At 47.6% G+C, this 243555-nt stretch overlaps 2 protein-coding genes across 2 annotated transcripts; one reads left to right on the plus strand and one right to left on the minus strand.

Moving 5' to 3' along the window:
* Positions 1-398: 398 nt before the first annotated feature.
* On the plus strand, positions 399-37595 carry SRPRB (SRP receptor subunit beta). Its single transcript, XM_075338712.1, has 7 exons — positions 399-578; positions 3996-4090; positions 6140-6217; positions 12795-12877; positions 15450-15586; positions 23617-23671; positions 36039-37595. The coding sequence occupies exons 1-7, from the start codon at positions 443-445 to the stop codon at positions 36250-36252; spliced, it is 798 nt and encodes a 265-aa protein (XP_075194827.1). The 5' UTR covers positions 399-442; the 3' UTR covers positions 36253-37595.
* Positions 37596-71649: 34054 nt separating this feature from the next.
* On the minus strand, positions 71650-192921 carry RAB6B (RAB6B, member RAS oncogene family). Its single transcript, XM_075340999.1, has 8 exons — positions 192574-192921; positions 130091-130149; positions 121973-122026; positions 112240-112345; positions 104559-104670; positions 77140-77233; positions 76976-77042; positions 71650-72755 (listed from the first exon to the last, which is right to left on the minus strand). Exons 1-8 carry the CDS (start codon positions 192641-192643, stop codon positions 72691-72693), a joined length of 627 nt encoding a protein of 208 aa, XP_075197114.1. The 5' UTR covers positions 192644-192921; the 3' UTR covers positions 71650-72690.
* Between the last annotated feature and the right edge of the window lie 50634 nt (positions 192922-243555).

The following is a 243555-nucleotide window of genomic DNA, read 5'->3' on the forward strand; positions in this document are numbered from 1 at the left end:
CTGTCTCCCGCCTCCTCCACTGCCCACACCAGGGGGCGCCACATCACTAGAGGCGGCAGTGACCGGAGAGCCATTCACTGCGCCGGGCACCACCACCCGAGACTCCCCGGACCGGCCTCCTGCACTTGCATCTGCTGTGTCTCAGGATATAGTGAGGGCCTTATTAATCTATAGCCTATAGCTATGGGCAGTGATATCCGGGCTCTATACGTCAGCAGTGAGGAGCTGAGCGTCACTGACGCGTCTGAGCACGGATCTCTCAGCAGCGAAGCGGAGGGCAGTGACCACGCCTCTTTCCTATGTCAGATTTCCCAGCTCCCATCATGCACTGCTCCTGTCAGTCACTCAGGACAGTTCACTGGTTGGCAGCGAGTGACACGTTGCCGGGTGCGGGACGCATGCGCAGTAGACTGTGACGCGCACTGCGCAGGTGTGATTAGCCATGGCGGCGGCGGTGGAAGAAAGTGTGAGCGGCCAGCTTCTGCCAGACATGGACTTCATCACACAGGAGCTTGCTCTGCAGGACCCCACTGTGCTGTCCGTGCTGGTGGCGCTGGTTGTTGTGCTGCTCAGCCTGGGTGAGTATTCGCATGCAAAACAATGTAACATTGTGTCCCTGCAGCTGTGGCACCACATGTACCAGCATTACCTGTAACACCTGCAGTGTCATGTACAAAGAGCTATCGGCCTATGTTATACAGAAGCAGTTATGTAGCTGAATGTGACTGACAGCCAAGTATAAGAATGAATGGGAAGGGGGGCAGTGAGCCCTGCCATCAGTGATTTCCCCCCACCCCATCCTGCCATCGGTGATTTCCCCCCACCCCATCCTGCCATCGGTGATTTCCCCCCACCCCATCCTGCCATCGGTGATTTCCCCCCACCCCATCCTGCCATCGGTGATTTCCCCCCACCCCATCCTGCCATCGGTGATTTCCCCCCACCCCATCCTGCCATCAGTGATTTCCCCCCACCCCATCCTGCCATCAGTGATTTCCCCCCACCCCATCCTGCCATCGGTGATTTCCCCCCACCCCATCCTGCCATCAGTGATTTCCCCCCACCCCATCCTGCCATCAGTGATTTCCCCCCACCCCATCCTGCCATCAGTGATTTCCCCCCACCCCATCCTGCCATCAGTGATTTCCCCCCACCCCATCCTGCCATCAGTGATTTCCCCCCACCCCATCCTGCCATCAGTGATTTCCCCCCACCCCATCCTGCCATCAGTGATTTCCCCCCACCCCATCCTGCCATCAGTGATTTCCCCCCACCCCATCCTGCCATCAGTGATTTCCCCCCCACCCCATCCTGCCATCGGTGATTTCCCCCCACCCCATCCTGCCATCGGTGATTTCCCCCACCACCCCCACCCCATCCTGCCATCGGTGATTTACCCCCCCCACCCCATCCTGCCATCGGTGATTTTTTTCCCCCCCACCCCATCCTGCCATCGGTGATCCCCCCCCCCCCACCCCATCCTGCCATCGGTGATCCCCCCCCCACCCCATCCTGCCATCGGTGATCCCCCCCCCCCACCCCATCCTGCCATCGGTGATCCCCCCCCCCACCCCATCCTGCCATCGGTGATCCCCCCCCCCCCACCCCATCCTGCCATCGGTGATTTCCCCCCCCCCACCCCATCCTGCCATCGGTGATCCCCCCCCCCCACCCCATCCTGCCATCGGTGATTCCCCCCCCCCCACCCCATCCTGCCATCAGTGATTTTTTTTTTTTCCACCACCCCATCCTGCTGTCGGTGACCCCCCCCCTCTACCCCATCCTGCCGTCGGTGACCCCCACCCACCCCATCCTGCCGTCGGTCACCCCCCCCCCCCACCTTTCCTGCCGTCGGTGATCTCACCCCCCCCTCCTCTCCTGCCGTCGGTGATCTCACCCCCCCCTCCTCTCCTGCCGTCGGTGATCTCACCCCCCCCCTCCTCTCCTGCCGTCGGTGATCTCACCCCCCCCCCTCCTCTCCTGCCGTCGGTGATCTCACCCCCCCCCCCCTCCTCTCCTGCCGTCGGTGATCTCACCCCCCCTCCTCTCCTGCCGTCGGTGATCTCACCCCCCCTCCTCTCCTGCCGTCGGTGATCTCACCCCCCCTCCTCTCCTGCCGTCGGTGATCTCACCCCCCCCTCCTCTCCTGCCGTCGGTGATCTCACCCCCCCCCCCCTCCTCTCCTGCCGTCGGTGATCTCACCCCCCCCCTCCTCTCCTGCCGTCGGTGACCTCACCCCCCCCCCCCCCCCTCCTCTCCTGCCGTCGGTGATCTCACCCCCCCCCTCCTCTCCTGCCGTCGGTGATCTCACCCCCCCCCTCCTCTCCTGCCGTCGGTGATCTCACCCCCCCCCTCCTCTCCTGCCGTCGGTGATCTCACCCCCCCCCTCCTCTCCTGCCGTCGGTGATCTCACCCCCCCCCCTCCTCTCCTGCCGTCGGTGATCTCACCCCCCCCCCCTCCTCTCCTGCCGTCGGTGATCTCACCCCCCCCCCTCCTCTCCTGCCGTCGGTGATCTCACCCCCCCCCCTCCTCTCCTGCCGTCGGTGATCTCACCCCCCCCCCCCCTCCTCTCCTGCCGTCGGTGATCTCACCCCCCCCTCCTCTCCTGCCGTCGGTGATCTCACCCCCCCCCCTCCTCTCCTGCCGTCGGTGATCTCACCCCCCCCCCTCCTGCCGTCGGTGATTGGTGATTTAATAAAATGTTTAGTTGCTGAATATACTCTTCAGTTTTTTCGTTGTTTTTTTTTGTTCGTGGAAACGTGCAGCCATCTAGTTAGTGAGTTCCTATGTCCAGTGGTCATCCTTTAGAACAGATCCAGCAGCAATCCATTGACAACAAAAGTTCTGCAAACGTAAATTTTATCTCCATTTTTAAAAAACTGATTTCAGCTTGATCTGTTGGTTTGTTTTTTTTTTTAAAAAAAAAATTGAAGTCTGGAAAACTGGTCCATTATTTATTCATCCGTTAATTTCCATCTGGAATTGATACAGTAAGCAAAAAACGGATCCTTTACAAATGGAAGAAAATGGATGGCTAAATAGTTAATGTTTTCCATAGACTAGATATATATATATTTCAGCTGAAATTTTTTAAAAACTGACATAAAAATTGTTTGCACAACTTTTTTGCCCATGGATTCCTGCCGGCTCCGTTTTAATGGATGGTAGGTGAACTCTGCCTGAGCGTGCCGCTTGCATTGAAGCTTTTTTCCCACATGGTGTAGATAGGTGGCTCCTCTCCATTTTGGTTGCACTTTGATAAATGATGACTACCTGGAGTTAATGGAAAATCAGCAATAGTAGTTGTAAGCTGGGCCTGTACAGATTCTTATACAGCCTCATTATTAGGCTGGGGCCACACGGGCACTAATGCGATCCTCACATGACACTCGGCTCACGCTGGTAGCACATTATTAGGAGCCGAGTGGCATGCGAGTGTCACTGCGACTGAGGTCTGATCATGCGATCGGACTTCAGCTGCGAGGAACGTGTCGGCGCTGAGGAGGGGAGGGAGGGAGGGATTTATCTCCTTCTCTCCTCCGTTGCCAGCTATTGCTATTCTCTCTCTGCACTCGCATTACACCGGTGTAATGCGAGTGCAGGGCGATCTTTCTCTCGCCCCATAGACTTGAATGGGTGCAAGAGAGAGAGTCTCGCAGTACACCCGCAGCATGCTACAATTGTTTTTTTTTCGGTCCGATTAGGGCTGAGAAAATAATCGCTCATGGGTGGTGGGACATAGGCTAATATTGGTCTGAGTGGAATGCGATAAAAGATCACACTCCACTCGGTCCGATTTTCGTGCTGTGTGTCTTAGGCTTTATAGATTTTATAGACTAATGAACAGGGATTTGTTATATACTGAGGGGTCTGGCACTGGGGTCGGGTGCTGCCCGTGTCCTGGAGGTTATTGATTTGTGATTATTCCTGAAGGCGCTGAGTATTGTCTCTCTCACTGATTCTGATGTAATGACTTCTGTTTCCTTTTCCGTAGTGATCTGGAGATTGCTGCGGGGACGTCAGAGCAGCCGCAGAGCCGTTCTCCTCGTGGGCTTATGTGACTCTGGAAAAAGCCTCCTCTTCTGCAGAGTATGCCATTCAGCATTGTCTTGTCGCTGCACTAGATGAGATTTTAGCATTCTGAGCTCGTATCGTAAATGAGACAATAAATTACATTGCTGTATTGTGTTCTAGGCTCACACTGAGAAGTGAGTGTGAGATTAAGTGTTACAGGGACTGAAGGGGTTAAAAAAAAAACAACAAAAATCAACTGTCACTTATCAGGCTGTGTGCTGTTGTTTACTTAAACTAAAGGCTTTATCACCTAGTGATTATCATTGCTGGATTACAAAGTTGTGCGTAGGGCAGTCCGGCATGCCCCCTGCTGTGATTGACAGCTCACTGTCAATCAATTGAGAGCTTGGTGTGGGCAGGGACAGCTCTCTCAGCTCTGCTACATGGCTAAATCTTAAACCTTTGATTGTGTCAGAACAGCTGCAGCCAGTAATCTAAGTGATACATTGTTGGATTCAGGATCTCATTGTCTACATCATGAGGTAGCAAAAACCTGCTGACAGATAACTTTAAGTAGCTGTGGGTAGTAAGGGCCCATTTAGACAGGCCAAGTCTTGTTCTCTGTCATTCCTGTGTAAATAGACCGGCACCCCCCCCCCCCCCCTATGAAAGATCAAAGCCCTTGTATGTCAGGCAAAATGGTTTCAAAACACTTAAAATCAACATTATCTGCTGCAGATCGGCCAATATAAACAGGAGATGTGCTCTCGGCTGTGCATGTAGAATTGGGGTCAGGCGCTCTATGTAGGACATTATAGGTGCTATCTGGTAAAAAGACATCAGCTATTCATAGAATTGGTGATCAATGGGTGTCCGACCGCTGGAGGTCTCACCGATCAGCAGAACAGGTTACCTTAACCCTCGTTAGAATATCGAGGCAGTGTGTATGTGACCTGCGCTCCATTACTCCTTATGGGGCTGCTGAGCGCTCACTTGACTCTCTTTCCAGCAGCCGCCTAGAGAATGAACGGAGTTGGTAGTCGGGCTTCTGACCTCAAGCGGTCACCTTACTGACCATGGATTAATAACCAAAATTCCATAAATATCATTAGATATGATCCAAAAAGGCACATGTGTGCATGGGCCTAAAGGACATAGACTCCATGTAAATTAGCAAAAAACAGGAGGAAAAAAAGTATAAATGCAAATATTTTTATTAAAATAAAAAGTGCAATTTTAATATATCCAAGTGATAAGGACTATGTCCATAAATATGACGCAATAGAACAAAAGGACACTTACGGCAAGATGAAGGTAAACATTGGGGGTTAAGGTGGACATAATACAATACATGTATTGATAATAAAGTGCATGTATATATAAGAATCTCCAAAGAATGCAGCACAAATCCGCATGGAGAGTGGCAAGGCAATGCTAGTCCCATGTAACTCAATTTGTATTAATGTAACAACTGCATGTGCAAAAATCCATGCTGAAGAAAAAAATCAAATGCTGCTCAGTGGGTGAATTGTTAAACCCCCCCCCCACAATATCTAACCCCAACGTACATTTCGCTTTCTTACAGAGATGCCATGTGGAATAACCAGCTTCCTCAGAGGGGTTCTATTGTGTCATATTTATGGACATAGTCCTTATCACTTGGATACTTGGAAATTGCACTTTTTATTCTAATAAAATATTTGCACTTATACTCCCTAGCTTACTGACCATGTATCAATCCCACCTGGGCCAATCTGTTATGGCACCCCATCCAGGATCTCGTCATCATGGCTGTCATGCCATTGGTGGGGATGATGAAGAATCGCTGGAGTTCAGTGCAGCAGGAATGATGCAGAATCGCCTAAAATGTACTTTGGTTTGTTTCCCATTTAACATGTTACCAGGAATCTGCTGCAGCGTATGAGCACAGCTGGAAAACCTTGAGGGGCGCAGTGTACACCCCTCTGGTATCCTGGCTGTGGTGTTTCTGCAGATTTCAGGTTCGCTGTGCTGACATTGATGATCTTAGGGATGTAATGCACACAATACTGCAGTAGGATTGATTAACTGTAAGGTTTTCAGTTTTGTGTATGTAATAAATGTTAATTTGTTTTTTAATTTCAGCTCCTAAATGGAAAATTTAGGCAAACCCAAACCTCCATTTCTCCTAATACCTCAATTTACAGAGGAAAGAACGACAAGGTGAGATCTTGGGGTACATGAGCTGTAGATCTTGTGCAGCACTATGAAGAAGGGTATCGGGTGGGGTTGTGTATTAGGGTGCTTTCACACATCCGGTTTTTGCTGAGCGGTACAATACGGCGCTTTGCAGAAAAAACGCAATGTTTTGGGGTTTTTTGCCGCCGCTTGCGTTTTTTCCGCATAGACTTGCATTAGCTCCGTATTGTGCCGCATGGTCTTGCGTTGCGTCCGGTTTTTGCCAGATGTGGCATATTTAGCCCATGCGGCGGCCGGATAGAATGTTGCCTGGCACGTTTTTTTGTGCGGCGAAAAAAACGCATCTCGCCGGATCCGGCGCGATGCGGCGCAATATACAATGCAAGCGTATGGACGCCGGATGCGGCGTCCTGCGGCAAAAACCGCATCCAGCCGCCGGATGCGTTTTTTCTTTGTCACTCCATTGGGAGACCCAGACAATTGGGGAAGGTATAGCTTCTGCCTCCGGAGGCCACACAAAGTATTACACTTTAGAAGTGTAACCCCTCCCCTCTGCCTATACACGCTCCCGTGTATCACGGGCTCCTAAGTTTTATGCTTTGTGTGGAAGGAGGCACACATCCACTCATGCATTCTCAACTTAGTTATGTCGGTTGGAAGAAAAGAGGGCCCCCACGGGGCCCCCGGCATGTTCCCTTCTCACCCCACTATGTCGGCGGTGCTGTTAAGGTTGAGGTACCCATTGCGGGTACAAAGGCCGGAGCCTCATGCCGTTTTCCTTCACCATCCCTTAGTGGCTCTGGGAGAAGTGGGATCCTGACCGGTCATCCATTCACTGGGACCGGGCTCCCTCCGCAGCCCCTGTGGGAATCTGCTGGACAGGAGCCTATTCATCCTCAGGGACCGGGCCCTGCATCTATAAGGTACTCTGTGTCCCCATGGGGATTGTGCATGGAGCGCCTTCTTCCCGGACGCTGCAGCAGCTGCTGATTTGTGAAGACCGGCGGACTTCCGCGCCGACCGCGCCTGCTTGTCGGCTGCGGTCTTAAATTTAGTCCCCGGCTTCATCGTGGCCTAGTAGCAAAAATCCCGCCCCCGGGCCTGCCTGTCAGGGGTAAGGGCGGGACGGCCGGCCTGACGTCGGCTGTGAGGGCCGGAGCATCCTGTATGTTTCCTCCCCCCTCACTGATCACTGTGGGGACCCCAGATTCCCGCACTTTTCTAGCACCGCCCACGGCTCCACTCCTCCCCTGAGAGGTCCGGCAGCCATGTTTTTGGCATTCTGCCGGTGGAGGATTATCAGAGAAGAGCTCTGCAGCTCTGGGAGACCTAAGGCAGGGAATCTGAAGGACACACACTCCGCTTTTTAGCGGTCGGTCAGCCACACCGGTCACCCGGTGCTGGTCCCCCCAGGGTGCCGGAATAGATACGTATTTATATACATATTCTGTTCGGTCGGGCTGTATACCCCTTCCCATATACCCTCAGTGATCACTCTCCTAGGAGACAACAGCATGTCGTCCACAAGGAGCAAAGGTGCTAAGGCACAGGGTTTTTTTGCGACCTGTACCTCTTGTGCGGCTATGTTACCTGCGGGTTCCACCTACCCTCACTGTGAGCAATGCTCGACCCCTGTTTCGCTTGCTCAGCCGGAGCCTCGGTCACTAGTGGGCCCCTCGGCTCATGTAGACCCCCCTGCTCCCCCTGTCCAGGCGGCAGGGACAGAGTTTGCAGTTTTTGCTGAGAAACTCTCTGAGTCACTTTCACAATCCATGGCTTAGTCTATGGACAAATGGTCTGCCAAGCTGCTAGAAGCTTTGCAGTCCAGACCGGTCCTTACACAGGCCCCGGTCCCCGTTAGCTCGTCGCCTCCAGGCCCCTCTCGGTCCGTGCTGCAGCGCGCTCCCAGGTTGGGCCCTAGGTCCCACGCGGAGGACTCCTGCCCGGACCTCAGTCCCAGACCGACTAAGCGGGCCCGCTGGGAATCTTCCCCGACTTCTTCACGCTGCTCGGGTTCCCAGCTCGAGGACTCTCTGGAGGACGAGGCGGACGTCGCAGCTCAGGGCTCTGACCCTGACGTTGCCCTCAATCTTGATACACCTGAAGGGGACGCCTTAGTAAATGATCTTATCTCGTCCATCAACCAGGTGTTGGATCTCTCTCCCCCGCCTCCACCTGTAGAGGAGTCGGCTTCTCAGCAGGAGAAACACCAGTTTCGGTTCCCCAAACGTACACGGAGTGCGTTTTTCGATCACTCTAACTTCAGAGATGCTGTCCAGAAGCCCAGAGCGGTTCCGGACAAGCGCTTTACTAAGCGCCTTACTGACACACGTTACCCCTTCCCCTCTGACGTAGTTAAGGGTTGGGCTCAGTGTCCCAAGGTGGATCCTCCAGTCTCTAGATTGGCGGCTAGATCTGTGGTATCGGTGGCAGATGGCTCATCGCTAAAGGATGCCACTAACAGGCAGCTGGAGCTCCTGGTGAAATCCATCTATGAAGCCACGGGCGCGTCTTTTGCCCCGGCCTTTGCAGCCGTGTGGGCACTACAAGCTATCTCAGCTTGTCTAGCTGAGATTAATGTGGTTACACGTAATTCTGCTCCGCAGGTTGCGTCTTGGACCTCTCAGGCATCAGTTTTTTCTTCCTATGCCATGAACGCAGTCCTAGATTCTGCTAGCCGTACAGCGGTGGCATCCGCTAATTCTGTGGCAGTCCGCAGGGCCATGTGGCTGCGCGAATGGAAGGCAGACTCGGCCTCCAAGAGGTTCTTAACCGGTTTGCCGTTTTCTGGCGACCGATTGGATGAGATTATTAAGGAATCCAAGGGAAAGGACTCCTCCTTACCCCAGTCCAAACCTAAGAGACCTCAGCAACGGAAAATTCAATCGAGGTTTCGGTCCTTTCGTCCCTCCGCCAAGTCCCAATCCGCTTCGTCCAGCAGGCCGGAGAAAGGCCAGAGGAACTCCTATGCGTGGCGGTCTAAGTCACGCCTCCTCATGACTCTCGGCATCCCCGAACCGCATCCTCGGTCGGTGGCAGGCTCTCCCGCTTTTGCGACGCCTGGTGGCCACATGTTCAAGACCGATGGGTGAGAGACATTCTGTCTCACGGTTACAGGATAGAGTTCAGCTCTCGTCCTCAGACTCGTCTCTTCAGAACCTCTCCGCCCCCCGCTCGGGCCGCCGCACTTTTTCAGGCAGTGGTCACTCTGAAGACAGAGGGAGTTGTGATCCCTGTTCCCCCTCAGGAACATGGTCGCGGCTTTTACTCCAACTTGTTCGTGGTGCCAAAGAAGGACGGATCATTCCGTCCCGTTCTGGACCTCAAACTGCTCAAAAGACATGTGAGCACCAGACGGTTTCGGATGGAATCTCTCCGCTCGGTCATCGCCTCGATGTCACAAGGAGACTTCCTAGCATCGATCGACATCAAGGATGCTTATCTCCATGTGCCGATCGCACCCGAACATCAACGCTTCTTGCGTTTCGCCATCGGGGACGAACACCTTCAGTTCGTGGCATTGCCTTTCGGCCTGGCGACAGCCCCACGGGTGTTCACCAAAGTCATGGCATCCGTTGTGGCGGTCCTACACTCTCAGGGCCACTCGGTGATTCCCTACTTAGACGATCTCCTAGTCAGGGCACCTTCTCGGGTGGCGTGTCAACACAGCCTTACAGTCGCTCTGGCGACTCTCCAGCAGTTCGGGTGGATAATCAACTTCCCAAAATCCCAGTTGACACCGACCCAATCACTGACTTACCTCGGGATGGAGTTTCATACACAGTCAGCGGTAGTCAAGCTACCGCTGGACAAACAGCTTTCCCTGCAGGCAGGGGTGCAATCTCTTCTTCAGGGTCAGTCATACCCCTTGAGGCGCCTCATGCACTTCCTGGGGAAGATGGTGGCAGCGATGGAGGCAGTGCCGTTCGTGCAATTCCATCTGCGGCCACTCCAATGGGACATTCTCCGCAAATGGGACAGGAGCTCGACTTCCCTCGACAGGAACGTCTCTCTGTCCCTTGCAACCAAGACGTCTCTTCAGTGGTGGCTCCTTCCCAATTCTCTATCGCAAGGAAGATCCTTCCTACCCCCAACCTGGGCTGTGGTCACCACGGACGCGAGCCTGTCAGGGTGGGGAGCGGTTTTCCTCCACCACAGGGCTCAGGGAACCTGGACTCCGGTAGAGTCCTCCCTTCAGATCAATGTTCTGGAGATAAGGGCAGTGTATCTAGCCCTATTGGCCTTCCATCGGTGGCTGGAGGGCAGGCAGATCCGTATCCAGTCGGACAACGCCACTGCCGTCGCATACATCAACCATCAGGGCGGCACGCGCAGTCGTCAGGCCTTCCAGGAAGTCAGGCGGATTCTGCAGTGGGTGGAAGCCACAGACTCCACGATCTCCGCAGTTTACATCCCGGGCGTAGAAAACTGGGAAGCAGATTTTCACAGTCGTCAGGGCATGGACGCGGGGGAATGGTCTCTGCACCCAGACGTGTTTCGAGAGATCTGTCGCCGCTGGGGAATGCCGGATGTCGATCTCATGGCGTCACGACACAACAACAAGGTCCCGGCCTTCATGGCACGGTCTCAGGATCACAGAGCTCTGGCGGCGGACGCATTAGTTCAGGATTGGTCGCAGTTTCGACTGCCTTATGTATTTCCTCCTCTGGCGATGCTGCCCAGAGTGTTACGCAAGATCAGGTCCGACTGTCGTCGCGCCATTCTCGTCGCTCCAGATTGGCCGAGGCGATCGTGGTACCCGGATCTGTGGCATCTCACGGTGGGTCAACCGTGGGCGCTTCCAGACCGCCCAGACTTGCTGTCACAAGGGACGTTTTTCCATCTGAATTCTGTGGCCCTCAACCTGACTGTGTGGCCATTGAGTCCTGGCTCCTAGCGTCTTCAGGATTACATCGCTCCGAAGAGTGTCGGAGCTTGCAGCGCTGTCATGCAAAGCCCCCTTCCTGGTTTTTCACCAGGATAAGGTGGTTCTGCGTCCTGTCCCGGAATTTCTCCCTAAGGTGGTATCCCCTTTTCATCTAAATCAGGATATCTCCTTACCTTCATTTTGCCCTAATCCAATTCACCAATGTGAAAAGGATTTGCACTCTTTGGATCTTGTGAGAGCACTCCGGCTCTACGTGTCTCGCACGGCGCCCCTGCATCGTTCAGATGCGCTCTTTGTCCTTGTCGCTGGCCAGCGTAAGAGTTCGCAGGCTTCCAAGTCAACCTTGGCTCGGTGGATCAAGGAACCGATTCTTGAAGCCTACCGTTCTTCTGGGCTTCCGCTTCCTTCAGGGCTAAAAGCCCATTCTACCAGAGCCGTGGGTGCGTCCTGGGCATTGCGGCACCGGGCTACGGCTCAGCAGGTGTGTCAGGCAGCTACCTGGTCTAGTCTGCACACTTTCACGAAACACTATCAGGTGCATACTTATGCTTCGGCAGATGCCAGTCTAGGTAGGCGAGTCCTTCAGGCGGCGGTTGCCCACCTGTAAGAGGGGGCCGTTTCGGCTCTTTTTATCGAGGTATTCTTTTACCCACCCAGGGACTGCTTTTGGACGTCCCAATTGTCTGGGTCTCCCAATGGAGCGACAAAGAAGAAGGGAATTTTGTTTACTTACCGTAAATTCCTTTTCTTCTAGCTCCTATTGGGAGACCCAGCACCCGCCCCTGTTCCCTTCGGGCTGGTTGTTCTTTTGTGTACACATGTTGTTCATGTTGAATTGTTCTTTTGGTTCATGGTTCAGTTCTCCGAACATCCTTCGGATTGAATTTACCTTAGACCAATTTATAAGTTCCTCCTTCCTGCTTTTGCACCAAAACTGAGGAGCCCGTGATGCACGGGAGGGTGTATAGGCAAAGGGGAGGGGTTACACTTTTAAAGTGTAATACTTTGTGTGGCCTCCGGAGGCAGAAGCTATACACCCAATTGTCTGGGTCTCCCAATAGGAGCTAGAAGAAAAGGAATTTACGGTAAGTAAACAAAATTCCCTTCTTTGCACTGCACATGCTCCGTATCAAGCCGCATCCGGCAAAAAACGCACGGGCCGCATGGAAAAACTTATGCAACGGATCCAGTTTTTTCGCCGCATCCATTGCATAAATTTTTGAGCCGGATTGAGCCGCACTGCAAAAACCGGATGTGTGAAAGCAGCCTTACAGATTGCAGTCTTGTCTTCTTGCAGCATAGTGAAGAATATTCATTTGCTGGAAACTGTCTGTAAGGAAGGCCAATATAAATTATTAAAGGCTACTACGCTATAGATGATGTTCCTTGAGAGGTGCCAGGACGAGGAGTAGGGACCCCTGTGACCGGCAGACGGGAAATGCTGCACTGTTCTGGTCTCATAACTCAAGGAATGAGCGGAACTTGTTGCCAAAATGTCACCCTGACTCCGACAACCCCTTGAACATAAAATCTGCTGTTTAAACTTTATTTTGGCCATATTCTTGGTTCTCTGAGTTTTCTGGTTCTGTATAATCTCGCATTATATTACAATTCTGTGCTCTGAACCATTTACCTAATTCCCAGAGGGGGTGGAATATGGGATGCTAAGGATTTGCATACATATACATCTTTTCCTTGTTACTTCATCCGCAGAGCTCTAGTTTTACCTTGGTTGATGTTCCCGGTCATGAAAGTCTAAGACTTCAGTTCCTGGACCAGTATAAGACAGCAGTCAGGTAATATATGATATCGATCCATCTTCCCTCCATGTCCCTTAAATACACCTAATTTTAGCGATTTGAGTGGCCCCCTGAAGAAAACATCGCATGAAACGCGCGTCGGGACTTAACGGTATACAGGATCTTTGACCAATTTAAAGTTATAGTGCCCCCATACTATTTTTTTTTTTTTTTTTTTTTTTTTATACATTAGATCTATTTATATCTATTTGGCATGTTTTAAACCTGGGGAATACCTTTTTTATTTACATAAACATCTGGTTATATATAACTATTCATTATTAGAATATAGTCATTGCACTAAGCACTTTATAACCTGACAATCAGCTGCTAAAATTTGGGAATTTGATCTAGTCCAGTATTTTTCTTATTTATTAAGTACTAGCTGTAGTACCTGGGCGTTGCCCGGGATAGTAACTGTCTCTCTGTCTCTTTCCTTGTCTGTCTGTTTCTATCTCTGTCTGTATTTGTATCAGTCTATCTGTCTTCCTCTGTGTTTGTCTGTCTCTCGCTGTCTCTTTGCCCGGCTGTCTCTTTGCCCGGCTGTCTCTCTCTATCCGTCCCCCCACCGACATCATATTCCCTTACACATAAGCTTCTTATACTAACAGTTTATTTTGTTCCTATAGCAACCACTGACAGTTGCTATTAATAGCCTGTAGCTCCCAGCTCCATTCAGTTTAATGGAGGCATGTTTTTTGGAGAGAAACTGTAAAGCACGGGGTTAAATTTTCCCTCCCATACATAGTATATGACGTTCCCTGAGTCACTTGTGGTGTCTGTGCAAAATATCGTGATTGTAAATGCGACGGTGCGGATTCCTTTAGTGGATATACATACATACATACATACATACATACATACATACATACATACATACATACATACATACATACATACATACATACATACATACATACATACATACATCCACTCAGCTTATATATTAAATATGATGTTTTTAATGGTTAAAAAAATAAATAAAATTTATATTTTATATTATGAATCCCTTGGGTTCTTATTGATTTTTTTTTTTTTTTTTTTGATCTGTATGAATGTATTATATTGTCATTATACGGAATATTTTGATTACTCGTCTCTTAATTTTAGCGATATATAAATTGGATTGACTGCTTCCTATTATTTAAAGTGTTATTCCCATCTTTATAGATTTAATATTTCCAGATAGGGATTGTTAAATTGCAAAAGTGCTTATATTATATATAAAATTAATATATGCATATTTATATATTACAAACATACAAACATGCCTAGGAGACCGACCACTGCTGCTGTCCACCTTGTAAGCACTGCGCTGTAGCTGGCTGGAATTAATAGGTAATAGCACACTGTAGTGATCCTGGCAGCTTCAGGATGGTGTTTAAAAGCACAATAGAAAAGAGCTTGTAAGCGCTGCACATGTTCTGCTGTCAAGCAGTGGTGGTCGGTCTCCAAGGCCGCAAACTGTGAATCAAAGACAGGTGTTTATTATCTCAAAAAGGATGACAATTTTAATAAGCCGTAAATAACAAAATTGTACTTACAGATATTTTACCCATCTATGAAGATGGCAATAATCTTTTGAAGGAAATTTTCACTTAAGGCCCTGTGCGCACTTGCAGGTTTTTGCCGCGGATTTCCTACGGTTTTGCTGCATGTTTTCGCTGCAGAAAATGTTCATAACATCTCTGCAGTGAATCACCAGCAAATCCTATGGGAAAAAAAAATGCTGTGCACACTATGCGGATTTTGACAGCTGCATGTTTTGCTGCGGGATTCCCGCAGCAAAAACAATTGCGTGTCACTTCTTTTCCGCACGTCGCTGCGGGATTTCACTCCATTGACTGCCATGTAATCGTGAAATCCCGCAGGGAATAACGCAGGCAGCAAATTCTGTGCGGTTCATTGCGTTTTCCTGAGTTATTCCCTCTGGTATTTTGCGGTTTACCTGCGGTAATGTACATCGCTGCCTGCGGTTTGCAGGGAAGTGATGTTATTACGACAGGAAGTGGAAGCGGAGCAGAGAGTAAACACACACATATCACACTCACACACAGACATATAGAATACATATAGAAATCAAATGGAAATATAGAGAAAAAAAAAGCGTGCTCCGCCGTATTTTTACCGTCCAGCCGAGGTAAGCACACAGCGGCGGCCCGGTATTCTCAGGCTGGGGAGGGCGAGGGCCAGGGTTAATGCCCCCCCCCCCCCCCCCCGAGAATATCAGCCGCAGCTGCCCCGGGACTGTCGCATCCATTATTCAATGTGCTTTATTGCATTGAATGCAGTAAAACACATGTACCAACCCGCATGCGGCAATGATGTGTGCTATAGTTGTAATGATACCACCTTAGTCCAAACACCGACAATAAGTTGACACTGGACCGGGGAGGGGAGGTTGAGTCAATCAGTGTTTGGCTTTTTGTTAACCATTTGTTTTGGTACTTTTTTTTTTTTTTTTCTTTTTTTTTTAAGATTTTTAAATAGTTGGAAACCCCTTTTTAATGAAGAACAAAAAAATATCATATGAACCCCAATTGATTTGCTGATTTCTGAATTCCTGCAGGGCTATGATTTTTGTAGTGGACAGTTCATCCTTCCAGCGCGAGGTGAAGGAGGTGGCAGAATTTCTCTACCATATTCTGACTGATGCTACATTGTTGCGAAACATTCCTCCAATTTTGGTTGCTTGCAACAAGCAAGGTGAGTTGATGACCCTTAATCACTTAAAGGGAACCTGTTACTACTAGAAAAGTTGTTTTCCTGCAGATCTAGGCTTGGTCTGCAGGTAAATGGCATGTAAATGCTGGCTGGTTTATGGGAACAGCGGCTACAGGGAAAAATTAGATTGTGGTCCCTGTGCTCACGCACCTCGTCATCATGACGGGTGCAGGGAGCGGTCACTATCAGTCCCCTGCACGTCCTGATCAGTGGAAGAGGATGTACACACGATCAGTATTTGCAGCTTCTTTGCATTCTACTGCAATTACTGGAGTGATTGCAGGAAAGACTCTGCATGAAACACGTGACTTTAATGTGTTGGTTTTTTGTTTGTTTTTTTTTTTTTTTTTGCTGCTTCCAATTCATTTGATTGGTATAAACCGCTGAAATAACTGAGATGAGCTTGAAAAGGCTTCACATCTGCAAGAAGAAAACAAACAGCAAAAACATCATCATAAATGCAATGGCTAGATTTAAATTATCACTTCATTTTCTCCCTTAAGCTGCAATTTTTGATGCAGTTTTCTTTTTTAAATTTGCATCAAAATCTGCACGCTTCTCCTGAAGTAAAGTCTATGGGATTTTAGATTTGCCATGCACACAGTGCTTCCCCCCCCCCCCCCCCCGCCCCGTGCGTTTTTGATGCAGAAAAAATCTGCAGCATGTCAATTATTGGTCAGGTTTTTGCATTTTTTTTTTTTTTTTCCACCCATTGACGTCAATTTACTGACTTTTTTTGATGGCCCAGAAACTGCATCCGGTTTTGATGCAGTTTTTCTTTGTCGCTCCATTGGGAGACCCAGACAATTGGGTGTATAGCTTCTGCCTCCGGAGGCCACACAAAGTATTACACTTTAAAAAGTGTAACCCCTCCCCTCTGCCTATACACCCTCCCATGCATCACGGGCTCCTCAGTTTTATGCTTTGTGTAGAAGGAGGCACACATTCACTCATGCTCCCATTTTAGTCAGCAGCAGCTGCTGATTTTATCGGTTGGAAGAAAAGAGGGCCCCCACAGGGCTCCCGGCATGTTCCCTTCTCACCCCACTGAGTCGGCGGTGCTGTTAAGGTTGAGGTACCCATTGCGGGTACAGAGGCTGGAGCCACATGCCGTTTTCCTTCACCATCCCATAGAGGCTCTGGGTGAAGTGGGATCCTAACCGGTCATCCATTCACTGGGACCGGGCTCCCTCCGCAGCCCCTGTGGGAATCTGCCGGACCGGAGACTTGGTATCATCAGGGACAGGGCCCTGCATCCAAAGGTACTCTGGGTCCCCATGGGGACAGTGCATGGACCGCTGGTGTCACAGACGCCGCAGCTGCAGCTGGTTTTTGTGACGACCGGGACTTCCGCGCCGACCGCGCCTGTTTTTCGGCCGCGGTATTAAATTTAGTCCCCGGCTTCATTGCGGCCTAGTACATAACTCCCGCCCCCGGGCCTGCCAGTCAGGGGTAAGGGCGGGACGGTCGACCTGACGTCGGCAGTGAGGGCTGGAGCATACTTTAGGTTTCCTCCCCCCCCTCACTGATCACTGTGGGGCACCAGATTCCCGCACTTTATTAGTCGCCGCCCACGGCACCCTCCTCCCCTGAGAGCTCTGGCAGCCATTTTTTTACACATTCTGCCGGTGGAGGATCTCAGGAACGAGTTCTGAAGGACGGATCACAGCTCTGGGAGACCTGGGCAGGGAATCTGGTGGACACACACCGCTTTGAGCGGTCGGTAAGCCACACCGGTCACCCGGTGCTGGTCCCCCTAGGGTGCCGGAGTGTGTATATATATATATATATATATATATATATATATATATATATATATATATATATATATATATATATATATATATATATATATATATATATATATATATATATATATATATATATATATATATATATATATATATATATATATATATATATATATATATATATATATATATATATATATATATATATATATATATATATATATATATATATATATATATATATATTTCTCTGCTCGGCCGGGTTGTTTTGCCTTTGGCTATATACCCTCAGTGATCACTCTCTTGGGAGACAACAGCATGTCGTTCACAAGGAGCAAGGGCGCTAAGGAAAAGGGTTATTTTGCAACCTGTACCTCTTGTGCGGCTATGTTACCTGCAGGTTCCACCTACCCTCACTGTGAGCAATGCTCGGCCCCTGTTGCACTTGCTCAGCCGGAGCCTCGGGCACTAGGGGGACCCTCGGCTCAGGCAGACCCTCCTGCCTCCCCTGTCCAGGCGGCAGGGACAGAGTTTGCAGCTTTTGCTGAGAAACTCTCTGAGTCGCTTTCACAATCCATGGCTCAGTCTATGGACAAATGGTCTGCCAGGCTACTAGAAGCCTTGCAGTCCAGACCGGTCCTTACACAGGCCCCGGGCACTGTTGGATCATCGCCTCCAGGTCCCTCTCGGTCTGCGCCGCAGCGTGCTCCCGGGGTGGCCCCTAGGTCTCACGTGGAGGACTCCGGCACGGACCACAGTCCCAGACCGGCTAAGCGGGCTTGCTGGGAATCTTCCCCGACTTCCTCCCGCTGCTCAGGGTCTCAGCTTGAGGACTCTCTGGAGGATGAGGCGGACGTCGCAGCTCAAGGCTCTGACCCTGACGTTGCCCTCAATCTTGATACACCTGAAGGGGACGCCATAGTAAATGACCTTATTGCGTCCATCAACCAGGTGCTAGATCTTTCTCCCCCAACTCCACCTATAGAGGAGTCGGCTTCACAGCAGGAGAAACACCAGTTTAGGTTTCCCAAACGTACACGGAGTGCGTTTTTCGATCACTCTAACTTCAGAGATGCTGTCCAGAAACATAGAGCATTTCTGGACAAGCGCTTTGCTAAGCGCCTTAATGACACACGTTACCCCTTCCCCTCTGACGTAGTTAAGGGTTGGGCTCAATGTCCCAAGGTGGATCCTCCAGTCTCTAGGCTGGCGGCTAGATCTGTAGTGTCAGTGGCAGATGGCTCATCGCTCAAGGATGCCACTGACAGGCAGATAGAGCTCCTGGTGAAATCCATCTATGAAGCCACAGGCGCGTCTTTTGCCCCGGCCTTTGCAGCCGTGTGGGCACTCCAAGCTATCTCAGCTTGTCTGTCTGAGATTAATGCGGTCACACGTACCTCTGCTCCGCAAGTTGTGTCTTTGACTTCTCAGGCGTCGGCTTTTTCGTCCTACGCCATGAACGCCGTCCTGGACTCTGCTAGCAGTACAGCGGTGGCATCCGCTAACTCGGTGGCAGTCCGCAGGGCCATGTGGCTACGCGAATGGAAGGCAGACTCTGCTTCCAAGAAATTCTTAACCGGTTTGCCGTTTTCTGGCGACCGATTGTTTGGCGAACGATTGGATGAAATCATTAAGGAATCCAAGGGAAAGGACTCGTCCTTACCCCAGTCCAAACCGAAGAGACCTCAGCAACGAAAAATTCAATCGAGGTTTCAGTCCTTTCGGCCCTCAGCCAAGTCCCAATCCTCCTCGTCCAACAGGCCACAGAAGGGCCAGAGGAACTCTTATGCGTGGCGGTCTAAGTCACGCCCCCAAAAGACCGCCAGAGGCACTGCCTCCAAGGCGGCCTCCTCATGACTCCCGGCATCCCCGAACCGCATCCTCGGTCGGTGGCAGGCTCTCCCGCTTTTGCGACGCCTGGTGGCCACATGTCCAAGACCGATGGGTGAGAGACATTCTGTCTCACGGTTACAGGATAGAGTTCAGCTCTCGTCCTCAGACTCGTCTCTTCAGAACATCTCCGCCCCCAGCTCGGGCCGGCGAACTTTTTCAGGCTGTGAGCGTCCTGAAGTCAGAAGGAGTGGTGATCCCCGTTCCCCCTCAGGAACATGGTCACGGCTTCTACTCCAACTTGTTCGTGGTGCCAAAGAAGGACGGATCTTTCCGTCCCGTTCTGGACCTCAAACTGCTCAACAGGCATGTGAGCACCAGAAGGTTTCGGATGGAATCTCTCCGCTCTGTCATCGCTTCAATGTCACAAGGAGACTTCCTAGCATCAATCGACATCAGGGATGCTTATCTCCATGTGCCGATCGCACCCGAGCATCAACGCTTCCTGCGCTTTGCCATCGGGGACGAACACCTTCAGTTCATGGCATTGCCTTTCGGCCTGGCGACAGCCCCACAGGTCTTCACCAAGGTCATGGCATCTGTTGTGGCGGTCCTACACTCTCGGGGCCACTCGGTGATCCCTTACTTAGACGATCTCCTAGTCAGGGCACCCTCCCGGGAGGCGTGTCAACACAGCCTGACCGTCGCTCTGGAGACTCTCCAGCGGTTCGGGTGGATCATCAACTTTCCAAAGTCCAAGTTGACACCGACCCAATCACTGACTTACCTAGGGATGGAGTTTCATACTCTCTCAGCGATAGTCAAGCTGCCATTGGACAAACAGCTTTCACTGCAGACAGGGGTGAAATCTCTTCTTCGGGGCCAGTCACACCCCTTGAGGCGCCTCATGCACTTCCTGGGGAAGATGGTGGCAGCAATGGAGGCAGTTCCCTTCGCGCAATTTCATCTGCGCCCACTCCAATGGGACATTCTCCGCAAATGGGACAGGAGATCGACGTCCCTCGACAGGAACGTCTCTTTCCCTTGCAGCCAAAACCTCTCTTCAGTGGTGGCTGCTTCCCACTTCTCTATCGCAGGGAAAATCCTTCCTGCCCCCAACCTGGGCTGTGGTCACGACGGACGCGAGTCTGTCAGGGTGGGGAGCGGTGTTTCTCCACCACAGGGCTCAGGGAACCTGGACTCCGATAGAGTCCTCCCTGCAGATCAATGTTCTGGAAATAAGGGCAGTGTATCTAGCCCTAAAGGCGTTCCATCGGTGGCTGGAGGGCAGGCAGATCCGCATACAGTCGGACAACGCCACGGCGGTCGCGTACATCAACCACCAGGGCGGTACGCGCAGCCGTCAAGCCTTCCAGGAAGTCCGGCGGATTCTGATGTGGGCGGAGGCCACAGCCTCCACCATCTCCGCAGTTCACATCCCGGGCATGGAAAACTGGGAAGCAGACTTTCTCAGTCGTCAGGGCATGGATGCGGGGGAATGGTCTCTTCACCCAGACGTGTTTCGAGAGATCTGTCGACGCTGGGGAACGCCGGACGTCGATCTCATGGCGTCACGGCACAACAACAAGGTCCCGGCCTTCATGGCACGGTCTCTAGATCACAGAGCTCTGGCGGCGGACGCGTTAGTTCAGGATTGGTCGCAGTTTCGACTGCCCTATGTGTTTCCTCCTCTGGCGATGTTGCCCAGAGTGTTACGCAAGATCAGATCCGACTGTCGTCGCGCCATTCTCGTCGCTCCAGATTGGCCGAGACGGTCGTGGTACCCGGATCTGTGGCACCTCACGGTGGGTCAGCCGTGGGCGCTTCCAGACCGCGCAGACCTGCTGTCTCAAGGGCCGTTTTTCCATCTGAATTCTGTGGCCCTCAACCTGACTGTGTGGCCATTGAGTCCTGGCTCCTAGCGTCTTCAGGGTTATCTCAAGATGTCATTGCCACCATGAGACAGGCCAGGAAGCCAACGTCCGCCAAGATCTATTACAGGTCTTGGCGGATCTTCTTGTCCTGGTGCTCTGATAATGGTTTTGCTCCCTGGCCTTTTGCCTTACCCATTTTTCTTTCATTCCTTCAATCCGGAATGGACAAGGGTTTGTCACTGGGCTCTCTCAAGGGACAAGTATCGGCGCTCTCAGTATTTTTTCAAAAACGCCTGGCAAGGCTTCCGCAGGTCCGCACGTTCCTGCAGGGAGTTTGCCACATAGTTCCACCCTACAAGCGCCCGCTGGAACCCTGGGACCTTAACAGGGTGCTAACGGCTCTCCAGAAGCCACCTTTCGAGCCGCTGAAGGATGTCTCCTTATCACGTCTTTCGCAGAAGGTGGCATTTCTAGTGGCAGTTACCTCACTCCGAAGAGTGTCGGAGCTTGCAGCGCTGTCATGCAAAGCCCCCTTCCTGGTTTTTCACCAGGATAAAGTGGTTCTGCGTCCTGTACCGGAGTTTCTCCCTAAGGTGGTATCTCCTTTTCATCTCAATCAGGATATCTCCTTACCTTCATTTTGCCCTCATCCAGTTCACCAATGCGAGAAGGATTTGCACTCTTTGGATCTGGTGAGAGCACTCCGTTTCTACGTTTCTTGCACGGCGCCCCTGCGCCGTTCAGATGCGCTCTTTGTCCTTGTCGCTGGCCAGCGTAAGGGCTCGCAGGCCTCCAAGTCAACCTTGGCTCGATGGATCAAGGAACCGATTCTTGAAACCTACCGTTCTTCGGGGCTTCCGCTTCCTTCGGGGCTGAAAGCCCATTCTACCAGAGCCGTGGGTGCGTCCTGGGCATTGCGACACCGGGCTACGGCTCAACAGGTGTGTCAGGCAGCTACCTGGTTTAGTCTGCACACTTTCACAAAACACTATCAAGTGCATACCTATGCTTCGGCAGACGCCAGTCTAGGTAGGCGAGTCCTTCAGGCGGCGGTTGCCCACCTGTAGGAAGGGGCCGTTTTCGGCTATCTGTTATTGAGGTATTCTTTACCCACCCAGGGACTGCTTTTGGACGTCCCAATTGTCTGGGTCTCCCAATGGAGCGACAAAGAAGGGAATTTTGTTTACTTACCGTAAATTCCTTTTTGCCAGCGTGCAAATCTGGTGCAGAAAATGTTGGCATAAAATCTGCAGCGTGTGCACATAACCTTGTGTGGCCTCAGCCTTAAGCTATGTGCGAGTCCTTACATGACACTGCACATGCTCACAGCACAGTGGGAGCTGAGTGTCATGCAACTGGTCCAATCGTGTGATCAGATCACAGATGAGGAGGGGAGGGAGGGATTTATCTCCCACTCTCCTCCATTGCCGGCTGATGTGATTCTTGCACTGCTCTTGCGTTACATCGGTGCAATCCGAGTGCAGTGCGATGTTTCTCTTGCCCCATAGACATGAATGGGTGCGAGTGGAACAGGGTCACATTCCACCCGCAGCATGCTGCAACTGTTTTTTTTTTCGGTCCGATTTAGGGCTGAGAAAATAATTGCTCATGGGAGCGGGCACATAGAGTAATATTGGTCCCAGTGAAATGTAATTTATTTTTTTATTATTGCATTCCACTCGCTCCGTATTACTCACCATGTATACTGACCCTTAGGATGACCAATGTAAACACTATGTATCTGTAGATTACCCCGTGTTTGCTGGTAAATAGCATTTCTGAAGGACACGTTCCCATTAAGGCCACGTGTACACGTTTATTTTAAGGGTTCAGAAGTTCTGACACAATCTTAATTTTTAGATTTAGCCATGTAGCAGAGCTCAGAAAGCTAAGACACCCCATAGAGTGACTAAGCAAAAAAAGACACATTTTTTAAAAAAACAAAAATTACCAATAAATACAATTATGTAGAAAAAACAAAGTACATATTTTGGTATTTCCACATCCCGAGCAACCCGATCTTTAAAACTGTCACACTATTCAGCCTCTTCAGTGAACAGCGTAAAAAAATAAATAAAATGTCAGTTTAAAAAAAATAAAAATAATGCGGCTACATAATAGACAGTGGGTGATTGCAGTGTATCAAATAGTTTGTGTTATGACTTATCCAACTTAAGAGTTTAATCATTCAGAATTGCTATTTGTCATACATTAGTGTCACATTTCAGATTTTTTTTGTTAATGAAAATGTTACGCTAAATTTACTGTTCTCGTAAAGCACAATGTGTCACCAGCAATCTCAATCACAGGGATATGTTGAAGGGCTGCAGTTATCAGTACATACGTGGACAGATGTCAGATCTGTGAAATAGGGCCGAAATTGACTCCATCACTAAGGGTGTTTAAACTTTTTTTTTTTTTTTTCTTTCTACTGTGAAGTCAGCTGCAGGTGATACAATTATCTGAGCCTCTTTAGTGATTATTTGGGACAAAAGTGAGTTTAAAAATAGCAAAGACAGTAAGACAGATTGCCAAAATATGTTTTCTCTCTTAACAGATGTATCCATGGCCAAGTCGGCTAAACTGATCCAGCAGCAGCTGGAGCGGGAATTGTAAGTACATCCATGAGTAATTTTAAGGTTGGTTAGAGGTGTGATTAGAAAGACTTGACAGCGTCTGTGATTGGTTGTGGAGTGAAAAAATGATGTAAGGTACCTTGTATATTGATACCCAGTAGAGATAAAGCAGAGCTGTGCGTGTTATCTTGGCTATGTATCAAAATACAAGGGACCCATGTGGCTTTTTTTTTATTTATTTATTTAAATAATTATTTAAAAAAAACTGTGTGCAGTCCCTTCCAATTTTGATACCCAGCCAAGATAAAGTGGACAGCTGGGGGCTGGTATTCTCAGTCTTGGGAGGCCCATGGTTTATTTGGCTCCCCCAGCCTGAAAATACCAGCCTGTAGCCACCCCAGAATTGTCACATCCATTAGATGCAACAATTCCGACCCTTTACCCAGCTCATCCTGATTGCCCTGGTATGGTGGCAGTCGGGGTAATATAAGGGGTTAATGACAGCTGTGACTTGTCAAAAATGACAAACATTGTCATCAAGCCCCATTACTAACCCTGTAAGTAAAAAGAATGAGAAAAAATCCTTTATTAATAAAAAAAAACAAACCCTCTTTCTCCAATTTATTAACACCCCTGCAAGTCATTAAAAACCACTCACTGCTGCTTCAGAGACACACTGACTGAGCCGCAGCTGTGAGCGGTGATGCCACTGAATCTGAAGCTGTGACCTCAGGTGCTTTAATCTGTTTTGCTTTCATTTAACGTTTTAATTTTTGGCTGGGTACCCGAACAGTAACACTTCACTGAGAAGTCCGTGTCTGGGGTCCGTGAACGTTACAGTTCAGATTCGTCCATCACTAGTAATAAACCAGCTGACTTCTCTCTCCTGCAACTACATGATCTTGTGCAAGCTGCTTAAGGCCCGTTTCACACATCCGGCATTTTGCCGGATCCAGCACACTCCAGTACAGTGTAATACAGTACAATGGCATCGCGGCAACCTCCGGTCACATGCTGTCATGTGACCGGACCTTGCTGTGATGCCATTGTATAGTATTAACACTGTGCTGGAGTGTGCTGGATCCGTTGAAATGCCGGATGTGTGAAACGGGCCTTAAGCTAAGTTATACATTTTTATTTTTATATAGCGCTAACATATTCCACAGCGCTTTACATACATCAGGAACACTGTCCCCATTGGGGCTCACAATCTAAATTCCTTATCAGTATGTCTTTGGAGTGTGGGAGGAAACCGGAGAACTCAGAGGAAACCCACGCAAACATGGGGAGAACATACAAACTCCTTGCAGATGGTGTCCTTGGTGGGATTCGAACCCAGGACCCCAGCGCTGCAAGACTGCAGTGCTAACCACTGAGCCACCGTGCCGCCCCGTTGTTCAGTAATCATCCGTTGAAACGGATCCAGCAGCAATCTATTGACAGAACAGTTGTGCAGACACAACTTTTTTTTGTCCAGCTAAAAAAAAGAAACTTATTTAAACTGGATGCATTTTTTTATTTTTTTAACATTGAAGTCTATGGAAAATGGATTTATTAATTAGCCATTCGTTTTCTCCCATTTGAAACTGATCCAGTAAGCAAAAAACAGATCCTTTGCAAAAGGAAGAAAAACTGATAGTTAATTAATGGATCCATTCTCTATAGTCTTCAATGTTTAAAAAAAAAATAATAAAAACTACACACACTCATCTAGTTGAAATGCCTTAGCAAGCGCATCTCTTGTTTTGGAGAACCTGTTTTGCATTAAATGGGTTGTCCTAAGGCTAAACAAACTTTCATCCAAATTTCTATTGAATGGGGTAATCCCAAACTGACTTCTAATATGGTTGCATGAAAAATTCCCTAACTACTAATGGCTATTGATATTAATTTTTTATTTTTTTTTCTATTTCCAGTCTGACGCTTGTTTGCAAATCCCCAGTGTATGCTAGGACTCTCCAAACGAAGCGTCATTAGGGGTCAGAGGTGGTGCTCACTGAAACAGCCTCCCTCCCTCCCTGAAACAAAACCTCATTACTGACACTCATTTTAAGGCCTGGGCCAATCCCTGTGCAATGTGCACATTGACAGTGTGCACTGTTGCCAGCTCAGATCAGCTGTAATGAGCCAGCAGCAGAACAGAGAGTCACAGCATGTTATCAGCGTACCCGGCGGTGTTTAGAGCTCTGTACTGGCCCCGCATGTGATTGCACACTGTCAGTGTGCACATCGCACAATGACAGTGTGCAGGGAAGCAGACCAGCCCCTGAAACGGCATCACTGATGATGCTTCATTTCAGAGAGGGGACTGTGACAGAGGCCTCTCCCCCTGATGACTCTTTGTTTGAGAATTTCAACCTGCACTGGGATTCTCAAACTAAGGCCAGGGCTACACCGGGACTAATGCGATCCTCGCATGACACTCTGCTCACGCTGGCAGCACAGCCTTATACTTACCAGCTGCCATATTCACCTCGTATATCTGCAGACGCAGGTGGTCTCCTGCAGTTTGTGACTTGCCTGATCGCTCCATTATTTGTTTGAGTTAGCCAGAGGTCCGTTTTCAATGCAAGTCTGAGAGCCTCGTTCCACCTCTCGTTGAATTGCATTGAGAGCTTGAGACTGTTACCTCTGACCTCCAGTCAGTCACAAGATGGCAGATTAGGACTCGAGCAGTGTCGGGAAGAGCTGAAGGGTATAATATTAGGTGTAGGTCTTGCGTTAGCAGCACCAGTTCAGTGTTGCAATAAAAAGAAATATTGGCGTGGTGCTTTACTTCAATACAATACAACACAACAACGATCTAGGCCAGTCATGGCGAACCTTTTACAGGCCGAGTGCCCAAATTGTAGCCCTAAATCCAATTTTCTTTGTCGCTCCATTGGGAGACCCAGACAATTGGGTGTATAGCTTCTGCCTCTGGAGGCCACACAAAGTATTACACTTTTAAAAAAGTGTAACCCCCTCCCCTCTGCCTATACACCCTCCCGTGGACCACGGGCTCCTCAGTTTTATGCTTTGTGTGGAAGGAGGCACACATCCACTCATAACAAAAAAAAAAAAAAAGATTTCTCATACATAGTATGACGGATGGAAGAAAAGAGGTCCCCTATGGGGTCCCCGGCATGCTCCCTTCTCACCCCACTATGTCGGCGGTGTTGTTAAGGTTGAGGTACCCATTGCGGGTACAAAGGCTGGAGCCACATGCCGTCTCCTTCACCATCCCTTATGCGGCTCTGGGAGAAGTGGGAGCCTCACCGGTCATTCACCTGCTGAGACCGTGCTCCATCCGCAGCCCCTGGTGGAACCTGCTGGATCGGAGCGTTTTCATCCCCAGGGACCGGGCCCTGCACCTTCAAGGTACTCTGTGTCCCCATGGGGGGACGGTACGGGGAGAGAGGTCGCCTTTCTCCCCAGTAGCGCCGTCCGTTGTTTTTTCATCGGACTTCCGCGCCGACCGTGCCTGCTTGTCGGGCACGGCCTTAAATTTAGTCCCCGACTTCATTGCGGCCTAGTCGCGAAAAATCCTGCCCCCGGGCCTGCTTGTCAGGGCGGGATTACCGACAGAGGGCTGGAGCATCTTTGCATGTCTCCCCTCCCCTCTCATTGACCACTATGGGGCCTCCAGATTCCCGCCTTTTGCCGGCGCCGCCCATGGCTCCACTCCCCCCTTGAGAGCTCCGGCTGGGTGCCTATATATATATATATATATATATATATATATATATATATATATATAATATATATATATATATATATATATAATATATATATATATATATATATATATATATATATATATATATATATATATATATATATATATATATATATATATATATATATATATATATATATATATATATATATATATAAAATCGGAACGGCTGTATAACCCTTTCCCATATACCCTCAGTGGTCGCTCTCCTAAGGGACACTTATTGCTTACAGCATGTCGTCCACAAGGAGCAAAGCCCCTAAGGCACAGGTTTTTTTCGCAGCCTGTACCTCTTGTGGGGCTATGTTGCCTGCGGGATCCACCTACCCTCACTGTGATCAATGCTCGACTCCTGCCACGCTTGCTCAGCCGGACCCTAGGGCACTTGTGGGCCCCTCGGCTCATGTAGATCCCCCTGCTCCTCCTGAGCAGGCTGCAGGGACAGAGTCACTGTCATTGGCCTCTTTCGCTGAGAAACTCTGTCACTTTCTCAATCCATTGCACAGTCTATGGACAAATGGTCATCTAAGCTCCTTGAGGCATTGCAGTCCAGACCGGGCTCTTCACAGGCCCCGGCCCCTATTAGTTTGTCTCCTCCAGGGCCTTCTCGGTCCGCGCCGCAGCGCGCTCCCAGGATAGCCACTAGGTCCCAGGCGGAGGACTCCTGCCCGGATTGCAGTCCCAGACCGGCTAAGCGGCCTCGCTGTGACTCTTCCCCGGCCTCCTCACGCTGCTCTGGATCTCAGCTTGAGGACTCTCAGGATGACGAGGCGGACGTGGGAGCTCAGGGCTCTGACCCTGACTTCGCCCTCAACCTTGATACCCCTGAGGGGGACGCCTTAGTAAATGATCTTATTTCGTCCATCAACCAGGTGTTGGATCTCTCTCCCCCGCCTCCACCTGTAGAGGAGTCGGCTTCTCAGCAGGAGAAACACCAATTTCGATTCCCCAAACGTACGCGCAATACGTTTTTTGATCATTCTAACTTCAGGGACGCTGTCCAGAAGCCCAGAGCGGTCCCGGACAAGCGTTTTGCTAAAAGGCACTCTGACACGCGTTATCCCTTTCCACCTGAAGTCGTTAAGGGCTGGGCACACTCACCCAAGGTGGATCCGGCAGTCTCTAGATTGGCTGCTAGGTCCGTTGTGTCTGTTGCCGATGGCTCATCCCTGAAGGATGCCACTGACAGACAGAGCTCCTGGTGAAGTCTATTTATGAGGCCACGGGCGCATCTTTCGCCCCGGCCTTTGCGGCCGTGTGGGCTCTCCAAGCAATCTCGGCATGTCTGTCTGAGATTAATGCTGTCACGCGGAATGTTGCTTCCTTGACCTCTCAGGCATCAGCATTTTCGTCCTACGCCATGAACGCCGTTCTGGACTCCGCTAGCCGTACGGCCGTGGCATCCGCTAACTCCGTGGCTGTCCGCAGGGCCATGTGGCTGCGCAAATGGAAAGCAGACTGCTTCCAAAAGGTTCTTAGCTGGTTTGCCTTTTTCTGGCGAACGTTTATTTGGCGAACGGCTGGATGAGATTATTAAGGAATCCTCGGGAAAGGACTCCTCCTTACCACAGTCCAAACCTAAGAGACCTCAGCAGAGAAAAATCCAATCGAGGTTTCGGTCCTTTCGTCCCTCCGTCAAGCCCCAAACCTCTTCGTCCAACCGGCCGGAGAAAGGCCAGAGGAACTCCTATGCGTGGCGGTCCAAGTCACGCCCCCAAAAGGCCGCAGGAGGCACTGCCTCCAAGACGGCCTCCTCATGACTCTCGGCCTCACCTACCCACATCCTCGGTCGGTGGCAGGCTCTCCCGCTTTGGCGACGCCTGGTGGCCACATGTTCAAGACCGTTGGGTGAGAGACATTCTGTCTCATGGTTACAGGATAGAGTTCAGCTCTCGTCCGGCGGCTCGTTTCTTCAGAACCTCCCCACCCCCTGCACAGGCCGACGCACTTTTTCAGGCAGTGGACGCTCTGAAGATGGAAGGAGTTGTGATTCCCGTTCCCCTTCAGGAATGTGGTCGCGGATTTTACTCCAACTTGTTCGTGGTGCCAAAAAAGGACGGGTCATTCCATCCCGTTCTGGACCTCAAGCTGCTCAACAGACATGTGAGAACCAGGCGGTTTCGGATGGAATCTCTCCGCTCAGTCATCGCTTCGATGTCACAAGGAGACTTCCTAGCATCGATCGACATCAAGGATGCTTATCTCCATGTGCCGATCGCACCCGAACATCAACGTTTCCTGCGGTTCACCATCGGGGACGAACACCTCCAGTTCGTCGCATTGCCCTTCGGCCTGGCGACAGCCCCACGGGTTTTCACCAAAGTCATGGCATCCGTCGTGGCGGTCCTGCACTTTCAGGGCCACTCGGTGATCCCCTACTTGGACGATCTCCTAGTCAGGGCCCCTTCTCGGGTGGCGTGTCAATGAAGTCTTACCGTCACTCTGGCGACTCTCCAGCAGTTCAGGTGGATCGTCAATTTCCCGAAATCCAAGTTGACGCCGACCCAATCACTGACTTACCTCGGGATGGAGTTTCATACCCAGCAAGCGTTAGTCAAGCTACCGCGCGACAAACAGCTTTCTCTGCAGGCGGGGGTGCAATCACTTCTTCGGAGTCAGTCACACCCCTTAAGGCGCCTTATGCACTTCCTGGGGAAGATGGTGGCAGCTATGGAGGCAGTGCCGTTCGCGCAATTCCATCTACGGCCACTCCAATGGGAAATTCTTCCCAAATGGGACAAGAGTTCGGCTTCCCTCGACAAGAACATCTCTCTCTCCCTTGCAACCAAAACATCACTTCAGTGGTGGCTCCTACCCACATCTGTCTCGGGGAAAATCCTTCCTACCCCCAACCTGGGCCGTGGTCACCACGGACGCGAGCCTGTCAGGTTTGGGAGCGGTTTTTCTCCGCCACAGGGCTCAAGGAACCTGGAATCCAATAGAATCGTCCCTTCAGATCAATATCCTGGAGATAAGGGCAGTATATCTAGCCCTATTGGCTTTCCATCGGTGGCTGGAGGGCAGGCAGATCCGAATCCAGTCGGACAACGCCACTGCCGTCGCCTACATCAACCACCAAGGCGGCACTCGCAGTCGTCAAGCCTTCCAGGAAGTCCGGCGGATTCTGCAGTGGGTGGAAGTCACAGGCTCTACCATCTCCGCAGTTCACATCCCGGGCGTAGAAAACTGGGAAGCAGATTTTCTCAGTCGTCAGGGCATGGACGCGGGGGAGTGGTCTCTTCACCCAGACGTGTTTCGAGAGATCTGTCGCCGCTGGGGAACGCCGGACGTCGATCTCATGGCGTCATGACACAACAACAAGGTCCCGGCCTTCATGGCGCGGTCTCAGGATCACAAAGCTCTGGCAGCGAACGCTTTGGTCCAGGATTGGTCGCAGTTTCGACTGCCATATGTGTTTCCCCCTCTGGCAATGCTGCCCAGGGTACTACGCAAGATCCGGTCCGACTGCCGTCGCGCCATTCTCGTCGCTCCAGACTGGCCGAGGCGGTCGTGGTACCCGGATCTGTGGCATCTCACGGTGGGTTAACCGTGGGCACTTCCAGACCGCCCAGACTTTCTGTCACAAGGGCCGTTTTTCCATCTGAATTCTGTGGCCCTCAACCTGACTGTGTGGCCATTGAGTCCTGGCTCCTAGCGTCTTCAGGGTTATCTCAGGATGTCATTGCCACCATGAGACAAGCCAGGAAGCCAACGTCCGCCAAGATCTATTACATGTCTTGGCAAATCTTCTTATCCTGGTGCTCTGATAACGGTTTTCTTCCATGGCCGTTTGCCTTACCAACATTCCTTTCATTCCTACAATCGGGAATGGACAAGGGGTTGTCCCTCGGCTCTCTCAAGGGCCAAGTATCGGCGCTCTCCGTGTTTCTTCAAAAGCATCTAGCTAGGCTTCCGCAGGTCCGCACGTTCCTGCAGGGGGTTTGCCACATGGTCCCACCTTACAAACGTCCGTTGGAACCTTGGGATCTTAACAGGGTCCTGACGGCTCTTCAAAAGCCGCCTTTTGAGCCGCTGCGGGATGTCTCTCTCTCCCGTCTTTCTCAGAAGGTGGCCTTCCTGGTGGCAGTCACATCACTTCGGAGAGTGTCTGAGCTTGCAGCGCTGTCATGCAAAGCTCCCTTCCTGGTTTTCCACCCGGATAAGGTGGTTCTGCGTCCTGTCCCGGAATTTCTCCCTAAGGTGGTATCCCCTTTTCATCTAAATCAGGATATCTCCTTGCCTTCCTTTTGCCCTAATCCAATTCGCCAGTGTGAAAAGGATTTGTACTCTTTGGATCTTGTGAGAGCACTCCGGTTCTACGTGTCTCGCACGGCGCCCCTGCGCCGTTCAGACGCGCTCTTTGTCCTTGTCGCTGGCCAGCGTAAGGGCTCTCAGGCCTCCAAGTCTACCTTGGCTCGGTGGATCAAGGAACCGATTCTAGAGGCCTACCGTACTTCTGGGCTTCCGCTCCCTTGAGGGTTGAAAGCCCATTCTACCAGAGCCGTAGGTGCGTCCTGGGCATTGCGGCACCGGGCGACGGCTCAGCAGGTGTGTCAGGCAGCTACGTGGTCTAGTCTGCACACTTTCACGAAGCACTATCAAGTGCATACCTATGCTTCGGCAGACGCCAGTCTAGGTAGGCGAGTCCTGCAGGCGGCGGTTGCCCACCTGTAAGAGGGGGCCGGTTTCGGCTCTTTTTTAATGAGGTACTGTTTTACCCACCCAGGGACTGCTCTTGGACGTCCCAATTGTCTGGGTCTCCCAATGGAGCGACAAAGGGAATTTTGTTTACTTACCGTAAATTCCTTTTCTTCTAGCTCCTATTGGGAGACCCAGCACCCACCCCTGTGCCCTTCGGGCTGGTTGTTCTTGTGTGTACACATGTTGTTGATGTTGATTTGTTCTTTTGGTTCATGGTCTTCAGTTCTCCGAACATCCTTCGGATTGAATTTATCCTAGACCAATTTATAAGTTTTCTCCTTCCTGCTTTTGCACCAAAACTGAGGAGCCCGTGGTCCACGGGAGGGTGTATAGGCAGAGGGGAGGGGTTACACTTTTTTAAAAGTGTAATACTTTGTGTGGCCTCCAGAGGCAGAAGCTATACACCCAATTGTCTGGGTCTCCCAATAGGAGCTAGAAGAAAAGGAATTTACGGTAAGTAAACAAAATTCCCTTTTTTTTTTTTTTACAAAGTGCCAACCAATCCTATTATGTAAATACTTGATTTTAACCTTACCTTTGCAGTCTTCTCTTCTCTACAGCAGGGGGCATCACGCTCATGCTTACCACACATTGAAGCTGAGCCCTTTCCAGACACAGCAGTTGGATTCATCATTCTGGAAAAAATTGCAGCATATTAGACAGATTTTAGCCTGGAATGTAATCAGATGTCACCCTGTAATCCACATCTACATTTCAAAGTCTGAACATCTTGAAATCCCATAAAGACGTACGAGTTGCTCCCCTCCCCTTTCATTGTGTAGTTCTGTCCCCCTTCCTGGCCACTTCCTGGTAAACATGTCCCCCATCCTGATATATATTTCCTACATTCAGGTATATTTGTCCCCATCATGGCCCCATCCTGGTAAATATACCTCATCCTGGTAAATGTCCTCCATCCTGGTAAATGTACCTTATTCTGGCATGTTCCCCTATGCTGGTAAATGTACCCCATCCTGACATATTGCCCATCCTTGTAAATGTTCCCCCATCCCGGCATGTACCCCATTCCTGGTAAATGTCCTCCATCCTGGTAAATGTTCCCAATCCTGGTTAATTTACCCCCATCCAGGTAAATGTACGCCTTCCTAGCATGTACCCCTTCCTGGTAAATGTTCCCCTTCCTGGTAAATGTACCCTATCGTGGCATGTTTCCTCCATCCTGGCATGCATGTTTCCTCCATCCTGGCATGCATGTTTCCTCCATCCTGGCATGCATGTTTTCCTCCATCCTGGCATGCATGTTTTCCTCCATCCTGGCATGCATGTTTTCCTCCATCCTGGCATGCATGTTTTCCTCCATCCTGGCATGCATGTTTTCCTCCATCCTGGCATGCATGTTTTCCTCCATCCTGGCATGCATGTCCCCACCCCATGCTGGCATGTGTTCCCCAACCCCCACCCCATGCTGTCATGTGCGTTCTCCCACCCCCACCCCATGCTGTCATGTGCGTTCTCCCACGCTAGCACTGCGCCCCCCCCATATCCCCACCTCCCCCCCCCATATCCCCACCTTGGCACAGCCGCACACGCGTTATAAAAAAAAAAGCAACACACAACTCACCTTCCTGCACTCGCTCCCCCGCTGCGCGCCGCTGGGTCCTCAGTTCCCACGTGGCCAGAAGACGTCATTATGCCGGCGCCGCTCGCTGACGCTCCTCCGTGTCCTAGGTAACACACCTGCAGCCTGGGGGAGGAGGAGTGTCAGAGCGAGGAGAAATGTCTCCTCCGCTCCAACACAGTTTTGATCTGCCGGCGCGACTGCACTAGCAGATGAAAGCTGCAGGATCAGGCGACAGCACACGTGCCAGCAGAATGGGCTCTGCATGCCATAGGTTCGCCATCACTGATCTAGGCCATGATCACACGCATCTGGTGAGGTTTTTTACCTCCACATTTGTGGGTAGAAAATCCAGAAGTGGTGACGTGTTTCTATTCTACTTTTCCTCTGATTGTAAGTCAAAACCAAGAATGGAACAAATACCTAGATTAAGAAATCTCACCAAATACTCAACATGTGCACCTGGACTTTAAAAGGATTTCTGTGTGATGTGTTCTTGGAAAAGTATGGTAACATGGCCACCATTGCAGCTGCTCCCACGTGGCTTCTTGCCCTGCTTCCTTAGGGGCCCTTTGCACACTACGACATTGCAAACCGATGCTGCGATGCCGAGCGCGATAGTCCCCGCCCCCATCGCAGCAGCGATATCTTGTAATAGCTGCCGTAGCGAATATTATCGCTACGGCAGCTTCACATGCACTTACCTGCTCTTCCTAAGGGGGCGGGTCGTGTGGCGTCACAGCGACGTCACACGGCAGGAGGCCAATAGGGGCAGAGATGAGCGGGACGTAAACAACCCGCCCACCTCTTTCCTTCCACATTGCAGACGGGACGCAGGTAGGAGATGTTCCTCTCTCCTGCGGCTTCATACACAGTGATGTGTGCTGCCGCAGGAATGAGGAACAACATTGTACCTTCGCTGCAGCCAAAATAATGAAAATGACACACTACACCGATCATACGATACCGACGCTTTTGCGCTCGGTAATCGTAGTTAAAGCGATTTACACCCTACGATGTCGAGAGCGACGCCGGATGTGCGGCACTTTCGATTTGACCCCACCGACATCGTATATATCTCAGCTACTGGTAATGTACCTCAATAGTAAATTACGGCAATAAGCAGCACAGGGTAGGGTACAAAGTATTAAAATTTAACCTTTAATAGTTCCTATTAAAAAAGGGAAGCAGGTATAACCTTCCTCCACATCTGTTATCTATAAAACCAAAACATACAATTCCCCTTCAGCATGTACAGGGGTAACAACAGGCCCAGGACAACACCTGTGCAGATAACAAGGGTAGGTAAACTAACCCGTGTCACAAGGGACACTGGGATAGTCCAACCCTTTTTGGGCCCGGACCATACGGTATCAGACAGAGGTCCAGGAACCCTGGAAAAAATAGAGGGGGATGGAACGATCTCACCACATCGGACGCCGACCCAGCCTCTATCAAGAAGATCCTCTAGTCCTCCCGGGCGTCCCAGTGGTCCTTTTATAATGGACTAAACACCTGGTCCCCTTAAGGAGAGAGAGGTCCTGATGTCCTTATTCTCCCAACGCGTTTCATATACCAGAATAATCGTCAGGGGAGTGTCAAGAGTCAGTCCCTATATCAGCAGGACAGGACAGGACATGCGGACGGCAAACAGCGGGGCTCCTATATGCTGCGCCATATAGGAGCCCCGCTGTTTGCCGTCCGCATGTCCTGTCCTGTCCTGCTGATATAGGGACTGACTCTTGACACTCCCCTGACGATTATTCTGGTATATGAAACGCGTTGGGAGAATAAGGACATCAGGACCTCTCTCTCCTTAAGGGGACCAGGTGTTTAGTCCATTATAAAAGGACCACTGGGACGCCCGGGAGGACTAGAGGATCTTCTTGATAGAGGCTGGGTCGGCGTCCGATGTGGTGAGATCGTTCCATCCCCCTCTATTTTTTCCAGGGTTCCTGGACCTCTGTCTGATACCGTATGGTCCGGGCCCAAAAAGGGTTGGACTATCCCAGTGTCCCTTGTGACACGGGTTAGTTTACCTACCCTTGTTATCTGCACAGGTGTTGTCCTGGGCCTGTTGTTACCCCTGTACATGCTGAAGGGGAATTGTATGTTTTGGTTTTATAGATAACAGATGTGGAGGAAGGTTATACCTGCTTCCCTTTTTTAATAGGAACTATTAAAGGTTAAATTTTAATACTTTGTACCCTACCCTGTGCTGCTTATTCCCACCGACATCGCACAAAGTACCCCTTAGACTCCTCATTAGTATCTTAGCCTCACTGTGTGTCCGCCGTACCTGGATACCTTCCTAGCAGTAAAGATATTGGGGATTGGAGAAATGGATGGGCCGTTGTTTGCCGGGTAATGATCTGTGGTGTTACTCTTCTTTTCTTTTATACCAGGAATACCCTGCGGGTCACCCAGTCTGCAGCTCCCAGCACCCTGGAAGGCACCAATTTACCAGCAGCCGCACAGCTAGGAAGAAAGGGCAAAGACTTTGAATTCTCCCAACTTCCTTTGAAGATTGAGTTTGTGGAGTGCAATGCCAGAGACGGCAAGGAAGAGGGGGACGCAAATCTGGGCAATGTGGAAGGATGGTTGGCAAAGCTGGCTTAAAGAAAAAGGCTTAATAGACTTGATATTCTAATAAGTTGGCCACTGGCAGAACTTCGTTATGTCCCAGATAGCTGTGAAAATTACCAAGGCCCCAATTCAAGACCGGCGTTTTCCATGCTGATCTTGAGGAGGGAGTATGCTGGAGCCAGACGCTATTGATTCATTAAGAAGTGCAGACCTCTTAGTGAATCGGGAGCGTCTGACAAGTGCCATGTGCCTCTTTGTACGCCTCGCAACCAATCTTACACCAATCCCTGACTGAAGCAAGATTGTGCCGTAAGGAAACCCGCCGCTCCTAATGCGTTTGACAAGCGGGGCTTCACAAGCCCCTGTTCCTACCCCAGTGCTGCCCACGCCAAAATCACAAAACTTTAGCTCAGCCTTGAGTTGCACCAAAACTTTGAGACTTTCCAAAGCTTTATCAGAATTCTGGTGTAAAAGCTGTGATTAATTGGGCCCAGAGTATTTTCATCGGTCACCTGTTTATATAGAAATAGCAGCAGAAACTCTTAAAGGGGTTTCCATAGCTCATAAGTCACTGTATAGTGTCCATTCAATTGCATAGGAGCTGAACTGCCGAGCTTCACAATGACCACTACACAGTGTACTGTTGTTTCTCTATCTACTGTACACTGGTTACAACAGCAATCACCTGAGATAAACGGGTGATCAGTGACACTGTCGGCTCTTGGGCCCCCATCAACCTGATGTTGATGACTTATGCCATCAGTTCCTTTAAAAGGGTTGTCCACTACTTTTACATTGATGAACTTTTCTAAGGATACGCCATCAATGTCAGATCGGCCGAGGTTCGACACTCCGCACCCACACCGATCAGCTGCTCCCGGACACGGGTGGCATCCGGAAATGCTCAGTACTGGAGCTGCACCTTTTTCTGATAGTGGCTGTGGCCGGGTACTGTACATCCACCTGCTATTGATCTGAATAGGAGGTGCATGTGCAGTATCCAGCCACAGCCACTATCAGAAAATAGAGTAGTGCCAGAACTGAGCATTTCCGGCTACCACCGACATCAGCTGATTAGCGGGGGTGTGGTGTGTCGGACCCCAACCGATCTGATATTCATGACCTATCCTAGGGACAGGCCATTATTGGCAGCGTAGTGAACAACCCTTTTAAGGCACTTCTGATGACACGAGGAAGGGCTATCATGTTTTTATGAAAGCCTGTCCTAAATACCATATTGTTACATAACTCCAGCCTAAAATCCTAACCACAGCAGCAGCTAGAAGGAGCTCATATGTCTATTGATAACATGTATGATTATTTTTTTACCAGCACATATTTATGTTTAATAAAATGTACTTGTGTCTCCACTTGAATGATTTGTGGCCAGTATGGATGATGGACAGTGTTGTCAGCAAGCTCTGCATACAGAATGGGTGGGCCTTATAGGTTCTACAGCGGCATTTTATGGAGTAATCTATATTTTATGTGCATATATGACAAGCAACGAGCAAGAAATCCAAACCTGGTGGCATTTTTGTGACTTGCAGTGGTCCTCATTCACTTACATTATGGTGTTATGTCACGGCAGCTCTTTATCCGCAGCATTAGAGTCCTATTCTTCTGCCAAATTAAAGTCCGGTGCTTGATCATTGCCAAAATGTGATGTGATAGGAGCACTAGTTTTACTTCCCTCTATAAACCATGTAGCGAGATATGAGGCGTGCCGTGTATTATTCTTGCCCATTTTTTTGCTTCACATAAACCATTTTGGCTGAAACTTTGCAGTGTTTTTGTTCTTGGGGGTTTTTTATACAGGGTTTAAATAGCAGTTAAGGGGTTCCTCCTCCCTTTAGACTTTTTGGTACATTTTTTAATTTTTGGAAAATACACTTTACTTTATCGATGTAGAAAATTGAAAAATCAAAATGAGGGCGCCAGCACGATTTCTAAACTGTACTTATTAATTAATGGAGATTTTTGGCAAAACATTGCAATATTTTGAGCTACCCCGCCACTCCACGGCAAATCTCAAGGGGCAGTCCTACACTAATATTTTATTTTATCTGAAGGGTGCCAAGCGGCCTCACACATTTAAAAGCAGAACTATTGAAAACAGCACTTAGGCTACTTTCACACATCCAATTTGAGCAGTGCGGCTCAATCCGACTGTGAAACCTATGCAACGGATGCGGCGAAAACACCGCATCCTTTGCGTAAGTTTTTACATGCGGCCCGTCCGTTTTTTTTCTGGTTGCGGCATGCTACTGAGCATACGCAGTGGAAGAAACCACATGCGGCGGCCGGATGCGTTTTTTTCCGCATCGCGCCGCATCAAGCATGCATTGAAAAATGCACCACAGCGGCCGGATGCGGCGCGATGCGATTTTTGCCGGAGCAAAAAACGTGCCAGGGAACGTTCCATCTGGCCGCGGCATTGGCTAAATCTGCCGCATGCGGCAAAAACCGGACCGAACGCAAGCCCATGCGGCACAATACTAAGTCTATGCAAAAAACCCGCAGAGCGCCGTATTGTGCCGCAGAACAAAAACCGGATGTGTGAAAGTAGCCATACCTGATGCTTTTCATTCCCGTACCTGTGACTGAATCACAACTGTGGGCGGGACAGGCCCAGGCAAGTGCTGCTTATATTAAATAGCCTGTGGACAGGGCTGATGGCTGAGTGTGAACAGTCACCAATTGCCAAAATCAGCTAGAACAACCAAAATATGGGTGCACGGCTTGGTGGAGGCTAACCACCTGCCAACAGAAAAATCAAAAAGAGGGAGCCAGCACGATTTCTAAACTGTAATTAATAAAGGGAGATTTTTGGCAAAACATTGCAATATTTTGAGCTACCCCGCCACTCCACTGCAAATCTCAAAATATTGCAATGGTTTGCCAAAAATCTCCATTTATTAAGTACAGTTTAGAAATCGTGCTGGCTGCTTCATTTTGATTGTAGACAATTGAAGCCAAGTTCACACTGGTATATTTGGGATGCACATCAGTGTCTATACCTTTTTAATGTAACTGGCTGGAGGCCCCCCCATTTCTTCATCGTTCCTTATGGGAGACCCAGACCATGGGTGTATAGCTTCTGCCTCCGGAGGACACACAAAGTACTACACTCAAACGTGTAGCTCCTCCCTCCGGGCTATATACACCCCCTGGATGACAATCTAACCAGTTCAATGCTTTGTGTTTCAGGAGGTCACACACACACATGCATTCTCTGATTTTTAATTTTTAAGATTTTTGATTTCAAAGATATGGAAGAAAAGCGGGTCCAGTCTGGACTCCCGGCATGTCCGTTCTCACCCCACTGTGTCGGCGGTGCTGTTAAGGTTGACTTTACAAGGCTGGAGCCTTCACATGCCGCACTCCTTCACCATTCTCTGAGGCTCTGGCTTGAAGTGGGAGCCATCAAGGTCCTCTCTGCTTTGCAGAAGACCGGTCTCCATCCGCAGCCCTGTCAGGTTCCTGTCGGACGGAGCGCTCACCCCTCCCAGGGACATGGTCCTGCGTCTCAAAAGCTAAGTATTGAGACGTTTTTCAGGGGTCCCGGGTACATTTATTGTGGGGAGAGTGTGTTTTGTCACTTTGCTGTGATTTCCGGCGGGTTCTCTGGGTTTTTCCTGAGAACCGCGCCGAGGGTGCCTGCTCGTCGGCCGCATGTAAAAATCTAGGCCCCGGCTTCAGTTGTGGCCTAGTTTCGGTTTCAGCTTCCCCTGCATGTCATTCATGCAGGGGAATAGTGTGGCGCCGCCCACCGGCCGTTCAGCAGAGGGGAGGACACTCCTCTCTGAGGAGATGTTTCCCTCCCCTGTATCTCTCCTGGGCCCTCCGGTTTCCCGCTCTTGGGCTAATCCCCGCCCCCCCTCCTCACTCCAGCACCATTTTATCAGCGTTCTCACACTGATCGGCACTGGTTGCTGCAGCTACTGCATCCTGGAAGGCAGAAGCTTCACTGGGGGTCCGAGCTCTGGAATCCGGAGGGCACACACGGTCTGGTAAGCCACAACCTCTGGTTGTGGGCTTTATTATACACTCTTAGGGGGTCATTCTACAAGAGTGTATTCTTATTGCAGAGTCTCCACCTCAGCAGCATGTCTGTCACTAGGAGCAAGTCTGCTAAGCTGTACGCTATATGCACTGCATGTAAGCTGATTCTGCCAGAACCGAGCACATATCCACATTGTGATGCCTGCTCTAACATGGTGGTGCCTCAGCCTGGAGCCTCTTCAGGGGTCCCTCCGGCTGCTCCGGCCCCGGTGGCTGAACCCCCGGCTTGGGTAGCATCTTTTTCCAGAGCTATTTCCCAGTCTTTTGCCAACTCCATGGGACAGCTGTCCCGGACTCTGCTGACCATGCATCAGCCCCCTTCTCAGGGTGCCTCTGCTGCTCCGAGCTCTGCAGAGCTCTCAGAGCATGTTTTAGGACCCCGTCCTCCTAAACGGAGACGCAGGGACCCTTCTCCTTCCTCGTCCCACGGCTCTGATTCACGAGCTGAATTGCAGGGCGAGGAGGATGCCTTTACTGTGGGCTCGGACGCTACCTCTATGTACCCCATTGATTTATCTGAAGGGGATGCGGATGTTAGTGACTTGATTGCATCCATTAACTCCGTACTGAACCTCAATCCCCCAGTGTCAGAGGAACAAGCCTCTCTGGTAGAAATACACCAGTTTACCTCTCCTAAGAGAGCTAGGAGTACGTTTTTTAACCACTCCAGTTTTCAGGCCACTGTTACCAAGCCCAGGGCCTGTCCTGACAAACGCTTCCCAAAGCGTAGTTCTGATGACAGTTTTCCCTTTCCACCAGAGGTGGTTAAGGAGTGGGCTCAGTCCCCAAAGGTAGACCCTCCGGTGTCTAGAATCTCAGCCCGGACAGTCGTATCTGTGGCCGATGGCACCTCTCTTAAGGATCCCACTGACCGCCAGGTTGACCTTCTGGCCAAATCTGTATATGAGGCGGCAGGAGCCTCGTTCTCCCCGTCTTTTGCAGCAGTGTGGGCTCTTAAGGCAGTCTCTGCCTCTCTGGCGGAGATACATTCCCTCGCCAGAGACTCTATACCCGAGATGGTTGCCTTAACTTCCCAGGCTTCGGCTTTTTCATCCTACGCCATGTCTGCCATTCTGGAGGCTTCTCACCGCACGGCGGTGGCTTCCGCTAATTCTCTCGCGATCCGCAGGATTTTGTGGCTTCGAGAGTGGAAAGCAGACGCTTCTTCTAAGAAGTACCTTGCTGGGCTCCCCTTTGCTGGGTCCCGGCTGTTCGGTGAACAACTGGATGAAATTATTAAGGAAGCTACTGGCGGGAAGAGTACTTCCTTGCCACAAACTAAAACCAGGAAACCTGCCCAGGGCAGGAACCAGTCGAGGTTTCGTTCCTTTCGTTCCTCTAACTGGTCATCCTCTAAGCCCTCAGCCTCGTCCACTAACTCAGCCAAGGATCGTAAACCCAACTGGCGCGCGAAGCCGCGTCCTCAGAAGAACGGAGGAGCAGCTGCCACTAAGGCAGCCTCCTCTTGACTATCTGGCTGCGCCAGCAACGTCCTTGGTCGGTGGCAGGCTCTCCCACTTTGGCGACGTGTGGTTTCAGCACGTCTCCGATCAGTGGGTGCGGGATATCATCTCCCACGGCTACAGGATAGAATTTTCTTCCAGCCCGCCAAACAGATTTTTTCTGTCCATTCCCCCCTGCTCCAAAGCCGCCGCCTTCTCACAGGCCGTGGCATCCTTGCAGGCCAACGGTGTAATTGTTCCGGTTCCCGCCCGGGAACGGTTCAGAGGTTTTTACTCAAACCTCTTCCTAGTCCCCAAGAAGGACGGTTCCTTCCGGCCCATCCTGGATCTCAAGCTTCTCAACAAGCATGTTCAGGTGCGGCGCTTTCGCATGGAATCTCTGAGATCGGTCATTGCCTCAATGACCCAAGGAGATTTTCTAGCATCCATCGACATCAGGGATGCCTATCTGCATGTGCCTATTGCGGTTTCCCACCAACGTTGGCTACGCTTTGCAGTCGGAGAGGAACATTTCCAATTCGTGGCTCTCCCCTTCGGGTTAGCCACGGCCCCTCGTGTTTTCACCAAGGTCATGGCAGCAGTGGTTGCGGTCCTGCATCTCTAGGGGTTGGCAGTAATCCCCTACCTGGACGACCTTCTAGTCAAGGCCTCATCCAGTGCAGACTGCCAGCGGAGCGTCTCGCTCACTCTCGCCACGCTTGTCCAATTCGGGTGGCTTGTCAATCTGCCCAAGTCCACTTTGACCCCGACCCAGGAACTTACGTACCTAGGGATGCAATTCGAGACTCTGCCGGCACTTGTGAAGCTGCCCTTAGTCAAACAGCAGTCCCTTCATCTGGCGGTGCGCTCTCTGTTGAAGCCCCGCCGTCATTCCATCAGGCACCTCATGCAGGTGCTGGGTCAGATGGTGGCGTCAATGGAAGCGGTTCCCTTTGCCCAGTTCCATCTGAGTCCCCTGCAGCTGGACATTCTCCGCTGTTGGGACAAGCGGACCTCTTCCTTGCACAAGCTAGTGGCTCTGTCGCCGCAGACCAGGAGCTCTCTTCAGTGGTGGCTTCAGCCCCTCTCTCTGTCACAGGGACGCTCCTTCCTGACTCCGTCCTGGGTGATCCTCACCACGGATGCCAGCCTCTCCGGCTGGGGAGCAGTATTTCTCCACCACCGAGCACAGGGCACTTGGACTCCGTCCGAATCAGCCCTCTCGATCAATGTGCTGGAAATCAGGGCTGTTCTCCTAGCTCTCGTAGCTTTTCACCACCTGTTGGCGGGCAAGCACATTCGAGTCCAGTCGGACAACGCGACAGCGGTTGCCTACATCAATCACCAGGGCGGGACTCGCAGCCGCCTGGCGATGTTGGAGGTTCAACGAATCCTTCAGTGGACGGAGGACTCCAAGTCCACCATATCCGCAGTCCACATCCCAGGCGTAGAAAACTGGGAGGCCGATTATCTCAGCCGTCAAACCGTGGACAGCGGCGAGTGGGCCCTGCATCCGGCAGTGTTCAGGTCAATCTGCCGCAAGTGGGGCACTCCGGAAGTGGATCTAATGGCATCCCGGCACAACAACAAAGTTCCGGTTTACGTGGCTCGCTCCCACGATCCTCAGGCCTTCGCAGCGGACGCGCTGGTTCAAGATTGGTCCCAGTTCCGTCTGGCCTATGTGTTTCCCCCTCTAGCGCTCTTGCCCAGGGTTCTGCGCAAGATCAGAATGGAGGGCCGTCGGGTCATAATCATTGCTCCAGACTGGCCCAGGCGAGCTTGGTACCCAGACCTGCTCCGTCTGTCCATAGAAATGCTGTGGCATCTCCCGGATCGCCCAGACCTTCTCTCTCAAGGTCCGTTTTTCCGCCAGAATTCTGCGGCTCTCAGATTGACGGCGTGGCTCTTGAGTCCTGGATCCTGACGGCTTCAGGCATTCCTTCTGAGGTCATCTCCACTATGACTCAGGCTCGGAAGTCTTCCTCGGCCAAGATTTACCACAGGACTTGGAAGATTTTCCTGTCCTGGTGTCGCTCTTCCGGCCATGCTCCTTGGCCGTTCTCCTTGCCGACCATTCTGTCCTTTCTACAGTCCGGTCTGCAGCTAGGACTGTCCCTCAATTCCCTCAAGGGACAGGTGTCTGCTCTGTCGGTATTATTCCAGCGGCGTATCGCCCGACTGGCTCAGGTGCGCACCTTCATGCAGGGCGCATCTCACATCATTCCACCTTACCGGCGGCCTTTGGATCCCTGGGACCTTAATCTGGTCCTCACGGCCTTACAGAAACCCCCCTTTGAGCCTCTTATGGAGGTTCCCTTGTTTAGACTTTCACAGAAAGTGGTTTTTCTAGTAGCCATAACTTCTCTCAGGAGAGTCTCTGATTTGGCTGCGCTCTCTTTGGAGTCACCTTTTTTAGTGTTTCACCAAGACAAGGTGGTTCTCCGTCCGACTCCGGATTTTCTCCCTAAGGTGGTGTCTTCTTTCCACCTTAACCAGGACATTTCATTGCCTTCCCTTTGTCCGGCCCCTGTGCATCGCTTTGAGAAGGCGTTGCATACCTTGGATTTGGTGCGGGCGCTCCGAATCTATGTGTCACGCACCGCCGCTTTTAGGCGGTGCACCTCACTTTTTGTGCTAACTACGGGTCAGCGCAAGGGTCTCTCGGCTTCTAAACTGACCCTAGCTCCTTGGATTAGGTCGGCCATCTCCGATGCCTACCAGTGTTCTCAGGTGCCCCCACCGCCAGGGATTAAGGCGCACTCGACCAGAGCTGTCGGTGCCTCCTGGGCTTTCAGGCACCAGGCTACGGCTCAGCAGGTTTGTCAGGCTGCCACTTGGTCTAGTCTGCACACCTTTTCGAAGCACTACCAAGTGCATGCTCATGCTTCGGCAGATGCGAGCTTGGGCAGACGCATCCTTCAGGCGGCTGTCGCCCATTTGTGAAGTTAGGTTTTGCCTACTTCTCAGTTTGGTTTATTTCCCACCCAGCACCCTCCCTGTTGCCTGTTGGCAGTTCTTGTTCCGTGTGTTTCACCGGCTGTTGTTGTAGACAGAGGTTCCGGTTTTTCCGAGTTTTACTCTATCTCTACTTATGGGTGGATGTCCTCCTTCAGGTTTTGCACTGAACTGGTTAGATTGTCATCCAGGGGGTGTATATAGCCCGGAGGGAGGAGCTACACGTTTGAGTGTAGTACTTTGTGTGTCCTCCGGAGGCAGAAGCTATACACCCATGGTCTGGGTCTCCCATGTCGGAACTATAAGAAAAAGAATTTACGGTAAGTAAACAAAATTCTCTTTATTTCCCCCCTCAGTGCAGTAGAACACAAAGATTGTCAAGCTACAAATATATGCCGCCCCATACTGGCTTACACTGGGATAAGGGTCAGTAACCTTTTAATGTAATACAGATTTACAAAACAAGACTTTTTATAAATATCCAAATAAAATGTAGTAAACTGCAACCACTGAGGTATTAACCGCTACCACGAGTAACATCCCAGGTAAGTCCAATAACATGTTATAGGTCACACAGAGGACATCATCTTTTGAGAATTTTCTTTTTTTTAAATTAAATTTGCCACCAGGACAGACCAGTAATATTTAGACCTTAACACTAGAACTACTGAGGTAGTCATTTTGACTACTTTGCACCATGTATTTCTATATAGGTGTCACGAGTCCAGTAGTTCTAGCGTTAAATATAGTTAAAGGGAACCTGTCACCAGATTTGGGGGGCCTATAAGCTGCAGGTGAACAAAGGAATGATCCAGATTCACGTTTCCATAAAAACAGCTTTAATGAAAAACTTTTTTGAAATACAAGGAATATTTTTCTTGTAATAAACATAAGCCACAAAAGGTATACTATCTCTGAGTCAGGAAAAAATCCGAAGGTTCTTTAACACTAGAACTACTGGACTCGTGACACCTATATAGAAATACATGGTGCAAAGTAGTCAAAATGACTACCTCAGAAGTTCTAGTGTTAAACCGCACACAGACGCGTTTCGACCACATGGCTCTTAGACCTAAGGTCTAGCTGTGTTTTTATGGAAACGTGAAGCTGGATCATTCCTTTGTTCACCTGTGCCTCAGACAATAAACAGCAGCGGGAGCTCGTGCTTCAACACCATAAGGAGTGCGGACGACTTTGGGTGAGCTGGATATTTGTTTCTTTGCGCCTATTAGCTGCTTCCACCACCAGTGGGCCCTTATATAAAGCATTCTAACGTGCTGTATATAAGAGCCCAGACCGCTGTGTAGAACGTAAAAATCACTATATAATACCTAAACAGTCGCTGCGGTGGAGCTGGGCCATATGGCTGTCTCCATTCTCCGCTGCCGGCGCCTCCTCTTTCGGCTATCTTTGTCCCCCTTCTTCTGAAGCCTGTGTGCATGACACCTCTTATGTCATACACACTCACCCATCTCACGCAGGCGCACTACAATACTTTGATCTGTCCTGCTCAGGGCAGATCAAAGTGCGCCTGCGCAGGACCTCAGTGAAGGCAAGTCTGTAGGATGCGTCATGCCTGCCGACTTCATAAAGAGAACAAAGATGTCCGAAAGAGGAGGCGCCGGTCCTGGAGAACGGTGCCACCTATTTAACCAGTCTGCACCAGAGCGATCGTTTAGGTAAGTATTATAAAGTGTTTTTTCTTCATCGTTCCTTATGGGAGACCCAGACCATGGGTGTATAGCTTCTGCCTCCGGAGGACACACAAAGTACTACACTAAAATGTGTAGCTCCTCCCTCTGAGCCTATACACCCCCTGGATAACCAAATCTAGCCAGTTCAATGCTTTGTGTTCAGGAGGCACACATCCACACATGCATTCTCATATGATTTCTGATTTTAAAGAGTTGGAAGAAAAGCGGGTCCAAACTGGACCCCCGGCATGTCCCTTCTCACCCCACTGTGTCGGCGGTGCTGTTAAGGTTGATTTCAAGGCTGGAGCCTTTCATGCCGCGCTCCTTCACCATCCCTCGGGCTCTGGCTTGAAGTGGGAGCCAGCACGGTTCTCACTGCTTTGCAGGAGACCGGTCTCCATCCGCAGCCCTTTCAGGACCCTGCCGGACGGAGCACTGATCCCTCAGGGACCTGGCCCTGCGTCTCATAAGCTAAGTATTTGAGACGTTATTCAGGGGTCCCTTGTACATTGATTGTGGGGAGAGTGTGTTATTTAACTTTGCTGTGATTTCCGGCCGGTTCTCCGGTTTACACCTGAGAACCGCGCCGAGGGTGCCTGCTCGCCGGCCGCATTGTAAAATTTAGGCCCCGGCTTCGGCTGCGGCCTACTTTCGTTTTCACTGCCCCTGCATGTCAGTCATGCAGAGGGACACTGCGGCGCTGCCCACCGGCCGTTCAGCTCAAGGGAGGACACTCCTCTCTGAGGAGATGTTTCCCTCCCCTGGATATCTCCTTGGCCCTCCGGTTCCCGCTCTTGGCCTAGGCCCCGCCCCCCCTCCTCCCTCCGGCGCCATTTTATCAGCGTTCTCACACTGATCGGCGCTGGCTGTGCATCTCTGCAACCTGTCTGGGGGTCCGAGCTGTGGAATCCGGAGGGCACACAAAACGGTCTGGTAAGCCACAACCTCTGGTTGTGGACTTTATTATACGCTCTCTGGGGATCATTCTGAAGGAGTGTGTTCTTTACTGCAGAGCCCCCACCTCAGCAGCATGTCTCACACTAGGAGCAAGGCTGCAAGGCTGTACTCAATATGCACTGCATGTAAGCTCGTATTGCCTGAACCGAGCACATATCCACATTGTGATGCCTGCTCTAACATGGTGGTGCCTCAGCCTGGAGTCTCCCCAGTGGTGCCTCCGGCTGCTCCTCCGGCCCCGGTGGCTGAACCCCCGGTTTGGGTAGAATCGTTTTCTAAGGCTATCTCCAAGTCCTTTGCCGACTCCATGGGAGAGTTGTCCCGGACTCTGCTGAGCATGCATCAGCCCCCTTCTCAGGGCGCCTCTGCTGCTTCGGCTCGCTCTGCAGACCTCACAGAGGATTCTTCATCTTCTCCCAGACCCCGTCCTCCTAAAAGGAGACGCAGGGTCCCCTCTACTTCCTCGTCCCGCGGCTCCGATTCACGAGCCGACTCGCAGGACGAGGAGGATGTCTTTACTGGGGGCTCGGACGCTACCTCCATGTGCCCCATTGATCTGACCGAGGGTGATGCGGATGTTAGTGATTTGATTGCGTCCATTAATTCTGTACTGGACCTAAATCCGCCAGTATCAGAGGAGCAACCCTCTCTGGCAGAAAAGCACCAGTTTACCTTGCCTAAGAGGACAAGGAGTGTGTTCTTTAACCACTCCAGTTTTCAGGCCACTGTGTCCAAGCCCAGAGCCTGCCCTGACAAACGCTTCCCAAAGCGTGGTTCTGATGACCGTTTTCCTTTTCCACCAGAGGTGGTCAAGGAGTGGGCTCACTCACCAAAAGTAGACCCTCCGGTGCCTAGACTCTCAGCCCGGACAGTTGTATCTGTAGCTGATGGCACCTCCCTTAAGGATCCCACTGACCGCCAGGTTGACCTCCTGGCCAAGTCTGTCTATGAGGCGGCAGGGGCCTCGTTCTCCCCATCCTTTGCAGCAGTGTGGGCTCTCAAAGCCATCTCTGCTTCCCTAGAGGAGATGCATTCCCTCACTAGGGACTCTATGCCTGAATTGGTTGCTCTAACTTCCCAGGCTTCAGCCTTTTCAGCCTACGCCATGTCTGCCATGCTGGAGGCTTCTCACCGCACTGCGGTGGCCTCCGCTAATTCCCTCGCTATCCGCAGGATTTTGTGGCTGCGAGAGTGGAAGGCAGATGCTCCTTCAAAGAAGTACCTTGCTGGGCTCCCATTTGCCGGGTCCAGGCTGTTCGGTGAACAACTGGATGAAATTATTAAGGAGGCTACTGGCGGGAAGAGTACTTCCTTGCCACAGACTAAACCCAGGAAACCTGTCCAGGGCAGGATCCAGTAGAGGTTTCGTTCCTTTCGTTCCTCTAACTGGGCGGCCTCTAAGCCCTCGGCCTCGTCCACTAACTCAGCCAAGGACCAGAAGCCCACCTGGCGCAAGAAGCCACGTCCCCAAAGGTCCTCAGGAGCTGCTGCCACCGAGGCAGCCTCCTCTTGACTATCTGGCCGAGCCAGCAACGTCCTTGGTCGGTGGCAGGCTCTCCCACTTTGGCGACGTGTGGTTTCAACGCGTCTCCGATCAGTGGGTGCGGGATATCATCTCCCACGGCTACAGGATAGAATTCTCTTCCAGCCCGCCAAACAGATTTTTTCTGTCAACTACCCCTGCTCCAAGGCCGCCGCCTTCTCTCAGGCCGTGGCATCCTTACAGGCCATCGGAGTAATTGTACCGGTTCCCGCCAGGGAACGGTTCAGAGGTTTTTATTCAAATCTCTTCCTAGTCCCCAAAAAGGACTGTTCCTTCCGGCCCATCCTGGATCTCAAGCTTCTCAACAAGCATATTCAGGTGCGGCATTTTCGCATGGAGTCTCTGCGATCGGTCATTGCCTCAATGACCCAAGGAGATTTCCTGGCATCCATCGACATCAGAGATGCCTATCTGCATGTGCCAATTGCAGTTTCACACCAGCGTTGGCTACGTTTTGCAGTCGGAGAGGAACATTTCCAATTCGTGGCTCTCCCCTTCGGGTTAGCCACGGCCCCTCGAGTATTTACCAAGGTCATGGCAGCAGTGGTTGCGGTTCTGCACCTCCAGGGGTTGGCAGTGATTCCTTACCTGGACGACCTTCTTGTCAAGGCCTCATCCAGTGCAGACTGTCAGCGGAGTGTCTCGCTCACTCTCGCCACTCTTGTTCAATTCGGGTGGCTTGTCAATCTGCCCAAGTCCACTCTGACCCCGACCCAAAACCTTACGTACCTAGGGATGCAATTCGAGACTCTACCGGCACTTGTGAAGCTGCCCTTAGTCAAACAGCAGTCCCTCCATCTGGCGGTGCGCTCTCTGTTGAGGCCCTGCCGTCATTCCATCAGGCACCTCATGCAGGTGCTGGGTCAGATGGTGGCGTCAATGGAAGCGGTTCCCTTTGCCCAGTTCCATCTGCGCCCTCTGCAGATGGACATTCTCCGCTGTTGGGACAAGCGGACTTCTTCTCTGCACAGGTTGGTGGCTCTGTCGCCACAGACCAAGAGCTCTCTTCAGTGGTGGCTTCGGCCCCTCTCTCTGTCTCAGGGACGCTCCTTCCTGATCCCGTCCTGGGTGATTCTCACCACGGATGCCAGTCTATCCGGCTGGGGAGCAGTATTTCTTCACCACCGAGCTCAGGGCACTTGGACTCCGTCCGAATCAGCCCTCTCGATCAATGTGCTGGAGATCAGAGCTGTGCTTTTAGCTCTCGTAGCCTTTCACCACCTATTGGCGGGCAAGCACATTCGAGTCCAGTCAGACAACGCGACAGCAGTTGCCTACATCAATCACCAGGGCGGGACTCGCAGCCGCCTGGCAATGTTGGAGGTTCAACGCATCCTTCAGTGGACGGAGGACTCCAAGTCCACCATATCCGCAGTCCACATCCCAGGCGTAGAAAACTGGGAGGCAGATTATCTCAGCCGTCAAACAGTGGACAGCGGCGAGTGGGCTCTGCATCCGGCAGTGTTCTGGTCGATCTGCCGCAAGTGGGGCACTCCGGAAGTGGATCTAATGGCATCCCGGCACAACAACAAGGTCCCAGTTTACGTGGCTCGCTCCCACGATCCTCAGGCCTTTGCAGCGGACGCGCTGGTTCAGGATTGGTCCCAGTTCCGTCTGTCTTACGTGTTTCCCCCTCTAGCTCTCTTGCCCAGAGTCCTGCGCAAGATCAGAATGGAGGGCCGTCGGGTCATACTCATTGCTCCAGACTGGCCCAGGCGAGCTTGGTACCCAGACCTGCTCCGTCTGTCCGTAGAGGTGCCGTGGCATCTCCCGGACCGCCCAGACCTTCTCTCACAAGGTCCGTTTTTCCGCCAGAATTCTGTGGCTCTCAGATTGACGGCGTGGCTCTTGAGTCCTGGATCCTAACGGCTTCCGGCATTCCTCCCGAAGTCATCTCCACTATGACTCAGGCTCGGAAGTCTTCCTCGGCCAAGATTTACCACAGGACTTGGAGAATTTTCCTGTCCTGGTGTCGTTCTTCCGGGCATGCCCCTTGGCCTTTTTCCTTGCCGACCATCCTGTCCTTTCTACAGTCCGGTCTGCAGCTAGGACTATCCCTCAATTCCCTTAAGGGACAGGTCTCAGCGCTGTCAGTGTTGTTCCAGCGGCGTATCGCCCGACTGGCCCAGGTGCGCACCTTCATGCAGGGCGCATCTCACATCATTCCACCTTACCGGCGGCCTTTGGATCCCTGGGACCTTAATCTGGTCCTCACGGCCTTACAGAAACCCCCCTTTGAGCCTCTTAGGGAGGTTTCTTTGTTTCAACTTTCACAAAAGGTCGTTTTTCTGGTGGCCATAACTTCTCTCAGGAGAGTCTCTGATTTGGCTGCGCTCTCTTCGGAGTCACCTTTTTTGGTTTTTCACCAAGACAAGGTGGTTCTCCGTCCGACTCCGGACTTTCTCCCTAAGGTGGTGTCTCCTTTCCACCTTAACCAGGACATTTCATTGCCTTCCTTTTGTCCGGCTCCTGTGCATCGCTTTGAGAAAGCGTTGCATACTTTAGATCTGGTGCGGGCGCTCCGGATCTATGTGTCACGCACCGCTGTTCTTAGGCGGTGCACCTCTCTTTTTGTGCTGACCACAGGTCAGCGCAATGGTCTCTCGGCTTCTAAACCGACCCTAGCTCGTTGGATTAGGTCGGCCATATCCGATGCCTACCAGTGCACTCAGGTGCCTCCCCCGCCGGGGATCAAGGCGCATTCGACCAGAGCTGTCGGTGCCTCTTGGGCTTTCAGGCACCAGGCTACGGCTCAGCAGGTCTGTCAGGCTGCCACTTGGTCTAGTCTGCACACCTTTTCGAAGCACTATCAAGTGCATGCTCATGCTTCGGCAGATGCGAGCTTGGGCAGACGCATCCTTTAGGCGGCTGTCGCCCATTTGTGAAGTTAGGTTTTGCCTACTTCTCAGTTTTCTGTTTTTTTCCCACCCATGGACTGCTTTGAGACGTCCCATGGTCTGGGTCTCCCATAAGGAACGATGAAGAAAAAGAGAATTTTGTTTACTTACCGTAAATTCTTTTTCTTATAGTTCTGACATGGGAGACCCAGCACCCTCCCTGTTGCCTGTTGGCAGTTTTCTTGTTCCGTGTGTTTTCACCGGCTGTTGTTGTAGACAGAGGTTCCGGTTGTTCCGGGTTTTGCTCTGTCTCTACTTGTGGGTGGATGTCCTCCTTCAGCTTTTGCACTAAACTGGCTAGATTTGGTTATCCAGGGGGTGTATATGCTCGGAGGGAGGAGCTACACTTTTTAATGTAGTACTTTGTGTGTCCTCCGGAGGCAGAAGCTATACACCCATGGTCTGGGTCTCCCATGTCGGAACTATAAGAAAAAGAATTTACGGTAAGTAAACAAAATTCTCTTTTTTTTTTTTTTTTTTTAGGTTCTACACAGCGCCTGGGCTCATATATACAGCATGTTACAATGCTGTATATAAGAGCCTACTGGTCGTGGCCGCAGCTTATAGGCCCCAAAACTGGTGACAGGTGTCCTTTTAACTAGTAATAAAAAAAAGCTAATGCTTAGTGGGTTTTTAAAATTTTGGATAAACCCTTCCCTCTTGACTGCAGGCTGTTTTTTATTTTTAAATTTATTTTTTTTTCTAATGAAACAAACCTTCTGTATTCACCCTCTATACACAAAGCCGTCCTACAGGCACCTATCTGAATCAAGTGCGGTCTACGCAGGGACAGGAAGTGGTAATGGCGGCTGTGGCCTGCGACTGGATGAAGCAGTTGCCTGACTTGAGCAGCATGTCATCAGATAATCTAAGATGAAGTGCTGCTCTCAACCCTGCCCAATGCTAACCAGTGTGCCAGGCAAACATGTTTTTATGATACTCTTGTCACTGACATGGCCACCCAGTGGTTGTGATGTGTGTTGCAGCTTAAGAGTTTACAAACGTCATGCTTAGAGCTGAGCGGACCCGTTGAAGCTCGGGTTCGTGTGGGTTTAGCCGGACATTGGTTAAAGTTCAGTTCAGGAACTCAGTAAGGTTCGGGCTCTGTGATCAAGTCCAAATCTGAGCTTTAGGCCGGAGTCACACTTGCGATTGACTCACATGTGACTCACACGAGTCTTGCATTGCATCATCCGGTGTGGCCTTGTACTCTTTGAACAAGAGCGTCTCAGCTGCATAGAAATACATGCAGCCGATCCACTCCTGTCAGGAGAATGTGCGGCCGTGTCGAGTGATGTACCTTGAGACTCACATGAGTCATGCATGGGTCAATTGCAAATGTGACTCCAGCCTTATCTAAAGTCCGGCTGAACCTGGCAAACCCAAACTTCCACGGGTCCGCTCTTCTCTAATTGTAAGGTTTTGGATAGAATAAGGGAGAACACATCTGTATATTACAGAAATTACCATATGGGAAATACTGAAGCCCTACTGTCGGTCTGCCTTTTTAGACTGTGATAATATAGAGCAGTAGTAGGAATCACAATACACAAGTTACCATGCACTGCACCTATACTTTGTGAATGCAGCTTCCAAGAATCGGTGGGAATTTACCTTCTGTGCCCCCTCTCTGTTCCCAGCATCACTTCCTTTTGTGCAGAGAATGATGATCTGAGAATTGCTGATAAAGCCGTTCCCTAATATAATATGTAAAGTGGCACCAGCGTGGAGCCTCAGTGGACGGTAATGGATGCATTGATTGGTCACAAATGCTTATCAGCAAATAATGTAATAAAACCTCTGATGGTTTAAGAAAGCGCCTGAGGTTTATTACGGATCTGTTTGAATTCTTGAGACTCCATTAGTAAACCTTCCCTAATAAGGTCCAATATCATAGTTGATTGATAGATTTCAGTTTTAAATATGAGTGACACATTGGACAATTGTGGTTAAAAGTAGTCACCTTGATTACTTATTACAAAATCAAGCAATAGCCTTAAGAGCGCTTTACACGTTGCGATGTCACTAGCGATCGCACCTGCCCCCTTCGTTTCTGCGTCACAGGCAAATCGCTGCCCGTGGTGAACAATATCGCTAGGACGTGTCACACTATACTTACCTTCCTAACGACGTTGCTGTGGGCGGCGAACAACCTCTTTTTTTAAGGGGGTGGTTCGTGCGCCGTCACAGCGACGTTACACAGCGGCCTGCCATTAGAAGCGGAGGGGCGGAGAGCAGCCACATTAACGACATGCCCACCTCGTTGCCGCAGAAACGTTGTTGTTCGTCGCTCCTGGGGTGTCACACGTAGCGATGTGTGCTGGCTCAGGAACGACGAACAACCTGCGTCCAGCACCAGCAACGATATTTTGCAAATGAACGACGTGTTAACGATCAACGATTAGGTGAGTATTTTTGATCTCTTAGCAGACGCTCGTAGGTGTCACATGCAACGACGTCGCTAACTAGGCCGGATGTGCGTCACGAATTCCGTGACCCCAACGATATTTCGTTAGCGATGTCATTGCGTGTAAAGCAGCCTTTAGAGATAAAGAAATAGCTGGATAAGTAATTTATTAGCATGCCCAAATATATTCAACCAAAAGTTGCCCTGTCACCAACATGCCACCGTTTTAAGAAATGGAAAAAAAAAAAATAAGGAAGAAACATAATACATGACATGGACCGGATTAAGGCTTGTTCTACACCGCAACTTTGGCCACGACACACATCATGTGGCTGCTGCGTCGCAACACAATACAAGTGTATGGGATCACATTGCAACTCTTTGGGGTACCGCAACATTGACTTGCAAATCACAAAAAAATCCAACCAACTCAAATTTTTTTGAAACTTGTTTGCCGCGGTACCATTGGTGTTACAATGTGACTCTGGCCTCGAAGCAACACCAAGCGACCTTTGGTGTTACTTGTGGCCAAAATCTTCGTATAGCCCAGGCCTAAAGACGCCATTCCTTCCTTAATACCTTATTGCATAATATTGGACACCAATGACAGCCTACAATTTTGTAGTAGTCTGCGTCTTGCACCTTTTCTTGTAATTTCTTAAGCTGCATTTCTCTCAAGCTCTAAATGTGTACATGACTATTCTTTCCCAATATCAGATTTAATCTCTACAATTTTTTTTTAATTTAATGCGGTTACTTTATATCCACTACACGTTGCACCACTGGACCCCCTTGTCCTATGCACAATAGTAACTTCTACACTCTTTTTGGATCGCTAGATAACCCAGTGTTTCCATCCCTTCTTATACTGGTATAAGGGGAGTTTTTGCATTCTTTTCATCTAAGAAAGATATTCCACATATAACCCTATCCATAACATGACAAAGGGTACAATACCCAAAACATTGCTATAGGTCACTCTGCGGTGTATTTTTTTTTTGGATAGGAGGGTAGTAAAATAAAAAGCATTTCTGTAAACACTCCCTTGTTATTGGTGTGCTATTACTTTGTATACAAAAATTTTCAGATGAAGTAGGGGGTAATGTGGTCTGCTCCATTAAAATAAGTACCCAATTTCTTCTGTGCAGCATAAATTGGAGGTTGATCTACCCACCTTATTGTCTATTAGACCTTATTGCCGTCCGGTTTTCAAAAATCCATCTTATCCATTCTTCTGTACTTTTGAATGTGTGCGTTGGGCTATTTCTTTCTGTACCTTGTACACCTAGTTTTCTTCCACTTGGGAGGACATATCGTTCCATAGTCATCTGATCACCCCCCCCCAATTTCATTGTTCCTGAAACACATTCAAAGTTTCCAGTCCCAGAGGCAGTAGATTAGCCGCACAAAATTATAGATCTTACTCCATGTCTCACAGTATGTTGAACTAGACAGAAAGACTGATGGAACTCCCAAAACTTCAATGTCATGTTCAGTTATGCACCTGTTCACAGTGCATTTTTGGGAGTGCCATCAGTCTTTTTGTCTAGATTAATGGGGGTCATGGCTTCTGACTGTGCACCCCTCAACCACTAGCCACAGTTGATTTTATTCTCTATAGCAAGTTCCTGCTTGCCTATACACAGAAGGTTTTCAAACCCAGAGAAAGTTCACTTCAGAGTATGTTCCCAGTATACGAGTTATGCCTTGATGTGGCTACTGGGCAGATACAGAAATGTCCGTTTTTGTACGTTAAATATCTAAATTTTTTCTTAGATTTCCTTTATCAGTAATGTACTGTATTTTTCGGAGTATAAGACGCACTTTTCCTCCCAAAACTTTGGGAGGAAAATGAGGGGTGCGTCTTAACCCCTTCAGCCCCCAGGCACTTTCCGTTTTTGCGTTTTTGTTTTTTGCTCCCCTTCTTCCGAGAGCCGTAACTTTTTTATTTTTCCATCAATCTTGCCATATGAGGGCTTGTTTTTTGCAGGATGAGTTGTACTTTTAAATGAAAGCATAAGTTTTACCATATAGTGTACTGAAAAACGGCAAAAAAATTCCAAGTGCGTAAAAATTGCAAAAAAAAGTGTGATCATACAATAGTTTTAGGATATTTTATTCACTGTGTTCACTATATGGTAAAACCGATGTATGGGTATGATGCCTGAGGTCAGTGCGAGTTTGTAGACACCAAACATGTATAGGTTTACTTGTATCTAAGGGGTTAAAAAAATTCACAAGCTTGTCCAAAAAAAGTGGCGCACGTTTTGCGCCATATTCCAAAACCCGTAGCATTCTCATTTTTCGGGACCTGAGACTCAGTGACTGCTTATTTTTTGCGTCTCGACCTGACGTTTTTAATGGTACCATTTTTGCGCAGATGCTACGTTTTGATCGCCTGTTATTGCATTTTGCGCAAAATTTGCGGCGACCAAAAAAACGTAATTTTGGCGTTTGGAATTTTTTTGCCGCTACACCATTTACTAATCAGATTAATTGATTTTATATTTTGATAGATCTGGCATTTCTGAATGCGGCGATACCAAATATGTGTATATTTTTTATTTTTTTAACCCTTTAATTTTCAATGGGGTGAAGGGGGGTGATTTGAACTTTTAGGTTTTTTTATTTTTTAAAACTTTTTTTTTTTTTATTTTACTATTCCACCTAGGGGGCTATAGCGATCAGCAATCCGATCGCTCTTATCTATCTGCTGATCACAGCTACACAGCTGTAAACAGCAGATTCAGTAACTTCCTGTTTCACCCTGCTCCAAGCCAGGTGAAAACGAAAGTGAAACTTCGTAGCTGCAGGCGTCATCACAAGACCCTGTGCTACGATGGCAACCACCGAAAGTCACGTGATCATGTCACGTGACTTCCGGTGGGGGCGGGGTAAGTAACTGTCATGGCGGCGCCCATATAGAAATGTAAGGGGTTAATGGCCGCGGGTGGAAGCGATTCCACCCGCGGCTAGCAGGCACACATGTCAGCTGTTGAAAACAGCTGATATGTGCGCGGATCGCCGCCTGCCCACGGCAGGGGGCGGGGATTAACGGCACATGATCCATGACGTACCCAGTGCGTCATGGGTCGTTAAGGGGTTAAAATCTGAATGTAGCTTACCGGGGGGTTGTGCAGAGAGGTCAAAGGAGGCAAGAAGATGCTCCGAGCAACACACTGTGCTGCCGGCGTTGCTGGTCTGTGCGACGCTGTTCTGTGCATTGGGCAGCGCCGCTCTGTTCTGTTTGGAGCCGCTCCATTCTGCTCAGCTGCTCGGTGCATTGCTGCTCCGTCCTGCTCGGTGTACGGCTGCTCCGTCCTGCTCGGTGCACGCCTGCTCCGTCCTGCTCGGTGCACGCCTGCTCCGTCCTGCTCGGCTGCTCCATCACCAGTCCCGCACAGAGCAGAGCGACAGCGGCCCCACACAGAGCAGAGCGACACCAGCCCCGCACAGGGCAGAGCGGCGTTGCCGGCCACGCACAGAGCAGAGTGACAGCGGCGTCGCCGGCCCCGCACAGAGCAGAACGACACTGGCCCCACACAGGGCAGAGCGGCGTCGCCGGCCCCAACACAAAGCAGCACCCACAGTGAGTATCTGGGCCCTCCTCTATACTACTTGCAGTACTCCAGTACCGCCCCTGCCTCCTGTGACCCCTGCTCGTCTGCAGGTCCCCCTCCCTGGTAAGACAACACCAGATTTTAAACGGATCCCATATTTTTTTTTTACCTTCTTTTACCTCCAAATTAGGGATGCGTCTTATAATCCGGTGCGTCTTATAAAACAAAAGTTACGGTAACTCTTACAATCATGGTTTTCATTGTTGTGTCCCATGAATGGGAACAACGTGTTGTATATAATTAAATCAAGGAGCGACAGGAGGGAAAGAGAGTACCCCATAAGTGCTATTCAAGGAAACACTATGACCAAAGTCAGGTGCAAAAAGTCATAATCTTTATTTAGTACAAAAAAGATCCACATAAAATAACACCAAGACAATCATCCAAGAGTATATAAATAATCAATTAAGAAACCAGAGAAAGAGGTAAAAACCCAGAGCACATGAGGGGGCAGTCAGGTCAGAGGAATCACCATGAGGGAGAACTATGTGATCAAATCACACATGTGGGGAGACATTCCCAGTGAAAGACACGTGTGGATAAATAATATTGAAGTTACTTTACTTACTCATGGTGAGACCTCAGACGGACGAACGCCACCACACACCGACGCGTTTCAAATCTTCTTCAGGGCAGTGCGGTCTTTTTTGTACTAAATAAAGATTATGACTTTTTGCACCTGACTTTGGTCATAGTGTTTCCTTGAATAGCACTTATGGGGTACTCTCTTTCCCTCCTGTCGCTCCTTGATTTGATATAGTCTTATGAGGGGTTCCCCCTATCTTACAATGTGGAATTGGTCTACATGTGTCCTATCCTGGTTTATTAGTGTTGTATATAATTCTTGCATTGCATATTTTTCCTCCTATCAGGAAATTCCTTTATTGTTACTAGGTAGATTAGACTGTATGAAGTTTTGTCCCTATGTACCTCCCTTAGTTGGCTTCTGTATAGAAAGCTCCTCCCTTCTCCTTCAGTTTAGTCTAGAGGAACCATTGCTGAAGAGACATGTCTAAAGCCCTGTACAGATTATTCCTTTTCACCTGCCTTTACTTTGTACTTAATACAAGATTCTAGAAGAAAACTACAGCGTTTCTCCTTGTCTTCCTACAAGTCATCGTTTGGGCTGAGTTAACACTATCTGTGGAAGCCGGTAGAGTGAGTAAAATCATACAGTTATCTAAGGGACTGATAATTAGTGCGGTTGGATTCATTGCTACCAGGCAGAGATAGAATAGTGACAAGGATTAGCTGTGACCGGGATTAGTATACATATATCAGTAAATAACCTGTTTCCAGGAGTGCTATACTGCATACAATCCAGAGAAAGGATTACCCCAGGGGCTGATAACAAGCCACAGCATAAAACTTTATAGCAGCTTCAGACAGAGTGCCCTGTAAAGTATTAACGTGTTATCAGAACTGTGCAGCTATAAACCAAGAATCCCCCATAAGCTAATTGTAAATTGCAGCCAGAGACTCTGCAAATACATCCTGCAAACACAGACTGCTGGCTGCAGAGATTGCAACATTGTATTGTTTCACTGACAACCAGTGCAGAGCAGCATTCACCCTTCCTGATGGAGTCAAAAAGAACAATTTCCCTACCTGCTTTAAAGCAACAAGAGGAAGACAGGGACTCACACTCAAATTACAGTGAAAGATCTAAGAGGTTGACCAGACCAACATGGAAGGTTAAAGAGAACCTAGAAACAGCCAGAAGTGAACTGTTTACCCACACCGCATTATTGTGGCAAAGAGTGCAAAAACAAGTGACTATTTTATCTGCACCCAGTGCTCATGAGCTACCACCAGAGGGAGCCCTGGAACAACTGTACTCAGCATACCAGTCTTACAAAGAGATTTATAAAAAATTTTCCTCTACCCTGCTGAGATCAAATACGTCCGAGTCTCAAAAAGAACTACAGGACTTCCAACAGCTTAATGCTGAATGAGACCAAACTGTGCGCGACATTGTGAGCGAGACTGAAGCAAAAATGGCGCAAATGTCAGGAGCGGCATCTTACAAATCCAGGTACGTTAAGAGCTCAAGGCACTCACTCAAATCAGGCTCATCAAGGTACTCAACCCTCAACGAGCAGCTCATAAAGGCGCGCGCCGAAGCAGAAACAACGAAAGTACAAGCCATCTTCGCCCAGAGAGAAGCACAGATGAAAGCAGAATCTGCACGCAAAGAAGCAGAGATTAAAGCAGAATCTGCACGCAGAGATGAAAGCAGAATCTGCACGCAAGGAAGCAGAAATTGAAGCCCTACAGAAGGAATGTGAACATGTGGCGGCCATGGCAAGACTAAAAGTCTTTGAGCAAGCTCTGGGTGGGAGCCAAGAAGGCAGCGCCAGTTTGTGTGATCTCGACACAGAAGACTCACTTAAGCGTACAAGAGATTACGTGCTGAGCCAAGCCGACGAACTGCCAACTACCATCAATATTCCCGTCAGTGCTAACACTTCTCCAGAGCCTCAAGACACTGATCCACCTACAGCTTCCAGCCTTCCAGGTCAGTCCAATGCACCTCAGACTTTCAAGCCTGAACCAGCTTCATATTCCAATGCACAGCCACACCCTGCGCATCAGCAACCTCCGTATGCTCATGTCTACATGCAACCTAACATGCCAGGAAGGCGCTACACTCCCAAAAACTATGTAGTTCCATCCCCGTATACAACAGAGATTGTACACACCAAACCGATCACTGGTCTAAACGCCCACGCCACTCCATACTTTCCCATGTTCCCAAACCAAGAAGCTACGAATCACGCAACCAGCACCACGCAGTCAGCAAATGTGCCCCAAACGTCGGAAAGATCAGACATGTCCGACTTTGCGAGGTACATGATCCGCCGAGAACTCACCAACACCGGTCTCACAAAGTTTGACGACCAGCCCGAAAACTACAGAGGGTGGAAGTGTGCCTTCAAAACCGCAACGCGTGACCTCGGCATTACAGCTGCTGAAGAGCTGGACTTGCTAATAAGGTGGATAGGGCCACGGTCTACTGAGAGAATCAAGAGACTCAGATCTGTCTACATCAGCGACCCAACAACTGGTCTCGTAACCGCATGGGACAGACTAGAGAAAGGCTTCGGCAGTCCTGAAGCAATTGAAGATGCATTGCTGAAACAACTATACGACCTTCCCAAAATGTCTGGCAAGGATGCTTCAAAGTACCAGGAACTCAGCGACCTGCTGTCTGAGCTCCAGCTGGCCAAAACAGACACACACCTACCTGGCCTCAGCTACCTGGACACCGCTCGTGGGGTGAAACCCATAGTCGCCAAGTTACCTTACAACGTGCAGGAAAGGTGGACCACGGTAGGAACAAACTATAAAAAAGAGCACCAAGTGTCCTTCCCTCCATTCTCCTACTTCTGCGAGTTCATCAACGGCATCGCGGAATGTAAGGCAGACCCCAGCTTCACCTGTGGAGAACCCACCGGCTCCACTTCACCGGCTCCCAGATATGAGAGCCCTCATCAAAATGACAGGAAATGTAGGGGCCCAGTATCAGTCAAAAAGACCGATGTTCTACCACCTACACCGTCAGCACCAGACAATGGCACTGAAGGCGGGAAGGCGGAAAATCCGAACCGCCAATGTCCTATTCACAAACTGCCACACCCCCTGAAGAAGTGCATTGGCTTCAGGAAGAATCCCCTTCAAGAACGAAAGGAACTATTGAAAAGGTTTGGGGTATGTTTCAGGTGTTGTGCCTCTACAGAACACCTTGCCAAGGACTGTAAGGTTACAATTAAGTGCATGGAGTGTGACAGCACAGATCACGTACAAGCGCTGCACCCATCTCAGCCTGATCCTGCACCTACACCTTCTCCTACCACAAGTTATGGCGGGGAGAGTACAGGCCAAGCTGCAAACCACCTCACAGTATCCTCCTCGTGCACCACAGTATGCGGAGAAGATCTCTGGGACAAGTCTTGTGCGAAAATATGCCTAGTAAGGGTATATCCCAAAGGTCACCCAGAAAGGGCCGTGAAGGTGTACAGCATCCTGGATGCCCAGAGCAACAGGTCACTCGTCAGGTCTGAACTCTTCTACTTGTTCGGCTTAAAAGGAAATGCCTACCCTTACACACTAGGTACTTGCAGCGGCATCTCAGAAGCTTGCAGAAGAAGAGCCAGTGGTCTCGTGGTAACATCTCTTGAAAATACCGTAGATACCTCTACCGACACTCGTCAAGTGCAACCAGATACCGGCTAACCGGGAAGAGATTCCAACACCAGAGGCAGCTCTTCACCACCCTCACCTGAGAACTATCGCCAGCAAGATCCCACCTCTTGATCATAGTGCAAAAATTCTGATTCTGATTGGAAGGGACATCCTCCGGCTACACAAAGTACGCCAACACATCAACGGGCCACACGATGCGCCATTCGCTCAGCGCTACGACTTAGGCTGGGTGATCATAGGAAATGTCTGCGTAGGCAAAATGAAGAGTCCCGACGCGATCTCCTCCTACAAGATGCACATCCTCCCAAACGATCGCGGCACTCACTTTCAACCATGTCTGCATCACTACGGGGTGAAAGAGAGGCTGAGTGACACCAGGTGGCGACAGCAGCCTCCCGACTGCGCGGACGCATATCATCTCTGGGATGACGACTTCGGGTCAACAGCGTTCGAGTCTACAAACAAAGACAACAAATTGGCTCCGATGAGAGAAGACAAAGAATTCATAAAGATTATGGATAAAGAGTTCTCTCAAAATAACTCTAACAGTTGGGTAGCCCCATTACCCTTTCGGTCTCCAAGGCCAAGGTTGCCAAACAACTCTCAGCAAGCAACCGCAAGGTCCTCCTCTCTAAAACGCACTTTGGAAAGACACCCAGAGATGGAGAAATGCTTTGTCGAGATTACGCAAAATATCCTCAACAGAGATCATGGTGAACAGTGGCACCACATTCCCACTGAACAAAACCCAGCCGACCGAGGAACGAGACTCACTGCTGCATCCAAACTCGGCGACAACATGTGGCTGACACCTCCAAGTATCTTATACGAGGAGACCTGCGATAACTACGCCGGCAACATGTACGAGCTGGTGGAACCAGAATCCGACAAGTAAATTAGACCGGTCGTCTCCGCTCACTACACTTCAGTGACATCAGAACAGAAGTTGAGACCTCATCGCTTCGAGCGCTTCTCAAGTTGGTCATCTGAGGTACGAATTGTAGCTTGTCTTATTCACATTGCTCACTGTTTCACCGACTACAAGTCTTCAACGTTCCACGGCTGGCACATGTGTGTGATTCATCCAGTCACCGAACTCATGCTACTTTTACCAAAGGAGGACGTTACATGAACTAACTTTGTCGTTGGACACTGCCACGGCGGGGAGCGTACCTTTCCTTTCCCCTGCTGTACGGAGACACAACTGTCCGTGTCCAATGAACCTTGAACTTTTCCTTTGGATTAAAACTTTACCGTTGGATTATTGGGTTGGAGGAAGAGTTGGCATGTTTGCGGCTTCCCCAATCTGAAGATGGGTTTGTTGAACTTGGATTAATTTTTTACATTTTTCTACTTTTACATTTTTACGCAAGGACAATGCGTCATCAACAAAGCATGGACTTGAATTCAGTGCATTACGGTTGCATTTTTTGTGTTTGTCTCTTTTCTCGTTACAGGTTTCGTGACGTCGAGGGACAGGATCGACTCCTTACGTCGTAGAAGGACTTGTGAAATCATATGATTTCAGACGGGGAGTGTTGTGTCCCATGAATGGGAACAACGTGTTGTATATAATTCTTGCATTGCATATTTTTCCTCCTATCAGGAAATTCCTTTATTGTTACTAGGTAGATTAGACTGTATGAAGTTTGTCCCTATGTACCTCCCTTAGTTGGCTTCTGTATAGAAAGCTCCTCCCTTCTCCTTCAGTTTAGTCTAGAGGAACCATTGCTGAAGAGACAATGTCTAAAACCCTGTACAGATTATTCCTTTTCACCTGCCTTTACTTTGTACTTAATACAAGATTCTAGAAGAAAACTACAGCGTTTCTCCTTGTCTTCCTACAAGTCATCGTTTGGGCTGAGTTAACACTATCTGTGGAAGCCGGTAGAGTGAGTAAAATCATACAGTTATCTAAGGGACTGATAATTAGTGCGGTTGGATTCATTGCTACCAGGAAGAGATAGAATAGTGACAAGGATTAGCTGTGACCGGGATTAGTATACATATATCAGTAAATAACCTGTTTCCAGGAGTGCTATACTGCATACAATCCAGAGAAAGGATTACCCCAGGGGCTGATAACAAGCCACAGCATAAAACTTTATAGCAGCTTCAGACAGAGTGCCCTGTAAAGTATTAACGTGTTATCGTGTCTGACTTTGTACTGTGTTTAAAAATGAACAGCAAGTTCCATTAAAGGGTTAAGTAAAGTAGTAGGGTCCACTACTCTGACAAGCCCTCCTCAGCTGTCATATTCCTCCTTATCAAATAACAACAACCTGTATTCACTACCAGCGCCATTATGGCGATGTTGGCTGTGGCTCTCCTGGGGATTGCGTGATGTTTTTATGCCACTTGAGCCCTGCAGACAATCGGTGGCCACTTCTCTCTTAGTTCTGTCAGATGAAACTGATAGCCAGAACACTTGAGAGCTGCTGCTGCTTCCTGACTTTCTCCAAATGTCAATTTTGGGAATCAGTTATGTCCAAAGGAACTGACAGAGAAGCAGCTGTTGATTGGCTGTGGAGCTCCCAACACCACGCGAGCCCTGGAAGAGCATGTGTTGCTATCTGAGCAGAGTACAGGCTGTCATTATTTTCCATGGAGGAGTATGGTAATTGAGAAGGGTGTTGTTCAAGTAGTGAACAATCCCTTTAACACTAGAAGTCCCAGAGAGGGGTCATTTAACATTTCTACTTTTGGAACCCAGAGACGGGTCGAATGACCTGAAGGATTTTAGCTAACATCCTATAATCACCGTCTTTTGTTCTGTAATTAAGTCCATTACTGTCGCACCACAGGAGGTTGTTGTTTTCCATTGAGATTAGCCATTTAGTTTCTAGTTAGTTCTATTCAGTTTGGACTAAGGGTCATTTGACTCTCTTTCGGGACTTCAGGGGGTAGCTCGAAATTTCTGGGACTTCTAGTGTTAATATTCAGGGCTGTCAATACTATTGACTACCGCTGTATATGAGATTTTGGGACATTTGAAATCTTTTGGAATTCAGCCACCATCTGAAAGGATGTCATAAGTTACTGATGCTATGTAGTATGCTGGCTCTCCAGACATGCCTATTTTAATAAATACGTACAAGTATCTCAATAAACTAGAATATCAAAAAGTTAATTTATTTCAGTAATTCAATACAAAAAGTGAAATGCATATATTATATAGAGTCATTACACACAGTCAACTACAGTCTTTCATATGTTTATTTCTGTTAATATTGATGATTATGGCTTACAGCCAATGAAAACCCAAAAGTCATTATCTCCGAAAATTAGAATAATTACCACAACCTGCAAAGTCTTCCTAAGCATTTAAAATGGTCCCTTAGTCTGATTCAGTAGGCTACACAATCATGGGGAAGACTGCTCACTTGACAGATGTCCAAAAGGCAGTCATTGACAAACTCCACAAGGAGGGTGAGCCACAAAATTCATTGCGAAAGAAGCTAGTTATTCACCACAGATACAGAGTTCTGTATCCAAGCATATTACTGGACAGTTAAGTGGAAGGAAAAAGTGTGGTAGAAAAAGGTGTATAAGCAACCAGGATAACCGCAGCCTTGATAGGATTGTTAAGACAAGACCATTCAAAAATTGAGATTCACAAAGAATGGACTCCTACTGGAGTCAGTACTTCAAGAGCCACCACACACAGACGTATCCAGGTCATGGGCTACAAGTGTCGCATTCCTTGTGTCAAGTCACTCATTGCCAATAGATAACACCATAAGCATCTTACCTGGGCCAAGGAGAAACTGGACTGTTGCTCAGTGGTCCAATCAGTGATGGTTTGAGGAGCCATGTCATCTGCTGGTGTAGGTCCACTGTGTTTTATCAAGACCAAAGTCAATGCATCCGTCTACCAGGAAATTTTAGAGCACTTCATGCTTTCCTCTGCCGACAAGCTTTTTGGAGGTGGAAAGTTCACTTTCCAGCAGGACTTGGCACCTGTCCACACTGCGAAAAGTACCAATACCTGGTTTACTAACCACAGTATCACTGTGCTTGATTGGCCAGTATACTTGCCTGACCTAAACCCCATAGAGAATCTATGCGGGTCCTGAGGTGCTGAAGCGCATTTGACTGTGCAAAATGGCCGTCGTCCACCTGCACCCCGCATACCCCTCTCCCTCCATGTTGTTACCCCTGGATGAAAATGAAATAAAGCAATAGAAACCAAGTATTAAGTGCATTTATTGTACAGACTTTTCAGTAGGCGCCAAAATTTCCGAGTTTAAAATCATTTTTTCAGTTGGTCTTATATAATATTCTAATTTTCTGAGATAATGACTTTTGGGTTTTCATTGGCTGTAAGCCATAATCATCAACATTAACAGAAATAAACACTTGGAATAGATCCCTCTGTGTGTAATGACTATATAATATGTGTGTTTCACTTTTAGTATTGAAGTACTGAAATAAATTAACTTTTTGATGATATTCTAATTTATTGAGCTGCACCTGTATGTCCTCCATGTAATAACAAGTCTAGAAAGTATTTTCTTAGAACTCTGCATAGTATTGTTCCTTGGTTATTATTGGAAAAGTATAGAAAGAAAATTGACAACTCAGTGTAACCCCCTTCAGTAGGGTGTGCCCAAACTTTGACTAACTGCATTGTGGACAGTAGCAGAGACACATTAATGACAAGGGGAAGTCAGAAGTCTGTTGCCCCCACTCTCCTCATAAGATATATTTCACTTAAACGCTTCTGTATGAATTCCATAAAAAATCTTTTCATTTACTTACCCTAATCAATAGCAGATCATCCGGCTCAGAGGAGTGGTCTAGCAATTTTGGTGTGTTTTTTTTTTGTTCATGGTGTTTACTGATTGGGTTAACTCATTTTATATTTTAATAGAGGAATAGATAGGTATTTTGAATTTATGTTATTTCCAAGAAATATTTGTTGATTTTTTTTAAAACACTTTCTTTACTGTATGTGTTAGTCTTCTCAGGAGAGTTGAATCATCTAATACCTTGGTATTGCTGTATAAAAGAAGAGGCAAGGAATGCAGCTGCCATTTTTAGGTGAAACTGAATTTTGAAAGGACAACACAGCTTAGCCATAGAAATAGCAAGAGAAAGCCCTAAAACTGTAAAGAAACTGTACAGATAATGTGTGACAGCACAGCAGCGAAAAATAGTTACCGTACATTAACCCATAACCAGGTATTTTGAGGTCACATTGATATGACAAAGGCAGTGTTTGTGTTAAAGAGCTTGAAGGTCGTAAGGTATAGTCCTAGAAGACTTCAGCGTTATACTTGTCTTTTCAGAGCATTATTGCCTTGCATCCAGTTTGAATCTAATTTCTTGGCAAATTTGGGGAAGCTGCCTAATTTCAATGTCCAAAGATTCGGTCACCTGATGTTAACCGAAAACTATCTCACTGATGCCACCTATTGAAGGAAGCTACTGTATAAGTCAATGTCAGACCATTTAACAAGTTTTGAGATGTATTAGACAAGTCAGATACGTCTTTTAGGATTTTTGCCCCCATCAGCGCAGAGCAAGGTTTGGCCATCTGATACCCCTTAATGAAGCTTTGGGGGGAAACTGGAGTATAGAGTATTACTGGGAATACTCTATGGAAATATCCAAAATTAGCTCTCTTCTGTTACGAAAGACTTAAGGGTGCTTTACACGCTGCGATATCGGTAACGATATATCGTCAGGGTCATGTCGTTAGTTACGCACATCCGGCGCCTTTACCGACATCGCAGCGTGTGACACGAAGGAGCAACGATCAACGAGCACAAAAACGTGAAATATCGTTGCTCCTTGACACGTCGCTCCTTTCCTTAATATCGTTGCTGCTGCAGATACAATGTTGTTGGTCGTTCCTGCGGCAGCACACATCGCTATGACACCGCAGGAACGACGAACATCTCCTTACCTGCGTCCACCGGCAATGAGGAAGGAAGGAGGTGGGCGGCATGTTCCGGCCGCTCATCTCCGCCCCTCCTCTGCTATTGGACGGCTGCCTTGTGACGTCGCTGTGATGCCGCAAGAACTGCCCCCTTAGAAAGGAGTGGATCGCTGGCCAGAGCGACGTCGCAGAACAGGTATGTGCGTGTGACGCTGCCGTAGCGATAATGTTCGCTACGGCAGCAATCACCACATATCGCACCAACGACGGGGGCGGGTGCTATCGCTCGCGACATCACTAGCAATCGCTAGCGATGTCGCAGCGTGTAAAGCACCCTTTACACGTTAGCCATCTCCAATTGTTGGCTAGCTTGTAAGTCAATGTCTGACCATTTAGCGAACCTTGCAATATGACAAGCGATATCAATCTACAGACAGCTGTTTCGGGATACTTGCTGCTTAGTGTAGAGTTTGACTGGCTCAAAGAAAGCTTTTTTCTTCTCCAAGAAAGAGATCATATTTGCTTTCTTTCCTTTGACAATAAAATTCTATGTACAGCTTGTCCCCATAAATGGATTGCCCAGAATTGGGAAAACGTGGCTTTTTCTTCCAAAAACAGTGTCACCCATATGCAGGTTATGTGCATAATTACCCATTCACTTCAATAAATCATAATGTTAATAACAGACACAATGCATGGTGAGGTGTGGCACTGTTTTTGTTGGCAAACTGCAAGTTTTTAAAAATTTTAGATGCCTCTTTAAAGAGAACCTGTTATGTAAAAAATAGTGGTAATCTGCAGATATCGAGTTAATCTGAAGGTTAGAGTTGTAAAACTGCCCGGCTGCCACACTGACAGCGCGGCTACTGGGAGGAAATTAACTTTAACCCTCCCGGCAGCCTGAGTTTTCAGTCATAGGAGCGCAGCTTCAGTCACCGTTTAGTACACCATAAGTGGCAGTTGATATGAGTAAGGATCTGTTGGATCTAAAACGCGTCATCAGGTTCTCTTTTAATTGAGTCCTAACCATGGAATTCTAAATTGTGAAATAAAGTCTTGAATTTTTTTATTGTTTGGGATTGCTGGATTTTTGTTGGATTTTTTTGGATTGCTTCTTCTAGTGACAGCTGGACTCTGACCCGTGCATCCCCTTCCCTATACCAGGAATTGCAGTCGGTGGTGGGTGGCTGATAAGTATTTTTTGTTTTTTGTAACCATCCCACAGCACTCACTGACAGCCAGCTCTTTACTGATGCAATGCTGAGCCAGGGTGTGGTTAGTGCTGCCACTCATTATATACTGCGCGATGACTATAAAAAAGAAAAAAAAGGAGGTTTTCAGATTGAAATGATAGAGAAGTTCACAGGAGGTTCAATTAACTCTTGGCGGTGCACGGATGAGTGGATACCAGTAATCCAGTTGATAGCAGCAGCTAGCGGGTAATCCAGCAACATGTCCAGTAATTAAAAAGTTATACTTTAATCCATAAGTTAAAAGGCATGACACACTTTAAAATCTATATCCATGCCCCAGAGTATGGAACTCTCACGCGTTTCAGACTATACAGTCCTTACTCATAGTGATGACTGTAGCTGCTCCGGCCGTGCGTCTATGACTGCAAGTTGGAGGGTTCAGGGAGGAATAATGTTTATTTCTTCCCAGTATCCGGACTTTCAGTGTGATGTCAAGGCAGTATTAGAATGCTATTAACTTGCAGATAAACCTCATAGATAAACACCAGGTTAATAGATTTTTTTTTCTACATGGGAGGTTTTCTTTAAATCTGAGCCATAACCCCTTTAACCAGCAAAGCTGTACCAAGTTGAATTAATAATATAAACTCCTTGATGCCAACAGTGTATAATATGGAGTAGCCAACAGCTGGTGAGCCACTGGTTGGGGAAGGGGTTTGGCACTAATCTGATTAGAAACGCTTATCCCCAGAGCCCCATACTAAATGCAGGGCTGTGTCTATGGTGTATATACAGTACAGACCAAAAGTTTGGACACACTTTCTCATTCAAGGAATTTTATTTATTTTCATGACTGAAAATTGTAGATTCACATTGAAGGCATCAAAAGTATGAATTAACACATGTGGAATGAAACACAACAAAAAAGTGTGAAACAGCTGAAAATATGTCTTATATTCTAGGTTCTTCAAAGTAGCCACCTTTTGCTTTGATTACTGCTTTATACATTCTTGGTATTCTCTTGATGAGCTTCAAGAGGTAATCACCGGAAATGGTCTTCCAACAGTCTTGAAGGAGTTCCCAGAGATGCTTAGCACTTGTTGGCCCTTTTGCCTTCACTCTGCGGTCCAGCTCACCCCAAACCATCTCGATTGGGTTCAGGTCTGGTGACTGTGGAGGCCAGGTCATCTGGCATAGCACCCCATCACTCTCCTTCTTAGTCAAATAGCCCTTACACAGCCTGGAGGTGTGTTTGGGGTCATTGTCCTGTTGAAAAATTAATGATGGTCCAAGTAAACACAATACGAATAGTTTGCCGCTGCAAGATGCTGTCGTAGCCATGCTGGTTCAGTATGCCTTCAATGTTGAATAAATCCCCAACAGTGTTACCAGCAAAGCACCCCCACACCATTACACCTCCTCCTCCATGCTTCACAGTGGGAACCAGGCATGTAGAGTCCATCCGTTCACCTTTTCTGCGTCGCACAAAGACACGGTGGTTGGATCCAAAGATCTCAAATTTGGACTCATCAGACCAAAGCACAGATTCCCACTGGTCTAACGTCCATTCCTTGTGTTCTTTAGCCCAAACAAGTCTCTTCTGCTTGTTGCCTGTCCTTAGCAGTGATTTCCTAGCAGCTATTTTACCATGAAGGCCTGCTGCACAAAGTCTCCTCTTAACAGTTGTTCTAGAGATGTCTGCTGCTAGAACTCTGTGTGGCATTGACCTGGTCTCTAATCTGAGCTGCTGTTAACCTGCGATTTCTGAGGCTGGTGAATCGGATAAACTTATCTCCGCAGCAGAGGTGACTCTTGGTCATCCTTTCCTGGGGCGGTCCTCATGTGAGCCAGTTTCTATGTAGCGTTTGAAAGTTTCCCCAAGTGCAATGGCAAAAACCATCAAAGTTTTCCAAATTTTTCACACTGACTGACCTTCATTTCTTAAAGTAAGGATGGACACTTGTTTTTCTTAGCTGCTTTTTTCTTGCCCTAATACAAATTCTAACAGTCTATTCAGTAGGACTATCAGCTGTGTATCCACCAGACTTCTGCACAACACAACTGATGGTCCCAACCCAATTTATAAGGCAAGAATCCCACTTATTAAACCTGACAGGGCACGCCTGTGAAGTGAAGACCATTTCCGGTGACTACCTCTTGAAGCTCATCAAGAGAATGCCAAGAGTGTGGAAAGCAGTAATCAAAGCAAAAGGTGGCTACTTTGAAGAACCTAGAATATAAGACATATTTTCAGTTGTTTCACACTTTTATGTTAAGTATTTCATTCCACATGTGTTAATTCATAGCTTTGATGCCTTCAACGTGAATCTACAATTTTCAGAGTCATGAAAATAAAGAAAACTCTTTGAATGAGAAGATGTGTCCAAATTTGGGTCAGTACTGTACATATGAAAGTAGATAATCACACATCACCGACTCAGGTTCATTTTTTGATGTTGTCCAGTGTGGTTATTCCTCCTTGCTCATGGTTCTATGTTTATTGCATTAGTTCTCAAACTCCTTAACTAGTCATTAAGAAGACGACTATTAATATTATGAAATAAATGTTATGAAAGTAAAAGGCTTTTATTGTGTGGTATTAAAAAGAACACAGTAATGGGAATAATGCTGTATGGGGGGGCAGGGTATGGTCACCCCAAAACATGTTCTTCTAGGAATACACAACCTGTACATTATCACCTATAATGTACACACATAATCCTGCGCATAGAATTGGATTCAGTCTTTATTTACCCAGTGCTACATTTAGATAATGGACCATTAAATTGCCTTACCAAGCACAATGCTGTAAGTTTGTACAAGCCGCATTCATATACATACATTGTCCCCAATCACCATATGAAAAATGCATATCTGTATTCGCCAATGAAATACAATCCCTTAAAATACCACGTGCTACACACATCCCGTCACATAGTTTTTGGCAATTTTAATAAAGTACAATTATATATATTACAACAAAAAAAGTGAAAAAAAAAAATATAACGTCAATGTTATTAACAGCGAGAATTTCTTTGTCTTCTCGTAAGAAGAGAAACTGAGTTTTGGTATAAGAGGGGGAGAGACGAGAAACTATTTTACAAATCGGATTGGATCGATCGTCGTGAACTACTGGGGAGTGTATTTATATCAGGTTAATTTATACTTTTTTGGGGAATTCTTTGCTTTTACTAGTCGGTAGAGACTAACACACTGAGTGAACCATTCTATGGGTCTACATCTAGTGGTTTGGTAGTCAGTGAGTGATATTGTACATGTGTTAGGCAAATAATCTGTTCATTTCAAGGTGCGTTTAGAAGGAGCTGGGAATGTGAGCACAAGAGGGCCAGAACAAGGAGACATGGTGGAAAAAACGTGAAATGAGTCAAACATCTCTGAAGAGAGGGAAAAAAGACCAATACAAGAACCAAAAAAAGACAAAAGGCAAACAAGGTCTCCGGGGAAGGTGGGAGAGGTCAGGAACAGTGGTGGATCTTGACATTCTCTAGATGTGGTTTCCGAATGTTTGTTTTTCCAGGCTAACCAATAGGAAGCATCTTGGGGCTAAGCACATGGCCTCTGGCAGCTCACCTGTCATGCCCAGCTTATTAACAAGAGCACCCGGCATCAGCAACTTGCGGTTCTTGGGGTTTATCAAGTTTTATGTCAATCACTATAGAGGAAGTGGTTAAGGAACATGATCAGAAAAAACATATGTATATATCAGATTAGAGGAATTATTAGGCTATGTGCACACAGGGTTTTTTGAGGGGGTCAAAAATGATAAATTTACTAGTGGCATCCACTAGGAAACACTCCTTGTTTGGGAAATTTTTGTTTCCTGAAATAGTTTTCAAGAGTTTTTCAAGAATTTTAGACAAATTTTTTTTCTGAAGCTTTTTTTTCAGCTTTGTGACTGAACAGTGCCTAGTTTGGATCAATTTCCATAGTTACATAGTTGCATAGCTTGAAAAAAGACCTAGGTCCATCTAGTTCAATCTTCCTGCACCAATTATACATTTTGTCACTAAATCATTTATAATATACAATGTTGTGTGTACTGAGTAAATCATCCAGCCCTTTTTTTAAAGTTGTTAAAGTGTGTGTGCCAATACTACCTCTTGTGGTAGGGCATTGCACAATCTGACTGCTCTAACTGTAAAGAACCCTTTCCTATTTAGCTGCCGGAATCGCTTTTCTTCCACTCGCAGTGAGTGCCCCCTGGTTCTTAGTATTATCTTTGGAAGGAATAAATCATGTGCCAGTCCTTTATATTGACCACACATGTATTTATACATACAGTGCCTTGCGAAAGGGCCCCCTTGAATTTTTCAACCTTTTCCCACATTTCAGGCTTCAAACATAAAGATACAAATTTTACATTTTTTGGTGAAGAATCAACACCAAGTGGGACACAATTGTGAAGTTGAACGAAATTTATTGCTTATTTTAAACATTTTTAAAAAATAAATAACTGAAAATTGGTGCGTGCAATATTATTCGTCCCCTTTAAGTTAATACTTTCTAGTGCCACCTTTTTCTGCGATTACAGCTGTAAGTCGCTTGGGGTCTATCAGTTTTGCACATCGAGAGACTGATATTCTTGCCCATTCTTCCTTTGGAAACAGCTGGAGCTGAGTGAGGTTGGATGGAGAGCATTTGTGAACAGCAGTTTTCAGCTCTTTCCACAGATTCTCGATTAAATTCAGGTCTGGACTTTGACTTGGTCATTATAACACCTGGATATGTTAATTTGTGAACTATTCCATTGTAGATTTTGCTTTCTGTTTGGGATCATTGTCTTGCTGGTAAACAAATCTCCATCCCACTCTCAGGTCTTTTGCAGACTCCAACAGGTTTTCTTCAAGAATGGTCCTGTATTTGGCTCCATCCATCTTCCCATCAATTTTAACCATCTTCTCTGTTCCTGCTGAAGAAAAGCAGGCCCAAACCATGATGTTGCCACCACCATGTTTGACAGTGGGGATGGTGTGTTCAGAGTGATGAGTAGTGTTGCTTTTACGCCAAACATCGTTTGGCATCGTGCCCACACAGTTGGATTTTGGTTTCATCTGACCAGAGCATCTTCTTCCACATGTTTGGTGTGTCTCCCAGGTGGCTTGTGGCAAACTTTAAACGATACTTTTTATGGATATCTTTGAGAAATGGCCTTCTCCTTGCCACTCTTCCATAAAGGCCAGATTTGTCCAGTGTACGACTGATTGTTGTAGATCTCTGCAGTTCATCCAGAGTGATCATGGGCCTCTTGGCTGCATCTCTGATCAGTCTTCTCCTTGTTTGAAATGAAAGTTTGGATGGACGGCCAGGTCTTGGTAGATTTGCAGTGGTATGATACTCCTTCCATTTCAATATGATCGCTTGCACAGTGCTCCTTGAGATGTTTAAAGTTTTGAATATCTTTTTGTAACCAAATCCGGCTTTAAACTTCTCCACACAGTATCATGGACCTGCCTGTTGTGTTCCTTGGTCTTCATGATGCTCTCTGTGCTTTAAACAGAAGACTGAGACTATTACAGAGCAGGTGCATTTATACGGAGATTTGATTACACATAGGTGGCTTATATTTATCATCATCAGTCATTTAGGACAACATTGGATCATTCAGAGATCCTCAATAAACTTCTGGAGTGAGTTTGCTGCACTTAAAGTAAAGGGGACGAATAGTATTGCACGCCCCGATTTTCAGTTATTTAGTTTTTAAAAAAGTTTAAAATAAGCAATAAATTTCGTTCAACTTCACAATTGTGTCCCACTTGTTGATTCTTCACCATAACATTAAAATTTGTATCTTTATGTTTGAAGCCTGAAATGTGGGAAAAGGTTGAAAAATTCAAGGGGGCCAAATACTTTTGCAAGGCATGAGATCTCCTCTGAGACGTCTTTTTTCTAAGCTAAACAAATTCAACTTTTTCAACCTCTCATCATACGGGCAGTCTCCATTCCTTGCAATAATTTAGTTGCCTACCTTTGAACTGACTCTAACTTCTGAATGTCCTTTTTAAAATGTGGAGCCCAAAACTGGATCCCATATTCCAGATGTGGCCTTACAAGTGATTTATAGAGGGGTAACAATACGTTGGGATCACAGAATTTAATCTCTTTTTTTATACATCCTAAAATCTTGTTTGCTTTTGCAGCTGCTGCTTGACATTGAGTTCTGCTGCTCAGGGTCATTCCATGGTAACTTACGTTACATTCACAAGCCAAAGACTGAGTTACTTATGGCTACAGACTATTCTCTGAAGGCAGGCACAAAAATGAGTGAATGTATATTGTACATTGAACTGTTCTCAATAGATTTTAACACAGTTTGATTTTTCAACAATACAAATTAAATGCAAAACACAATGTTGTTACTTGGTAACTTACGTTACTTTTTGTGTAACGTAAGTTATCCAGTAATAACATTGTATTTTGTATTTAATCTCTAAGTCCCCAAGTCCTTATCCTGTTCTGTAGTCCTGGGTTTACTTCCATTTAATGTATATAGCAATAGGATTACTCTGTTCTAGGTGCATTACTTTACATTTATCAACGTTAAATCTCATTTCCCAATGTCTGCCCATTCCGACATCTTATCCAGATCGTTTTTTAATATTGTACTATTAAGTTCCATTTTTAATATCCTACATAGTTTGGTGTCATCAGCAAAGACTGACATTTTACTAACAATCCCATCCACGAGGTCATTAATAAAGAGTTTAAAACGAATCGGTCCTAGCACAGATCCCTGCGGCACCCCACTGTTGACTATAGCCCATTTGGAGAATATACCATTTACGACACGTCAAAGAAGACACATTCACTTTCTTTTTCCCCATCAGACTTTTTTCAAAAACCTGAAGTGGAAGAAAGAGTCTGAAAAGAATAAGCATATGGGTTACGTGAACACAAATTAATTTTGCAGATTTTTTTTTCTTTCTTTTTAGAAGAAACTGAATAGAACATTTACGATTTTGAGAAGTTTTGCATTTTTGAAAAGGATTTGACATTTCTTCTCTTCTCCAAACCCTCCTGAACAAAGCTGTGTGTGCACATAGCCATGAACAGCAAAGTCGTTTACAATACAAATGAATAGGAATAGTCTTTCAAGCATTTTTTAGTGATTTTTCATGCATTTTTCAGAAAGGACAACACAAAAAATCTCTATATGTGCAATGCATATTCTTATAAAATATTCCTAGAACACGGCAAATCAACTGGATCTTTTGCCAGCAGCTATATATGGAGAGTGTTAGCTCTGAGTGCCACCTATATGAATTGATTTTGGGGAGGGAATCATAGTGTGAATGCGTGTTTTTGAACCTTTATATTACCTTCAACAGTATGTGTCATCCGAAAATGAGCTAATGTTTAAATCAGGTTTTCTGTACAGAACCATTTTAAAAAGTGTTGACTTTGACTTTTATTTGTTATATCATAATCTCTATTTAAAAAATTTAAATTGAGCAATTTTCACACTGACCACTTGGGCTACTATATAGTCATACTTCTTATTTATGGAAGACTTTTCAGAAGTCTCCTTATCATCACAGACAGGACTACAATGACAGGTGACACCTCTATACACAGCTAATAACATGGGAACCACCTTTTATAATACATAATATCATAGCTGACTCTTCACAGTGTCCTTTGCATTAGATGCTTCCTTACAAATAATAGGGTCTAAGTTAGTCTATTGCTGCTAATTTGCTTGTGGATTTCCTGGGCAAGGCCAAACAGAAGTGAAAGAGCACATCGTTCAGTCCTTATGCCAAATCCTTAAGGGGGAACTCAGAGCAAGGACCCCCACCAAACGAAACCGGACAAGCACTTCAAACATACATGCTAAAATTAAAAAAAAAGTTTAACATTTGGAGTAAAGGATACTTCCATCCTTGCTCTTCTCTTCTGTGCACTCCATACCTGGCAAGGCAGAAGCCACCCTACGGAACAGCTAAAAGGGAAAGATGACAACAGTCATAGAATAGTGCAATATCAATAACCTGGAATGGCAGAAAAAATACAATATTGATTCTATGACACCAGTTTACCTGTTTAACATTGTATCCAGTTTTGGCACTAGTTTCAATAAACATGACATTTAGCTCTTTAGCACGTTGTTCTCCTTCCTCAATGGTGATCTGCCTGATGAAACAGAATATTTCATGTAAGGGTAGGCTGAAACACAAAGTGTGCAGATCAGTTACGGGCACTAATTGTGATGGGCGGACTTGCAGATACCAGGGATCAACAGGTCCAACCGGGTTAAAAAAAAACCCCACAAAAACACAATTTGGACTCTAAATTGATCCCGGACATCTGACTGGATGTTGGTCCCCATATAAGTCTATGTCGGCCAGAATCCGGCACTATGAAGTGGTAGATGGGAAAGGGGTACTGGAGCAGGCATGTTATACTTACCAAGTCTCCGCATGGCTCTAATGCTGCTTCCGAGGCCACTCATTATCCTTCATATATATTCATTTGCTTCCCCCACCCACTGGCAGTCTCCGAGAGGGCTGGTATTCTCAGGCTGGGGAGGCCCATGTTTATTGAGCCCCCCCCCAGCCTAAACTTAGCAGCCTGGAGTTGCCCAGGATTGTCGCATCCATGAGGTACAATAATCCCAGAACTTTACCCGGCTGTTCCCAATTGCCCTAGTGTGGTGGCAGTTGAGGTAATAAGGGATTAATGGCAGCTCACAGCTGCCACTAAGCCTTAGATTAGTAATGGGGAGGGTCTGAGACCTCCCATTACTAAAATGTAAGTGAAAAGAAATAAACACAAACACCGGAAAAATCCTTTTTTTGAAATAAAATACAAAATTAAAAAAACGCTCTTTCACCCCTTTATTAACCACCAAAACACCCTGGTCCAATGTAGTCCACACGAAGTCCCACCACAATGCAGGCTCTGCTGCATCTGAAGTGACAGCGTACAACCTTAGAACATGACCGCCCGCTATAAGCTTCAGGCTTCAGCTTGTTAATGCTTTCTGTAGAAAGATGACCTCAGGAACCTCATATAACTGGAAGACTTTTCCAAGGAAAAATGGATAAAAATCCCTTAAACAAACAAATATATTTAATGACTCTTGGCTGGCTACAAAAAGCATTTACAAACTGTGATACCTGCCAAATGTGGTGCTACTAATACCACCCCGCTTCTCCTCTCTGCATGTCCCTCCACTGGCTTCCAATCTTCCACCGTATCCAATTCAAACTTCTAACACTGACCTACAAAGCTGTGCATAATCTTTCCCCTCCGTACATCTCCGAACTACTCTCCCACTACACTCCAACACGTCACCTCCGGTCCTCCCAAGATCTCCTCCTCTCCTCCTCTCTCATTCGCTCCTCACACAACCGACTCCAAGACTTCTCCCGAGCATCCCCAGTCTCCTGGAACTCGCTGCCTCAACACGTCAGACTATCCCCTACCCTTGCAAACTTCAAACGGAACCTGAAAACGCACCTGTTCCGAAATGCCTACAATCTACAATGAACTCGCTGCCGCCCGACCACCGTGCGGAGCTGCCGCCCGACCACCGTGCGGAGCTGCCGCCCGACCACCGTGCGGAGCTGCCGCCCGACCACCGTGCGGAGCTGCCGCCCGACCACCGTGCGGAGCTGCCGCCCGACCACCGTGCGGAGCTGCCGCCCGACCACCGTGCAGAGCTGCCGCCTGACCTACACCCCACCTATTGTCTCCTCTCCATAATCCTATAGAATGTAAGCCCGCAAGGGTAGGGCCCTCTTCCCTCTGTACTAGTCTGTCTACTGTAACTTGTATACGTATTTTGTATGTAACCCCCTTCTCATGTACAGCACCATGGAATTAATGGTGCTCTATAAATAAATAATAATAATAATAATAATAATACTAACTATGCAGGGTGCCCAAACTTTTGCATTGACCCATATTTGTCTTTTGTTAATTTAAAAAATGTGAAAGATGAATATATCTTCTTACTTAACTGTTCACAGTAACAGTGATGTTGACCAGGGGTGCCCAAACTTTTGCATGGCACTGCACCTTATGGGCCTAAGAACAGTTCTGTATTTACCAGAAAAGAGGGCGAGTTCAGTAGAACTTTCTAGCATATATAGTGCCATGAAAAAGTATTCATACCGCTGTGAACTTTTCAACAGTTTTTTAAAATACACACACAAACAAATTTATTTTATTGGGATTTGATGTGATATATCAACACAAAGCCGCAAGTATTAGTGAGGTGTAAAGGAAATTATACATGGTCTTCTAAATATTTTAAAAATATAAATCTGAAAATTGTGACATGTATTTGTATTCAGCCCTCCTGAGTCAATATTTTGTAGGGCCACCTTTGGCTGCAATTACCGCTGCAAGTCTTTTGGGTTAAGTATGTACCAGCTTTGCTCATCCATACAGATAACGTTTTGAAAGCAACAGAAAAACTAGTATCTGCCAGGGACATGCAGAACTTTTTTTTAGTAATAGGTAATGTTTCAGTCACCAACACTCTGTGGTAACAGGCCAGAGTTCTAGGGACTTGTTTCAAGTTTTGGAATCCTTTGTGACTAACACCCCATGGTGTCATGGAGAAATTTAAAGGGAACCTGTCACCAGATTTTTCCCTATGTCCCTATGCAACTAAAACTACCACCTTCTGCAGCTCCTCAGCTGTATTCTATGAAGGTGTGCCTTGTATCTGGCCCCCTTTTCAGACCGCAAAAACAACTTTATAAATATTACCTTTTTCATATGTACATTTTTTGGTAGGGCCTAATGGGCGGGCTCTCTTTCTCCTTCGTTCCCTCCTCCTGCCGGTGTACGTCGTCCCCTGTGTTGATTTGAATTGATGACAATGGACCCGTCATCCTCCACGCTGTGCCGAAGTCTCGTGCATGTGCCATTATCGTAAGCCACTATCGCGGGCCTGTGCACAAACTATTCCTCTCGCACGTGCCCGGGATGTATTTGCTCAGGCACGAGATTATGGGCGGGTACTAGCATGACGCTGGTGAGGTCATGCACAGTGCTGCCCATAATCTGGTGCCTGAGAAAATACATCCCGGGCGCACGCGAGAGGCATAGTGGCCTACGATATCGGCGCATGCACGAGACTTCAGCACAGCGTGGAGGATGACGGGACTGTCGTCATCAATTCAAATCAACACAGGGGACAGCGTACAGTTGTTTTTGCTGTCTGAAAAGGGGGCCAGATACAAGGCACACCTTCATTGAATGCAGCCGAGGAGCTGCAGAAGGTGGTAGTTTTAGTTGCATAGGGAAAAATCTGGTGACAGGTTCCCTTTAAAGGCTCTCTTTCACCACAGAATGACAGTTCCACGCAAGTCCAGGTGCTCAGTGCACCCTTGGCGTGACCAAACATTTAAGGGCACCATCCCGCCTACTGGTTTTCCCTCGTGCCCATCAAGGGTGCACAAAGCGCCTTTCCTTGGTTTGAATAGTCAGTTTGTGCTGATAAAGTCTCTTCAATTACTTTGGCCCAGTAATCTCTAAGTTCCAATCAGATCCATTGTACATCTAAAAACATACCAAAGACCTGTAACTTTTAGGTTACATTCCTACAATGAGCTTTTTGTAAGTTTTTTATGGTACAGAATTTCTACACCTACTATTTACATTCGGTTACTTACGTTTTTTCCTTTGCATTTTTTTGTACGTTCTCTTTACATGCTTTGTTTTCATTGCGTTTTTTGTCTCTTTTTGGTGTCATGCTGTAAATAAAGCTGCTTTTTTTATACTTCCTGATATTTGGCTTTGACAAGACCTTATTGATATACCGTAGTTTTTGGTTTATAAGACGCATTGGATTATAAGCCTCAAACTAAATTTAGAGGGTAAAAAAAAGGTAAAAAAAAATGGAGTCCATCTTACAATGCGGTGGTGTCTTATCGGGAGCGAGCAGCAGCGATGGTGGAGCGGGGTCACAGAAGGCAAGGGCGGTGGTGGAATTGGGCGATGCTGTGGGGGCTGTAGGCTGAGTGAGCTGTGCTGTGTTGCGGCTGAGGGCGCCATTGTGAAAATGTTGGCTGTTTGGACTTCAAATAATGGCGCCTGCTGTCGGCGTATGCGCAGATGGAGCTCTCGGCTCAAGATCTCATCTGTGCAGGCACCGACTCCAGCCCATTGATCTCCCAGCAGCCGACTTAAAGAAAATGGTACATGGAGGTGATGCATGCGCAGATGAGATCTTAAGTCGAGAGCTCCATCTGCGCATGTGCCAACTCCGGGTGCCATTATTCTGAATCACTGACATTTTCATTATGGCGCTCGCAGACCCAGCCCAGCACAGTGCCCTTGGCCTGCAGCCCCAGCACAGCGCAGCTCCAGCACAGCACCCACAGCCCCAGCATGATGCCCGCAGCCCCGGTACAGTGCTCGCAGCCCCAGCCTAGCATAGTGCCCTTGGCCTACAGCCCCAGCACAGCACAGCTCCAGCATATCGCCCACAGCCCCAGCACAGCACCCACAGCCACAGCACAGCTCCAGCATAATGCCCACAGCCCAAGCACAGCACCCACAGCCACAGCACAACTCCAGCATAATGCCCACAGCCCCAGCACGGCGCCTGCAGCACCAGTACAGCGTTCACTATAGCCAGAGTGGATCATTCATATTACAGCATGAAAATAATTTTTTAAAATATAACTTTTAATAGTGATTTTTAAAATGATCTGTAATCAATAAAAACGTGAATATAAAATGTGATCCCTGATTCTAGGTCACAAAGCTCACGGACCAAAAAATCAGGTACAACGCACAAAAACTTCCTCACTAAGGTCCGACAATTAGCCGCTATACCTTATTTCTCTTAAGAGACAGTTTATTCCAGGGAACCGCCCTCCACAATCTGTCTCAGAGATTTATCAGTTTAAAGAGGAAAAAATTGGTGATACACACAACCACTTGTTCATACATATGTCATTTCTTCTAAATCATAAATGACTATTATAGAAATGGAGTGATCTCACCACATGGCGGGCTTGATAATCATCAATTCCATATAACGTGGAGAATAATGCAATTGAGCCTCCTTGGCTCTCCTATTACTCCATCCACCTAATGAACTGGGCAGACATCAAATAACTCCCAACGCGTTTCTTTCACTTCAAAATCATCAGGGGTGTCTGTGTTACTTAGACTCTGCACATCCAGAATGCCATCATTCAATTCCACATAATGGCTTGTTTAGCAAAAGTTAATGCCCACATCGGACTCAACGTGTCCGCTGACATACATATTCATGCTGCGCCGCCTGTACAGCGTTCACAGCCCCAGCCCAGCACAGTGCCCTTGGCCTGCAGCCCCAGCACAGCACAGCTCGAGCATATTTCCCGCAGCCCCAGTACAGCGCCCGCACTCTCAGCACAGCAAAGCGCTCTTGGCCCGCATCTCCAGCACAGCGCCCATGGCATTGCTCCTGCGACCCCTCTCCACCATCCCTGGTGAGCAACTTTCAAATCATAAGACGCACCCTTCATTTTCCTCCCAAATTTTTGGGAGGAAAAGTGCGTTTTACAATAAAAAAAAAAAAGTACTTAAGTGCGGATTACATGTATTTTTTATGCGTTTCTGACACTGAGTCAAAGTGAAAACGCATATGTATTTTTTTACCTGCGGATATTCTACATCTAATGCAAGTCTATGGGGAAAATCTGCACATAAAACTCGGCGTATCCACAAGAGAAATTGACATGTTGCGGATTAGAAATCCGCACCGTAGGTCAGTTTATGCTGAGAAAAAAAGAACAGTGGGACGGAGATTTGTCGTCATCCAAGTGCCACCAACAATAACTCAACCATGAGCCACATAGTTATATTATAACAGTACAAACTACTCCCTCTTGTCCTGTTAATTATTGTTCATGAAAAGATTAAAATGAGGAAACTAAGATTAGAGTTAAATATATTACATGAATAACTGCCTTGTGGGAATAGAGGGATAAACGATTGCTCCGATTAACTTGTAAATGTGAAATTTAATTGACTGCAATTAATTAAAAGTTCACCTAATTATAACTAAATTGCAAGAAAAGTGTCCTTATTAATGGGGTGCCTAACGGCTGGTTTCAGTAGATGTAACAGCCGTGGCCCTATACCTGGGTGGCCTCTAATGTATTGGCAAAGACGCTATGTAGTTCATATACGTGTGGTAATACAGTTCTCTGTAATGGATACTTAACCCCTTCAGCCCCGGGGCACTTTCCGTTTTTGCGTTTTTGTTTTTTGCTCCCCTTTTTCCGAGAGCCGTAACTTTTTTATTTTTCCGTCAATCTTGCCATATGAGGGCTTGTTTTTTGCGGGACAAGTTGTACTTTTAAATGAAACCATAAGTTTTACCATATGGTGTACTGGAAAACAGCAAAAAAATTCCAAATGCGGAAAAATTGCAAAAAAACTGTGATGGCACAATAGTTTTTGGGATGTTTTATTCACGGTGTTCACTATATGGTAAAACTGATGTGTGGATATGATGCCTGAGGTCGGTGCGAGTTTGTAGACACCAAACATGTATAGGTTTACTTGTATCTAAGGGGTTAAAAAAAATTCACAAGTTCGTCCAATAAAAGTGGCGCACGTTTTGTGCCATTTTACGAAACACGTAGCGTTCTTAATTTTTGGGATCTATGGCTCAATGATGGCTTATTTTTTGCGTCTCGAGCTGTCGTTTCTAATGGTACCATTTTTGCGCAGATGCTACGTTTTGATCGCCTGTTATTGCATTTTGCGTAAAACTTGCGACAAGCAAAAAACGTAATTTTGGCGTTTGGAATTTTTTGCCACTACGCCGTTTACCAATCAGATTAATTGATTTTTGCATTTCTGAACGCGGCGATACCAAATATGTGTATATTTATTTATTTTTTAACCCTTTAATTTTCAATGGGGGGAAAGGGGGTGATTTTGAACTTTTAGGTTTTTTGTTTTTTTTTTTTATTTTTTAAAACTTTTTTTTGTTTTACTTGTCCCCTTAGGGGGCTATAGCGATCAGCAATCTGATCGCTCTTATCTATCTGCTGATAACAGCTATACAGCTGTAAACAGCAGATTCAGTCACTTTCTTTTTCTCTCTGCTCGCGGCCGAGGGAAAACGAAAGTGAAACTTCATAGCTGCAGGCGTCATCACATGACCCTGTGCTACGATGGCAACCACCAATAGTCACGTGATCACGCACGTGACTTCTGGTGGGGGCGGCGGTAAGTAAAATACATGGCCGCGCGCATTTAGATCTTGCTGCCAGACTGTGGCAGCAAGATTTAAGGGGTTAATGGCCGCGGGTGGAAGCAATTCCACCCGCGGCTAGCAGGCACACATGTCAGCTGTTGAAAACAGCTGATATGTGTGCCGACCGCCGCCGCCTGCCTGCGGCAGGGGGCGGGGCTTAACGGGACACGCTCCATGACGGATATATCCGTCCATGGTCGTGAAGGGGTTAGAGCATAACCATTGACTTAATTTTTATTCTATAAATCAATAGTACACGTGAAAAATAAGTAACTTTATAATGTATCTTATCACAGAAATGTTCTTCTTTCTCTGCCAGAATTGATCAATCATTATCAAAATTCTCAATTCTGAGGTAACGGCAGGAGGAGCTGGAGGCAGAGGGAGGGGCTATATGCAGAGGGAGGAGTTAGATTCAGAGTCCGCCCCTCCTTCCTCCTCTCTCTACATAGAATCTCATAAGCACCAACTGCCATCTCCTATCTCAGTAATGGGAAAGTCTTCACTGAACACAGATTTTACCCCAGAATTGCGAATTTTGATAAAGACTGATCAAAGAAGCAGATTTGTCTGATAAAATAAATTTTAAGGTTGCTAATTTTCATGTGATTTTCAATCATTTTTATTGTATTTTAAATTTGAACAAATAAAACAGAATTAATTTCATTAATAAATTTGTTTGACTACATTATGAATAAGTATACTTACATTAACCATTTAGTATATGTAGGGGGTAAGGAAGGAGGGGTTAGGGAGGATAAATTAGGGAAGAACAACTTTATTGGGGCAAACCTGGGAAAGATCAAGTAAAAAAAGGTGGGAAGGGTAAGTGGTAAAAGGGAGAATTAACCTTAAGTAACGAAGAAGGGGAAAAAAAATAAATTATAAGAGTGAAGAAAAGAAGGAAAAGAGAAAATATAGAAAAAGAGAGAGAGGGTTGGGTAGGGAGGAACAGAGGTTTTTGTATCTTTGGAGTAGAGTCTCTTTGAGAAAATCTATAAATTTATAAGACTGTCAGAGAGTAGTAGAAGTCAACCTATATATTTGGGATTCAATAGTCATCCAGTATCTATTAAATTGTCTAACCATACTCCCCATCTTTTATGGTAAGAGCAGAATGAGTTATTAAATATAGCATGTTTCCTTTCAAATTTGTGATGTAGTATCAGCTTGTTGGTAATTTCCATTATATTTGGTATATTGTCACTATTCCAATTTGCTGCAATGGAATTTTTTACTAATTTTCATGTGTACTTGATTTATGAAATAAAAATTAAAACACCGGTTACATTTGAAAGAGGATCCATCGCCTTCACACATATCAGGGTATATCTCTGTAAGGAGAATGTTTGTACAAAGAAATGTGATAAATAGAAGAATAGTGATTCTGAATACAGGAATTATGTTATGAGAGAATTTCATTTCATAGGGGTGGCCATCTTGAGATTGGCAGCTTGGCCTGCTGTGTGCTAATGAGACGCAACACCAAATTCCAGGCAGGTTGCTAGGCAGAGTCTGAGCATTGGCCTACAGAGTAAAGGACGGCAAGTATATATAATATATAGAATTTGGTGTGTCTATTACTGTAGCGCGTACTCATCATCATGACTGGCACACAAAAATCCAGTCTTGATTAATCAAAGCCATCATATTTGGGTGTTTGACTTTAGCAGTCAGAGATCATACTAAAATAGCTTCTTTAGCAGCTTCGTTGATGTACCTAACTGGAGGCTTTTATGTGGCTTAATAGAGATAAGCAACAATGCTTCTAAGGGTCCCGTCACACGTAGCGATGCAACAATGATCCCACAAGCGATCCGACCTGGCAGAGATCGTTGGTGCGTCGCTACATGGTCGCTGGTGAGCTGTCAATCAGGCAGATCTCACCAGCGACCAGCCACCAGCGACTCATGTAACATTGCTGCACTTGGTAACCACGGTAAATATCGGGTAACTAAGCAAAGCGCTTTGCTTGGTTACCCGATATTTATCTAATCTGAAAGATTTTTAGACCGTCCGAAGAGGTGAAAGACTTGGTGCGGGTTGTGTTTTTACAAGCTAAGCAGTGGCCACACTTATAGAAACCTACAAGTGGGTCCCTATTGCTAAAGGGGTTCTGATCGGGGGGTCCGTAAGACCACCTCTGTCAACGCCCTGCTACACGCTTCATCTGCACACACCCCTTCTACTATCCGAGCCATACCGACTGGACAATTCCTTAGGATGAGGCGTATCTGCTCATCAGACCATGCTTTCGAAAACCAGGCCTCAGACCTCGGGCGCCGTTTCAGGGACCGCGGATATAGCAACAGAACTATCAAAAGGGGTTATCAGAGAGCTAAAAAAACACCCAGGTCTCGTCTCCTTACCTATGCTCCGAAAGAAGGGTCCTCCACGCCTGATATAAGGTTCATAGGGACGTACAATCATGAGTGGGGCACCATGAGGGACATCATGGCCAAACACTGGTCTGTCCTTTTATCAGATCCGGTTCTGTCCAGTTTCCTCACTGATGCCCCACTCATGACGGCAAGACGTTCTCGGAATCTAAAAGACATTCTGGTGAATAGCCATTACGTTCCCCCCGTTCAGAACCCCTTTAGCAATAGGGGCCCACTTGTAGGTTGCTATAAGTGTGGCCACTGCTTAGCTTGCAAAAACACAACCCGCACCAAGTCTTTCACCTCTTCGGACGGTCTAAAAACCTTTCAGATTAGATGCTATATCACGTGTAGCACCACACATGTGGTATACTACGCTATGTGCCCATGTTCCCTGATCTACGTGGGGCTCACTTCACGTGAGCTTCGCGTGCGGATCAGGGAACATGTGCGCGACATTGAAGCAGCAAGTACAGTGGAAGACATAATGCTTTTGAAGACCTTACCCCGACACTTTAAGGCACATCATGCTTGTGATTCATCTTTGCTGATGGTTCGGGGTATTGATGCGGTTATGGGAGGAGCAAGAGGGGGTAATCTCAAAAAGGGGCTAGCACAATGCGAGGCTAGATGGATAAGCACCCTCGATACTTTGGTACCTAGGGGCCTAAATGAAAACATCAGCTTCGCATCGTTCCTCTCATATGTACAGTTAGGTCCAGAAATATTTGGACAGTGACACAATTTTCGCGAGTTGGGCTCTGCATGCCACCACATTGGATTTGAAATGAAACCTCTACAACAGAATTCAAGTGCAGATTGTAACATTTCATTTGAAGGTTTGAACAAAAATATCTGATAGAAATTGGAGGAATTGTACACATTTCTTTACAAACACTCCACATTTTAGGAGGTCAAAAGTAAATGGACAAATAAACCAAACCCAAACAAAATATTTTTATTTTCAATATTTTGTTGCGAATCCTTTGGAGGCAATCACTGTCTTAAGTCTGGAACCCAGGGACATCACCAAACGCTGGGTTTCCTCCTTCTTAATGCTTTGCCAGGCCTTTACAGCCGCAGCCTTCAGGTCTTGCATGTTTGTGGGTCTTTCCGTCTTAAGTCTGGATTTGAGCAAGTGAAATGCATGCTCAATTGGGTTAAGATCTGGTGATTGACTTGGCCATTGCAGAATGTTCCACTTTTTTGCACTCATGAACTTCTGGGTAGCTTTGGCTGTATGCTTGGGGTCATTGTCCATCTGTACTATGAAGCGCCGTCCGATCAACTTTGCGGCATTTTGCTGAATCTGGGCTGAAAGTATATCCCGGTACACTTTAGAATTCATCCGGCTACTCTTGTCTGCTGTTATGTCATCAATAAACACAAGTGACCCAGTGCCATTGAAAGCCATGCATGCCCATGCCATCACGTTGCCTCCACCATGTTTTACAGAGGATGTGGTGTGCCTTGGATCATGTGCCGTTCCCTTTCTTCTCCAAACTTTTTTCTTCCCATCATTCTGGTACAGGTTGATCTTTGTCTCATCTGTCCATAGAATACTGTTCCAGAACTGAGCTGGCTTCATGAGGTGTTTTTCAGAAAATTTAACTCTGGCCTGTCTATTTTTGGAATTGATGAATGGTTTGCATCTAGATGTGAACCCTTTATATTTACTTTCATGGAGTCTTCTCTTTACTGTTGACTTAGAGACAGATACACCTACTTCACTGAGAGCGTTCTGGACTTCAGTTGATGTTGTGAACAGGTTATTCTTCACCAAAGAAAGTATGCGGCGATCATCCACCACTGTTGTCATCCGTGGACGCCCAGGCCTTTTTGAGTTCCCAAGCTCACCAGTCAATTCCTTTTTTCTCAGAATGTACCCGACTGTTGATTTTGCTACTCCAGGCATGTCTGCTATCTCTCTGATGGATTTTTTCTTTTTTTTCAGCCTCAGGATGTTCTGCTTCACCTCAATTGAGAGTTCCTTAGACCGCATGTTGTCTGGTCACAGCAACAGCTTCCAAATGCAAAACCACACACCTGTAATCAATCCCAGACCTTTTAACTACTTCATTGATTACAGGTTAACGAGGGAGACGCCTTCAGAGTTAATTGCAGCCCTTAGAGTCCCTTGTCCAATTACTTTTGGTCCCTTGAACAAGAGGAGGCTATGCATTACAGAGCTATGATTCCTAAACCCTTTCTCCGATTTGGATGTGAAAACTCTCATATTGCAGCTGGGAGTGTGCACTTTCAGCCCATATTATATATATAATTGTATTTCTGAACATGTTTTTGTAAACAGCTAAAATAACAAAACTTGTGTCACTGTCCAAATATTTCTGGCCCTGACTGTATTTACTTTTCCCCATAAGCCCCTATAGGCTCTAGCATCAGTACTGATCCCCTGTGGTTTTCATTTTAATTTACCCCTGATTTTTATGTATTTTGATCCCCCCCCCCTTTTTCTAATTTATTTTTAGTTTTCAATTTGTGACCTTTGTTCTTTTCTCCATTTTTTGCCTTTTTTTGTTTTTTTTCTTTTTATAATGTTGTGTTATTTTGTATTGATTATTGTTATTATTTTTTGTATTCAGAAAATGACATCCTTGAAGGCTCTTCTGATATATTCTGTGCAGGATCGGTCCTAAGTACTTTAAATTAAATTCACGATTAAGAAACATAAATACATTATCTGGGATCTGGATCTGCAATCAAGACATATTTATGGACAATGTATTTGATCTATGTATTTCCTTTTGTAGCACGTTTTAGGAGGCCTTTTGTCTATTTATATCTATTTACCTGCTCTGTTACATCTAAGGCATGCCATCCCCTGGACGCATGCGTGGCTGGGGCACGTACCGCCGCCGGTGACTTAGCCGTCTTTTTGACAGCGGTGCTCGCCTGGAAAGCTGGAAGGCGCGCCCCTGCACCCGCGCGTGCACCAGCTTCTGTCAGACGGCTGACTTGCCCGCGGCGCTGCGGCCCTGCAGCTGCGCATGCGTCACAGATGGGGATGATGCGATCTGATTGTAGACCTTGGCGGTCTATTTAAAAATGTCTGAAATGGAGTGCAGGACATCTCTCCCTCCCTGATGAAGCCGCATCTGGGACGCACAGGCTCCTGAGGCGAAACACGTGTTGGTGGGTGGGGGGGCTGCTTGTTTTTCCTCCCTGAAGACTGGCACTTTGTCATCAAAACAACTCTTTTCCTTTGGTAAGGAAACTATTTTTATTACAACCTATTTCCCTAGGAAAACTTCTCTTTTGGTTATCTATATAGCTTTGATCTATAAACTTTGCACATATTGCCTTATGCACTACCAGCACTTTATCTGCATATTAAGGCTCCAGCAAAAAGGAGTATTTTTTATCTTATATGCACTATGGCATTTTTTTTAGGTTATATCCATAACCCTTGGCTGGCCTCTTTTATATGCATTTTCTCTAGCTGTGTTTTTCTACCTACTAAGTGCACTTTGAGAATTGTTTTCCCTGTTTTTTTTTTTTTGAGCCAGTCTTTTTCAAGGGGGAAAGGAATTATTTTATGTGTGTTTTAATGTGAAAATCCTTGTCAACCCCCTCCTTGTTTATTCTAATAAATACATTTTTGCACAATTTATGCTCCCTGTTTTTCTCCTGTTCTCATGTTATTTCTGGAGTGTGTGCTCACGTCTGGAGGACCCTAAAGTGGTCTCCATTCGCTAACATAGCTTACTATGGTGCTATGGAGATTTTTTTGTTTAATTATAATATATATATATGTGACGCCCTGGCAAAACCAGGTAGTCACAGATAGGCCGCCACATAACACCATCCCTCACCTAGGAAACACACAGCCAACCTGAAACCCTGGTCACCCCCCCCTTAGGGAAAGATAGGCATACCAGTGGGCGGGACCAGGCAGTTGGACACGCCCACCCCAGGGTCTAGACAGCCCGGGGCAGGAAAACAAGCAGAAAGAGTTTGTAGTTCAAGTTGAGAGGAGTGTGGGCTGGAACTAGTTGTAGCTCCAGCAGAGGAAGTTCAAGTTGAACGGTGCCTGGGTCGGAGCCCTGGTGCCTTTGGCTAGGTGGCAGACGGTGGTCTCCATCAGCAGGAGGCGAGAAGACGGCTCGGCAGATCCGAGGTGGACCGGGACAGGGTTGTAGCCCGCCGGTACCGACACGGAGAACTGACTCAGAAACCGTAGCACAGAGGGGGTACTCGGACCCTGAAGCCAGGACCGAAAACAGCGGCCTAGCTAATTAACCAATTGAGGGCAGGATTATAGGTCCTGTCCCACCCAAAGTCCCTAAAAGAAGACAACAGTCCACTGATAGGGATAAGGCCACCGCCAGGGCCCATAGATCCCACGGGCCAGAGTCTGAGGGCATGGCTCTTTAGGCCACAGCCAGCCGGGAGTGGACTCCTGAGTTCCAGACCAGGCAGTCCACCATACACAAAACAAGTGCAGAGGAAAAGGACAGTGACCACCAGCCTAGGTGGGGGACCTGAATGCAACCGGCCGCGGCGGCCGGCCACCAGCACCTTGGTTTACCAAAAGACTCGTGTGATTCCTTTACTGTGAGTAACCAAACGTCCCCCCTGCTTGCTCGGGCGTGCCGGCCCTTGCCGTCGCCATACCCTGCACAAAGACACTGGGCCCCGGGGCAACCATCCCTACCCAGGGGTTAACATCCAGCTGCCACTACATCTCCCCCAGGTGCCCCACAACAGCAGCGGTGGTGTCCCACCTCACCACACACCGTGGGTGGCGTCACGAAATTAATACGGCCTAGCCCGTACATAAACCTCTCCCCTTTTTTTATTCGGCGTGTCCGTGAGACCCCCAGGTCCGGAGGATCCCTCGAGCCACAGACACACACAGTGGGTCCAGACCCAAGCAGCGGCGGCTGCTGGCACGGGGGCGGCACATATACATATACATATACATATATATATACATACAGTACAGACCAAAAGTTTTGACACACCTTCTCATTCAAAGAGTTTTCTTTATTTTCAGGACTCTGAAAATTGTAAATTCACATTGAAGGCATCAAAACTATGAATTAAAACATGTGGAATGAAATACTTAAAAAAGTGTGAAACAATTGTAACAAAAATATGTCTTATAGTCTAGGTTCTTCTAAGTAGCCACCTTTTGCTTTGATTACTGCTTTGCACACTCTTGGCATTCTCTTGATGAGCTTCAAGTGGTAGTCACCGGAAATGGTCTTCCAACAGTCTTGAAGGAGTTCCCAGAGATGCTTAGCACTTGTTGGCCCTTTTGTCTTCACTCTGCGGTCCAGCTCACCCCAAACCATCTTGATTGGGTTCAGGTCCGGTGACTGTGGAGGCCAGATTATCTGGCATAGCACCCAATCACTCTCCTTCTTAGTCAAATAGCCCTTACACAGCCTGGAGGTGTGTTTGGGGTCATTGTCCTGTTGAAAAATAAATGATGGTCCAACTAAACACAAACCGGATGGAATAGCACGCCACTGCAAGATGCTATTGTCGCGGGCGGAGGAGGGGACGCTGCACTCTCCCACTGCTCGGGACCGGCCGCCGCTGCTCTGCGGCTGCTGCTGCTCGGTGGCTCGAGCGATGGGCCGGATCCCGGGGACTCGAGCGGCGCTCCTCGCCCATGAGTGAAAAGGGGATTAATTTTTGGGGATTTATTCTCCGTGACGTCACCCACGGTTGTGGTGATTTTGGTGACACCACCGCTGCTCTGAACGGGGTTCCCGGGAGCGGTGACAGGGAGCAGCAAAGTTGTTAGTTCTCCCCTCCGTGGGTAGGGGGTGGTTGTCCCGGGGCCCAGTGATGAGGTGGAGGATGAGGGATGGCAGGCCCGGTGCGGGTCTTGGTGAGGTGCAGGGTCGCGGGGGCAGCGCTGTGCCTCACGGCACGGTGGTACTCACTCAGCCTGAGACGATGACACAGTTCTCGGTAAAACACACGGCTGGAAAAACGATTCCCACGGACGGCTGCTGTTGCTTTTCCCCGGTAGTTAATGGTGACTGTCTCTTTCCCTGCACCTATGTTCAATGTTGGTAGCGATGGATTCCCACCGGTAACCTGCTCCCCGACTTGGAAATGGGCCGGAGGAGCCCCTCTTTGCCCGCAGGCGCTGGCCCTGAGAAACTGGTGCCTTGGCGGTGGCGGTGTCTCTCTCATACGGTTGGACGGTTGCCTTCAATCGGGACTTAGTTGTTTGGAGACCCGGAGGTCCCCTTCACTGACGGATTTGGCAAATTCACAGCGACTCCTAGCCTTGCCGGGATCCGAAAGGCCCCTGCCAATGGTGCTGGCTTCTCCTTGTGTACCGGTCTGGTACCACCGGGCCACCACCCGTCCGCGGTCCTTACGGTAACTCCGATCAGCCTCCACTGCAGACGGTCACCGCCGTCTGCTAACCTTGCTGTCTTGGTCCGGGGCACACACCCGGACCAACTTCAGGCTTTCAAACTGTCACTTTCTTCCTTCCACTTTCACTGCACAACTCCTCTCTTTCCTCTCCAAAACTAATCTGCTTCTAACTGCCTGGTTTTCCCGCCTCCAGGACTGTGAACTCCTTGGTGGGTGGAGACCAACCGCCTGGCTCCACCCCCTGGTGTGGACATCAGCCCCTGGAGGAAGGCAACAAGGATTTCAGGTCTAGCTCAGATGTACCTAACCGGGGTGTAGGGTGTGGTGGTGTCATTACCTGTGACCCCTGGCTTGTCCAGGGCGTCACACTGTGGTAGCCATGCTAGTTCTGTATGCCTTCAATTTTGAATATATCCCCAACAGTGTCACCAGCAAAGCACCCCCCACACCATCACACCTCCCCCTCCATGCTTCACGGTGGGAACCACCCATGTAGAGTCCATCCATTCACCTTTTCTACAAAGACACGGTGGTTGGATCCAAAGATCTCAAATTTGGACTCATCAGACCAAAGCACAGATTTCCACCGGTCTAATGTCCATTCTTTGTGTTCTTTAGCCCAAACAAGTCTCTTCTGCCTGTTGCCTGTCCTTAGCAGTGGTTTCCTAGCAGCTATTTTACCATGAAGGCCTGCTGCACAAAGTCTCCTCTTAACAGTTGTTCTAGAGATGAGAAGGTGTGTCCAAACATTTGGTCTGTACTGTACATATATTCTTTTTTTATTTTTTCAGGTCCACTCTGATTGCTTTAATATGTGCCCTCATAAATATCCTCACATATGTCCCTCACTGTGCCTAATGGGAAATCCAGCACTGTGTTATGGATAGGGGATAACATGATTGCTAGATGATCACTGAGTCACAAACTTTTATTCTAAATATGTTTCTTACATTTGGTGTTTGTTTTTTTCTGTAACTATGCTGTGCTGTGTAACTTTGCCGTGTAGACTGTGACAATTCATCTCATTATCATTAGCGGGTGGGATTTCCTGACATTTCTATTTTACAGTACTGTTTGCCGCCCCAGTTGTGTGTGTAAGGATGCTGCACGCCATCTATACCTGGTGACATTATCCAGCTACTGACACTTTTCCGTCCATTAATGTCCCTTCATTGTGAGTACAGTCTGGTGACCCATTGAATTATCATTGTTGTCTTAGGCCTCTTTCACATGTCAGTGATTCTGGGACGTATGTGCTAGTCTTTATATGTACCTGAATCACAGACATGCGCAGACCCATTATAATCAATGGGACTGCGCATACATCAGTGATTTTTAACTGACTGTGTTTCCGTGCGGCCATTTTTTTGTGGCATCACTGATGTCCCACGGGCCACACTAAGATGTGAACCGTGAAACACGTACCAGAAAAACACGGACATTGAAAATAAAAAGCATTTTTAACTCACCTTTTCCAGCGACGCTCTCTCTGGCCTCTGCTGGCTGCTCCTTCAGAGCCAGCTGCTTACTCTCATGCATATTCATGTATGAAGGCACAGCTGACCCGGAAGTAGCTGCAGCGGGGCCGGAAACACAGCAGAGCCGAAGAGTTCAACACCACGGACAGCAGGAGCAGGACAGGTGAGTATACGTCCATGTGCAATCACAGATGACGGATCACGTCTCCCGGATTACACATGGACAACCCACGTGTGCCGCGAATCACGGCACACGGAGGGACATATGCGTTTTTATCACATCAGTGGAAAACGTCTGTGTTTTTCAGTTATGCGTGAAACAGGCCTTACAGGACTGGGATCTGGATTAACACCTAGATGGAGTCCATAGTGCAGGAATTTACTCTGAGTCCTCAGGATACTTAAATCATGTACTCAAGCCAAAAAAAAAAATAAAAATCATATGATAGGTTAGGTTATCTACCTATGAAATAGTAAACAGATTGTGAGACTCATTGAACTTAATAGACGTGTGTGGGTTTTTTCACGGGTAATTTTTATAATTGGGAACACGGACTGATATGAATGATGACAATTACTGGAAAATGCTGGGGAATATGTTGGCGCTATATTAACAACAGAAAATGATTTGCAGCTGCCATAAAGCAAATACCATATAATCTTATCAATACGTTAAATGAGCCACTGCATCATCAATGGTGATCACCAAAAGTTGGGTGCTCGGTCTTTTGTACAGGGGTATAGGAGCTTGAACCTACTTGTCTGGTTCTTAAAATTGAATTTCTTGACCTCGAAACATAACTTATAGGAGAACAGTAAAGCTCCATTTAACTAATGTATATTTGTGTTAGCTCTTGTGTCATTGCTTACATTAACCTCAAACTGTCTAAGAATCCAAGGAGACGCTGTACCACACATTGAGAGTCAAAGGTTAAAGAAGAGTCCTCTACTGCTCCAAGACGCTGCTCAGTTAGGTAAGACGATGCATCAAGAAAATGAGCTGTGCATTCAGTAATACATATATCATTCCCTTCTTCTAGGAGCCAGCCATTGCGTTCTGTGAGATCAGGAGCATATGACCTTGGACAGCAGGGCGCTGCCGCACCTGAGCTATACAGCTAATTTATTTTCCTGGAAAATCGAAGCTTTTTATAGGCTTCTCGAGATAAACCAGCACCATCCATTTTTCGTGACTGTGTAAACACAAAATGTCATCTCACTTTGATTTATCAAATAAATTAGATTGCTTTGTCCATAATGTATTGCAACATATCTCCTGTTGGGTAAATCAATGCAATAGATTTTGCTTTGAGTCACGGTCACATCTTCTTCACACATGCATAACTGCCATCATTAGGCACTAAAAGGTGATGTAATTCCTGTATGATCATCAGCTAAGGTCTGTTTTGTTTTTCTTTTTTTTTACACATTATTGTACAGTGCCTACAAGTAGTATTCAACCCCCTGCAGATTTAGAAGGTTTGATAAGATGCAAATAAGTTAGAGCCTGCAAACTTCAAACAAGAGCAGGATTTATTAACAGATGCATAAATCTTACAAACCAACAAGTTATGTTGCTCAGTTAAATTTTAATAAATTTTCAACATAAAAGTGTGGGTCAATTATTATTCAACCCCTAGGTTTAATATTTTGTGGAATAACCCTTGTTTGCAATTGCAGCTAATAATAGTCTTTTATAAGACCTGATCAGGCCGGCACATGTCTCTGGAGTTATCCTGGCCCACTCCTCCATGCAGATCTTCTCCAAGTTATCTAGGTTCTTTGGGTGTCTCATGTGGACTTTAATCTTGAGCTCCTTCCACAAGTTTTCAATTGTTTTAAGGTCAGGAGACTAACTAGGCCACTGCAACACCTTGATTTTTTCCCCTCTTGAACCAGGCCTTGGTTTTCTTGGCTGTGTGCTTTGGGTCGTTGTCCTGTTGGAAGATGAAATGACGACCCATCTTAAGATCCTTGATGGAGGAGCGGAGGTTCTTGGCCAAAATCTCCAGGTAGGCCGTGCTATCCATCTTCCCATGGATGCGGACCAGATGGCCAGGCCCCTTGGCTGAGAAACAGCCCCACAGCATGATGCTGCCACCACCATGCTTGACTGTAGGGATGGTATTCTTGGGGTCATATGCAGTGCCATCCAGTTTCCAAACGTCACATGTGTGGTTGGCACCAAAGATCTCGATCTTGGTCTCATCAGACCAGAGAACCTTGAACCAGTCTGTCTCAGAGTCCTCCAAGTGATCATGAGCAAACTGTAGACGAGCCTTGACATGACGCTTTGAAAGTAAAGGTACCTTACGGGCTCGTCTGGAACGGAGACCATTGCGGTGGAGTACGTTACTTATGGTATTGACTGAAACCAATGTCCCCACTGCCATGAGATCTTCCCGGAGCTCCTTCCTTGTTGTCCTTGGGTTAGCCTTGACTCTTCGGACAAGCCTGGCCTCGGCACGGGTGGAAACTTTCAAAGGCTGTCCAGGCTGTGGAAGGCTAACAGTAGTTCCATAAGCCTTCCACTTCCGGATGATGCTCCCAACAGTGGAGACAGGTAGGCCCAACTCCTTGGAAAGGGTTTTGTACCCCTTGCCAGCCTTGTGACCCTCCACGATCTTGTCTCTGATGACCTTGGAATGCTCCTTTGTCTTTCCCATGTTGACCAAGTATGAGTGCTGTTCACAAGTTTGGGGAGGGTCTTAATTAGTCAGAAAAGGGTGGAAAAAGAGATAATTAATCCAAACATGTGAAGCTCATTGTTCTTTGTGCCTGAAATACTTCTTAATACTTTAGGGGAACCAAACAGAATTCTTGTGGTTTGAGGGGTTGAATAATAAATGACCCTCTGAATAAACTTTTCACAATTTAAAAAAAAAAGAAATAACATTCTTTATTGCTGCAGTGCATTTCACACTTCCAGGCTGATCTACAGTCCAAATGTCACAATGCCAAGTTAATTCCGAATGTGTAAACCTGCTAAATCTGCAGGGGGTTGAATACTACTTGTAGGCACTGTATGTGTACGAGCAACTTAGGGGGTACTCAAGTTGGAAAATTATCTTGCCGATCGTTGAGGGTCCGACCGCTGGGCACTGTGTTTGGTTGGTCTTTGGCACTCCCATAAGAATGTATGGAGCCGCAGTGTGCTCGATCCACCTCTGCTCCATTCACATGGGGCTGTTCAGAATTACAGTCATCATGATTGGTGTAAATCCCAGCAAACAATCATGGTATAATGGCTTCCCCTCCCCATCTTTGGCCTCTTCATGGTATAATGCCTCCATCCTGGGCCTCTTCATGGCATAATACTTTCCCCCCATACTGGGCTTCTTCGTGATATAATGCCCCATCATGGGCTCCTTCATGGTATAATGCTCCCCCCCTCATCCTGGGCACTTCATTGGTATATTTCCCCAACATCCTGGGCGTCTTCAAGGCATAATACTTCCCTTCAATTCTGGGCCTCTTTATGGTATAATGCCTCCCATCCTGGGCTCCATCATGGTATAATGATTCTCCCCCATTTTATGTATCTTTAAGGCATAATGTCCCCCATCCTGGGCTCCTTCGTGGTATAATGCTTTCCCCCGATTCTGGGCCTCTTAATGGTATAATGCCCCATCATGGCCTCCTTCATGGTATAATGCCCCCCCCATCCTGGGCACTTTCATGGTATAATGCTTCTCCCCCATCCTGGGCGTCTTCATGGCATAACACTTCCCTCCCATTCTGGGCCTCTTCATGGTATAATGTCCCCCATCCTGGGCCCCTTCATGGTATAATGGTATCATGTCCCCCATCCGGGGCCCCTTGATAGCATAATGTCCCCTATCCTGAGCCCCTTCATGGTAAATGCCCCTCCCCATATCTTGGGCACCTTCATGGTATAATGCCTCCCTTCATCCTGAGCTTCTTAATGGTGTAATGACCCCATCCTGGGCACCTTAATGGTATAAAGATAATGCCACCCCCGATCCTGGGCCCCTTCATGGTAAAATGGTATAATGTCCCCCATCCTGGGCCCCTTGATAGCATAATGTCCCCCATCCGGGGCACATTTCGGAAATAATGTTCCCTGTTCTATTCTTATCCAACACATTTAAAAAAATATTCTTCTTACTTTCCTCCACTCTCATGCTCCATGGCATCTTCTTCTATAGCCGGCGCAACAGCTGATTTCGGCTTACCCATCATGGTGCATGACATTACTGCCAAGCACTACCTTGATGGACATGCCGACATCAGCTGACAGCCTCTAATTGGCTGGCGGCATGTATTCCAGTGCAGGAAGCCGGGAGGTCTCTGTGCTGCAATTCATTTTAATTGGATATTCGTCTGAGGTCACACATCTAGCTGAAATAGGCGCCATTGTCAACAGGGCCCCCTCCATGTCTGGACCCCAACTTTTTTTCCGGCAATCAAACATAATGAGCTTTTCTAACAGAAACTGCAACTTTTTTTTTTATTCTGTAGCATTTTTTGCTAGTATATTGTTAATATTTTTGTTTTAATTTTCTGTAAACTTTCTGGAGCATGTTTGTGGCATTTGACAACTATAGGCCATGGCCACCACCAGTGAGCTTTTATATACAGCATTCTAGAATACTGTATATAACAGCCCAGGCTGTGCTGTATAACGTAAAAAACACCTTTATTATATTCACCTAAGGGACAGTCTGCTCCGATGGGCATTGCTGCTCTCCGATCCAGCACTTCCTCTATAAAGCAATCACCGTCCTCCTTCTTCTGACTTTTTCTGAAGCCCGTGAACATGACGCATCCTACGTCATGCACACTAGCCGGCATTGAGGTCCTGCGCAGGCGCACTTTGATCTGCTTTGCTCAGGGCAGATAAAAGTGTAGTAGTGCACCTGCGTGGGCGGTCTTTAACCTTTCCTCACGCCTGCGCATTACAGTACTTTGATCAGCCCTTAGCAGAGCAGATAAAAGTGCGCCTGTGCAGAACCCCAATGTCGGCCTGTGGGGCTGCGTAGAAGGAAAACTGATCACAGCACAGACGAGGCACTGGACCAAAGAGCAGCGACACCCATCGGATCGCCCCTTAGGTGAGTATTATAAAAGTGTTTTTTACGTTATCCAGCATGGCCTGGGCACTTATATATGTCGCGGGCGGAGGAGGGGACGCTGCGCTCTCCCACTGCTCGGGTCCGGCCGCCGCTGCTGCTGCGGCTGCTGCTGCTCGGTGGCTCGAGCGATGGGCCGGATCCCGGGGACTCGAGCGGCGCTCCTCGCCCGTGAGTGAAAAGGGGATTGGTTTTGGGGATTTATTGTCCGTGACGCCACCCACGGTTGTGGTGATTTTTGATAGCACCACCGCTGCTCTGTATGGGGATCCCGGGAGCGGTGACAGGGAGCAGCAAAGTTGTTAGTTCTCCCCTCCGTGGGTAGGGGGTGGTTGTCCCGGGGCCCAGTGATGAGGTGGAGGATGAGGGATGGCAGGGCCGGTGCAGGGCTTGGTGAGGTGCAGGGTCGCGGGGGCAGCGCTGTGCCTCATGGCACGGTGGTACTCACTCAGCCTGAGATGATGACACAGTTCTCGGTAAAACACACGGCTGGAAAGACGGTTCCCACGGACGGCTGCTGTTGCTTTTCCCCGGTAGTTAACGGTGACTGTCTCTTTCCCTGCACCTATGTTCAATGTTGGTAGCGATGGATTCCCACCAGTATCCCGCTCCCCGACTTGGATATGGGCCGGAGGAGCCCCTCTTTGCCCGCAGGCGCTGGCCCTGAGAAACTGGTGCCTTGGCGGTGGCGGTGTCTCTCTCATACGGTTGGACTGTTGCTTTCAATCGGGACTTAGTTGTTTGGAGACCCGGAGGTCCCCTTCACTGACGAATTTGGCAAATTCACGGCGACTCCTAGCCTTGCCGGGATCCGAAAGACCTCTGCCACTGGTGCTGGCTTCTCCTTGTGTACCGGTCCGGTACCGCCGGGCCACCACCCATCCGTGGTCCTTACGGTAACTCCGATAGGCCACTCCTGCAGACGGTCACCGCCGTCTGCTAACCTTGCTGTCTCTGTCCGGGGCACACACCCGGACCAACTTCAGGCTCTTAAGCTATCACTTTTTCCTCTCCACTTTCACTACACAACTGCTCTCTTTCCTCTCCAAAACTGAACTGCCTGGTTTTCCCGCCTCCAGGACTGTGTACTCCTTGGTGGGTGGAGACCAACCGCCTGGCTCCACCCCCTGGTGTGGACATCAGCCCCTGGAGGAAGGCAACAAGGATTTCAGGTCTAGCTCAGGTGTACCTAACCGGGGTGTAGGGTGTGGTGATGTTATTACCTGTGACCCCTGGCTTGCCCAGGGCGTCACATTCCCCCTTAGCAAAATGCAGACCGTCCGCGGGCTGCCCGTCCAACACCGGTTTTATTTTTCTGAAAAAGATAAGAAAACAATACAAGTAGAAGAGCATCATCCCACAACGGGAGGCACTTTTCTTAAACGTTACGGTAACGGTTTCAAACGGTTACGGCTTCCGCTCTCTCCCACCCAAGTAACCTGGCCCTATGCTGCCCCTGAGAAACAGGCAGCACCCCTTGACCCCAGTCCAGCACCAAGTTACCCGAGCGGGATCTGTCCTTCCCCTCCGGAGGATAGCCACCGGTTCTGGTGGTGGCTGGGCCCCAGCCTGCTCCACTGCGGGCCCTCCCTCCAACCTGCCTCTCCGGAGGCGGTAACGGTAAGCTGCAACAAAACATATTTATTTACATTCCACAAGTTTGTGGTTGCCCTGCAAGTTCTCAGGCATGTTCATAGACGTTTCTATGCAAAACTGTAGACGGTCCCCAAGGGGACAACAATGCCGGCAACGGCCGGTTCCAAATCACGGTTCAATCAGGTGAGGCTTCGGTAATCATTTTCATTTTTCAAAAACTTTTCAAAACTTTAAACACTTTTAACATACACTGGTGGTCCCAACGGGGACGGTGACAACGGTGCTCCGCTGCCATCACTCAGAGTCCTCGGCATCAACTGAGGGAGGGGGTGCGGTGCTCACACGGGCCTCCTGGCTGCCCCTTAGCTTTCGCATCCAGCGCAAACCACCCCCTCTCCCCACAGTGCCGGGTGTACTGAACCAAGTTGCCCGCCATCAGGTTACGACCGGGGTGCTCCTCTGGCAGGTGAGCATTAACATCCCGCCGGGCTATGAAAACTTCGGCCTCCAGGCCCGGTTCATATATGAATCCATAGCCCCGGCGGACATCAAACCGCCTCACCTGCCCCTCATACAGCGGGCCCCTGACATGGAAGGTCGCTTGTCTCAGGCTCTTCTTCTCCCGTATCGTACGGGCCACCATCTCCGCCTTCCTTATTTCCCTCTCCTCGATTTCCAGGCCCAACGGTACCGGCTCTATGTCCCAGTACGGCGCTGCTGCGAGCTCCGGCGCATGGGTCGGGCCCCGCGAGACCTTTTGGACACTGCCCACTACTGGTGATCTGGACGGCAGGTCCCGCGGTGACTTGGCCTTGGACGCCACCTTACAGCGGCAACCCGGCGCAACCTCAGCCGAGGTGTGGGGGATGGGCACAGGGGCTTTCCTCTGCTGGGCCTTCGGCACGGAGCGGGCTGTCGGCTCCGGCTCGGGGGATTTCTCGGCGGACGCCTCCGGTTCAGGCTTCAGGGCTTTCCACGGCAGCACCTCCAGTCGGCTCTGGGCTCCGGCTACAGGTCGGCCCGCCGGGGCGGGCATGCTGGGTATCGCTACCGGTTGCGGTGGTAGCGGGCCTACTGGCGGGGTCATGGCTTCCGGGACGGGTGGCGAGGGAGGCAGCAGGCTGAGAGGGTTTAGACCGGGTCCCGCAGCCGCGATGACCGGCCCTTCAAGGGCATCGGGGCGTGGGTCACTCACCCTCCCTTCCGCAGCTTCCTTTTCGTGTCTCCGCACGGCTGCTATGACCTCCGCCATGCCGGTCTCCCACTCCTCCATGAGGAGCTGCATTTTGACCTGCAGCCTCTGGTAGAGCTGCGCGGTCCGGATCTCCACCCACGCCGCGGTTCCAGGCGCGGGGGCTACGGTGCTTCAGGACGGCATCCACATGTTGCTGGCGGCCTCTCCCAGGAACAAGATGGCTGCAGAGTCCTAGCGCCCTTGCTTTTATAGCCGCGGCTACATGCGCTCAGTCACCATTTCGTCCCCCTTAGCCTCTTTCCGACCCCTCCTCTATCGGGGCGGGGTTTTGGCCTTCGCGCCTCCACTACTCGAGAAGACGCTCGAGCGGGAACTTTTCGTGCCAAAGATGGCGGCTTCTGAAATTTTTCGGCCGGACACCTCCGGCGGTAACAAGGCGCACCTCTACCCAACGGCAGAGCGGTAAGATCCTGTTCGTGACGCCAAGTTGTCGCGGGCGGAGGAGGGGACGCTGCGCTCTCCCACTGCTCGGGTCCGGCCGCCACTGCTGCTGCGGCTGCTGCTGCCCGGTGGCTAGAGCGATGGGCCGGATCCCGGGGACTCGAGCGGCGCTCCTCGCCCGTGAGTGAAAAGGGGATTGGTTTTGGGGATTTATTGTCCGTGACGCCACCCACGGTTGTGGTGATTTTTGATAGCACCACCGCTGCTCTGTATGGGGATCCCGGGAGCGGTGAGAGGGAGCAGCAAAGTTGTTAGTTCTCCCCTCCGTGGGTAGGGGGTGGTTGTCCCGGGGCCCAGTGATGAGGTGGAGGATGAGGGATGGCAGGGCCGGTGCAGGGCTTGGTGAGGTGCAGGGTCGCGGGGGCAGCGCTGTGCCTCACGGCACGGTGGTACTCACTCAGCCTGAGACGATGACACAGTTCTCGGTAAAACACACGGCTGGAAAGATGGTTCCCACGGACGGCTGCTGTTGCTTTTCACCGGTAGTTAACGGTGAATGTCTCTTTCCCTGCACCTATGTTCAATGTTTGTAGCGATGGATTCCCACCGGTAACCCGCTCCCCGACTTGGATATGGGCCGGAGGAGCCCCTCTTTGCCCGCAGGCGCTGGCCCTGAGAAACTGGTGCCTTGGTGGTGGCGGTGTCTCTCTCATACGGTTGGACTGTTGCCTTCAATCGGGACTTAGTTGTTTGGAGACCCGGAGGTCCCCTTCACTGACGGATTTGGCAAATTCACGGCGACTCCTAGCCTTGCCGGGATCCGAAAGGCCCCTGCCACTGGTGCTGGCTTCTCCTTGTGTACCGGTCCGGTACCGCCGGGCCACCACCCGTCCGCGGTCCTTACGGTAACTCCGATAGGCCACTCCTGCAGACGGTCACCGCCGTCTGCTAACCTTGCTGTCTCGGTCCGGGGCACACACTCGGACCAACTTCAGGCTCTTAAGCTGTCACTTTTCCCTCTCCACTTTCACTACACAACTGCTCTCTTTCCTCTCCAAAACTGAACTGCCTAGTTTTCCCGCCTCCAGGACTGTGTACTCCTTGGTGGGTGGAGACCAACCGCCTGGCTCCACCCCCTGGTGTGGACATCAGCCCCTGGAGGAAGGCAACAAGGATTTCAGGTCTAGCTCAGGTGTACCTAACCGGGGTGTAGGGTGTGGTGATGTTATTACCTGTGACCCCTGGCTTGCCCAGGGCGTCACATATACACTATTCTGGAATGCTGTATATAAGAGCTCAGTGGTGGTGGCCACAGCTTATAGTCACCAAATCTGGTGACAAGTTCCATTTAAAAAATACTCTAGTCCCTGAACATATGTACAGCAAGTTGTTTTTCTATAGAAATATATAAGAAGATTCTTTTTAGTGTTTTATGAGTGCTTTTTTTTGGGCAGACTCAAAAAAAGACCATCACAATCTCATTGCATTTTATTCTATTTGTAGAACTGTAGGAAGACGTTAGTCTTAGGTTGGGTTGACAAGATCATATTTTTTCCATCCAAGAAAAACTGTCCGTTTATGCTAATCAGATTCTGATCAGTGTGGAGCACTGTGAATCAGCGGCCAAACCTAAAATAACACAACAAGGTCACATTCAGTAGACGGATGTCAATAAATGTCCATACCTTTTGTCTGCAAGATCTGTCTTATTTCCCACCAGCATTATGATGACATCACTTCCTCGCTCTGTTCTGACATCATCAATCCATTTGGATGTTTGGTGGAAGGAATTCAAATCTATAAAACAATCATATATATATATCCGAATTAACACAAAGTGATTCGAAGGGAGCTTTGCTATTGAGCTTGAAAGCACTGCCCTTAAAGGGAACCTACCAGGTCCCTTATGTACTACAACCCAGCAGCATTATTCATACCTGTATGCCCAAATTCCGTGCTGAACCAGCCCTGTATAATGCTATTCACCAACATGAATGTTTAAAAAAATGACTTTCCCTATGCTAATTGACTAGTTGATGAGTCGTTAGTTCCCTAGACTAGTCTGCCCTCTTTTCATGTTATCATGCTGCTGTGGGTGTGATAACATAATTTCCACTAGCTGGTGTCACCGCCAGCCCGTGTCAGTGCACCTTTGAAGCTGGGTGGATGCTTCCTGGCTTCATAGGGTGCACAGCTCATAACGGTAAATTCAGAAGATGTGTATCTGAGCCATCTTCTGAACTTCCGGTTATGGGCAGTGCACCTAAGGAAGCATCAACCCTTCTTCTGAGATGCACTGATGTGACTGAAATGAGCCACGTACGTGAGCGAGATTTCCATTAGCTGGTGTGAACCTGGATAATGGAAATTATATTGTCACACCCACAGGGACATGATAACACGGAAAGAGGGCTAACTAGTCAGGGGAACTAACGCCCCTGCGAAATGTCAAGGTGCTAATTAGCAAGTGAAAGCAAGGTTTTTAACTATTTTTTTTAAACATTCATATTAGTGAATAGTGTTTTACAGGGCTGGTTAGGAGGGAATTTGGGCATACAGGTATGAATGCTGCTGGGTTGGAGAACATAAGGGACCTGACAGGTTCTCCTTAAGCTGCTACTCGTAGCAGCAGAGTGCACAAAGTTCAGGGACAGCGGCACAACAATGGAACTGACTGGCACTGTCATTACATTAGGCGCTACTGCCCCTAGCAATCAGAAAGTTAGGAAGGATAATGGGTGGTGCACGTCTCAGGGGTGGGTGGGTCCCCCGGTTTCACTGCTTATCACAGCCCAGCATCACACCTGCATGCAACACTCTGCAGTGAAGGAGAGAGCACAAGAGATGCTGCGCTGTGATGGGTGGTGAAAGGCCACCCGCACCCCAGTCACTCAGGAAGACTGCGGCCCACCTCAGTTGACATGACATCACTGGACATCAGAGGTCACGGAGTCCGGGGGGGGGGGGGGCTGGATGACCGGCCCGCAATAGCGCCTCTCACAGGCACTATTGTCAACACAGGGTATTTGAGAGAAACCTTGTTTCTCAACATAATATCGATGTGGCCAGTAATAAAAAGAGGTGAACCTGTACCGCCCCCATGGAAGCAGCCGAGCTGCTCAGATCCGGGTTTTCTGTGGCTCGAGGGTCTCCGGACCCGGGGGTCGTGCAGCCACTCAAATAAAAGGGGGTATTTACAGGGGAGTTGATGTATAGTTCGTGACGCCACCCATGGTGTATGGTAAATTGGGGAGTACCGCCACTGCCGCTGGGAGTACCTGGGGTGATGGAGTGGGGCAGCAAGGTGTTGTAACCCTCCACGGGTAGGGGGGATGCCCCGGGACTCGGTGAGGGGGTGCCATGGGGTGCAGGGGTCACTCTTGTACTCACTCACTTCATAAGCAGATGCTGACAACCGGGTAAACCAAGTCTCTGGGTACTGCTGCCGCTGAGGGGAGCTTGTCCGGGTCCCGTCCCCAATGGTGCTGCCTGGTGATCCGTGACCTGCCTCCTGGCACTTAGTTTGACTTCAACTTGTGGGTCCGGTAGCATGGAACTAGCCGGGCCCCGCTCCCTACTATGGCTAAGTATGGGAGCTTGCTCTCAGGGCCCATGCTTGGGATTTTCTGGACCGTTTAGGATTTGGAAAGTCCTATCCCCCCTCGTTGCGCTAATGCCCCGATTCTGAAGCGGATGGGAACAGATCATAAAGGCACCGTTCTCCTCAGGTGAATTTTCAGGTTGCCTGAAGCTACTCCCCGACCTAGCGTCCGTGTACCCCGTCGTGCCTTCGGTCCCAGACCGGTGATGGTGGTAGGCTGCCGGCTGTCCTCCTCGACAGGTCCGAGCACCTCGCCACAATCCCCTGCGATCGGGGGTCCGACTCCTCTAGGCCCAGACCACCATCTGCAACCTAGACAGTACTTCAGGAGTCACCACTCCCGACTTCCTCTGAGCTCCTCACAGCTTGAGGGCTACTTCCCAACCTCTCTCCTCTACACACACTGACTGACTATGTGACGCCCTGGACTAGCCAGGTAGTCACAGTTAGACCCCCGCACAACACCTGTACCACTAAAAAGGAGTCATCAGCCAACCACAAAAACCCTAGTCACCTCCATCGGTGCTTAATGGACACACCAGGGGGCGGAGCCAGGCAGTTGGCCACGCCCACCGAGGAGTTCAGAGGGCCTGAGGCAGGAAACACAGTTGAGTTTAGTCAGATCAGTTTGAGTGTTGAGGAGTGAGTAGGTGAGGCCTGTGAGACAGGCCGGTGACAGTCTGACAGGTGTGAGGGTCGTAGCCCGAGCACCTTGGCTAGGAGGCAAGCGGTGGCCTCAGCCAGCAGGAGCCGGGAAGACGGCTCGGTGGAACCGTGGTGGACCGGGACAGGGTAGTGGCCCGCCGGTACCGACCCGGGGAACCGACTCGGAAATCGGAGCACATAGGGGGGTACTCAGACCCTGAAACGAGGTCCAGAATCCACTGGACTGAGTTAATTATCTGATTGCGGTCTGGACTATAGGTCCTTTCCCACCCAAGTCCCGACTGAAGACAACAGCCCACCGAGGGGGATAGAAAGCCACCACACAGGCAGAGAGATCCCACGGGCCAGTGTCTGCGGGCAAAATGGCTCTCTCGACATATACAAAGCCGGGGAGCGGACTCCCGTCGCTGAAGCGCAGGCAGTCTACAGCTACACAACACGGTGCAGGAGAAAGGCAGAGACCACCATGCAGGTGGGGGACTTGACCGCAGCCGGCTACGGGCACCGACCACCATCAACTTGGTTTACCAGTGACTTGTTTGTGTCAATAACAGTGAGTACAACAGTGACGTCCGGCCGCGCACATCGCCCTGCACCACCCAGCTATCTCCAACGGGTCCCGGGGTCATCATCCCTGCCCACGGAGGGGTTAACATCTGGCTGCACTACCATCTCCCCCGAGTATCCCGTAACTGCAGCGGTGGTGTCTACCTTCACCACGTCCCCTGGGTGGCGTCACGAACTCAAGCGCAGCTCCGGCCGTGCACCTACCTAACCCCCCCACCGAAAGCGCCAGCATCCCCTTTCAGAGCAAAGTGACCCCAGATCCGGAGGCGCTCGAGCCACCCACCAACGAGCCCGGATCCGAGCAGCTCGGCTGCGGCCGAGCGCGGGGCGGTACAACTACACTCCTCACTTCCCCTCCCTGACCCCCCAAACCCTCCAGGTGGGCGACTCTATTCCACTCAAGCCGTCCACTGGTGTGACTGGTGGGTGTGGTGCAGGGTGTATCTAGGATTTGATTTGCTGTTGGAGGCAACACCATTTAGTTACGGACCCAGAACCAAGAGGGAGGCGGAATATTGCACGGAAGGGCAGTTTGTGCAGTACCCTGTGACAACCTGATAGTCCAGGGGCGTCACAAACCTCCTTCAATTGCTGCTGCTAAAATGATTCTAGAACAGTTTTTTTCCTCATCTGTGCCCGTCCGATCCAAAGTTATTCTTCCTGAGAATATTAGTGCACAATTTCCCTTCACCAACTGGGCACACATTACAGAAAAAACGCATGCCCACAGAAAAGGTAAGTGGTATATGCAAGGACAATTGGAGGAAGTACTCAGTTTAGCACCACCTCAACGTTTTTGTTTTCTTTTATTTCAGTGCTGGAGTTGTGCTATAAGGGCTCTTTTCCACTTGCATACAGCTTCTGATGCGAGAGCATTGGAAGCGATTTGCTAATGACCCTCTCCTGCAAGTGTCAGCCGAGTATCAGGCGACTGATGCAATCTTGCAATCATATCACAGCCTCGGAGAAGATGGAGGGAGCAGTTTCTCCCATGCTGTCTGTCTCTACGTATATCGCACTGCAGTCGCATAACATGTGAGTGCAGTGTGATGTTTCACACACTCCCATAGGCTTGTATGGGGGTGCGTGAGCCGAGACTCGCTGCTAAACGCAGCATGCTGCGATTGCACCGAGAGCACAATTCATGACGAAGTAAGGTAAGCAAGGGGACACTGCCTCATTGATTAACACTGGTGGAGTGCAATCCGATGTTTTATCGGATCGCACTCGCACTGAGAAATCACAAGTGGAAAAGAACCCTAAATCTAAGTCTCTTCTCCCCTGTCTTATACACAACTGCTGCCATCTTCATTTATTTTCAGAGTCATTCCTGTTGGTCTCCTGCAGTTTGTGACCTGCAGCAGCTCCAGTGTTTCATGGAGCGCGCCGGAGGTCACAACTCAATGTAAGTCTATGAGAGCTTCATACTGGCTCTCATAGACTTGCATTTTGATCAGTCAGAACTTAAGGGGCACAAGATGACGCTGCGGAACTGGAGCAGCGTAGGTAAAATGTGATGCCGCCAGAAGATGAGTATACGACAGGGAGCTTAGATTTAAAGCGCCACTTCAGCGCTGAAAAAAGTAACAAAAACCGTTGGAGTGGTGCTTTAAAAGTAGAACATTTAGTGAAATGTCCTCTTAAAAGAAAAATGAGTGTGAATCTAGTGCTTCTACCATAGCACATGTATAGCGCCATCCTCAGTGTTGGTTTATACTATGGCAGCGCCTTTCTGAGTGTTAGAATAAAAGTAATGTATTTTCTTGCTGTTATTGCACATACCTGGACTTGTGATCACAGCTCTGAGGAATGTGATAAGAAGGGGATTTAAACATGTGAACAAGATGTTAAAGAGCCACTAAATAGCAACTGTTAATTAGCTAATTGGCTAATAGTGTTTCTCCAGTTGAGAAATGGGTTTCCCCGCAGGGGATGTGAGCCTGCTCCTGACATACTGCAGTGATCACTATCGCCTGGAGATGGCAGCGCACTCACCATGAGCCAGAGAGCAGCACACACTGGTCCTAATTAAATCCTGCACACCTCCTCTAACAACCTTTTCTTCCCCTCTATTATGAAGGATCTTCTTATTCTGGTCACAAGCTGAATGTTAATTATCAGCCTGGAAAGTGATCATTATAAGACATGCCGCTGGCCTTATCTGTAAGAAAATGAGCCCTTATTTCCTTTTTACAAAGTTGCCCTTACAAGTAGCAATTAATGTCAGTTTTCTAACAAACAGGAATAACTAAATAAACATTTAAACATTGTAAGGGCTATTACAGATGTCTGAGTTTTTCATTAGGTAAAAAGTGTTTTCATCAGTGTTTGCTCAGTGTCAGTTTTTACAATCAGTGTTTTATCATTTATTTTTTAATAGCAAAAAAAAGTAAAAAACAAATTACAAAGCTTCTTCTGTCCATTGCAATGTTACAGAGAAGGTTTGAAGAAATTTTTCAAGTCGACACATGATGTGATAGTAGCTGAGGAGTAAATAAAATGTTTAGGTTTTTTGGGGGGGTTTTTGTTTGTTTTTTTTTTGCCTCAATGTTTTGGAGATATTAGCAATCACAGTATTTGGCACCTAATGAGTTAACTTTTGTTAAGTTCAAGTGCTTGTTATCAGATAGCTTTCACTGAGGGCGTGTTCTTTTTCTCCCTGTAGGACGCTGACCAATCATAAGCAGGCAGCAACACACTGGAGAAAAAACAAGCCTCCACTATAGCATATAGCAGGTTTCGCAGTGTATGAGATGTAATGATACAGTCTGATCTCTTGGTCTAACCTCTTGCATGATTAGAAAGTGCTGGGAGTAGAATACAGATGATTAACACCTACAGATAAGGTCTGTGTGGAGGGAGGGAGAGCAAAGCTGAGTTTAGCTGTGTTACTTTACAGATTCTTCTATGAGCTCTCCTTCTCTCATAGCACTGTCACCCTATATTTTAATATAAGAAGTCCAGAATGCTATTATATACTATTACTGCGGGAGCTGGATTTTTTTTCTCCTCTTGAGTACGTCACCTGTGTATCAGCTCAGGAACCTCTGTTCACCGCACCCTTGGCTGCATTATCTATTCAAACACATGATGGACTGGTGAGCTGACTGCCATCTCTTTTTGTCTTATTGACAGACAGAGAGAGACACAGAGAAAAACAGAGATCGAGAGACAGACAGAGAGAGAAGCAGAGAGAGAAACAGAGAGATCGAGAGACAGACAGAGAGAGACACAGAGAGAAACAGAGAGATCGAGAGACAGACAGAGAGAGACACAGAGAGAAACAGAGAGATCGAGAGACAGACAGAGAGAGACACAGAGAGAAACAGAGAGAGATCGAGAGACAGACAGAGAGAGACACAGAGAGAAACAGAGAGATCGAGAGACAGACAGAGAGACACAAAGAGAAAAAGAGAGATCGAGAGACAGACAGAGAGAGACACAGAGAGAAACAGAGAGATCGAGAGACAGACAGAGAGAGACACAGAGAGAAACAGAGAGATTGAGAGATAGACAGAGAGAGACACAGAGAGAAACAGAGAGATCGAGAGACAGACAGAGAGACACAAAGAGAAAAAGAGAGATCGAGAGACAGACAGAGAGAGACACAGAGAGAAACAGAGAGATCGAGAGACAGACAGAGAGAGACACAGAGAGAAACAGAGAGATTGAGAGATAGACAGAGAGAGACACAGAGAGAAACAGAGAGATCGAGAGACAGACAGAGAGACACAAAGAGAAAAAGAGAGATCGAGAGACAGACAGAGAGAGACACAGAGAGAAACAGAGAGATCGAGAGACAGACAGAGAGAGACACAGAGAGAAACAGAGAGATTGAGAGATAGACAGAGAGAGACACAGAGAGAGAGGCAGACAGGGAAAAAAAGAAACAGACAGAGAGACAGAGAGAGATGAATAGCGAGAGAGACATAGACAGACAGAGAGGGACAAAGAGATAGAGAGCTATAGACAAAGCGAGAAACAGATAGACAGAGAGACAAAGAGAGAGACAGACAAAAAGAAAGACAGAGAGGGAGATTGGGAGAGAGGCACTAAAGGCCCTGTCACACACAGAGATAAATCTTTGGCAGATCTGTGGTTGCAGTGAAATCATGGACATATTGTTCCATTTGTACACAGCCACAAACCTGGCACTGATTATCCGCAATTTCTCTGCAACCACAGATATGCCGCAGATTTATCTCTGTGTGTGACAGGGCCTTTAGTTACTATCCTGATACTACAGCTAGTTTCCTATAAAACCAAATAAACATCTCCAAGCTATTGCTACCTGTGGTCCACTTGGCTGCTGTAACAACTATAACCATGTAATCAGCAGCTGAGGCAGGATGGTGGCACTATTAATTATCTGCATGAAATAGAATACAAACTATCTGCAATCAGATTCTCCGCCAGCCTCAATTCAGTCCAAAAAATGTGTTCATCTAAAATGTGAATTGTAACTGAGGCTAATATGCTGACAGTGATGACACAGCGCTGCACACACATTTTCTTGAACAGAATATACTCACTTGTAATATCATAAACTACCACAGCCACGGTGGAGTCTCGGATGTAGCTTGGGATCAGGCTGCGGAACCGCTCTTGTCCAGCCGTGTCCCAGAGCTGTAGCCGTACCTGGGACAAAAGAAAGACAAATGAAGTTGCAGATAGTATCCCATTGTTTTTTGCTAGACCCTCCCATGAATAGTATCCCATTGTTTATTGCTAGACACTCCCATAAATAGTGTCCCATTGTTTATTGCTAGACCCTCCCATGAATAGTGTCCTATTGTTTATTGCTAGACCCTCCCATGAATAGTATCCCATTGTTTATTGCTAGACCCTCCCATGAATAGTGTCCCATTGTTTATTGTTAGACCGTCCCATGAATAGTGTCCCATTGTTTATTGCTAGACCCTCCCATGAAGTGTCCCATTGTTTATTGCTAGATGCTCCCATGAATAGTGTCCCATTGTTTATTGCTAGACCCTACCATGAATAGTGTCCCATTGTTTATTGCAAGACCCTCCCATGAATAGTGTCCCATTGTTTATTGCTAGACCCTCCCATGAATAGTGTCCCATTGTTTATTGCTAGACACTCCCATGAATAGTGTCCCATTGTTTATTGCTAGACCCTACCATGAATAGTGTCCCATTGTTTATTGCTAGACGCTCCCATGAATAGTGTCCCATTGTTTATTGCTAGACCCTACCATGAATAGTGTCCCATTGTTTATTGCTAGACCCTCCCATGAATAGTATCCCATTGTTTATTGCTAGACGCTCCCATGAATAGTGTCCCATTGTTTATTGCTAGACACTCCCATGAATAGTATCCAATTGTTTATTGCTAGATCCTCCCATGAATAGTGTCCCATTGTGTATTGATAGACCATCCCATTGTTTATTGCTAGACCATCCCATGAATAGTGTCCCATTGTTTATTGCTAGGCACTCCCATGAATAGTGTCCAATTGTTTATTGCTAGACCCTCCCATGAATAGTGTCCCATTGTTTATTGCTAGACCCTCCCATGAATAGTGTCTCATTGTTTATTGCTAGACGCTCCCATGAATAGTGTCCCATTGTTTATTGATAGTCCATCCCATTGTTAATTGCTAGATCCTCCCATGAATGGTGTCCTATTGTTTATTGCTAGACCCTCCCATGATTAGTGTCCTATTGTTTATTGCTAGACCCTCCCATGAATGGTGTCCCAGTTTTTATTGCTAGACCCTCCCATGATTAGTGTCCTATTGTTTATTGATAGACCCTCCCGTGATTAGTGTCCTATTGTTTATTGATAGACCCTCCCGTGAATATGTAGATCTAGATTTGGTGTGAATACAAATTTTTTTCAATTCAACAGTAGGGATGCAAAACTTTCTCTGGTACCCAGGTCACAATGTCAAGTTTAAGAAATCCCAAGGGTCGAAATAACCCATAAAGTTATTACCATCCAAGACTTTTATGGCATATTGAAAGTAAATACATTATACTAAAGATGGCACATCACTTTATATTCTTTTTATCAATTCATATATGATAAATATACATCCAATAACTTGACATTTTGTTACATAATATTCACCACTGTGAAGAAGACATCCAGACTGTGATTCAGTGTGGGCCTCACGAGCTTCCGGGCTGCAGTCAGGCTCTTGGTGCTGGCGATCCTAAGTGCACAATGGCTGCAGTAGACTAAACAGGGGGCAGAGGCACTTCACCGACGATCAGGGACCACAAGTCTGCAGCACGGAAGCTTGTGAGGCCCGGATTGCCTCACAGTCTGGATATCTTCCTTCACAGTGGTGAATATGATGTAAAAAATGTCAAGTGACTATATGTATATTTATGAAATATGAATTGATAAGAAGGACAAAGAAAATGAAGTGATGTGCTGTCTTTGTATAAAGGACTTTTAAAACCGGTTGTGGGAACAGCTGCACCACGGTTATTTAATAGTGTATTTTTATAATAAAGAAAACCACTTTTATTGATATGTTGAAAGTAAATGTCATAAATGTACGATTGGGACTCACTTTTCCTTCCAGGATTCCAAATTGTCAGGGGGAAGGGGGATTCTTTCCCCCCCGTTCTCACTCCAAAAAGAAAGAGACCAAACATGCATATGGCTCCCTCCATTGTAATTCTGTGTGAGCTGCTGAAATGCTTAAGTCTTTCACTACTTTAAAGCACCTCACCAGGGCCCTAAATGTAACTACAATAGGTGCAGGGGTTGCAATCGCACCTGGGCCATGGAGCCTAAGGGCCCCGAAGGTCCCTTTGACTTATATAAAGAGACCAATACATTTGCAATAATTGGGGGTCCCACTGGAGATTTTGAATTCAGGCCCATGAGCTTCAAGTTACGCAACTGCACCGCTCTAGCGTTTTCCTTATTGCAGCGCTAGAGTGGTTTTAGTAAAGTAAGGTCCCTTCAGCTGGTCTTATACTGACCACCGACTTCAGCTTTTCCCAGCACCATTCCTGGTCCGCCATCTTGTAATCGCAAATTCTGACTGACCGAGGTGACAGGCACAAGCTCTCAATGTAAGTCTATGAAACTTACTTTCCGGTGCTCATAGACTTAAGGCTACTTTACATGCTGCGACATCGCTAGCGATCTCATTAGCGATGGGAAATTCTAGATTGCAAGTGCGATCTGTCGAGATCGCACATGTGTAAAATGACCCATGTGCGATCTCAAAAGATCGCACGTGCGCTCTAGAATTTCACATCGCTAATGAGATCACTAGCGATGTTGCAGCATGTAAAGTAGCCTTTACATTGAGTTGTAACTTTCAGATTTCCCAGCAAACATTGGAGCAATCCAGCAGGTCACAAATGGCTGGAGACTGACCAGAGTGGTGCCGATAATAGATGAAGATGGTGACTGATAGGTCTGAGACTAAAGGGTACTTTACACGTTGCGATCTCGCTAGCGAGATCGTAAGCGATCGTACCCGCCCCTGTCGGTTGTGCGACACGGGTAAATCGCTGCCCCTCCTGCACAACCTTGCTTACCCCCGTCACACGCACTTACCTTCCCTGCAACGTCGCTCTGGCCGGCGATCCGCCTCCTTTCTAAGGGGGCGGTTCATGCGGCATCATGTCATGCAGCAATGTCACACGGCAGGCATTCAATAGAAGCAGAGGGGTGGAGATGAGTGAGACGTAACATCCGGTCCACCTCCTTCCTTCCGCATTGCCGGTGGAGGCAGGTAAGGAGATGTTCGTCGCTCCTGCGGTGTCACACACAGCGATGTAAAGTGCCGCAGGAACGAGGAACAACATCGCTAATAAGCAGAGAACGATTTTTAGTTTCAGGACGACCTCTCTGCGGCAAACAATTTTGACCGATTTTGCGATCGTTTAAGGTCGCTCATAAGTGTCACACACTGCGATCTCGTTAATGACGCCGGATGTGCGTCACAAACACCGTCACCCCGACGATAATTCACTAACGATATTGCAGCGTTTAAAGCCCCCTTTAGTGCAGGGAGCTTAGATTAGTGGCACCACTCCAGCACTGCAATAAAAAAATGCTGGAGTGGGGCTTTAAATGACGGTACAATGAAGATGCATGTAATCTCTTCACCTCATCTACTCTTTACCACAGTGCCACATGTATCTAGAGACCCCCATTTTCTCAATATACATGCCCACATAGCGCAACATTAGCACTTCCCCACCTCTTCCCCTTGACTACACATTGTTACTCTTCTGTCTGCAAATTCATAATTATGTTCCTGAGATCTTGGCTGATTTCTTTTGACTTTCCCATGATGCTACACAAAGAAGCAGTGTGTTTCACATGTGCATTAAAATACATCCACAGGTGTGTCTCTAATTAACTCAGATGTTGCAAATAAACCTATCAGAAGCTTCCAAAGACATGACATCATCATATGGGCTGTCCTATACAGTATTGTTTGAAGGCATAGTACTCTTAATGTATGTAAACTTTTGACTTTGCAGAAAGTAATAAAAGTGCCTTAAAACATTCTCTGCTTCTCATCATTCTGACATTTGGCAAATATAAATTATTTTGAATGTTGGTTCCTAATTGAGTTTAAACGGGAAAGTTTTATTCTAATTTCATGTCAGATAGTGAGAAAAACCTGCAGATGTGTCTTTTTAGATAGTGCATGGAAACTTCTGGTTTCAGCTATATCAACATTATCTATCTATCTATCTATCATTCTATCTATCCATCCATCTATTTACTGTATCAAACTATCTGTTACACTGAGGAACAAATTAATAAAAAATGTTTTGGTGCCTCAGGTATAAAGGGGGCTTTACACTCTGCGACATTGCTAGCATTGTCGCTAGCGTTCGCACACCCCCCCGTCGTTTGTGCGTCACGGGCAAATCGCTGCCCGTGGCGCACAATATCGCTAGTACCCGTCACACATACTTACCTTCCTAACGATGTCGCTCTGGGCGGCGAACTGCCTCTTTTCTAAGGGGGTGGTTCGTGCGGCGTCACAGCGACGTCACACAGCAGGCATCCAATAGAAGCGGAGGGGCGGAGAGCAGCCGCATGAAAGAGACGCCCACCTCGTTGCCGGAGGACGCAGGTACGGTGTTGTTCATCGTTTCTGGGGTGTCACACATAGCGATGTGTGCTGCCTCTGGAACGACAAACAACCTGCGTCCAAAATCAGCAACAATATTTGGTAAATGGACGACGTGTCAACAGCCAACGATTTGGTGAGTATTTTGCATCGTTAGCAGTCGCTCATAGGTGTCACACACAACGACGTCACTAATGAGGCCGGATGTGCATCATGAATTCCGTGACCCCAACGACATCTCGTTAGCAATATCGTTGCATGTAAAGCGGCCTTTAGGCTTGATTTTAGGTATATTCAGTCCTCTGAATCAGAATAGGTCATTCATTTTTTTGTAGCAGCTCTACTTTTTGAGATAATGTACTGTTGCCTACATATACAGTAAATTTGGGATTTTTTCCTTGACAGTGCTATTAATTAAAGAATCAAAGATAGTCTGTAAGGTATGTGACAAATACTTGAAAGCTTATTAAATGCCATGTGTATTAAAATAAGTATTAAGATATAAGGCTTGCTAATGAAAATATGCATATCACAATATCAACCAAGCAAATGGCGGCTGTTCACGGCAGTTCTAAGCGGAGCCTAAAATGTGTGGTTTTACTCATCGGAAACAAATATGGCTCAATCCCAATAGGTTACTTAACTAAACTAACTGAAGAGCCAAACACAATTACCCTGGCCCTACAGAAAATATACCATGATCACCAGTGGACAATCTATGTGGATATAAAAATGGTGAATATTCTCTTTGGACAGCTGTTACACCAAGTATCCCTGTTTTTTCTGTCGCTGGGTTAGTAGATCAAAAAAAGAGCACTGGATGTGAAAACATTGGTCTCTGAGAGAACAGATGGCAGTAGGAGAAAACAATATAATTGCAGAACCATTGGTAGAAAGGAATAAGATAATTTTACTACCACTGCAAATTTAATAAAGCAGATTGTAAAAGCTCTAAACAAAGAGGGAAGATTGTTTGACTGTAGCTGTGGAAAAGTTCCAGTGCTCACCATGGAGAAGCTAAAAGCGGATATTTTTAACAGTCCTCAAATCAGAGGACTCATAAAAGATTCACACATCAAAGATTCATTGAACGATGCTGAGGCAGATGCATGGTCTCCTTTCACTATGGTTGTACAGAATTTTACACTGAACTAATAGAAAGAATGCTATCTTCTTTCCATCATCTTGGCTGTACAACGAGTATCAAGGTGCATTATCTCCATATCCACTTGGATCGTTTCCCAGAAAACCTTGGTAAAGTGAAGAGCAAGGTAAATGGTTCCACAAAGCTTTAATAATTGTAGAAGAAAGTTACTGAAAACATTGGGATACCCACATGATGTCAGATTACTGCTTGTCTGTTCAAGGTTATTGCCCTGACGCAACTCACTGCAAGATATCTTTAAAGGGCTGCTTTTGCTAAGTACCTTAATAAATTAACAATGTTTCAATGACAACTTTTTATGCATGCTTAATTTAACCTAAAAACAGGTTACATTTGTCATGCATCAATTTTTTAGTTCCCCAATGTTATCTATCTATCTATCTATCTCTCTATCCATCTGTCTATATTGCTATGTAATCTTGTATATTCATACATTGGATGACTTATTGCACAAATTTCTTTGAGTCAAGAGTGCATATAGATAAATGCTTCTCACCATACCCTCATCTTACAGTCTAGTACAAAAAAAAATGTACACCGTAAACATTATGGGGATAATTCACACAGCAATTTTCAACAGAAAGCCGGAGTAAGAAAAAAGTAATAAATGAGCAGTGCAGTTCTCCAAAAATGTTACAACTTTAGTTTTTTACACCGGCTGCTTCAACTGTTTTAAAAGCGGTCAGAGCTTAACGGGAGGGAGTGGTCTAAAGCAATCTGACATATTCACTATCATTTGTTCCATAGTAAATGATATCAGCAATGTACAGCTAGAGTACACAACTAAAGTAATTCTGGTGCTCGGGCAGCCAAAAGACACAATTAATTTGTTGCATTTTGCTCTAGTGCACTGTTCATCACTAGGGATGAGCGAGTACTAAAATGCTCGAGTGTTCTTTACATGAATCGAGCAGGTTGGACGCTCGGATGGGTTTAATTTGAGTAATGAGTATATTGGAAATCAATGAAAAACTCAAGCATGTTTCCGAAAGACCCTATCTTCCTCTTTAATTGTCAGCAGCGCACATTTGAGTAGACACAGAAGTGGAATAGTTATGCCGCTCACCATCTTGATTCCTTAAAGTTTTGTAGAACCCCAAAGATGTCAGGTCAGACATCCATGGCCAATAGTCGGTTCTTATGTGCAGAGTCTGACTGAAATACCAACCGGCATGTTGTAGCTGGTATTCAACTACTGCCTTTGCCAACATTTGTAATAGTAAAGGAATTAATGTATGAGGTGGAGGAAACCCTGATGGATTAGGGCTCAGAATCCTTGGCATCGGTATAACATATGCCGTCCCCGTCTCCGACTCAGTCCTGACCTTTACAAGGATCAACCAATATGCCATCAGCGAAATGTAGCATCCTTGGCCACAAACACTTGTTTGTGTTTTCACAATTTTTTCCTTGGTTTCTCTTTGTCTCATGGCCAGTGTGAACATGGTCTCACAGGTTCCATGTATACCATCTCATACTCCGGCTCACTTTTTTGTTTTTATGTAGGTTTTTTTTTTGTATTCAGTACAAACAGGGAGTGGCCCCCTTCTCAGCGAGCTGGACATTTCATTCTGTGAATCCCCCTGACTGTGTGTGTCCTGTTGGGACCCGGTCGCTCTCAGCCCTTAGCCACATTGAGGCCTATTTTAGACCCATGGTAAGGTTTTAATATTAGAGAGTGTAGGTACTATCCCAACTGGGTACACCTTGACGTTTGGTGGGATAGCTTTATGCTTTTTTTGATCAAAAACAGTGTTTACTAAGTACCCTATGTTTATATGCACTATGCTTTTATTTAGTTACAGCAGGGTATGTTTTCACAATTTTTTCCTTGGTTTCTCTTTGTTTATGTGTTGGTTGTTGAGTGGACTTTCCCAGTAACTGCGTTGGTCAGGGCACAGGTGATGTTATGGGGCATGTGTGGAATATGTTAGTGGTGTTTCCCTCAGAAAATTAATAATACACCCCCTGCACCACCCCTCTCCATAATACACCCTCTATACTGCCCCTCTCCATAATATCTTTCCCACACTGCCCTGTGTATAATATCACCCACACACACTGCCCTATGTATAATATCACTCCATACACTGCCCTTCTGCATAATATACCCCCACACAATGCCCCTGTTTATAATATCCCCACACACACTGCCCCTCTGTATAATATCTCTCCCACACACTGCTCCTCTGTATATTGCCCAACACGCACACTGCTCTTTTGTATAATATCCCCCCACACACTGCTCCTCTGTAGAAAAGAAGATCAGGGTGAGGATTGTGAGTTCTAGACTCTTGGCTAGTGAGACTGGAGTGTGTAGAAGACAGGGTGGTGCTGGGAAACATACTGGAAACACTATCTGCCATCCAACAAACCACCTGTTCACATTGTTCTGACTTCAAGAGTTGTGTCCCATGCCCCACTGCAAAGTGGGACAGGAAGCTAGGTCTTGTGGATCAGCGTGTTAGTTGAGCTCCCACAGCAGGCAGTTTCACTTGTCAAACAGCTTCAGCCTCTTCGTGCACCCTCAGCAGCACGTCCACCTCCCCTTCCCTTACTGCATACCTTGTGCATTATAAATTAGGTAGATACTATTTATGCCTGCAAACTTTACGATATTAATAGAGAGGAGAATAAAATATGTAGCCCTGAATACGATTTTTGTTTTTAGGTTGCAGCACCAGTATAAGTTAGAAGGATTGTAAAGCAATAAACCCTGCCTATATGCCTCTAATACAAAACTATCCCTCCTCCACCAGTTATCCCTACACTGACTGCAGACGACTTTGGTTTTTCTAGAGAAAGGACAGTATGTAGCCATGAAAAGGACTTTTATTTTAATGGTGCAGCAACACTATACAATTTCTGCAATACCAATTAAACACTGCCTAAATGCCTGCTCTAAAGGCAGCTCTTCCTCCTACAACAACTCTCCCTGACCTGATTGCAGAAGACAGTGAGCCAAGCATCGCGTCACCAGGTCTTATATAAGACCCGATGTCACAATGCAGTCGGTCAATCACAGTTATGCCAGTAACCTACATGGCTATGTCATTACTGTGTATGGCAAACAATCCCCGCATGTTAATTGTTGGCTGTCTAAATGTCGCAAAACATTAGGGCTAGGGACTCGAGCATGGCGCTCAAGCACCCATTGTGCTCGATTGAGTAATGAGCGGCCCAAGCATCCCAATGCTCGATCGAGTCTTGAGCAGTTACCCTCGCTCATCACTATCCATCACTACTGGAGTGAAGAAAGTCCATTTTGATAAATTCACCCTGAAGTCTGACACTATACAGCTACATACCCATTAATGGACCAGGTCCCAATATGTTCAGATAATATTTCAACATTTTGGCAACATAATTTTATAGTTTTATGTACATTAACTACAATATAAAATAATGTTATTAATAGATAAATTTATGCCTGTAGTCCAATATATACAATATATTTAGAGCACTCAGTGCTTTATTATCCTTATTCCTGCAGCCGCATACTAGGGTAACTAATGGAAAGCTCAGTAATATTTTATTGGATGCCTTATAGTCTCCAATCATTACAAATGTATTACATGTCATATTCCATACACTGATAATTTTAAAGCTTTATGGGTATTATTTCCTATAAAAATAATATGTGCCATAATAATCTTTATGCTAAATAAAGAAGCTTAACAAGCAAATCCAATAAAAGGGACTTCTCTACTCAATATTTGACCCATATGGATGGCTGGGAATGGTTGGAATGGTTTCTGTACAGCGCTGTAGAATATAGTGGTGCTATATAAGCAACAGAAATGTATTCATTGTTGTTATTTAGTAGTAAAACCTCTGTCTCATAAACAGTTTTTTAGGCTGTAGACTCTGTATTCCCCTCTAGCAAAACTGAATCATAGACAGACACAAGGCAAAACTGGTGAAAAGTTTTATGGTGCAGCGGTAATTTCGAACTCATCTCTTTGTAGATCAAATGTACAATAAACGGTTGAGGGAGAAGAAAGAAACTCACCGTCCGATCCTCTAAATACATCGTCTTTGACAGAAAGTCAATTCCAATAGTAGCCTAGATGAAACAGACAAAGAAAAGATGACATGAAAATCTGATTTCTGACAACCGCTTTATGGCCACAACTTCATCTTCAATCCTGCTGACATAAGACTGCAGCTCTACAGAAGTCCCATCCAATCGTGTTTGTAGGATCTACTGACTCTTCCCCGATGGCAGATCTCAGGGAAGATGTAGACCCCACAGTTGAATTTCCTTTTGTTTTCAGGGAGATAAGCCATTTTTTCCCCACTTCCTATTCAGAATACGTCGTCTAAAGTGGTCTTTACATGCTGCGACATCGCTAGCGATGTCGAATGTGATAGCACCCGCCCACATCGGTGGCGCGTCACAGCGTGATCGCTGCCATAGCGAACAATATCTTACCTGTTCACTGACGTTGCTGTGGCCGCCGAACAATCTCTCCTTTAAGGGTGAGGTTCGTTCGGCGTCACAGCGGCGTCACTAAGGGGCCACCCAATAGAAGCGGAGGGGCGGAGATGAGTGGCTGGAGCATGCCGCCCACCTCCTTCCTTCCTCATTGCCGGCGGCCGCAGGTACGATGTTGTTCCTCGTTCCTGCGGTGTCACACATAGCGATGTGTGCTGCCGCATGAACGACTAACAACTTGCATCCAAAAGCAGCAACGATATTTGGGAAAAGAACGACGTGTCAACGATCAATGATTAGGTGAGTATTTTGCATCGCTAGCGGTCGCTCGTACATGTCACATGCAATGACGTCGCTAACAAGGTCGGATGTGCATCACGAATTCCGTGACCCCAAAGACCTCTCGTTAGCGATGTCGTTGCGTGTAAAGCGGCCTTTAGAGTCTCCACACACAATAGATAGCTGGTGGTCCCACAATGGTTCAGCTGGTCATGTGGCCAGCAGCTATTTCTCCTTACAGTGCTCCTGTGTTCACTACGAGAAAGCCACAACCGTATTCCTCAGGTGTACTCTTCACTTATCTCGCCGAGAACACATGGATCTATGGTCCGAAATCAAACATGATGGATCCTTATCTCCTTGACAACATTTGTTGGGGGAGAGTCAAGAGACTCCTTTATATACAGTGGCCAGATACCTGCGGGTTCAGCTGACCAATTGTCCAATTGTATGGGGCCATTAGGCAAGCATACATGTACATGGGAATGTGACGCCCTGGGCAAGCCAGGGGTCACAGGTCATCACACCACCACACCCTACACCCCAGTTAGGAACACCAAGGCTACCAAAATCCTTGTTGCCTTCCTCCAGGGGCTGGTGTTCCCACCAGGGGGTGGGCCAGGCAGTTGGCTCCGCCCACCGAGGAGTTCACAGCCCTGGAGGCAGGAAGAACCAGGCAGTTTAGCTCAGAGAGAGCTTGAGTAAACAGTGGAGGGAGGAAAGTGAAGTGAAGTAGAAGTGAAGTTGTAGTGAAGCTAAAGAGAGAAGCTGAAGTGACAGTAGTAAAGCCTGAAGTTGGTCCGGCTGTGTGCCAGGACAGTGTCAGCAAGGTCAGCAGACAGCGGTGACAGTCCGCAGGGGAGACTGCTCGGAGGTTGCTGGAAGGACCGCGGACGGGTAGTGGCCCGGCGGTCTGGAGCAGTATACGAAGAACAGTCAGCACCAGGACAGGGGCCTCTCAGACCCCGGCAAGGCTAGGAGTCACTGTAAATTTGCCAAATCCGTCAGTGAAGGGGACGTCTGTCTTCAAACAACCAAGTCCCGATTGAAGGCAACAGTCCACAAATTGAGGAGAGACACCGCCACCGCCAGGGCACCAGTTTCTCAGGGCCAGCGCCTGCAGGCAAAGTAGGGCTCCTCCGGCCCATATCCAAGCTGGGGAGCGGGTTACCGGTGGGAACCCATCGCTACCAACACAGGAACATTAGGTGCAGGAAAAGGGACATCACCGTCACCTACTGGGGAAAGCAAGTGCAGCCGTCCGTGGGAACCGTCTTTCCAGCCGTGTGTTTTACCGAGAACTGTGTCAACGTCTGAGGCTGAGTGAGTACCACAGTGCCGCAAGGCACAGCGCTGCCCCCGCGTCCCTGCACCCCACCAAGCCCTGCATCTCCCACCTCATCACTGGGCCCCGGGATCACCAACCCCTACCCACGGAGGGGCAACACAACAACTGGCTGCTCCATACCATCCTTCCCAGGATCCCCATACAGAGCAGCGGTGGTGTCAACCAAATCACCACAACCGTGGGTGGCGTCACGGACAATAAACACTCCCCACACCCAAAAACCGCCTTTCACTCACGGGCGAGGAGCGCCGCTAGAGTCCCCGGGATCCGGCCCATCGCTCGAGCCACCGAGCAGCAGCAGGCCGCAGCAGCCGCGGCAGCCGGACCCGAGCAGCAGTGGGAGAGTGCGGCGTCCCCTCCTCCACCCGCGACATCTTGGCGTCACGAACAGGATCTTACCGCTCTGCCGTTGGGTAGAGGTGCACCTTGTGACCGCCGGAGGTATCCAGCTGAAAAATTTCAGAAGTCGCCATCTTTGGCGCGAAAAGTTCCCGCTCGAGCGTCTTCTCGAGTAGCAGAGGCGCGAAGGCCAAAACTCCGCCCCAATAGAGGAGGGGCCGGAAAGAAGCTAAGGGGGACGCGATGGCGGCTAGCTGCATGTGAGAGCAGCTATAAAAGCAGGGACGCCAGGACTCTGCAGACATATTGTTCCTGGGAAAAGCCGCCAGCAGCATGTGGATGCCGTCCCGCAACACCGTAGCCCCCGCGCCTGGAACCGCGGCGTGGGTGGATATCCGGACCGCGCAGCTCTACCAACGGCTGCAGGTTAAGATGCAGCTCCTCATGGAGGAGTGGGAGACCGACATGGTGGACGTTATAGCAGCCGTGCGGAGACGCGAGGAGGAAGCGGAGAAAGGGAGGGTGAGTGACCCACGCCCCGATGCCCTTGAAGGGTCGGTCATCGCGGCTGCGGGACCCGGTCCAAGCCCTCTCCCCCCGCTGCCTCCCTCGCCACCCGTCTCGGAGGCCGTGACCCCGCCACTAGGCCTGCTACCACCGCAACCGGTAGCACTACCCAGCATGCCCGCCCAGGCGGGCCGACCTGCAGCCGGAGCCCATAGTTGACCGGAGGTGCTGCCTTGGAAGGCTCCGAAAACCGCACCGGAGGCGTCTCCAGAGAAAATCCCCGAGCCGGAGCTGATGGACCGTTCCGAGCCGGAGGCCCAGCTGCGGAAAGCCCCTGTGCCCATCCCCCACACCTCGGCTGAGGTAGCGCCGGGTTGTCGCTGCAAGGTGGCGCCCAAGGCCAAGACACCGCGGGACTTGTCGCCCAGATCCCTGACAGTGGGCAACGTCCAGAATGTCCCGCGGGGCCCGACCCGTGCGCCGGAGCTCGCAGCAGCGCCGTATTGGGACAGGGAGCCAGTACCGCTGGGCCTGGAGATCGGAGAGAGAGGAAGAAGGCGGAGCTGGTGGACTGAGCCATTAGAGAAAAAGAAAGCCTCCATCAAGCCACATTCCGGGTCCGGGGCCTGCTGTACGAAGGGCAGGTGAGGCGGTTTGATGTACGCCGGGGCTATGGGTTTATATACGAACCGGGCCTGGAGGCCGAAGTGTTTATAGCCCGGCGGGATGTGAATGCCCACTTGCCCGAGGAGCACCCCGGCCATAATCTGATGCCGGGTGACATTGTGCAGTATACCCGGCACTGTGGAGAGAGGGGGTGGTTTGCTCTGGATGCCAAACTGAGGGGCAGCCAGGAGAGCCGAGTGAGTCCTGCACCCCCTCCCTCGGATGAAGCTGAATATCCGGAGTAAGGGCAGCGGAGCACCGTTGTCCAGTCCCCGTTGGGACCACCACTGAGTTGTGTATGTTTGAAAAAGTTTGTTGAAAAAGAATGATAAGCAAAAATGATTACCGAAGTTTCATCAGATTGTCTACAACCGTGATTGAGAGGAAACCGGCCGTTGCCGGCACCGTTGTCCCCGTGGGGACCGTTTGCAAAGTTGCATAAGGGACTCCTTATGGACAAGCCCGTGAACTTGCAGGGCAACCACAAACGTTAGTGGCTTGTAAATAAGTTGTTTACCGTTACCGTTTCCGCAGTTGCCGCCTCCGGAGAGGCAGGTTGGAAGGAGGGCCCTCAGCAGAGCAGGCTGGGGCCCAGCCACCACAGGAACCGGTGGCTACCCTCTGGAGGGGAAGGACAGATCCCGCTCGGGTAACTTGTGCTGGACTTGGGTCAAGGGGTGCTGCCTGGGTTTCAGGGGCAGCATCAGGGCCAGGTTACTTGGGTGGGAGAGAGCGGAGACCGTAACCGTAAACCGTTTTGCAACGTTTAAGAAATGTGCCTCCCGTTGTGGGATGATGTTATGATTTATATGTTACCTTTTTACCTTTTTCAGAAAATAAAACCGGTGTTGGACGGGCAGCCCGCGGACGGTCTGCATTTTGCTAAGGGGGAATGTGACGCCCTGGGCAAGCCAGGGGTCACAGGTCATCACACCACCACACCCTACACCCCAGTTAGGAACACCAAGGCTACCAAAATCCTTGTTGCCTTCCTCCAGGGGCTGGTGTTCACACCAGGGGGTGGGCCAGGCGGTTGGCTCCGCCCACCGAAGAGTTCACAGCCCTGGAGGCGGGAAGAACCAGGCAGTTTAGCTCAGAGAGAGCTTGAGTAAACAGTGGAGGGAGGAAAGTGAAGTGAAGTAGAAGTGAAGTTGTAGTGAAGCTAAAGAGAGAAGCTGAAGTGACAGTAGTAAAGCCTGAAGTTGGTCCGGCTGTGTGCCAGGACAGTGTCAGCAAGGTCAGCAGACGGCGGTGACAGTCCGCAGGGGAGACTGCTCGGAGGTTGCTGGAAGGACCGCGGACGGGTAGTGGCCCGGCGGTCTGGAGCAGTATACGAAGAACAGTCAGCACCAGGGCAGGGGCCTCTCGGACCCCGGCAAGGCTAGGAGTCGCCGTAAATTTACCAAATCCGTCAGTGAAGGGAATGTCTGTCTCCAAACAACCAAGTCCCGATTGAAGGCAACAGTCCAACCATTGAGGAGAGACACCGCCACCGCCAGGGCACCAGTTTCTCAGGGCCAGCGCCTGCGGGCAAAGTAGGGCTCCTCCGGCCCATATCCAAGCCGGGGAGCGGGTTACCGGTGGGAACCCATCGCTACCAACACAGGAACATTAGGTGCAGGAAAAGGGACATCACCGTCACCTACTGGGGAAAGCAAGTGCAGCCGTCCGTGGGAACCGTCTTTCCAGCCGTGTGTTTTACCGAGAACTGTGTCAACGTCTGAGGCTGAGTGAGTACCACAGTGCCGCAAGGCACAGCGCTGCCCCCGCGTCCCTGCACCCCACCAAGCCCTGCATCTCCCACCTCATCACTGGGTCCCGGGATCACCAACCCCTACCCACGGAGGGGCAACACAACAACTGGCTGCTCCATACCATCCTTCCCGGGATCCCCATACAGAGCAGCGGTGGTGTCAACCAAATCACCACAACCTTGGGTGGCGTCACAGACAATAAACACTCCCCACACCCAAAAACCACCTTTCACTCACGGGCGAGGAGCGCCGCTAGAGTCCCCGGGATCCGGCCCATCGTTCGAGCCACCGAGCAGCAGCAGGCCGCAGCAGCCGCGGCAGCCGGACCCGAGCAGCAGTGGGAGAGCGCGGCGTCCCCTCCTCCGCCCGCGACAGGAAGGATGGGAGAGATTGCTGGTCATCACACAAGCATTTGGATAACAGCTATTTTATGCGTATGACGAAACCAATTTTGATTAAGTCCAACTCTGTATAATTAAAGGTACTTGATCCAGATGCAATTTGGAGGTCAGAACTTAAACAGTCTCATGTAAAATGTTAGTTTTTTAAAAAGGAACTCTCTGTCTCTATATGCAGGATGTCAGAAGCCACATCCTATCTGTACTGAAAGCTGGCATTAGAGTTGTGTCTAAATTATGCAATTATAAAGGATACGTGTAAGACGTATTCTACACTTGTGTGATTTTTTACACCGTGTTTTAATGTGTCACTGGATTTCACAATACAAACTGAATACATCACTTTATATATTGTGAGTTACTATTTATGGACAACCGTGAGACAAAAAGTGATGCTGAGTAACAACTCACAGATAAACTGTGATGCAAGAAAGGTAGGAGGTCTGGGGGTCAGATACCAAGAGATCTCCCTCAAGCAGAGAGATAAGACAAAGGGTTAATCAGGTCAGAGTCCAAGGTCAAAATTCGAGGGAGGTAGAAGAGCAAGAGAAAGTGGCTAGACAAAACAGATGGTCAAAGGCAAGGTCCAAGATCGGGCAGTAAAAGATCAAAAAAACAGAGCACTATAAACAAGGCACACACACCACCGAGCTAAGGCTATGACTGGCAATAGTCAGACAACAGTCAGCCAGCTAGATAGCCAGGTAATAGCTCATAAGGGGAGACACCTAAAAGAAACTAAGCATGCCTAGGCCCTGATTGGGCGACTGGATTGTCATTCACAATACTGACAGCTCAGCACTACACACCCAAAGATAGGACAGCTGAGCTGTCACTCACAAAACTGACAGCTCGGAATGCTATTGAATTTATAGAATGACTGAGCTGTCACTGAGTACAGGATACAGTGAGTGGCGGAATCGTGACACAGATCTCTTAAACCTGGTGCGCCTGGTGTGCTTACTTTGGAAATCCATGCGTGAAAGGCTGTATAATCTATTGCAATGTGTAGTTTAGGAGTCCAGCACTGTGGCTTTAGGTGGGCTCCTAAAATGCCAAAACTAATATCATCAGGAAAACTTTCAAAAACAGTTGTGCATTCATTGTGAATGGATTTTCAAAAAAAGGTATGCCAGCCTCATCAGATCTAAAGGCCCCCAAACACATTAGACTATGGGGGCCTCCCAACTATACCGCAACAGATCATCATGCAGTTTGTATATATTGTGAAATCGTCTGGGAGGACCCTTTAAGTTATGCGCACACATCTTTTAGACATTATTATTATTATAATTATTATTATTTATTATTATAGCTACATCAATTCCATGGCGCTTTACCTGTGAAAAGGGTTTACATAATAGGGACAAGTACAATAATCATAAACAATACAAGACACAGACAGGTACAGGAGGATAGAGGTCCCTGCCCGCGAGGGCTCACAGTCTACAAGGGATAGGTGAGGATACAGTAGGTGAGGATAGAGCTGATTGTGCGGAGCTGTATCAGACTGAGGGTTACGGCAGGTTGTAGGCTTGTCGGGAGAGGTGGGTCTTCAGTTTCCTTTTGAAGCCTGCCAAGGTAGGCGAGAGTCTGGTGTGTTGAGGCAGAGCATTCCAGAGTATGGGGGAGGCACGGGAGAAATCTTGGATGCGATGGTGGGAAGAGGAGATGAGAGGGGAATAGAGAAGGAGATCTTGTGAGGATCGAAGGTTACGTGCAGGTAAGTACCGGGAGATTAGGTCACAGATGTAGGGAGGAGACAGGTTGTGGATGGCTTTGTATGTCATGGTAAGTGTTTTGAACTGGAGTTGTTGGGCATTGGGAAGCCAGTGAAGGGATTGGCAGAGAGGAGAGGTCGGGGAGTAGCGGGGGGGACAGGTGGATTAGCCGGGCAGCATAGTTTAGAATAGATTGTAGGGGTGCGAGACTGTTAGAAGACATGAACGCACATAGAGTATTTGCCAAATTTTACAGGGCGGAAGATGCTTCAGGATACTTCTGGCATTTTTTGTCTTGAAGCTGTTTTCTTAAACATGTTTTAATGAATTTCCTCTGTATTTTTTGGCGTTGTCTTTGCCGGCAGTGTTTTTGATAAAACTTTTTTATATAAGGTAGTAAGCCGCCTGAAGAATGGACCGGTCACTTCTTCTAACCCCTTCACATCAGTTACAAGAAGCTTAAAAGGAATGAACATACAGTATGCACTGCCTAACATGTACGCTTTATTTAATATTTTCTCCCGTAGACACATACAGTGGCAAAGGTTGGAGGCCTTTCTTAGTGGTTTACAGAAGGGAATACTCTGATTTACACAGCAAACATATATATATTTTTTTATTATTATTATTTTTTTATTTTACTGCTATAATATAGTAACAAATAGGTGTGTTAGCCTTACCTGATATGTGTTGTCAAAGCTGTCATACATAAACCTTGTGATGAGAGACGTCTTTCCAACTATAAGATAAAAAAAAAATGACATTCATACGTTGAACATGACACAAAGGTTTTGTCTGTAGCACACACTTAATATTGTATATTTATTCAGCTTTGCTATGTTTGCATTCAAAAGCCACACAAAATAATATTTCGAGACCCTGCATTTAGAGGGGCTATCCACTTATAAGCAGCTTCCTTCATGCTGGTGTCCAAGACTAGTACGAGAATTACTCTTTATATTAGCTCTATGTTCAGGTTATTCAACTTACAGCGGGTGAAATAAGTATTGAACACGGCACCAATTTTCAAACTAAATATATTTCTAAAGGTGCCATTTAGTGCACACAGGCAAGAAATTAAATCACAGATCTCCAAAAATTAAGTTAGATGTAATAATGAATAATGACAAAGGGAGAAAGTATTGAACATATGAAGAAAGAAAGATGCAAAGAGCTATAGAAAGTCATGACACCAGGTGAAATTCATCAGTAATTTGAAAGCAATCCTGCCACTCAGTGAAAAATAATATCAGCTGGTTCAACTGATGGCCTATAAAAAGGTGTCTCATTATGAAGGTGCCAGACAAGAAACATCTCATGATGGGTAAAACCAGTGAGCTGTCTCAAGACTATTAAAACCTTTTTGTTGCAAAACATACTGATGGTATTTGTTACAGAAAAATTTCTAAACTCCTGAAGGTTGCAGTAAGCACTGTTTGGGCCATAATCCAGAAATGGAAAGAACATCAGTTAATTATAAATGCAGCCCCAATCAGGTCTTCCCTGCAAGATTTCAGACAAAGGAGTTATTCAAGAGTCAAGAACCACCTGTGGAGAGCTACAGAAAGACCTGGAATCAGCAGGTACAATGTTTCAAAAATAACAATAAGTAATGCACTCATCCTCCATGGCCTGTATGTATACTCACTGCACAAGACTCTATTGCTTAACAAAAAGAATGTTTAAGTACTTATTAAGTTTGTTCATCAACATTTAGACAAGCCTGTGAAATACTGGGAGATTATAGTCTGGTCAGATGAGCCCAAAATTTAACTCTTTGGATGCCATAATACACACCATGTGTGGAAGCCAAAAGGCACTGCATAACACAAAAAAACCCCAGTATACCAACAGTGAAGTTTGGAGGTGGGAATATCATTGTGTGGGGCTGTTTTTCAGCATATGGCACTAGCATACTTCATCTATTTAAAGGAAGGCTGAGTGGACAAACGTACCGATACATTCTTGATAAAAATCTGCTAACATCTACCAGGATGATGAAGATGAAACAAGAGTTCACATTTAGTCAAGACAATGATCCCAAACACGCAGCCAAGGAAACTCTCAATTGGTTTCAGAGAAAGAAAATAAAGTTGCTAGAATGGCCCAGCCAATCACCTGACCTGAATCCAATAGAAAATGTATGGAAGGAACTAAAGCTCAGAAGTCATAGAAGGAGCCCACAGGACCTTCAGGATTTGCAGAGTGTTTGTTTGGAGGAATGGCCAAAAATCATACATGAGCAATGCATGTGACTAGTTTCTCCATACAAGAGGCATTTTGAAGCTGTCATCACCAACAAAGGTTTTTGTATGAAGTAGTGAATAAATTTCAGTAGCTTGTTCAATACTTTTTTTCATTATAGCACATCAATAAATTTATGGCCATCTGTAGTTTGATTTTTTTTGCCTGTGTGTATTGGATAAAGTGTTATCGACATCTGGTGAGAAATTCATGTCAATAGCAAATTAAGAAATATTTTTACTTAGAAAATTGGTGACGTGTTCAATACTTATTTTACCTACTGTACATCCTAAAAAAATAACCCAACCCCACAATTATTGTATGGGTACATTTCAGAACAGTACTTAATTAGCAACACACAGTTGTGATCATGATTGTAGCACGCCAGTTATCCCAAACCATTTTTACATCTAAAAGCCACATTAAGTATAATCATATGCAAAAGCCATTTTCCCTAGTATGCAAAAAATAAAATTTAGAGACCTTTACAGATAGAGTGTGTCACAGGGTCCTTCTCCGTTATCACACAATCAACAGAGAGAGAGATGAGTGAGCAATCCAAAGAACATTAGTTCCAAGCAAGTCAGAAGGTCCATAAAAATGATCCACCAGACAGAGGGTAAAATAGTCCAGTAATGGCATAAATGTCCCGGAGATCAGTCACAATCCTGCAGCAGTCCTTTTCCAGGGAAATCAGGGTTTCTCACAGTCTCTTTGGGTGTCAGCTTCTCACTCAAAGGATAAATCTTACTCCTTCTCTCATGCCTTTTTCAGCCAGAATGAATAATCCCCCAGGTAAGCAGAGAGTTTAGGTGGATCCCAGGTACCCCTCCCCCAGAGTTAGGGACAAAAGCCCGGCAGGGGGTGATTACCTGCAAACAGGAATATGTACACACAAGGAATACACAGAATGGACAGAGCACCATGCCTAAAATACGAACCTACACAAAATTTTACAAACTCCCCCATATTCCACCATCACAGTGGATATAAAAAGTTTGTACAACTCTGCTAAAATGGCATGTAAGAAAAATCATACCAAGAAGAATCATTTCAGAACTTTTTCCACCTTTTTCCACACTCACACCCATGAGTAGTGGAATAGGGGGAATGGAAGGAATGACTGCACTCCGCAAGTACTAAAAGCACCACTTCGGACCTGGCTCCCTAAAAGGCTGTGAAAGAGTTTTTTGTACCTCCTGAAGGACATACTGCCAACAAGGGGAGAGTGAGGTGTGCAGGAGCAAACACAAACCCAGAGTGAGATAAACTGGAATAAGACAAGGAAGAGCAGCTTAGAAGGAAAACAAAACTTCACACAGCAGGCACTGTAAACCCCCTAAGCTGTAGGGCTGGAACTCCCAGAGATACATTCACATAGAGATATAGCCAGCAAGGAAGTGAGGTGAGAGGTGGACATACATAATAACCCAACCCAGAATGTGATAGGGCAAACCACAACAGAGAGACACCAAGAAGGGAAAACAAAGGATAGAAAGCATCAGCATTTAGAGAGGGAAGAAAAAAGCAATAGCCCAGCAGATGAGGAACTGATCAGAAAAAGGTCACTGGTTAAAATTCCCAAACTGAGTCATGACACCTTGCGCTTTTCCATTTTGTACTTTGTTATTTTCTCCCCTTCTTCTAAGAGCCATAACTTTTTATTTTTCCATTTGCATAGCCATATGAGGGCTTGTTTGTTTTGCATTGAAATTGCAAAAAAAGTGCAATTTCTTAAATGTTTTTTGGGATTTTTATTTACCATGTCCACTATATGGTAAAATTGATCTGGCAGTATGATTCTCCAGGTCAATATGAGTACACAGATACAAAACATGTAAAGTGTTTTTAAGCAGTAAAAAAAATTCCAAAATTTGTAAGAAATCTTTTTTATTTGCTTTTTTTTTTTGCTTATGTCTCCATTTTCCAAAACCCATAACATTTTAATTTCTCTGGATATTGAGCTGTGTGAGAGCTTATTTTTTGCACCCTGAGCAGACATTTTTGGAGATACTATGCATGCCTGGATAGATACAATATTTTGATAGGCTCCTATTGCATTTTATTTCAATGTTGTGGCTGCCAAAACAAATAATTCTGGCAAAAGCAGCAATACCAAATATATGTATTCTTATTTTTTTTTTTATGGAGCAAAGAGTAGTGATTTGAACTTTTGTGTTGTTTTTTTTTCATATTTTTAAAAACTTTTTTTTTACTTTTTACTGTATATAATTGTCCTTTTTTTTAATTGAAGCTGCGATTGTCTATTGCTTGTGCTGTACATAACAGTGCATCAGCACTGTTATGAGGAGCAAAATCACAATCTCCTATGAATGCCGGCCACGGTCTGGCTTTCACAGGATGATCAAAATGACAGGCACGCCGGTTATCATACTAAAATAAACATTGATGAAAAGACAAGAACAAGAACATGGCAGCTCTCCTACCTTTCTCCTTACTCTTTGCCTGCCTCATGTCTCTAACTGACAGGTCACTCAAGTTTCAATGAACTGTCAGTTAAAGACAGGAGGTAGGCAAGAGACAGAAAAACTGTAAGGACAGGGCAACAGTGTTGTAAGGGCGGGGCAGGAGAGCTGTAAGGGCAGGGCAGGAGAGCTCTAAGGGCAGGAGAGCTGTAAGGGCAGGGCAGGAGAGCTGTAAGGGCAGGAGAGCTGTAAGGGCAGGGCAGGAGAGCTCTAAGGGCAGGGCAGAACAGCTGTAAGGGCAGGAGAGCTGTAAGGGCAGGAAAGCAGTAAGGGCAGGGCAGGAGAGCTGTAAGGGCAGGGCAGGAGAGCTGTAAGGACAGGAGAGCTGTAAGGGTGGGGCAGGAGAGCTGTAAGGGCAGGAGAGCTGTAAGGGCGGGGCAGGAGAGCTGTAAGGGCAGGGCAGTAGAGCTGTAAGGGCAGGGCAGGAGAGCTGTAAGGGCAGGACAGGACAGCTGTAAGGGCAGGGAAGGAGAGCTGTAAGGGCAGGGCAGGACAGCTGAAAGGGCAGGGCAGGAGAGCTGTAAGGGCAGGGCAGGAGAGCTCTAAGGGCAGGAGAGCTGTAAGGGCAGGGCAGGAGAGCTGTAAGGGCAGGAGAGCTGTAAGGGCAGGGCAGGAGAGCTCTAAGGGCAGGGCAGAACAGCTGTAAGGGCAGGAGAGCTGTAAGGGCAGGAAAGCAGTAAGGGCGGGGCAGGAGAGCTGTAAGGGCAGGGCAGGAGAGCTGTAAGGGCAGGAGAGCTGTAAGGGTGGGGCAGGAGAGCTGTAGGGGCAGGAGAGCTGTAAGGGCGGGGCAGGAGAGCTGTAAGGGCAGGGCAGGAGAGCTGTAAGGGCAGGGCAGGAGAGCTGTAAGGGCAGGACAGGACAGCTGTAAGGGCAGGAAAGGAGAGCTGTAAGGGCAGGGCAGGAGAGCTGAAAGGGCAGGGCAGGAGAGCTGTAAGGGCAGGAGAGCTGTAAGGGCGGGGCAGGAGAGCTGTAAGGGCAGGAGAGCTGTAAGGGCGGGGCAGGAGAGCTGTAAGGGCAGGGCAGGAGAGCTGTAAGGGCAGGGCAGGAGAGCTGTAAGGGCAGGGCAGGAGAGCTGTAAGGGCAGGGAAGGAGAGCTGTAAGGGCAGGGCAGGAGAGCTGTAAGAGCAGGGTAGGAGAGCTGTAAGGGCAGGGCAGGAGAGCTGTAAGGGCAGGGCAGGAGAGCTGTAAGGGCAGGACAGCTGTAAGGGCGGGGCAGGAGAGCTGTAAGGGCAGGAGAGCTGTAAGGGCGGGGCAGGAGAGCTGTAAGGGCAGGGCAGAACAGCTGTAAGGGCAGGGCAGGAGAGCTGTAAGGGCAGGGCAGGAGAGCTATAAGGGCAGGGCAGGAGAGCTGTAAGGGCAGGGCAGGAGAGCTGTAAGGGCAGGGAAGGAGAGCTGTAAGAGCAGGGCAGGAGAGCTGTAAGAGCAGGGTAGGAGAGCTGTAAGGGCAGGGCAGGAGAGCTGTAAGGGCAGGGCAGGAGAGCTGTAAGGGCAGGACAGCTGTAAGGGCGGGGCAGGAGAGCTGTAAGGGCAGGAGAGCTGTAAGGGCGGGGCAGGAGAGCTATAAGGGCAGGGCAGGAGAGCTGTAAGGGCAGGGCAGGAGAGCTGTAAGGGCAGGGAAGGAGAGCTGTAAGGGCAGGGCAGGACAGCTGAAAGGGCAGGGCAGGAGAGCTGTAAGAGCAGGGTAGGAGAGCTGTAAGGGCAGGGCAGGAGAGCTGTAAGGGCAGGGCAGGAGAGCTCACTGGTCTTCTAGTTACACAGGTGATTTTGGGACTCAAGATTGGTGTGGGACCCAGAATTTGGACCCCCCCAGCAACCATACATTTATAGATATTTTTATATATTTGTGAATACCATACAAATTATTGTAACTATGTTCTGTATTGGATATACATGGAATCTATACTATAACGCACCACAATATAACGTCATTATAATAATTATATTTTATTAGAGAACAAATATATAAAATACATAGAAGAAAACATCAACACCAATACAATTTAATTAAAAATACTAGCACCATAGGGATGAAAAAAATCATATGCAAAAATATATATCCACCCTATAAATCCCAAAATTAATAAATAGAATATTACATAAGTGAATATATATAACATGAGTGAATATATATATATATATATATATATATAGTAAATATATGAGGACCAATATAAATAAATTATATATGTGTAGATATAGTTGTATAAAAATGTAAAATACTGCATAAATATATTAAGATCCCATACACACACTATTCAGTAATAAATAAATAATTTAAGGAATATGGGAAAACAGTAAGTGAAAAAAAACAAAAATGTAGATGGTGATTGTATGTAATGTATCACTAATAATTGAGCCAATCACTACCATGAAGAAAAATAGGCAATCAGAGAATAGGTCACAAACAGAAAATCCTCACAGTATATGCACAGGTCCAATAGAACTGCAGAGTAAGTATATACGAAAGTACTAACCCAGAGGTGCCAGGAGGAGGACCCAACAAGCGTTTCGCTGGGCTTTGCCGTTTCATCTCGGCTTTGTATAGACACATATATGAATACTAATATTTCTGTTCTCTTTTCTCTCTTCTTATCTATACATTGTACTATCTCTAGGATGTTTATATTTCACTATTTATATTTATATGATCTTATGACCACTAACCCTTGCTACTATTGTGCCCAGAACCATGATCAATGTGATCAGGAACAGAACAGTACAATTGTTTTACACAAGCATCAACTTGCTGAGGGTTGAACCTCCTGGAGGCAGTTCCCGGAACAGCTGTGGAGGTGAACCAGGCCTCCGTCCTTCAGGTCTTGAGAGACCTGGAAGAAGGAAAAGGAGTGAGGCTGAGTTGAGTGCCCATCCTCTCTAATTGTCGGCCGATGGTCATGTTATCTGGGGTTACTACCAAAGACCCTACTGGAAGATGAGTGAAAACCAAATGGGTCCCCAAATGGGTGAGTTAAAGGCGGAAGAGACTCAGTTGGGCAAAATACCCTGTTGGTCAGAAAAGGCATAGAAGTTATGGGGGCTGTATATATTGTCTATATGGTCAATGGGGCCAAGACTGTGTTTTGTTTCCCCCCTCCAAGTTTTGTGCCTGTTGCGCATCCCCCTACTGGATTGGAAGGACTCCGAGTCATATGTACTTGCTCAGGTTAAGATTGGCCTCTTCAACGTCAGCGCGGCTGGAGGAAGATATTGCATCAGCCAAGGACTTGAACCCGATAGCTCTTAAGGACTGTGCCTGAAAACCCTGAGGACTTTACCCCACAAAGACCTTTGGAGTTTGCCCCCAAATTCTTTGAACTTTGCCTCTGAGAGACTGTGCCTTAAGGCTACTTTACACACTGCGATATCGGTCCCAATATCGCTTGTGTGGGTACCCGCCCCCATCTGTTGCGCGACACGGGCAAATCGCTGCCCGTGCCGCACAACATTGCCCAGACCCGTCACACATACTTACCTGCCCGGCGACGTCGCTGTGACCGGCAAACCGCCTCCTTTCTAAGGGGGCGGTCCGTGCGGCGTCACTGCGACGTCACTGAGCGGCCGCCCAATAGCAGTGGAGGGGCGGAGATGAGCGGGACATAACATCCCGCCCACCTCCTTCCTTCCTCATAGCGGCCGGGAGGCAGGTAAGGGGAGCTTCCTCGTTCCTGCGGCGTCACACATAGCGATGTGTGCTGCCGCAGGAGCGACGAACTACATCGTTACTGCTGAAATTCAAGAAAAATTGAGTCATATTCCAAAAATATATATACATTTTATTAGACATAGTTAATAATTCATACATTAATTAGTCAGGAACAGGGGAAGGGAAAAAGGGGGGAGGAGAATGAAGTGCAAGGGTAGGGCAGCAGTCACCACAGATTAAGGTTCATGGCAAGCACTATATCAAATTTTATTGTGGGCGACAGCATGTGTCGCGGGCCAGGAAGGAGGGTGTCAGCACACTACACTCACCCCTTCTGCTCGGGTCCGGCGGCTGCTGCTCAGTGGTGGCTCGAGCTGTGGGCCGGATCCCGGGGGTTTCTCGAGCGGCACTCCTCGCCCGTGAGTGAAAGGGGGTTTGTTGGGTGTGGGTATTGTCCGTGACGCCACCCACGGTTGTGGTGATTTCACCACCGCTGCTCAATACGGGGATCCCGGGGATGGTGATGCGGAGCAGCCAGGTGTTGTGTTGCCCCTCCGTGGGTAGGGGTTGGTGATCCCGGGGCCCGGTGATGGCTTGGGGGGTGCAGGGCCTGGTGGGCGCAGGGACGCGGGGGCAGCGCTGTGCCTTGCGACACTGTGGTACTCACTCAGCCTGAGACGTTGACACAGTTTCTACGGTAAACCAAATGGCTGGTAAGACGGTCCCACGGACGGCTGCACTTGCTCTCCCAGTAGGTGACGGTGGTGTCCCTCTTCCTGGCACCTTTGTGTACTTGTTGGTTGCGATGGGTCCCCACCGGTAACCGGCTCCCCGGCTTCAAGCTGGACCGGAGGAGCTCTACTCTTTGCCCGCAGGCGCTGGCCCTGAGAAACTGGTGCCTTGGCGGTGGCGGTGTCTCTCCTACACTGGCTGGGCTGTTGCCTTCAATCGGGACTTGGTTGTTGGGGGATCTACGTCCCCTTCACTGACGGATTCGGCAAATTATGGCGACTCCAAGCCTTGCCGGGGTCCGAGAGGCCCCTGCCCTGGTGCTGACTGTCCTTCGGAACACTGCTCCAGACCACCGGGCACACAGCCTCCGGGGTCCTTCCAGGAACTTCCAAACGGTCCCCCTCCAGACAGTCACCGCCGTTGCTGACCTTGCTGACCTGTCCTGCACACAGCTGGACTACTTCAGGCTTCTGCACACTCTTTCTGTTCTGTCACCACTCTTGCTTTCCTCCTTTACTACTTTTCTTCCTTCACTTTCACTTAGCTGTTTTCTCAAGCCCTGGCCGGGCTACTCTCGTTGTTTACTCTCTCATGTCCCTCCCTGGACTTAACTAACTGGTTTTTCCCGCCTCCAGAGCTGTGATCTCCTCGGTGGGCGGAGCCAACCGCCTGGCCCACCCCCTGGTGTGAATCATCAGTCTCTGGAGGAAGGCAACAAGGATTTTTGGTTAGCTTAGGTGTTCCTACCTGGGATGTAGGGTGTGGTGGTGTGTGACCTGTGTCCCCTGGCTTGCCCAGGGCGACACATTCCCCCTTAGCAAAATGCAGACCATCCGCGGGCTGCCGTCCAACACCGGTTTTATTTTTCTGTAAAAGATAACATGGTAACGGTAACATAAATACATTTTTAATAACTCTTCCCATAACGGGAGGCACATTTGTTTTAACAATGCATAACGGTTTACGGTTACGGTTTCCGCTCTCTCCCACCCAAGCAACCTGGCCCTGATGCTGCCCCTAAAGCCCAGGCAGCACCCCTTGACCCACAGTCCTGCACACGGTACCCGAGCGGGATCTGTCCTTCCCCTCCAGAGGGTAGCCACCGGTTCCTTTGATGGCTGGGCCCCAGCCTGCTCTGCTCGGGGCCCTCCCTCCAACCTGCCTCTCCGGAGGCGGCATTGCGGAAACGGTAACGGCAAACAACATATTTACAAGCCACTTAACGTTTGTGGGTGCCCTGCAAGTTCACGGGCTTGTCCATGGATAGTTCCCATGCAAAACTTTTTAACGGTCCCCACGGGGACAACGGTGCCGGCTCCAGCCGGTTCAATCACAAAGCAAATCAGGTTAAACTTCGGTAATCATTTTCATCATTAGCAGAACTTCCAAACTTTTAAACAAACAAAGTGGTGGTCCCAACGGGGACTGGACAACGGTGCTCCGCTGCCCTACTCATACTCTTCCGCTGAGGCGGACCCATCCTCTGCCACCAGCATATCCAACTTGCACTGACATGCCTGCTGTGACAGGGGCACCCGGTACCCATTTCCACCGGTATGCGAGGTGTGGAAAACCACGGGGTCTCCCACAGAGCGGAAACGCTCACTTGCTTCCTCAAGCTCAACAGAGGACCCGGGGTTGGGGCCATCACTTCTTGTTCCTGCGTCAGGCGGGTTGCCGCCAGCTGCCGCAGCCTCCTGGCCTCCAGCGTCCAGCACTTCAGACCCTTCTGCGGTAACACGGAGCAGCAGATTAGGCGAGCTTACACTGAGGTGCCCCATAAGTAACGGCAAGGGGGATGCAGAGGCCGAGACTAGGCCGGGCCTCTCAGCCGCAGCGGCCGGTCCTGATAGGACATAGGGACGTGGGTCACCAGTCGACTCTGCTACATCCAGTCCCTCTCCGTACCTCGGGACGGTTGTAATCAGCATCTCCACCTCGTTGGTCCACTGCTCCATCATCTGGAAGATTTGATCCTGCTGACGTTGATGGAATTTAATCACCCGGGCCTTCATCCAGGCCACAGTCCCGGGCTCGAGGTCTGGCACAGTCACTACTGGGACTTCTGGCACCATTCTGTTAAGGGGCCGCGGTTCTAGCGGTTCCCCCTGGTGCACTTCAGGGCCGTCCTGGGCGTCTGCAGCCGGCTGGTCCGCCGGAGCGGCTGGGCAGGGTATCGCTACCGGTTGGGCAGGTAGCGGGCCTAATGGCAGGGCGGCAGCAACTATCACGGGTAGCGGGGAGAGAGGCAGGGTGAGCGGAAGCCGGCCGGGCCCCTCAGCTCCAACAGCCGATCCTTCAGGAATACAGGGGCGTAGGTCGCTTACCCACTCCTCCAAATCCTCTTCTACCTCGCGTCTCCACATAGCAGCCACCACGTCCGCCATGTCGGTCTCCCACTCCTCCAGGAGGAGTTGCATATGGGTCTGCAGACGGTTACTCAGCGGGACGGTCCGGTCCCTCAACCACGTCGCCGTGCCGGGCGCGGGGGCTTTCTCGTTGGGAGTAGGGTTGTACATCTTGGCAATCGTGCCTTCCAGGAACCCAGTACTGCTGCAGAGTCCTGGCGTCTCTGCTTTTATAGCTGCAGCTACATGCAGCCAGCCGCCATCGCGTCCCCCTTAGCTCTTTCCGGCCCCTCCTCTCTCGGGGCGGGGTTTTGGCCTTCGCGCCTCTACTGCTCGAGAAGACGCTCGAGCGGGAACTTTTCGCGCCAAAGATGGCGGCTTCTGAAATTTTTCTGCCGGATACCTCCGGTGGTAACAAGGCGCACCTCTACCAGACGGCAGAGCGGTAAGATCCTGTTCGTGACGCTAAGTTGTCGCGGGCCAGGAAGGAGGGTGTCAGCACACTACGCTCACCCCTTCTGCTCGGGTCCGGCGGCTGCTGCTCAGAGGTGGCTCGAGCTGTGGGCCGGATCCTGGGGGTTTCTCGAGCGGCACTCCTCGCCCGTGAGTGAAAGGGGGTTTGTTGGGTGTGGGGATAGTTTATTGTCCGTGACGCCACCCACGGTTGTGGTGATTTCACCACCGCTGCTCAATACGGGGATCCCAGGGATGGTGATGCGGAGCAGCCAGGTGTTGTGTTGCCCCTCCGTGGGTAGGGGTTGGTGATCCCGGGGCCCGGTGATGGCTTGGGGGGTGCAGGGCCTGGTGGGCGCAGGGACGCGGGGGCAGCGCTGTGCCTTGCGGCACTGTGGTACTCACTCAGCCTGAGACGTTGACACAGTTTCTACGGTAAACCAAACGGCTGGTAAGACGGTCCCACGGACGGCTGCACTTGCTCTCCCAGTAAGTGACGGTGATGTCCCTCTTCCTGGCACCTTTGTGTACTTGTTGGTTGCGATGGGTCCCCACCGGTAACCCGCTCCCCGGCTTCAAGCTGGACCGGAGGAGCTCTACTCTTTGCCTGCAGGCGCTGGCCCTGAGAAACTGGTGCCTTGGCGGTGTCGGTGTCTCTCCTACACTGGCTGGGCTGTTGCCTTCAATCGGGACTTGGTTGTTGGGGGGATCTACGTCCCCTTCACTGACGGATTCGGCAAATTATGGCGACTCCAAGCCTTGCCGGGGTCCGAGAGGCCCCTGCCCTGGTGCTGACTGTCCTTCGGAACACTGCTCCAGACCGCCGAGCACACAGCCTCCGGGGTCCTTCCAGGAACTTCCAAACGGTCCCCCTCCAGACAGTCACCGCCGTTGCTGACCTTGCTGACCTGTCCTGCACACAGCTGGACTACTTCAGGCTTCTGCACACTCTTTCTGTTCTGTCACCACTCTTGCTTTCCTCCTTTACTACTTTTCTTCCTTCACTTTCACTTAGCTGTTTTCTCAAGCCCTGGCCGGGCTACTCTCGTTGTTTACTCTCTCATGTCCCTCCCTGGACTTAACTAACTGGTTTTTCCCGCCTCCAGAGCTGTGATCTCCTCGGTGGGCGGAGCCAACCGCCTGGCCCACCCCCTGGTGTGAATCATCAGTCTCTGGAGGAAGGCAACAAGGATTTTTGGTTAGCTTAGGTGTTCCTACCTGGGATGTAGGGTGTGGTGGTGTGTGACCTGTGTCCCCTGGCTTGCCCAGGGCAACACACATGCACACAGAACGACAGCGTTTAAGCAAACCGCACGGGGTACAGAACCGCAGCTAATGTATCGTGGGCACGGGATACAACCCAGCAGGAGTGATGTGAGTTAGAGGCCCATGGGTATTATGGTCATAATGCACAGGCAGTTGGGAGCACTCACTGTATTATCACATATAATTTAAAGTGCCACATATACATGGTGCTCACAATCATAGCGTGTGCTGCATACCATTATAGGGAAAATTATTTCCATTCCCTTCAAGGGCTAGCAAGGCTTATAAAGATGTGAGGGGCTACTTCAAATTGCGGGTTAGCTCCCGTCCCAGCGGTGAGGATTCAGCATTACGGTTATAACAGAGCCCGCTGTGCAATCAAGACCATGCTGTGGTCCTACATAGAGGAAGGTAGAAGAATAATTGTGCTTACCCATAAATGTCTTAGTGGTGAGAGCTGTCCAGCGGGCTCTGTTATAACCGTAATGCTGAATCCTCACCGCTGGGACGGGAGCTAACCCGCAATTTGAAGTAGCCCCTCACATCTTTATAAGCCTTGCTAGCCCTTGAAGGGAATGGGAATACTTTTCCCTATAATGGTATGCAGCACACGCTATGATTGTGAGCACCATGTATATGTGGCACTTTAAATTATATGTGATAATACAGTGAGTGCTCCCAACTGCCTGTGCATTATGACCATAATACCCATGGGCCTCTAACTCACATCACTCCTGCTGAGTTGTCTCCCGTGCCCACGATTTACTTTAGCTGCGGTTCTGTACCCCGTGCGGTTTGCTTAAACGCTGTCGTTCTGTGTGCATGCTGTCGTCCACAATAAAATTTGATATAGTGCTTGCCATGAACCTTAATCTGTGGTGACTGCTGCCCTACTCTTGCACTTCATTCTCCTACCCCCTTTTTCCCTTCCCCTGTTCCTGACTATTTAATGTATGAATTATTAACTACAGTTAGGTCCAGAAATATTTGGACAGTGACACAATTTTCGCGAGTTGGGCTCTGCATGCCACCACATTGGATTTGAAATGAAACCTCTACAACAGAATTCAAGTGCAGATTGTAACGTTTAATTTGAAGGTTTGAACAAAAATATCTGATAGAAATTGTAGGAATTGTACACATTTCTTTACAAACACTCCACATTTTAGGAGGTCAAAAGTAGAGTTGAGCGCGGTTCGTGGTTCGTGGTTCTCCAGTTCTAGGCTCGAGTGATTTTGGGGCATGTTCTAGATCGAACTAGAACTCGAGCTTTTTGCAAAAGCTCGATAGTTCTAGAAACGTTCGAGAACGGTTCTAGCAGCCAAAAAACAGCTAAATCATAGCTTGGTTTCTGCTGTAATAGTGTAAGTCACTCTGTGAATCACACTATTATCACATTTCAGTGTATAGTGTGCGTGAACAGCGCCTTCAGATCACTGCTGTTTCTATAATGGCGATCACCATTTTTTTTTTTTTTTTCTTGTCTTCCTTCCCTAAGCGCGCGCGTCTTGTGGGGCGGGCCAGCATGTCAGCCAATCACAGACACACACACAGCTAAGTGGACTTTGAGCCAGAGAAGCAACGGCATGTGTGATAGGATCTGCATGTCACATGTCCTTGCATTATAAAACCGGACATTTTCTTCACGGACGCCATTATCTGCCTTCTGCGTCTTTGGTGTCAGACATCAGTGTCGCAGCTCCGTCCTCCTGAGTCCTATAGCCGATACAGCTGTATGCGCTGCATACACAGCGTTAGACAGCTTAGGGAGAGCACATTCTAGCAGTCCTTTTAAGGGCTCAAAGCGGCAGGGTCAGAGAGCCATAGGTGACAGGTCCTGCAAACAGCAACAGCGTCTGTGTAGCCAAGGTCAGGGATTTCCTCCCTGCATTTCACCATTAGGAGGGAATAGAAAGGCAGGCTTCCATTCCTCTACCCAGAGCACCACAATCCTGCCACTGTACCCTCTTGTCCTCTGCACACTCCAACTGATAACTAAGCCATTATACTAGCAAACACTCAGTGTACCTAGTGGCATCCTATACGTGGCTATTGGACTTTGCTATAGTCCCACTAGTGCAAAGACATTTGCAGAGCACGTCTGCCTGCATTGCACACTCAAACTTTTTTAAACTAAGCCATTATACTAGCAAACACTCAGTGTACCTAGTGGCATCCTATACGTGGCTATTGGACTTTGCTATAGTCCCACTAGTGCAAAGACATTTGCAGAGCACGTCTGCCTGCATTGCACACTACAACTCATTGTTACTAAGCCATTATACTAGCAAACACTCAGTGTACCTAGTGGCATCCTATACGTGGCTATTGGACTTTGCTATAGTCCCACTAGTGCAAAGACATTTGCAGAGCACGTCTGCCTGCATTGCACACTCTAACTTTTTTAAACTCAGCCATTATACTAGCAAACACACAGTGTACCTAGTTGTATCCTAAACGTGGCTATTGTACTTTTGTCAATTCACAGTATTGGAACGTTATTTGCAGCACGTCTGCCTGCATTGCACACTCAAACTTTTTTAAACTCAGCCATTATACTAGCAAACACTCAGTGTACCTAGTGGCATCCTAAACGTGGCTATTGTACTTTTGTCAATTCACAGTATTGGAACGTTATTTGCAGCACGTCTGCCTGCATTGCACACTCAAACTTTTTTAAACTCAGCCATTATACTAGCAAACACTCAGTGTACCTAGTGGCATCCTAAACGTGGCTATTGTACTTTTGTCAATTCACAGTATTGGAACGTTATTTGCAGCACGTCTGCCTGCATTGCACACTCAAACTTTTTTAAACTCAGCCATTATACTAGCAAACACTCACTGTACCTAGTTGTATCCTAAACGTGGCTATTGTACTTTTGTCAATTCACAGTATTGGAACGTTATTTGCAGCACGTCTGCCTGCATTGCACACTCTAACTTTTTTAAACTCAGCCATTATACTAGCAAACACACAGTGTACCTAGTTGTATCCTAAACGTGGCTATTGTACTTTTGTCAATTCACAGTATTGGAACGTTATTTGCAGCACGTCTGCCTGCATTGCACACTCTAACTTTTTTAAACTCAGCCATTATACTAGCAAACACTCAGTGTACCTAGTGGCATCCTAAACGTGGCTATTGTACTTTTGTCAATTCACAGTATTGGAACGTTATTTGCAGCACGTCTGCCTGCATTGCACACTCAAACTTTTTTAAACTCAGCCATTATACTAGCAAACACTCACTGTACCTAGTTGTATCCTAAACGTGGCTATTGTACTTTTGTCTATTCACAGTATTGGAACGTTATTTGCAGCACGTCTGCCTGCATTGCACACTCAAAGTTTTTTAAACTCAGCCATTATACTAGCAAACACTCAGTGTACCTAGTGGCATCCTAAACGTGGCTATTGGACTTTGCTATAGTCCCACTAGTGCAAAGACATTTGCAGAGCACGTCTGCCTGCATTGCACACTCTAACTTTTTTAAACTCAGCCATTATACTAGCAAACACTCACTGTACCTAGTTGTATCCTAAACGTGGCTATTGTACTTTTGTCAATTCACAGTATTGGAACGTTATTTGCAGCACGTCTGCCTGCATTGCACACTCAAACTTTTTTAAACTCAGCCATTATACTAGCAAACACTCAGTGTACCTAGTGGCATCCTAAACGTGGCTATTGTACTTTTGTCAATTCACAGTATTGGAACGTTATTTGCAGCACGTCTGCCTGCATTGCACACTCAAACTTTTTTAAACTCAGCCATTATACTAGCAAACACTCAGTGTACCTAGTGGCATCCTAAACGTGGCTATTGTACTTTTGTCAATTCACAGTATTGGAACGTTATTTGCAGCACGTCTGCCTGCATTGCACACTCAAACTTTTTTAAACTCAGCCATTATACTAGCAAACACTCACTGTACCTAGTTGTATCCTAAACGTGGCTATTGTACTTTTGTCTATTCACAGTATTGGAACGTTATTTGCAGCACGTCTGCCTGCATTGCACACTCAAAGTTTTTTAAACTCAGCCATTATACTAGCAAACACTCAGTGTACCTAGTGGCATCCTAAACGTGGCTATTGGACTTTGCTATAGTCCCACTAGTGCAAAGACATTTGCAGAGCACGTCTGCCTGCATTGCACACTCTAACTTTTTTAAACTCAGCCATTATACTAGCAAACACTCACTGTACCTAGTTGTATCCTAAACGTGGCTATTGTACTTTTGTCAATTCACAGTATTGGAACGTTATTTGCAGCACGTCTGCCTGCATTGCACACTCAAACTTTTTTAAACTCAGCCATTATACTAGCAAACACACAGTGTACCTAGTTGTATCCTAAACGTGGCTATTGTACTTTTGTCAATTCACAGTATTGGAACGTTATTTGCAGGACGTCTGCCTGCATTGCACACTCAAACTTTTTTAAACTCAGCCATTATACTAGCAAACACTCACTGTACCTAGTTGTATCCTAAACGTGGCTATTGTACTTTTGTCTATTCACAGTATTGGAACGATATTTGCAGCACGTCTGCCTGCATTGCACACTCAAACTTTTTTAAACTCAGCCATTATACTAGCAAACACTCAGTGTACCTAGTGGCATCCTATCTGTGGCTATTGGACTTTGCTATAGTCCCACTAGTGCAAAGACATTTGCAGAGCACGTCTGCCTGCATTGCACACTCAAACTTTTTTAAACTCAGCCATTATACTAGCAAACACTCAGTGTACCTAGTTGTATCCTATACGTGGCTATTGTACTTTTGTCTATTCACACTACTGCAAATCTATTAGCAGCACCTCTGCATGACAACCTCGTGCTCTGTTTTTAATAAGCTATAATGATAGCACAAAATACTGCCATTTTGTGGCATCATAGAACTGGCTGTTGTATTCCATTAGTGCCCCACTGGTGACAAGCTATTTCTAGCACCTCTACATCACACCCTCATGCACATTTTGCTACGCTAATGTTATAGCAAACTCATGGAATTCATTGCTGCATTTGATAATTCGGAGGGATAGAAAGTCAGGCTTCCTTTAGCTTTTCCTTCTGTTCATAGACAGCATCTCCAAGACAAATTTCCCCTCCACGTCTAAGTGTGGAGAGGCAGCTAGTGCGCATGCGTGTGCCGATGTACCCCAGCTGCAGCATAATTACAGTGTTTCGCCTAGTGAGTATGCTCAGCCTGACTGTGCCATTCCTGACGCTAAGTCTTCATTTCGGGATACAGCGCATGCTCCCACACTAAGTGTGAAAAGCCTCTTTGCACAGGTGCTTGCATTCCGTGCCGGGTCTAAGTCCTGTTTTGTGCCTAGACACCATGCTAAAGCTGATAGTCTTTTTTCAGAGACTGTATTTCATGCTACTGAGCATGCTCAGGCACTTCCTGCATCAGAGACTAGGTCCGGTAATGAACTCTTTGGCCCTGGCCCTGATGTGGGGGTCCCATATAGACCACAGGGCATCAGGTGTCCTCCCAAATGGCTTGCAGAGGCCCACACCTATGACTTGTCACCGCATTATTGATGCTCAGACGATGACTGGTGAGGTGTTTGGGTCATGACAGCCATGAGGTCATCATTGAAGTTGCGTTTCCAAATAGGACGCTAGTTATGCCACTCATGACGTGTCACTCTACTTTTGTCTCCAGGAGGTGCATTGTGGTTCACCCTGGTTTGGGGCGGACACAGGTTATAAAAGGGGCTGGAGCCAACAAGGAGGTGCGCAGTCTTCTATTATGCTCCGAAAGAGCACACCTCCATGTGTTGAACCCATTGCGGCTTTAGGCCAGAGGTAGGCAGGGATAGGGTGGTGGATGCAGGCCACCACCACAGTTGGTAACGCAGAACGGTTAAGACCAGCTCCTGTCCTAACAGTCCTGCTTGTGCAGCCCAGTGGCATTAACAGGCCTGCTGCTGCTGATGCGCCTGCTGTCCACAGGTGTGGCCCCTACGCACACGGTCAGCGTACTCAATGGCCCCTGTGTTGTTAACAGGGAGTTCCTGGGCTGGGTGGGCATGTGGACCCTGTGACGCTAACAGGGCTCACAGTCTCCAGATCCGAATGGCGTCTAACTCGGTTCAGGCTACTATTAGTTTCATAGCCACACAGCTCTGTATCCTCCACCAAACCTTCAAGTTGCCAACCTCTCCTTTTCCAACTGGGAGCACGGTGGACACTGACTGCTGATGGGGATATATACCTTTCTCTTTCTTTTCTTATTAATTTTCGTTATATAGCGGTCACAGATTATATACCACTTTATCCAAATCTGCCAGTCCCACTGTAACAGATGTTGTTTCTTCAGCAAATGTTACAGTTGCTTAACCACCAAATCCACGGACCAAAATTTTTTTCCCCTTTCCAACACACCTGTTCCCCTTTCCAACAGCATCTGTCCTTTTTAAACTCATTTTGGGATATGACCAAAAGTGCAACTGTGCAGGGACACCGTACTCAACGCCATCTCAGCACAGCAGCCATCCCTCGGTCCCTCCGATGTGGACAAGTAAAAGACCATTTCCTCCTATCCATGACAAAGCGTTGAGATTCACTCTGTGCAGCACTGGTGTTTAGTGGAAAAGTAGATCTAAGATTGCGTACCACATTCTGCAGATACTCCTGTATACGTGCGTCTATTTCTATGGCAGGAATTATTTCGCCAAATTTTGTCTTGTACCGGGGATCTAACAGTGTGGCAACCCAGTATTCAGGATTACTTCAAATTCATACAATCCGAGGGTCATGTAGGTAGTGCAGCAAGAAGGCGCTCATGTGTCTTGTGCATCCAGGAGGACCAAGTCCTTGGTGTGTTGGTGGCAGAGAGGTGAGAATCGTGCATCCTTCCTCTGCCCTCTACCCACAACCTCGCACAACCGAAATGTGAGCAAGCTCTCACTCATCTGCTGAGTCTTCCATGCCCATCGCCAGTTCGTCCTCCATTTCTTCATGGGCTCCTGCACTTTCATCAACACTTTTTGCTGATACTATGCGCCCTTGTTAATCCCTCTCCCTCACCATGACTGCCGCATAGGTGCCGCTGACCATCTGGACCTCGTAGATCTTGTTATCCCTTCCGCATATGACTCCTCCTGTACTTCCTCCCCTTCCTCTTGTCCCAACACCTGACTCCGAATAATAATTACAGTGTGCTCCATCATGTAGATGACCAGAATTGTCACGCTGAGAATGACATTGCCAGTGCTAAACATCTTCGTCGACATTTGTAAACTGTGTAGCAGGGTGCATAGGTCCTTGATCTGACACCACTCCAGCAGCGTGATCTGCACCACCTCTTGATCAAGTTATCCCAGGCTATATGTCATACCGTATTTCAGCAGGGCTCTGCGGTGCTGCCACACACGCTGCAACATGTGCAGATTCAAATTCCTGCGTGTGGGCACATCGCATTTCAGGCGTTTAACCACCAGACCTAAAGACTTCTGTAAAGACGAAAGTTGTTGAGCTGCTGTGTACGCACGATGGAAGTGAGCACATAGCGAGCGTGCACGCTGCACAAGGCCATGTAGGCCGTGATGGTGTTTTAAAAATTGCTGGAGAATTAGGTTCAACACGTGAGCCATACAAAGCACGTGTGTCACATTGCCCTGACGATGGCCCGCAGCCAGGTTTGCATCATTGCCGCACACGGCTGTTAAGTCACCAACGGAGTCCGCTCCGTCAATTTGTACTCCGGTCGCCAGGTGACAACGTGTTCCTTTCATGAATATTGCTGATGATGGGAGAGTAGTCGATGCCAGCGGCGCAGGTGGACGCAGGTTATGCTCACCCACTGGGCTGCATTACCTTGACAGATGCAGAATCTCTGGCTGAATGTAGCTGGTGGGTATCTCACAGATGAAATACCATCATTCAGCTACAACCAATGGGAAGACACCACACCCTTTTTTATGCCCATCCTGTCTGCAGACCACTGCCAGACATAGCTATGAACCTCTGGTTAATTTTACCCCCAGTTCAGTTTTATGATTTTGTGTGCTTGTTACCTGACTACGTTTCCTGCTTGCTGTTTATGTACCTTGTTGGCCGATACGCATTTCACCTCTGCTTGTTTTCTGATTAAGTCCTGGCCGTCCCATTCTGTTCCTGTTCCTCAATTAATGTTTTGACCCTGCCTGACTACTATTCTCTGTAATAGCGGTGTGACTCACATTTCCCATACATTTCAAAGTAAAACTTTGACCGCCTGATGGCATTGAGCTCTGCTGCCAGCATAGTAAGGAGGTGTGTGGTAGTCCTTGTGCGCAGTTGCAAGGAAGGGTGGCCTGACCACACAGGGTTTGCGCCAAGGTAGAGGACCCACACGAGGTTGAAGAGGCAGAAGCAGTGTATTAACTTCTACATACAGAACAAGGATTGAAACAACTCGTGGGGACGGCAAGACTTGTACAGCAGACCCTTCTCCATCTCTCACCATAGTTTGCCAGTGCCCAGTCAGTGACATGTAATGACCCTGTCTATGCTTACTGGTCCAAGTATCTGTGTTGAAATGCACCCTGTCGCACACAGATTTTCTCAAGGAAGTGGTGATGTTGTGTGCGACATGCTGGTGTAGCGCGGGCATGCTTTTCTTGGAGAAGCAGTGGTGATTGGGCATCTGGTACTGGGGCACAGCGACAGACATAAGGTCTGTAAAATCCTGTGTGTCCACTACGCGTAAAGGCAGCATTTCGGTAGCCAACAGCTTACAGAGGGATAGAGTCAACCACTTAGCTTTGTCATGGGTCGCAGTAAGTGGCCTTTTATTTGACCACATCTGAGGGACAGAGATCTGGCTGCTGTCTGTAGACGGTGTTGAGTAGGGTGTCCCTGGAAAAATGCAGGTTTGTGAGAAAAGTGCAGGCGGAGACATGATGTTGCCTTCATCTTGCCTTCAGATCTGTTCATCTTGTATCATTTTTAAAAAACACAGCAAGCAAGGGTTACTCCAAGCGGAGTCTACCTTTTTTCCCAAAATTGGGCACACAGACACCCCATCAGTGGCAGCACTTGTGCCCTAGTTGCAAACAGGATGTTTTGATTTGCATCAAGCACATTCCAAATCCACAAGCATTTACTCTCCCCAGGATGACACAGGGGTAGTAAATTCCTTCTGGATCCATGACTTGTTCATTTTGATGAACGTCAGTCTGTCCACATTGTCACTGGACAGACGCGTGCGCTTATCTGTCAGCACACCCAGCAGCACTGAAGACACGTTCAGAGACAACGCTGGCAGCTGGACACGACAAAATCTTCAAGGCGTAACTGGAGAGCTCTTGACATTTTTCTAGATTTGAAGCACAAAAGGAGCAAGGCTCCATTTGCAAAGTCATTGCATCGATGTTCATTTGGAGATACTCCTGTATCATCCTCTCCATCCGTTGACTATGTGTCAGACTTGTTGTCTCTGGTGGCCTTGCAAAGGAGGGTCTTAAAAAATTATGAAAAGATTCCATAAAATTGCTGTTACCAGCACCAGATACGGTCCTACTGGTACAGGTAGACTGTTGAAGATGACGAGGCCGTCCCATGTTTGTCAAGTTACAACTGGGAGAATCACTCCCTTCACCTGCACGGTTGTTTGGTGGAAAAGCCGAGCTAAGATCGAGTAACAGCTTCTGCTGATACTCCTGCATACGTGCGTCCCTTTCTATGGGTGGAATTATGTCACAAAATTTGGACTTGTCCCGGGGATCTAATAGTGTGGCAAGCCAGTAGTCATCATCACTTCTAATTTTGACAATACGAGGGTCATGTTGGAGGTAGTGCAACAAGAAGGCACTCATGTGTCTTGCGCAGCCATGCGGACCAAGTCCACGCTGTGTTTGTGGCATAGAGGTGCTAACCGTTCTTTCTTCCTCTGTCATCTCCCCCCAACCTCTTTCAACTGAAATTTGACCAAGGTCCCCCTCATCTGCTGAGTCTTCCATGTCCATGGACAGTTCGTCCTCCATATCTTCATGTCCTCCTGCACCTTCCTCAACATCTCGCCTGCTACCATGCGCCCTTGTTGATCCCTGTCCCCCATGGTCCCATGCCTGCCGCGTTGGTGATGATGAACGTCTGGACCTTGGTGATGTTGTTGTGTCTTGCGCATATGAATCCTCCTGTAGTTCCTCCCCTTCCTGTTGTCCCAGCCCCTGACTACGAATAGTGTTTAGCGTGTGCTCCAGCATGTAAATGACTGTAATCGTCATGCTGATAATGGCATTGTCAGCGCTAAACATATTCGTCGCCATGTCGAAACTGTGCAGAAGGGTGCATAGGTCCTTGATCTGAGATCACTCCATCAGAGTGATCTGCCCCACTTCTGCATCTCGTTGGCCCAGGCTATACATCATGACGTATTGCACCAGGGCTCGCCGGTGCTGCCACAGTCGCTGTAACATGTGGAGAGTTGAATTCCAGCGTGTCGCCACATCGCATTTCAGGCGATGAACCGGCAGGCCGAAAGACTTCTGGAGCGATGCAAGTCCCTCAGCTGCGGCGCTTGAACTGCGGAAGTGAGCAGACAGTTTTCGTGCCCTGTTCAGAAGGCCATCTAGGCCGGGATAGTGTGTTAAAAATTGCTGGACGACAAGGTTCAACACGTGAGCCTTACAAGGTACGTGTGTCACCTTGCCCAGGCGAAGGGCCGCACCCAGGTTTGCAGCATTGTCGCACACGGCCTTACCAGGCTGCAGGTTGAGTGGAGATAACCATTTATTAAACTCGGACCGCAGAGCTGACCACAACTCCTCAGCTGTGTGACTCTTATTCCCAAGACATGTCAAGCTAAAGACCGCCTGATGCCGTTGCGCTCTGCTGCCAGCATAGTAATGAGGGTTGCGTGATTCCTTCTGCGCAGTGAGAACGCTGGTGGCCTGACCAGGCAGGCTTGGGGCGGAGGTGGAGGACCCAGATGAGGTGGAGGATGCAGAAGCAGTGGCGGAACTTGGACAGACAGAGTATTGACACACAAGTCGTGGGGACGGCAAGACTTGTGCAGCAGACCCTTCACCATCTATCACCATAGTTACCCAGTGGCCAGTCAGCGACATGTAACGTCCCTGTCCATGCTTACTGGTCCAAGTATCGGTGGTGAAATGCACCCGTTCACACACAGAGTTTCTCAAGGAAGCGGTGATGTTGTGTGCGACATGCTGGTGTAGCGCGGGCACACCTTTCTTAGAGAAGTAGTGGCGACTAGGCATCTGGTACTGGGGCACAGCGACAGACATAAGGTCTCTAAAATCCTGTGTGTCCACTAGGCGGAAAGGCAGCATTTCTGTAGCCAACAGCTTACAGAGGGATAGAGTCAACCTCTTCGCTTTGTCATGGGTCGCAGGAAGTGGCCTTTTATTTGACCACATCTGAGGGACAGAGATCTGGCTGCTGTGTGTAGACAGTGTTGAGTAGGGTGTCCCTGGAAAAATGCAGCTTTGTGAGGAAAGTGCAGGCGGAGACATGATATTGCCTTCATCCAACGTTGGTGCTATCGATGTCTGAGAGAGCTGTACACACTCACTTGTTTCCCCTTCCAAACCAACTGACGACCTACCAAGCAAACTGCCTGTTGCGGTTACAGTGGTGGAAGTTGTGGGTGGAAAAACAGGTGTGACAGCTGTCCCCACAGTCCTAGAAGATGACGAGCGCGCGGATGCCCTGGAAGGGGCAGGCGGTGGATGGTTGGCTCCACTATGCCGCATTGCAGCACGGTGAGCTTCCCACCAGGCCATATGATATTTATTCATGTGACGATTCATGGAAGAAGTTGTCAAACTGCTGAGGTTTTGACCTCTACTAAGATAACCATGCCAAATGTTACAGATCACATAATTTGGGCGATCTTTTTTTATGTCAAAAAAGGACCAGGCTAGGCAAGGCTTAGAGGCCATGCGACCTGTTGATCCACCCCGAATAATGCTCAGAGGCAGAGTGGTGGCTGAGGATGCAGTTGTAGACGTGCTACCAGTGCTCCGACTGTGTCCAGGAAGGCGCCAGGTTACTTCGACGTCGGTTGCATCCTCCTCCACCGCCTCTGTTGACCTCCTCGAGTGTCTGACTGTGGGTTGACAGTAGGTGGGATCTAGAACTTCATCATCAATTGTTGTGTTTGCACTCCCCTCCCCCTCAGACCGAGTTTCTTCTTGCCCTGACCGAATATTTAAGTTGTCATCCCAATCGGGTATCTGCGTCTCATCTTCATCAGTATGTTCCTCATTGCCTATAACCACAGTTGTTGGAAAGGCAGCATTTTGGTAGCCAACAGTTTGCATATGATGAAAGTCAACCTCCAAGCCATGTCATGCCCTTCTAAAAGCATGTAAAACACAGCGAGGGGACTCCAACCACAGTCTCCCTCGTTTCCACTAACTGGGCCACACACACCCCACTTGACTGGCATGGGTTGAGCCCCCTTTTGAAAAAGAAAAAGATGCTTTGCATGAAGCACTCTCAAAAATACGCGTGCCTTTCCCGTCCCCTGGCTGACCCAGGGGAAGAGAAGTCCTCTAAGAGCCATGACTTGTTCATCTTGGTTCTTTTAGAGACACAGCGAGGGGACTCCAACCACAGTCTCCCTCGTTTCCACTAACTGGGCCACACACACCCCACTTGACTGGCATGGGTTGAGCCCCCTTTTGAAAAAGAAAAAGATGCTTTGCATGAAGCACTCTCAAAAATACGCGTGCCTTTCCCGTCCCCTGGCTGACCCAGGGGAAGAAAAGTCCTCTGAGAGCCATGACTTGTTCATCTTGGTTCTTTTAGAGACACAGCGAGGGGACTCCAACCACAGTCTCCCTCGTTTCCACTAACTGGGCCACACACACCCCACTTGACTGGCATGGGTTGAGCCCCCTTTTGAAAAAGAAAAAGATGCTTTGCATGAAGCACTCTCAAAAATACGCGTGCCTTTCCCGTCCCCTGGCTGACCCAGGGGAAGAAAAGTCCTCTGAGAGCCATGACTTGTTCATCTTGGTTCTTTTAGAGACACAGCGAGGGGACTCCAACCACAGTCTCCCTCGTTTCCACTACCTGGGCCACACACACCCCACTTGACTGGCATGGGTTGAGCCCCCTTTTGAAAAAGAAAAAGATGCTTTGCATGAACCACTCTCAAAAATACGCGTGCCTTTCCCGTCCCCTGGCTGACCCAGGGGAAGAAAAGTCCTCTGAGAGCCATGACTTGTTCATCTTGGTTCTTTTAGAGACACAGCGAGGGGACTCCAACCACAGTCTCCCTCGTTTCCACTACCTGGGCCACACACACCCCACTTGACTGGCATGGGTTGAGCCCCCTTTTGAAAAAGAAAAAGATGCTTTGCATGAAGCACTCTCAAAAATACGCGTGCCTTTCCCGTCCCCTGGCTGACCCAGGGGAAGAAAAGTCCTCTGAGAGCCATGACTTGTTCATCTTGGTTCTTTTAGAGACACAGCGAGGGGACTCCAACCACAGTCTCCCTCGTTTCCACTACCTGGGCCACACACACCCCACTTGACTGGCATGGGTTGAGCCCCCTTTTGAAAAAGAAAAAGATGCTTTGCATGAAGCACTCTCAAAAATACGCGTGCCTTTCCCGTCCCCTGGCTGACCCAGGGGAAGAAAAGTCCTCTGAGAGCCATGACTTGTTCATCTTGGTACTTTTAGAGACACAGCGAGGGGACTCCAACCACAGTCTCCCTCGTTTCCACTAACTGGGCCACACACACCCCACTTGACTGGCATGGGTTGAGCCCCCTTTTGAAAAAGAAAAAGATGCTTTGCATGAAGCACTCTCAAAAATACGCGTGCCTTTCCCGTCCCCTGGCTGACCCAGGGGAAGAAAAGTCCTCTGAGAGCCATGACTTGTTCATCTTGGTTCTTTTAGAGACACAGCGAGGGGACTCCAACCACAGTCTCCCTCGTTTCCACTACCTGGGCCACACACACCCCACTTGACTGGCATGGGTTGAGCCCCCTTTTGAAAAAGAAAAAGATGCTTTGCATGAAGCACTCTCAAAAATACGCGTGCCTTTCCCATCCCCTGGCTGACCCAGGGGAAGAAAAGTCCTCTGAGAGCCATGACTTGTTCATCTTGGTTCTTTTAGAGACACAGCGAGGGGACTCCAACCACAGTCTCCCTCGTTTCCACTACCTGGGCCACACACACCCCACTTGACTGGCATGGGTTGAGCCCCCTTTTGAAAAAGAAAAAGATGCTTTGCATGAAGCACTCTCAAAAATACGCGTGCCTTTCCCGTCCCCTGGCTGACCCAGGGGAAGAAAAGTCCTCTGAGAGCCATGACTTGTTCATCTTGGTTCTTTTAGAGACACAGCGAGGGGACTCCAACCACAGTCTCCCTCGTTTCCACTAACTGGGCCACACACACCCCACTTGACTGGCATGGGTTGAGCCCCCTTTTGAAAAAGAAAAAGATGCTTTGCATGAAGCACTCTCAAAAATACGCGTGCCTTTCCCGTCCCCTGGCTGACCCAGGGGAAGAAAAGTCCTCTGAGAGCCATGTCCACATTGTCAGTGGACAGACGCGTGTGCTTATCTGCCAGCAGACCCCCAGCAGCACTGAAGACAGGTTCCGAGAGAACGCTGGCTGCAGGACACGACAAGATCCCCAAGGCGTACGTGGCGAGCTCAGGCAATTTATCCAGATTGGAAGCCTAAAATGAGCAGGGCTCAAGTTGCACAATAATGGAATCGATGTTTCCTTGCATATACTCATATATCTGTGTGTCCTCCTCTTTTTCCTTGTCCAGCTCTTTTGTTTTCGCATGAGTATATGTCCTTGTCACTTTCCCATGTGTTTGTGTTGTGTTGTGAGTTGTTTGTCACCTTTTGGACACCTTTGAGGGTGTTTTCTAGGTGTTTTTATGTGTTTGTGAATGCCTGCCATTGTTTCCTATGCAGTTCGAGTTCGGTTCGTCGAACGTTCGACGAACCGAACTCGAACGGGACCTCCGTTCGGCGAACCGACCTCGAGCCGAACCGGGACCGGTTCGCTCATCTCTAGTCAAAAGTAATTGGACAAATAAACCAAACCCAAACAAAATATTTTTATTTTCAATATTTTGTTGCGAATCCTTTGGAGGCAATCACTGCCTTAAGTCTGGAACCCATGGACATCACCAAACGCTGGGTTTCCTCCTTCTTAATGCTTTGCCAGGCCTTTACAGCCGCAGCCTTCAGGTCTTGCTTGTTTGTGGGTCTTTCCGTCTTAAGTCTGGATTTGAGCAAGTGAAATGCATGCTCAATTGGGTTAAGATCTGGTGATTGACTTGGCCATTGCAGAATGTTCCACTTTTTTGCACTCATGAACTCCTGGGTAGCTTTGGCTGTATGCTTGGGGTCATTGTCCATCTGTACTATGAAGCGCCGTCCGATGGACTTTGCAGCATTTGGCTGAATCTGGGCTGAAAGTATATCCCGGTACACTTCAGAATTCATCCGGCTACTCTTGTCTGCTGTTATGTCATCAATAAACACAAGTGACCCAGTGCCATTGAAAGCCATGCATGCCCATGCCATCACGTTGCCTCCACCATGTTTTACAGAGGATGTGGTGTGCCTTGGATCATGTGCCGTTCTCTTTCTTCTCCAAACTTTTTTCTTCCCATCATTCTGGTACAGGTTGATCTTTGTCTTATCTGTCCATAGAATACTTTTCTAGAACTGGGCTGGCTTCATGAGGTGGTTTTCAGCAAATTTAACTCTGGCCTGTCTATTTTTGGAGTTGATGAATGGTTTGCATCTAGATGTGAACCCTTTGTATTTACTTTCATGGAGTCTTCTCTTTACTGTTGACTTAGAGACAGATACACCTACTTCACTGAGAGTGTTCTGGACTTCAGTTGATGTTGTGAATGGGTTCTTCTTCACCAAAGAAAGTATGCGGCGATCATCCACCACTGTTGTCATCCGTGGACGCCCAGGCCTTTTTGAGTTCCCAAGCGCACCAGTCAATTCCTTTTTTCTCAGAATGTACCCGACTGTTGATTTTGCTACTCCAAGCATGTCTGCTATCTCTCTGATGGATTTTTTCTTTTTTTTCAGCCTCAGGATGTTCTGCTTCACCTCAATTGAGAGTTCCTTAGACCGCATGTTGTCTGGTCACAGCAACAGCTTCCAAATGCAAAACCACACACCTGTAATCAACCCCAGACCTTTTATCTACTTTATTGATTACAGGTTAACGAGGGAGACGCCTTCAGAGTTAATTGCAGCCCTTAGAGTCCCTTGTCCAATTACTTTTGGTCCCTTGAAAAAGAGGAGGCTATGCATTACAGAGCTATGATTCCTAAACCCTTTCTCCGATTTGGATGTGAAAACTCTCATATTGCAGCTGGGAGTGTGCACTTTCAGCCCATATTATATATATAATTGTATTTCTTAACATGTTTTTGTAAACAGCTAAAATAACAAAACTTGTGTCACTGTCCAAATATTTCTGGCCCTGACTGTATGTCTAATAAAATTTATATGTATTTTTGGAATATGACTCAATTTTTCTTGAATTTCTCTTGTGTCTGGAGTCTCCATATGTGAGAAATAACATGTGTCAGATGTATTTGATTACATCGTTACTGCTGCAGTAACGATAATCGAGAATGGACCCCCCATGTCACCGATGAGCGATTTTGCACGTTTTTGCAACGATGCAAAATCGCTCATCGGTGTCACACGCAGCAACATCGCTAATGCAGCCGGTTGTGCGTCACCAATTCCGTGACCCCAACGACTCCGCATTAGCGATGTCGCAGCGTGTAAAGCCCCCTTTAGTCCTAAGAACTTTTATTGAGTGGGAGGGTGGACAGATGACCCGATGTTCCAATCGGGTTAGGAACCTTAAGGACAGCTACTGTGTAGGGTCGAGAGCCTTTTTTTACATGAATGTAAGAAAACTTATGAGAAATTTTTTAAGACAATATCCCAAAAGTGTAACAAAAGACCACCATCCAAATAGATGGAAAGTCACAGAAACTTATCTGCAAAAGTTGTGTCCAAAGGCAGCGTCCCGACGCGTTTCCTCCCAGGTAGCACCCTCTTGCACTATTTATCTGACCTTCAGGGGTATTGCTGCATTGGACCCAGAACCCTTGACTGTCTCCTGATGAATCCCGGCTATACCTGGGAGGAAACGCGTCGGGACGCTGCCATTGGACACAACTTTTGCAGATACGTTTCTGTGACTTTCCATCTATTTGGATGGTGGTCTTTTGTTACACTTTTGGGATATTGTCTTCAAAAATTTCTCAGATAAGTTTTCTGGACCTTCCATCTATTTAGATGGTGGTCTTTTGTATTTATTTTGTGCTCTTTTGATCTGTGCAGGGATGGACAGGGCCATATTTGATGCACACAATGGTACTCACATCTTATTTAGGAAGTGGGTGTAGTGTTTCCTACCTATTAATATATTAGTTTAAAACCTCTATAAAAATGCTAACGATTGATATATATATATATATATATATATATATATATATATATATACATATATATATATATATATATATATAAAAAGATTGTTCCTGCTAATGATTTACAGTATTGCACGCAACATCTAAGTATATTTTGATATACTTACACAGTTATTTCTAATCTTCTATTTGTGAAATGTAAAGTAGTTTCAATAGTCTCCTTAAACCCTTGGGTGCAAGAATGGATAATTTGACGATCCAATAGTAGTCACGATTGACTAGTCTTTGAAATCTACTGGTGACGTATGATCCGGTATCTGCTCCAACAGAGTTAAGGGTAAATTTATTGAGATTTTTTTTATTATTTCTATTGTTATTTTTTTTCTTTATTATTATTATTATTATTATTATTATTATGTTCTAATAAAAATGTTTAGGTAGGCTATGGTTAAGAACACCATTCTTAATATTACTGGTATATTGATGATTATTAAGCCTATAGTGAACTGGTTGTACAGTTTCTCCAACCTACTGAAGATTGCAATCACATTCAAGCATATTTACATTCCATACATTCATTGTAGGCTTAATAAGCATCAATATACCCTGTTTCCCCAAAAATAAGACCTACCCCAAAAATAATCCCTAGTAGGATTAATTTTTTTTTTTGAGTCTGCGTAAAATATATACCCTACTTCAAATAACAAAAGAGGTATTGCAGTGGAAAAAATGATCGATTTTGAAACATCTCCTTTGTAACTCATGATTAAAAAGTAGAGCAACCATGTTTGATGATGTGACCACATTTACATTTGGGATTGCCAGAACATTAACATCCCTTTAAAATCTGGATGGAAAAATGATTGTCTTTTTGTTGTAGCATTGACTGGACAATCAGGTTGAATACATCTAGGGGCTATAAGATTCTTCAATGTCATACTACGTCTGTTTATGATACTCGGCACAGCAGATAGTTGACCACATAACATTTAGTCACTTTTTTAGAATGGATCAATATTTTGATAAGATTTTCCTAATCGTCTTGTGAGATCTGTTAAAAGTTATAAGAAAACCACATGTATACGTAGTTTGTATTGTAATTGTCAGATCTGTAAATTGTGGTTTTATCTTGAGGTTTCTTTACCAAGCAACCCATTTGTTGGGGTGGGTCAAATTCACAGTTGGCAATATTAACTCAAATCTGAAATACCTGCAACCACAACGGCGGAAAAGGGGAACAGTGATCAACTTGCTAATGCTATGAATAAGGTTTACCTTTCGATATCCAACCACAACAGGGCCGATTCCACTATCATTTTTCCATCCAGATTTAAAGGAATGTTATCGTGGAAATCCCAAAATGTAAATGTCACATTATCAAAGATGGTTGCTCTACTTTTCAATCATCAATTACGAAGGAGGTTTTTCGAATTAATCATTTTTTCAACAGCAATACTTCTTTTATTTATTTAATTGAATGTGATTGCAATCAACAGTACGTTGGAAGAACTGTGCAACAACTTCATTGTAGCCTTATCCAGCATTCATATAATATTAAAAGGAACCTGTCATCAGGTTTTTCCCTTATCAGCTGCGGTCACCACCAGTGAAGTATTATATACAGCATTCTAGATTACTGTATATAAGTGCCCAGGCCGCTCTGTATAACGTAAAAAAGACGTTTATTAAACTCACCTATGGGGTGGTCCGGTCAGATGTGTGTCGTTGCTCTCAGTCCGGTGCCTCCTTTATCTTGTGCTATCGCCATCCTCCTGCCCAGCCCCGTGTGCATGACACACCCTGCATCATTCACAGATAGGCCTTCATTGTGTTCCACATGCACACTTTGATCTGCCTGGATGAGGGCAGATCAAAGTACTGTAATGCACAGGCGTGAGAAAAAGTCAAAGACCATCTGCACATGCGCACTACTTTAGTTTGGTCTACCCTCAGCCATGCAAGTGAAAGTGTGCATGCGAAGGAGCGCAATGGAGGACTCTCTGTGAATGACGCAGGATGTGTCATGCACACGGGGCTGGGCAGGAGGCCGGTGATCCCACAAGATAAAGGAGGCACCGGACTGAGACCAGTGACACTAATCGGACCGGACTGGACTGCCCCCTAGGTGAGTATAATAAAAGGTCATTTTTTTATGTTAATAAAAAAAGAACAAGAAAAGGGCTTGGCTCCAATTACCTCTGGATCACCAGGTGAGACCAGATGGCTGGTAACACCGAATAAATATGCAAAAAAAACAAGAAAAAAGTCTCACCCGTAGTCCAATTTCAGTGCTTTAATGCGCTAATACACAATTAAAAATATATAGGGAAACAAGTCCCAACGCCTGACACATTTCAGCGGGAAGCAACTTTACTCAGAGGCCAATGACACCCATTGGACCGGACTGCCCCCTAGGTGAGTATAATAAAAGGTGTTTTTTATGTTATACGTAGCAGCCTGGGCTCCTATATAAACTATTCTGGTTTGCTGTATATAAGGGATCACTGGTGGTGGCCACAGCTCATAAGGTAAAAACCTGGTGACAGGTTTCCTTTAAGAATGGTGTTCTTAACCATAGCCTATCTAAACATTTTTTATTAGCACATAATAATATAGAAAAAAACATAATAGAAATAATAACACAAATATATCAATGAAATTACACTAAACTATATTGGATCAAATACCAGATCATTTTCCCAATAGACTTCCAAGACTTGTCAATCGTGAATTTTATTGAATCTTTGAATTATCCACTCTAGCACCCAAGGGGTTTAATGAGACTATTGAGAATACTGTACATGTTAGATTTCATGAATAGAAAATTAGAAATAACTGCGTAAGTATATCAAAATATTCTTAGATCTTGTGTGCAATACTGTGCATCATTGGTAAGAATATTGTGTCCTTTTTTTATTTCATTGCATTGTTATAGAGGTTTTAAACTAGTATTTAAATTGGTGGGAAACACCACAATTACTCCGTATATAACATGTGTGTACCATTATGTGTATCAAACCTAAAAAAGGAGTTGTACCTGTGGCGCCCTGGACAAGCCAGGTCGTCACAGAACAACACCAACACACCCTACATTCCGGTTAGGCACACCAAAGCCAAACACAAAATCCTTGTTGCCTTCCTCCAGGGGCTGATGTCCACACCAGGGAGTGGGCCAGGCGGTTGGTCCCGCCCACCGAGGAGTTCACAGTCCTGGAGGCGGGAAAAGGAAGGGAGTTGAGACGAGAGTTTGAAGGGAGAGGAGTGAAGTAGCAAGAGAGCAACTGTCTGACGGCATCCGGGTGTGTGACTCGGACGGTACAGCAAGGTTGGCAGACGGTGGTGACCGTCTGCAGGAGAGGCCGATTGGAGCGAACCGAAAGGACCGTGGACGGGCGGTGGCCCGGCGGTACCGGACCAGTGAGCAAAGAGAAGCCAGCACCATCCGGCAGGGCTTACGGCAGCAATCAAGTCCCGATAGAAGGCGACAGCTCAAACCATGAGGGGAAACACAGTCACCGCCTAGGCTAAAGTTCCCAGGGCCAGAACCTGCGGGCAAAAGGGGCTCCTTCAGCACCCATCCAAGCTGGGGAGCGGGTTACCGGTGGGAACCCATTGGAACCGTACACACTACACAGGTGCAGGGAAAGGCAGTCACCATCAACCTACCGGGAGCAGAAACCACCGCAGCCGTCAGTGGGCCCCGTCCATCCAGCCGTGTGTTTTACCATGGACTGTACCTTCGTGATTGGCTGAGTGAGTACTACCATGCCGTGCGGCACAGCGCTGCCCCCCCGCGACCCTGCACCTCGTCAGGACCCGTAACTCGCCTGCCCTCCATCCCTACCTCCTTCACCGGGCCCCGGGACAACCAACCCCCTTCCCACGGAGGGGAGAACCAACATCCAAGCTGCTCCCAGTCATCGCTCCCGGGATCCCCGTCCAGAGCAGCGATAGTGTCACAACCTCACCACAAACGTGGGTGGCGTCACGGACAATAAATCCCCAAAACCATTCCCCTTTTCACTCACGGGCGAGGAACGCCGCTTGATTCCCCGGGATCCGGCCCACCGCTCGAGCCACCACCGAGCAGCAGCAGCCGCAGTAGCCGGACTTGAGCAGTGGGTGAGCACAGCGTCCCCTCCTCCGCCCGCGACATACCAACTCCAAAACACGTTGTTTTTATGCCTCTGGAATACATCTTTCATCATAATACCTGATTCTCTGGTGGCACCGGACCTCACCGCTCGCAAAATCTTCAGTCAGGACATTATTTCATTCCACCTATGGGTGTGTTATTGGAGCGGCTGGAGGAGATGCCTTTCAACATTTCTCTGCTTAATACGGAGTTGTGCCGGTCACAGCTCTACAGGTGATCAGTAATAACCAACATCCCTTGGTTTAATCTGCATTAAAACACAGCGAGCGCTTTCTTCTCTTTTCTTGGACTCATCACTGATGAAGATAGATCTCCATTCTATCTCTTCACCATGATAGCCATTGAGAGCAATGGTATGGGGTCAAATGAACACCTGTTGATAGACATCTGGCTCATAGCCCTATGTCATGCTCACTCCTTTTGATGATTTGTGTAGACACCATGCTTTAGACATCATATGTCATTTCAAACTTCATTTTAAGTACAGAATGTGGAACCAGTAGTAGATGGCTCTCTTGCAAAGTGTCCCAGAAGCAGTTTTTCAACACTACTACAGTTTTCAAGTTGGTTGTGCTACTGTGCACAGCTTGCGTGGCCTAAACATACTACCATGGCCTACATCATTTCCGGACTTATCTACCATGAAGCACATCTGGGATGTTATTAATCGGCAGTTGCAAAAGGAGCTGCCACCAGCGGAACTTGATGATTTGTGTGCCCAAGTGCATTCAATGCTGTAGAATATTCCTCAGACAGCCATTAATAACTTCATTAATAGCATCCAAAGTGTGTAAGTCTGGGGATTTCTGCATGTGTGGCACTCACACTCAATATTGAATAAATGGAGTTTGAAAATGTTGCTTTCCCCTTTCATCATTTATGTGTTATGACCATGACTACCGATCCTGTGATTCCCATAATGCCATATTATATGGCATTATGGGAATCACAGGATCGGTAGTCAACATTGAAAAAGAAGGAACGTACATGGCCCATGTACGTTCCTTCTTTTTCAATGTTGAGAAGAATATATATATACATTTATTTATTTTTTTATCTTTTTATTGTTTATAGGGCAATCCCCCGAAAGAATTGCTGTAAAGGTGAATGACAAAACTTTCCTTTACATATCACTACTTAGTTGCAGTGTTTATTGGGTTAAAATAAAACCTCAATATATTTTCTGCACAAGTGCAACCTTAACTGACCGAAAGGGTCTGACAGGCGCTTGTCTCTTTTGTATTGTAACGTAGCAACAAAGACAGAAGGGACCTTTCAGCCTTTCTTCACATTTTCCCCAGAGACCTTGCAGAAGAACAACCCTCAGAGTAAATATACTTAATGAAACCTCTCTTTACTAAGAAGCGGGCCAGGCTATCAGCAGTATAGAAGCATTTCATAAACCATACGATGGGGCCGTTCATCTGTATCCAGTGTAAACCATATAAAATCTATATCTTCCTGTAACTGGACTGGGTCCTATTACTTCAGCGGTGGGAGAGTAATTCCTCCAGTGAACTGAGGAACCCACTAACAATTAATCCCAGACTGAAGCAAATCATTAGGATTCTTCTCAAAGACTCAGTGTCCTTCCGTGAACTGCTCGCAACCCAGAGAAAGGTGATCACTGTACAGCCTCCACAAAGCACTTTCCATGTCTGGCCTGGATGACTGACAGCTCCCCTATAATAACACTGATGCTGTCTGCAGGAACTGCCTAGCTGTCAGGAAACCGACAGCTACCTGTCATGATTATTCTGTTTGGAAATGAATATTAGAGGAGGCCATTTTACTGGGAAAACATATCCTGCAAGGACATATAAAGGGCACTTAGCATTAAATCAGAAATCACTAATAAGCCTCCTTCACATCTACTTGTTTCCGGTATACAGTGAAGGAAATAAGTATTTGATCCCTTGCTGATTTTGTAAGTTTGCTCACTGACAAAGACATGAACAGTCTATAATTTTAAGGGTAGGTTAATTTTAACAGTGATAGATAGGAAATGCAGAAAATCACATTGTATAAATTACCGTACATAAATTTATTTACATTTTGCAGAGAGAAATAAGTATTTGATCCCCTAGCATCCATTAAGAGTTCTGGCTCCTACAGACACTTAGATGCTCCTAGTCAACTTGTTACCTGCATTAAAGACAGATGTTTTAAATTTTCACCCGTATAAAAGACTCCTGTCCACAGATTAATCAGTCAGACTCTAACCTCTACAACATGGGCTAGACCAAAGAACTTTCTAACGATGTCAGGGACAAGATCATAGACCTGCACAAGGTTGGAATGGGCTACAGAACCATAAGTAAGACGCTGGGTGAGAAGAAGACAACTGTTGGTGCAATAGTAAGAAAATGGAGGAAATCCAAAATGACCGTCAATCGACATTGATCGATTGATTTACTCTAAAGTAAAAGGGGGATATTTACAGGGGAGTCATAGTTCGTGACGCCACCCGTGGTGTGTGGTGACTGGGAGTACTGCCGCTGCCGTTGGGAGTACCCGGGGTGATGGAATGGGGCAGCAAGGTGTTGTTACTCTCCACAGGTAGGGGTATGCCCCAGGACTCTAGATGATGATACTGGGTGCCGTGACGGGGAAATCACTCATGTACTCACTCAGTCAGTAAGCAGACACTGACAACTGGGTAAACCAAGTCTCTGGGTGCCGCTGCCGCTCAAAGGGAAGTTGTCCGGGTCCCGTCCCCTGCAGTGCTGCCTGATTATGTGTGACCTGCCTCCTGGCACAAAGCTTAGATTCACTGTAGTGGCCCGGTAGACTGGAACTTGTCGGGCCCTGCTCCCTATTCTGGCTAAGTGTGGGAGCCTGCTCTCAGGGCTCACCGTTGGGATTTTTATGGGCTGCTTCTACGGAAGACCCTATGCCCCTCGTTGCACTAGTGCCACGATTCTGGAGCTAGTGGGAACAGTCCATGAAGGATCCGTTCTCCGCAGGTTAATTACCGGGTTGCCTATAGCTTCTCCCCGACCTAGGGTCCGCGTACCCCGCCGTGCCTTTGGTCCCAGACCGATGATAGGACCAGGCTGCTGACTGTCCTCTTTGATAGGTCCAGGCACCTTGCCTTAATCCCCTGCAACTGGGAGTCTGACTCCTCTAGGTCCAGACCACCGTCTGCAACCTAGACAGCTACTCTTGGGAGCCACCGCTCCCTGCCTCCTCCACTTCACAACTCTACTTCACTCTCTTTTCTGACACTCCTCACCTCCCCTTCCTGACCCCTAGGTTGGCGATCCTATTCCGCTCAGACCGCCCACTGGTGTGTCTGGTGGGTGTGGTGCAGGGTGTATCTAGTATTTCATTTGCTGTTGGGGGCAGCACCGCAAGATGGGGACCCAGAACCATGAGGGATTTGAATACTGCACTTAGGAGAAAGAGCGTGCAGTACCCTGTGATGACCTGATAGTCCAGGGGCGTCACAACTCCCCATCAGAAGAATCCTGGTCTACACAATGGCCTAATCAGAGATATGGCTTAGACTCACAAAGTCCACACACCAAGCCAGGATCACTACAACCAATCCCTTCCCCCTTACTTGTGGAGGTGGACGCGGAGCAAACCACTGAAGGACTGAGCTCCAGGTCCCGTGACTACCGCCTCGACCCACCCCCAAATCTGTGTCCACGGTAATAAAACCACTCAGATGACATCCGAGTGCACATTTTTCACACTCACCTACAGACTTGAATGGGTGCGCGCCATCCGATATGCTCTGCCACTCACATCATGTCGCGATTGTTTTCTCATGTCGAATTGGCATGAGAAAAAAATCTCAGATCTTCACTGCCCCTTGGTAGAAGATTGGGGCGAGTGCTAATGGATAAAACATCTAATTTCAATCTGCCGTGTTATTAGCTAGTATGAGAGTACCCTAAAGCTGATACAAGTTACATCTTATAGACAGCCAGGCACTTTACATATGATTTTTTTGTATCTGCCGCTGTTCTCCTGGACCTGGCTTTGCTGCTTTTCTTTTTGTCCTTTCATGTCTCCATTCCTTTGATATGGCCCTCTCTTCCATGTATGTAAATCTAGTCTTATTAACCAAGCGGCAGTGATACTCATGAAGGACGCCATAGAGAAGAGCTGAGGATGCTGCTCACTTGGCTTGGCAATAGATTTATATACAAGGAATAGGAGGCCATGTTTCAGGAATAGAAATGCAAATTAACAAAAGAAAATGATAGCTTTAAAAGAACAGCATTTCCATGAAATGAGAAAAATTACATATTTATGTCAAGTAAAGGGTACTCGTTAAAGGGCGCTTTACATGCTACAATATATCTTACGATGTGTTGGCGGGGTTACGTCGTAAGTGACGCACTTCCGGCATCGTAAGTTACATTGTAGCATGTAACAGCTACGTGCGATTGCGATTGAACGGTAAAACGTTCATCGCATGCACGTCGTTCAATTCCTAAATATTGAACATCAGGTTGTTCATCGTACCCGGGGTAGCACAGATCGCAGTGTGTGACACCCCGGGAACGATGAACAGATCTTACCTGCGTCCCGCGGCTCCCGCCGGCAATGCGGGAGGACGGAGGTGGGTGGGATGTTTACGTCCCGCTCATCTCCGCCCCTCCGCTTCTATTGGCCGGCTGCCGCGTGACGTCGATGTGACGCCGAACGTCCCTCCCACTCCAGGAAGTGGATGTTCGCTGCCCACATCGAGGTTGTATGGACGGGTAAGTACGTGTGACGGGGGGGTTACTGGTTTGTGCGACACGTTCAACAAATTGAACGTGCCGCACATACGATGGGGGCAGTTACGATCGCATACGATATCGTATGCTCAATCGTAACATGTAAAGCAGGCTTAACCCTTTGCCAAAATCTGTCAAACATCTACAACCCATGTCAGTTGTGGGTGTATGGATCTGTCTAAGTTATACAACCAACATGAGCCTCAAGTCCCCACGGAAACTTAAAAATAAAGTATAAAGAAAAAAAGAAAGTTCTTAAAAATATTTTTAAAAAAGCCTTAAAATGTCAAATTAGCCCCTTGTGTCAAGATAAAAATAGAGTAAATAAAAAGTAAACATATTTGATTTTGACACATCCAGAAATATCTGATCTGTTAAATTTAAAATTATTTAAAAGGGGTACTCCAGGGAGATAAAAAAAATATTCTAATGGCCATGCCCTGATAAACTATAAAGACAAGATGCAGAACTCTGTTCCTCATTCTCACACTACCAGTAATTTAGTGGGATGTTGGAATTGCTCTTGCTGCTCCCCCTCCCTTCTTGAACATTACATTGCACATCGGGGGCATAGCCTGCTCCAACATCCAGCCTCCTTACAATATTGGTTTCCCTGCAGTTCGAGAACGGGGGGCATGGCCACGACCTCGAAACCACAGTTCTTGGACTACAGGGAAGCAGATATTATCTGGGGCTGGCTGTGTCCCCGCTGTGTGATGTAATGTCCCACAAGGGAGGAGGAGCAACAAAGAGCAGCTGTACTACCGGTAGTGTGAGAGTGAGGAACAGCACTATGGATCTCATCTTTATAGTTTATGAAGATATCGCCATTAGAATAAATTATTATCTCCCAGGAGTACCCCTTAAATGCCATAAAGCAAAAAAATGTATATGCCAGTATTGACAGTAACTGCAAGTTCCCCAAAAAGTACAGTAAATAAGAAAATCAGGACATTGTATAAACCCCAAAAATGTTACCAATAAACAGCATATCTCACAATGCAAACACCAACTTCACACAATTACATTTTTGGAAAAATTAAAAACTTGTTGGTCTCAGAAAACAATTTTTATTTACAAACGTCTACATTTTTTAAATTACTTAATTAAATACATTTTTTAAAAATTATAAGTTTGGTATCACCATAATAGCACTGTACTGACTTAGAGAATCATGTTGCCGGATTAATTTTACCATACATTGAATATTGTATAAATAAAAACTATAGTGACGTTTTCACCATTCCATAGGACTTTTGATTTTTTTCCCATTTTACAGTACATGTTCTGGAAAAATTAAAGGTGTCTTTCAAAACTACAACTCATCACATCTAAAACAAGCCCTCATATGGCTACATTGATTGAAAAAAAAAAAATCTCAACCTCTTAGAAGATAGAGAGGAGGACATGAGAGCAAAACAACTGTGTGCGCTGCGAAGAGGTTAAAGATCTCTTTACAATAAATCTGACTAGTTATGCATTGATCCAGTGCACAATCCCATATTTCTGCATAATGCTATGGTTTATAAGACATACTGAAGCTATGAAAGTGACCAAACATAACTGTAATCCGATATTTGCCGGGTATTGAATTTTCAACAACTTGCAAGATTTAAGTTAATCATACTTACAGCAAGTTAACTAAGTATTGAGCACATCACCAATTTTCAAACTAAATACATTTCTAAATGTGCTATTGACATGAATTTCTAACCAGATGTTAGTAACAACCCATCCAATCGACAAAGGCAAATAAATGAATTAGAAACAATCCTGCCACTAAATGAAAAATAACATCAGCTGGTTCTACTGATGGCCCATAAAAATGTGTCTCATTGCCAAGGTGCCACACATGAAACATCTCATGATGGGTAAAACCAGTGAGCTGTCGCAAGACTTCCGAAACCTTATTGTTGCAAAACATAATGATGGCACTGGTTACAGATTTTTTTATTTTTTTTTTAAACTACTGAAGGTTTCAGTAAGCACTGTTGGGACCATAATCCAGAAGTGGAAAGAGCAAAATGTCAGCATAATCCAGCCACAACCAGATTCTCCCTGAAAGATTTCAGACACAGGAGTGAAAAGAATTATCAGAAGAGTTGTCCAAGAGCCAAGGACCACCTGTGGGGAGCTACGGAAAGAGCTGGAATCAGCAGGTAAAATTGTTTCAAAGAAAACAAAAAGTAATGCACCAGCTCCATTACTGAACAAATATATTTAAAAGCAAATTTAAAGCTTGGTCAATAACATTTAGACAAGCCTATGCAATACTAACAGAATATAGTCTGGTCAGATGAGACCAAGATTTAACTCATTGAATGCCATAATACACACCATGTTTGGCTTACAAAGGCACTGCATAACACACTCAAAAACACCATACCAACAATGAAGTTTGGAGGTGGGATGTGGGGCTGTTTTTCAACATACAGAACTGGCAAACTTCATATAATTGAAGGAAGGTTGAATGGACAAATGTATCGAGACCTTCTTAATAAAAATCTGCTGCCATCTACATGGATAATGAAGATGAAACAAGGGTGCACATTTCATTCAGACAATGATCTCAAACATATAGCCAAGGAAACTCTCAATTGGTTTGAGAGAAATAAAAAATAAAGCTGCTAGGTGGGCCCAGCCAATCACCTGACCTGAATCCAATAGAAGATTTATGAAAAGAACTAAAGCTCAGAGTTCATAGAAGAAGCCCACGGGACCTTCAGGATATGAACAGTGTTTGTGTGGAAGAATGGGCCAAAATCATACCTGAGCAATGCATGTGACTATTTTCTCCATACACCAGAAATCTTGAAGATGTTATCACCAACAAAGGTTTTTGTACGAAGTATTATATACATTTCAGTAAGCGTGTCCAATACTTTTCCCCTGTGTCATTTCTTATTATTATATCTCACTGAGTTTATGGATCTCTATGGTTTTATTTCTTTACCAGTGGGGATTGGATGTGTTGTTTCCAAAATCCAGTGAGAAATTCATGTCACTAGCACCTTTAGAAATATATTTGCTTAGAAAATTGGTGACATGTTCAATACTTATTTCACCCGCTGTATATATATGAGATATGAGATCATGCTGGCTTTTGGGTTAAATATGGAGTGCAAGGAACAGGAAAAAATATGACAAGGGAGAGAAAGAGGGAGAGAGAAGATGGAGGAGCCATTAACCATATGAATTCAGCTGAAGACCTCATTAAGTATTGATTACCTAAGAAGGAAATTGGTGCACTCTGGGATTAAACATGCACAGCTTGATGGCAGCTACAAAAAGGTTGCGTGAAGCATTTGCTCTATGTAACCTTAAACATTCCAGTGAGCTTCCGATGTAACTGTAAGCAGTTTATTTCACTTCCCATGTAGAATAAAGTCCTGTATTTTCTGCTAGATCTCAACATTGATCACAACATCATGCCATAGATACAACATCGGTGGTTGTCGTTATGTGTAGAGTGGAGATATCAGATGTAGTGATGAGTGAATACTAACTCTTCATGTTCGGATTATTCGTAATGAATCCTGAAGTACAATTCCGGCATTCGTCATGAAGAACAAACCTAATATAAGTCAATGGGGAACCTGAGCATTTTTATTGAAGATTTCCTAAAAAAAAGGTTGGGTTCCCCAGTGATTTGCATTAGGTTCGTTATTTGTGATGAATACCAGAATAGTACTTTGGGAGTCATTATGAATAATCCAAACACGCAGTGTCGGACTGGCTACCAGAGAAACCTCCAGTAATACCAGTCCTGGCTGCGGTTACCTGCATTGAACTCCGGAGCTCTCACCTGAGCGTCAGAGTGGAGCCTGGACTGAACTCAGGGTTTGCAGGACTGAACCGTGAGCGCCGACTGATTCCCCGGCGATTGCGGTTCAGTTCATGACAGCTGCGGACAGGCCGGGCTGCATTCCGTAGCTCCGGTGAGAGATCAGGTGAGAGCTCCGAAGTTCAATGCAGGTAGCCGCAGCCGGGACTGGCATTACTGGAGGTTTCTCCGGTAACCAATCCGACACTGCAAACACGACTAGTTAGTATTTGCTCATCACTAGTCAGATGCCTTTCATTAGGACACAATGGGTGGAAAAACATCAAATGTCACAAAATTTTTGCTCAACTTCAAATTTTCAAAGCAATTTACACCTGAATTCTGTAGTAATCACTTTGATTAATCAGGGCCAAAGTCTACGTCTGCTAAAACCTTACGTGGAAAAATGCTTCCAATAAGAATATAATTTCCCATTGAGTAGTACCACAGGGAAAACTAAGCATTACACAAAGCCTATTCATATAATGTGCTCCTATGTAATGCAGGATAGGGCCGTTCAAGATGTGCTCTTCTTAACTGCTTTCCATTCTGGCCAAGCAATGAGGTTTCGTAACAGAGTTTTTCCCTCGATCAAATCAGAAGTACCCAATAGGGCAGTGTTCACCAACTTCGGACCTCAGAGCCACCAACAGCATATGTTCTCAGGGCTTCCGCAGTATTGCACAGGTGATCATTTTAACACCTGGGGCAAACCTGAGGAAATCCTCAAAACATGATGATTTGGTGGCTGTTGAGGACTGGAGTTATGGAGCACTGCAATAGGGTATGTGAAAAAGTCAGTTTTTTTCTACAACCCAAATTCAAAAAAATTGGAACACTGTGTAAAATATAAACAAGAAAAATATGGGATGATTTGGAAATGTTTTAAGGACGCTTTACACGCAACGACATCGCTAACGAGATATCCCTGGGGTCACGGAATTCGTGACGCACATCCGGCCTCGTTAGCGACGTCGTTGCGTGTAACACGTACGAGCAACCGCTAACGATTTCACTTACCTCAAATATCGTTGATTGTTGACACGTCGTTCATTTTCCAAATGTCGTTGAACTTCTGGGACGCAGGTTGTTCATCGTTCCTAAGGCAGCACACATCGCTACATGTGACACCCCAGGAACGACGAACAACAGCGTTCCTGCGTCCTCCGGCAACGAGGTGGGAGTGTCGATAATGCGGCTGCTCTCTGCCACTCCGCTTTTATTGGTTGGCCGCTGTGTGACATCGCTGTGACGCCGCACGAACCTCCCCCTTAGAAAAGAGGTTATTCGCCGGCCACCGCGATGTCGTTAGTAAGGTATGTGTGTGTGAAGCGCGGTACCGATATTGTCTGTGGCAGGTGTGATCGCTAGCGATGTCGCAGCGTGTAAGCGGCCTTCACAGCCATATTTTATTCACAAAAGAACAGAGATCACAGATCATAAGTTGAATGTTAGACATTTTTCCATTTCATTTGAAAAAAATTAACTAATTTAAGCATATCGGCTCAGTGGTTACCATTGTAGCCTTGCAGAACTGGAATTCTGGGCTCAAGTCCCACCAAGGACAACATCTGAAAGGAGTTTGTATATTCTCCCCTTCTTTAGGGCCGCAACACACATCCGTGCCTCCGGTACGTGTTTGATACGTTTTTGCACGTACCGGAGACACGGAGACCCATGTTATTCTATGGGTTATGGCACACGCGTAAAATCACACGGAACGTGTGTCCGTGTGGTAAGTACGTGTGTGCGGTTTTCTACACGGACGATATGTCCGTTTTTTGCCGGCAGCACGCAGGCACGGACCCGCTATAGTCTATGGGTCTGTGCCTGCACAGACCGCACACGGAGTATGTCCGTGTTCAGCACGTTTCGTCTGTGTACGTTTTTAAACGAGCGATCTATTTTTTTTTTCTTTTTTATTAAAGTCAGTCTACTTACCTTTTTTCTGCTGTTCTCAGTCATACTTACATTGGCGCTTGGTCTTTTTCTTCCCCCGACTCATACTTAGCAATCCCCGATCACCAACGCGGTTGAGGAACAGCTGTGCCGAAAATACGCGGCTTCAATTAATTTGAAAATGCCGGCCGCTCATTAATCAATCTCGTATTCCCTGCTTCCCCCCTCCACCGGCGCCTATGATTGGTTGCAATGAGACATGCCCCCACGCTGAGTGACAGCTGTGTCACTGCACACAATCACAGCCGCCGGTGGGCGGGTCTATACTGTGCAGTAAAATAAATAAATTAATTTAAAAAAAACGGCGTGCGGTCACCCCCAATTTTGATACCAGCCAAGATAAAGCCATACGGCTGAAGGCTGGTATTCTCAGGATGGGGAGCCCCACATTATGGGGAGACCCCCAGCCTAAAAATGTCAGCCAGCAGCCGCCCGGAATTGCCGCATACAATAGATGCGACAGTTCTGGGACTCTACCCGGCTCTTCCCGATTTGCCCTGGTGCGTTGGCAATCGGGGTAATAAGGAGTTATTGGCAGCCCATAGCTTCCAATAAGTCCTAGATTAATCATTGCAGGCGTCTATGAGACACCCCCAATGATTAACCTGCAAGTTAAAGTTAATAAACACACACAGTGAAAAAATCCTTTATTTGAAATAAAAAACAAAAACAAATACCCTCGTTCACCAATTTATTAAGCCCCAACCCACCCATGTCCGGCGTGATCCACGGAGGTCCAGAGTCGCTTCCAGCTCTGCTACATTAAGGTGACAGGAGCTGCAGAAGAACCCCGCCACTCCTGACAGCTCCACGCAGCAACTGAGGTGAGTAGCGTGATAAGCTGTGCTGTCACTTAGGTTACTCGCGGCCACCACTGGATCCTCCACCTGTGATAGCAAGTCGCCCGAGTGACAGCGATGAAGTCACAGGTGAGTTGCGGTCTCGGGTGGAGGATCCAGCTAGCCGCGGGTAACCTGAGTGACGGTAGCGCTAATCGTGCTGCTCACTTCAGTCACTCAGGGGATTAGCGGTCACCAGTGAGTCCTTCATGGGTGACCGCTAATTAGTACGCGACACCCAGACAGAGCTGCGGTATGACAATGAAGTCGGGGGAAGTTCATCCGACTTCATTCTGATCGTGCAACTCTGTCTGCTGTCTGCCGACATGTATCAACGACATTTTACCACACACACGGACATTACACACTGACATTTCACGTACACATACACCAACATTCCACACGCACACACGGACATTCCACACGCACACACGGATAGCATACGCCATCACACGGATGTCATACGTACCGGAGAAACGCCCAAAAAAACGGAACACGAACCCGAAAAACGGACCGTGTCACACGTACGTTTTTTATGCGGAAGTGTGTTTTCGGCCTTACATGGGTTTCCTCCAGATACTCCAGTTTCTGCTCCCTCTCGAATTACATACTGATAGGGAATTTAGGTGGTGAGCCCCAATCAGGACAGCGATGCTGATTTCTATAAAGCACTACAGAATATGAAGAGGAGTAACATATATAATAATACATTTAGAAATTGATGGCTGTAGCACATCTCCAAAAAGGTTGGGGATGGTTAATAAAAGGTTGGAAAAGTCATATTTCTGGATGGTCAATTTTCAACTAAGTCACATGGTTGAGTATAAAATGATCATGGAGGTGCGGTGATACAATGAGCAGCCTCCTTAATGCTACCTTTGCTCAGCCTGGGCTTATTCATTATAGAAGTATTTACTTTTGGAAGGTAATTTTGATGCGATCTGCATCTCTCAATTCTATAATGCTTATGTCTCCATAGATTTAAGATTGTTGGCAACTATCAAATACATTTTATGAATTTTCATTTAATACTTATGCCAACTTGGTCATCAGACGAATGGAGCTGAAAGCATAATTTAGGTTACCACTGTATTTTGGGCTGTTGCCATGCAAGGTACGGGGAATGGCGAAAGGGAAGGGAAGGGAAACCCTGTGTCTAGGGAAAGGGAAGATGGTGACCCCTGACTAAACCTACTGCTGGTCCCTGGGATCCCTCACCACCCTAGATAGGTTCCACACCTATGCGCAAAGCTGGATACCTCGCCCTAGGTATCTCTAGTGCTGGACCCTAAATAGGGAACAGATGGGATGAGTTCTTTGTCAACCCCACTGAATATTATAAAAGACACAAGGAGGACACAGAGGAAAATGCATGAACTATTTATCCAGACATGTCTCAGGATAAAGTGCAGCAAAGTTTTTAGCAACAATATCACAGATGAGTACAAGCCACCTGCTTGCAACCAGGGCTGGAATGAACTGTAAAATATCACCAGTCCAAGGAAAAAAGAGGTATTTAAACACCAAGAGAATACTGATGATCAGTAACTGAGTGGAAGTTGAGCTCCTGCTGGGTCCAAAAGGGAGAGAGATGAATCCAGCAGGAAAGTTACCTGTACGGATGAATACTGACTGTAGAACAATAGAAAGTCAGGGAGCATTCTGTGCAGCCAAACGCTGTGACCTTCTATGGCCAGAAACAACATGACTGTCTGTCACCTGTGTCACACCTGTGACAGCTGTGCTATTAAAGGTACTCTTTTTGTGAGAGTACATTTTATATACTTATCTACAGATATCCAGAACATTTGATAAATTAGCATGTTAGGTCTTGCTCATCCCGGAATATATTTCAGAATTGCTCCCTTCACAAACAGTCTTGTTTCCATAGAATTTATAAGTGTCTGAGAGGAGGTGTTAAAATAACAATATGACTGTATTTAATTTGGCTGCTTTCATATTCATCTGAAATAATGAATAAATGCATTATAAATGGATATTACAAGGGTTATCTCATCTAAGACAACCCCTATCAAAATGCAGCACTGTCATTGCCCATGGTAAAAAAATATAGCCTTATAGGGAATCTGTCAGCAGGATTGCACCCCCAAGCTATTTATATGCGCATTTATCTCTTTCCAAGACAAGTTCAGTAATACCGCTACATGACCGGTCTGTTGCTCCATTACTGAGAAACCAGAGTTTGAATTTATACGCAAATGAGGCTGAAGAACTATTTGCAGATCTGAGAACTCCGTCACTCAAGCTCTATTCCTGTCGCCTACTCCTGGTTGACTGACGAATCCTTTGCATGATTCACACAGCATAGAGGTTGTCAGTCAAGGAAAAGGAGGCAGCGCTGGGTGGAGAATAGAGCTGGAGTGACAGATCTACCAAAGTCCTTCAGATGCTAGTGTGCTGCCCCCGCATTAGCAGCCTGCCGCTGCTGCTCGGATCCGGATCCGCGGTGGCTCGAGGGGTCTCCGGACCCGGGGTCGGGGTTGCACGGCCACTCGGAATAAAGGGGGGATATTTACAGGGGATTGTATGGACAGTTCGTGACGCCATCCGTGGTGCATGGTAAGATGGAGTACCACCTCTGCAATGGGGAGTACCCGGTGTCGATGGTGTGGGCAGCCAGATGGTTAACCCCTCCACGGGTAGGGGGATGCCCCGGGACTCGGTGTAAGTGCCAGGGAGGTGCCGTTGGGACGATCAGGGTTCACTTAAGTACTCACTCAGTCCAATAACGCTGACACCAACAACCATGGTAAACCAAAGTTCTTGATATCGCTGCAGCAGGGAGGGAGCACGCCTGGATCCTGTGCCCATTGGTGTTGCTTGTTAGCCTGTAGCCTTTTCCGTGGCACCTTACTTCTAACTGGTCCCTTTAGCATAGAACTATCGGGTCCCGCTCACCAGTGTGGCTAACTGGATGAGCTTGCTCTCAGGGTTTACGCTTGGGATTTTGTGGACTATGCATTGGGAAAGTCCTATTCCCCTCATTGCGCTACTACCCTGATTTTGGAGCGGGTGGAGAACGGATCTTGATGGCTCCGTCCTCGTCGGGTAAATTGCCAGGACGCCTGAAGCTCCTTCCTGACCTAGGGTCCACATACCCCGTTGTGCCCTGGCCCCTGCCCGGTGATGGTACAAGGCCGCCGGCTGTCCTCCTCGACAGTCCGTGCCCCTTGTCATGATCCCCTGCGACCGGGGTCCAGCTCCTACCAGGCCCAGACCAAAGTCTGCCACCTAGTAGTCTCAAGGAGCCCAGCTCCTGACCTCCTCTCACTTTCACCTCCAACACTACACTGTTCTGCTCCTAACACTCCTGACCTCCCCTTAACCAATCCCCCAAAGTGGACGACCCTATTCCCTTCAGGTCAGCCACTGGTGTGTCTGGTGGGTGTGGTGCAGAGTGTTCCTAGGATTTTGATTAGCTTGTTCTTGGCAACACCAAAGGTCAGGGACCCGTAACCAAGAAGGAGGTGGATACTGTACAGAAGGGCAGATTGCACAATACCCTGTGACGACCTGATAGGCCAGGGCGTTATACTAGGTCCTCGGCGTAGTGATGGGCAGTGCGGCTCTGTTTAGTAATCACTTGGCTTGCTCACCAAAAAGATCCAGCTCTTCTGGATCCTAAATAGATTCAAAATAAATATATGTTCACCTTAGGTGTACACATATGTAAAATGTTGTTAATGTGTCCGAAACCCCAACCACCAGTGGACAAAACTTACAACCGTCCAACTAAATTGTTGAGTGGGCAGGATTTGGTTCGGTGGGTAATGTTTTGTCTGCAGAACACCGGAATTTTATGCTCAGTGACAGCCATTTAGAGAATTTAGTGGCCCTCACTAGGGTGCTGGCTCCTGTCATTCACAACAGGGAGCTGACTGTTTGTCTCAGTTATTTCGCAAATGACCCATCAGTACCAAGCCGGCCCAGACAGCTCTGCTGTGCAGACAGTAGGCTGCATTTTCCTTGTAACCGAGGTTAATATACCAGCTCCAGTTACAAGGAAAGTAAGCTGAAAGTATTTCAATATATAAATACCCCCCGAAAGGTCTTTTATGACCTTATGGGGGGCATAATATGTAAAATAAATAAAAATAATAAGTAAATAAATAAATACCACAGTCAATCCAAATTGTTATCACTAGCACTACCTCGTTAAAAAAACCCAAACTTGTCCAATACATTAAAATGTTTGTTACAAAATGGGGAACAAAGTTTTAAATGTTCTTTAATGATTCTTTGTGGTCATAAAAAATAGGAAAATAAAAAATTCACCGAAAGAGACAATTATTTCCTTAATGTTCTCCATCGATATCACCCAGATCCACAACAAAAACGTTAGAGAATATGCCAGCGACAGAACAATAAAGCCCTATAAAAATACATAAAAAAAGATTCAAAAATTACTTGAGTATCCGAAGGAGAAAAATTCTCACAGGTCTTTAAACTAAGTATGCAAAACCTGAACATGTGTCTGGCTAGGAAGGAGGGTAAATGGCCCAATCTTAGGCCTCTTTTACACGTCCATGAAAATCACACACGTTTTTCACGGACGTGTCATAGGTGCGTATTGCCCTCGGTGTGCCGTGTTTATGGCACACGTGTGTTCTCCGTGTGTTATCCGTGATAACACACGGAGAACGGGAACTTTCTACTCACCTGTCCCTGGCTTCACTGTCCGTGGTGCTGATCTTCGGTCTCCGGTCCTGACGACTCCATGTGTTTTCTCCGGCGCGTTTCACACGGAACACATCCGTGTGGTCCGTTTGTGTTACGTGTGACCCGTTTGCGTTCCATGTGACACCCGTGATGCCAGAGAAAACTTTGACAAGTCTACGTGTGGAGCACACGGGCACACGTATGCTCCACACGTACACATGGTCCATGGCAGAATACGCACATGAACGCAGACCCATTGATTTTAATGGGTTTACGTGTGCCCGTGTCTCCGGTATGTGAGGAAACTGACCATACACGTACCGGAGGAACGGACGTGTGAAAGAGGCCTTAAACTGGTTAGGCATTGAACGTTGGACATTGATGTCCTTAGTACAGTACATATATGTTAATTAAGTAATAGATGAAAGTGAAACAAGGGGAAGGATTGCGCGTGGCAGATGATACCTGTGTAGGAACAGTTCATTCATGTTTGCTAGAAATGTTGGGAATTAATTCAAATATATATCTGGTATGTGATGTCAATGATTCTAAATAACTAAAAACATTTATAAGATGAAAAGATTTCAATAATGTGTCTAAATTAAAAAAAAAAACTAAGAAAAAAAGCATAAAACCATTTCCTTGCATCTGATGGTTGAAAGTTGACTCAGTCACCAAGTGTAGGATCCGCCATTCTAGAAACTGGCCATAGAGGAGGCTGCCACAGTACTGTATTGCCAGTCACTGTGACAGCATCTTGCTGACATCCAGCACTGATATTCCTGACGGCAGCTATAGAGGGGTTATTTTAAAGCAGCCTTTTTGCTTTCACACTATGTTTTTTTAACATGCATCATGAACGTTTTTTTGCTGCAAAAGCGGATCCTGTTTTTGCAAAGAGAAACACATGTGTTATTTTACAGGATCCTGTCACTTGAAGTTTATGGGCGGGCATTGAAGTCATGTGATCGGGAGTGAGGGGAACTGAACGTAATAGACTGGAAATTCAGACGCAGCTGGGGGCAAAAGAGAGAGGAGAGAGAGAGGAGGGAGGAAAAGAGGGGAGAGAGAGAGGAGAGAGAGAGAGAGGAAGGGGGAAAAGAGGGGAGAGAGAGAGGAGAGAGAGAGAGGAGGAGAGAGGAAGAGAGAGGAAGAGAGGAGAGAGGAGAGGAGGCGAGAGGAGAAGAGAGAAGAGGAGAGAGAGAGGAGGGAGGAAAAGAGGGGAGAGAGAGAGGAGAGAGAGGAAGGGGGAAAAGAGTGGAGAGAGAGAGGAGAGAGAGAGAGGAGGAGAGAGGAAGAGAGAGGAAGAGAGGAGAGAGGAGAGGAGGCGAGAGGAGAAGAGAGAAGAGGAGAGAGAAGAGGAGAGAGAAGAGAAAAGAGAGGAGAGAGGAGAAGAGAGGAGAGAGAAGAAGAGAGGAGAGAGAAGAGAGAGAAAGGAGAGAGAGGGGAGAATAGAGGGAAAGAGAGGAGAGTGAGAGAAGAGAGGAAAGCGAGAGGAGAGATGAGATGAGAGAGGAAGAGAGAGGAGAAGAGAGGAGAGAGGAAAAGTGAGGAGAGAGAGAAGAGAGGAGAGAGAGGTGAGGGGAGAGAGAGTGCAGAGGAGAAAGAGGAGAGAGAGAGTGAGAAAAGAGAGGAGAGAGAGAAGAGAGAGGAAAGAGGAGAGATGAGATGAGAGAGGAGGAGAGAGGAGAAGAGAGGGAGAGGCAAAGAGAGGAGAGAGAGAGAAGAGAGGAGGGAGAGGAGAGGGGAGAGAGAGAAAAGAGGAGAGAGAGGGAGAGAAGAGAGGAGAGAGAGAAGAGAGGAGAGAGAGAAGAGAGGAGAGAGAAGAGAGGAGAGAGAAGAGAGAGAGAGAGACTGTGATCACGCCAGGCTGGTTTCTGGCCAAACATGATCCTATTTATCAGCATACCACTGTTCACATGCGTTTGCATGCAGTATAGTCAGGATCCAGCAATTTGCAGTATTTGGACGCAGCTCAAAAACGCTACAAGTATCGTTTTTGAAAAATGTTAAAAAACTGCAAGTCACTGGATCCTGACTAAACCGCATGCAAACGCATGTGAACGCATGTTGACGCAAGTCCATTCCAAATGCATTGAAATGAAAACACATTTGCACTGGATCAGTTTTTGTGTTAAAAAACGTTCAGGACGCATGTTAAAAAAGCGTAGCGTGAAAAAGCAGCCTAAAGGCTACTTTACACACTGCGATATCGGTCCCGATATCGCTAGTGTGGGTACCCGCCCCCATCTGTTGCGCGACACGGGCAAATCGCTGCCCGTGTCGCACAACAGCCGTCACACATACTTACCTGTCTGGCGACGTCGCTGTGACGGGCGAACCACCTCCTTTCTAAGGGGGCGGTCCGTGCGGCGTCACAGCGACGTCACTGAAGCGTCACTGAACCGCCGCCCAATAGCAGCGGAGGGGCGGAGATGAGCGGGACGTAACATCCCGCCCACCTAGTTCCTTCCGCATAGCGGCCGGGAGGCAGGTAAGGGGAGCTTCCTCGTTCCTGCGGCGTCACACGCAGCGATGTGTGCTGCCGCAGGAACGAGGAACAACTTCGTTACTGCTGCAGTAACGATTTTTGAGAATGGACCCCCGTGTCGCCGATTAGCGATTTTGCACGTTTTTGCAACGATGCAAAATCGCTTATCGGTGTCACACGCAACGGCATCGCTAATGCGGCCGGATGTGCGTCACAAATTCCGTGACCCCAACGACTCCGCATTAGCGATGTCGCAGCGTGTAAAGCCCGCTTAAGGCCTCTTTCATACGTCCCTGAAAAACATGCACGTTTTTCACGGACGTGTCAGAGGTACATTTTGCCCTCAGTGTGCCATGTGTATGGCACACGTGTGTTCTCCATGTGTTATCCGTGATAACACACGGAGAACGGAAACTTTCCACTCACCTGTCCCTGGCGTCGCTGTCCGTGGTGCTGATCTTCGGTCTCCCATCCTGCAGACTCCCCACTGCTGCTGCTGCTTCCGGTCGCAGTGAAGTGAATATTCAATGAGCATAATGAGCGGCGGTCGGCAGCAAGTGACAACAGCGGCAGAGACAGGAGGGCAGGAGAAGGTGAGTAAAGGTTTTCTTTTTTTCTCACACACACACGTCTTTTCTCCGGTGCGTGTCACACGGAACACATCCGAGTGGTCCGTTAGCATTACGTGTGACATGATTGCATTCCGTGTGACACCCGTCATGCCGGAGAAAAACGGACATGTCGGCGTGAGAAACACACGGACACACGTAAGTATGGAACGGACACACGTTCCATGTGAAAATACCGTACTTACGTGTGTCCAAAACCATAGGAATCCATAGGTCTACGTGTGTACGTGTCTCCGGTACGTGAGAAAACTGCCAAACACATACCGGAGGCACGTACGTGTGAAAGAGGGCTTAGAGAAAGTGTAATGGAAATTTTCATTAACTTTAATTAAAACATAAGCCATATTCCTAGAAATCTCTTGTAACTATCAGGGATTACCAGATACTTCTGCCATCTATCATTGAATACCAGACCCTAGTGCAACACACCATAGACCCCCAGCTATAAGTGCTACCTATCAGTGTTTACTCTTACTAGTAATGATGGGCTACCGTGCTTGGCACTGATCGGTATTCGATAGACCATCAGGATGCTTGGGTACTCATGGTGCTAAGCCGAGTATCACGGGTGCTCGGATATGTCTTTCATGAAATAATGAACACAAAGGGGCAACTCCCTTCATTGCATGATGTGTGCAGGCACCCCAGTGCAGTCCCTGAATGGATCTCACTGGCAGTAAAACAAAGTTTTTGGATGTAGTGTGTCCAAAGAATAGAAAGAAAAAAAATACACTCTCCCTAGTAGTACTTACCAGGTTCTAATGTCACCTATCAGTAATTACCAGCTACCAGGGCTACTTAACTGTAATTATCAACTACCAGTGCCACATATCAGTGATCACCAGCTATTAGTGCCATTTATTAGTGATTTCTATTTTTAAGAGTCATTAATTAGCTATAAGTAAGTACCAATGAGAACAATCAGTGATTACCAGCTATTAGTGTACCTACCTTATTTACATATTTTATAATTAATACGTTTAAAAAAAGAGAAATGTCCATGAGGTTCAACCAATGAATTGGAAAGGGTGAAAGAAAGGGTTATATGTACAACCACAATGCATGATCCAATACTCAAGATTAACTCATCTTTCCCTCCTCATACCAATTGTCGATCCTCTGGACTAAACATTCAGAAAAGGATTTCTACATTTATGTGGTGCCCATGAGGCTTCAGTCGCCACAGGGTACTGCACCTCACTTAAGATGCAGTAAAGAGTGGGTTAATCACCGGTGTTTCCACATTTCACCTTACATACAGCTTAGCTGCCTTCTCACTGGGGACTGGACTAGGGTAGGCTGGGGGGTGGCCATCACGAAGTATGGGACTTTCCTGGTCACTAGGACAACCACCTGGGAGGCGGGCACCACTTGTGGTAGAAGTAGGAACAACCTGGACACAATTTTCAGTCAAGTCGGGACTACAGTTCTGGTGACACAACACCACTTTCTTCTTTCTTTCTTCATGGTACCTGAGGCTTGGAGCGGAGAGCTCAGCCCGGGTTCCTCACTTCTGAAGCGGCATCCCTTGGGAAAGGACACTTTCAAACACCGGTGGCTACCTCTAACTTATCTGGGATCGGCTGGAGCCCATCACGGCGGAGAGCGGCACATCCCGGGCAACCCATGGGCAGTGAGTAAAGACCTGGAACCACAACTACTGTGTCCGCTATTCATTGTCGGCGCCATCGCAGCGCGTTTCAGTGCCAACGGCCACTACTACCTACATCATCCTCCGTGTGGCCTAGCTTCACCTGTGGGAAGCTGAACTATCCTAGCTACATCACCACCCGCCCCATAGGACAGCGACCGCAGCGGCGGCTAATACCTGGCCGCATATCGCAGGTGGCGTCACGAAACAACTATTATTCCCAACATCCTTCATTTCCTCCATCATCCATCCCTTTTTGTGGACACCTCGGGGTCACGACTCTGGGCCACCCGTGACAATCCTCTGACCCTTCATCAGCCCGTCTGCTATATTATTAATAAATACGTTGAATAATAGCGGGCCCAGATCTAAACTTTGGGGTACACCGCTTATAACATAATAACCATTCAAAGTTGCAGTCATTCACCACAACACTCTGGGGGTGGTCTTGGAGCCAGTTCCTCATCCAGGTACAAACATTACTTTCTAATCTTTAAGACATTAATTTGTTTAATAGGTATTTATTTGGTACAATATCAAATACCTTTGCAAAGTCAACCAGTGATCACCAGCTATTACCGTAGTGCCATCTACCAGTAATTCCGAGCTACTATTTCCACCTATCAGTGATCACCAACTACGCAACCATAGAGTCATCCCCAGATACTAGTGGCACTTATTAAGGCCTCTTTCACACGTCAGTGATTCTGGTACGTTTGTGCTTTTTTTTAAACGTACCAGAATCACTGACATACGCAGACCCATTATAGTGATTTTTCACTGCACGTGTCTCCGTGCGGCGTACCCGCGTGTGCGTGATTGCCGCACGGAGACATGTCCATTTTTTTCTGGCATCACTGATGTCCCACGGACCACGCAGTGGTGTGGTCCGTGAAACACGTGCCAGAAAAAAACGTGCTTTTAAAATAAAAAACATTTTAACTCACCCGGCGTCCAGCGATGTCCTCTGCAGCTCGTGCAGCTTGCTGCTTCTGAGCCGGCTCATTATTGTTGCGCATATTCATGATGCGCGACACAGCCGACCCGGAAGCAGCTGCTGCGGGGGTCAGCGCCAGCCGGATGCTGCACCGCGGGAGCGATCAGCACCATGGAGAGCGGGAGCGGGCGCAGGTGAGTTGATTACTAATGAAGCCACTGGATAGGGATACACAGATAATGATATTAATAATAGCTAGGTAACCCAGCAATAACATACGCCTAAAATATAACTTTTAATGGGGTTAGGTTAAAAAAGACCAACACACATAGATGCGCAAAAAGCGCCTAAAAGATGTCACAAACTGTGGTATCCTACATAGACTTGTTGGTAGGAAAAGTCCTTCACAGAGAGACAATCATTTTATAAACAGCAGCAAACAATCCCTAATAATAAATTACTGAATAGGGAGTATAATAAAATGGAACAATCTCACCAGTCTTCAGATTACTGTGAGTAGATGTTCCTCAGTCACCATAAATTGTCGGATTGAAACCACACAGAAAGATCCCCTGGTTAAACCAGGTGTTCAAAAGGATCCACTAAAAGTAGGTTCCAATATGCAGACATAAAGGATTTCTCTCTCACTCTTGGTGACAGATATCAGTGATTACCATCTAGTAATGCCACTTTTTAGTCATCACCAGTGATTAGTATCACTTATTATATAATAGCTACCTGTGTCACCTATCAATGATTACCAGCTCCTATGCCACCAGGCATTTGTGGCGCCCTGGACAAGCCAGGTCGTCACAGAACTACACCAACACACCCCACACCCCGGTTAGGCACACCGAAGTCAAACACAAAATCCTTGTTGCCTTCCTCCAGGGGCTGATGTTCACACCAGGGGGTGGGCCAGGCGGTTGGTCCCGCCCACCGAGGAGTTCACAGTCCTGGAGGCGGGAAAAGGAGTCAGTTGGAGTTGAGTTTGAAGAGGAGTGGAGAAGGAGTGAAGTGTGTGGTAGTGGAGGAGACTGACTGTGTCCGGGTGCGTGGCCCGGGCACATACCGCAAGGTTGGCAGACAGTGGTGACCGTCTGCAGGAGAGGCCGATTGGAGCGAACCGTAAGGACCGTGGATGGGCGGTGGCCCAGTGGTACCGGATCGGAGAGCAAAGAGAAGCCAGCACCATTCGGGAGGGCTTATGGACCCCGACCAGGCTAGGAGTCGCCGTAAAACCGGTCAAATCCGTTAGCGAAGGGAACCTCCGGGGTTTCCCAGCAGTCAAGACCCGATTGAAGGCAACAGCTCACACCGTAGAGGGAAATACAGTCACCGCCAAGGCTACAGTTCCCAGGGCCAGAGCCTGCGGGCAAAAGGGGCTCCCTCAGCATCCATCACAAGCTGGGGAGCGGGTTACCGGTGGGAAGCCATTGGAACTGTAAACACAACATAGGTGCAGGGAAAGGCAGTCACCATCAACCTGCCGGGAGGAGAAACACCGCAGCCGTCTGTGGGACCCGTCCATCCAGCCGTTTGTTTGACCAGAGACTCCGTGTGAATTACTGGCTGAGTGAGTACCACCGTGCCGTGCGGCACCGCGCTGCCCCCGCGACCCTGCACCTCACCAGGCCCCATAACCCGCCTGCCATCCATCCCTACCCCTCACCGGGGCCCCGGGACAACCAATCCCCCTACCCACGGAGGGGAGAACCAACATCCAAGCTGCTCCCTGTCACCGCTCCCGGAATCCCCGTCCAGAGCAGCGGTGGTGTCACAAGCTCACCACAACCGTGGGTGGCGTCACGGACAATATCCCTAAACCAAACCACCCCCTTTCACACACGGGCGAGGAGCGCCGCTCGAGTCCCCGGGATCCGGACCACCGCTCGAGCCACCACCGAGCAGCAGCAGCCGGACCCGAGAAGTGGGTGAGCGCAGCGTCCCCTCCTCTGCCCGCGACACATTGACCACCAGATATTAGAGCCACTTATCAGTGATCATAGCTTGGTGTGTCACCTGTTAGTGATTACCAGCTACTAGTGCACCATTTTAGTCATCACTAGTGGCACTTATCATTGATAACTAGCTACCATTGCCACCAATCAGTGATCACCAGCTATTAGTACCACTTATTCGTGATTACCAGCTATTAGCACCACTCTTCATTGATTACCAGCTATTAGTAACACATCAGTGATTCGAGCTATTAGTGCTCGGCAGCATTTTGAGTGATTAAAGTCACTATGTAAGTTAATTAGAGTTGTCTAGAGGATTTCACATAGGAAGACACATCAGTAACACACTTTGCGATCCCATCAGCCGCATAACCAGTACAGTGAACACTGGAAAGCCTTCTAGGATCCCTTAATGCAAGACTTGACTCTGAGCTAAAAGGAAAGTAATTGCTAAAACAAAATTGTAAAAGAATTCTGCCTCCTATGATAAATCACTGGGCCTCTAGATTTTGATAAAGAACAGCCTCAATAGTGTTCGGGTGGCAGAGACCATGAGAAGGAAACCTATCAGGGAAAACATCAGCATGGATGTTGGATTATTACATGGGATTTCTCTGGGGAAAGACCTAGATACTGATAGGGCACAAATTTCCTGTCCAAAGGGTTGTCTGATTTCGACAACTCTTTGTTACTCAAAAGAGCACATGAGCAGCTGCAATGATCCTTTGTAATCAACTTTTATGATCAATCAGATATATAATTTGCCAATATTGAAATCAATATGTAGACTCATTTCCTCTGGAAAAAATGATACTATTATATTCCAGAACTATGATTGCCGTATGTGGAGTCAGGAAGGAATTTTTTTCCCCATTGGAGCTTATTTGACACATTGGGGTTTTTTTGCCTTCCTCTGGATCAACATGTTAGGCTACGGGTTGAACTAGATGGACTTAGGGGTACTTTGCACGCTGCGACATCGCAAGCCGATGCTGCGATGCCGAGCGCGATAGTCCCCTCCCCCGTCGCAGCTGCGATATCCTTGTGATAGCTGCCGTAGCGAACATTATCGCTACGGCAGCTTCACATGGACTCACCTGTCCTGGGACGTCGCTCTGGCCGGCGACCCGCCTCCTTATTAAGGGGGCGGGTCGTGCGGCGTCACAGCGACGTCACATGGCAGGCGGCCAATAGGAGTGGAGGGGCGGATATGAGCGGGATGACCTCCTTCCTTCCGCATATCCTACGGAAGCCGCGGTGACGCCGGTAGGAGATGTTCCTCGCTCCTGCGACTTCACACACAGCGATGTGTGCTGCCGCAGTAGCGAGGAACAACATCGGACCGTCGCGTCAGCAATTATGGATTACGCCGACGCTGCACCGATGATACGATTACGACGCTTTTGCGCTCGTTAATCGTATCATCGAACCTTTACACACTACGATGTCGCATGTGATGCCGGAAGTACGTCATTTTCAATTTGACCCCACCGACATCGCACCTGCGATGTCGTAGTGTGCAAAGCCTGCCTTAGAGTCTCCCTTCAACCTTAAAAACTATGAAACTATGAAACTGCATACGGATATGTAAGCAACCCTTGTAATGGGGCGATCCAGGACTTTGCTTCTTTTTTTGTTAAGGAACTAATATTCTGACTGGTGCTGATATCTGTAATTCTGTGGCTTCCGGTGATGTCATGTCGCAGCAGCTTCACCTCTTCTGCTCTGTTCTGTTGACGGGACGCTGCTATTGAGGTCATGCTGACTGACAGTCAGCTTCCCGCTGACTAACTGTAGGTAGCCAACGGTCAATCAGCATGATATCAGTAATGATGCCCCATTGACAGAACAGGGCCAAGAAGGAAGAGCTGCTCTGTTGAAGGTCAAATTAAGTAGCAAAACCACCGCTGTCAGGAGCAGTGTGTGATGGCTCTGACCTGGCAGAGGTCAGCACCGGACCGAAAAGGCAGGTCAATAGCAGGTATCTAACTGTAAGATCTTGGTCACATAGCAAAACATAAGCAAAGTCCCGAATAAACCCTTTAAGTAGGCCAGCATCGGTGTGCCTGACTTTGATAAATGACATTTGTAGAACTGTTTGAGATGAATGAATTCCATTTGTGCACACCATTGTGGATTATAATGGCCTATATATGGTATAAATAGGATGGTATATAATTATACACAAATATCAATATATATAAGCCTCATCACAATAACTAAAATCCTTCATGCCTTTTTCCTTCACAGCTGCTCATAAAAGCCTTAAGTAATCAAGATTGTCCTAACGTCAAAAAGTCCCTAAATATTAGTCCAGAGCTGTCACCTCTGACCTGAAGCTTTATGTGGAATTTGAGCATGTCAATATTCTTAATGTGAAAGGCTCATGTATCAAGCCGTGTGTCCTTCCTTCATAGGTCCACTCATATATATTCTCCTTTCAAGGTGATTGGGAATATTTTTTAATGCTAGTGACTAGCTTAAGGTACACATTAAATATTCTTAATGTACAGACCTCTTTCTCATAATAACACAAGGGGTGTTTGATTTTGGAAACTCATTAGCAAATATCCTATTTCGTAATTCTGAGTCCGAAATTTTGAGATTTTCCTCAATTAGCTGAGACAGAAAGCAACTACAAGACTCACTGAGTCACTTGAGGATACAACACAAATGATACCTGATTTTTCCTGTGGTGGCGCTACAGGGGATCTGAATGCATTCCTATAAAGATAACAATTGATTGGTCTAACAGGAGGACTCCTTTTGGGGACCTACTCAACCAAAAAGGAATTGTCAAGAGCAAAAAAATCCCTTAAAGGGGAATTTCTAGTAAAATTCTGTGAAATATTATCAGATACATTTGTCATTTGGCTAAAATCTGTGATCTGTTTGCCCATCTATTTCCCTAAAAAAATCTCATAACTTCCCTTATATTTTGAAGGATATCTGAACCTCTTTAGTTCTGCTTGGAGATTTCTTTCACAGAAAATGTTATACATCATACATTGTATATGAGTAAGACCTGGGTTTCTGTAGGGTCCAATGGGTTATAGCTGGCCATACCCAAGATTTAGCTATCGGCTGATCTACGACTATCTATCCCGACTTCACCACACACAGAAATGGTCAGCTCAGCCATGCATTCATGTGTTTTCCCCCGGGAGAGAGGAGAAAGCCATTGCCAGACTCCTTGACCGTGGCTTATCTTCCCTGAAAACAAAAGGATTAGCCATTAAAATTGCAATGGCCAATAACTTCTTTCCACCAATATCATGGAGGGTAAGGAGGCCACATAAACATCAGATGGTCGGACACTTCGAAACAGGATTGCTTGGCTGACTTTCTTCTATGCATGTGGCCTTACGAAGAGCGGGTAATAATGCATGTAACCGATCGAGCAAGGGTGGGGTGTGCAGAGGGCACTTGTTTTCTCTCCACATGGAGTCAGTCCTAGTCTCATTAGTAAAATTTTAGGAACAGTAGCAGAAGTTGTTTCGATTTATTTTGTTCAGTGATCCATATTTAAATCACTTACATATTAAATCTCTTACATATTTAAATCTCTTTACAGTCTGATGGATCAGATTTACATAGATCCGAGACAATGGTATGGTCCAACGAAGGTCATCAACTCAGCATTTTGGCGTAAATTAAGCAATATTTGGCCCAACCATTGTTATCCTATTGTAGTATAATATGTATGATATTCTTGTAAAATCATAGAAAAGCTGAAACTCATAATTACTATTGTAATTAACCTCTAATTATAAGCGTTAGTTTTCCAAGTCACTATTGAGTTGAAATCGTTGGTATACAGCCACCTAAGATGGTTAAAATGAATACACCCCGAAGCAGCAGCTTGTGATAGAAATCAGTAAATATGTCGAAATTCACTGCTTTATGTATAGGAAGGTCAATCGGACTTTCCTGAAGGTTTTAATATGTTATATATATATATATCTGGATATCACCACCTTTGACTAACATCCTCCCCTGCTCTACAGATAACAGAGAAGCTGTCTGTGTCTCCTGTACATATCCCAGGAGTCATTAAGGGTGTGTCCGACTGAAAAAAATGTACATTACACCATAGGAAGCCTGCAACCTGCTGTGTAATAAAAGAATGCCGTGGAGATCAGACGACGTTAATTCTTTTTTTATGTCTTCTTTTGTTGGAGAAAATCAGGTTATGGTGAAGATCTTGTCTTACGAGAAGCTTCTAACCAGAACATTAGGCCTGGACCCAATATAAGTAATACATGACGTGATATAATGGTCTGACCACTCTTATATATTTATATCTGATGGCTGATTCTTCCAAAGACATCGCCTTATCCTAATAACACTCTAAACTGACCAGCAAAGAAATTATGATAATCCAAAAAATATTATTTTCTCAATTGAAATTTTGACATAGTGCCAGTTACTAATAGGTGTAGGTGGGCGACACTTCTGCGTTAATGTGGGAGGGTATAAAACCTCACCTGTGAGCCCCTATCTGGATAGAAATGGTTTGGGGGGCTTTATATGAGGATGACATGTTTTCAGGGATGAAGAAACATTGGTAGGAGATGCAAATAGAAAGACACCTAGAGATACAGAAATCTTGTCTACCGGTCTATGGATGTCATAGGAGGTCTTAAGAAAAGACAATATAGTATTACCTGTAAATGCATGGGATAAAGTCACAGCACTTACCGCTCTGTTCTCCTAGAAATACCAGCTTGAATTTCCTCAGTGGGTTTCCAAAATCTCCCCCTGCAGACATGATGCTCGGGGAAGGACCAAGAGACAGGACCAGGAAAAAGAGCAGCCAAATCCCTTTCCGCAGGATGGTCTTCTCTTCTCTTGGTCCTGTGTGTCTGCTCCGGAGTCTGGGATGCTGAATGGAGGCTGGAGAGGAGGAAAAGATGTGGGTTAACTGGGTGGTGTCTGCAGTAAGGCAGGAATAGGTTAATATCTTCCCTAGGAGAGGCAGAGCAGGCAGTACAGTAGGTGAATAAGGATGCTGTAGGCTGCTCTGCTCAACATCTCTCCCCACCCATATACAATACGCCTGCGTGCTCCTTCTCCCCCCTCACTCAATGCTGCCCAAGCTTTGCTGATGTCAGTGCACAAGCCGATTCAGAGACTGAATGACAGGCCAGCTGAAGAATGCTGCCATACAAATACCTGCACTGTTATGCAGTTGGAGCAGACACAATCCCTATAGAGCCGCCAAGACAGGATTTTTGCATTTCAATGTTATTTTGTGTCTACTATAAAAATCCCCCTTCACTAAATTCTGAGGACACCACTCCAAATGTCGAACTTAAATGACCCTTTTATATATCAATTTAAATGATTTTTTATCCAAATACCTTAAATGAGAAAACAATTTTTTTGTACAAATCTTCAGATTTGTGCACATTATTGCTGTTATTACTTTGTCTATTACATGACCAACAACTCAAAAGGAAGTGGATATTTAATGATTCATCAAATTCCCTTTTTTTCGATCAGTTCAAAGGGTTTTCCAAGAATTTATTTTTCAAACTGAGGATAAAACTACTAAACTCAGCTATACTCACCTGCCACTACTCCAGCGCTGCCTCTCCGCCATTGCCCCAATTGTTGTTTGTAGACTGAAGCGGGTGCACAGTTGACTGATGCCGCTAATCACTAGACCGATGCAGTAAAGGGTGCTTTACACGAAATGAGCTATTGTGCGATGCATCGTCGGGGTCACGGTTTTTGTGACGCACATCCGGCATTGTTCACAACGTCGTCTCGTGTAACACCTCCGAGCGACGCAGTATCGCTCACAAATCGTGAGTCGTGTACTCGTCGCTCGGTTTTAAAATATTGTTTATTTTACATGGCGCCGGTTTTCATTGTACCCGGGGTAGCACACATTGCTCGGTGTGACACCCCGGGAACGATGAATTCAGCTTACCTGCATCCCGCAGCACCCGCCGGCTATGCGGAAGGAAGGAGGTGGGCGGGATGTTTATGTCCCGCTCATCTCCGCCCCTCCGCTTCTATTGGCCGGCGGCTGTGTGACGTCGCTGTGACGCCGAACGTCCCTCCCCCTTCAGAAAGAGGATTTTCGCCGCCCACAGCAAGGTCGCACAGCAGGTAAGTACATGTGACGGCGCTTTAACGACTTTGTGCGACACGGGCAGCGATTTACCTGTGACACACAAATGACGGGGGCGGGTACAATCGCACATGCAATTGCTCGATAGATCACATTGTGTAATGCCCGCATTAGTCAACAAAGGCTGGAGGCAGGAGAGGAGAGTCAGCACTGCAACACTGATGGGTGAGTATAAATGAGTTTGTTATTAACATGCCTTATCAGTAAAAAATTAAAAACAAAATTATTGGAAAACTCTTAAATTAGTTTATACAGCAGGTGAAATAAGTATTGAACACGTCACCAAATTTCTAAGTAACTATATTTCTAAAGGTGCTACTGACATGAATTTCTCACCAGATGTCAGTAACAACTCAGCCCATCCACACAGGCAAATAAATCAAAGCAATGATGTCCAAAAATTATCTGTAAAAATGAGAATTACACAGATAAAGTATTGAACACGCTTAATGAAATATATTTAAGGCCCTGTGCGCACGCTGTGGATTTAACACGAATTTTTAGGCGGATTTGCCGCGGATTTCCTGCAGAAAATGTTTCTAACATTGCTGCAGTCATTCCCCAGCAAATCCTATGGGTTTTAAAAAATGCTGTGCACACACTGCATTTTTTTATACCTGCGGATTTTCCGCTGCGGAATTAATGAGCATGTCACTTCTTTTCCGCAGGTACCTGCGTTTTTTTGCCATAGATAATGGTAAAAATCCACAGGGACCAACTTGAGGAAAATCCGCAGTAAATCCGTGGCAAACTGCGGTAAAACCGCATGCAGATTTCGTTGCAGTTTTGGTGCGTTTTTTTTACCGCGGGTGCGGGATTCTTTAAGAGTGTCCTTTTTTTCTTAAGTAATAGTCACTTTCTAGTGCGCACACAGCCTAATGCTTCCTACAAAAGCCTTTGTTTGTGATGATGACAACGTCAAGATGCCTTCTGTATGGAGAAACTAGTTGCATCCATTGTTCAGGTATTATTTTGACCCATTCTTCCACACATACACTCTTCAAATCCTGAAGGTTAGTTTGGCTCCTTCTATGAACTCTTAGCTTTACTTCCTTCCATAGATTTTCTATTGGATTCAGGTCAGGTGATTGGCTGGATCATTCTATCAGCTTTATTTTCTTTCTCTGAAACCAATTAAGGCTGTGTGCACACATTGCCGAATTTCATGCATTTATGCTGCGTATTGCACTACAGCGTAAATGCATGCAACCTGCGTCCCCAGCATAATCTTTGAAGATTGTGCATAATCCATCTGCACGTTGCAATTGAGAGCGCAGTGATTTAGATGCCAAAATTTTGTTCCAAATCGCTGCGTTCTAAAAAGCAATATTTCAATTATTCCGTGCACTTTGGATGCAGCTCCTGCTCTGTCTTAGGCCTGTTTCACGCGTTCGTGAAAAACCACGCACGTTTTTCACGGACGTGTCAGAGGTGCATTTTGCCCTCCGTGAGCCATGTTTATGGCCTACGTGTGTTATCCGTGTGTTATCCGTGATAACACATGGAGAACGGGAACTTTATGCTCACCTGTCCCTGGCGTCGCTGTCCGTAGTGCTGATCTTCTGTCTCTGGTCCTGCCGCCTCCCTGCTGTTGCAGATTCCGGCCACAGTGAAGTGAATATGCAATGAGCATAATGAATATAAACAACATCTGAACATAACCAAGTGGGGGAGATTTTTGGTGGTCACCACTGATCACCATAACCCCTGTAAAGGACATAAAGGATACAAAATCCCTGGTAGTGACTCCATATATACATTTAAAGAACCAAAGAAAAGAGTCAGTAACACTACCTTCATGCAAAGAACAATATTTTATTGAACATTAATATGACAAACACAATTAAAAAGTTCAAGGTGTGCTGGTAAGGAGACAAACAGTAGTGGGACATGCACACCAATGCTGGCTATAGGTATATTGGGCAAAACAGCCTACAGCTGGGACTATGTGTCATGAATAGTGATTAATAATAAGGAATCACTCAATGGATAACCAGTAATACATACAATGCAACATAATGCAGAGATGTAGTTACTATTAGGCAGACAGTCAGTAAGTAATTCCTATTGAATGGAGCATATCGCTCACAAAATGAATGAAAGGAGTGAGTTAACTCCACTTTCACTCCTGCCCAAACTGGTAACCAAAAGAGGCTAAAGATTACACATAATTAAGATGACACATACCCATAGTCGCCAAGTCAGCAAAGGAGGTGCAGTACCACAGACCCCGACGCGTTTCGCGAGGGCTTCTTCACAATGGGGGTCACTTTTGTGAGCGATATGCTCCATTCAATAGGAATTACTTACTGACTGTCTGCCTAATAGTAACTACATCTCTGCATTATGTTGCATTGTATGTATTACTGGTTATCCATTGAGTGATTCCTTATTATTAATCACTATTCATGACACATAGTCCCAGCTGTAGGCTGTTTTGCCCAATATACCTATAGCCAGCATTGGTGTGCATGTCCCACTACTGTTTGTCTCCTTACCAGCACACCTTGAACTTTTTAATTGTGTTTGTCATATTAATGTTCAATAAAATATTGTTCTTTGCATGAAGGTGTGAAGCCCCACAGGTGTTGTGTCGGTGCATTACCTTCAGGGACTCCACTCAGCTGGATCTGGTCACAGGTAGGAGATCTTCTTCTTGTCGTGACGCCACTCTCAGTATTGCGGCCAGTAGGGACCGCCACTGCAGGTTGAGGGACGCCTGGGGCTGATGGTGAGTGCAGTTAGTTGGAATAGCCTCCTGAGAGTAAGGCAAGCCCCAGGGCCCTGTGTAGGTGCGTAGAACCACAAGGCGCAGAATAACTCCACACAGGCAGAATGTCTTTCAGGGTTTTTACTCACTTCAGGTGGCAGGGTGAGTAACCCGGGCGTAGCTGGGATGAACCAGGCGGGAACCAGGTATCCTTCAGGCTGACTTCTGATGGTGACTACCAACTCGCCTTCCTTAGCCCTTGGTGGTTTGGGGTGACCCCGACTTTTAGTCCCTATGGGGGTCACCCAGGGAAGTTGCTGAAGCCTCACTCCCCTTCGTTTGCCGTTTGCTTGTGGCCTGGACCAGCTCACTCCAGCTGCTTGCCTCCTGTGAGCTATGGGCCCTAACTGTGGCTACGTGGCTGCGGCTTTTGTGGTGTTGTGGTGTGGGCTTTGAGGGCCCCACACCGGCAGGTTTAGCAGGGAAAGGTGGATCTATCCCCGCTCCGGGATCTGCCGCCCGTTTGGGCCTGGTTCTCCCTAGCAGTCTCCTTACTTCCCACTCTGTGCTCTCTCTCTAGCTGGAGATGGGTTTCGGGTAGCACTCCTAGGTGACCGTTCTCCCCCGTCGGTAGCCACTGCGCGGACGCTGTCAGACTACAGCAGCCCAGGGGAAGGGGTCAGCTCTCCTCGGAGCTCCCTGGACTCTGCTCTGAACCGGCTCACATCTGGGACCTTCACTGCTGCTCCTGTCAGAGCTTCACTTTCCTGCTCCTCACTCCTCCACACTCTGCTGCAGACTGTTTACTCCTCCTTCTCTTTTCCCTTTTGTGCCTGCCTACGCCACCTAGCAACCAGATTCTCTTACCACACCCCTTGAGAGGAGATGGAGGCTTTTGGCCCCCTCCACTATTCCAGTGGAGGTGAAGGCTTTTCCCCCTCCTGGGATCCCCAGGGGTCCTCTCAAAGGTACATGTGTGAGACCTGATCACTATGCGCCTGTGTAGTCACACCTCGGTCAGCCTTCTGGATTACCTGTATTGTACTGTCCCCAGCATGGGTGCAGTACTCAGTGGTGCCTGACCAGGTCAGGGGCGCCACATTCCCCCTTAGTTATCACCAGCACGTCCTCGGGCTGCAAGACAACATTTTAAAATGCATAAAACATTAAAACATGTAAAACATTTTTAAAAGCACCAGGTACCATACATCACCACCCTCCACCCACAAGTCCGTTAACCCACCCAAAACCCTCTCACGTTGGCCGCGCCTTCAGCCACTTCTGGCAGGATGTAGAGGCGGCTTTCATGGTCTGGTGGTCTTCAGGGTATACCTGGCCTGGTGGATCCGCGCCTTCAGCCTCTTCTGGCAGGGTGTAGAGGCGGCCTCCACAGTTGGTGCTGACCAGGTACCCTCTTTGTGGTGGAGAGCCAGGCCCCATAAACAGGCATGCTCTCTGGTTGCAAGTAAGCCAAGGCCCTATATACGGACGTGCCCCCTGGTTGCAGACGAGCCAAGCCCCTAAACAGGCTGACTCTGGTGGTGGTGGTGCCCTCTGGTGTAACTATTTACACTGCGAGAGTTTGTGGCTATAGCCAGTTCATAGCCTTAAGGTTCATTTCTCACATCAGTTTATGTGGGCACATTCTTAAACTTGTAAAACGTTGCAAAACAAACTTTTCAAACTGGTAACTTGCTTTACTTTAACTTATGCAGACTCCTCCTCACCAGGGCTTGGGCCTGTAGGGCTGCGGCACCTGTTGCTTCCTTGACCTTTTTCTTCATCTGTGGTAGTCTCGTCAGTAGGTCCTTTGTCTTTTCTTTCTTTATCGCTGTCTTTCCTTTCTTCTTTAGGACATGGTGCTACATCTAGCGCGTACCAGCCTCTTTCGCCTTGATGCATGGTAAACTGCACTGTGTCTCCCATTTTCAGGTTCCTTCCAGGATGTCCTCTGGGCAAATTAGCTCTGACGTCTCTCCTATTGACAAAAATGCCTTCCTTTATGCCAGGTGCAACGATGAATCCGTATCCTGACTTCAGGCTAAAGTCTTCAACAATTCCTCTACAAAGGGGTCCTCTGACCTGTGCTTTGGCTCTTCTCAGGAACCGTTTCTCTTGTAGGTCTCTGGCCGTGACTTCTCTCTGCTCTGGGGATGGCGGTGCAGGGAAAGACTGGGTTCTACTACGGCGCCGTGTCCTACGGGCTGGATTCTGCTGGGCTGTTACTTCACTGCCTGCAGGCCCCCAGGTGAGGCTTTTAGGCAAATCTTCTTCAGCAGACGGTGTCAGGTCTTCTTCATCCCAGCGGGAGTATGGCAACATCTCTGGCTCTGGGCATGGATCCACTGCTGGTGGCTCCTGAGTCAGCTCCTCAGCTTCCTGGCCTCCCCTCCCCCTTAGTTCTTCTGAGCACTCCTTTGGTGGCAGTGCTGGGGATGGACTTTCTTCAGCAGGCCCAGGCAGGGATCTCTTTGGCATGATTGCTGCAGGAGTCGTCTTGGGGGTATGCGGAGGGAGTATGTACTGGTCCACCAACCATTGTGGAAACTTGGCCTCCATGTCAGCCTTCAGCTGCCAGTATGCGGGGTCCTCCCCCAGCGTGGGCTTTCCAGCAGGGACCTCTTTGGACTGGGGAGCGGTGTCTGCTCTGGCCTTGCAGGCCGGGGTAAATGGTGATGCAATCTTATCTTGGCGGGCCGCGCCTGACATGGCGGCGGCCTGGTCTTGGCGGGCCGCGCCTGGCATGGCGGCGGCCTGGATGGGCGTTTCTGGCGCAGCTTGGATCGGCGTCGCAGCTGCGATGGGGTCTTTGCAGGCTGGGCTGGGCGTCGCTGCCTCGATCGGAGCTTGGCGGGCCGCACCTGACGGGGCTGCGGCCTGGTTCAGCACCTCACTTGCGGCGCGGACGAGCGTTGCGGCTGCGGTAGGGTCTCGGCGGGCCGGGCCTAGCATGGCGGCGGCCTGGGTCAGCGTCACACCCGCGGCATGGATGAGGGTCGCGGTGGCAGCCGGTTCTTTACGGGCCGGGCTGGGCGTCGCTGCAGGGACCGGGTCTTGGTGGGCCGAGCAGGGCATCGCTGCGGCGGCCTGGGCTTGGCGGGCCGCACCTGGCGTGGCTGCGGCCTGGCTCAGCGTCGCCGCACCGGACGCCTCTTCAGGGACCGCGGACATGACAGCAGGGGTCGGGGCACTCGCGCTGGCAGGGCTATCACTGGACTCACCCATCGGTGGCAGCATCGGGGTCTGAGTCGTCACCGCCCGATCTGGCACTCGGCGCGCGGCTCTCCCCTCATAGGCCTGAACCGCGGCAGCCATCTCCAGAAGTTCCATGCGTTCTTCTCTGATCTGCTCCACGACCCGGGTCTCCAGTCGGTCGCAGAACTGGGCCAGCTCCCGATACCACCAGGCAGCGGAGCCCGGTTCTGGGTTTCTGCGGTCAGACGCCATTTCTTCTGCGCCCTCTTCTGTACGATTTCCCAGCAGTGGACTCGTCGTTGCCTCTAGCAGCAAGCTGTTCAGTTTCCGCTCTGCCTCTTTCAGCAGCTCCTCTCCCAGCAGCAGGCTTCTGGCTCCCTTTCTGTCCCGACGTCTCTGGACGCCTCCGCTCTCTTCACTGGCGAGGTCAGGACTCTGCAGGGGATCTCTGGGTAGCCACACCTCTTCGTGGGCGGTAACTTCTCCCAGCGCGGGCTGCTGTTGTTTTTCAGCGCGCTTTTCATGGTGGCAATATGGCGGCGCTTCCAATTTTTCAAGCGGACCGCCCAGGCACATGGTCACCTGTCTGGACAGGTCTAGTCCTTATCCTGTTCGTGACGCCAGATGTGAAGCCCCACAGGTGTTGTGTCGGTGCATTACCTTCAGGGACTCCACTCAGCTGGATCTGGTCACAGGTAGGAGATCTTCTTCTTGTCGTGACGCCACTCTCAGTATTGCGGCCAGTAGGGACCGCCACTGCAGGTTGAGGGACGCCTGGGGCTGATGGTGAGTGCAGTTAGTTGGAATAGCCTCCTGAGAGTAAGGCAAGCCCCAGGGCCCTGTGTAGGTGCGTAGAACCACAAGGCGCAGAATAACTCCACACAGGCAGAATGTCTTTCAGGGTTTTTACTCACTTCAGGTGGCAGGGTGAGTAACCCGGGCGTAGCTGGGATGAACCAGGCGGGAACCAGGTATCCTTCAGGCTGACTTCTGATGGTGACTACCAACTCGCCTTCCTTAGCCCTTGGTGGTTTGGGGTGACCCCGACTTTTAGTCCCTATGGGGGTCACCCAGGGAAGTTGCTGAAGCCTCACTCCCCTTCGTTTGCCGTTTGCTTGTGGCCTGGACCAGCTCACTCCAGCTGCTTGCCTCCTGTGAGCTATGGGCCCTAACTGTGGCTACGTGGCTGCGGCTTTTGTGGTGTTGTGGTGTGGGCTTTGAGGGCCCCACACCGGCAGGTTTAGCAGGGAAAGGTGGATCTATCCCCGCTCCGGGATCTGCCGCCCGTTTGGGCCTGGTTCTCCCTAGCAGTCTCCTTACTTCCCACTCTGTGCTCTCTCTCTAGCTGGAGATGGGTTTCGGGTAGCACTCCTAGGTGACCGTTCTCCCCCGTCGGTAGCCACTGCGCGGACGCTGTCAGACTACAGCAGCCCAGGGGAAGGGGTCAGCTCTCCTCGGAGCTCCCTGGACTCTGCTCTGAACCGGCTCACATCTGGGACCTTCACTGCTGCTCCTGTCAGAGCTTCACTTTCCTGCTCCTCACTCCTCCACACTCTGCTGCAGACTGTTTACTCCTCCTTCTCTTTTCCCTTTTGTGCCTGCCTACGCCACCTAGCAACCAGATTCTCTTACCACACCCCTTGAGAGGAGATGGAGGCTTTTGGCCCCCTCCACTATTCCAGTGGAGGTGAAGGCTTTTCCCCCTCCTGGGATCCCCAGGGGTCCTCTCAAAGGTACATGTGTGAGACCTGATCACTATGCGCCTGTGTAGTCACACCTCGGTCAGCCTTCTGGATTACCTGTATTGTACTGTCCCCAGCATGGGTGCAGTACTCAGTGGTGCCTGACCAGGTCAGGGGCGCCACAAAGGTAGTGTTACTGACTCTTTTCTTTGGTTCTTTAAATGAGCATAATGAGCAACCGTTGAAAGCAAGTGACAGCAACAGCAGAGACAGGAGGGCTGGAGAAGGTGAGTAAAGTTTTTTTTATTTTCTCAAACACATGTGTTTTCTCCGGCGTGTGTCACACGGAACACCTCCGTGTGGTCCGTTTGCATTCCGTGTGACACCCGTGATGCCGGAGAAAAACGAACATGTTGACGCGTGGAGCACACGGACACACGTATGCTCCACACGTACACACGGTCCATGGCAGAACACACACGTGAGCACAGACCCATTGATTTTAATGGGTCTACGTGTGCCCATGTCTCCGGTACGTGAGGAAAAGGACCAAACACGTACCGGAAACAAGGATGTGTGAAAGAGGCCTAAGGGAGAGGCTGCATCCAGAGCGCATGAAATCGGTTGAAATCGGCTTTTTTTCTGCAGAAACACTGCATTCATTACGCAGTGTTTCTGCAGCGATTTGAAGCGCACATATGCTGTCAAATCCCTGTAGAGATTTCTGCAAGGACACGACGCAACATGCGCACATAGCCTTAAGGGCACTTTACACGCTGCAATCTCGCTAGGTAGATCGCTAGCGAGCGTACCCACCCCCGTCGGCTGTGCGTCACGGGCAAATCGCTGCCCGTGGCACACAACATCGCTTACACCCGTCACACGGACTTACCTTCCCTGTGACGTCTCTGTTGCCGGTGAACCGCCTCCTTTCTAAGGTGGCGGTTCGTGCGGCGTCACAGCAACATCACACGGCAGCCGTCCAATAGAAGCGGAGGGGCGGAGATGAGCCGGTGGACGCAGGTAAGGAGATGTTCGTCGTTCCTGCGGTGTCACACATAGCGATGTGTAATGCCGCAGGAACGATGAACAACTAGCGTCATGCACCACCAACGATATTATGAAAAGGAGCAACATGTCACTGATCAACGATTTTTGACGCTTTTGCGATCGTTGATCGTCGCTCCTTGGTGTCATACGCTGCGATGTCGCTAACGGCGCCGGATGTGCGTCACTAAAAACGTGACCCTGACAATATATCGTTAGCGATGTCGCAGCGTGTAAAGCACCCTTTAGAGTTTCCTTGGCTGCATGTTTTGGATCATTGTCTTGCTGAAATGTCCACTCTTCATCATCCTGGTAGATGGTGTGATGCCCCAGGAGTGCTGATCCTGTTCGGGGACGCCACAGGGCTTGTTAAATATGGCAAACAGGTAATGTCAGTTTTATTATATATCGTGACGCCACTCACGGCTTGCGGTCAGGGATGTGGATGACCGCCGCTGCAGGTTTTACGAGCGTCTGGGGCTGATGGGGTCTGCAGCCAGATGATGTATCCTCCCGTGAGTGAGACAGGTCCCAGGGGCTCGGGTGTGCAGGGTAGCGGGTTCCGGAATAACACAGGCTGAGTCCAAAAGTCTTTCAACTGGTTTTTACTCACTTCAGATGTTGTTGTGAGCTGACCCGGGTGTTGCTGTGAACCAGGTAAGACCAGGGTTCCTTCGGGCCAGCCTGAGGGTAACCTGTTAGCTCACCTTCCTAGCACTCTGTGTTCGGATAACCCCCTGACGTGGAGTACCATGAGGGTCTATCCAGGGAGTCGCTACTGCCTTTTCTCACCTGTGTTCGGCCCATTTTCTGGCAGCGTGGACCAAGTGAGATGGCTCCAGGCTCTGTCCCCTTATGCGTCCCTGCATTGCTGCTGAGGCTCGGACTCTAAGGTTTGTGAGGTACTTGTAGTTCCCCTAACCAGCAGGTTTAGCAGGTAGTTAAATTGGAGTCTGCTCTAGGGACCTGTGCGCGCACCCTACGAGCATTCCCAGGAGGCCTGTGTGATGTGTGCTGGCTCTGAAATACATATGGGCTTCCGTGGCAGGGGGATAGACCAGTGCTGGGACGCTGGCATGGGTGTTATAATAGGTTCCAGTGTGGCATACTGTTAGTGAAAGGCTCTGTGTGGCGACTGTGCACCAGGTTTTGTTGGCTCAATCTCTGAAAAAGCTTTTAGTGTACTGAACCAAGCCCTGTGTGGCTAATCTATAATTAGCTCCATTTGGCCACTGTACACCAGTTTCTGTTAGCGTAATCTCCAAAACGGCTCTATGTGGACACTCTGCACCAGTTTTTATGTGCTCAGTCTCTGAAAATGTTTTTAGTGCACTGTATCTGGCCCTCTGTTGCTAATCTAGAACAAGCTCTATTTGGCCACTTTGCACCAGTTTCCTTGGGCTTAATCTCCAAAAAGCACTATATGGACACTGTGCACCAGTTTATATGGACTCAATCTCTGAAAAAGCTTTTAGTGTGCTGTATAACAGGCTCTATTTGGCTACTGTGCACCAGTTTTTGTGGGCTTAATCTCAAAAAAACCCTCTGTGACTCCACTGCACCAGGCTCTGAGCAGGTACTCAGAAAAAAGGGGCTGTGTAGGTACTTTTCAAAAACGGTCTGTGGGGGCACTCAGTATACAGGCAGTGTAATAAATCTGCTGTGCAGCCTCTCAAAAAATACAGTAACCCGTAAAAAACAATAAAATTGGACCCTCTCCCAAAAAAGGTTGGCTGCCTACTCCTCTGTCTTTTCAATCTACACTGTCCCATCAACTTCAACCTCCACTTGGGCCTTCTCTTCCCCCTGATTACATTTTTTGTTGTTTTGGGGGGATTTTAGATTTCAGTAAGTTCTTTTCAGAAACAAAACCAAAACAAAACTGCAAAACTACATTCGAAAAACACAAAACTCACACAAACTGTGTTGGCTACATCCTCCTTGTTCAAAACTTCATTTTTTTTAGATTCTATCTTATTTTAAAGGGGTTCTGGGTGAACTCTTCCAATCTTGGCTGTGTGGGTCAACTGTGGACAGAGGCTCTGTTGGGGCCTATATTTAAATTTATGCTCTGTGGTTAAATTTTAATAATCTTGACTGTTTCCATAAACTCTGAAAACAGGATGTGTAGGTGCCTTTTTTTTAAGAATTGTTACTCTGTCAATCTTGGCTGTGTTGGACACCTGTGGAAACAGGCTCTGTAAAAGATTTTTGGAAAATTGGTACTCTGTGGGGGAACTCTGTTAATATAGGCTGTGTGGACGTGTTTGCCTTCATGCCATGAACATGGCCAGCGCTTTTGACTTGCGTTGGATGGCCATCTCAATCACAAATCTGACTGGGAGCCTTTAAATGCAGTAACTATACATATGCTACTAGAGCTGAAAATTTGGTCCTGTGGGGCAACTACTAAAACAAACAGTATAAGAATCGGTGCCATGCTGAAAGCACAGAATTGGCATCTGAGGACCATGGGCATCTTTCTTCCCCACCACCCACTTGCAAATCAGCAAAGCAGTGTGAACCTCATATAGTCAGGCACCAGTCACTTTGGCTTTCTGAGCACTCTGATGGCTGGGATATCGTGGCCCATGTTTGTTAAAATTGGGTGCTCTTTGGTGCATCTCAGGCAATTTTGACTGTGAAAGTCACCAGGGAAAAGAGGCTGTTTTGGGGCCTTTTTTTAAAATTGGGTGCTCTATGGTGGATCTTGGGCAATCTTCACTGTGAGGGTCAACCAGGAAAAGAGGCCGTGTAGGGGACACTTTAAAAATTGGGTGCTCTTTGGTGGATCTTGGCAATCTTGGATTTGAGGGTCAATAGGGAAAAGAGGCTGTTTAATGGCCTTTTTAAATTTTGCTGTTCTATGGTGGATTTCGAAAATCTTGTTTGTGAGAGTCAACAGGGAAAAGAAGTTGCTTAGGGCCCTTTTTTAAAATTGGGTGCTCTGTGGGGGAACTCTAGCAATCTTACATGTGTGGGAAAGATCACATTTATTATAAGGAACCAACCGTGCATCACACAGTACTTGTCCGCACCTTTGCCTAACTAAAGTTTTTGTAGCCTATCCCCAAAATAAAACGAAAAAAAAAAAAAGTAAAATATTATTACAAAAAAAGCATTGGCTGCCTTCTCCTCTGCCTCCTCCACATACAGCGCCACGTCCACATCCTCCTCCATTTGGACAGCCTGGTTCAAGACTTTATATTTGAGTTATTTCGATCGTAGTTTAAAGGAGTTCTGGTTGCTCGGTAGGGGCAGTTTTCAAATGTTTTTGCAGTCTGGGAACTCTGTTAATTTTTGCTCTGCAGGTGAACTCATAAAACAATCACTCTAGGGCTATAGTTAAAATTGTGGCTCTGTGGGGGAACTCTTCCAAACCTCGCGGTGGATTGCCAGCTCGATCACAAATCCAACTATGAGATTTTTGCTGCAGCAGCTGTAGTGTACGCTACTAGAACTGATTTTTTTTTCAGTTCTGTGGGAGAACTGTGAAAACAGGCATTATAATAACGTTCTGGGACCTCTCTCTTTGTATACAGGCTGTGTAATACTGTGCACTTTTCTGGGAGTGAAGAAATGTGGAAAGAATCAAATATGGGACGTGGCCGTGCTGATGGTGGAGGTGTAAGTTTGGACACACCTTCTCATTCAAAGAGTTTTCTTTATTTTCATGACTCTGAAAATTGTAGATTCACATTGAAGGGATCACAACTATGAATTAATACATGTGGAATGAAATATGTAACAAAAAAGTGTGAAACAACTGATAATATGTCTTATATTCTAAAATATCCATAATAATATATAATAATATATATAATAAAATAGGTTCTTCAAAATAGCCACCTTTTGCTTTGATTACTGCAGTCCACACTCTTGCCTGTTATGATTCAGGGAATGAGGAGGATCAAATAATGTGGAATCCCAAAAAGGTAACAGAGTGGCTGGAAACTTAACGGACTGCAGACCTAATCCTGACACACAACTAACAGTAGCCGTGGAGCGTGCCTACGATGACCTGGACGCCTTGACAAAGCTGGAGAACTAAATAATCTCACAGATAGAAATATAAGAAAGCTAATCTGCCTCAGAGTAGTCCCCAAAGATAGATAGCCCCCCACATGTAAAGGCTACGGTGATATAGAAAAACACAATACAAAGCCAGAAAGGACAGATTTCAGCAAAGGTGAGGTCCAAACTATCTTAATAGAAAAGGATAGGAAAGAGCAACTGTCTGCAGCCGTAAAAACTCTAATAAATACCAGCACTACTGATATGGAAAAATCCTTAGGTTACTAAACCTCTCCCCCACTGTACCAGCACTGAGATGTTACTGGCATCCAAAAAACACTAATACAGATGAGGGACTGAATAATACCAAGCATGACAAAACACAAATCTTGCAGAATCATGGAGCTAAGTATACAGACACTCCCAACAGGGAATGATCCCATTCCAACAGGAACTTCATACAGACAAATTAGGAATCATGCAAAGTATCAAAGCAGAACAACATCAAAAGATGGTAAACAAACAGCAGAGGTACAAGACCACTTATCTGAGGGAAGTTCTGGAAGTGAGTAGAGATGGTTGCATAATGTTCTTAACACACAGGAGCAATTGACCGCCAGCAAGTAACAAGAGAAAGCTACTAAGTTAAATAGCCCAATCTGACCCTGATTGCCAGTCCTCTGAAGGTGTGTCACTTCCATTCCACACATCAACTGCACTGCCAGCACTGACCACAAGAGGGAGGTCCAAACTGGAAAACGCATTCACAACACTTGTCATTCGCTTGATGAGCTTTAAGAGGTAGTCACCAGAAATGGTCTTCCAACAGTTTTGAATGAGTTCCCAGAGATGCTTAGCACTTATTGGCCCTTTTGCTTTCACTCTGAGGTCCAGCTCACCCCCAAACCATCTCGATTGGGTTCAGGTCTGGTGACTGTGGAGGCCAGGTCATCTGGCGTAGCACCCCTTCACTCTCCTTCTTAGTCAAATAGCCCTGACACAGTCACCAGCAAACCACCCCCATACCATCACACCTCCTCCTCCATGCTTCATGGTGGGAACCAGGCACGTAGAGTCGATCCGTTCACCTTTTCTGCATCGCACAAAGACACGGTGGTTGGATCCAAAGATCTCAAATTTGGACTCATCAGACCAAATCACAGATTTCCACAGTTCTAATGTCCATTCCTTGTGTTCTTTAGCCCCAAAAAGTCTCTTCTGCTTGTTGCCTGTCCTTAGCAGTGGTTTCCTAGCAGCTATTTTACTATGAAGGCCTGCTGCACAAAGTCTCCTCTTATGCATAATAATATACTGCACTCTCTTAGTTAGGAACCAAACAGACTAGTTTATTAAGTTCATGCTAATTTTTTATTGCTTGTTTAAGACAAAAAAAATCAGAAGACAGGACATAAATAGCGACAATTAAAAACGTTTCGGTCCTTTCCTGGACCTTGGTCAGATATCGTGAGCTTATCTGTATGCTTAATTAACAGTTGAAAAATTTTAGGTTTGTAGCTCTCATGTGCGAGGTAGCAATGATTGGTACCAGTGGTGATCACTATACTAGAAGCTCCAATGGGGAGAGACGTGGTTAGCGTATTGAATCCGGTGAAGTCCCATGTCGTAATCAGGTTATGGCGGTTTCTTGTACGTTCTCGGGGTTTGTACAAAAAGAGAATTGATTCTAGGTAGTTGCCCTGTTCGATCTTGTGAAGTGAAAACCATGCCAAGAGTGTGCAAAGCAGTAATCAAAGCAAAAGGTGGCTACTTTGAAGAACCTAGAATATAAGACATTCTGTATTATCAGCTGTTTTACACTTTTTTGTTAAGTATTTCATTCCACATGTGTTAATTCATAGTTTTGATGCCTTCAATGTGAATCTACAATTTTCAGAGTCATGAAAATAAAGAAAACTCTTTGAATGAGAAGGTGTGTCCAAACCTTTGGTCTGTACTGTATACCAGGATGAGATAAATATGTACCAGGATGGGCCCATGACGAGGGCCATATGTATAAGGATGGTGCTATCTATACCAGGATAGGTCCAGTATGGGGTGTGAGACTCATGTGGGATTAGTGGATGAGGGCAGGTATATCTCACCCCGGTATCGGTCCTATGTGACTTAGCCTGGCCAGGATCACCTGGCTACTAATGGATTAATGGGAGGTGAAGGACGGAGGTAAAAGGAATCTGGGAAGTTGGGGGAGGGTCTCCATCTGGGAACACAGTAAGCCTGTCTGTGTAGGAGACACTTGTGAGGAGCAGTGCCTGATGTTTGTATGGTTTAGCTGGAAGGGAGAAGCCCTCCAGTTGGTAGTTAGGATAACACCGTGTATAGTTAGTGCCGGACAGGCAAGGATTTATTTTGTTGGTGTTTTTTTTCTTTTTGTTTATGCTTCACTGCAATAAACCTGACCAAGCGTCAGTTACACCTTGAATTCGGCTGTCTGCCTGAGGTGAATACGTGCCCTTTGAACCCAGCAAAGGCGATCCCGAAGCGTGTTATCACATTGTGGTGGAGAACGCGGGCAGCACGTTACAGCGCATCATAATGGATGACGTGGTGAAAGCGCTGGTACAATCCGCAGCTGTGCAGCAGGAGGCTAATCGCTTGATGTCGGCACAGTTGAAGGAACTGGTGGAATCGACGGTTAAAGACCGCCAACTTTTGCAGCAGGTGGCGCAGCGTCTGGCGACCGTACCGGAGAGTAATGCGGAGGCTGACCAGAGGGTGATTCATGTGAGTCGGTGCTGGCAGAAATTAACCACAGAGGACGATGTGGAAGCTTACCTGACCACGTTTGAACGGACGGCGGAGCGGGAAAAGTGGCCAAAGGAGCGATGGGCCGACTTGCTTGCACCGTTTCTGGCAGGTGAGGCCCAAAAAGCCTACTTTGATCTTGAGCCTGAAGCAGCGCATGACTTTGATAAACTAAAAGCCGAGATCCTTGCCCGGCTGGGAGTGACGACGGCCGTGCGAGCACAGAGAGTTCATCAATGGACTTATCAGCCCGATAAACCACCGCGGTCACAGATGTTTGACCTCATTCACTTGACCAAGAAATGGCTACAGCCCGAGGTTTTGACGGCGCCAGAGATGGTACAAAGAATCGTTCTTGATAAATACCTAAGAGCTCTACCGCCATCTCTGAAGAGGTGGGTAAGCCATGGAAACCCCACGACAGCGGATCAGCTAGTGGATCTAGTGGAGCGTTATTCCTTGGCAGAAGGACTTATGGACGATGCTACACATCCTCGCTCTTCCCCTTCTCGACGAGGATCTGGTAAGACTGTTCCAGGGTCATGGGGAGGAGGAAAATATCCTAAGGCAGTGGAGGAGGAAAACAGGACTGCTGGCCCTGTGAGGGCTAAGGTGCCAAACTATGGTCTTAGCAAGGGGCCCGTGAGGTGTTTCCGCTGCCAGGAGGTGGGCCACATTGCTGCAAACTGTCCAGTAACTGCAGAACCGATGCAGTGTGATGTCACGGACTTTGAAAAACGCAGGGCTATGGTTGCACGGGTAGTGTGTGTTGCTGCATGTCAAGGCGATATGAAAAAACACCTGTGTGAAGTGTCCATTGATGGCAATACTGTTGTTGCACTATTAGACTCGGGAAGTGTGGTGACTCTGGTAAAGGCCAGTCTGGTAGCAGTCCCGATGGGACCGTCAGATAAATTTTCTGTGACATGTGTGCATGGAGACACCTGCTCGTACCTCACAACAGTCTCCTGCATTACTACGCCCTATGGGTCTGTGCATCATAAGGTGGGACTAGTACCAGCACTATTGCATGATATCATTTTGGGCAGGGATTTTCCCCACTTCTGGCAGTTGTGGGAGAACCAATTAGTACCCCAGGGTAGCCGCACGGATGATCCTTCTCCCACACCTTGTGTGGGCCCGGAGCCACTAGAGGAGGCCCCACAAGAGGGTTCAGAGGAGGAATCCGCTGAAAACAACCCCCAGTTCCCCTTTTCAGTTCTGGCGGGTGATTCCGATGAACCCGGGGCAGAGGCGGACACGGGTGGCTGTCCCCCTTCCTCTTGGCTGAATTTGGAAGTCCAGAAAGATGACTTCCAAAGTGAGCAAATGAGAGATCCTACCCTTTCTCAGGCTATAAAAAATGTTAAAATGATAAACGGGGTGCAGGTGGATGCAGGTACTAGGCTGTCTTACCCCTACATGGCACTGGAGAATGACTTTCTCTATCAGATAGAGAAGAAGGGGGATGACACAGTACAACGATTGGTTGTGCCAAGAGCCTACAGGCGGAGAGTGCTGGACCTGGCACACGGACACATGATGGGGGGACACCTGGGGGTCCAGAAAACTACCGAAAGGATATTACACTGTTTTGTTTGGCCCGGCATGCATCACGATATTCGCACCTATTGCGAGTCTTGTCCCGACTGCCAAATCTCTGCGCCTAGGCCCCGTTTCTGTAGCCCCTTAGTACCTCTGCCTATCATCGTGATCCCATTTGAGAGAATTGGGATGGATTTAGTTGGACCCCTCCCCAAGTCTGCACGAGGACACCAGCACATCCTTGTCATCTTGGATTATGCCACTCGTTACCCCGAGGCCATCCCTTTGCGTAACACGGCCACCAAGACCATTGCCAAGGAGCTGGTCCATGTGTTTAGTCGGGTTGGTGTCCCAAAACAAATACTCACAGACCAAGGAACCCCCTTTATGTCTAAAGTAATGAAAGAACTTGGCAGGCTGTTACAAATAGCACAGTTACGCACCTCCGTGTATCACCCTCAAACGGACGGACTGGTCGAACGGTTTAACAAAACTTTGAAACAGATGCTCCGTAAGGCGATAGACAAGGACGGGAAGAACTGGGACTACTTACTCCCGTATTTGCTTTTTGCCATCCGGGAGGTGCCCCAGTCTTCCACCGGGTTCTCTCCTTTTGAGCTTCTGTACGCCCGACGTCCCCGTGGACTGTTAGATGTCGCTAAAGAAACCTGGGAGGGACAGGTCACCCCGTTCAAAAGCGTAATAGACCATGTAACCCAAATGCAGGACCGTATTGCGGCGGTGATGCCCATCGTTAAAGAGCATATGATACAGGCTCAAGGAGCACAGAAAAGGATTTATGATAGGGGGGCCAAGATCCGTACTTTTGCACCCGGAGATAGGGTGTTGATCCTGGTCCCCACGGCAGAAAGCAAATTTCTGGCAAAGTGGCAAGGCCCCTTTGAAATTAAGGAACGGGTGGGTGAGGTAAACTACAAAGTGTACCAGGCTGGTAAAAGGAAGCCTGAACAGATTTATCACGTGAATCTGATAAAACCCTGGAAGGACCGTCCAGCTCTGTCAGCAGGTCTGGCCCTTCCGGTCTGCAAGCAGACCATACCGGATGTCGGGACGGCGGAGACTCTGTCGGAGCGGCAAAAGACCGACGTCAAGCAGTTTGTAATCAACAATCACGAGTTTTTCTCGGAAAAGCCCGGGCAGACCACTCTCATTAAACATGACATCATAACAGAGCCTGGGGTAACAGTTCAGGTAAAGCCCTACCGAATACCGGAGGCTCGGCGGGAAGCTGTCTCCTGAGAAGTGAAGACCATGTTAGAGTTAGGTGTAATCGAGGAATCGCATAGCGCCTGGTTGAGTCCGATTGTGTTAATACCGAAACCAGACGGCTCCATTAGATTCGGCAATGACTTCAGGAGATTAAATGCGGTCTCCAAATTTGATGCATACCCTATGCCACGGGTCAATGAATTAATAGATCGGCTTGGAAAAGCCCGGTATATCACGACCCTAGACTTAACGAAGGGCTATTGGCAGATCCCGCTAACAGAGGCCGCTAAAGAGAAAACCGCGTTTTCTACACCGGAAGGTTTATACCAGTATGTGTATATGCCGTTTGGACTACACGGGGCACCGGCAACCTTTCAAAGGTTGATGGACCGAGTCCTGAGGCCCCATAGGCAGTATGCTTCTGCGTATTTGGATGACATAGTCATTTACAGCCTGGACTGGGAGACGCACCTCCAGAAACTAGAGGCTGTGATTGAGGACCTGCGGGAGGCGGGTCTAACAGCAAACCCCAAGAAATGTCATATCGGGCTGGAAGAAGCCCGGTATTTGGGATACGTAATTGGGAGGGGAATTGTTAAACCCCAGATTGACAAGATACAAGCCATTCAGAAATGGCCGCAACCAGTCAACAAGAAGCAGGTGAGAGCGTTTTTGGGAATAGCCGGCTACTACCGACGGTTCATTCCCAATTTTGCGGCTACCGCTGTTCCCCTGACGGACCTTACCAAAGGGAAAGACTCTGTCATGATCAAATGGACCACGGCAGCCGAAGAAGCCTTCCATAACTTAAAACTAGCTCTTTGCTCTCAACCTGTGCTAATGACTCCTGACTTCCGCAGCGAGTTCGTGGTCCAAACGGACGCTTCTGATGCCGGTATAGGGGCTGTATTGTCACAACTGAAGGACGGAGAGGAACATCCGGTCCTTTATCTTAGTCGGAAACTTAATAAGCATGAACGCAACTATGCCATAGTGGAAAAAGAATGCTTAGCCATTAAGTGGGCTCTAGAGTCCCTTAAATATTACTTGATTGGAAGGAAGTTCCGGCTGATCACTGACCATGCCCCTCTCAAGTGGATTCACTTGAATAGGGAACGGAATGGCCGAGTGACCCGGTGGTTCCTTGCACTTCAGGCCTACCGTTTTACAGTGGAGCACCGCCCGGGGGTGCGGATGGGGAATGCTGATGCCCTGTCTCGTGTGCACTGTTTTGTGGGTGCTGTTGCTCAGCTGCAGTGGTCTGAGCAGAGGGGGGGGATATGTGAGACTCATGTGGGATTAGTGGATGAGGGCAGGTATATCTCACCCCGGTATCGGTCCTATGTGACTTAGCCTGGCCAGGATCACCTGGCTACTAATGGATTAATGGGAGGTGAAGGACGGAGGTAAAAGGAATCTGGGAAGTTGGGGGAGGGTCTCCATCTGGGAACACAGTAAGCCTGTCTGTGTAGGAGACACTTGTGAGGAGCAGTGCCTGATGTTTGTAAGGTTTAGCTGGAAGGGAGAAGCCCTCCAGTTGGTAGTTAGGATAACACCGTGTATAGTTAGTGCCGGACAGGCAAGGATTTATTTTGTTGGTGTTTTTTTTCTTTTTGTTTATGCTTCACTGCAATAAACCTGACCAAGCGTCAGTTACACCTTGAATTCGGCTGTCTGCCTGAGGTGAATACGTGCCCTTTGAACCCAGCAAAGGCGATCCCGAAGCGTGTTATCACAGGGGCCATATATATCAGGATGGAGCAATATATATCAGGATGGGCACATGATCTGGGCCATAAAAATCCAAGTGTTTTAACTTGCTTACAGTAAAAATTAGAATATTTTATTATAAATATTTTGCTATCTTTTATCATTTCTTTATATAGTTTTGTAGTTAGTACCTAGTAGCACCCCCTTTCGCAAGTATCACACAAGTATTCTTCCTTGGAGAAGTCTTCCATTTCTGTGATATTCCTTGATCGTTTTGCATGCACTGCTCTCTTGTGGTCTAGCCACAGGTTTTTAATGATATTCAGTTCAGGAGAGTGTGAGGGTCAGTGTAAAACCTTCAGATTATTATCCATTTGTAGAAGCCATCCACTTTTTAACTTCCGCTTTTTTTACAGCAAAATTTCTGTGATAGCTGCTTTGTAGGATTGCTAGAGAGGTGATTCAGAACCCCTGCTATACTGAAAAAGACCTTCAGGAAGATTTAGCAGACTCTGGAGTTGTGGTACATTGTTCTACTGTTCAGAGACACCTGCACAAATATCGACTTTATTGAAGAGTCATCAGAAGAAAATCTATCCTGCTTCTGTAGCACCCAGGGATATGGGGTACTCAGTTCCGGGTAGTGTCTCTATTGGGAATGTCAAAGTGGTGGCCGATACCCGGTTCCGTGCCATCGGCCCTTTTTGTAATGGGGGATATTTACAGGGGATATGTGAATAAAGTTATTTGTGACGCCACTTGCGGTGATGTGGCTAAGTGTAGGGAGCCGCCACTGCAGGTTTTGCTGGGGCTGGTGGAATGTGCAGCTCTGGTGACTTGGGCCCTCCGCAAGTAGAGTATTGTCCCAGCGGTGTATGGTGCGGTGGACGTCGGAAGAAGGAGTCCAGACTGGTATTCAGTGCAACTGGTTTACTCACTTTTCCGGTGTTAACTGGTTGCCTGAGGCCGGGTGGTTTCGCCTCCAGGTACCCTTCGTCCCAGTGCCAGACTGGTTCTCTGGTACCTTGTTCCCCTGCACCTGTCTCTGGTAAGTGGGTCCCCGTGGTATGGAACACTGGGGGTCCCTGGTATGTTGTTTGTCTACTTCTGTCCGCCTGATGGTAGCGTGAACCCTGTGGGGATGGAGTCTCTGGTCCTGTCCCGATTCTCTCTTTGCTACTGAGTCTTCAGATTCTTTAGGGTCAGCAAGGTCCTTGATGGTCCCCTTTGCTGTACAAGTGTTAACAGGTCGGCTTGAAGCTCTTTCCTGTCCTAGGGTCCTGCACCCCGTCTGTGCGTAGTTCCGGGAGTACTCCACCGTACTCCACCGGCAATTACCTCTCCTGGGTACCAGGTCACTGTTAACCCGAGTCAGGGAGTCAATATCTGCTGACTTCCTGTGTTCCCGTCTACTCTCCACAGTCTGCCCCTCCCACCTGGTCAACTAGTGGAGTGGAGTGGCTCCATCTCTAGGCGGCCATCCATGGTCCCACCCTAGCTGGGTACCATTGTTTGGGGGATTGTTGGGGAAAACTGGGATTACCTGGGTTCTTGGTCTTACCGGCACTGGGGTTCTGGGTCTCTAAGGGGGGTAGGCCCTGCATCCTGGTGGGGATGCAGAACCTTGTAGCACACTGATGGCTTCAGGGGCGCTACACGTCCTCACCATAAAATTCAGTCAGAAGTATGCAAAAGAACATCTACATAAACTGATGCATTCTGGAAATGTCGCGGGTGGCGGGGCGCTGCGCTCGCTAACGCTCAGGTCCGGCGCTGCTGCTGCTGCTCGGTGGCTCGAGCGGTGGGCCGGATCCGGGGACCCGAGCGGCACTCCTCGCCCGTGAGTGAAAAGGGGGTGATTTCTTTGGGGATTTAGTCCGTGACGTCACCCACGGGTTGTGGTGAAGGTGGGCACCACCGCTGCTGGTGACGGGGATCCCGGGAGCGATCGTAGGGAGCAGCTGGGATGTTGTTTTCCCCCTTCGTGGGTAGGGGTTGGTGGTCCCAGGGCCCGGTGGGGTGACGGGGAGGCAGGGTCGGTGAGGTGCAGGGTTGCAGGGACAGCGCGGCGCGGTGTCGGATGGCACGGGTGTACTCACTCAGCAAGAGATGCACAAAGTCTCCGGTAAACCAAACGGCTGGATGGACGGGTCCCGCAGCCGGCTGCAGTGTCTCTCCCCGGACAGGTGATGGTGGCTGTCTCTCCCTGCACCTTTGTGTACTGAGTTGACTCCAATGGCTTCCCAACGGTAGTCCGCTCCCCGGTGTATAGATACCGGAGGAGCCCGTTTTGCCCGCAGGCGCTGGCCCTTGGATTTCTAGCCGGTGGCGGTGGCTGTGTATCCACACGGTGTGAGCGGTTGCCTTCAATCGGGACTTGGTTGTTAGGGAACCCCGGGGGTTCCTGTCACATTCGGATTTGACTATTGATGGCGGCTCCAAGCCTGGTCGGGGTCCGATGGCCCTGCCTGTGTGCTTAGCTTCACTCCGTTCCCCGGTCCGATACCGGTGGGCCACCGCCCAGCCCCAGTCCTTACGGCTCTGCGGAGTTCCACCAACTCCTGCAGACGGCCACAACCGTCTGCCAACCTTGCTGTCAGTCCCTGGGCTCCTACCCAGACACCTGCAGTACGTGACCTCTCACTGTCACCTCCTCAACTGAACTCCTCCAAACTCTAACTGACTGCTTTTCCCGCCTCCAGGCCTGTGAACTCCTCGGTGGGTGGGGCCAACCACCTGGCTCCGCCCCACCTGGTGTGGACATCAGGCCCTGGAGGGAGGCAACAAGGGTTTTGTGTCTGACTAATGTAAATGTCTGGAGGTGAGGGGTGTGTGTGTGTGTTTTGTCTGTGGCTACCTGGCTAGTCCAGGGCGCCACAGAAACAAGTCCTGTGGACTGATGAGGTTAAAATAAAAGAATGGACACAATGAAATTTCATTAAATTCTTAATGTAAACATACCACCATCTGTAAAAAAGTTGAAAAGAAGATGGCTTTTACAAAGGATAATGATCTTAAACACACATCAAAATCCACAAAAGACGACTTCAAAAGGCGCAAGCTGAAGGTTTTACAATGGCTCTCACAGTCCCCTGATCTGAACATCATTGAAAATCTGTGGCTACACCTCAAAAGAGTAGTGAAAGCAAGACAAGCCAGGAATCTCTCAGAACTGGAAGACTTTCCCAAGGAAGAATGAATGAAAATCCTTCAAACAAGAATTAAAAGAGTCTGCTACAAAAAGTGTTTACAAGCTGTGATACTTGCCAAAGGGGGTGCTACTAGGTACTAACCATGCAGGGTGCCCAAACATTTGCATCAGCTCATTTTCCTTTTTTATTGATTTAAAAATGTAAAAGATTAAAATGGTTTTTTTCCTAAAATACAAAGGAAATGTGTCATCTTTATCTTTTATTTCTTTTACAGATTTCATCTTCAACATGCTTAACTGTTCACAATAGCAGTAATTTTGACCAGGGGTGCCCACATTTTTGCATACCGCTGTATACATGGATGGGCCTAGGATGAGGGCCATATGTACCAGAATGGGGTCATATGTAGCAGGATGGGGCCATATATACCAAGATGGGCCCAGGATGAAGATCATATGTACCAGGATGAGGCCATATATACCAGGATGGGGACATATATACCAGGATAGGCCCAGGATGTGGACATATACCTGCATGGACCCAGAATGTAGACAAACATACCAAGATGGGGACATATTTGCCAGGATGGGGGAGATATTTACCAGGAGGGGAGACATATTTACCTGGAGTGGCCTAGGATGGGGGAAATTAGTACATGTTGGGAGATACTGCTACATAATGAAGGGGGAGGGGGCAACTCCTATGTCTTTATAGTATTTAGAATGCCACAATTGCCCTTGCATCTGACGAACATGCGGGAGTGGGGGGGGAAACTTCTTTGCACAGGGGCCCATCAGACAGTAGTTATGCCATTGGGTAACAGGTTCTCTTTAGGAATAAATAATAATAATATAATAATAATAATAATAGCCATCTATCTACTTTGTCTGGCGGGCATGGGATGATGCACCATGAATTATGGCACATGAACAATGTTTTATGGCAGAATATATTATGGCATGCTGTATAATGGCACATGGTAAGATGTATTATGGAACAATGTTTTATGGCTCATTGACTTATGGCACCAAGTATCATGGCACATGGTACCGTGTATTATGGCATATTGCAAAATGTATCATGGCATATGGCACAATGTATTATGACTGTATAATGGCACATGACACGATGCATTTTGACACATGGCATCGTGTATTATGGCCCATGGCAAAAATGTATTATGGCACAATGTATTATGGCTTCATGTATCATGGCATTGTGTATTATGGCACATGGCACAATGTTTTGTGGCACGATGTGGGGGAGGTGGGGAGAACCCATTCAGACTTGCTATGAGGCCCCATGATTTCTATGTATGCCCTTGCTAAGACCCCCTTGTGCTGACAAAATAGTTTTGACCAATTGAGGCATGGACACTACAAGGCCTCTAAAGGTCTCTTTCCCAGGTAAGAAATGGAAATGTTATCAAGACTTAAAAGTAATATGATTTAGCAAAACAAGTCACCTTCTTCCATTGCTCCAAGGTCTTGTTCTGATGTTCATCGTCACATTGTAGGGGATATCGGTGGTTGACAGGGGTCAGCATAGGCGCCCTATCCAGTCTGTGGCTGTTCAGCAGTATACATAGCAGGCTGTGATGATATTTGTCTTTTGACACCATTATATTATGGTCAACAATATGTTTTTCAGCAATTTGACCTACAGTAGCTCTGCTCTGGAGTTGGACCAGCTAGACTTCATTCCCTTTGAAGATCATGGCTCTGTCACTGGTTTTCTGGTGCTCTTCCTTGAACAATTTTTGTGTGTCCTAATTACTGCATGGTGAAATTACTATTCCTGCCATTTTGGAGATGCCCTTAGTCACCTAGCCATCGCAATTTGACCTTTCACAAAGTCAACGTATTAGTACATCATTGCTGATATTCATGTGGTTACCACGGGCTACGGCGAGCCCGCGGTAATTCCCACACATGTCTGCTGATCTGATCAGCAGACATGTGTGGCTAACAGGAGCAGGTGGATCGGAGATCCACCCGAGCCTGTTAACCCCTTAGATTGCGCTGTCAAATACTGACAGCACAATATAAATGTCCGTTGCAGGATAGCACTGTTCCCCGCCTCCATTGGCGGCCCCATGACGTGATCACGGGGCACCAATATGTTGCCATGGTAGTGTGGGGGTCAGCAGTTGATCCCTGACGCTGCTATGACTCACTTCCTCTGAGAGACAGAGCGCCAGCACTCACAAGAACGCTGCATTTCTGCTGATCAGAGCGATGCTGCTCTGATCAGCAGAAATGAATCAGTGATCAGACTGCTGATCCATAAAGACCCCTAGGGGACTAGTAAAATAAATAAAAAAAGTTAAAAAAAAGTTTTTAACATATGAAAAAATAAAAAACCCTAAAAGTTCAAATCACCCCCAAATCGTCCCATTGAAAATAAAGCAGTTTGAAAAAATAAAAAATATACACATAATTGGTGTTGCTGCGTTCAACAATGTCAGATCAAAAAATATGAAATTAATTAATATGATTGGTACACAGCGTGGCAAGAAAAAAATTCCAAATGCCAAAATTAAGCTTTTTTTTGTCGCCGCAAATTTTTTTTAAAATACAATAACAGGCTATCAAAATGTAGCATCTGAACAAAAATGGTATAATTAAAACTGTCAGGTCAAGACACAAAAAATAAGCCCTCACTGAACCCCAGATCTTGAAATATGAGAACGCTATGGGTCTCAGAAAATGGCAATAAAAATTCTGAATTTTTTTAACCCCTCAAAGTAAACCTATACATGTTTTCTGTGTACGAACTCATACTGACGTGAGGCATTGTGGCGCCCTGGACAAGCCAGGACGTCACAGAACAACACCTACACACCCCACACTCCCGGTCAGGCACACCTAAGTCATACAAAAACCCTTGTTGCCTCCCTCCAGGGGCTGATGGACACACCAGGGGGGTGGGCCAGGCAGTTGGTCCCACCCACCAAGGAGTTCACAGTCCTGGAGGCGGGAAAAGCAGGCAGATGAGTTTGAGAGTGGAAAGTGGAAGGAAGGAAAGTGGCAGTTAAGCAGCCTGAAGTTGGTCCGGGTGTGTGGCCCGGATGGATCAGCAAGGTTGGCAGACGGTGGTGACCGTCTGCAGGAGTGGCCTATTGGAGCTAACCATAAGGACCGTGGACAGGCGGTGGCCCGGCGGTACCGGACCGGTACGCAAAGAGAAGCCAGCACCATCCGGCAGGGGCTTACGGACCCCGGCAAGGCTAGGAGTCGCTGTGAATTTGCCAAATTCGTTAGCGAAGGGAACCTCCTGGGTTTCCCAGCAGCCAAGTCCCGTCAGAAGGCAACAGTCCAACCGAGAGAGGGAAACACAGTCACCGCCAAGGCTAAAGTTCCCAGGGCCAGAGTCTGCGGGCAAAAGGGGCTCCTTCAGCACCCATGCAAGCTGGGGAGCGGGTTACCGGTGGGAACCCATTGGAACCGTACACGTTACACAGGTGCAGGGAAAGGCAGTCACCATCAACCTGCCGGGAGGAGAAACACCGCAGCCGTCTGTGGGACCCGTCCATCCAGCCGTGTGTTTTACCGAGAACTGTGTCCTCATCATTGCCTGAGTGAGTACCACCGTGCCGTGCGACACAGCGCTGCCCCTGCGACCCTGCACCTCACCAGGCCCCGTAACCCGCCTGCCATCTATCCATACCCCATCACCGAGCCCCGGGACAACCAACCCCCTACACACGGAGGGGAGAACTAACATCCAGGCTGCTCCCTGTCATCGCTCCCGGGATCCCCGTCCAGAGCAGCGGTGGTGTTACCAATATCACCACAACCGTGGGTGGCGTCACGGACAATAACCAAATCCCCACAATCCAATCCCCACCCTTTTCACTCACGGGCGAGGAGCGCCGCTCGAGTCCCCGGGATCCGGCCCACCGCTCGAGCCACCACCGAGCAGCCGCAGCAGCAGCGGCCGGACCCGAGCAGTGGGAGAGCGCAGGTTCCCCTCCTCCGCCCGCGACAGCATCACACTGACACATCACTTTTACCATATAGTAAACACTGTGAATAAAAGACCCCCAAAACTAATGTGCAATCGCACTTTTTTTTGCAATTTCACCGCTCTTGGAATTTTTTTCCCATTTTCCAGTACACTATATGGTAAAACTAATAATTTCTTTCAAAAGTACAAGTCATCCTGCAAAAAATAAGCCCTTATATGGCAATATGGATGGGACAAATCTCAGAAGAAGAGGACGAAATAACAAAAATGAAAAACGCAAAATTGACCGGAGGTGAAGGGGTTACTCTTGTCCAATTTTCATGTTTCCAACATCTCAACTTCAAGAATTGATTATTCGTTTCCTGCTTAATATATTCTAGTTCTTGGCAGGTGTCATCTCATCATCACAAGATAATCAATATTATTCACCTGCAGTGGTTTTGATGTTATGGTTGATCAGTGTATACACTCCTCAGTATTGAAATTGCAATACCAACAAGGAAGAGTTGTGACCTTAGTTAGTGATATACAATTGTTGAAAAAAAAAACTAGAATGTTTTTGTTTTAAATATCTCAGTTTATTTAGTAACAAGTATGGGCGCCACATGCAGAAATCCCCAAGCTTACACACCTTGGCTGCTATCAATGAGGTTATAAATGGTTGTCTGAGGTGTGTTCTGCCACCCTGAGTGCACGTGGGCAAATCATCAAGATCATCTGCTGGCAACTTGCTTAGCACTTGCAAACCAGTGATGTGATAGTTGGGAGACAAGTCCGGGGACCCTGCAGGCCATGGTAGCACGATTTACGTTTTGGCCACTGGATGCTCATAGTAGCACAGTAGTGTCATGATTAAAAGGAACCTGTCATCAGATTTTTACCTATTAAACTAAAAGAATCCCCTTCTGCAGCTCCTGGGCTGCATTCTATGAAGATGCACCTTGGCCCTGACTCCACTTCCAGACCCCAAAAATAATTTTATAAAACTTTGCCGTTAGGTATGCTAATTACCTTAGTTGGCCAAATGGGCGGGCTCATTTTCGCCTCCTGTCTTCCCCTCCTGCCGCTGATCCACGTCCTCCTTCCTTGATTGACGGCATGACGCCTACGCATCCTCCCCGTCGCATTTTTTAATCTCGCGCCTGTGCAGTAAGGTCTGCTCACGCAGGCGCAGTTCGCTCTGCCATATCGCGGGCAGAGCTGAAAACAGCTGCCCTCGCTTGCGCCGGTGAGCTAAATGCGCTATTTGAAAAGTTTTTTTTTGTTTTTTTTTTTTTAGAGGGCACTAAGGCAATATAAATGGGATCCTCCAAAAGCACACCTGAAAGCAGCAACAATGAAAAGGAGAAAAGGGTGGTGTGCTAATGAGGAGATCACCAAAACAATAATGGCAATAAATATTCAAAACTTTATTGTAGGAAAAACACCAACATAGTTTAAAAACATCTAAAAACATGAAGTACAATAAACATCAGAGGTTTGCTATAATAAAGCATAAGCCTCTGAGAAGTGTCCACCTCAGAGATTTTAGACCATGTACTGCAATCAATAACACCAATGAAGCATAATAATATAGCATGCAAAAAAAACAAACAAAAACAGCAAAGATATGTGTCAGTCCTAAAGACAAATGGCTAATACATTAATATGTAAAAATCAATATGCAAAAATGCCCAAATACATATATTAATCCAATCAACCATAGGATAGGGCATGGAAAAGCTTGTAAGATGAAATAAAGCAGGTTTACATATAAGTAAATATATACAACGCCATAATCTTTACCAGAATCACAATGATGGAAAAAGAAGCATGCAAAATAATTCCCATTAAGGCAAACAGAGCAATGGTGAAAAAGCAGTCATGGAGGAGGTGGAGACCTAAAGCAAATCCCCCCCAACGCGTATCGCCATATTCAGATGGCTTCCTCAGGGAAAAACGGGGTGAGCTAAATGCGCAGGCACGAGATTATGGGCGGGTATGAGCATTGCGCTGGTGAGGTCATGCACAGCGCCGACGTCACCAGCGCCTTGCTCGTACCTGTCCATAATCTTGCGCCTACGCATTTAGCTCCCCGGCGTGAGCTAGGGCAGCTGTGTTTTCTGCTCTGGCCGCTATATGGCAGAGCGAACTGCGCCTGTGCGAGCAGACCTAACTGCACAGACGCAAGATTTAAAACTGCGACGAGGAGGCTGACGCAGGCGTCATCCCGTCACTCAAGGAAGGAGGACAGCGATCAGCGGCAGGAGGGGGATAAGGGAGCAGAAAATGAGCTCGCCCATCTGGCCAACCAAGGTAATTAGCATACCTAACGGCCAGGTTTTATAAAGTTATTTTTGGGGTCTGGAAGGGGAGTCAGGGACAAGGTGCACCTTCATAGAACGCAGCCCAGGAGCTGCAGAAGGGGATTCTTTTCGTTTAATAGGTAAAAATCTGATGACAGGTTCCCTTTAAGGATAGTTTGGCCTTTTGAGATGAGTTTTCCACGTTTACATTTTTTTGAAGTTCCAGAAAGATTTTAAATATGTATCTTTAAAGAATTGAGAATATATTAAGGGAATGCTGGAGTGCGTGGGTTTTATCTATTGAAAATTTGTAATAGCACCTTAAGGTGTGTGCAGCTAATCCAGGAGTAGATCTTATGTTGACAATGAGAGGGAAGAAAGATGTACATTTTTTGGATACAAATTGATATATTTTAGCATGAATCTAGATATTGGCCAAAATGCTGCACATGGCAATTAGCTATTATTTGGTCATTGGCAATATCTCTTGGCTGGTATACATATATCTCAATAATATGTGTGCCTTTACCTAAAATATTATAACATATTTTTCCCCTCTTTGTAACCAAGCTCGTTGCAACCATCTTCAAAACTGTCCAGGTTATCAAAAATATCTAGCCACATAATAAATTTAGTGCTTGCTACATATCTCGTGTCAGTGATATCCACCCCGTATTGTAATACTATACCGTAATATATTCCAGCCCCGTAAAGGCAGAGGTTGTATAGATGCCGGTAGCAAATCACAGTGAAGGTGAGTAGCTCCTTTCAATACAAACATTTCACTAATGGAACCTAAAGTGATAGTACTAGATCTATTGGCTTGTACATAAAGACCGGAAATCATTAATTATGCATATATTCTGTAGACACTTGCTTATTACGTATAACAGGACCTACTTACTAGGTCATCCATGCAGACAATCCATTCCATCAAGTAATTATGGATAGTAGTGTTGGATTCAGGTTTCCATAAAAATACAAAAAAAACAAACAAACAATTTAAGACATTTCTTGTGATCTATATTTACTCTCTGCATGTTTTTAAAAATTTCTAAGAGACAGTTCATTGTAGAGGATCCACTTTTCCATCTATGGCCATGTTCTTCAACACTACAAATAAATATATCAAAAACACTGACCCGCACATCCAACAGGTGTGAACAGCTGCCAGCTGAAAACACATTGTAACTACAAAACATATACAGCTGCACTCTAAAATGCTAACAATTAATAAGGGAACTCTGGTATTGCATTACTGCTATAGGATATACCTTGCCGTGGTGACCAGGCTCATATGCATTGACTAATACATAAGCTAAGTATCTCTTTTTTTCCAAATATTCCTATAACAGTAATGCAATACCAGAGTTCCCTTATTCATTGTTAGCATTTTAGAGCGCAGCTGTATGTGTTTTGTAGTTATAATGTGTTTTCAGCTGGCACCTGTTCACACCTGTTGGATGTGGCAGGTCAGTCTTTTTGATATATTTGTAGTGCATTTCTTTCTGATTGAGCACTCCGCCCTGTAACCAGGCTGTGTCCATATTCCTTTATAGATGGAGCCTAGCTGCCCAGATGTGTAGGTTTTTAACTCAGATAGAGGCATTTGGGTTAGGGTTCTGATATATTGAGATACCTTGCCATTTGTTACCGGCTCACATGCTTTGGCCAATACATAAGCTAAGTATCTCTTTTTTCAAATATTCCTATAGCAGTACTGCAATATCAGAGTTCTCTTGTTCATTTTTAGCATTCTAGAGTGCAGCTGTATGTATTTTGTACTTATAATGTTCTTCAACACTGTCATCTATACAAAATCTTTACCATCACCACATGGCATAACGCACAAGGTTGCGTAAGTTCCGTTGTTAATTCCTCAGTTTTTTCATGGATTAAAATAAACTTAGTTTTTAATTTACTGGATGGTTGTGCTACACTCCTCCTCCCTCCTTCCTCATGATTCACTCTGCGGCACCAGAACAGGACTAGCACCCTCCAAATCCTTGGATTCCCCAATTTACTAATGACTTCTATGGCGTAGTGAGTCCATCTCTATTACCAAATTTATTTAGTTTTACTTATTCTATATTACTTTTGTACAATGAATACACTTGTTGAAAAAAAAATGAAAAATTTGCTTTGTGGTTACCATATTCTGTGAGCCATAGGTTTCACAATATTTCATCAGCAGGGCTGTATGAGGATTTATTTTTTTGCAGGACAAGCAGTTGTTTACATTGGTGCCATTTTATGGTGCTTGCAACTTTTTGATCACTTTTTATAAACTCTTTGGGAGGCAAAAATAAAAAAAACACAGTAATTCATTTTTTTGCTTTTTTAAATTCCCTTAAACAACCATTACTGTTTGGAATAATTGACATATTATCTTTATTCTGCAGTTCGATACGATCAAGGCAATATCTAATAATATTATTATTATTTAGGTTTGTTTTATGTTTTGCTACTCTTGCAGTAAAAAGTACTTTAACATTTTTTTGGGGGGGAGGCGCCATATTCTGACACCTGTAAATTTTTTAGTTTTCTATAGAGGTATATACAGTATATACAGTGCCTTGCGAAAGTATTCAACCCCCTTGATTTTTTTTGAACCTTTTCCCACATTTCAGGACCCCCCCATTGAAATTTCCCGTGACGTTGGCAGGGGTGGCTCAAAGAATTGATCAATTATTTGCTAAACAATTTCATTTTTTTATTATAGTACAGTGGATTTGCACTTTTTATATGATGCATGCTATTTTCAGATTGTGCTGGCTCCTTTTTCTATGAAAAAACTGGTGACAGGTTCCCTTTAAGTTACTCAGAGATTAATCATTGAGTTATCTGTGTAGAGATATAGTACTGCAGGGAACATCTGCTGTATCTCTACTCTGAGAGTATTACCACTGTTTGGCAGGTTCAAGCAACTGTCTAAAAAAATCACACAGTTTCATCCATAAAAGTGTGAGGATTTTTCTCTCAGTTGACATTCACATGTTAACTGTTTAAATCCATTTTTGCACAGTAACAGCTATTAACCATTTACAGGGCCTGTCACAAACAGCGGGGGGGGGGGGGGGTGTAGTCACACACTGATCCTGCCACTTTTACCAATTTGTCACAAATAGCCCTCTGCAGCCCCCTTGTCTCAGGTCAATCACTCAACTAATGAATACCGGAGGAATCCGCGGCGGTTTCCACTACTGGGCCGATTATTGGGAGCCTCACACTGAGCATATGCTACACATACAACTGATTCCATTGCATGGAATATATTTAGATACTCCGGTACGGTCACTGCGAAGCTCCATAATAACACAAGAAAGATTAATGGCTGCCACTACCAATCATTTTACATAGGCCTATTGGACACCCATTAAAGGTGGCGTAAGACTTCTTGGGGTTTGTAGTTTATAGAGCAAGAGGAATGAACCTACCTATTACATTTTATATATTTAATAACAAAAAGAGGCAGTGTTTGCAAAAATATGCAAAGATTTTACAAAGTGGACATAGCAGTACAATCCATTACCTAAAAAAAAAGGAACTTGCTAAACGTGTGCCACAGCAATGGCTTCCAGGTTAGAGAAGGGAGGGGCTCCTTGGAAAAAAGACAGACAAAATCACAGCACAGCTGCTGCAACCTCCATGGACTGAGAAAGGCTAAAATGTGGTAGCTGTCTTTTATTACCTCATGTTGCCAATTCCTTGATGACCTCATGTGCATTATGAAATTCCCAACTATTAGGATATCTTTGCCCATGGTGATCCCAGGCAGAAGATATTACCATCATCTTTCCTATCATGATTTTCTATAGATAGGAAATGTGATAGACACAATGTCATACCTCTACCTGATATTTATTTTCGGATGATGCTCAGGCCTCACAATTATGTAAAAATATGTATGTTCTTCTTCTGGTGATCATGGTTCCAAAGATATACCTCTCAGAACTGTAGGACCTATGCACACCCAGATATTTATAATTTTCAACTGATACCTAAGCATCTGAAAAGTTACTTTGAACAACAAAGGTTTCAGCCTGGGACTGCAGGTGAACATTTATTACAGTATTTAGGTTAGGTATTACTGTGTTTTTATCCTCACTGCTACATTTGGACAAAGGATTATTGTTACTTTTATTTTAAGCATAACTGGTGAGACGTTCCCAGATTGTCCTGCCTCTATAGGCAAAAATCAGATGTTTACCATTTGTTATGTTCTTTATTTTTTTGCTATTTTTAAAAATATTTCACTAGTCACTACATCTGTAACAGCGGCAGACACAGACAGAAGAGGGCCCTGTACACAAACAGTATATGGGCTCTGCAGCCCAATAATGTGTCTGGGACAGAAGCTGCTTACTGCTTTGTAGGTAGAAGTGGGCCACTGGCAGCCACAGACAGAAGAGGGCCTTGTGCAACAACAGTCTGCCCTTTGCAGTCCAATAACTCATCATAACACACAATTTCCCCAGCTTTGGAGATGGTAGTGGCCCCCTTACCTCCCGGGCCCCTGTAAGGCTGCACAGGTTGAACCAATAATTTGTCCTCTGTGTTTGAACTATGTGCAGTATTCTATCATGTATTGTTTGCATGTTTTTAATCTCTCCTGGAGTCTTGTTGCTTGCTGCCCTCTAGTGGATACATTAAAAGTTGTCATATTATTCGAGTTCTGTAGTGTTCAATATAGAATTCTATATTGTTGCCTGTGCAGACTTACAAAAGAGCATTGTAACAGAGTCTGCCACACTCTCACAAAATGTAAGTAATTGTTCTGCTGTCCAAACCCCAAAGTTGTGTCCTAGACTTTCATATCCTTTGCTGATGCCACCGGATACTATTGACCCTGTTGAAGTGGACACGCCTGGTTACAACTTTGCTCTATTGGTGCTGACTTAGGCTGGTTTCAGACATCCATGTTTAATCAGGTACCAGTCACATGCATGGTTATGGTCACACATGTGTCATACTGTGTCATACATGTGTAACGTGTGTATCACACGTGTGACATCCGTCTTTTCATACATGTGACACGTACCGGGTAAAACACGTGTCTCTGCAATGAAAAGATGTTCTATATTTACCTGTATCCAGCGATGCTGTCTTCTGCTCTGCTGCCTCCCGCCCGCTCATTATTTTCATTGATTATTCACTGCCCAAGGATCTGGAAGCCGGAGCATTGCGGGGACAGCGCCGGACAGCACAGCTGAGGACAGCATAGCCGGGGACATCGCCAGTGACAGGTGAGTATACAGCAGTTTGTGCAGTGACATCCAGGGGGTCATTGGAGTTCCCAATGAACTCTCATGAACCCCTGGAAGTCACTGTCGCGGGCGGAGGAGGGGACGCTGCGCTCTCCCACTGCTCGGGTCCGGCCACTGTTGCTGCGGCTGCTTGGTGGTGGCTCGAGCGGTGGGCCGGATCCCGGGGACTCGAGCGGCGCTCCTCGCCCGTGAGTGAAAAGGGGATTTGATTGGATGGTGGGGATTTGGTTATTGTCTGTGACGCCACCCACGGTTGTGGTGATATTGGTGACACCACCGCTGCTCTGGACGGGGATCCCGGGAGCGGTGACAGGGAGCAGCTTTGATGTTAGTTCTCCCCTCCGTGGGTAGGGGGTTGGTTGTCCCGGGGCCCGGTGATGGGGTAGGGATGGATTGCAGGCGGGTTACGGGGCCTGGCGAGGTGCAGGGTCGCGGGGGCAGCGCTGTGCCGCACGGCACGGTGGTACTCACTCAGCCAATGATGAGGACACAGTTCTCGGTAAAACACACGGCTGGATGGACGGGGCCCACAGATGGCTGCGGTGTTGTTTCTCCTCCCGGCAGGTTGATGGTGACTGCCTTTCCCTGCACCTGTGTACTGTAAATGGTTCCAATGGGTTCCCACCGGTAACCCGCTCCCCCAGCTTGGATGGGTGCTAGAGGAGCCCCTTTTGCCCGCAGGCTCTGGCCCTGGGAACTTTAGCCTTGGCGGTGACTGTGTTTCCCTCTCTCGGTTGGACGGTTGCCTTCTGTCGGGACTTGGCTGCTGGGAAACCCAGGAGGTTCCCTTCGCTAACGGATTTGGCAAATTCACGGCGACTCCTAGCCTTGCCGGGGTCCGTAACCCCTGCCGGATGGTGCTGACTTCTCTTTGCGTACCGGTCCGGTACCGCCGGGCTACCGCCCATCCACGGTCCTTACGGTAGACTCCGATAGGCCACTCCTGCAGACGGTCACCACCGTCTGCCAACCTTGCTGCTCCATCCGGGCCACACACCCGGACCAACTTCAGTCTGCTCTACTACCACTTTCCTTCCTTCCACTTTCAACTCTCAAACTGATCTGTCTGCTTTTCCCGCCTCCAGGACTGTGAACTCCTAGGTGGGGAGGGCCAACCGCCTGGCCCACTTTCTGGTGTGGACATCAGCCCCTGGAGGAAGGCAACAAGGGTTTGTGTCTGACTTCGGTGTGCCTGACCGGGAGTGTGGGTTGTGTTGGTGTTGTTCTCTGTGGCCCCTGGCTTGTCCAGGGCACCACATTCCCCCTTAGTAAAATGCAGTCCGTCCGCGGGCTGCCCGTCCATCACCGGTTTTATTTTCACAACTGAAAAAGTAAACGGTAAAACAGAGATTACAATTAAAATAACATCTTCCCACATCGGGAGGTACTCTTACTTTAACGTTGCAAATGGTTACGGCTTCCGCTCTCTCCCACCCAAGCAACCTGGCCCTGATGCTGCCCCTAAGCAAATGGGCAACACCCCTTGACCCCAGTCCAGCACAAGTTGCCCGAGCGGGTTCTGTCCTTTTCAGGGGACCCACGTCCATGGGGAGCCCTCTGAAACCCCCAGAGGATCGCCACCGGTTCCGGTGGTGGCTGGGCCCCAGCCTGCTCCACTGCGGGCCCTTCCTCCAATCTGCCTCTCCAGAGGCGGCAACGATGAAAGCCATAAAACAACATTTTTATTTACAAGCCACAAGTTCATGGTTGCCTTGCTAGTTCTCAGGCTTGTCCATAACGAGTCCCTTATGCAACACTTGTAGACAGTCCCCACGTGAACAACGGTGCTGGCAACGACCGGTCTCAATCAGGCTGACAATCAGGTAAATTTCATGGTAAATCATTTACTTATCATTCTTTTAAACGGTACTGTCAACACTGGTGGTCCCAACGGGGAACAATTGCAACGGGACTCCGCTGCCATCACTCCGATTCTTCGGCATCGGTCGGGGGAGGGGGCGCGGTGCACACACGGGCCTCTTGGCTGCCCCTCAACTTTGCATCTAACGCAAACCACCCCCTCTCCCCGCAGTGCCGGGTGTACTGTACCAGGTCCCCTGGCATCAGGTTGCGGCCTGGGTGCTCCTCCGGCAGGTGGGCGTTAACATCCTGCCGGGCTATGAAGACTTCGGCCTCCAGGCCTGGCTCATAGATAAAGCCATAGCCCCGGCGGACATCAAACCGCCTCACCTGCCCTTCATTCAGGGGGCCCCGGACACGGAAGGTCGCTTGCCTGAGACTCTCCTTTTCCCGGATGGTACGGGCCACCATCTCTGCCTTCTTCTTCTCCCTTTCCGCGATCTCTGGGCCCAGCGGCGTTGGCTCCCTATCCCAATACGGTGCTGCTGCGAGCTCCGGCGCACGGGTCGGGCCCCGCGAGACCTTATGGACACTGCAAAACAAGAAGAAAAAAAGAGTATACCTATCAAGGGATCACCAAAAAATTGAATCGTATGAAAGTATAAATCTTTATTACAAAAACAGAGAATACATGAATCTCCTCACTGGGAGTAAAGGCACATGAAAACAATTAAAAACATTTACAAACAGACTTGTATCCCCAAGCCAAAAACCATTTGTAATAAATGTGAAAGTGAATCACACAAAAAAATATCAGATAACCCTCATACAAATATTACATAAATAAGTAATGTAACCTGCTACACAGTATGCACTTTAAACTGTACAATATAGGTTATGTAATTATAATATATGGGCTTGGGCAGAGCCTTAGATGGTATAAAGAGGGAATAGCAGTACCTCAAGGGCTATGAGCTGTCTTTTTTAGGATGACAAAGATAAAACAAGCCTGTTCCGATTAATTCACATCAATATAGTACAGTAAATAGTATAGATGAAAAAACCTCTAAGAGACTAAAGTATCACAGACAGAGCCAGGAGATGCAACCCTGATCAAGGCTAGCGTGTTTCAGTATATATAAAAAGTGCAACAATAAGCACAGGAAGAGATGATCAGACCCCTGAGTACAAGGAACATATAGACTGGTGCAATAGATTTAAGACCACACACACTATCCTAAATGAAGAGTGTATGTGTAACAGCCCCTGTAGGACCGAAATGTCACCAGCAAAATCAGAGGTTAGTTATTCTGATCAGAGTCTGCAAGTATACTGCAGCTATAAAGTGCAAAAGTACAGCAGAAAATGCATACACCCTATATAATGTAGTAGTATAGGCTAGTAGAATAAAACTGAGGCATATCCTATACCATGGTTCAGGGCAATGCCAAATAGTCTCATACTCACTATCCTAAAGGGGTAAAGCAGATGTATAGCAGGGTACCAGGAGGGGTAGGTTATTGGCAAGATAACCCCATGCGTATCGCCCCCATAAAGGAGGCTTCCTCAGGGGAAAAAGACAGACAGTGTGTGGTCAAACATGTGCCCTATTTCTATCAAACACTAAGTTAGATGATTGCTCACCAGTGTGCAGCTTCACAGAAAAAAAAAAAAAATTTTAGATCGAGCAGAATTATTTTTTATTTTTCAGCAGGGTTTATTTCTGGAGCGCATGCGCAATAGGTATTAGCCCATACTTGGTAGATATGTCACGACGCATATACATAGGATGCAGAGTCGAATGCGCTTACGCGCTAAGTACCTTTGGCATTCAATACGGATGCCAACTTGTCACAAATATGCACAGTTAGCGCTTATTCATTATAAAGATATCCACATATGGTGCGAACAATCCAGAAATGCGGCGGATTACTTTTAGATAGAATAAAGTTATTTTTCATACCAGCAGGTTTTTATTTATAAGTAGCGAATGCATAATGAGGATTAGTCCATACTCAGTGAACTTGCCACGGCACATATGCAAAAAATGCAGTATCCGGTGCGCTTGCGCACTAGATACCGTCAGCTTTCAATATCAGTGCCAACCAGATACATACAATTAACCCTTGTGGAGCACCATACAATAAAAAAAAAAAAGGCAGTTTATCTCTGAACCTGAAAAGACCGATTTCATTAAGGAGTTGGTAATCAGTAGATCTTGGAAAGAGTATCTACAGAGTTGAAAACAAACATTATCGTAAAGTATCCTGCAACATATTTTGCAAAATATTTTATTCTATTTTGTTTAGAACCATAAGAAGGTGCAGCCCACATACGGAAACACAGTCAGTAATTCACTTCCTGTTTCGGTTAGGGGGGAATGTCTCAAAACAGTAAAATGTTACCTAATTCAAATGACTAGAACAGGAAGCATTGCCAATTCAATGTGTCTCAAGGTGGTACATGGGGTAAGCATGATGCCCAACACAGTGTACTGCTATAAACCATATTCTATACCATCCAGAAAGGCAGCCCACATACAGGTGAAACGGCTAAAATATTAATTAAATTTCAGTTGGAACAGTAGAAAGGTACGAAAGTCATAGATCTACAAGGGAAAGATTCCCTAGTTTGAATTAATCAGTGAAAAGGCATTGTGTGTTAGGTGTGACTCAGGATAGCATATATGAGCCGGATAATGACTCCATAAGTACCGTTCTAACCCAATGGATCTATAAGGGAAGGTTCCCTACTTCAAATGGCTCAGAGGGAGAGACATGGTATGTTAGGTATGGCTCAAGGTAGCACATATGAGCCAAATAAAGACTGCATTTCTAGCCCAATGAAAGAAGTATTTGGGGTACAACTGAAGCTGTGCTTATAAGCCCAAATATTTACACAGATCAAATTACCCTAATTCAAATGCCTCAGTGAGGAGACATTGTCTATTCAGAACGGCTCAAGATAGAAATGAGCCAGATGAAGACTCCATGGGTCCATTTCATACCCACTTAGGGATATATATGAAACTATACAGTCAGGCCATTACTTTCGAAGGGCTTGTCATTTGCCCCGATGAACAGGCTTGACAAATTTATTGTAACCAAAGATCTGTACTTATTCTGTAGGCAGCTCATGTTCAAATATTTATATAGTCGACCAGAACTTATCGACACGCTACCTCCGGAGGACAGACAAGTATTCGATGATCTTCTGGGCCTTCTGGAGGAAAGTGAGAACGATCAAGGTAAGAAAATACCTTTTTCAGGACGCTTGCTTTCCCAGGCCACGCCTCCCTTTGCTCTGTGTCCAGCTATTAACATCTTTTTTAACAGGGTCTGTAGTGAGATTGAGAAGTTAAGATTGGATAACAACAGGGCCAACAATCTAACAATAGGAGAAAGACAGACCCTTTCAAAACTTAAGGATAATAAGGATTTTGTTATAAAGGAAGCAGACAAGGGGGGGGAATGTGGTTTTGTGGCCAACAGATATGTACATCAGGGAGGCCAAACGACAACTCTCTAACAGAGAGTGCTATGTGGCATTGCCATCGGATCCAACATCCACGTTTAAGAATTGTCTGGATAGACTCATATCTACTGCCCATAGCCAAGACATCATCTCTCTGAAAGAGAAGAATTTTCTCACTACTAAACACCCGGTCATGCCCACCTTCTACATGCTACCAAAAATCCATAAGGGTAGACCTGAACCCCCCGGCAGGCCTATAGTGTCGGGTATTGGCGGTTTGTTTGAAAGACCTTGTATCTATTTAGATTTTTATCTTCAACCTTTGGTGCAGTCTTCTCCATCTTACATCAGAGACTCTACGCATCTGATTGAACAGGTGGCCAATCTCAAGGTTCCATCTCACACCTTGTTAGTTACCCTAGATGTAGAGTCACTCTATACCTCTATCCGGCATAATCTAGGGTCACAGGTGGTTTCGTTCTTTTTGGATCGCAAGACCACCGGTAACAGGAGGCACGATTCCTTCGTGGTTGACCTTCTTTATTTGGTCCTGGACAAAAATTACTTTGTCTTTGATAGGGTTTACTACCGTCAGACGTCCGGTACCGCAATGGGGGCTTGTTGTGCGCCACCCTATGCAAATATCTTTTTAGGGTGGTGGGAGGAGACACAGGTCTATACTTTGGAAAACTACAAAAATCATGTGATCAGATGGTTCAGATACATCGATGATGTGCTGTTCCTCTGGTCGGGTACTGTAGAAGAGTGCGAGAATTTCATACTCATCTTGAACGAAAATAATCTGAACATCAAGTTGACCTCGAGTATGTCCTCAAACTCAGTAGAATTCTTGGATCTCCGGGTATCACGGGAGAATGATGCGATTTGTACAACCCTTTTTTGCAAACCCACAGCAACTAACAGCCTACTCCATTACAGTAGTTTCCATCCGGCCCACGTCAAAAACGGTATACTGAAAGGACAATTTATGAGGGTCAAGAGAAATTGTAGTAATGTCAGTGATTTTGAATCTCATGCTTTTGACCTGTCCAACAGATTCCGGACGAGGGGGTACCCGAAAAACATTGTATCAGGCGCACTGCAGGACTGCAAGACTCTTACACGGGAGACCCTTCTACAGCCAAAAATACGACAGAGAGAAAGGACAGTGAGTATGATCACCCCCTTCAACAACCAGTGGCAGGATCTCTATGCACTCCTTAAATCTAATTGGGATATCCTACGGAGCGATAAGAAATTGGCTCAGTTTGTAGACGATAAGCCAAAACTGGTGGCCAGAAGAGCTCAAAACTTAGGTGGGATCCTTTCTAGGAGTCACTTTAGGAGACCCGTACAGAGCCTTGGTACAGGTATCAGATTGAAGGGTACTTTTCCCTGCGGGTCCTGCTCAGTTTGCCCCTTCATGGTGGCAAGTGACCATATCCTATTACCGATTTTTCCTAGGCGGATTACCAGCGGGACCTATTTCAACTGTCCCTCCAGGAACGCCGTGTACGTGCTCGTCTGCAACTGCCCTAAGATTTATGTAGGACAGACCACCCAAGAGGTAAAGAGGAGGATACAACAGAACTTTTCCAACATAAATACAGCTGGTATAGATCTGAAAAAAGGAAAAACACTTGTCCAGGGCGCCACATCACCATAGTGACACTCTCTGTAGCGCAGTTGTCATCAGGAGGTCATCAGAGTTCATTGGGAAATCCGATGACCTCCTGGATGTCCCTGCACACACTGCTGGTGTGACACCCTGGACTAGTCAGGTCGACCCAGGTAGTCACACACAACACCACACCCCCCTCCCGATTAGGTGACATCAGTCAAACTAAAAGCCTTGTCACCACCCTCCAGGTTTGATGTCCACACCAGGGGGGTGGAGCCAGGTGGTTGGCTCCGCCCACCGAGGATTTCACAGGCCTGGAGGCGGGAAAACACGGAGTCTAGTTCTAGAGGAGGTAGAGAGCAGTCAAGTTCACGGGCAGTCCTGTGTCCAGGCCTGCCAAGAAACTACCAGGTGGCTGGGTCGGATCCCAGTCGCCATTGGCAAGGAGGCAAACGGTGGTGGCCGCCTGCAGGAGCTGGGATTACAGCCGGTGGAACCGTAGGGACTGGGGTCGGGCGGTGGCCCGCCGATACCAAACCGGGGAACCGATTGGAAACCGGAGCACCAGGAGGGGTACTCAGACCCAGTACAAAGCCTTGAACCGACAGGGCCGAGTCAAATCAACTGATTGCGGACTGGACTTAAGGACCTATCCCACACAAGCCCCGTTAGAAGACAACAGCCCAACCATACAGGGTAGAGCCACCGCCAAGGCATAGAGACCCAAAGGGCCAGTGTCTGCGGGCAAATGGGCTCCTACGGCATATACAAGTCGGGGAGCGGACTACCAGTGTCTAGGCATAGGAGTCAAACATTTACACACAGAGGTACAGGAGAAAGGCGGAAACCACCAACCTATTCTGGGAGAAGCTGCAGCTGGCTGCGGGCCCCGTTCATAACTCCGTTTGGTTTACCAGAGACTCCAGTGTGTTGTGTCAGAGTAAGTACACCAGTGCCATCAGGCACCGCGCCGCGCCACAACACTGCACCCTGCACCCCGGCCCTCGCCAACCGGGCCCCGGGACCAACACCCCCTACCCACGGAGGGGTCAACACCTAGCTGCGCCATTACACCGCTCCCGGGAGCCCCCCATATCTTCACCCCAGCGGTGATGCCTACAATCTCCACAACCCGTGGGTGGCGTCACAAACTCACATTCCAAACTAACCCACTGCGGCCCCGGCCGTGGAGCTCCTCACCCAAATCCCCGTGTGTAGCGCCAACTCTCTTGCAGAGCGACGTGACCCCCGGGTCCGTGAGAGGCTCAAGCCACCACCCACATTACGAGCACGGATCCGAGTGGCTCGGCGGTCGCAGCTGAGCCCGTGGGGCGGTACACTGGCAGGATACTCACTTGTCACTAGCGATGTCCCCAGTGATGCTGTCCTAGGCAATGCTGTCCTCAGTGGTGCTGTCTCCAGCGCTGTCACCGTGATGCCCCTGATCCCAGCTGCTCACTGCGGTGAATAATCAATGAAAATAATGAGCGGGGGTCAGGAGCGGGAGGCAGCAGAGCCGGAGACAGCATCGCTGGAATAGGTAAATATAGAAAATCTTTTTATTTAAAAACCTGTGTTTTCTCCGGTACATATCACACTGATGTCACACGGATCACATCAGTGTGTGGTCCGTGTGACACCCGTGCTGCCGGAGAAAAAAACGGGCACGTCTCCGTGTGAAAGAGCGTGTGAAAACACGGCCATGTGAGCACACAATAGGGTAACATGGGTACGTGTTAAAAACGGATGTCACACGTACCTAAAACATGGACGTCTGAAACCAGCCTTATGTCGTATATTCTCCTGCTGTGTATCTATACACCTGCACTTTGCTACCCTGAATTGTGCCTGTGAAGGAAGGTGCTGATCCTGGGCCGCACGGGTGCCGCACTTCTTTGCCAAGGAGACTGTATGTGAATGTGACTTCGGGTGGGGTGCATGACACTTACTGGTTTCTTCAGGCCGGTGTCCATCACCCCGCTGGCAGTCATTGTGTGACGCCCTGGCCTATCAGGTCATCACAAGGGTGCCATGCAATCTGCCCTTCTGCATGGTACCTGCTCCTCCTTGGTTACGGGTTCTGTCCCTTTGGTGTTGCTAAGAACAGGTATGTGTACTGCCCCGGGGCTCGGCCGGCTGCCGAGCCGCTCAGATCCGTGCTCGTCGGTGGGTGGCTCGAGCTCTCCATGAACCCGGGGGTCACGTCGCTCTGAAAGGGGGTTGGCGCTACACGTAGGTACTTCGGTGGGGAGGTCCACGACCGGAGCCGCGATGGTTTGGAGGGGATTTAAGTTTGTGACGCCACCCACGGGTTGTGGTGAATGGATGGACACCACCGCTGCCGTTGACTAGGCTCCCGGGGACGGTGTTGCGCAGCTTGGTGTTGACCCCCTCCGTGGGTAGGGGGATGATGGTCCCGGGGGCCCGAGGGAGGTGCTGAGGCGAGGGAATGGATGCGTGCTGGGGTGTCGATGCGGTCCGGCGCGGTGCGCGGCCCAAAGGCACTGTTGTACTCAGTATGAGAAAATATGCTGGAGTCTCTGGTAAACCAAACAAGATGGTGAACGGTGCCCGCAGCCGGCTGCAGTTTCCCCTTAACAGGTTGGTGGTCTCCGCCTTTCTCCTGCACCTCTCTGTTGTAAAAGTTGTGACTCTTATGCCTAAGCAACGGTAGTCCGCTCCCCGGCTTGCTATGTGTCGGGAGAGCCCTGTTTGCCTGCAGACGCTGGCCCCTTGGGTCTCTATGCCTTGGCGGTGGCTTTACCCTAATGGTTGGGCTTTTGTCTTCAGTCGGGTCTTGTGTGGGAAAGGTCCTGAAGTCCAGTCCTCCATCAGTTGATTCGACTTAGCCTAGTTGTTTCTGGGCCACGTACTGGGTCTGAGTACCCCTCCTGGTGCTCCGGTTTCCAATCGGTTCCCCGGTTCGGTACCGGCAGGTCACCGCCCGTCCCTGGTCCCTACGGTTCCACCGGCTATAATACCAGCTCCTGCAGGCGGCCACCAGAGGATTGCCAGAGGTGACTGGGCTCCAACCCAGACACCTGGTGTAGACTTTGGCAGGCCTGAGCACAGGTCTGCCCTTGAACTTGACTCCAGTTGACTCCACTTCACTCCACTGTCAAGACTAATCTAGACTGTTTTCCCGCCTCCGGGCCTGTGAACTCCTCGGTAGGCGGAGCCAACCGCCTGGCTCCGCCCCCCTGGTGTGAACATCAAACCCGGAGGGTGGTGACAAAGGTTTGTAGTTTGGCTGCTGTCCCCTTACTAAGGGGGGGTGTGTGTGTGCATGGGACTACATGGGACGACCTGACTAGTCCAGGGCATCACATATACACAAATCCTGAGGAACACTCTGCACCACACCTACCAGACATCCATTGGGCAGCCTGAGGGGAATAGGGCCGCCCAGATGGAGGGATGGTAGAAGGAGGGCCAGAAGTGTCAGGAGAGAGAGAGTAGTAGTGGAGACGTGCCAGTGAGCAGTGACAGGAAAGGTCATGCTGCGGAGCTGGGCTCCTGTAACCATCCCAGGTACCAGACGTTGGTCTGGCCTGGAAGGAGCTGGAACCCCGGTTGCAGGGGGTAGTGACAGGGGGCACGGTACTGCCACGGAGGGCAGACCGGCGGCCTTGTGCTACAACCGGGCAGGGGCCAGGGCACGACGGGGTACGCAGACCCTAGGCTGGGAAGTAGCTTCACGCAGCCCAGTAATTCACCCAACGGGAACGGAATCTTCACGAACCACTCCCCAGTCACTCCAAAATCGGGGTAGTAGCGCAACGGAGGGATAGGACTTCCCAAAACCGTCCAGAAAATCCCAAGCGTGAACCCTGAGAGCAAGCTCACCCTGCTAGCCACGCAGGTGAGCAGGACCCGAGTAGTTCTAGGCGAAAGGGATCCACCAAGTGTAAACACAGTGCCAAGGGACAAGGCTTCAGACCAACCAGCAACACCAAAAGGGCACATACCCAACTTGTTCGGACTAAAGGCACCTTTACACGCTGCGACATCGCTCAAGCGATCTCGTTGGGGTCACGGAATTTGTGACGCACATCCGGTCGCTTTAGCGATGTCTTTGCGTGTGACACGTATGAGCGATTTTGAATTGTCGCAAAAACGGTCAAAATCACTCATCGGTGACATGCCCCCCTATTCTCGAATATCGCTGCTGCTCAGTGTACGAAGTAGTTTGTCGCTCCTGCAGCAGCACACATCGCTATGTGTTACACCTCAGGAACAAGGAACCTCACCTTACCGTCGGCCGCCCGCAATGAGGAAGGAAGGAGGTGGGCGGGATGTTACGTCCCGCTCATCTCCGCCACTCCGCTTCTATTGGGTGGCGGTTCGGTGACGCTGCTGTGACGTTGCTGTGACGCTGCACGAACCGCCCCCTTAGAAAAGAGTCGGTTCGCAGTTCACAGCGACGTCGCTAGGCAGGTAAGTAGTGTTACGGGTCCGCGTGATGTTGTGCGCCACGGGCAGCGATTTGCCCGTGTCGCACGAACGATAGGGGCAGGTACGCACGCTATCGATATTGGTCACAATATCGCAGCATGTAAAGCAGCCTTTAGGCTACATGACGTCACAATAACACATAGAATACATGACATAAACAGTACGGGGCATGTCCATCTTCTGCACCTGTTCCATGCTCATTGTTGTCTTGCCTGCTACTGTTATATGTGCTTGATTTGTCAAATATGAAAATTCCCCTGGGTACTTCAGTCTGCTGCTGTACTCCATAAGACATGTGGATAGGGAATTTAGATTATAGCAGGGATGCGTTGGCGCTACAGAATGAAACACACTGTTGGAGGAGTTAATGAGACAAACAACTGTACTCAACAGCAGCCACTAAATTATGTACGGAAGTGCAGTCCTCCACACTGACCATTGCATAGATCCACTCATGGGCGGACATATCATCAGGGCAGCCTGTGCAACCGCACAAGGGCCTAATAGGTAAGGGGGCCATTTCTAAAGTAGGTAGAATTGTACATTTATTATGGGCTATTGGACTGCAGAGAGCCCAATTATTTTCTTGAACAGGGACCCCCTTCTGTTTGTGTTTGACAGTGGATCCACTGCCGAAGTGGTTATCAGCTTATGGGTGGGGGTTCGGGATGTTGGTACCCACCCACCTTGTCCATAGGACAAGTTCATCAATAGAAATGAGAAAATTGATGTGATGTGAATTTGTCTCAAAGTTTGGAAGTGTTTTTTGTCAACCTGATGCCAATGGCGTAACTAGAGTTTGATGGGCCCCGGTGCAAAGTTGGGACCTGGGCCCCCCACCATACACCGACACTCGGAGAGCAGGATAGTGACGCCGACACTCGGGGTACAGGATAATGACGCTGACACTCAGGGTACGGGATAATGACGCTGACACTCAGGATACAGGTTAATGACGCTCACACTTGGGGTACAGGATAATGATGCTGACACTTGGGGTACAGGATAATGATGCTGACACTTGGGGTACAGGATAATGATGCTGACACTTGGCTCGTTCAGCACCTAGGTTTCCCATGATCTGAAATCCCTCTTTCAATCAGCACCCTGCTTTCCTATGTTCTGATGTCCATGTTGTCCTCAGCACCCAGCTTCCCCATGCTCTGCTATACATATTTCCTCAGTACACAAACCTTCACACTACATAATTGCTTGCATACAGTATAATGGCCCTACATAAAGCATAAAGGCTCCCTCATAGCTCTCCAAATACTATAATAGCCCCAACATAGCCTTCCATATAGTATAATGGGTCCCGCATAAACCTTCATTTATTAGAATGCACCCCCCATGTATTATAATGCACTTCCCATAGTCCTCCATGTATAAGGTAGCCCTCATAGTCCTCCAGTTATTATAATGCACCTCTCATAGTCCTCCATGTATTATAATTCACCCCTTAGTCCTCCATATATTATAATACATCCCATAGTCCTCCATATAGTATACTGCACCCCACAGTCCTTCATACATTATACAACACTCCATAGTCGTCCATATATTATACTGCACCCCATAGACCTCCATATATTATACTGCACTCCATAGTCCTCTATGTATTATAAGGCATCACCATAGTCCATGTATAAGGTAACCCATTAGTCATCTATTATAGTATAATGCAGCCCCCATAGTCCTGCATGTATTATAATGTACCCCATAGCTCTGCATGTATTATAATGCAGCCCCCATAGTCCTTCATATTGTATTATGCAGTTCCCTTACCAATTAATACACCCCATAGTCCTCCATGTATTATAATGCACCATAGTCCATGTATAAGGTATCCCCATGGTCCTTCAGATTCTATTATGCAGCCCACATACTGCTTAATGCAGCCCCATAGTACTTACTTATTTAAAAAAAATAAATAAATAAACAAGTACTCATCTTTCCTCGTTCCCCCGCTGCTCCAGTCAGAGTGTCCTGCATGTCTCAGCATAACGGCATGCAGTAGAGATGTCACCGCACTCCGCTGCGCTGAGATATTGAGAGCAGGCATGTTCTCCATGCTTGGAGGGTTTGTGTGAAATGATGTTCAGTTTGCCTTTTTTCAGTTGTTTTTTTTGTTATTCTTCCAATGCACACAAAGGAAATAAACATGTGTATGACAAAACATACTCTGGGAGTATGTTTTCAAATCATTTTCTGGGAGAAATACTTTATTTTCTTGAACAATTTCAAGGGTACCTTCACTTTTGGCCATGACTGTATATGTTCCAGCCCCAGTGTATCCTATGTCATGTATAGGTACAACTCCTAGTTTTTCTTATGTGCTGTATATACACCAGCTTCAATGTCTCCTATGTCATGTATATGCACCAGCTTCAATGTCTCCTATGTCATGTATATGCACCAGCTTCAATGTCTCCTATGTCATGTATATGCACCAGCTTCAATGTCTCCTATGTCATGTATATGCACCAGCTTCAATGCCTCCTGAGAGGTATATACTCGTATACTAACACCAGTGTCTTAAATGTGATGTATGTTCCGAATCTATAACTAGGCTGCGAGTGTAGGGCATTTGAGATACTGTTTCTATGGATGTCTGTATGCACCATTACATGAAGAGATTTCATCAGATAGCTTGACTAAACTGCAGAGGCATATATGAGAATTCTTGTAATTATGCAGAATTACAGTACATAAAAAAGACTATTCTGAACCAAATATGCAAAGACATGAGCTTCTTAACATTGCTGACATACACAAAATGAGGAAGAAGGTAGTATTTTTTAAAAACAGCGCTAGGGTAGCATACAGAAAGGGAGGGAAGACAAACTTCTAAAAGGTAACTCTATTGCAAAGCAATGCAACAATGCAATGTGTTACGGTTGCTGCGAGCACTGGAGACTATGTCCAGATTTCTTGCTACTGCACATGTGCGAGCGCTGGAGACTAAGTCCAGATTTCTTGCTACTGCACATGTGCGAGCGCTGGAGACTAAGTCCAGATTTCTTGCTACTGCACATGTGCGAGCGCTGGAGACTAAGTCCTATCTTGGAGCCATTGCACATGTGCGGGTGACATCATCGCTGACACGAGGTCACATGTCTCTGACACCTTCTATGCCGATTGGTCGCTGGTCATGTGCTTGTGACGCCTTGCTCGGTGACAGGCCAGCATGACGTCACTCTTGTCGTTCTGGCAGCGGATTGGCTCTGGTGTCCTCCATCTTGGATGAGGCACAGAGTCTATATAAGACCCTGACACACGCCGCATGGCGCTCAGTCCTCTTGGTTCATGCATAAGAGTAGACGCTCTGTGTGCGTTCCTCTAGGCATTCCTCTGTCTATGCTAGGTGAGCGCTACCGGCAGGGTAGCGTTCTTATACCTTACAGCTTCGGCTGCTGTCCGTATCCTTACCTCTTAGGGGAGCGGACATAGGCAGGTGCCTGAGGCACATGGTCTGGCTGGGCCTTGTGATTCGACTCGTAGGTGGACGTTGCCGCTAGGGTAACGTTCCTTATACTGCGTCTGGCAGTTGTTCGTATCCTCGCACACTAGGGGAGCGAACAGAGGTAGGAGCTTTGTGTGTCTTTTGCACCACTAGAAGAGC

This window comes from Anomaloglossus baeobatrachus, chromosome 3 (assembly GCF_048569485.1).
Source record: "Anomaloglossus baeobatrachus isolate aAnoBae1 chromosome 3, aAnoBae1.hap1, whole genome shotgun sequence".
Taxonomy (NCBI): domain Eukaryota; kingdom Metazoa; phylum Chordata; class Amphibia; order Anura; family Aromobatidae; genus Anomaloglossus; species Anomaloglossus baeobatrachus.

Bases quoted from the DNA above. Each gene is read 5' to 3' on its own strand.
- RAB6B (XM_075340999.1), bottom strand. From the start codon at position 192,643: ATGTCTGCAGGGGGAGATTTTGGAAACCCACTGAGGAAATTCAAGCTG. The intron at 122,027-130,090 runs GTAAGGCTAACA...TGTTTCATCTAG, and splicing joins GCTTTGACAACACATATCAG to GCTACTATTGGAATTGACTT. The intron at 77,234-104,558 runs GTATGGACATTT...CTGTTTCATCAG, and splicing joins ACAGATCTTGCAGACAAAAG to GCAGATCACCATTGAGGAAG.
- SRPRB (XM_075338712.1), top strand. From the start codon at position 443: ATGGCGGCGGCGGTGGAAGAAAGTGTGAGCGGCCAGCTTCTGCCAGAC. The intron at 4,091-6,139 runs GTATGCCATTCA...TTTTAATTTCAG, and splicing joins AAAGCCTCCTCTTCTGCAGA to CTCCTAAATGGAAAATTTAG. The intron at 15,587-23,616 runs GTGAGTTGATGA...CTCTCTTAACAG, and splicing joins GGTTGCTTGCAACAAGCAAG to ATGTATCCATGGCCAAGTCG.